Source organism: Chiloscyllium plagiosum, unplaced genomic scaffold (genome assembly GCF_037043375.1).
Source record: "Chiloscyllium plagiosum isolate Xiang-an unplaced genomic scaffold, Cpla_swu_hap1 HiC_scaffold_4, whole genome shotgun sequence".
Lineage (NCBI taxonomy): Eukaryota > Metazoa > Chordata > Chondrichthyes > Orectolobiformes > Hemiscylliidae > Chiloscyllium > Chiloscyllium plagiosum.
Genome location: NW_028270142.1, coordinates 103,051,891 through 103,340,248, shown reverse-complemented (window position 1 = coordinate 103,340,248; position 288,358 = coordinate 103,051,891). Strand labels below are relative to the sequence as shown.

At 41.0% G+C, this 288,358-nt stretch overlaps 1 long non-coding RNA gene across 2 annotated transcripts; it reads left to right on the top strand.

Moving 5' to 3' along the window:
- The first annotated feature begins 58,612 nt into the window (after positions 1 to 58,612).
- Positions 58,613 to 251,536, top strand: LOC148150192 (uncharacterized). 2 transcript variants are annotated; one of them, XR_015756851.1, is made up of 5 exons: positions 58,613 to 58,783; positions 125,945 to 126,050; positions 205,113 to 205,190; positions 250,505 to 250,673; positions 251,305 to 251,536. It is a non-coding gene; the product is annotated as an uncharacterized LOC148150192 (long non-coding RNA). The 2 variants fall into 2 exon arrangements; XR_015756850.1 differs by lacking the exons at positions 205,113 to 205,190; positions 250,505 to 250,673 and adding an exon at positions 173,791 to 173,866.
- Positions 251,537 to 288,358: the final 36,822 nt, after the last annotated feature.

Genomic DNA, 288,358 nt, shown 5'->3' with positions numbered 1-288,358 from the left:
TTTATAAATATTTGCACTCATTCTTGCAAGAGCTTCCAGACTTCATATAACTGTTCTAGTATTTTTAACTGGTCCACATCTATATAGGCTTTAGGCCATTGCAATGTACTTACAACAAACCAGATATTCAGATGAACATTATACATCTCTCCTGATGCTGAAATGGGAGAGATATATAATGGTCGTCAGAGCTGATAGCATCCATTTAACACTAGAATGATGAGTCAAAATGTATCCTGGCCTGTTTGGAATACACCAAGAATGTGCAAAGTACTATACAACTAATGTTTTTCATTTAGAATGAAATGCCTGCACATGTTGTAGTTGAGAGATTAATTCAAATAACATTTCTTTCCAATATATTTCGCAACAGGTTACAACCAGGGTAATTGCTTCAGGTTTTTTTAAAAAGATTTTTGTTGCATTGCTTCACTTAGGCCTCTGTTACAGTGGATTCTAATTGCTTGCTCAAATGTTTTCTTATTATTGCATCATAGTACCATAGCATATGTCCTGAGGGTATAAAGGTTTCAGATCCCTTCTCGTTTAAGATTACAAACATGGCACATTCCTGGGAGGAAGCCCTTTTGCTGTAATTGAATAGTCCAATACTAACACAAACCACTTACGTGTCTGTGAATATAATAATTGTACATAATAATTAACTGCAATAAACATTTGGTGGATTTTCAATACAATGTTTATCCATGCCTATTGTTCTATTGAAGTAACTCCAAACCCAGAATATACCCAAAAAACAATCACAATACACTTTTTCAAAAACTCAGCATTAGCACAGTCTTAAAAATATTGCTCTAGGATAACTTAATACCTATCCTTTATATTAAAATTTTAATCAAAAGACAGATATCAGTAAAACATTTTTTAAAACCCTCACCCTAATCACTCTTATAGATTTACAAAAAAAAATTAAGGTTTACAAGTTTTATTTGTGATAGAATCTAAACTCATCTTTTTTCTATTTTCTGAATGACTGAATTGTTTGACACCAATTGTTTGAGAAGTTAAATTTTATGTTAAAAATAAAAACAAAATCAAATACAAAAAGCAATGCAGAGGAGTAAGTTGGGGGAGTGTCTCTAGTTAAATAATTTTAAGGATAGTCAGCACAGACACAATGGATCAAATATTCTTTTTCTGTGTGGTCACAATTCTGTAGTCTTTTGCATTTATTTATAAAAGTGTGGAGCAAAATATCAATCAGAGAAGAAACACAATTGAAAACATACTATGGTTCTTATTGCTGCTTAGGTTATATATATTGTTTATTAAAATGTTAAATAGGTCACAATTGCATTTTATATACATTGGAAACTCCCACGTTAACCTGGTTGTATGGAAAATCTCACAACGAAAGCACCTGTATATGTCTGAATTATTTATTATGACAGAGCTAATGGGTGGTAGGGGTTTTCAATAGCAAACTTTACTAGCACTAGTTTCATTTGCATATCCAAAGGTTCTCGCACCTGTTTCATTTTTGGATCTTGCACATCTAATTTTTCTCCATATCAATATCCTGCGTTCCATTCTTACAATTTGTAATAAGCACAGACTTGCTGCGCTGAAAGGATATTTAGCCAGTCACTTAATGGATGTAACTCTCGTGGGCTGCCATTAATATTATTTTGTAAAATCAGGCCCAAGGCCCATGTGGCAGTCCATTCACCAATAAGCTACAGTCCACTTATTCAACTCTATCTCCTAACCCCTGAAGTTATTTTCACAAAGTCCTGATCCGCTCCTTTCCCGGCCTCCTTTCTATCATTGATGCACTTCTCTTTTCCCTTTTGCCTCTCTTCTATGCTGCTGTTTCACACCTCTTTTTTTCCCCTTCTTGGTTTCTCTTCACTTCCCCTTCATTACTTCTTCCATTTACATTCATCCATCACGTTATTCATATTGACTTAATTGTTCTCCAACCTTCAGACTGTTTGATCTGACTATCTGTGCCAATGTCATGGGGGAGTTTATAACCACTATAACATTAAAAATAGAAATACAATATAAACTATTCATAATTCTGTCCACAGTTTCCTATATATTCTCACTTATTTAGTCACAGTTAGTAAACAATAAGAAATAACTGAAACAATATTTTGATGAATTAAAGAAAATGACATTGTGGATCAGAATGTAAAAATATAACAGAAATGTGAATTTTAAGTACAATGGGTGTGATTTCAACAATGAAGTATATTCAGAATGCTGTTTATTCCACTGCAATGGGATTCACACTTTAGGAGTTATATCATTCTATGGTGAATGTCAAAATAAAAGGGTAGCTCAATAGGGCAGGTAAGGCAGCATCAATTAGAAGAGTGTAGTGGTATTGTTTCAACTCAGAACTGTCTCAGGCTACCTCCATTAGACAAGCCAAGAGCCAATTAAAAAATGAAACCTTCATATCCCAAGTGAACAACTTTGACAAACAATGTAGTGTGTCATACAGAGCCAAAGGCACAGGGATGTCAAATGAAGAATCAGGGGGATTGAACTGAGATCCGTGAACGTATAATTAGGGATGAACAAGTGCTCTGGATGTGACACCTCACTTTAACCCCTTCCAATACATTACATTCTAGTACTTTTACTTTTAGCTATAAGACAATCTTTAACCCTAGCCCAATATGCAGATTTTTGAATACATTTTTCTCCATGTACCTAAGACACTGACGTGAACATGGCTAAGTGTGCCTTTGACAAGGTGTAAGAATAAAATCAGGATTCTTCTACTATATTTGCAGTGTTATTAGGATGGGTAAAAATCACTGTCTGCAGAAACCCACTTAAATACTAATGCAATATTTGTTAGCAAATAATTGAGTGGCAACAGTTATTTTCAAGAATTTTTGTTTGTGTAAATTTTACAAGTGCAGAAGTATTAAACAGATGTGGAAATATTGCAGCATGTTGTTTGAATATTCATTTTGAAACTTGCTTTAACGTTAGTGTACATATGTCATTCATAAAACTTTGCTAAACTACAAATAACCATTTAGCGGAAAATCAGTTTGCAAATTGTTACAGTTGCTGGTGCATACCTGGACTAAGAGATAAGGCATCTTTCATTGCATTCTCACAATAATCAAATCATTTGGTATACTCTTGGGACACTGAGAATTTTCTTATTCATTCTAAACATAAACCACTGTACTCACTGAAATAAGATTGACTTGCAAATGGAGTTTCTAATTATCTTCTCTCCAAGCTGCAGTCGTCCGTGGATTTCAGGCAATTGTCCTGCAAAAGGATTTTAAGGCTGCTGGAAATTCGTTTCAACTAAATAAGATACTTGTGTCATCCATAGCTACTGGCTACGCTGGTCAGCAATTAGAAGGAGCCAGTTTTTGGTCCCCTAATGGAAGTGGGAATGGGGTCAGGAAAGTTGAAATCTTAATGTTTTTCACTGCAAGCATGGATTTCCTCTCCCTTGCCAACCCCACACTATCTTTGTGTTGCTTTTTTGCAAATTGCAAAGGCCTGGGGTTTTGCAGGCACTTGTCCTGATGTTGGAATCACCATTGTCAGTCTTATTCAAAATTTGAACATCCTCTTCCCCAGTTTTTTTTTCTGCTCGTTTCTAATCCCTTAAAAAGAAACTGGCCTTCCTGTACTTGTGAGGAAAGGCAATTTTCCACTCAAGAATATTCTGACAGGAAAGTTTTACATGTTTTGATAAATTCAAATGTCACTTTAGATGTTGTCTTGTAGTGTAAATGTATTTTAGCTGTAGTGATTCATCACAGAGCTCTGTCCTGAACAAAATGTTGACCATGACATAGAGCTATACTATTATATTTCTTCCATTGGAGTAAGGTCCATGGTCAAATCAAAATGTGGAAACGTATACTGAAAAAATACCTGTGATGATAAGGACATTGATTTAAATGTAAGGAGGTCTTAGACTTTGAAAATAGTATCCCTGCTGTTGGAAGTAAAAGAAACCTCAATACTAGCCTCAGTCAATTGATTGACAGGCAGTCTAGTTTAACATGGAAATGAAACACTGTGCACTTGGAAAATGTCCATCAGTTTTCAGTTGCAATAAACATCACTGTTTAAGTTCCCCAGGTTTGTTATTGCAGTTTAGCGTATTGTGAATGCTCGGCTAAGATTCAAATCCCTAACCCATTTACCAGAGTATAGAATGGCTGCAAATATATGAGATTTTTCTTTTCAGCATGAGATATTTCATTCTATTGGATTATTGGAAGTTTTATTAATGTGTTTTGTTTTCAAAGACATCTTAAGATCTGGCTATAGTATAAACTAAGTGAGTGCCTATGGATGGGGCATGGGAATCTAAAGAGACCTGGTAAGGACATGGGAGGTATTGTGTAAATGGAAAGCATAGTCGGGTGATGATGTAATAATGCTACTGTCTTTGAGAACTCAGACACCCTTGTAAACAACACAGTTTGGTAACTACACTTTATTGGCATTACACTGTGGCTCACACCTATCCATCCGTGTCCAAGAGGGACAGAAATATGGATGAATATGTTTCAGGCAAGGGCTCAGGTGTCTGAAACTCAGGACAGACCATATTCATGATTCAAGATGAATGAAATGTGTGCCCAGATCTTATCAGGTTAGGTTTAGATTTAGATTTTATTGTCACATGTATTCAACTATAGAAGAACAAGAGTACAGTGAAAGTGTATAATGTCACCACACACGGTGCCATCTTAGGTGGAAAAGTACCCAGGCACAAAAAACTTAGATACAAAGTAGTGAAAGAAACACAGTTAAAAATGTAAGAATTACCTTCATGGTAAAGGAAAATAAAGTAATCAGGGAATAGTTAACATTAAAGTCCTTCTTAACATAAACTAGAAAAATAAAGGAATAAAGTTAAAAGTTCAAGAGCCTTTGGAGAACTCCACTGCTTAGCTTGCTGTCCGGGAGACCCCAACTGCCTGTTCTCAATGTTGCAGATACTGGGGGAAACCTCCACTGCTAGTTTGCTCGCATTGGGTAACTGATTGAGATAAAGGTTTTCACTGATAATATATGGTACCCAATGCTTCTAGTAGCACATAAAAGCACAGGGAACACCTCATTCACCACCTGTTTTCATGATAAATTATAATACTTTATCTTATTTTGAAAATAATTCACCTTTTATGTCAGTTGAGAAAGTTACAGGTGAAAATGGAACACCTAACTCTGCTTTGAATCTCTTATGAACCATGACCAAACACTGATGGGCATAAAACAAGCACAAGTTTATTGGTCTGCTGCGTGTATGTCTCTAAACCTCCTGGGGGAAAGACTTGTTAAAACTTCTGGGCTAGCAAACAGGCTGCGTGACTTCTTTTGCCAATGGTTTTACACTTCTGATAAAACTACCCACGCTATAATTAGAAAGAAGCGAGTTTTTCTTTAAACCTGATTTAATATTATAAATTGGGCATTAAGGAGGCAATTTCACTAACAAATCAAGTTTGTTAAATCTTATTCTCCTTTTCAAAAAGTGCATTGACATGATATCCATTTTCTGGTACATAATAATATTCAGCCATTCCAGTTATCCTTTGACTCCAGTGACCAGGACAATGACTACAGACAAATTTCAAATAGATGGGAAAAGGTTTTGACATTAGTCATGCATCAATGTCAGGTTGAGACTCATGAGTTACTGCTGCTCCTGTCAGATCATTATATCCATTTTTTTCAGCTTGCTGGCAATGTCAAGGTGAACGTGAAGTATTTTTCCAATAAGTGTAGGTTTTCTAAATGTAATGGGGCAAGAAGATACACACAAATGTATTATTTTGTTTTGAATTATAAATACATCTATATTCGAAAAAGTAAAAGCATATAGCTGGTAACTTTACAGCTCTAGATTAAGATAACTCTAACTACTAACTTTATTGTCTCACAGTGCTGTAGGATAGAATCATTTTTCAATTAATAATAATTTTACCTCATTTGCAAATGAGGAATTAAATTATATTTTGTTTAATTGCGATTAGTCGTAAAACTTGCTGAAGAAAAAGATTATCCCACTCTTTAAGGGAATCCATTAATTTTACACATATACACGGAATGTCTTAAGTTGCTGGCATATCTTTGATGCTCTATCCTAGTTATTTGAAAATTAGCTGAAAACATCAAATTTAAGCTAATTTTCCTTGCACCATTTCTCCACACTTGCAATCCACAGCCATCTTCTAAGGGGAATGTATTATTGTTGGTTTTAGTTTACTGGAGTAACTATTGACAATTTTATTAAATAATTCATTTTTATTGTCCTGCTGAATGGTTAACACAAACCTTGTGAATCCAATGCAAAATTGTGCAGTTTTCACTAAAGGTAAAAACATTATTTTCAGATAATGTGTAGCAGATTTAGCTCATCATCCCTACTCCCTATACCATCCCACATCTGATTTGAAAGCTGACACGATGAAGCCATCCCATCTCACGTTTGTTCTGTGCATTTGAATGGAATGACAAATGGGCTGGTGATCTCACCTACAAGGTTATTACTTGGGAGGTGAAGTTGGAATTTGCTACATCTATCCAAACATAGAAATGGAGCAGAAGTTGGGCATTCAGCTCTTTAAGCCTGCCCTGTCATTTCATAAGATCATGGCTGATTTGCCAGCCTTCCCAATTTCCCTCTGCAAATTACTTCAATAACTTTTTATTTTCTTGCCTATCTTGAACCTGTCTAATTCTACTTCAAAATATTCAATAACTCCATCTCTAGCACCTTTTGAGGCAGAGAGTTGCAAAAGTGTACAACCCTTTGACAGAAATAGATTCCGTTCGTCTCTGTTCTAAAAGAGTGACCTATAATTTTAAAACTGTGTCGCTTAGTTTCAAACTCACCCACCGATTAATCGTCCTTTCCATGCACACATTGTCAAGACTATTTAGGATCTGATAAACCTCAATCAAATATTTTTAAAGCACCAACCTTTTCAATTGTTTCTCATAAAACAACCAACTCATTCCAGGAATCAGTCGAGTAAACCTCCTCTGAACTATATCCTTCCTTAAATAAGGAGACAAAACCTGCACATAATATGTGAGACCCTACATCTTGTCATTTACATAAATGATTTGGATGTGAGCATAAGAGGTACAGTTAGTAAGTTTGCAAATGACACCAAAATTGGAAGTGTAGTGGACAGTGAAGAAAGTTACCTCAGATTACAATGGGATCTTGACCAGATGGGCCAATGGGCTGAGAAGTGGCAGATGGAATTTAATTCAGATAAATGCGAGGTGCTGCATTTTGGGACAGCAAATCTTAGCAGGACTTATACACTTAATGGTAAGGTCCTAGGGAGTGTTGCTGAACAAAGAGACCTTGGAGCGCAGATTCATAGCTCCTTGAAAGTAGAGTCACAGGTAGATAGGATAGTGAAGAAGGTGTTTGGTATGTTTTCCTTTATTGGTCTGAGTATTGAGTACAGGAGTTGGGAGGTCATGTTGCGGCTGTACAGGACATTGGTTAGGCCACTGTTGGAATACTGCGTGCAATTCTGGTCTCCTTCCTATCAGAAACATGTTGTGAAACTTGAAAGGGTGTAGAAAAGATTTACAAGGATGTTGCCAGGGTTGGAGGATTTGAGCTATGAGGAGAGGCTGAACAGGCTGGGGCTGTTTTTCCTGGAGTGTTGGAGGCTGAGGGGTGACCTTATAGAGGTTTACAAAATTATGAGGGTGACAGATAGGGTAAATAGACAGTCTTTTCCCTGGGGTTGGGAAGTCCAAAACTACAGGGCATAGGTTTAGGGTGAGGGGGGAAAGATATAAAAGAGATCTAAGGGGCAACTTTTTCACACAGAGAATGGTATGTATATGGAATGAGCTGCCAAAGGAAGTGGTGGAGGCTGGTACAATTACAACATTTAAGAGGCATTTTGATGAGTATATGAATAGGAAGGGTTTGAAGGGATATGATCTGGGTGCTGGCAGGTGGGACTAGATTGGGTTGGGATATCTGGTCGGCATGGATGGGTTTAACTGAAGGGTCTGTTTCCATGCTGCACATCTCTATGACTCTATGTGGTCTCACCAATTTAGTTCAGTTGGTTAGTTTGCAAAGTAGTGAGATGCCAACAGCATGGGTTCAATGCCTATCACTGACTGAAGTTAGCATGAATGACTCACCTTCTCAACCACTCCCTTGCTTAAGGTAGGATAGCCTTCAAGTTAAATCACCACCAGTCATCTCTCTCTAATGACAGAGCAGCTCTGTGGTCTGGTAAAAGCCCAATGCATAACATCCTTACATTTATGTTGAATTCCTCTCAGTATAAAGATTACAAAGGATAAAACTATAATAACCCCAGCTTCTTTGCTGTATCTGCAAGCTAACATTTTGTAACACACACACTGCACTGGGCAGGTGATTTATTTTGTCAGCTTATCAATTTGATAGTGATGTTGTACGCCCAATAGACTGCTGTATATTTTGAACTTACCATTGTTCTTTGCCCACTCTTTAACATATCTTCTTTATTGTTGTAGGTCTGAATGCATAAGGACAGAAGAAATAGGAACAGGAGTCAGCCATTGAGCCCTTCGATCTTGGTCCACCATTCAATGAGATCATGGCCGATCTTCCACTTGAACACCATTTTCCTACACAGCCACTGTATTCCTTGATGTTCTTAGCATATAGAAATTATCATTCTCAGTTTTGAACATACTCAATGACTGAGTTTCCACAACCTGCTGCAACAGAGAATTCCAAAGATTCACCGCTTGAGTGAAGAAAATCCTCCTCATTTCAGTCTTAGATGGCTTGCTTTTAGTTTAAGTCAGAAACAGAAAGTGAAGAAGCTCAGCATCTGTGGAGAGAGAAACAGAGTTAGCATTTCAAGCCCAGTGACCCTACGTCAGAGCCTCATATCAGAGGGCCATTCCTCCTCCCTCACGTGAGACAATTATCCCATGCAATCTGAATAGACACAGCCATTTTCTTCGCTATTGCATACTTTTGGCTTCCAGCACAGTAGAACAGTGACCACTTCTTGGCTAGTGACTTCAAGCCTCCATCTTTACTCCTTGGTGAAACCCTAACTGTTCAAATCCCCTTCCTGGTAGCCCTTTCCATAAGCCTTTCCTTTCTATAGGCTTCACACCTCCCCAGGTCTCCATCCAACCTGCGACATGTAAAATGGCCATGTCAGGTGTGGTCATTCATTGACTTCCTCCACTTGATGGCCAGGATGCTTCTGACAGTGAATGAACCGCCCTCTCACCTGAACCCTTTCCCGTCCATGCTTCACTCTATCCCCACCTTGCAGGTACTGTTTCCCTCCTTCACAATTGTCTATCATCTCATGGCAGCAACCTTCCAATCTGCAGGAACTAAAACATTTGTTTAGTTTCTATGCTATTTCCTTATTCTACATTCAGTGTTCTCCTGACTTGGCTCAACTGGAATACAGTTATTCATTTCAATGTTGCACTTTCAGTGCACTAACACCTTACATTTCACTGCTGTTTCCAGGCCACATTGCTCGTGGGTACAAGCATTCATCTTGTGTATCAAAGCAGGCTGTACCTCACAGTCCTTCATTTGTTCTCTCAGCATTTAATCACTTGTGCCTGTTTGAACACTCTCAGCTTCTCTGTCTTCCCTTACTTTGCCACTTTGAGCTTTATTGTTTCATTCAGAATTTTCAGGTTCACGGTACCTTGCCTGGCTTTCTATCAAAGCCAGGCACCCTAGCAAACTTGCCAGCAGTCATCAGTCAAGGGACTGTCCTGACCCAGTTGGGAAAGTGCACTGATATTCAAGATACACAACTCCCGGATTTGTCAGAAAAATTAAAGATTAAATCAAATTTCGCAAAATCCCCAATTTACCTGCCTGACAAACTTAGGTGAATAGAATAAACCAATCAGGTTTCAGTACTCAACAAGAAACTACTGTCTGCAACAAATTCATTGCAACCACAGAGAAAACAAAAATTGAACCTCCAACTTATCTCTTATTTAAATTCTGTGTCCTCCTTAAATCTCCACAGACGGACACAGGCAGATGAAAATATGTAGATGGCAAGGGTGGAGAAGCAATATTTGGGGAAAACAATTCAATAGGTCCACAGAATGTGAAGAGGAATTATTTTGCTTCTTTACTGTAGACAGAAGGCTAATTCCTCTGCCTCTCAGTCACTGGTTAGAGACCACAGTTTACAGGCAAGTGGTGAGTGAGTATATCTAGCTATCTTTTAATTCTTTGCTACTTTTCTACAGGGAGAAAGACATGGTTAACTTTCCTGTATCTAGAGGATTTCTGTTGCTGTCTTGCTCGTATATAGGCTGTCCACTTGCTTAGGTGTCGAGAGATTTGTTGTCATGCTTAGCACTCCTGACCCATACAACTTACCCTGACTGAAAAATCAATCTCTGAGCAAGACTGCCTTTTGCACTCATCCATGCTGCAGATGAGTCGAGCAATCATTTCCACTGCCTGAACAAGGTAACAGTGTAAATTTAACTCACAATGAGCTCAATCAGCCATTTTAAAACTGAAACATTTCTTCCCAAAGTTTTCTAAATTTAAAGTAATCTGCTTTTTCCATTTCAGTCCACAATCCAAATTAAAGAAACGTTAAAAAGAAGTAATGCTGAATCTTGTGTTTCTTTGGCAAAGTGCAAATTGTGTCGAGGTTTTGTGAGATCTATTGGGCTTTCTCACCATATCTTGTCGCACTCTCTCATTAACTACATACCCGGCACCTATGGTGCCCTCACATTTGATTCTGGGCCTCATTTTACCACGTGGACTTCACAGAGCAACTCTGTGAAGGGACTATCCTGGAATTCACCGGCATCCTCTGAGCCTGTCCTGATTTTAAATGTCTTTTCCTGCACCCATACAAACACTGTCAGTCCTGAGCTGGTCTGCACAGTTCCTGACATTTGTCCTGGACATCGCAGACAGGGGGTTAACAGCACTTCAATTTGCAGCTGAAGAGTCTGATAGATGGGGTGGAATTTGCCCTGACTCCAAGGACCAGCAATGGACAGCATGAAACCAGACCCTGCCAGCTAGGTCTGAGGTTACTGCATGGATTAACGCAGTCTCAGCCATCTGGAGGAATGCTCAGAAATGTAGGAAGAAGTCAACAGCTTTCTCCACTCTGCCAGTGTATCTTCTCTCTAATATTTCACATTCAATCTATCTCTGCTATTGTACCCATCTGCCACCACGGCTTATTTCTCCTCTAATTGATAGTCACCCACTCCAACCTCCGACACCACTAACCCTGTATGCCCTCTCACTTGCTCAGGACAACTTCCCACCTGCACCAAAAGTAACAGCTGTACCACCAACTTTCATCGCCCTTAATATCTCTCTCTCTCATTCCAGGATGAAAACAGTGTGCAAGAGAGCAGAATGAGTCAGAATTGTTGGTTTATTGCCCAGCATTCATCTCCCCATTCCTTATGTGGGATGTTTGCTGACTGACTGCTCTGGGTGGCTGACTGACCATTTCCAAGCCCCTGAACTGGCATCGGAAGGTACCCTTCACCCAGTATGCTAGGATCTCAGGACAGGATTCCTCCTTTTGTGTCTGCACTAAAAAGCAAGGAAAAACTGGAGTCATATGAGCCTGCTATCTTTTGGTGAGGGATCAAAGTGAAAAAAGGCTGAGGTGTAATGGGCATCACAATTTGTGGAGTGAGTGAGTGGCATGACAGTGAGTGAAGAGCCTGGCGTTGCAACCTGGTCCAGTCCATGAGCTGGATGCTTATCACTCAACACGTAAATTCCTTGCTGCAGCAAAAAATAGCAGTTGGCATTGTTGCGAGAGACACAGCATTGAAGTGTGTAAACATGCAATGAATGGATCAGAGGCTCTCCATGAGATTTGCTGGAGGTTGCATGCCAATGTCCATGAATGTGGGTACATACAGCTCTTGCCCATGGACAGTATCCTGAGTTATTCACGCCAAGTGTGTCCAAAACAGCAGTCCCTTGAGCAAGCAGCAAACTGGGAGGGTCATCAGACTCCCAATCTGATCTGCTTTGTTGAATTATTGATGATGTTTGGTTTGCTCACAGTAGATGGCAGGATAGAAAGCTGTATATTAATGAAGTGAGATTTGCTGTTAACAAGTTTGTTAACATGCACTAAATGCCCATTATTAGGCAATTTTACACTGCCTAGTGAGAAAATCATCTCGATATCTGGAACATAGTCAAAATATTCAATTAATTAATCCCATTGTTAAGAAAGGTTTTGCTGGTCTTGTCACCTGACTACCTGATTTCTCCCTATTGCACACGTGGTTCAAGCCTTGATAAAGTTCCACCCCGTATGTCAAGGTAAGTTGTCCGTGTACCATAATGCATTTTAAAATGTGCATCTTTTTCATAAGTTTATTAGCATATGACCCATAGTGTAAAAACTTATTGAAACATGGAATATTCCTACTGGATTTATCAGGATAGGTGACAGGAGGATGTCATGAATCTTTTTGTCTTTTCCTTGAATCCTGAATCTTTCTATCCAAGAGAACAATGAAACTTAGTGCTGGGCATACTGGAAACAGATTCTGTTAGATTACTGACTTGAATTGAAGACAATAGATATTGAGGTGTGTAGACAGAAGATCAGCCATAGACTTAGTGAATAGACCCAGAATAGAACATCCCAGAACCATAGACTGCATCACTGCATCGTCAGTATTTATTGCCTTTCTCAAGATCATCAATGACATTGCTCAGAAAAAAAAACTCAGGTCTATTTGGAGTTAAGCAGCATTCAATGATAGACTGCTTGATGAACTGCATTATTAACTATTGCTATGTTGATAATGACATTCAAAACCAGCCATAGTTGAAATCATATAAAAAAATTAAGTCAAAAATCAGCAACTTGATGCCATAGTGCACTGCAGTGCCAATACTGTTGTGCTACATAATTAGATAATGGAAGATTGATGGCATAACATTGTTGAATTTCCAGTCTCAGCTCTGACAATATTTGAGGAATCATTTTGCAGCCACTCTTCAGGTTCTGGTACCCAGCTGTAGCTCCATTGGTGGAGCTGCACATGCAAGTTTAACCTCCTCTCCGTACAGCTGCTATGGTCCTTGCTGAGAAAATGGGAACACAGGAGGAAAATAGAGGAACTTTATATAACACATAAGGAATTGGCACTATTTATGTGTAAAATCAAAATATGCAAGGCTAGCTCATTGCTAAATCAAATTATCACTCAGTCACGACTAGTTCATGACTTTTTGACTTATTAAATGCTGCTAGCAATCCTTTTCTTAACTGGATTGTCAATTAGTTAAAGAAGCCTTTTACGTAAGAATCTCTATCATGTTTAGGTTGAAGATCTGTTAATCTGAAATCAAAGATTTAGAACCTCAAAAATTCTGTGATTCCAATGTCACTCACCAGAAACGCTGAAGGGATTAAGATAATTGAATCCTGAAAGTGCAGAAGCACACTATTCAGCCATTAAATCTACACTGACGCTCAAAGGATCATCCCAGCCAGACCCACCTCACCAACCCATCTCTGTAACTCTGCATTTACTATAGCTAATCTACACACCCCTGGACACTGCCGGGCAATTTAACATGTCCAATGTAGCCAACCAGCACATCTTTGGATAACAGAAGAAAATCAGAGTACCCAGAGGAAACTCACACAGACATGGGAAAAACATACAAACTCCACACAGACAGTCACCCAAGGCTGGAATTGAACCCAGGTCCCTGGTGCTGTGAGGCAGCAGTGGCAACTGCTGAGTTACCATGCCACCAATGAAAGCAATGAATGTCAGTCATTGTTTTGTGTGGAAGAAAAAGACGCTATTGTTCAGAAGCAGGACAAAATGTATTGAGATCCTGACAGGAGATAAGCCAAAAAGAAATATATAATTTAGCTTCAGCCTCTGGTGTGCACTGACAAAATAATAATGATAATCAGAATTATGATGAGTGTGACAAATGTAATTCTAAAGGTTCTGCAGAAACTTAGAAAATCATAGCATGTGATGTCATCAATTCGCCTCCTAATCCTGAGCAAGAACGCCATCGTTGATATTGATATTGAATCCTAATTGATGCTGACCGAACTTTTAACTTTTTGATCATGGCGAATCTAAACTTAATGAGCTATTGAGCTGACGAAGTTTTATTCTCATGTGCAGCAAAGTGATTTCAGGTTGCTAGACCACTAGAGAATCCAAATAAATGAATTTACACTTACACATACATAAAACCTAATAAAGGTTGCCATGGAACAAGAGAAATCTAACTTCCTGTAATTGTTTACCAATCCATGTCATGTTATTTACAAGGAGCAAATGTGGAACCTTGTATGAATCATCACTTCTAGATCTATCAAAATTCTTTCTATCTGAGTGACTACATCTGTGTGTGAAAAATAATTCTAAAATCTCGGTCATTGCCAATAAATTAAACTTTGGTGTACATGCTGGTCAAAATCTGCTACAAACGTTGCAAGCATTAGAGTGCTCTTTTGAATTCGAAAGATAAGGATTGACAATTTTTTTGCACTTTATTATTGATTAACAATGTGGCCATTCCTTGAAGCATAACATTGTCACAATCAGTTTGGTGCACTGATCCAAAGGCTTTGTGCAAATGGCAAACATAATGGAACTGTTTCTCTTCAAACTATTTTACTCAGTCCAGATGGTGGATTTTCAAGTGAGTACACAAGGTTTAAACAATTCGTAGTTAATACCAAAATAAAGACAAAGAACTAAAAAGGTGCAAGTTTGAAACAAAATCAGAAAGTGCTGGAGAAACTCAGTGAATCTGACAAATCCAGTGACCCTTTGTTGGACTCAAAACATTAACTGTGTTTTTCTCTCTAAAAATGCTGCCAGAGTATCTCCAGCATTTTCAGTTTTTGCACAGTTAATGCCATCGAATATATCACTTGTTATGAATAACATGCATTACAGAGCAAAAGTAATCAGATACATACTAAAATGTAATTATTGTATCTACCCCATACTACAGTAAGCCTTTTGGTTCCTCAATAGGATCATGGCTGATCTGACATGCCCCACTTCCACTTTCCTGCCTTTTATCTGTAACCTTTGATGCCTCTTCTGATCAAGAATTTATCTATCTCAGTCTTAAATATACACAAGAATTCTGCCCTTCAGCTGTCAGTAGCATGGAGTTGCAAAGACTCTCAACTCTCTGAGAAAAGAAATTCCTCCTGTAGGGAGTGCTAGTTGGGTTATTGTGCACCAGCTCCCTGGTTCTGATACTAGGGTTGTGTAGTGAGATGTGGTGTGGTGAAAACACAGGAGGTAGATGCTTAGAGGCAAAGGAAACTCTGATCTTATTAAAATATGCAAAATTGAAAATATGTGCAAAAATCAGTGGATTTTCTTTTGGATTGGAGTATTGAAGTATTGAAGAGGATTCTGAGAAACAGGATTTATGGTTACTTGGAAAACCATAGTTTGATTAGAGATAGTCAGCATGGCTTTGTGAGAGGAAGATCATGCCTCACAAACCTTATTGAATTCTTTGCGGATGCGACAAAGCATGTTGATGAGGGTAGAGCAGTGGATGTGGTTTACGTGGATTTTAACAAGGCATTCCCCACAGTAGGCTCATTCAGAAAATAAGGGTGCATGGGATACAGAGAAATCTGGTTCTCTGGATACAGAATTGGCTAGCCAATAGAAGATAGAAGGTGGTGGTAGAGGGAAGGAATTTAGCCTAGAGCTCTGTGACCAGTGATGTTCCGCAGTGATCAGTTCTGGGACCTCTGCTTTTTGTGATTTTTATAAATGACTTGGATGAGGAAGTGAAAGGGTGAGTTAGTAAGTTTGCAGGTGACATGAAGGTTGGTGGAGTTGTGGATGGTGTGGAGGGCTGCTGCAGGTTGCACCAGAACATTGACAGGATGCAGAACTGGACTGATAAGAGACAGATGGAGTTCACCCTGGGAAAAACATAAAGTCATTCACTTTGGAATGTTGAATTTGAAAGCAGAACACAAGGTTAAAAGTAGAATTCTTGGCAGTGTGGAGGAACAAAGGGATCTTGGGGTCCACATCCATAGATCCCTCAAAGTTGCCACCCACTTTGATAAGGTTGTTAAGAAGGCATATGGTATGTTGACTTTCATTAGCAGGGTGATTGAGCTTTAGAGCCACAAGGCTATGCTTCAGCTCTCTGAAGCCCTGGTTAGATCACACTTGGTCAAAACAAGGACTGCAGATGCTGGAAACCAGATTCTAGATTAGAGTGGTGCTGGAAAAGCACAGCAGGTCAGGCAGCATCCAATTTTCCTGCTCCTCGGATGCTGCTTGAACTGCCGTGCTTTTCCAGCACCACTCTAATCTAGACCACACTTGGAATATTGTGTTCAGTTCTGGTCACCTCATTACTGACTGGAAGGATGTGAAAGCTTGAGACAGAGTGCAGTGAGGATTTACCAGGATGCTGCCTGGATTGGAGGGCATATCTTATGAAGAGAGGTTGATAGAACTGGGGCTTTTCTCATTGGAGCAAAGAAAGATGGGAGGCGACTTGATAGAAGTGTGCAAGATGTTGAAAGGCATAGATAGAGTGGATAGCCAGAGACATTTTCCCATGGCGGAACCGTCCATCACGAAGGGACATAATTTTAGGTAATTGGAGGAAGGTTTAGGGGAGATGTCAGAGGTAGGTTCTTTGCACTGAGAGGGGTGGGTGCGTGGAATGCACTACCAGCTGTGGTTGTAGAGTCAGACACATTAGAGACATTTAAGCGACTCATTGAAAGGCACATGGAAGATTGTACAATGAAGGGTATGTAGGTTAGTCTGATTTTAGAGTCGGATAAAAGGCCGGCACAACATCGAGGGCTGAATGGCCTGTACTGTGCTGTACTGTTCTATGTTCTAAGTTCTAAAATGAATACTTCCAAAACCCCAAAATTGCGTATCAAGTGAAGTGAGGCTTATCTGACAGCTAGCTAGCTAGCTAGCACCCCAGTTAACCTTTGCAGCCCTGACGTGGTACTGTGGTTTAAAATTACAGAGAGCTGTTAATTACTGAGTGCCAAGGGAAAGAGGAGAGAGAGAGAAAACGCTAATCCCGGGGTCCTATCCTGCTTCCCTTCCCAGGGGGTGTCCTGCACCATCGGCCCCGAAGCCCATCTTTCCTTCCCTATATAACTGAGCTGGGGCAGAGGGTCTCGATGACTTTCATCAGGATGAAGGGCTTTTGCCCGAAACATCGATTTTCCTGCTCCTCAGATGCTGCCTGACTGGCTGTGCTTTTCCAGCATCACTCTGATCTAAACCCCCCCTTATCTCCAACTGAGTCTAGATTTGACTACTGAGCTGCTGTTCCTACGCTCGGAGGTGGATGAGCCTCCTGATTATTAGGTGAGATGTGAATGGTTCTCCGATAAAAGTAAATGGGTTTCCGATAGTTTTGAATGTCCAGTGCTTCTCTTGGATGGATTAAATTAAAGTTTTACTGGTAGTGTATGGCCTTTACATTCAAAGGCAAACAGGTTTGCATGTCGTACAATTGTGTGGATGTTCAGTATCTCTGTGTCCGAGCAAACTGATTAAAAGTTGTATATTGTTGTAGGCTCCAGAATGTCACGGCTGTTTGCCCTGCAAGCTGGTGTTCATTGCCTTTGTTAAAAATCACACAACACCAGGTTATAGTCCAACAGGTTTATTTGGAAGCACACTAGCTTTCGGAGTGTCGCTCCTTCATCAGGTGGTTATACAGCAGGATCATAAGGCACAGAATTTATAGCAAAAGATTACAGTGTCAGGCAACTGAAATGATATATTGAACAAACTACTTCATTATCTTTAGCTGAGGCATTTGTGGGGTGTCTTCCTTTAGCTTTATAAGCTAAAACCCTTTACAAGCTGCCCTGAGGCTCACACATTGCCTAGTCTCTCTCAGTCAGAGAGCTCAGTGAATTCCACAAACTCATGTCCCAAGTTAATAGGGTTTTAGTCCAGGGTGTCTGATGGGAATGTTTGCCTCACCCTATACTCTTCATCTCAGTCTTAAATTGGCACCCCTTTATTCTGAGACTATGCCTAGATTCTGCCATGAGAGAAAACATCTGCTCAGCATTTAACCCTGTCAAGCCCCTTACGAATCCTACATGTTTCAATGAGATCACCTGAATTCCAGTGAATAGAGTCCCAACCTATTTAGCGTTTGCTCATAAGACAATCCCTTCATAGCTGTGATCAGCCTAGTGAATCTTTTCTGAACTGGCTCCAAGAAATAATACCTTTCCTTTAATAAGGGGACCAAAACTACTCACAGCACTCCAGATGTGGTCTCACCAGCATCCTGTACGGTTCAGAAAGACTTCCATACTCTTCTACCCCGACCTGCTTTAAATAAGGGCCAACATTCCATTTACCTTCTTGCTGCATCTGTGAGCCAGCTTTCAATGTTTTGTCCATGAGTACCACCAAGTTCCTTTGTTTTACTGCTTTCTGCAGTTTTTCTCCATTTAAATAATACCCATCTGGCACATGTAACCTGTGTTACCATATGGTACCACATAATGGGCCAGATTTACCACAAACTGCCCCTTGGGTCATTCATTTCTTTTACCAAAGAAAGGAGCTCCACATTTCTGAGAGGTGATTCCATTCAGGGCTCCTTCAGAAAATACAAAGGCATCCTTCCAATCTTACAGTCCTACCATAGTGTCAAACTGAGAGAGTACGACAAACCACCTCCCTTTTCACGGCACTCAGCTGCTGTGTTCTAACATTTAAGTGCCCGCTCAGCCACTTTGACAGCTGCTGTCAAGCAATAAGTATGTAAGTTAGCATGATGTTAGTGTACTAGGAGGTTAGAGTGCCAAATAGGCAGGAGTACTTGGTGTAAGGTAAGTAATGCCAGCTCAGTGGGGGTTGAATATCAGATGTTTAAGTGTTAGGGTGCCACATAAGGATGGTGCTAAGTGGCTTGGGTACCAGACTGCAAGGTGGCAAGGTATGCAGGTAAGTGATGCAGGGTCTACTGTGAGTCAGAGTGGTGGAAGAAATTGGGTCCAGTAGCAGATGTGGGTATTGGGTATTGGACCAGGATAGATCAGATCCAACAGGGGATCAGATCCGAATTGGGCAAAAAGTACACAGCAGGGGAAAGTGATGTTGGGGGGTTGTCTACTGGCAGGGGCTTGAAGTCAGGTCTAATGATGGATATATGTCGAGTGATCATATCCAGAGTACTTGGTCAAATGTGCATAGAGTTTGAATGGATCAAACAAAGTACTGCAACCACTGGTAGCTGTTTTGGGCAGCACGGTGTCTCAGTGGTTAACACTGCTGCCTCTCAGCACCAGGGATCTGGGTTCATTTCCAGCTTTAAGCAACTGTCTGTGTGGAGTTTGCACATTCTCCCTGTGTCTGTGTGGGTTTCCTCTGAGTGCTCCGGTTTCCTCCCACAGTCCAAAGATGTGCAGGTCAGGTGGACTGACCATGGTAAATAGCCCACAGTGTCCAGGGATGTGTAGGTTAGATGGATTAGCCATGGGAAATGTAAGGTTATAGGGATAGAATGGTGGGGGGTGGGGGGTGGGGGGCGGGTGACTCTCTTAGGAGAGTCGGTGTGGATTTCATGGGCTGAATGGCCTGCTTCCATTGTAGGGATTGTATGGAAGTAACTTTGATAGGTGGAGAAGAGCATTGAGAATAGATTAGACATATGATGCTCTTAGAGAGAATATTATTTTGGAGGAGTTCAAAAATTCACTTCCTGAAGTAGTGAGAACTTATGTGGAAGAGTGGCTAAAACTGCAAGATTAGCAGCAGAAATGGCAGTTTGTGTGAGAGATAGAAATTGAGGAAAAGAGAAATCCTCAGGTAGTAAAGGAAAAGGAGATCTCATTGCAGAAAGTAAAAATAACATGCCACAGGTTAAAAAGGAAACCCATGAGGGGGCAAGTCAAGTAAAAACTCTTAGATATTTTCACTGTAATAAGGTCATACCTGGATTTCCTGTATAGGTTAGGGTCACCCGACTTAAATGTCTTAGACCTGGACTTCTGTAAGGAGTGGACCTCCTGCTTCATTCATAGTTTCATCTGGATTGACTTCTTTAGCAAGCAATCTTCTACACACTTGTGAATGAAGTCTGTAATAGACTTCATTCTTGTAATGACATACTTGTTTAGGTTAAAAATCACACAACACCAGGTTTAATTGGAAGCACACTAGCTTTCGGAGAGACGCTCCTTCATCACCTGATGAAGGAGCGTCTCTCCGAAAGCTAGTGTGCTTCCAATTAAACCTGTTGGACTATAACCTGGTGTTGTGTGATTTTTAACTTTGTACACCCCAGTCCAACACCGGCATCTCCAAATTGTTTAGGTTGGCCGCTGAGTTTGTGAATATGACCAGTCCACCGACTCCAAGCACTCTGGTAGAATCATAGAATCCCTACAGTGTAGAAACAGGCCCTTTGGCGCAACAGGTCCACACCAACCCTCCAAAGAGTAACCCACCCAGACACATTTCCCTACCCTGTATTTACCCCTGACTAATGCACTTAACCTACACAGCCCTGAACATTGTGGACAGACTAGCACAGCCAATTCACCTAACCTGCATATCTTTGGACTGTGGGAGGAAACCGGAGCACCTGGAGGAAACACACGCAGACACTGGGAGAATGTGCAAACTGCACACAGAAAGTAGCCTGAGGCTGGAATCGAACCTGGGTTCCAGGTGCTGTGAGGGGCAGCAGTGCTAACCATTGAGCCACCGGGTAGAAGCCCTTTTCTTTTCTTAGGCCAACACTGTACTACTTCCTGTACTGGGTCCTCACACTTCAATTTGTGCTTGAAATCTGGGAGGAGGGGCACAGCTTGTGATCTGATTTTCCAAAATACCAGTGGGGGATGGAGGGGTAGGCATCTCTGATGGTTGTACAGCAATAGCCAAGGATGTTCAGATCTATAGTGGAACAGGAAACATGTTGATGGTATATTGGCAGCATGTGCTTGAGGTTGGTCTGGTTGATGTCACCAGCTGCAATGAACAAGGTCTTGGCATATTCTTCTCCAGACTGTTTTAATGATGTATATTTCATCAAGGGCATTCTTCACCTCTGCATGGGGTGGGATGTAGACTGCTGACAGGATAGTAGAGGTGAACTCATGCAGGTAGTGGGGATGGCAGGTCACTGTAACATATTCTAGGTCCGGGGAGCAGTAACTTCCAGGATCGGCACATCTGAGCACCAGGAGGTTTTGATCGGGAGATAGAGCCCCACCACTCCTTGCCTCGCCCAAGAATGCCAAGCAGTCCATTCGGTGAACTGAGAAACCCACAGGTTATAAGGCATAGTCAGATGTAACAGCAGTGTCCATGTCTCTGTTAAACACAGCATACAGCAGTCTCTCAATTCCATTTGGAAAGTGAGTCTAGCTTTACGTTTATCCACTTTGTTCTCAGTGGCTTGGATGTTTGCTAGGAGGATGCCGGGGGGGTCTTGAAACGTCAAACTTTAATTCTCACCTGAAGTCCAGCTCATCTCCCATGTGTCTTGTGTAGGCGACTGCTCCTAATCAATCCCAGGGGTTGGTGAGGAAAGTGTGCTGCTCTGAGAGGTAAGTGTGTGCTCCTGATAGGTCCTGGGCATCAGTAATAGCCTCAAGCGTTCCGTGTTGTCTTGTGGTCAGTTCGGTCGGAGCTTCCCAATGTCAGGGTCACCGTGAAGCCACATCTTGATTCCGCGCTGATCAGGCCTTGGTTTCAGATTTCCATGAGGTCAGGGAGGTTGGGACTGCAGTTCCAGCATCTGCAAGGTAAGAAGGTGCGTCTGTCAGGATCATGGACACTAGTCTCGTTCATGAGGGCTCCAGGGGATTTTGTAATCGTTCTGGTCAGACCTCCTCAGTATCCGGCCACACTGAGAACAGGTCATGTTTTTGTGCTAGTAGGACTTTGTTCCAGGTTTCCAATAGGAGTTGGGCTTGTGGGAAGCTGGTAGGCCCTTAACCCCCTAGACATAGGGCTCCATTGGCTATAGTAGAGCCTCACCAGTTGTAGCATCTTTAAACCTGAAAGTAGATTAAGAGAACATTATTATTATTTCTGATAAACTTAACCAAGAGCAGTACAATTATAACATATGTAAAAAAAATCTGCTGTAGACAGTTGGCAAAATGTTACCATGCTCTGGCACCATCTTGAATTCTTGATTTAGACGATACGGGTAAGGTTTATTCATGTGCACCTGGAGGACGAGGTAAAGAAATTAAAAGCTTAAGAACTAGTGAGAGATGAAGAGGTATACATTTTGAGAGGAGTTGCCAGAAAGAGTGGTAATTTGTGGAATTCATGGTGAGAGGAGTAATGATCCATTGTCATAGTCCACAGTGTTACATATTAACATGGATAGAAGATTGGTTAACTGACAGAGAGCAAAGAGTGGGATAAATAAGTTTTACTGGTTGGCGGTCAGTGGCGAGTGGCATGCCTCAGGGATCAGTGTTAGGACTGGAACTGTTTATAATTTACATAGATGATTTAGACCAAGTATAGTGTGTCAAAGTTTCCAGATGATGCTAAGATGAATAGTGGAGCAACATGTGCAAAGGATACTGAAATTCTGCAGAGGGTCGGGCAGATGGAATACAATGTTCGTAAATGTAAGGTCATCCATTTTGGTAGGCATAACAGCAAAATGGACCATTATTTACATGGTGAAAAACGGCAGCATGCTGCTTTGCAGAAGGACCTTAGTGTCCTTGTGCATGAATCACAAGTTGGTCTGAGGTACAGCACCTAACTAAGAAAGCAAATAGAATATTGTCCTTCATTGTCAGAGAGATGGAGTGTAAAAACAGGGAGATTATGTTGCAGCGGTATAGGGGGTGCTGGTGAGGCCACATCTGTACTGTGTACAGTTTTGGTCTCCTTACTTGAGAAAGGATATGCTGACACTGGAGGGGTGCAGTGGAGGTTGAGTCCGGAATCGAGAGGGTTGGCTTATGAGGAGAGATTGAGTAGACTGGGACCATACTCTTTAGAATTTAGAAGATTGAAAGAGGATCTTATTGAAACATATAAAGTTATGAAAGAAATATATGAGATTAAAGCAGGGAGAATGTTTCCACTGGTGGGTAAAATGAGAACTAGGTGGCATAGCCTCAAAATCAGAGGTAGCAGATTGAAAACAGAATTGAGGGGGATCTTTTTCAACCAAAAGGTTGTGAATGTGGAATTCCTTGCCCAGTGAAGCAGTTGATGCTACCTTGTTGACTGTTCTAAGACAAATATAGATTTTTAAACAATAAAGAAATTAAAGGTTATGGCGAGTGAGTGGAGCTGAGTCCACAAAAATATCAGCCATGATCTTATTGAATAACTGAGCAGGCTTGATGGGTAAGATGGCCTACTCTTGCTGCTATTTCTTATGTTCTTTATAAGGTCAGGTTGAGAGTCCAGTGAAAGATGGTGAAATTGTTGTGGGAGTGATAGAGAAATTCTCTGTTTGGGAGATACCATTTATCTTTGGGAATGATATAGTTGGATCACAGGTGGGAGTGCTGCCGACTGTGATTGATTTTCCAGTGAAAACTCAAGCAACTGAGATGTGACAGGAAGTACATCCTGGACTTTTACTGACTGTGTGGTAACAAGGTCACAAAGCCACAGGCTGAAGCAGGAGGAGAAATCAAGGAACTAAGATAAGGAAGTTGAAGTCCAATTTATCGGAAACCATGTTTGATCAAATGTTGAGAGAAGAACAAGAACATATACAGGTCAGAGTGGATATTCTTAGTTCAGAGAGGTTAGTTGAATTACAACAAAAAGATGGAAAAACAAAGTAGCTGTATCAAAAAGCATACACAGAAGAAAAATCTGAGGGTATCCCAGAATGTTACTATCGTAAAAATGACATCTTATTGAGGAAATGGAGACCATCATATATTCAGGCTGATGAGAAACAGGCAGAGGTTTATCTAGTTATATTACTGGTGGGTTATAGAAAGGAGATGTTGCAAGTTTCACATGAGGTACCAGTAGGAGGTCTTTTAAGGAGTGAGGAAAACCCAAGCCAAAATACAAAAACATTTTTAGTGGCCTGGACTGCATAGAGATGTGGTTGAAATTTGCCAGACATGTTATACATGTCAGATAATAGGAAAACTTCAGGCAGTTATCAAACCAGCACTGTTAATACCTATTCCAGTATTTAAGGAACCTTTCACAAGAGTCCTAATTGATTGCGTAGGGCTCCTCATTGCAACTAAAGATGGGAATCAATATTTGTTGTATATAATGAATGTGTCTACTAGATTTAGAGTCATGGAGATTCACAACAATGTATAGCATGAAACAGACATTTCGGTCCAACTCATCCATGCCAACTAGATATCCTAAACTAATCTAGTCCCATTTATCAGCATTTGGTCCATGTCCATCTAAATCCATTCATATGCCCATCTGAATGTCTCTTAACTATTGTAATTGTACCCATCGTAACCACTTCCTCTGGAAGTTCATTTCATACATGCACCACCCTTTGCATGAAAACGTTGCCCCTTAGCTCCCTTTTAAATCTTTCCCCTCTCACCTTAAACCAACACTCTCTAGTTTTGGACTGTCCTATCCTAGAGAAAAGACCTTAACTATTCACACTATCTATGCCCCTCATGATTTTATAACTTCTATAAGGCCATTCTACAGCCTCTGACACTTCAGGTAAAAACTGCCCCAGCTTGTTCAGCCTCTCCCTATAGCTCAAACCTCCAACCCTGGCAACATCCTTGTCAATCTTTTCTGAACCCTTTCAAGTTTCACAACATCCTTCTTATAGCAGGGAGAGTAGAACTCAATGCAGTATTCCAAAAGTGGCCTAACCAATATCCTGTAAGTGGCAACATTACCTCCTAACTCCTGTACTCAATGCACTGACCAATAAAGGAAAGCATACCAAATGGCTTCTTCACTACCCTGTCTATCTGTGACTCCACTTTCAAGGAACTATGAACCTGCACTCTAAGGTTTCTTTGTTTGGCAACACTCACCAGAACCTTACCATAAAGTGAATAAGTGCCCAGATTTGCCTTTCTGAATTGCAGCATCTTATATTTATTTTAATTAAACTCCATCTGCCACTCGGCCCATTGGCCTATCCAGTCCCATTGTAATCTTAGATAATTTTCTTCGCTGTTCACTACACCACCAGTACTAGTGTTGTCTGCAAACTTACTAACCATGCCTCCTATATTCGCATCCAAATTGGTGGCATGGTGGCTCAGTGGTTAGCACTGCTGCCTCATAGTACCAGGGCCCCAGGTTCAATTCCCATCACGGGTAACTGTTTTGTGGAGTTTGCACATTCTCCCCATGTCTGCGTGGGTTTCCTCACAAAGTCCAAAAATGTGCGGTTAGGTGAATTGGTCATGCTAAATTGCCCGTAGTTGCAGTAGTCAGGGGTAAATATAGAGGAATGGGTCTGGGCTGTGTTGCTCTTCAAAAGGTCGGTGTGGATTTGTTGGGCTGAAGGGCCTGTTTCCACACTGTAGGAAATCTATTCTAAATCATTTATATAAACCACAAAGAGCAGTAGACCCAGATCTGATCCTTGTGGCAGACCCAAGTGTGGAGGCTATACATATTTTGAGCAAATATTGGAATTTTTCAATCGACTTCAGAAGGCAGGCTTGGTGATAAATCAGGCTAAGAGTGAGTTTGCAAAAGGCCAGGTCATGCTACAAAGCCATGTCATTGGACATTGATAGATGGTCTCACCGGATGTGTAAACAAAGATAATTAGGGTGTTCCCCATACTAACAATGAAGAGTCCAACTATCCTGGGACTAAATGGATTTTAATTGTACTGAATCTTAGCAGCATGGTTCCTCCACTAGTTGACCTGATGAAGATGAGCAGAAAATTTCAGTGGATTGATGAATGTCAGAAAGCATTTGACAGCCTAAAAACTGTGTTAACCTCTGACCCAATGTTAGCCGCAGTTAATTACACAAAGTCATTCAGGGTGGCTGTCAATGTGAGTAATGTGGATGGTGGTGCTGTACGTTTACAAGAAGATGATGAGAAGATACAAAAATGAATTGGGTACTTTTTTAAGAAAGTTAACTAGTCATCAGCAAAAATATTTCGCAATTGAGAAGGAGACCTTGAGTTTAGTGTTGGTTTTACAATGTTTCAACATGTTTGTTGCCAGTAATTTGTCTGAGACAATTGCATATACTGACCATAACCTCTTAATATTAGAAAAAAACCTAAAGATAAACATACCAGACTATTTAAATGGAGTTTGTTCTTATAGATATTTAAGTTAATAGTCAAATAAACTATTATTCTGTCAAGTTTTCAAATAAAGTTAAAGTTAGACCAATGCTTCTCTCTGTTGCTTGTATTATAACAGTAGAATTAGAATAAGGTGTATTTTGCTGAAAGCTGATTAGTGTATCTAATGGAATTACATCTGGAACACAGCACCTTATATTTGCCATTAAATTAGAGAGGTAGCCTCTAGGTACCTCCTTGATATATTTGAAGAGGGTTTAGTCTGATCCATAACACTATGCATTTAATTTAATAATAACTTTTCCTGACTAACTGCTGGCTTAATTGTATTGGAGCAATTTAAATGGAGATTTTTAGAAAGTTCCAGGTGTAGACAAATTGCCCAGTAGAATTTTCAATTTCCGTGGCAAATCCTTCACAGTTTTCTACAACGGGGCCTCTGTAGGGTCCCCAGTGTCACTCCCATTTTTGAAATAACAACATTTTGGCCATTGGAAGAACCAGGACAGATTTAAAATTCAAATTTTAAATTAGCTTTTATTTTTATATACTGTAAGTGGGATTTGATGATAAGAACATAAGGAAGTTTGAAATAAAAAGCTCTTACTTGCTCACTTCAACAACTTGTTTTCTCTGGTCATGTTTGATATATCCCAATGTGAAGTCTAATGGGTAGCCTTTGGGAGAACTCTGTGACATTTCTCCCCACTGTCAATACATAATAATATGAATTTTATCCACTCTCACCATTCCACAGATGATTGACCCATGGCCAAACAAGTTAAAACATTCAGATTAACTTTTTATTTTATTTTAACTACTATTAATCTGGATATCATAAATAGGTTGATTTTTTTGTTGAAATAGGTGTTAGCACAAATTCGTATGATTGTGTTAATGCATTATTACCCGTATTGTATTGTGTAACTTCAGCCCATAGGAGTTAAGTCATCAAAATTTTTGCTGGTCTATTCTTTGAGGAGCAGCAAAAAAAGATCATTACTGTTCTTTTATGCTGATTTGTAGTTTTCCGAATGGCAGATGGGACTGCTAGAGAAAGCATCCAAAGAGGTGAGTGCAGATATTTTTATGCATATGAAAGTGAAGGCAGGACTAGCTTCATGTTGATACTTTAAGTTTCTGCCAGCCACTGCTTGCCCTACTGTTGATCTTCTCTTCAATCCCAGCTCCCACTGAACTAGGTCCATTGCCACCTCTGTAATTTTCATTCCCTTGAAAACCTCTTGGAACCTGACTGACAGTCTTGTCAATTGATGCTTCTTTTATGCAAGAAAATTAATTTGCCCGATTCACTTGTGATCTCATCTCAGTGTGATGGTATTTGCTGCTGTCGGACTTGCATCTGGTTTCAAGAGTGCTGGTAATTATCTTTGTCTATGTACTTAACACAAAAAAAAGCTCCAATCTCCTAGAGATTATTTTCTACTGGGAGTAGTGGATTAACATGTCAGATTTAGACTTCTGCAGTCAGCACTCCCAATAAAGACCTGCAATAGGTAGCAAAATGCTGAACTTATTTTTTTCCCTGGAAAAAACTACTTTCCTCAGTCTTCCTTACCCTCACCATTGAATAGCAGGCAACCTATTTTGAAATGGAAAGGACAGCTGCTTTTAACAATTCCATTCTCTTGTAATTGCAATAATATTTTGATAGCCTTGAAAAATATGAATGTTCGGCTGGGTTCCAAAAGAAATGGAGTGCTTAGCACTTTTGACACAACTGTGAGGGGAATGACAGACAGTTTTATGAGGCTGTACTAATATACATAAACTCTGATATGGTTTCAAAGCATCCAATTGATTGCTAACATAACATAATGGATATTTGAGAGGTTAACGTTTTTAAATGGAGCTTTTAATTGTGAAACCATGACACACTTTTGAATGGAAATTATGTTATGCTGTCTCAATTCTTTTTCACAATGGCATTTAAAATAATTTCCATTGCTGCTGCATGGCTCCTGAGCATTGTATATGATGGATATGACATAAGTGATTGTGGCAGATACATAAAGGCATAGAAAATCTTAGGAGTCATGGATATGGCAATGGGATCGAAGGGAGTATGGAGCTGGCATGAGCAACCTGAGGAGGCATAGAAGTTGGGTGGAGAGGAGGACAGGGATGAGGTGTAGGTGGCATCTAAAGGATCTCAAGAGCCAGGTTCTATGTTGGAAAATGAAGGTGGGCCTTTTAACCAGCCCACTTTTCACACTCCATCACAGACCTGAAGCCTGTGTGAACAAATATAATTTTAGAAAAAGTCATACATGGGTCAACTATGCAGCTGAAAAACCACAAACTTGTAAAAGTACATTTTCCCGATCCAACAAGTTTTGGTATCTGGAAATAACTGTAGCCAAACTGAATCTAAAGTGTTTTCTCTTTACTGATTTTATGTATTCTGTGTAAAATGAGTTGGGAAAGTTTAATCATTAATTGGCATTAAATGAATTGAATTGAATTGAATTTATTGTCACGTGTACCGAGGCACAGTGAAAAGCTTTGTCTTGCAAGCAATACAGGCAGATCACATTGTTAAGTAGCGCAGATAAGTAAATAATAGGTAAACAGTGGCAAAAACAAAAACACAGGTACAGGTGAATGTTAAGAGTTTGTGAGTACATTCAGTATTCTAACAACAGTAGGGTAGAAACTGTTAATGAAACTGGTTGGTGCGTGTGTTCAGGCTTCTGTACCTTGTCCCCAATGGTAGAGGTTATAGAAAAACATTGCCAGGGTGGGATGGATCTTTGAGAATGCTTGCGGTCTTTCCTTGACAGCGAGCCTGTTAGATGGATTCTATAGATGGGAGGTTGGCCTTTGTGATTGTCCTGGCCGAGTTCACAACGCTCTGTAACCATCGCCAATCTTGAATGGTATAGTTGCCATACCAGGTAGTGATACATCGAGACAGAATGCTCTCGATGGCACACCTATAAAAGTTGGCAAGGATATTCACCGTCATGCCAAATTTCCTCAGCTGCCTGAGGAAGAAGAGACGTTGTTGGGCCTTTGTAACCAGTGTGTCCGCATGAAGGTCCAAGGAAACTTTTTGTGGATGACCACTCCCAGGAGCTTGACACTCTCCACTTGTTCCATCTCTGTGCTGTTAATGTGTAGGGGACATGAGTAACATCCCGCCAATAATTAGTTCCTTGGTTTTGCCGGCATTGAGAGCTAGGTTGTTCCCTGTGCACCATTTTTCCAGCTCTTCCACTTTCCATCTGTAGTCTGTTTTGTCGCTATCTGAGTTTCGACCAACTATGGTGGTGTCATCAATGAACTTGTAAATGGCTTTAGTCTGGTATTTGGTGATGCAGTCATGGGTATACAATGAGAACAGTAGGGGGCTGAGTATGCAACCCTGGGGGGCTGCAGTGTTGAGTATTAGTGAGGATGAAATATTGTCCCCAATCTTCACTGATTGTGGCCTGTAGACAGGAATGTGTCAGTCTGCTGAAACAATCCTTATATCTCCAACATTTTCCATGGACCTGATCTCAAGCCCGCATTCATTGAACAAAGAGAATTCACCCACTGGGAATACCATGGAGACAGATTCTATCATGGCCTTCAAAAGGAATTTGGACACTATCTGATGGCAAAACAAAATTGCAGAGCTTTTTCAGTTTTTTCAGTTCTTGCAGAGAGAGAAAGAGAGAGAGAGAGACAGTTGACCGTTTGTGATGGCAACATTTCATGATTTTGTGTACTGTACATGGGAGAGACTTTGAGTGACGAGAGTACAGAGAATATGCCATTTCCATAATTGGCACCATTACCTTGATAAAAGCAAACATCAACATTACCAACACCTCCAATTTCACTAATAATGTGACAATTTTACACAGTTGCTTGAATGCGTACATTTCATTGAAATGGATAAGGAAGGAAACAAGAGAAAACCCTGACTCACCCATTCTCATGTTACAAAATAGTAAAATAATAGGACAAAATCAGTAAATCATTGCAAGAGCATAGCATAAACAGAACAACAGTTTATAAAATAAATTTAGAAATTAAAAGTTTTCAGTTTTTGATGATTAATCTAGGACAATTGGATGATGGGGTCATCACTAGGTCAGGGTTAGGTCAGAGTCAGGGTCGGTGGTCAGGGTCAGGGTTACGGTTAGCAGTTAAGGTCAGGTTGGGGTAGGTAGTCAGGATTAGATGAGAGTCAGGTCAGGGTCAGGTCAGCATGGGTGGTCAGGGTCAAGTTAGAGTCAGGTATGGGGTCAGGTCTGGATGAGTATTCATGATCAGGTTAGGGTCAGGTCAAGGTCAGGCCTAGGTGAGTATTCAGGGTCAAGTTGGGGTAGGTCATGAAGCTGTTGTTTTGTTCATGAGGCTGATATTTATCCCTCCATAGAAAGTGGCAGGAAGGGAAAATAAATGGGTAGGTTGGAACTATGGAAATACCTCTTTCCAACACCTCAGGAATTAGGTTATGGTCAGGAAGGTATATGGTTTTCTTTCTGACCCATTATCAATTAGGACCCCAAGTGGGCAATAAATGGCTGTTTAGGTGATCACCACTGCTCTGACTGACGCTTTTCAGCCTTCCTGAATCCTACTAAGTAACTGCCTACCTGCCAGGTGGGTGCTGCCACTATGATTTGTCTAAATCTAGGGGTATTTGGAGGCTGGGGGAAGCAAGATGGTGGCTAATGAAAATCAACCTCTGAAGCCCCGTTCCTCCTGTGACATTGCCTCTACCAATTTGAAACTCTCCTGCTGTCATCTGGCCCTCAATGCTACAATGTTGCCAACAGCCTGAATCTCTGTAGAGCTGCTGCTCCTCATAACATCTGCTGGCCTCTGATTGGCTAGCAGCTTCAGGGAGGCGGGAACATTCTGGCCTGGGGGCTGTTTGACTGAGAATCCCATAAGATGGCCACTTGATTGCCTGATCGGCACTTAATCCGACGAGCTTTCTTGCCGATGGAGGTGGATGGTGTATCACACCTAAACAATTACTCCTACTCAATAATGAAAAGAGAAAATTCTGGCCAAAAGTCCAGTTTACTTACTAAGAGTATATAGTTTTTAAAATGAATGGATAGAAAGCTCCACCTCTAATTTCCCAATGTGCATGTCTACTGCATTGATTAGAATGTCCTCCTGCAAATACTTGCCCATATTCAATTTAGGCTAAAACTGTCAATGGTTAATATATGATCATTCTTCCATTGAATATCAAAATCACTAGGAGCTTAAGTGACTCTTAATTGTTTCATTACTAAGTACTCCATTGGTTATTAGCAATGAATGTATACCACATGCAAATTTATTACACTCAATATGTTTTTCTTCAACCATTAAATCTGCTAACACACTTAACCTCATTAAAACTCTAGTTTTAAAATTACTTACCGGTAGCGGGCAGCGGTGTTTTTTTTCTCTTCACAGAAAGAGCAGGAGCAGCAGGGGGAAGTGACGACGACCAGAGGGGCAGCTGGAAGCTGGTGTAGCGCAAGCTTACCTGGGTAGGTTTTTTTTCCTATAAAAGAGCGCAGGACAGGAACCCGAGGCACTACTGTAGTGCCTCCACCCTCCCTCCTCCTGTAACCTAATAATAAGACCCGTTGTAGGTAAGTGCTGCATTTTGCTTGTTCTATTCTTTAGACCTAGTTTTTTTTTAAAAGGTTACTTTTAGAGGGATGGCAGTGAAGGCAGTGCAATGTTCCTCTTGCAACATGTTTGAGGTGAGGGATGCCATGGACGTCCCGGCTGATTACACTTGCAGGAAGTGCACCCATCTCCAGCTCCTCCAAGACTGTGTTAGGGAACTGGAGCTGGAGTTGGATGAACTTAGGATCATTCGGGAGGCAGAGGGGGTCATAGATCGGAGCTTTAGGGAAGTAGTAACTCCAAAGATTGCAGACAGATGGGTGACAGTGAGGGGGACTGGGAGGAAGCAGCCAGTGCAGGGACCCCCTGCGGCCGTTCCCTCAAGAACAAGTATACCGTTTTGGATACTTGTGGGGGGGACGACTTACCAGGGGTAAGCAATGGGGTTCAGGCCTCTGGCACGGAGCCTGTCCCTGTTGCTCAGAAGGGAAGGGTGGAGAAGAGCAGAGCAATAGTTATTGGGGACTCGATAGTTCGGGGCACAGATAGGCGGTTCTGTGGGGGCGAGAGAGACTCACGTTTGGTATGTTGCCTCCCAGGTGCAAGGGTACGTGACGTCTCTGATCGTGTTTTCCGGGTCCTTAAGGGGGAGCGGGAGCAGCCCGAAGTCGTGGTCCACATAGGCACCAATGACATAGGTAGGAGGAGGGCTGAGGATGTTAGACAGGCTTTCAGGGAGCTAGGTTGGAAGCTCAGAGTTAGAACAAACAGAGTTGTTGTCTCTGGTTTGTTACCGGTGCCACGTGATAGAGAGTCGAGGAATAGGGAGAGAGAACAGTTAAATGCGTGGCTACAGGGATGGTGCAGGAGGGAGGGATTCCGGTATCTGGATAACTGGGGTTCTTTCTGGGGAAGGTGGGACCTCTATAAACAGGATGGTCTACACCTGAACCTGAGGGGCACCAGTATCCTTGGGGGGAGGTTTGCTAGTGCTCTTGGGGGGGTTTTAAACTAACTCTGCAGGGGCATGGGAACCTAGACTGTAGCTTTAGGGTGCAGGACCTGGAGTGTAGGGAGGTTAGGAACATGGCATCAATCTCAAAGGAGGGTGCCTGTAAACAGGAAAGTGGCTTGAAGTGTGTATACTTCAATGCAAGAAGTATACGAAATAAGGTAGGTGAACTTGCAGCGTGGGTTGGTACCTGGGATTTCGATGTTGTGGCTATTACGGAGACATGGGTAGAACAGGGACAGGATTGGCTGTTGCAGGTTCCAGGGTTTAAATGTTTTAGGAGAGTCAGAGGTGGGGGTAAAAGAGGGGGAGGTGTGGCATTGCTTGTCAAAGATAGTATTACAGTGGTGGAAAGGACGATGGATGAAGACTCGCCATCTGAGGTAGTTTGGGCTGAGGTTAGGAATAGGAAAGGTGAGGTCACCCTGTTAGGAGTTTTCTACAGGCCTCCTAATAGTCCTAGAGATGTAGAAGAAAGGATTGCGAGGATGATTCAGGAGAAGAGTGTAAGTAATAGGGTGGTTGTTATGGGGGACTTTAACTTTCCAAATATTGACTGGGAAAGCTATAGCTCGAGTTCGTTAGATGGGTCGGTGTTTGTCCAATGTGTGCAGGAGGGTTTCCTGACACAATATGTAGACAGGCCAACAAGAGGTGAGGCCATACTGGATTTGGTTCTGGGTAACGAACCAGGCCAGGTGTTAGAATTGGAGGTAGGTGAGCACTTTGGGGACAGTGACCACAATTCAGTGACTTTTACTCTAGTGATGGAGAGGGATAAGTGTGCACTGCAGGGCAAGAGTTATAGCTGGGGGCAGGGAAGTTATGATGCGATGAGGCACGACCTAGGATGCGTGGCTTGGAAAAGTAGGCTTCAAGGCATGGGCACAATTGATATGTGGAGCTTGTTCAAGGAGCAACTATTGAGTGTCCTTGATAAGTATGTACCTGTCAGGCAGGGAGGAAAGGGTCGTGTGAGGGAGCCATGGTTTAATAAGGAATTGGAATCCCTTGTTAAATGGAAGAGGGTGGCCTATGTAAAGATGAGGCGTGAAGGTTCAATTGGGGCGATTGAGAGTTATAAGGTAGCCAGGAAGGATCTGAAGAGAGAGCTAAGAGCAGCAAGGAGGGGTCATGAAAAGTCCTTAGTTGGTAGGATTAGGGAAAACCCTAAGGCTTTCGATAGGTATGTCAGGAATAAAAGAATGACGAGGGTAGGAATAGGTCCAGTCAAGGATAGTAGTGGGAAGTTGCGTGTGGAGGCTGAAGAGATTGGGGAGACACTGAATGAATACTTTTCGTCAGTATTCACTCAGGAACAGGACATTGTTGCCGATGTGAATATTGAGTCGCAATTAATTAGAATGGACTGCTTTGAGGTATGTAGGGAAGAGGTGTTGGAAATTCTGGAAAGGGTGAAAATAGATAAGTCCCCTGGGCCTGTTGGCATTTATCCTAGGATTCTCTGGGAAGCAAGGGAGGAGATTGCAGAGCCATTGGCCTTGATTTTTATGTCCTCGTTGTCTACAGGAATAGCTCCAGTAGACTGGAGGATAGCAAATGTGGTTCCCTTGTTCAAGAAGGGGAGTAGGGATAACCCTAGTAACTATAGGCCGGTGAGTCTCACTTCTGTTGTGGGCAAAGTCTTAGAGAGAATTGTAAGGGATAGGATTTATGAACATCTGGATAGGAATAATGTGATCAAGGATAGTCAGCATGGTTTTGTGAAGGGCAGGTCGTGCCTCACAAATCTTATTGAATTCTTTGAGAAGGTGACTAAGGAGGTAGACGAGGGTACAGCGGTAGATGTGGTGTATATGGATTTTAGTAAGGCGTTTGATAAGGTTCCTCATGGTAGACTACTGCAAAAAATACAGAGGTATGGCATTGAGGGTGAGTTGGAGGTTTGGATTAGGAATTGGGTGGCTGGAAGAAGACAGAGGGTAGTAGTTGATGGTAAAGGTTCACCTTGGAGTGCAGTTACTAGCGGTGTTCCGCAAGGATCTGTTTTGGGACCATTGCTGTTTGTCATTTTTATAAATGACCTGGAGGAGGGGCTAGAAGGTTGGGTGAGCAAGTTTGCGGATGATACAAAAGTCGGTGGAGTTGTTGACAGTGAGGAAGGATGTGTCAGATTACAGCGGGATATAGATAAGTTGCAGAGCTGGGCAGAAAGGTGGCAAATGGAGTTCAATGTAGGTAAGTGTGAGGTGATTCACTTTGGTAAGAGTAACAAAAAGACGGGGTACTGGGCTAATGGTCAGATACTTGGTAGTGTGGATGAGCAGAGGGATCTTGGTGTCCATGTACACAGATCTCTGAAAGTTGCCACCCAGGTAAATAGTGCGGTGAAGAAGGCATATGGCGTACTGGCTTTTATTGGTAGAGGAATTGAGTTCTGGAGCCCTGAGGTCATGTTGCAGTTGTATAAGACTCTGGTGCGGCCGCATCTGGAGTATTGTGTGCAGTTTTGGTCGCCATACTATAGGAAGGATGTGGAGGCACTGGAACGGGTGCAGAGGAGGTTTACCAGGATATTGCCTGGTATGGTAGGAAGATCGTATGAGGAAAGGCTGAGGCACTTGGGGCTGTTTTCATTGGAGAAAAGAAGGTTTAGGGGTGACTTGCTAGAGGTGTACAAGATGATTAGGGGTTTAGATAGGGTTGACCATGAGAACCTTTTTCCACGTATGGAGTCAGCTATTACGAGGGGGCATAGCTTTAAATTAAGGGGTGGTAGGCATAGGACAGATGTTAGGGGTAGATTCTTTACTTAGCGAGTCGTGAGTTCATGGAATGCCCTGCCAGTAGCAGTGGTGGACTCTCCCTCTTTATGGGCATTTAAACGGGCATTGGATAGGCATATGGAGGATAGTGGGCTAGTGTAGGTTAGGTGGGCTTGGATCGGCGCAACATCGAGGGCCAAAGGGCCTGTACTGTGCTGTATTTTTCTATGTTCTATGTTCTATATTTAATTGATTGTGGAATCATAAGGAAGGGAGAAATTGATCTTAACTAACCTTGAACCAAAATTATGTTCTAAAAATATTGATTTCCAAAAATCTTGTTGAAATATTGATCCTAAAATGTTGGCCACATCGGGAATTTTGGGTGAGGATCAGAAAACATTTCTACAAATCTATAACTTGCTCATAGGAAAATGTGTAAATCTGGATGGATATTTTATATTTAAACACAAAGATTTTTTTTGTTTTTGTTTTATTGGTGTAGCCTTTTATTCACCACTCTAACTCAAATCACTTCAGTGATGCTTAGCTGGCCAATGATTGCCTTCAGATAACAGTGTCCCTGTGGCTCAGTGTGAGAAGGTTTTTGAGTTCAAACCCTAATCCAAAAATCTGAAGTACACTCTGGTAGAGTTGGGCAAGGTGGCCCTCCTAGATGGAATGTCAAGTGGAGTCACTGCATTCACAAGTCAGTGTGAAATATACAATAGTTTTATTTAAAAAGGACAGGACAGTACTTATATATCCTTCTCTGGAGCCATGTATAAATGTTATTTTTTAAAAAAAGCATTTAATGGCATTTTCCCAACCCTTGAATGACATGTGCAATGGTGAGTCGGTTGGGAAAATATGGTTAGAACAGAAAAATGAGATTCTCAGACCTTGAGAACCAAGTTTGATTTTCCACTGAAGGATTCAAAAGTTAGATGAACCTCTTTCCTATGAGTAGCGAGGGATCTATTTACATGCATTAACATCTCATTATGATCCAACTTTGACTTATTTATATTGGACTTGGAGCATTCAGGGTCAGAGGTTCCATATCATTATAGTCTGGGGAGTGGGCTATGGTCTTTCCTGCAGTTTCACTGCAGCTCGTCTGGGGATTAGTAGTATATCAGCTGGGGAGCTGCAAAGAAATCTGTCAGGAATCTGGCCACTCTGTCAGGCTATCCTTCTAAGTCAGAGAATGGAACAGGCCTTGGTGGGTCCAGGGCTCAAAGTGGAGGGAGGTTTTTCAGGGAGCACTGCAGTGGGTGGGCAAATTGGTGAATTAAGTTTTAGGTATTAGAGGCAGCATGCTGGAATACATTTTGAAGGGTCCAACTCAATAAAGAAGAGTGGGAGGCCATAGAGCATTGAAGGGTATCAGTTACTGTAAATTACTTCTGTCATTTTCTGATCCATTTCTCAACCGATAGTCAATTTCCCTTAACTGGTGTTTTTAATTAAAAATAAATTGGATATGTGCATTGAAGGATAGGCCAGCATTTATTGCCCATCCCTAATTACCCAGAGGTCAGTTAAGAGCCAACCACATTGCTGTGGGTCTGGAGTCACATGAAGGCCAGACCAGGTAAGGTTGGCAGTTTCCTTCTCTAAAGGACATCAATGAACCAGTTGGATCTTTCTCCAACAAATGACAACAGTTTCATGGTCATCCTTAGACTCTTAAATCCAGATTTTTGTTAAATTCAAATTCCACTATATGCTGTGGCAGGATTTGAACCTGGGTCCCCAACATATTACCTGGGTCTCTGGATTAATAGTCCAGTGATAATACCACTTGGCCGTCACCTCCCCTAATATAACTTTAATAATTACATTTGATCAGCTAATGTAATTTTCTATTCCATTTTCTGTTTGATCATACCATAAAACTAGATCAAAACCATAAACCAAATTGTTGATAAATAATTCCACCAAAGTAGTTTACAGTTTACAGCAACTCATGCCAATAACATATCTGCAATAGAGATTGGCAGTGGTATGGTGGGGAGTAGGGTAGTGGGAAAAGGACTGGTGAGTAGTATAACCATTGAGAGAATGTTAGTCACAAGGATGATACCTGCCTATAATTCTTCAGAATGGTCAAACTGTTTGATCATTACATGGTTGCCTGGTGCTAGAACAAGTTGTGAAGTTTGGGTAACCTTTTAAAAATCCATTCACAGGATATGGGTGTTGCTGGCTAGGCCAGAAGTTTTGCTGCCCATCCACAATTACTCAGGGGGCAGTTAAGAGTTAATCGTAATGCTGTGTGTCTGGAGACCCATGTAGAGCAGACTATATCAGGACAGTCCTAGGCTATCACCACATCTTGGAGTGGCTTTTGGAAACAATCATAAAAGCTGCTGAATTGATGTATAAACCCCAACTAATCTATTAATGTCCATCAGAAAAACAAGTCAATTACCCTTACTTTGTCTTTCAATTATAATTGGATTATCGATTGATTCAACGTAGAAAAATGCCATATAGCCCATTGTGTCAATACTGACACTTGAAGAACTATCCATTTAGTCCCACTCCCTTGCTCTATCCTCATTATTGTGTATTTTTTCTACTTTCAAAGTATTTTACCTGATTTCCCTTTGAAATTTATCATTTAACCTGCTTCCACTTTCAGGCAGGATGTTCCAGACAATAGCAACATGCTGCACCCTCCATCACATTGCCTCTAGTTCAGTTAATGTGCAAAAAAATTTCAATCCTCATGTTAATTTTCATGGTCTGTGTCCTTTGGTGATTTCCTCCTCTGCCACGTGAAACAATTTGACATTCTTCTCTATTTTAAAATGTTTGTGATATGAATATACCTATTTAATTTTAATTTAAATTCCATTTTTCTGAGGGGAATATCCCCATGTTATTGATTCCTAAATGTCCAATGGGAAATCATGGATGGGAAAATAATATATCTCTGCCCCTATTGCCAATGTTTCAAGAACAAGTTTTAAAATTTTCTGTCTCAATTTCCTGTGATGATGTTGCTTATTAGAAAATTGCTAATGCATTTTCTTTCTATGCTCCTAAAGTTTCCTAGAAGTGATTGCCTATTCAATGTTGGGACCATCGCAGCCAAACCTAATTCTGCCCTAACCCACTCTCAAACAAATATGCAGTTCTGTTGTGTCATTGGGTCAGTAACAGGGCCTTTCCAGTTTTCCACTTCACTTACTTTCTCTGTACTGAAGATTACAGTGCTACCCCCTTGAGCCAACATGCTTAATGTCAGATAACTGAATATGATTCTTTCTGACGGTTTTCATTAGTTGAGCCTGCTCACCAGATATACCCACTGACCATGAGGTGGGTTCACTCTGTTTTGCATTTTGATGGCCTCCCATGCCCTTCCAACAGCAAGGCGACTCAGTCTGAGGCTGCCCTTCAACAGTGTGATTTTCATTGATCCTGTTCTTCAAGAAATTACTTCATTTTCATTAAGATTAATAGCTCAGTTATTTTTTCTGAAGGTTGGCATTCCAATCAATACAGAAAAAAAGTCTATTTTTAATACATATGTTTGCAAATTTCTCTTTAAAAAAAAAACAAAGCATTTGCATCAAGTCACAGGAAAAAGAGACAAAAGAATCTGTGTTGAAAAGCTGCTCGGAAAATAATGTTGGACTGAAAAATGTTCAATTTGGCATTGCAGCAAAGTACAGATCATGTCAATGTTGAAAGCAGTACATCCGATTTGCAACTACTAGGATACTACAAGGTTCATTTATCTTAGTTTTCATTTCAAGGTCACATCGGGCATTGCTAATATCTCTGGAGATTCTCCTTCTCCACCAGAACTAATGGTAGACAAGTAGGAGAAACTCATAGGACATTCACTGCGATGAGTTTTAACCCCGTAAGAGCATGTTTACATTTTACTGTGAAGCCATTCCCTCTGATAAAGTCAGAGAAGCTTTTGATTAAGATGCACAAACTAAACCAAAGTGTTTCACAGCCAAAGGCATATTTTTGAAATGTGAGCTCTTTTCCAGTGAAGGCTCAACCTTAACTGTGTATTTATCTGCGTGTTTAACTCTTTCTGCTTGGAACAGTGGTATAGGACCAATTGGAAAAGCAGATTAGGCCACAGTCATGATCAAAAGACTGCAATTTGTGCTCAAGTCTCTAGAACAGTCAAGAATCCATTATCTTCTGACTCAGATGGAACAGTGGAACCACTTTGTAATATAAATTGGCCACTAAATTTAGAATCATAGCACCACAGTACAGCCCTTCGGTCCATTGAGTCGACACCAACTGAAATTATTCAATCTACACCAGTCTCACTTTACAGCCCTTGGCTCATCACTTTGAATGTTATAACATTTCAAGTGTTCATCCACAAACTTTTTAAAGGTTGCGAGTTTTTCCTCTGGGTGAGAAAAAACCTTTCCTCAAATTCCCTCTAAGCTTTTCACCTTAAAATTCTGTCCATCTGTTATTGACTCTTCAACTATGGGGAACAGTTGCTTCCTATCCACCCTGTTCATGCTCTTCATAATCTTACAGAGCTTAATCATGTCCCATCTCAGCTTCTCTGCTCTGAAGAATCAACCTGTGCTTCTCTTCACAGCTAACCTGCCCTATTCCAGGCAACATCCTGGTGAATCTTGTCTACACCTGTTCCAGAACAATCAAGTCTTTTGTATAGTGCTGGGACCAGAACTGCACACAGTGCTCCAGCTGTGGCCTAACCAAAATCCTGTACAGCTCCAACGTAATCTCCCTAACCTTATAATCTATGCCATGACTAATAAAGGCAAATGTCCCATATGCCTTCTCAACTACCCTATTAACCTGCTCTGCCTCTTTCAGGAATCTGTGAAAAAGCACCCAATGACCCCTCTGTTCCTCTGCACTGCCTAAAATAAATTGGCAGCTGTGGTTTTGATCAAATTATTGGTCTAGAGTTCGCCAAGGGAGATTTCTGGTTTTCAGTTATCAGAGTGTCATTTTTTATGTTTTGCACAATATGGAGACAACTGTGTCGGTGTGGTCTCCCTGGTGTCCTCCCATTCTGCCATGTAAATTTGGCCCTGATAATATATTCTTATATTTGTTCATGAGATGTGGGCATCCCTGGCTAGGATTGTCTGTTCATTATTGCCAGAGGTCAGTTCAGAGACCACCACATTGCTCTGGGTCTGGAATCACATGTAGGCATCACAAAGTAAGGACAGCAGATTTCCTTCCCTGAGGACAGTCATGAAACAGATGGGTTTGTATAAAAATTGACAATAGCTGTCATTAGGCTAGCTTTTTCTTTCCTGATTTTCAGTAAACTGAAATCTCACCAACTGCCACTGTAGGATTCAACCTCACATGCCCAGAATGTTATCCTGGATTTGAATTGCTAGTCTAGTGACATTACCACTACACCACTGCCTTCTTATGATCCCATTCAGAGTATAAAACAGCATATAGATTGCTTGGGCTACAGCAATGACATGAGAAATCTATTGGTAAAGCGTTTATCTAAATGAACCTATTATACTTTGCATAACTCATTTTATCGTTGCTTTATTTTGTCATAACTATTTGGCGTACCTATCAGTACAATTTTAAGGGGCATAGAGGATCTGCTGCAAATCCCAACCCCGGATGCCAATGAATGTTTATTTGCAGTGCACTACTCCCTTCCATTGTTCATTATCACACCCCTCCCTAGGAACGGAACCCCCATCTACTTTTGTCCCTCTTGTCCCAATTCCGTCCACTATCTGCCCCACCCCCACCTCACAACCCTGGATCTATGTTGGCAACAGTGAGTGTGGAATCAACTTTAGACTCTTTAAAGTACTGGCTGTACTGTTATCCAAACATTGCAAATGTGTTAAGTATTTTGAGGAACCTGAAGATGGTTTCTTCATCAGTGTCAGAAATTAAACTGAGTGTCTTTTTTCACATGGGGTAGGCTTTCCATAAACTGTTTTCCTGGTACTTAACCAGAGTTTGCATTTTTATTATTCGAAACACAAAGCTGTTATGAATTTTTACACTTGGTACGGAATTATGTTCACTTGAAGCGCACATCTGGAATTCAGACCAGACAGTCAATGAGTTTCACTGCATCTTCTATTCATTAATATTTTCGGTCTCCCTTGATGAAGCATCGAACTTTGATAACACCCCTGTAAATGTGAAACCTCATTTTAACTGATTGTTCCAAATATAGGAACAGCAAGGAATCACAAAGAGATGGATAATATAGCTATCGTACGTGAGAAAAGCAAGTGAAAAATATCAATGACAGACATATGGAAACAATGAATGAAATGCAAGCAGCTGAAAATATTGCCAACAAAAGATAGAATAAGGTGGGGGGGGGGGTCATCTTCAAATACTTGGAAAAGTTTTTTGTCTTCCGTCATGATTTTGCAACAAACCAGAAGTATATGATGGGAAATATAGCAACATTATAGAGATGTTAATATTGCTAAATTTCTAAGAACTCAATTACAGTTACCTATGCGACACCTTAAAAGTACTTCCTACTTCAAATTTGTGTCTCTTTGAGAAGCCTGAGGCTGGAATTCTTGGGGCTTTCAGGATTCATCACTGTCAGCTGAAGAAACCCATTGAGGTAACAGGCTACAGTTACCAGAAATTATTTATGATTAACATCAAGATGAATCAGTGATGTAACGAAACCAAGACTTGCAGTTTGAATGTTTCACCCAACTCCTCCACTCTTGTGAAGAAATTACTTACAGATGAAAAACCTTTAGGTTTATTTCTATAAAACAACAAAAGAAGGTAAAACACAAATTCCAACATTTCCTGATGTAATTTGGGATTTTGGACATGCTGGATTTAGAACTGGGACAATATAGTTTATTCACAATGCCAGCAATGTCTCAATGCTTTTATAAATTCCCAGTAGCTCACCATATTCCACTTCTAATTATCCATGATAATGCACCAGGATTTCAGGTTTTGGATTCCCAATAGAATATAACATTGTGGATGAACCCACGGAGGGCTGTTGACAGGCAGATTTGCCGCCTTAATTTAGCTGTACTCACTTATGGCTTTATCTTGGACAGAATTGGTTGCATGTCCAATCGGTACTAGAATCCCACCAGATTCTGGGTAATCCAAGATAGAGGATGGGAAAAGTTTCTGGTTCTAACAGCTGCTCCTTTTTTGAGGTATTTTAGGTGCTGGAGGTGATTTCCTTGAATTCCAGGAGCAGCAATTACTGTTTTATATGCTGTTGCATTATTTTGGAACTTTGGGAAAAAAAAGTCAAAACAACAGCAGATTTAAAAGGGAAGAGAACAGACAAAGGAAGCACATGGTGAGGACAATGCAGATGAGAGAGAGAGAAATCTGCACAGTTACTGCCATTGCTGTTTTGAATTCATGTATCGCTGGAATGCATCTGGGAAAACCTTCATTAAAAAATTAACAAACAGTGAAATTCACAAATACTCTTGGAGGAACCTGCTTGGGTGAAGTTCCCAGCACAGAATCAGATCCGTTAATCGTTGTTTTAAGTGTATCCAACAGAAAGGCTGCAGTACTGAGTAGAGTTGGTTCCTTCTTAATTATATGTTTTGGAGATATGTCTCTTGATTAAACTTAAATATAAGCTATAACTATTAATTTAACCTGGGGTAATGTTTTGTAGAGGAATAAGACGGTGTTATTTTCTGGGTCTGTAGATTGTGAAGGAGCAAAAATGGCCTTTAGTAGAGTGATATATACTTCTTGTCAGATGTGGGAGTTTAAAGAGAGTTTAAGGGTTACTGTGGATTATATCTGCAATAAATGCTGTTGGATGCGAATCTTATCAGATCGAGTGGGTCAGTTGGAGAGACAGTTAGAAGCAATGAGGAATTTGCAACAACAACAGTATGTGATGGATAGCAATTATAGGAAGGGGGGAATGTCTCAGATACAGTCACATAGACCGGTTAACTCCAGGAATGGTAAGAGAGGTAGGCAGCTTGTGCAGGAGTCTTTTGTGGATATACCCATTTCAAACGGGTATGCTGTTTTGGAAAATGTAGGGGGTGATGGTTTCTCAGGGAAACGTAGCACGAACAGCCAAGTTTCTGGTATGGAGACTGGTTCTAATGCAACGAGGGGTATGTCAGGTTCCAAGAGATCAACTGTGTTAGGGGATTCTGTAGTCCGAGGTACAGACAGACATTTCTGTGGCCAGCAGCGAAAAATCAGAATGGTGTGTTGCTTCCCTGGTGCCAGCATCAGGGATGTCTCAGAGAGGGTGCAGAATGTTCTTAAGGGGGAGAGGGGCCAGCAAGAGGTCATTGTCCACATTGAGGAAAGAGATCAATCTGAGACTGGTACAGTTGAGAACAGAAGCGAGTCAAACAGTCAGGGCAGGCAGGGACAAGGTAGGACTAATAAATTAAACTGCATTAATTTCAATGCAAGGGGCCTAACAGGGAAGGCAGATGAGCTCAGGGCATGGTTAGGAACATGGGACTAAGATATCATAGCAATTACAGAAACATGGCTCAGGGATGGGCAGGACTGGCAGCTTAATGTTCCAGAATACAAATGCTACAGGAAGGATAGAAAGTGAGGCAACAGAGGAGGGGGAGTGGCATTTTTGATAAGGGATAGCATTACAGCTGTACTGAGGGAGGATATTCCTGGAAATACCTCCAGGGAAGTTATTTGGGTGGAACTGAGAAATAAGAAAGGGATGATCACCCCATTGGGATTGTATTACAGACCCCCTAATAGTCAGAGGGAAATTGAGAAACAAACTTGTAAGGAGATCTCAGCTATCTGTAAGAGTTATAGGGTAGTTGCGGTAGGGGATTTTAACTTTCCAAACATCGACTGGGACTGCCATATTGTTAAAGGTTTAGATGGAGAGGAATTTGTTAAATGCGTACAAGACAATTTTCTGATTCAGTATGTGGATGTATCTCCTAGAGAAGGTGCAAAACGTGACCTACTCTTGGGAAATAAGGCAAGGTAGGCGACTGAGGTGTCAGTGGGGGAGCACTTTGGGGTCAGCGACCATAATTCTATTAGATTTAAAATAGTGATGGAAAAGGATAGACCAGATCTAAAAGTGAAAGTTCGAAATTGGAGAAAGGCCAATTTTGATGGTATTAGGCAAGAAGTTTCGAAAGCTGATTGGGGGCAGATATTCGCAGGTAAAGGGACGGCTGGAAAATGGGAAACCTTCAGAAATAAGATAACAAGAATCCAGAGAAAGTATATTCCTGTTAGGCTGAAAAGAAAGGCTGGTAAATATAGGGAATGCTGGGTGGCGAAAGAAATTGAGGGTTTGGTTAAGAAAAAGAAGGAAGCATATGTAAGGTATAGACAGGATCGATTGAGTTAATCCTTAGAAGAGTATAAAGAAAGCAGGTGTATACTTAAGAGGGAAATCAGGAGGGCAAAAAGTGGACATGAGGTAGCTTTGGCAAATAGAATTGAGGAGAATCCAAAGGGTTTTTACAAATACATTAAGGACAAAAAGGTAACTAGGGAGAGAATAGGGTCCCTCAAAGATCAGCAAGGCGGCCTTTGTGTGGAGAAAATGGGGGAGATACTAAATGAAAATTTTGCATCAGTATTTACTGTGGAAAAGGATATGGAAGATATAGACTGTAGGGAAATAGATGGTGACATCTTGCAAAATGTCCAGATTACAGAGGAGGAAGTGCAGGATGTCTTGAAATGGGTAAAGGGGGATAGATCCCCAGGACCTGTTCAGGTGTACTCGAGAACTCTGTGGGAAGCGAGAGAAGTGATTGCTGGGCCTCTTGCTGAGATATTTGTATCATCGATAGTCACAGGTGACGTGCCGGAAGACTGGAGGTTGGCTAATGTGTTGCCACTGTTTAAGAAGGGTGGTAGGGACAAGCCAGGGATCTATAGACCAGTGAGCCTGACCTCGATGATGGGTAAGTTGTTTGAGGGAAGCCTGAGGGACAGGATGTACATGTATTTGGAAGGCAAGGACTGATTAGGGATAGTCAACGTGGCTTTGCGTGTGGGAAATCATGTCTCACAAACTTGATTGAGTTTTTTGAAGAAGCAACAAAAAGGATTGATGAGGGCAGAGTGGTAGATGTGATCTATATGGACTTCAGTAAGGCGTTCGACAAGGTTCCCCATGGGAGACTGATTAGCAAGGTTAGATCTCATGAAATACAGTGAGAACTAGCCATTTGGATACAGAACTGGCTCAAAGGTAGAAGACAGAGGGTGGTGGTGGAGAGTTGTTTTTCAGACTGGAGGCCTGTGACCAATGGAGTGCCACAAGGATCGGTGCTGGACCCTCTACTTTTTGTCATTTACATAAATGATTTGGATGTGAGCATAAGAGGTACATTTAGTAAGTTTGCAGATGACAACAAAAATTGAGGTGTAGTGGACAGCGAAGAGCGTTACCTCAGATTACAACAGGATCTTGACCAGATGGGCCAATGGGCTGAGAAGCCGCAGATGGAGTTTAATTCAGATAAATGCAAGGTGCTGCATTCAGCAGGACTTAAACATTTAATGGTAAGGTCCTAGGGAGTGTTGCTGAACAAAGAGACCTTGGAGTTGAAGTTCATATTTCCTTGAAAGTGGAGTCACAGGTAGATAGGATAGTGAAGAAGGCGTTTGGTATGCTTTCTTTTATTGGTCAGAGTATTGAGTACAGGAGTTGAGAGATCATATTGCGGCTGTACAGGACATTGGTTAGGCCACTGTTGGAATATTGCGTCCAATTCTGGTCTCCTTCTTATCGGAAAGATGTTGTGAAACTTGAAAGGGTTCAGAAAAGATTTATAAGGATGTTGCCAGGGTTAGACGATTTGAGCTATCGGGAGAGGCTGAGCAGGCTGGGGCTGTTTTCCCTGGAGCATCGGAGGCTAAGGGGTGACCTTATAGAGGTTTACAAAATTATGAGGGGCTTGGATAGGGTAAATAGGCAAAGTCTTTTCCCTGGATTGGGGGAGTCCAGACCTAGAAGGCATAGGTTTAGGGTGAGAGGAGAAAGATATAAAAGAGACGTAAGGGTTCAACTTTTTCACATTGAGGGTGGTACGGGTATAGAATGAGCTACCAGAGGAAGTGGTGGAGGCTGGTACAATTGCAACATTTAAGTGGCATTTGGATGGGTATATGAATAAGAAGGGTTTGGAGGGTTATGGGCTGGATGCTGACAGGTGGGACTAGATTGGGTTGAGATATCTGGTCGGCATGGACAGGTCAGACCGAAAGGTCTGTTTCAATGCTGTACATCCCTATGACTCTATGACTCTATCTGACCTCATGCAGCCACCACCAATTTGTATTGAATTTGATGGTGTGTTAAGTTTATTCTGGGAAAATCAAAACAACTGAGTTCCACACCAAATTCCTTTTACATGGATATTGCTGATTCTACATCCAAAACAAACTGAAATTTCTGATTTGTTTTTAGACATTTCAAAGTTCACCAATTGAACATTCATCTGTATTGATTATTGGGCCCAAGGCATCAATTTGTAATCTACCCATACTTGGTCCACTTGAGATAAACCTCAGTCTCCTTACTGCCTCTTCCTTTGCCTGACCGACTGACTGAGGTTCTGCATGTGGCCTGTGTTCCTGGATGGCTGTGATGATCAACAGGAGACTCAATAATGTTAAGCCTGGTACATGTTGCAATTGCATCCAAACTTTAAAGGGAGTTTGAACCCCTGAAAAGGGTATTACACTGACTGAAAGGAAGTTATTGCTGATTGTTTGCAAGCACCAGCCACAGACAGAATCATAGGTTCACAAAGACCATTTTGCAGAACTTGATTGTGGATTTGGATGGGAGTGCAGAGAGAGACAAATATCAGGATGTTATCAAGAAGTAGCATTTGAATGACCGAAAGTGGCTGAGATGTGGTGTAGTTTGGGATTTTGGATTTGGGGAGGTGGTGGGAAGATGAGCTTTTTTACTGTGCATTAGTGTTATACATTGTTCAATGACCTCAGCTGTTGGTCAAGGTCAATTAATGCAATTTGCACAACATCCTACTTTCAACCTGCTGCATTTCCTAGTAATTAGGACTGAGCATCACATTCGGGCATTCCACCTCAACCTCTATATCTTTCAATGATATCTGCCTTACAGCAATTTCTCGCTCCCCTCACATACCTCCAACTATTCAGATATGGTATTCAGTTATTGAAGCCTGTGATACACAGATTTTTAATCAGTACTGGAATCAAGGATCAAGATATAAAGGCAGGACGTGGAATTGAGAAATGTCTGATTAGCCATCATCTCATTGAATGGTGGAATGTACTAAATGAGCCAAATTGTCTACTTTGATCCTGGGTCTTATGATGGATGTATTATCAAATACATAGCAATGACATCATTGAGATTAATTCCCTCTTTTTCTTCAGTGCAAATTGTTTCATATGTGATGATATAATGGCTTTAAGAAATGTATTTAGTCCTTTTTTCATGAAGAGAGATTGAGACAGAGTGAAGAGTGGTCTACTCCAGGCCAATAAAGTAAACAGCTTGTGAGGTCTTTTTTTTTAAGTCGGAAGAATAGAAGCACCTGAATGAGTGAAGTGAAGCTCCCACAGAACCAGGATTTTTAGTTATAGCTTTCAGTAGCTGCCAAGGTCTTGAAGCTGTATGTGGAAGCTATTATTCCTCTCTCTGTTACAACTAAAAACTCGACGTCTCTCTGCTGCGAGAATTGTATATGAGACAGTCTATTTTACTGAATTTGCATTTGCCAAAGGTGTGTTTATGGGATATTACTAAATTGGAACAGATGCTGTTTAGTAGTTAAATAGTCTATAATTCTGTTACATTTTCCAATAGAGTTATTTCAATTCTTCATTCTTTTGTTTGTATTTTACCTATGGGGTAAAAATAAAATTTTGCTTCAAACCTGATTGTTTCACTAGTCAAATTGCATCTGGAACATTAGTCTTACATTTGCCTGTAAAACTAAAAAGAAGTTGGGGTCTATGCTATCTTTCAAATATATTTTTGGTCTAGTCCATAACACATAATAGATGAGGCAAGTTATAAAATACCAGAAAACAGGCAACACAGGCCTGAACATAATGGATCCTTCAGAGGAGATGGCGCTTTACATCATGGAAACATCTATGTCAGAGCATGTTTCATTTGGCATTATCAAGAACACTGAGGATAATGATATGTTACAGCCTTATACCTGTTCTGAGCTCCCAGCTCTTGCTTTTTATCCCACCAAAATTCCAACCCTCTACTTTTATTTTTTCACTCAGTTTTCCGCAGACCACTCCTTGACAGCAGCCTCCTGTGGAAGACAGCATCATTACATCACTGCTGAACAAGTACTGCTGTTTGATCTGACACTTGCAACCACTAGCCACATACTTACATGACATTAACTTAATTCAGAGTAGTATGTAGGGCGTTTGCACCAGTATCGCAAATGTGTAGTTATATTATATACTTTGTGAAGAAAGCTAATATCTTTTTTTAACAGGAACAAAAAGAATCGTACAACATATCACCCAGAGGCTACATGACACATCTTATGGATTTCAACTGCAGATCAGCAAATTGTACTATCTTAAGAGACAATATCATTAAATAATTCAAGGATTTTAAGACTATCTACTGAGCACTAAAAAAGGTGTGGAGATTCAAAATCTCTCCTGTGTTGAATAGGAAATGGAAAGGACATCTAATATAATTAACTTTGTTATGTAGGACAATTACTCATCAAAATTAATATTTGCATCCATCTTGTTTGATTGTGACAAAGCTGACTAGAAATGGCCATTTCGAGGAAAATCATTCGAACACTATCAGAGAGAAATTTCTTGAAGCAGAAACTGCATCTTAACAAGATGACAGAGGGAGACGTCCAGGACTCCTGGGCTGAATCAGACCATTGAGCTATTACCTGTATTGCTGAAAGAAGCTGCCAATCACTTCCAAGATCTATTTGACTCTGTCACCTATTGGACCAATCTCCAACCAAATGACTATAGAGGTTATTGGAGCTGATGAATTTGACTACAAGATCCAAATCTCTTCCCTTCAGAAAAAGAAGCTTGAAACTAATCAGAGCCTAAGCAAAAGTGAGGAATGCAGATGCTGGAGATCAGAGGCAAGATTAGAGTGGTGCTGGAAAAGCGTAGCAGGTCAGGCAGCATCTGAGGAGCAGGAAAATCAACGTTTCAGGCAGGAGTCCTTCATCAAACCAGAGCCTGTCCCACATTCTGGACAAAGGTTGTATGTGACCTGTGATAGGGTTAGGATTAGGGCTGGGGTTATGGTTGTTTAATGCAAAGATTGTGAGCACCATCATTATCCAGACAATCTCAATAGGTCAGTGATTGGCTTTTGGTGATACATTGAACCATGGTGTCTTGGAACCTGTCATTGGAGCCTTTTTCCACCTCTGCAATTGGTAAGATGAATGCTTTTCTTTTACCTGTTCTGCCATTGAGGATTTTTGGATTACATTTGGCCGCTCATCCCAAACTTGCTGCTAGGGGAGACCCTATCAGAACATTTACAGGAGAAAGAAGCACCAAGAAAACACTGTTCAAAGAATAATTGGAGAACACAAGTCTCCCATTGTGTTAAGATAACCATCCACAGAGGGATTCTGAGGTACCAAGTGAGAGGCTACCTGTTTCGCCATGTAGGTGGGTTTATATTAAAAAAATAATTGCAGGTGTGACCAATAAGCAAAAATAATTGCTTGGGAATTTGAAATAGTGTAGATGTTAGAGTAAATTTGTTCTTTGTTCTTTAAATCATCCCATAACTGGAAAAGTAATCTTGAAAATCACTTTAGGTCATTTGGTCACATATCCATCCAAGTGTAGATCAGTCGACACTAAAGCCATGTTTCTTCAGGATGATATTTTGCAGAGAGAAGTATTTCTGAAACCACCCAAAGAGGCAACAGAAGCAAAAAGAAACCATGGAATTTAAACAATATGCCATTAGCCTGAATAAAGCTTCAACGGTGTAACATTTTTCTGCGAGTTCTGTTTGTTTGAAACTAGGTTACATTGAACTAAAATTGAATCCTGCAATCTTTATTTAGATTGTTAACAAATACTTACACATACCTTCAAAATGCATATTGATAATTTCTTATGGAGCAGTACTGCAGGCTTGAGAATTGAATTGTTCAGTTTAAAGTCGATTTTAAAATTTGGAGTTAGGCTTGTGGGAATTTTAAATATATTGATTTAGACATTCAGTAAAGTGGGCATTAAATAATTTTAAATCAGTCATCCTATTAAAAGCATGTTGCTCCTATCCAAATGAACCTTATTATTTGATGTTTAAAGGAGAGACTTTTTGGGACACGTGGTTCTGTGGAATTACTTGGGAGGTTTGAGCCTCCAATAGGTGTTTGTAGAATCCCTACAGTGTGGAAACAGGCCATTTGGCCCAACAAATCCACACTGACCCTCCGAAGAGTATCCCAACCCGTCCTATACCCTATGTTGACCTCTGACTAATGCACCTAACCTACACATCCCTGAACACTATGTGCAATTTAACATGGCCAATTCATCTAACCTGCACATCTTTGGACAGTGGGAAGAAACTGGTGCACCCCAAGGAAACCTACACAGACACAGGGAGAATGTGCAAACTCCACTCAGACAATCAAACCCAGGTCCTTGGTGCTGAGGCAGCAGTGCTAACCACTGAGCCACCATGCCTCTTCCCTTTTTACTGAGACCCTGTGAAAATATCTCCAATCCTAAATTATACTCAGAGACTTTTGACAGTTCTGATTTACTGCAGCAGTAATTGAAATTTCTGGAAAAACATAGCAGGGCTGATACAATCTGCAGGGAGAAAGTAGAGTTAACGTTTTGAGTTCAGTGACTCTTTATCAGAATTCAGCCCTGATGAAGGGTCACCAGACTTGAAACGTTAACTCTGCTTTCTCCTCACAGATGTTGTCAGGAGTGCTGAGTTTCTCCAGCAATTTCTGTTTTTGTTTCCTATCTACAACATCCATAGTTTTTTGTTTTGATTCTGATTTACTTTTTTTGGTTAGTTACCAGGAAACGTTAGGTGAACAAACCCCTGATCAATGTTAGGTCAATGTTTCTTATGGGCTAGAAAGAAAAGACTCGTCTGTAGCTTATGGCTGAGACACTGAGTTATGTAGAAAGAATTGTTAAAGTGAGATTTTACACAATGTACACCTATTGAATATTATATGAAGAATCAGACATAGTGGAATAATATACACTCAATGCAATAGAAAGGATTAGTTTGCCAATTTGAAACAAATGCTGGAGAAAAAGGAAATCTCTAAAATTGAATAGGCTGACACAAGTTATCAACAATCTAATTGTTTAACAAAAATAAATCCATCTACAGTTGACTGTTAGAGATCCCAGTGCAGGGGTAATGATTTGTTTTGCTTTGTACATAATAGAAGATTTTGCTTTAGTATGTGTTTTAAGTTTTATTTGTACTGAACATATAAACTCTCATTTGTAATTGAGACAAGGAAAGGAAGGACTACTGTTTATGCTAATTATATTTAAACATATGTAACTGGTGGACATTAACTGAGGATTCACTTGTGCTCTTATAAGTGGACAGAGACCGAAAAGTTGGGGAGTAGTGTAAAGTTTGGCTCCAATTCTGTCCTTCAAACATTGTCTTTCTGAAGCATTTGGTTGCTTCCAGATACTTAGTATGGACTACCTTTGGACCGTGCATGAATAAAAGAATGAGCAGAAGCTGTGCACAGTGGCTAAAATACGATAGGAAGGAAATAGAGGAGGGCAGAGGATATCTCCAGGAGCAAATCTGTTAGAGTACAAATTGTTAGAGTGCTGTATCTCTCTGAGCCCTTTCTATTCTGCTGCCCAGTAGTTATAAAGCTGAAGGCGTGTCTTGATGGCAGCAACTTGAGTTTCAACTGTATCAATCTGAAATTGCACAATAGCTGTTAGAGTTTTACGACACACAAACATTGCACATGCTACATGATACATGCTAGAATGGAAGTTCAGATATTGCAGCACAGTTAGCTTCATCTGTGTATTGATAAAGGTAGCCACAACATGTATGGTGAAAAGAATAGGCTTCAAGTACTAAACAGAGACTATCACTCCTGACGCTCTCAACCCTCTGGGTGGCACGGTGGCTCAGTGGTTAGCACTGCAGCCTCACAGTGCCAGTGACCTGCGTTCGATTCCAGCCTCTGTGTAGGGTTTGCATGTTCTCCCCATGTCTGTGTGGGTTTCCTCCACATGCTCCAGTTTCCTCCCACAGTCCAAAGATGTGCAGGTCAAGGGAATTGGCCATGCTAAATTGCCCATAGTGTTAGATGCATTAGTCATTGGTAAATATGAGAATGGTGGGTTACTCTTCAGAGGGTCGCTATGGACTTGTTGGGCTGAAGGGTGTTTCTATATTGTAAGGAATCTAATCTAATCTCTCCACCTCAGTTCCATTTATTTAGATAGGGACAGGTCCTCCTCCTTTCTTTCTGAAGTCAATGACCTGTTCTTTGGTTTTGCTGGCATTGAGGAAGAGATTGTTATCTTTGCATTACTACACCAAGCATTCTATGTCCTTCCTGTTCTCTGACTGGTCTTGTTTAATATCCATCCTACAACAGTGGTGTTGTGCTCTGAACATGATGAGAGGAAAGTCAGTAGTCTGGGCTAGACACATGCTTTCAAGGGTACACAAGGATAAAAGCCAGTTTCAATCTGAAGAGCCATAGCTGGAAAAACCCTCAGTTATAACTGAGCTGCAGGTACTTTTAGCTAGATGCCAAAAAGCAACTAGAAACCACAGTCAAGAGGCTGCTCAGCAAGCCTGTTCAATCCAGGCACCTCAAAGTCAGCTGCTCACCTTCCAACATCAGTGCTTGCTGTATCACTCAACATAACGGTTGCACAATACCCTATTGTGAACTCAAAGGTCAATCTGTTATTTTTTAACTGTTTATCTTTTTGGGGTGGACCTCACATTCCAATGTGTGTCAGTCTGGTTGTATTGGTTCTTTTTAAAACATAAATTAATTTGGTTAGGTAGAAAATTATCCACAAGGAAAGGGATAGTTTTAAAATTATCCCAGTCACAAACAATCATATGCGGCATATGAATAAAGAAGTGAAGGCAATTCAACCTTCCTCTCCAAGGAATTTGACAATTTGGGCAATCCTGTCTGGAACAGAATAAATTGGGGAACTTTACTGGTTGTGACAATATTGATTCCAGAGAGCATTAACATATCTACTTCAAAGATGATTCTGTTGAGCTCTGTCAGAACATTGTAGGAAGCCAAGGTCAGAAAGCTCAGAATCAAAGTTGGGAAGATAACAGTAATGACAAAAGACTGAAAGCTCAAGATCATGCAGACTGAATGAACGTGTTCTGCAAAGTGATTGCTCAGTTCACATTTGTGCTCTGAAATGAAAAGGAGTCTGAATCAAGAGCAGTGAATGGTGTAGTAAAGAAAAAGAAACACACCTAAACAATTTTCTCCTGGAACACTGTCTGTAAAACTTCAAGTAATGCTGGGCACCAATGAGGCTATGCCTCCTGCTGACATTTGCAGCAACAAATATTGGCTGCACACAGAAATCGTGAAAATGAGCAAACCTACCGTACACTCAACTGGTGCAGGTCATTGTGCAGTTTCATCGCCGCATCCAATTTCAAAAGATTTTCAATATAACGGCCTCCCATGTTACTCTTGGATTTCATGGATTTCAACAACAGTTACAGGATACTATCAGAATAGTCCTTTCATAAATTAATCTGCTTTCACAATCATTGTATTAGCTATGTCATGATTGCAGATCATAATTCTCTGAATGGACATATCACAATTTTAATTCCAACATGTTTTGTTTTGAAGAGAACTGCTACAGTCAAGAAAGTAACTGTGGATGTAAATTATGCTTTTGTATGGAGACAGAAAAAACCCTGGAATATCACACCTGATAAGGTGGCAAGCAAATTTCAAAAGGATAGAGTTAAATGAGAGAAATGCATTGCAAATTGAACAGAAATCTCCTGGAAATAATCCCAGACTGTGAATGTGATGGGGAAAAAAAGATGGCAGTCTGGGTGACAGACATGTTTTGTGCATTATCTTTCAAGAAAATACTAGATCAGAGGTTAAAAGCCTGGTCAGTGTATACTAGCAGAAGGAAATATGGCAGACAGGCAGGAGGCTGGAAGAACACAGCAAGCCAGGCAGCATCAGGAGGTGGAGAAGTCAACATTTCGGGTGTGGATGTGGATGTCAGAAGAGCTACAGATAAAGTGGGGGTGGGGGCGCAGGTTGGTGAAGTGGGGGTAGGTGAATACAGGTAGATTGGTCGATGGGAGGCTGCATTCCAGTTGGTAGCAAGAAGAAAGGGTCTATGAGAGAAATGGAAGAGAGGAGCTGGGAAGGGAGTCGGGGGATCGGAAGAATGGTTATTTGAAATTGGAGAGCTCAGTGTTGAGTCCTTTGCTCTGTAGGCTGCCCAGGCATAAGATGAGATGTTGTTCCTCTAATTTGGAGTCTGATTCATTGTGATAATGTAGGAGACCAAGGTTGGTCATGTTAGAAAGGGAGTGGGAAGGGGAATTTAAATGGGCGGTGACTGGGAGGTCAAAGTTGGCCCCTGTGGGCCCAGCTGAAATGCTCAACGAAATGTGCCCTTAGTTTACGTTTGGTCTCCCCAATGTACAGAAGACCACACCAGGAGCACCTGATGTAGTAAACTAGGTTGGAAGAGAGGCAGGTGAGCCTCTGTCTCACCTGGAAGGAATGCTTGGGGCCCTGGATGGAGATGAGGGGATGATGGCGACAGGTTTTGTATCTTTTCCATTGCAAGGGAAGGTTCATGGGAGTTCAGTGGGGGGAGGGGTGGGGTGGGGAGAGTGGCGCGAACCAAGGAAACGGTCCTGCAGAAGGCAGAGAGGGGTGGGAAGGGAAAGATGTTCTTGGTGGTGGGGTATAGTTAGAGTTGGCGGAGGTGTTTAAGGATGAGGCATTGGATGCAGATGTTTGTGAACTGTGAGGAACATTTTTATTAGTTGGCTGAGGTAATTATGTGTACTCCTTTGTGTTCAAGTACTTGTGTGTTTTGAAAGTCATAATTGAAGAATCTCTCATTGGCCACCCACCATGTTACAGGTAAAGGATTCTGTCACTGAGTGCTCAAAGCCAGTTAGCCAGTGAGCCAGTCAAAAAGAAATGAGACAAAATGACTTCAACAAGTCTGCAAAGCCAAGAATACCAAGTCAACTGCTTGACGATCAACATTCTATCTACTAATCACAATGTCCCAGAGACTAGTCCATATCGCTTTTATGTATTTCATAAATACATTTTACAAAATATATTTCTGGTCTGTATGTTTATAGAATCATAGAGTCATAGAGATGTACAGCACGGAAACAGAACCTTCGGTTCAAGTCGCCCATGCTGACCAGATATCCCAACTTAATCTAGTTCCATTGCCAGCACTAGGCCCATATCCCTCAAGCCCTTCCTATTCAAATACCCATCCAGATGCCTTTTAAATGCTGCAATTGTACCAGGTTCCACTACGTCCTCTGGCAGCTTATTCCATATACACACCATCTTCTGCGTGAAAACGTTGCCCCTTAAGTCTCTTTTATATCTTTTCTCTCTCACCCTAAACCCATACCCTCTCATTCTGGATTCCCCCAGCCAAGGGGAAAGATTTTCTCTATTTATCCTATCCATGCCCCTCATGATTTTATAAGCCTCTATAAGGTTGTGTTGTGTTATTATTTTTTCGTGTGTTTAATAATTATTAAACTCACTGTTTGTTAACTCAAGAAAGCCTGATTAAATTGGCTCTTTTTCAAACATAAATTAATTTGGTTTGAGAGAAAGATCAACTCAAGAGGGGATTGTGCAATAAGACAGGGTTAATTAATTATCTCAAAGTGAAGGTGCCACTAGTAGCAACAACTATAAAAAGATGAAATCTTACTTTCATTTGGAGGAATATGGGTGTGGATTTGAGACTGTGTGCTTAAATTTACAAAAAGGAAATTATGAAGGTATTAAAGCAGAGCTGGCTAAAATAAGTTTGAGATAAAAACAACTACAGATGCTGGAATCCAGAGCCCAAATAGTCCTTCCAACCTCCCCTGCTTCCTGATGCTGCCTGGCTTGCTGTGTTCTTCCAGTCTCCTGCTTGGATAAAGTAATTTGGCAAATTAGCAAATTATGGAGTTGATGCTTCAGTGATACAGAGTACTGGTAAGAGGCATCTGGAATACTCTATACACTATTAATTAATTTATTTAAGGAAGGATGTCAATACATTGGATTCAGTTCAGAGAAAGATTAACAGACTAATAGCTGGAATGGGCAAAATGTCTTTCACTTGGAGATAGTGAGAATTGCAGGTGCTGGAGAGTCAGAGTGGATAAAGAGTGGAACCGGAAAAAGCACAGCATCAGAGGAGCCGGGGAGTCAATATTTCATTTTAGAACCTTTCTTTAGGACTGGGGGAGGAGAAGGAGGCTGAGAAATAAATGGAGGGAGGGGGGTGGAACTGGGGGAAAGGTGGGTGGGAAGGAAACATTGGATAGGCAATGCTTATCCACTGGTATTTGGAAGAGTAGAGGCAATTTGATTGCAATAGAAGATTCTGAGTGGTTTTGACAGGATCAATGTAGAAAGTTGTTTCTTCTTACAGGAGAATCTAGGTCCCTGTTTTAATCTGAGATGAAGATTTATTGTTTTCTTTCAGAGGGTCATGAGTCTTTGGAACTTTTGTCCTGAAAACAGTGAACAATTTTAAGGTGGAGGTAGTTGGATTCTCAGTAAGCAAGGGTGTGAGAGCTTCTCATAGGTGGAAGATGGATTTAATGTTACAGTCAAATCAGCCATAGTCTTATAGAATGGAACAACAAGCTCAAGGGGCTGAATGACCTTCACCTAGTCCTAGTTCATATGATGTGGAGGAGCCGGTGTTGGACTCGAGTGGACAAAGTTAAAAATCACACAACACTAGGTTATAGTCCAAAAGATTTCCAAATAAACCTGTTGGACTATAACTTGGCATTGTGTGATTTTTAAACTAATTCATATGGCCATGTGTTCATTGCTTTAACGCAATTGAAAAGCAGTATCAAAGTGGTTAAACCAGCAATTTAGAAGTTAAATTTATAAAGAATTCTTTCTTGAAACTATATTTTCATTACAAACTATTCTTGACAACCTAGTCTTCTTAAGAGATGATTACAATCGATAGTGGAGGTTGAAATCCTGTATGTAGCTCTGTGCAAAAGATATTGACCTCCGCTCTCTGCTGGCTGCCAAACACTGTGATGGATTGAATGTTTCTTTGAAGAAGATATGACAAGTTATGCTGAAACTTTGTTATTGTCAACTTATGTCCATTGTTGCTTTGCAGTTCACAAATTAAAAGTGACAGTAAAAAGAAATCCACCACAGTGGGAAATATACTGAATAATCATTGATAGCAGTGACGCTCTGCAGCAAACTGAGTAGCATATTCATTGTCAAAGCTCCAAATCAGATAAAGTGAAAGTGATGATGAATTTTTGCAAAGTTAGCTCTTTCTTCCTGAACATTTACTGTGGTACGCTCTCAGATAACCATCATTGAATTTTTTTTTTAATTCCTCTTTGCAGTTTGTCGCACATGCAAGGAGGGTGGGGTCATTAGATCAACAATGAGCAATGAGTTATGACACAAATTATATAAACACACCCGCAAACAAATCCTTGCTTTATTGAAACCATTTGAAAGTGCTGGTTCTGCCGTTGACCAGCTCTGCGTTGTCTCTACCACTTTGCGATAAGCAAACTCACAGGAACAAGAATTGCACTGCTGTAACTTAGCACCTGTTCAGCGTAAAGCTTGTGATTAGATCAAGGTCATTTGTTTCAGTTAACCTTGTGATACATCCACAATAACACATTGAAAAGCCATATTGTATTGACAAAGGGAATGATCTGTAGCACTCAGTCTGCAATAGTAGCAAGACTCCTCGGCACTTAATAATTGGTTACAAGCTCTGTAATGACTACATTGACTTATTGATCGTATGATTAAGTTCTCATCCAACAGATGGGTGTGCGGTCAACTGGAGTGCCTGGCATAGTAATTATAAAGTGTCTGAATCACTTCTTTATAAGGTAGGGAATGAACATTTATAAAAATCACCAATAAGTTTTTTTTCAGTGCTGGAATTTTTCTGGATTCATTCTTTTGTGATGTCATTAAAAAGTAGATTATATGGTTATGCTACATTTTAAAGACCAGTTTCTGAGCCTTTTAGAAAATTCAAGCACTGTTAGTATCTTTTGTCAATCATTTCAAAAGTATAAGAGGATTGTGAATTGTATTTGTTTGTGCCTAATTACTTTTTTTTGTGAGCACCAGAAAATTAGTTTCTGGAGGAAACAAATTGAACTGTGTCGGGGGCTATTGTTCAGGTAGAGTCTCTATCCTCAGGCTGTCACAGTAGTGGCTGGGCATTAAAGTACAAGGGACTCATTTCGAAAAAAGCACAAGTTTGATTTCTAGCATTGAAGGATGGAGTTGTACAGAAAATCAAGATAAATTAAGCTTTTAGCTTTGAAAGGAATGAGCTAAGATCATTGATGCAAATTAGTAAACCGTGTAGATAGCTAGGTGGAACACATTACTCAGAACAAAACTCAGAACAAAACTGCAACATGAATATCTTGAATTTCCATGCTAATTTCATTGCCGACACTACTGGTATGTTATTGTTGCACAGAAGAGCAAGGTCATTATGTTGGGATTTAATGCTCTCCTCTGGTCCAAGTTTAGAGACACGGGGTATTTAAGCAGAAACAAAACCAAACATCACTAGCAAATCTCAGCTGGTCTGGCTGCATCTGTGGACAGAAAACACAGTTAATTTTTTGGGAGCAGTGACTCTTCATCAGAAGGTCTTGCCTGAAGAAGGGTCACTGGACCCGAAATGTTAACTCCACTTTCTGTCACAAATTAAGACCTACATGCAGAGATTTTCCAGTAATTTCTGGTTTTGTTTCTGATTTTCAGTATCTGCAGTTCTTTGGTTTTGTGTTGAGCAATTTAATCAGGCAGATCTGTTTGTCCACTCCCATTCACTTTATTTCCTTCTTTTTCTTTTCTCTTTTCCTCATTTTTCTTTCTTTAAGGCCTTTGCAAAGGGTTGATCAGCAGCATTGGCACCGCAACGAAAGTGGGCCATGTGCGGATGGTCAACAGGCTCTGGGCAGTTTGAGGGGCAGTGGTTGTAGGCACGGTTGCTCCCAGTGATCGGAGGTAGTGGCAGATGTGGTTCCTCTCCCCGGGTTCTTCTGAACGATCCAAGGTCGTGCACAGCGTTGGCAGTGAGGACAGGCTGTGCTTGGAATGGCAGCAGCCTCCAACCATTGGAGCAGGGTACAGACGTACCTCCTCCCAGCAACTGGAGGAGGGAAGCCACAGCAAGGACATCCTCCTGCCATTCAGGGCTGGTGGCAGCAGCAGCAGTGGCAATGCTTCTCCAGCAACTGAGGGGAATCAGCTGCAGCAAGAACGCACTCCTCTTGGTGATTGATGCAGGCTGACCGAGACTCTAGGCTGTGCCTTTATCGGTGGATTAAAACACCTTCATGGAGATACAACTTAGACTTTAAGATTTGGATTTTTTTTTACCTTTTGGGTTTCTTTTATTTCTGCCGTTTCTTTTAAGTTCTGGTTTTGTAACCAAGATGAACGGAGATTAGATTACTTACAGTGTGGAAACAGGCCCTTCGGCCCAACAAGCCCACACCGACCCGCCGAAGCGCAACCCACTCAAACCCATTCCCCTACATTTACCCCTTCACCTAACACTATGGGCAATTTAGCGTGGCCAATTCACCTAACCTGCACATTTTTGGACTGTGGGAGGAAACCGGAGCACCCGGAGGAAAACCACGCAGACACAGGGAGAATGTGCAAACTCCACAAAGTCAGTCGCCTGAGGCGGGAATTGAACCCGGGTCTCTGGCGGTGTGAGGCAGCAGTGCTGACCACTGAGCCACCGTGCTGCCCACTAATGGCGATGGAGAATGGTGACTTTGTATACTTACCACCATACTCGTGTATTCCTACTGTGCACGTGACAATAAAATCTAACTCTATTTACCTGAGACATGCCCTTTTTCAATGACACCCTTTCTAAATTCACATGGGAATCCATTGCTCTGATTGTATGTACAGTGGTGGAGGGTGTGCTTAGATCTTTTTAATCAATTCATAGGATGACTAGAATTGGAGTAGGAGAGAGGAGTAGCCAGGCAGAGTGGCGATGGAGCTGTGTGAGACTTGGTTGTAGTGAGGAGAGTGGAGAGGTCCCAGACAGGCCAATGCTGGAGCCGCTTGAATAAAATAAAAGTGTGATGTTCCTGGAAAGTAGATCAATAATTGATAGGTACTTTTTGTCTTGTCTCTTGTGATTCAACATTGATTTAAGCTGAGGCTGTAAGTACAGCTTAAAACCTTACACAGATAATTAATAGTTTAGAACTTCAAAACTAAATTTCTTTACTCGTTAAAGGGTTTTGGTTGTCTGACATAAACAAGAATAAGATTTTTCTAGGCTATACATAATTGGGAGTAGGAATAAAATAGAAGCACAGGTCCATATTTGATTCACTTCAGATATGTCTGATATACTCAGACCCATAATTTGCACATCTTGCACAATGTGGGAACTCCTGATAAAGATGTGCCGGGAATAAAAGTTCTAAGTTGGGGATATCGGGAGAGTTTGCACAGGCAGTCACTGAGGCTGGAGTCAAACTGACAGGCAGCAGTGCTAACCACTAAGCCACCGTGCCTGATTTACTCTCAACTCTCAGCATTTCTTATTCACTATATCAGCTATTTCTTGATTGTCCTGCTTCGTTTGATTGGGTGTTCTTCTCCTGCTACCTCCCAGAGTTTAAAATCCATGGGGATAACAGCTGAATTCACTCTTGAAAATCCCCCACCAAAAAAGTCAATGGGATGGCAAATGGGAAAAGAACTCTCTGTGTATGTGCAAAAATACAGATTTGCATTTAAATCAGGTGCCTTACATCCAGATCATCCTCATCTTAATTTGTTGCAAAGGCATTTACCAGCTAAAAATCACACAACACCAGATTATAGTCCAACAGGTTTATTTGGAAGCACTAGCTTTCTGAGTACTGCTCCTTCATCAGGTACCTGTGGAGCAGAATCATCAGACGGAGTTTATAAACAAAAGATCATAGTGTTATGCAATTGAAACAATATATTGAACAAACCTGGATGGCTGCTAAGTCTTTCATCTTTTAGAAGGGACTGCAGGTTTTGGTTCATTAATGTGAAAATCCCAGAACTTCTTTTAAGTCACATTCTCAAGATAATGTAAGGTTATATTTAAAAAGATGACATCTCAGCTCAGACAATGTATTAAAGTTGTGACGTTAGAGTCTGTCTGTATCCCAATCTTGAGTCAGACTGGTTCTATTTCCAAAGTAGGAAATTATAAAATGTTATAAAGGTTGACTGCTTGCATTGACTGCCTGCAGGTTGTGAGTGTTTTGAGCCAAATTAGAGTGTATCTGCAAATACAATCCTGCAAGGCAGGGAGATTTGCTAGAACTGTTCAGGAGGATTTAAACTAGTAAGGTTGGGGGTTGGGGGTGGGGGGTGGGACCCAGGGAGAGAGTGAGGAAAGAGATCAATCTGAGATTGGTACAGTTGAGTTAAAAAGCGAGTCAAACAGTCCGGGCAGGCAGGGACAAAGCAGAGAACAAGGTAGGACAGATAAATTAAACTGCATTTATTTCAATGCAAGGGGCCTAATAGGGAAGGCAGATGAACTCAGGGCATAGTTAGGAATATGGGACTGGGATATCATAGCAATTACAGAAACATGGCTCAGGGATGGGCAGGACTGGCAGCTTAATGTTCCAGGAAACAAATACTACAGGAAGGACAGAAGGTGAGGCAACAGAGGAGGGGGAGTGCATTTTTGATAAAGGATACATTATAGCTGTGCTGAGGGAGAATATTCCTGGAAATACATCCAGGGAAGTTATTTCCAGAGATCTGAGAAATAAGAAAGGGATGATCACCTCATTGGGATTGTATTATAGACCCCCCAGTAGTCAGAGGGAAATTGAGAAACAAACTTGCAAGGAGATCTCAGCTATCTGTAAGAAAAATAGGGTAGTTATGGTAGGGGATTTTAACTTTCCAAACATCGACTGGGACTGCCATAGTGTTGAAGGTTTAGATGGAGAGGAATTTGTTAAGTGTGTACAAGATAATTTTCTGATTCAGTATGTGGATGTACCTCCTAGAGAAGGTGCAAAACTTGACCTACTCTTGGGAAATAAGGCTGGGCAGGTGACTGAGGTGTCAGTGGGGAGCACTTTGAGGCCAGCGACCATTCTATTCATTTTAAAATAGTGATGGAAAAGGATAGACCAGATCTAAAAGTTGAAGTTCTAAATTGGAGAAAGGTCAATATGGACGGGATTAGGCAAGAACTTTCGAAAGCTGATTGGAAGCAGATGTTCGGAGGTAAAGGGAAGGCTGGAAAATGGGAAGCCTTCAGGAATGAGATAACAAGAATCCAGAGAAAGTATATTCCTGTCAGGGTGAAAGAGAAGGCTGGAAGGTATAGGGAATGCTGGATGACGAAAGAAATTGAGGGTTTGGTTAAGAAAAAAAAAGGAAGCATATGTCAGGTATAGACAGGATAGATCGAGTGAATCCTTAGAAGAGTATAAAGGAAGTAGGAGTATACTTAAGTGGGAAATCAGGAGGGCAAAACGCAGACATGAGATAGCTTTGGCAAATAGAATTAAGGAGAATCCAAGGGTTTTTACAAATATATTAAGGACAAAAGGGTAACTAGGGAGAGAATAGGGCTTCTCAAAGATCAGCAAGGCGGCCTTTGTGTGGAGCCACAGAAAATGGGGGAGATACTAAATGAAAATTTTGCATCAGTATTTACTGTGGAAAATGATATGGAAGATATAGACTGTAGGGAAATAGATGGTGACATCTTGTAAAATGTCCATTACAGAGGAGGAAGTGCTGGATGTTTTGAAACAGTTAAAGGTGGAGAAATCTCCAGAACCTGATCAGGTGTGCTCGAGAACTCTGTGGGAAGCTAGAGAAGTGATTGCTGGGCCTCTTGCTGAGATATTTGCATCATTGATAGTCACAGGTAACGTGCCGGAAGTCTGGAGGTTGGCAAACGTGGTGCCACTGTTTAAGAAGGGTGGTAAGGACAACCCAGGGAGCTCTAGACCAATGAGCCTGACGTCGGTAGTGGGCAAGTTGTTGGAGGGAATCCTGAGGGACAGGATGTACATGTATTTGGAAAGGCAAGGACTGATTAGCGATAGTCAACATGGCTTTGTGCATGGGAAATCATGTCTCACAAATTTGATAGAGTTTTTTGAAGAAGTAGCAAAGAGGATTGATGAGGGCAGAGTGGTGGGCATGATCTATATGGACTTCAGTAAGGCGTTCAACAAGATTCCCCATGGGAGACTGGTTAACAAGGTTAGATCTCATGGAATACAGGGAAACCTAGCCATTTGGATACAGAGCTGGCTCAAAGGTAGAAGACAGAGGATGGTGGTGGAAGGTTGTTTTTCAGACTGGAGGCCTGTGACCAGTGGAGTGCCACAAGTATCGGTGTTGGGTCCACTATTTTTCGTCATTTATATGTATGATTTGGATGTGAGCATAAGAGGTACAATTAGTAAGTTTGCAGATGACACCAAAATTGGAGGTGTAGTGGACAGCGAAGAGGGTTACCTCAGATTACAAAAAGATCTTGACCAGATGGGCCAATAGCCTGAGAAATGGCAGAGTTTAATTTAGATAAATGCAAGGTGCTGCATTTTGGGAAAGCAAATCTTAGCAGGACTTATTCACTTAATGGTAAGGTCCTAGAGAGTGTTGCTGAACAAAGAGACCTTGGAGTGCAGGTTCATAGTTCCTTGAAAGTGGAGTCGCAGGTAGATAGGATAGTGAAGAAGACGTTTGGTATGCTTTCCTTTATTGGTCAGAGTATTGAGTACAGGAGTTGGGAGGCCATGTTGTTGCTCTACAAAACATTGGTTAGGCCACTGTTGGAATATTGCGTGCAATTCTGGTCTTCTTCTTACTGGAAGGATGTTGTGAAACTTGAAAGGGTTCAGAAAAGTTTTACAAGGATGTTGCCACGATTGGAGGATTTGAGCTATAGGGACATGTTGAATAGGGTAGGACTGTTTTCCCTGGAATGTCGGAGGCTGAGGGGTGTCCTTATAGCGGTCTATAAAATTATGAGGAGCATGGATAGGATAAATAGATAAAGCTTTTTCCCTGGGGTGGGAGAGTCCAAAACTAGAGGGCATAGGTTTCGGGTGAAAGGAAAAAGGTATAAAAGAGACCTAAGGGGCAATTTTTTCATGCAGAGAGTAATACATGTCTGGATGAGCTGCCAGAAGAAATGGTGGAGGCTAGTGCAATTGCAATATTTAAAAGGCATCTGGATGGATATATGATGAGGAAAGGTTTGGAGGGATATGAGCAAGGTGCTGGCAGGTGGGACTAGATTGGGTTGGGATATCTGGTTGGCATGGACGAGTTGGACTAGAGAGTCTGTTTCCATGCTGTACATCTCTCTGACTCTATGATTCTAAATGTAAATGAATCCCATCGACTTTTTTTTTGTGTGTCTGTATGTCTGTGTTTTTACGTGTGAGTGTGAGTGTGCATGAGAGTGTGTGTTTGTGTGTGTGCATGCTTGGTAGAATGTGTGCGTGAGTGTGATGGAGTATAACCCTGTGAGAGGGTGTGTGCGTGAGTGTGGAGGTTGTGTGTGTGTGTGTGTCTGCGAGAGAGCGTGTGTATGAAAGAGGAAATGTGTGAGTGTGTGAGTATGTAAGAGTGTGTGTATGTGTGCTTGTGTGTGTTTGTGTGTATAGTGTGTAGCATAGTGTCACAGCAATCTAGGTTTGTTCAATATATCGTTTCAATTGCATGACACTGTGATCCTTTGCTATAAATTCTGTGCCTTATTATCCTGCTCCACCGTTACCTGATGAAGAAGCAGCACTCTGAGAGCCAGTGCTTCTAAGTAAATCTGTTGGACTATAACCTGGTGTTATGTGATTTTTAACTTTGTCTACCCCAGTCCAAAACCAGCACCTCCACAACATTCCCCAGCTAATTAGCAACTGACCCCTGCTATGACTGTGGGTTGTGGATGCTTCCCTTCAGTGTAAGGGGCTCCTGTGGTCCAGTGATCATTCCCTTACCTCTGGGTCAGGAGGCACGGGTTTAAGGCCTCCATTCTGCAGAGATGTGCGATAACACTCCAGATAGGTTGAGTAAATATAGAGCAACAACAACAAAAAAATCCCCTCTTGGTGGAGGATCTGGAAATAATTCCAAAATTGCCTTTCAGAGCCTGGAGGCACAATCATACCCTAAAACTTTGGAGAGGTTGCATGAATTCTGCAAATTTCCTCTAACATAAGCTACTTTTTGCACTTTTAGAAGGCAAAAGCATCAGAACCTAAACCATAATTCTAAACTCTTTAAACTTAATAGCATACTTTTAAAAATTACTAATAACTATGTTTTATCTAAACTCACAGGTTTGAAGCTCCTCAGATCCTCAAAGCCAACTTCCTGGACGAAGGCAGCAGACCACGTGGTACCCACAACCCATCCGAACAACCCGGAAGAAGGCCAGGCCAGCCAGAGGCAGCCTACGCAAGCCCCAGGCTTGGGGCCTGGCAGAAAATGGAGGGACCCAAAAACGTGCCTGGACGTGGAGCAGCAAATTGGCAGCAACTGAAAACAGGAACTTCTCCACAGGGTCCAAAGCAGACCTTCTGCAAAAATACACTGAACTGCAACCTACCTTCTCCACAGGGTCCCAGGAAGGATCACTTAACTGGAAGCAGTCACAGTCCACTCCACTAGACCAACGGATCAAATGTAAGAAACCTGCCAGGAAGCAGGGTAAGCATGCCATTCTGCTAGTAAGACTGAGACTACATGGTTTCAAGACCCCCCCACCTTACTCCAAGCAAATGTACAATCTCTGGAGAACAAGATGGGTGAACTTTAATCACAGCTCAGCTTCCAGCGTGAACTGCAGGACTGCTGTGCACTCTGCTTCACAGAAACCTGGCTCAACCCATCCATTCCTGACTGCACACTTCAGGTTAATCATTTTTCTATCCATCATATGGATCGTACAGCGTCCTCAGGTAAGACAAAGGGTAGATGGGTTTGCTTTTGAATCAACAACTTGTGGTGTACAGATATTGCAACCCTGGGCAGCCATTGCTCCCCAAATCCTGAATTCCTCAACATCAAATGCCACCCCTTCTATCTACCACAGGAATTTACCACTGCTAAACTTACTGCTGTGTACATACCACCACAAGCAAAGGTTGAGGAAACTCTGGATGTGCTGTACTCCACCACGAACACCCTGGAGACAGAACACCCCAACGCCCTGTTTATTGTAACTGGTGACTTCAATCAAGCCAATCTAAGGAAGGTGTTGCCCAAGTACCACCAGAACATTACCTGCCCCACCAGGGGCTTGAACATTTTAGACCACTGCTACACGACTGTGAAGGATACCTACCACTCCATCCCCCACCCTCATTCAGGAACTCCAAACACAATGCCGTGTTTCTCCTCCTGGCTTACAGGCAAAAGCTCAAGCAGGAGACCCCCTTGCGGATACAGGTCCAGTGCTGGTCGGAGGAGGCAGAGGATCAACTCCGGTGCTGTCTGGAATCGGCTGATTGGGCCACGTTCAAACAGTCCGCAGGTACCTTGAACAAGTACACCACCACCGTCACAGACTTTATTGGCAAGTGTGTGGAGGACTGCATACCGAGGAAGTCAATCCGGGTGTTCCCCAACAGGAAACCTTGGATGAATCAGGACATACAGAACCTGCTAAAAACCAGGCATGAGGCCTTCAGATCAGGAGACCCACTCAAATTTAAGGAATCCAAGTATGACCAAGTAAGACAGCCAAGGACCAATACCGATCCAAACTGGAGACTCAGATAGACACCCGGTGACTATGGCAAGGACTGAATGACATCACAGATTCTAAAAAGAGACAGTGCAAGATAGCAGATGATGACATATTCTTCCCAGATCATCTCAACACCGCCTGTGCTCGCTTTGAGTGGAATTTCGGTGGAGAGGTAACACCTTTACAACAAGTCCTGACGGATCTATCCCAACAGTCACTGCATCAGGGGTCAGATCAGTTTTCCTTTGTGTGAATCCAAGGAAAGCAATGGGACTAGGCTGTGCATTCAGAGCATGCACAGATTAACTGGCAGAGGTGTCCTCGGTCATCTTCAACCTCTCCCTGCAGCAGGCCACTGTCCCTGTCTGTTTCAAGAGGGCCAACATCATCCCTGTGCCTAAGAAGACTCGAACAGCATGTCTCAATGACTACCGCCCAGTGGCCCTAACGTCCGTGGTCATGAAGTGCTTTGAAAGGCTGGTCATGGCATTAATCAACTCCAGCCTCCCCACTCCTCTTGACCCACTCCAATTTGCCTATCGGACCAACAGATCCATATTGGATGCCATATCACTTGCCCTTCGCTCCTCCCTAGAATCCTACTCATTGACTACAGTTCAGCCTTCAGCACTATTATCCTCTCAAGACTGATTACTAAACTTAGTGATCTCGGACTAAGCCCCACTCTCTGCAACTGGATCCTCAGTTTCCTGACTCACAAGCCACAATCAGTGAAGATTGAGGACAATATTTCATCCTCACTAACACTCAACACTGGAGCCCCCCAGGGATGCATACTCAGCCCCCTACTGTACTCTCTGAATACACATGACTGCATCGCCAAATACCAGACTAATACCATTTACAAGTTTGCTGATGACACCACCATAGTCAGGCGAATCTCAGATGGCGATGAAACAGACAAGAGATGGGAGGTGGAAGACACGGAAAAACAACCTAGCTCTCAGTGCCGGCAAAACCAAAGAACTCATTATTGACTTTTGATGGGATGTTACTCATGCACCCCCCTACACATTAACAGCACAGAGTTGGAACACGTAGACAGCGTCAAGCTCCTGGGAGTGGTCATCCACAGCAAGATTTCTTGACTGTTCATGTGGATTCACTGGTTACAAAGGCCCAACAACATCTCTTCTTTCTCAGTCAGCTGAGGAAATTTGGCATGACGGCGAATACCCTTGCCAACCTTTATAGGTGCACCATCAAGAGCATTCTGTCTGGATGTATCACTACCTGGTATGGCAAAAGTACCATTCAAGATTGGTGATGGTTACAGAGAGTGGTGAACTTGGCCTGGATAATCACAAAGACCAACCTCCTGTCTATAGAGGTAAAAGCAATGACTGCAGATGCTGGAAACCAGATTCTGGATCAGTGGTGCTGGAAGAGCACAGCAGTTCAGGCAGCATGCAACGAGCAGCGAAATCGACGTTTTGGGCAAAAGCCCTTCATCCTGTCTATAGGATCCACCTACTAGGCCCGCTGTCAAGGAAAGGCTGCCAACATTCTCAAAGATCTATCCCACCCTGGCAATAATTTTCTACAACCTCTACCATTAGGGAGAAGGTACAGAAGCCTGAACATACGCACCAGCCAGTTTTGTAACAGTTTCTACCCTACTGTTGTTAGAATACTGAATGGACTCACAGACCCTTAACATTCACCTGCACCTTTTTTTTGTTTTTGCCACTGTTTACCTATCATTTTCTTATCTACGCTACTTAACTCTGTGATCTGCCTGTATTGCTCGCATGACATAACTTTTCACTGTGCCTCAATACACGTGACAATAAATTCAATTCAATTCAATTCAATTCCATATGAAAATTATCTGACCTTGCATGCAACACTGAAGTGGTGTAACTGCTCGATGCAATAACAGGGGACAGTCAAGCTACAATTAAACAAATCCCCATCTGAATGTTTTTGTTCCTGTGCTCTCCTTCTCACGGTCATCCTTTTAATCCTCCAACACAATTGTACTTCACCACCACCATCTCCCTTTAACTAAATTAACTTTGAGTCTAAATTTGTCTGGCACAGAGACTGCAGAAAATTGGGATTATGGTGGCACGTCTGACAATCCAGTGCTCCTTCAGTACTCAATGAAGTGTCAGACAATATTATGTGCTTAGGTATCTGGAATGGAGCTTAAACCCTTGACTTATTGAGTCAAAAGTGAAAGTATTTATATGGAGCTAAGGCTAACACCTATGCAACTTCAAAACCAGTACAAGATTCTGAAAACTGCTGGAATAGTCACAAACAATGCAATTTGAAAAATATAAGACTCCATGTACCGTTTTTATTGAAAAGTTGATTTCTTTGTATTCCATGCTCACAAAACTGAAAGAAGTTTTATTGTAAAAGTGTGATAATAGGATTCGTCACCCTGCTCTCAATCCAATCTCAGTCAGCATTACAAAACTGAAAAGAAAGTTTACTAATTGAAAATGACAATAAAATTCAGCTGCTTCTTAAAATCTTTCTCGTTCTAAGCATCTTTTGAAAGCTGTAATAGCAATGTGCCCATGAAAACAATTGCACAACCAGTGACCATATACTATGTATGCTGTAATGAATCCCTGCAGTGTTCTCAAGAAATAATGCTGGACAGATTATAGGATGAGTGTGTCTAGGGTTCTAGACCAGATTGCATGAAATGATGAAGTGGGATTTTACTTTTTTTTTCAATATTTGCTCATTAATTGAAAAGTGTTCCCTTAATTTTTCAATTTTAGCGATGAATAGAATACTGTTATCTGTTATAATGCATCAACAAAGAAAATTCTGTTATTTGAGAGGCTTGGCAAATTGTTTGATTTGCTATCCTGATGCTAATATCATGGAATAGAGATATTTTTGATTAGTATCATAATAGCAGAGTTTCTTTGACATAGAATGGAAGAAACGAATTAGATCCCAAAATTTATTTACATCATTTACCTCATTGTTCTCAGTGGGATCATGCTTTGTGTAACTTTGTTGCCACATTTCTTTCCATTACAGAAATGAATATGTGAAAAGTACTTGATTAGCCATGAAAGGTACCTTGAAATGAAGAGCAGTTGCTGTTAAGGCAGAAGTGAATACTTCCTAAGCTAGAGCAATCTGTACAGACGGAAATATTTTAACAGAGAAACATTTCACACAATGTTTTGCCCTTTTTTTTTCTGCTTACAACCCCTGCATTTTCTATTGACAGTTCAGAATTAGAGCTCTGCCAGATTTTCAGACATAGCTAGATCATACTTCCCTTCAATATTCGAGATACTCATAGTCATAGAGTCATAGAGATGTACAGCACAGAAACAGACCCTTAAGTCCAACCCGTCCATGCCGACCGGAAACCCCAACCCAATCTAGTCCTACCTGCCAGCACCTGGCCCATATCCCTCCAAACCCTTCCTATTCATATACCCATCCAGATGCCTTTTAAATGTTGCAATCATAGTAGCTTCCACACTTCCTCCGGCAGCTCATTCCATACACGTACCGCCCTCTGCGCGAAAACATTGCCCCTTAGGTCTCTTTTATATCTTTCCCCCCTCACCCTAAACCTATGCCCTCTAGTTCTGGACTCCCCCACCCCAGAGAAAACACTTTGTCTTTTTAGCCTATCCATGCCCTTCATGATTTTATAAACCTCTATGAGATCACCCCTCAGCCTCCAACGCTCCAGGGAAAACAGCCTACATCTTTTCTGAAACGTTTCAAGTTTCACAACATCCTTCCAATAAGAAGGAGACCAGAAATGCATGCAATATTCCAAAAGTGGCCTCACCAATGTGCTGTGCAACCGCAACATGACCTCCCAACTCCTGTACTTAATACTCTGACCAATAAAGGAAAGCATACCAAACGCCTTCTTCACTATCCTATCTACCTGCGACTCCACTTTTAAGAAGCTATGAACCTGCACTCCAAGGTCTCTTTGTTCAGCAAAACTCCTTAGGAACTTACCATTAAGTGTATAAGTCCTGCTAAGATTTGTTTTCCCAAAATGCAGCACCTCGCATTTATCTGAATTAAACTCCATCTGCCAGTCCTCAGCCCACTGGCCCATCAGATGAAAATCCCATTGTAATCTGAGGTAACCTTCTTCGCTGTCCACTAAACCTCCAATTTTGGTGTCATCTGCAAACTTACTAACTGTACCTTTTATGCTCACATCCAAATCATTTATATAAATGATGAAAGGTAGTGGACACAGCACTGATCCTTGTGGCACTCCACTGGTCACAGGCCTCCAGTCTGAAAAACAACCCTCCACCACCACCCTCTGTCTTCTGCATTTGAGCCAGTTCTGTATCCAAATGGCTAGTTCTCCCTGTATTCCATGAGCTCTAACCTTGCTAATCAGCCCCCCATGGGGAACCTTGTCGAACGCCTTACTGAAGTACATATAGATCATGTCCACTGCTCTGTCCTCATCAATCCTCCTTGTTACTTGGGTTAACGTTGTTCATTCTAGTTGCAAGTATTTTCAAAGGTTTGATCATTTGATATCTGACCATATGAAACCCAAATATCTGATGTTAGTACACATTACAGTACCTTTATCAAGGTTAGGTCCCTCTGGTTGAGGGAAATATCTTGTAACAACAATTGTTAAACAAGAAGTTTTGAGAACCAAGGGAGTTACCTCAATGGAGGTGAAATCTCCATATACCAAACATAGGCAAGGGAATTTTGGTGGGAGCTATAAATGGCAGCAACATTTCAATACACCAGAATCTATTGGTAATTCATTGAAATTATGCCTGTATCTAATAGCAGTATATACATTTCTACATATAACTAATTGTAGTTGGATCGTAGTGTATGAACCTGATGGCAATAGATATAAGATCCTAATATCCCAGCTGTAACTAGTATTACTCTGCAGATAATACAGTAATTCCAACTGAAAATCTGCACAGGTGTGTCAACCTTCCCAGTTGGTCCCATTTTAAATAGGCCTCCTCTCTCCCATGTCTCCTTGAACCACATCTGTTGGGTTGTTTATGAAGGTAAAGTGCTCAGCTCGCAGTGTAAATTCTTACTTTTCACTTCCTTCTTCTTCCAGAGAGAGAATCGTTCATCCTTCATCTGATGAAAGATGATCAAACTGAAATTGTTAACTCTATCTCTCTGCAGATACTGCCTGTCTTGTTGAGCATTTCATTTATTTTCTGTTTTTATTCTAGATTTCCAGTATCTGCAGAAATTTGCTTTAGTACCATCATGCAAAAGTCATAAAATCTTCTGCACTTCTATATATTCTGCTTGTAATAAAAAAAAATCATTGATTTATCAAAACCCAATATTTCAAATTTCCAGTGAAACATGAAATCCATTCTGCTTGGACAAGGATGGATGCATGAATTAATTCCACGTAATTGTTTTCTGCAGAAGGGGACAGAGATTTTCCAATTATCATAAGCAACAAATTGTGAATTGTGCAAAAAGAATGTTTTCTGAATTTACTATGCATTACAACCAGAATAATTCTCCCTTTTAACCCTGATTCCTCACTCTCTTCAGAAATTAATGCAATTGTCTTTTGAACTCAATTACATGATTTTCTTCAAAAGCTTTCTCTGGTTACTTATTCTGGCACTGTAATATCCTTTGGGTGATATCCTGCTACTCCTATGCTCTAAATTATTAACTTGTTCCTAGGTATTTGAACCCCTTTCATGGTTGATCATTTGTCTGGATGAATTACACCAATTCCCTTCCTGATCTTGAATATTCAATTCGGTTACCTCAAAGTTTTTTTCTCAAAGAAAGCATGTCTAAATTCCTTAATCTTGTTTAAAGTTCAATTCTGATAGCAGAAGTCATCTTTGTTGCTCACTTCTGTAACCTTTCAATGACAATAGTGTTTTTTTCCTATGAGCATGGAACAAGAATTGTGCACAATACTCCATGTTTTCTCTAACATTTATCCTAAACAGTAAAAAATAGAAAATGTTAGAATGTGCACTTCATTTCAAGTACTCATGCCAATCAGCACCATATTTTTGTTGTTGTTAATCATTGTTCTTACAATTTTAAGTACTCATCTATAATAATATTTTGGTTTTAATAATCTGCATGTTCCAATGTTTTACTTGATAATTACTTACCTTTTCAGTTTCTTGCTTCCTTCACATTCTAAAATAAAAAATAGGCAAGTTGTAAGAAGAGGCTGCAATTTCATTATTGCCCATTTTACTTGATCGCACAAAGTCCAAATGACTCTGACCTGTTCAAAATTATGGCTGCAAAAAGTATAATCTACAATTCCACAGCACAGCATGTTAGACTATGAGTATACCTATCGCATTTCCAACGCCCCCCCCCCAAGTCCCTCCTCCCTACCTTTTATCTTAGCCTGATGGGCACACTTTCCTCATTCCTGAAGAAGGGCTTATGCCCGAAACGTCGATTCCCCTGTTCCTTGGATGCTGCCTGACCTGCTGCGCTTTTCCAGCAACACATTTTCAGCTATGAGTATACTGTCCTCTGAGGCCTTCATAATATAAGAATTATTTAAATAAATTAATGAAGTGAAACAGCCTTTTGCTGTCCTAACCAAGAATTTAATAGGCATGGACCCACAGCATAAAGCTGACCATTAAGCATAAATGTCAGACATAAAATTAACAGACTCAATCAGAGAAATAATACTGCTGTGGTAAAGAAACATTCACACACTTGTAAAACAGGGCGTGCTCTTCTGCGGTTGGGGTTAAAGTGCATTGTTCAGAAAGAATAGCAGGAGCATTACTCTACATTTGACCCTGCTGTAACTGATCTGGTAAATGTTTGATGCTGCAATTGGATAGTCAAGGTTTTTAGAGCTGAAATAAAATATTCTAATTTTATTTCCACGGGAAGGATAGAATTCCAAATAAACAAAATTGACAGTGCAACATTCAATATTATGGAACAACAAGTGTGTGAGCTCTGAGCATGTAGCAAAATTAACACTGAGGGTTAATTACCAATAAAAATGCAGATAACAAAAGTGAAACTTTTCCACATTGAATCCTTCAACACTTTATAGTGAAGATTAACATAATTGCCTCTAGGCACCAAAGAGAGAAAGAGGAGTTTAAAAGAACACTGCAGATGTCAATCTTCTTCTGTGCAAAGACTATAGGGAAGTATTCTGAAGTTATGGCTTGTAGCAGATGTAGAAGGTGTTGAATATTCATTACTGAATGAAAAATTGAAAAGGAATCAAATTTATTAAGAATTATACTATTCTGTAGTCCTGTGACAGATTCACGAGTTGGCCTGTGACAAAAACTAATGGCAGATGTTTCAGTGCTGGCACCTAGAGCTTGAGTAATAGAAAAGAAAAGAAATTGCTTTGAACTTCAACTGAGCTTTAAATGCTTCAAATCAATAGGGTCACAGGACTCTTTAATAGTATGATGAGGTCTTGCCCTGGCAGATACTCATCATGGCATGTTGATGGGCTTCCAAAGAGTAGGTCATAAAAATTCAGGCTTCTCTCTGAAAGAGTGCTTTGTGCTGGAGAGGTCCATTTAGAATGACTCCTTAGTGCAGTCAGTCTCAAAAGATGGACTGTGATAGTCTTTAGTCTCCAGCCTTCTGAATGGGAATGTGACCCCAGAAAGTTTGAATTACTTCTGGAAACTTAATCTACAAACTGGCCTCTTCATATCCAGGCCGTTGAATTTGTATTTACTCCTAAATGGCTGTCAAAAAACCTATTCATCAAAATCAAAAAGAAAGGCTTTCACATAAGGCTGCATCAAGTACAGCGCCATTAAATAATCATTAGACATCATTGCAAGTCTTGAGACCACTTAAAAATCCACAAAGCTGGCTTTTACCATTCATCAGAATTGAATTTCGAAAGGATTTTGTTGTGATAAAAGAATTTGTTGTGTGTCCATCTTTATCAATTTAAAGCTTCATTCTTTCCCCGTGAGAGGAGTGCTTTATTTTTAAACTCCAATGTAAGGAGAGAAAGACAGATGGTAGAATCCTTGAATATCTGTTTTCTTTATTTGCTCAGGCTGACTGCAGTAAAACAATTCAGAATGAACCCACTCGATTAGCTGATGCAGGAATGTTAAACAGGTCTTGGAGGTAAAAGAATGGTACAAAGGGCTTGCATGATTTATGAAACCTTTGTTTAAACCTAATGATTCCTTTATGAACAAAGCCATACAGAACAGACAACACTATTAGGAATGAAATATAAGAAATGGTACCATGTTTTGACCATGACTGAGTGTACTAAGAGTAAACTCTACATAGCCCTGATGTACAACTATTATAAATATTTGAGAAAAGCTGTTGTGTGCTTTATGGGAAAGGCATTATGTACTGCAGAGTATCAGATATTTTTAAAAAACATCTCTAAAATGCTGTTGATATTTAATTTTAATATTTCAACTATAATCTTCATCACGGAAGACAATATTGCTTTTTAAAAACACATCTGTTCTATTGTGCACATATATAATAGTTTTCATTTTACTTTGTGTGGATTTGACGAAAGTGTTGCATGTAATCATTGTGGAACAATAAACACACAAAAATATATAAATCTATTATGAAAGGATTCTAAAATAATCCATAAACAAAACACCATTAATGATGTTTTTCAAAGTATGGCGGTATTGAGTCAGGGTGACAGTCAATGCATTTGTTGTCCCTTCAAGGTCTCTCTTGGAATCCAAGAATCAATGGTTAATCTTTTTCTCTGAAACTGTGACCAGTCTTTGTTTTACTTTATTGTACCCGAGGTCATCAACTTACTTAAATGGAATGTCAATATCAAAGTACTTGGAAAGCTCTCATTGGTTTGTTGAGAAAAAAAACTGTAGGAATAACTTTAGGTGATAGAGTAAAACAGGTGATATTGATTCAACTGCCCATTATACATCTCTCCTAATTTTCATCTCCATTGACTTCAATAGAAATAAAAACCAGGAACAATGTATTTGGCCAAGTGAATCAATATCATCCATTTTGCACAGTCAACCAAAGCAAAATTATGTCTTTTATATCATTTTTGTGAATTCAGACGCAAATGAAGCATTTCAACTTTATTTTGGCCATATTTGCCCGTTTGTGTAAACAACAAATGAAGGATGTTTTAATACTTGTTGAACGAAATTGGTTGGCTTTTGAAAAAGTAAATAATCTTTACAGTCATTTTATGCAAGTGATGGACGGCCATTTGCCTCAGTTCTACTGTTTCATCATGTAACTGACTGAAGGCAGATAGCTATTGTTTTTCACAAGTGAATTCAAAGTCATATTTTGGTCTGATTTCCACTGTGGGGCATTTGTCAACCTTGGTACTGATATGCTGTATGAGAGCCTCTGGGCATTGCTCTGAGTACTTTCTTTGGTGACAGGAATCAAATAAATATTAATTAGGCCTTCTATGTGTATTTCTGAATTTGCATTGACATACTGAAATTCTATTTGTGTGTCAGAGGTTAACTAAAAGAGTTGCAGAGTAGCATAGACTGGAGAAGAAATGAACTCAAACCTGAAAAACAGTCCAGAAATTGCAGTGTGCAATTAACTCATGCCTGATCCTTGTATTGTAGGGAGAATGTTAAGTTTGTGTCGTCTGATGTTTTATGCCTTTTTATGCAGACAATGCCATTAGCATTGTTTACCAGCTTTCTACCTCAGCATAGGGCATGATAATGTGAGTGAAAATTGCTAATCCAAGGAAGCCTTATCAAGTAAGGTACAAGAGGAGGCAGTGGGAGCAATTCAGTGTTATTTCAATGACATTGTCATGATCATGGGTCCTAGGGAGTGTTGCTGAACAAATAGACCTTGGAGTGCAGGTTCATAGCTCCTTGAAAGTGGAGTCGCAGGTAGATAGGATTGTGAAGAAGGTGTTTGTTATGCTTTCCTTTATTGGTCAGAGTATTGAGTATAGAAGTCGGGAGGACATGTTGCGGCTGTACAGGACATTGGTTAGGCCACTGTTGGAATATTGCGTGCAATTCTGGTCTCCTTCTTATCGGAAGGATGTTGTGAAACTTGAAAGGGTTCAGAAAAGATTTACAAGGATGTTGCCAGGGTTAGAGGATTTGAGCTATAAGGAGAGGCTGACCAAGCTGGGGCTGTTTTCCCTGGACCGTCGGACACTGAATGGTGACCTTATAGAGATTTACAAAATTATGAGGGGCATGGATAGGATAAATAGACAAAGTCTTTTCCCTAGGTTTGGGGAGTCCAGAACTAGAGGCTGTAGATTTAGGGTTAGAGGGGAAAGATATAAAAGAGACCTACGGAACAATTTTTCACACAGAGGGTGGTATGTGTATGGAATGGGCTGCCAGAGGATGTGGTGGAGGCTGGTACAATTGCAACATTTAAAAGGCATTTGGATGGGTATATGAATAGGAAGGGTTTGGAGGGATATGGGCTGGGTGCTGGCAGGTGGGCCTAGATTGGGTTGGGATAGCTGGTTGGCTTGGACAGGTTGAACCGAAGGGTCTGTTTCCATGCTGTACATCTCTATGACTCTATGACATATTAAACTTTGAAATTCCAACATGTCCATTTACAGTCAAAATTACTACAGACGTAAATCTGTGCTTGTCTGGAGTGGCACTCTGGAATGTCACACTTGCAGGTGTCAAGGAAGTTTTAAAAGGCAAAATGCACTTCAAACTGAACTGTAATCCTCTGTGACTATCGCAGGCTATGAATGTTATGGTAAAAAAAATGACATCAATGAGAGACTTTTTTTGTTTTGTCCTTTCAAAAATGCATAAGGACTAAGGTTAATTACAATTTTCAACATTGATCTAAGTGTGTATTAGTGACCTGATGTCCTAATGTGTGGATTAGTGTACTGTGAAAGTGATATATTTGAGAATAGCCATTAAATAACCCTGCAAGACAAGAAAATTTGCTTTCCTACTCTGAGTGCTGTCAGCCAGCTATTGTCAGAAGGAACCAATACAAAGGAATTCCAATCAATCAGCAAATCCAAGAATTTTGAAGTTGACTGTTCCATTACCAGTGTCATTGTAACTAGTATCATGCATTGTAATGGCTTCAAAGTCTGCTATCTACTCATCATGAACAACTCAGGGACTGATTTAGATTTTTAAAAGATTTTGGGATGCACTTCTCATTTCTAATTTATAAGCATGTGAGTTGTATTATTATTTCCTCTCATATTTAGTAAGCAATAAACATTCTTGTCTGTTAACTCAAGAAATCCTGGTTAACTTGGCTCCTTTTAATTAATTTGGTCTGGGAGAAAGATATCTACAAGGGAGTAAATTAACCTTGTTGCCAAAGTGATGAATGAATAAACAAGGGACTTTATTTCTTTCTCACCTGGAAGCTTGACAATTTGTGTCCTGTTTGCAACCATAATAATGTGGGAAACATTGTCTGAGGTCTGGCCGTATGTTCTTGGATGTGGTTCAAGAAGAAATTTAGCAATCTCACTGGGTGAGATGCTGAGTGAGCTCATCTTTAAATGGAATGTCCCATCAGTTGCATTCTTCACCTCCACCCAGCCACTGCTCAGTTCATTGTATCCTTGTCACTCATCTACCATTAAACTCTATCCATCAGTAATCAACACTAAAATCTATATGCTTTACATCACTTCCACATACTTAGCGATGTTGTAAGCCTCAAACCACAACTCAGAGCTTGTAAACCCTGGTAGTTACTCAATCCATACCAGCCAATATATAGGAAGATACTCTAGTCACACGTTCATCTCTCTTGCAGAAGTTAAATATATCAACAGGCAGCAACAAGTAATTGGCAGAACACAAGCATAACTTCATATTTTAATGTCCATGGAGGAGGCAGGACTGGCATCATGGGAAGTGACTTACTAAGGCTGTAAGGATTAGCGATGAGGCTATCTGCACACCTGATCATCCTCACATCATACTTCTCACCCGACATTCCATTTTGACTCAGAAGCTGCAGATAGTATCTTTCTCATTTCTCAAACCCAGGAACAGAAGCCTTCATGGTCAGTTAGGGAAGGGCAAGTCAATGATGATGAAGGGACATTGTCATACAATCTTACAGTCTCAGCTATCAGCTCAGATACTGGCACTGTGTATGTAGAGGCTAGAATAGAGGAGATAACTTCACAGGATGGGCCATCAAGCATAGGTATAGAGCAAAAGTTGGTGCAGGTATCAGTTCACAATGTTATACACCAAATCGGTTGCAGTCGGCATGGACGGGTTGGACCGAAGGGTCTGTTTCAATACTGTACACCTCTATGACTCTATGACTATGAGTCAGTAGAGTCAACTGAGGACTTCAAGAGGTCAATTAACAGAAGAGACATTATGGGTGTTCATAACTAAATGTTTGGTACACTGGCAATTTTACAAGGTTTGGTCATCTCCAGCTGCGTACCTGCATAACTCAGCATTATGGAACATGCAAAATAAAATAAAGAACTGCAGATGCTGGAGATCTGAAACAAAAACAGAAATTGCTGGTGAAACTTAAGAGGTCTGGCAGCATCAGTGGGAAGAAAGCAGAGTAATGACTCAGAACTTTAATTCTGCTTTCTTCCCACAGATGCTGCTCGACCTGCTAAGTTTCTATTTCTATATTATAGAGCATCTAATGTTGGATCCAAATCCTAATGAAGCACGTGTGGTTTCCATCAAATGTTGGAGAACTGCAGTGAATGCTCTGACTGCAACCATCATGGTTCTGAAATGCAGAAAATAAAATAGGACTTTTGAACATCACACCACTCCATCATTCATGCAATCTGCTCTTCAATAGATCAACAAAATAGATGAACTACCAAACCCAGGCAAATGGTAATAGCCCATGTAACAAATAGCCATTATCCTCTCTTTCATTTCATGCTGACAGATCAGAGTCCTAAGTTTGAACAAGGAAATTTTAAAAAAAAGCCTGCCAGTCAAGTCTGGTTTATGATGTAACTTCTTAACATGAAGTGCTGAAAGATATCAAATGTGAACCCTTAGAACATTCCATCTTGTAGTGTTTCAAAGAAGCTTTAAAGAGCAAGACTTTAAAAAGTAGAGATGCAAGGTAATCCAATTACCTCTTCTAAGCAGGAAAACATCTCCTGTGGACTATGCTTCAGACAGTGAACATGATTCAAAAGATATATTCTATTTTACCCTTCCAGCGGTATTTAAACAAGGGATTAAAAACCAACTACAAACTGTGACCTCTGTGTTGTAGTAGTCAAGTGAGCTTGAGGACAGCTATTGACCAATCTTCTACTTCAAGTAGGCACTGTCTCACTCTGAATGCCCGAAGCCAACCACCATTGAAAGGAAACGGACAGAAGAATTTCAGCTGACCTGCAAAGCCAAGTGTCTCAAAATTAATTGCCTACCTATCAAACTCAATCCCACCAGTGTCACCCAATGCAATGGCCATAAGATCCAAACATTGAAAGGATATAAAGATAGGGTATATTGATTTATTAAAGATAATGTGCCTTGAGAATATATGAAATTTGCAGATATGGGGCTGCATGGACTGTGGGCTGAATTCACATTCCAGTCATCACGAACCCATGTGTTCAGATCATACTGAGCCGAAGCTGAAGGTGGTTCAAAAAATAGAATCTTTTGCAATAATGATAGTGTCCTCACTTATGAGCCAGAAGATATGGGTTGAAGTCCCACATCAGGATCTGATCTACATGAAGGTGTGCCGTCACACATCCAAGCATGTTGACTAAAAAATGATAAAGGGAGACTTCACCCAATATGGATGGAGACAGGAAGTTGGAGGACTCGTCATGGGTCTGCTCCTGAGTCTGATTGTTAGGGCCCTTATCATATCCAGGCAGAAGACCAAGGAAGAAGTTGTCTGATCTGTGTGACTGCCACCATGTTGCAGTTGTGTCTGTGCCTGGGTGTCCCTGAAAAGGGAGGACACAGTGCCCACTGGTAACCCTCAGGCCTTGTGCAACCAATGGGCACTACAGAGGCTGGAGCACATCATCATCCCATACAATGGCATTTTGATTTAATTTGACATGCTTCTGGGGTTTTTTTCATCCTCATTCACAGAATGGGAACCTTTTTAGACTGTTGCAGCTTTTGGAGTGCAGGAACAACCGCAGTGCTGCTTGGAAGGGCGCCCCAGGATTTTGACCCAATTACTATGAAGGAATGGTGATATAGTTCCACCTTAAGATGGTGTGGGCCTGGTTGGGCACTTGCAGGTGGTACTTCTAATGTGCATACATTGTCCTCGTTATATGTTATATTGCACACTGACTGATAGCCTACCTGCTTTTGAAGTGCTAGATACTGTGGATTAAGAAGATGCTGTCGGTGGAGTTTGCGTGAGTTACCGCAGTGCGGCTGGTAGATTGTATACTGCCTCTGGTGGTGGCTGGAGTAGGGAGTGAATGCTAAGGATGTGGAATCAAGTGAACCAAATCAAGCTTTATCCTGGGTGGGTCAAACATCCTGATTGTTTTTGGAGCTGCACTCACCCAGTCAAGAAGAGAGTATTCCATGATGCTCTTGACTTCTGCTTTGTAGGTGGTGGACAGGGTTTGGGGGAGACAAGAGGTGACTTACTCATTGCAGGATTCCCAGCCTCTGAACTACTCTTGTAACCATAGTATTTATATGGCTAATTCAGTCCCTTTTCTGGTCAATGATAACACCCTCGATATTGAAGTTTTGACTGGGTTTTAGTGCCCCTTTGAGGGGCAGACACAGGTTATTCAATAAGATAATCCGAATTTCTTTATTGTTTAAATCAAAGGGTATAAAGAGACACTTTGGCAAACTGCGCAAAGGGAGGTGGAAAATCTGAGAACTTTCCTATCGGACTGCTCCTGGACCTGGCCAAGATTAACATCCTCACTCTCAGTCTCATGCTCAGGGACATGGAAAGGCCACTTGAGAGGCTTCTTAGATATTGGGGTTTGGTTGGGGCAGAGGCAGACATTAGTAATTTGCATGCCGTAAAAAAAAATAGTATGAAGTAAAACATTGGCATTTCATTTTCTACTTTATCATCCAACTATCAAAAGTTTCACAGCCATGGCCACTTTGACAACAGCAGAGAATGCCATCCTTAACCTGCTTTGAATTGCAGATGCTGGAAGATTGAAGTCGCAACATCTTCACTGAAGCTTAGACATCTCTGGTTCTTTAGTTAGGATAAAAGAATTGCTCCCTCAAGGCAGGTATGCATTCCTGCTCCTCTGAGACCCTCTCTAATCTTTCTCTTCCCTCTATTGGAGCTTATTCTGTGTGTGTTTGGTCTTCATTCTCTTGTCATGGTCAATCCCAAGAAGGTGATCTACCACCTCATCTGTGTTTAGGAGCAATGCATTTCAGCTAAAGCTTTTAAATTAACATTTAGCTTTACTTTAATGCCCACCAAACCACTCTGGGTTATAAAAACTTTCGGAAACTACAAAAACACTTATAACTGTACCATGAGGTGCAATAAATAATAACGAGTAAGGCAATGATCACATTAAAAAATGTTAGCGTACAACACATCATGTCTTTAATTGATTTCTTCAATTATGTGAAGTTAACATAAAGTGTGAGCCGGAGCAAAGCTTTTAGACCTGGCAGTTCCTATGTTATATTGATATTGCACACTGACTGATAGCCTACCTGCTTTGCATGCTCTCAGCTCTGTTATGCCTAATCTTAAGCAGGTTTCCCAAGTTATTGGTAAGCTCCTAGTTGAGCATCAATGAACTGGGTCGCCTTTTCTATCCATCCACCTCCTCAATTAATTAGAACAAGGTTAAATTACAAAAGATCCTTCACTTGTCTGTGCCATTCGCGCAGACAAAAATAATTTATTTCTAGACTAGATGGGATTGAGGTGCATAAGGAGGACATGTTAACAATTCTGGAAAGTGTGAAATTAGATAAGACTCCCTCCCCTTCCTAGACCTTTCTGTTTCTATCTCAGGCGACCGAATCAACACGGACATCTACTACAAACCAACCGACTCCCACAGCTACCTGGACTACACCTCCTCCCATCCTGCCCCCTGTAAAAACGCCATCCCATTCTCCCAATTCCTTCGTCTCCGCCGCATCTGCTCCCAGGAGGACCAGTTCAAAATACGTACAACACAGATGGCCTCCTTCTTCAAGGACTGCAATTTCCCCCCCGACGTGGTCGACGGTGCCCTCCACCGCATCTCCTCCACTTCCCGCTCCTCCGCCCTTGAGCCCCGCCCCTCCAACCGCCACCAGGACAGAACCCCACTGGTCCTCACCTACCACCCCACCAATCTCCATGTACAGCGCATCATCCGCCGTCACTTCCGCCACCTCCAAACAGACCCCAGCACCAAGGATATATTTCCCTCCCCTCCCCTATCAGCTTTCCGTAGAGACCACTCCCTCCGCGACTCCCTTGTCAGATCCACACCCCCCACCGACCCAACCTCCACTCCCGGCACCTTCCCTTGCAACCGCAGGAGGTGCAACACTTGCGCCCACACCTCCCCCCTCACTTCTCTCCAAGGCCCCAAAGGAAACTTCCATATCCGCCACAGATTCACCTGCACCTCCACCCACATCATCTACTGCATCCGCTGCAGCCGGTGTGGCCTCCTCTATATTGGGGAGACAGGCCGCCTACTTGCGGAGCGATTCAGAGAGCACCTCTGGGCCACCCGGACGAACCAACCCAACCAACCTGTAGCACAGCATTTCAACTCCCCCTCCCACTCCACCGAGGATATGCAGGTCATTGGACTTATCCACCGCCAAACCACAACAACCCGACGGTCGGAGGAGGAGCGTCTTATCTTCCGACTGGGAACCCTCCAACCGCAGGGGATGAACTTGGACTTCACCAGTTTCTTCATCCCCCCTCCCCCCACCTTGTCTCAGCCGGATCCCTCCAGCCCGGCACCGCCTTCCTGACCTGCAGTCTTCTTCTTGACCTCTCCGCCTCCATCCTACTCCGACCTATCACCCTCACCTTGACCTCTTTCCACCTATCACATTTCCAACACCCCTCCTCCAAGTCCCTCCTCCCTACCTTTTATCTTCTCCTGCTGAACACTCTCTGCTCATTCCTGAAGAAGGGCCTGTGCCCGAAACGTCGAATCTCCTGTTCCCTGGATGCTGCCTGACCTGCTGTGCTGTTCCAGCAATAAAGTTTCAACCCAGATGGGATTTATCCAAGGATTCTCTGGGAAGCCGGGGAGGAGATTGCAGAGCCTTTGGCTTTGATCTTTATGTTGTTATTGTCTACAGGAATAGTGCGAGGAGGTTAGCAAATGTTGTTCCCTTGTTCAAGAAGGGAGTAGAGACAACCCTGGAAATTATAGACCTGTGAGCCTTACTTCAATTGTGGGTAAGTGTTAGAAAGGATTATAAAAGATAGGATTTATAATCATCTAGAAAGGAACAAGTTGATTAGGGATAGTCAACACAGTTTTTTGAAGGGTAGGTCATGCTTCACAAACCTTATTGAGTTCTTTGAGAAGGTGACCAAACAGGCTGATGAGGGTAAAGTGGTTGATGTGGTGTATATGGATTTCAGTAAAGTGTTTGATAAGGTTCCCCACGGTAGACTATTGCACAAAATACAAAGGCATGGGATTGAGGATGATTTCGCGGTTTGGATCAGAAATTGGATCAGAAGACAGAGGGTGATGGTTGATGGGAAATATTCGTCCTGGGGTTCAGTTACTAGTGAGGTATCTGAGGTACCAGTGTTTTGGATCCACGGTTGTTTATCATTTTTATAAATGACCTGGATGAGGGCGTAGAAGGATGGGTTAGTAAATTTGTGGATGACACTATGGTCGGTCGAGTTGTGGATATAGGTTACACAGGGACATAGATAAGCTGAAGGGCTGGGTTGAAAGGTGGCAAATGAAGTTTAATGTTGAAAGGTTTGAGGTGATTCACTTTGGAAGGAATAACAGGAATGTACAGTACTGGGCTAGTGGTAAGATTCTTGGTTGTGCAGATGAGCAGAGAAATCTCGTTGTCCAGGTACTTGGATCTTTGAAAGTTGTCACCCAGGTTGATAGGGTTGTTAAGGAGGCATATGGTGTGTTAGCTTTTATTGGTAGAGAGATTGAGTTTTGGAGCCATGAGGTCATGCTGCAGCTGTACAAAACTCTGGTGCAGCTGCACCTGGAGTATTGCATACAGTTCTGGCCACCGCGTTATAGGAAGTATATGGAAGCTTGGGAAAGGGTTCAGAGGAGATTTAGTAGTATGCTGCCTGGTATGGAGGGAAGGTCTTATAAGGAAAGGCTGAGGGACTTGAGGCTGTTTTCATTAGAGGGAAGAAGGTTGAGAAGTGACTTAATTGAGACATATCAGATAATCAGGTTAGATGGGTTGGACAGCGAGAGCCTTTTTCCTCAGATGGTGATGGCTAGCATGAGGGTACATAGATTTAAAGTGAGGAATGATAGATATGGGATAGATGTCAGAGGTAGTTTCTTTACTCAGAGAGTTGTAGGGGTGTGGAACGCACTGCCTGCAACGGTAGTAGATTTGGCAACTTTAAGGGCATTAAAATGGTCATTGGAAAGGCATATGGATGAGAATAGAATAGTGTAGGTTAGGTGGGCTTCAGATTGGTTCCACAGGTTGACGCAAGACGGCCGAAGAGCCTGTTCTGTGCTGTAATATCCTATATTCTATGTTCTATTATGCTTTATTAAGAGTCAGCCTGACAGACTGCCTTATGTTTACAAAGTTTATTTGTCACTAATAAAAGGACTGATGCAACCAAAACAACTATGGATGTGAATTCACTTGCTGCCTGAAATGAAAGATCCTGCAATGTCATACCTAATGAGGTGTTAAGGAAGCTTCGGAGGAATTGATTAAGAAGATAGCAATGATACTGAACTGAAATCACCTGGGAGTTTTTTTTCAAAGAATGAACGCAATAGAAGAAAACGTGGCAGCCTGTGTGAGAATGTGTTAAGTGACTTCACTTTTTAGGGGCTAAAATAGATGAAGTAATAACACAACACTTGCATTCAGAGATTACAAACGAGAAATTAATCTGAAGAAACATAAAAGTTAAAGATATATGGATCCATCTCAATGGGTCATTTGTGAAGAGTAGATTGTGGAATATTAAAAGCTCACCAATCGATTTCAGGAATGTTGATGTTGCAGGTTATTTGATTTTTTTTTTTGGCCCGGTTCTTTCGTTCCGTTTCATTTGCTGGCTAGCTGGTTTCTAGCTTCTAGAGTGAGAGAATTCTTTACACAGGAGCGATGCGAGAGTTTTTCTTCAACTGATCTTCACAGCAGGTTAGTGATTAAACCCAGGCTATGGCACACAATTACCTCCACCCACTAGCACACACATGCACTTTCGCTCATTAGCCATCAATCTTCCACTTGCATTTTCAGCTGCATTGAGCAGACTTTTACCCCCTTTAAAGGGAAGAGACAGAACATGCCTCTCATGCAGGTTGCTACCTTTTCTCCTATCATGTTCACTATTTAGGTGGGCCAAATGGCCTGTTTCCATGCTGTAAACTTCTATGACTTATTTAAACAAAATTCCCAGGCCATTTGAGTTCAGTTTGTCATTGCTCCCTTCTCAGTCAATCCCTCTAAAACTTCTTTTCTTCGATCTTAAACAACTACACATCTTCCATGATAACACTCAATACTGGAGGCTCCAGGGATGCACCTTTATTCCCCCGACTGTACTCCCTGTACGCCCACGAGCATGGTGCCAAATTCCAAATGAACACTATCTCCAAGTTTGCTGATGACATCACTGTGGTAGGATGGATATCAAACAACGATGAGTCAGAATACAGGAAGGAGATAGAGAACTTGGTGACATGATGCAATGAGAACAACCTCTCACTCAATGTCGGTAAAACTATGGAACTGATAATTGACTTCAGAAAGAAAGAAGGACAACACACCCCCATCTATATCAACGGAGTCAATGTTGAGCGAGTTAAGAGTGTAAAGTTCCAAGGAATGATGATATCCAAAAACCTTTCCTGGATTTCCCATGTAGTTGCCACGGTCAAGGAGGCACAACAATGCCTCTTCATCTGCAGGTGGCTCAGGAAATTTGGCTTGTCGCTAAGGAACCTTGCCAACTTCTGCAGATGCACCATAAAAAAGCATGCCGTCTGGGTGTATAACAGCCTGGTATGACAACTGCTCTGCCCAGGCCCATAAGAAATTACAGAAGGTTGTGTGTACAGCTCAGACCATCATGGAAGCCAAACTCCTCACTTTCTCTTCCCATCCATGGACTCCATTTACACAGCTCGTTGCCACAGAAAGTAGACAGGCAGGGGGCTGGAAGAACACAGTAAGCCAGGCAGCATCAGGAAGTGGCGAAGCCGACGCTTTAGGTGTAACCCTTTTTCAGGACTCTTGTTGCCACAGAAAGGCTGCCAACATTATCAAAGATCCATCACACCCAGGTAATGCTCTCCTACAACATCTTCTGTCAGGCAGAGATACAGAAACTTGATCACATGGACCAGCAAGCTCAAGAACAACTTCTTCCCTGCTGTTATGAGACCAATGAATGGACTCTCTAACTTCAAATAATGCAGTTGTTGTTCATGTTGATCTTACCTTGCATTCGTCCTGTGCGGTATAATCTGTATGCATTACTCTGTCCAAGCTTTTTCAGCTGATGAACTGTATGCCCTTGCTTACTATGATCTGTTTGTACTGCTTACAAACAAAGTTTTTCACTGTACTTAGGTACACGTGACAATAAATCAAACCAAATCAAATAAATCCAATCAAATCAAATTGACCATGCTCACAGTCTGAGATGACCCTAAGAAATGTCAGTTTCATTTGCTATGTATTTCTAAATTAATCATATTGAGGCTTATTGTCAGATTGCATCAGTTCTCTTCAAAAAAAACACTTTGGAATTGAAATTTCGCTGTGCCTACATGTGATCTGAGGTTATGAACAAAGGTCATTGTTGAGGCCATTTAGTTTTGGTTTGGAACTGTGAGTTGCAAATTTAACTTTGCAGCTTGCGAATTTAACTTTGAAGTGTCAGAGAACAAAAGACTCAGTTTACAGTTGGGAACTGGCTGGAAAAAAAATGTTTTCATGCTCAGGAACTGGCAGCTGATTAAATGTTGAATTTGCCAATCAAGGGAGGACCGGTGCTGGCTAGCCAACCACAGAGAATAATGAATACCAAGCCTTCATGAAGTCCTTTGATGATGGGTTGTATTATAGGCACATAGGACTGTGTATCTTGTTTGAAATCCAAAGTCACTGGTCAATGCAAACAGCTTTCTCAGATTCTAGAGACTTTTATTTATTTTTTACAGACTGGAGTTTTGGGCAAAAAGCAGGTTTGGCTTTAGAAGCTGTTAGACTGGGAAGCTGATTATTTGATTTTTGCTCTCTATATTTATTCTCCATTTGTCATTTAAAGTTTAAAGTTCTGAGAAAAGAACCCCAGTTTGTCAAGGAGAAAGATTTAAAAAGGACAGGAGGGGCAATTGTTTTTTAAGCACAGAGAGCAGTTGGTGTGTGGAGTGAACTGGAGGAAGTGGTGGATGCAAGTAAACTTACAAAGTTTAAGAACCACTTCGATAACGACATGAATAGGAAAGATTTGGAGGGGTGTAGGTCAAACGCAGGCAGGTGGGTCTAGTTTAGTTTGGGAATATCGTTGGCACGGACTAGTTGGATAAAAAGGTCCGTTTCCATTCAGTATGATTCTCTGTCTCTAGATTACTTTGCTTTTTTATCTGTGTTCTGTTAAAGTTAGGAGAAAGTGAGGACTGCAGATGCTGGAGACCAGAGTTGAAAAATGTGGTGCTGGAAAAACACAGCAGGCCAGGCAGCATCCGAGGACCAGGAGAATCGATGTTTCGGGCATAAGCCTGAAGAAGGGCTTATGCCCGAAATGTCGATTCTCCTGCTCCTCGGATGCTGCCTGGCCTGCTGTGTTTTTTCCAGCACCACATTTCTGTTAAAGTTACACAATTAATGGGAAGTTGTTAGTTTTTGTTTAAGTTATAAACTTGGTTTCCAAGATCTGTTATTTGTAAAGTCTGGTTGGGAACATTTCAGCAATCTTGATGATCATTGAATGTTTTAAGATCACTGTCTCAATCCATTGATTGAGAAGCTGACTTGGTTTCGCTTGCTACCTCTGAGTCATAACATCATGACAAGTATCATTTGGTGCAAGTATACAAACCCTTTTTGACCAAGTTTTACCCCAAACACTCCACATTGGTAGTGTGCAAATATACATTGGTTACCACTTTCTTGGGTTAGGAGGCTGTGAGAAAATTAAAGATAACAAACTGGAAGGATCCAAATGGATTAGTATCTTGCATTACTGCTTCACTTCAAGGAAATATACTTTAAATCAAAGTTGACAGAGTGCAAATAGTTACAGATTCACATTATATTTCATAGTACTGTGAGAAAAACCCTCAACAAAGTATCTTTACCAAAGAGGCTGTGTCAAAGTACTTGAAAGGGTCAGGTATGGTCTAACAGAGAATGCTATGAGTTCAAGCCCTACTCCAAGCTTTAATTATATATTTAAGTTGATTTGTCAGTACCCCACTCAGGAAGAACTTGCTTTTTAATGGTGCTGTCTTTTCCATGAGACATTAAACCAAGTTGCAAATGTGCTAACTCGTACTTAAACTGACCAATATTTATCACTTAACCAACATCATTAAAGCGGATTGTTGGCAAAATCCAGTTGTCTAGCAGCAGTAACTTCAATGCTACAAACAGTGTTTGGGCATCAAAATGGTGGCTGGCAATGTGTGCACACTTTCACCATAACTCACTCTGGATTCCATTTTAGTATTAGGAGCTAGCATTGAAAGTATGCAGAATGGGCAGAACATGACAGTCAATGTAAAGTTTCATTTAATTATGGACTACTGTGGTGCAGGAGAAGTGACTCTACCTCTGATTCAGAAAGCCAAAGAGCAAGTCCCACCTGGTCCACAGCTGTGTAATAACATTTCTGAATAGGTTGATTAGAAAATATCCAGATGGCTTTAATGCTATGTTGACATAGGTGCTCTAGCACATCATTTCTTAAAAAAGCAACTAAGTTTGCATTCAGTAACAGGAACAGCTTTCTTTACTCTCATCATGCTACCAACAACACTATTTAAACTGCAGTCATTCCTTCATATTCATGAGAGTTCTGTTCCTGAGAACTCCCATGACTGATGAAATTTGTGAGTATGGAGCTTGTTTAAAAGTAGGCTAAATTTGGGTAAAAAATCATGTCAGCAATACTATTCTAATCTGTAGGGAGACAATAAAAATGTATTTATAAATATATTATAAATTAACTACAAATGCACAGAAGATGATATATAACATGCTAATAAATGTATTAGCGAAACTAGTAAGATTGATTTAATAAATGATTCATAATGTCTTTAAACACTCTACTCCTCATAGACCTTTGAAACTCACAAAGAATTATTTGAAAGGTTGTTATGCTATGGAAAAGATGGTTCAATTGAATCCTTATGGTAAAAAGTGGACTGATGTTAGTCTTTTTGTGCTGTCATAGCTATACGAAAGCATTTTTAATGATCCATATGCAAGTGCCAAAATCTTCAGACTTTATCTTCAGACTTTCTTGAATTAGTTGATCTCACCTGAACCGTAGCAAGGATGTTTTGACCGACTTCTTGGCCTTTAAGTAGGGAGTAGAGATTTCACTTATTATTGCTATACAGCAATCACTGCAGATATGAATGAATGGATACCATTAGAACTGGTAGAGGTTTTTTTATGATTGAACAGCCATTTAGGCTTTCACTATCATGAACAATGATTATTTGAGAAATGAAGTTAAGAGCAAGAACCCTGTGCAACCCCAGAAAGTGGTCAGCAGTTTCAGGATAGGTTGACATCGTGGAAAAATTTACTGAGTCAAAATTTGGTGAAACTGGCAGAAAATATGCATGTTCATCTGAGATTTAAAAATGAGTGTATTCGGTCAAATATCTAGTATAAATGCCAGAACACATGAAAAGCAATTTGTTCCAGAAGTATCTTTCACAATTTTCCAGCTGGTTCAAAACTAATAGAGTAACTGCAATTAGAGCCCTCGGGGTTGACTATATCTGAACTTTGTTTCTTTTGGGATTGATGCCAGTTCTTGGAACTGGTTACTTCATTGAAGGCAGCCAATTAATTTTGAAGCATGGTTTTAAGAATATTAACTTTAGTTCTGATCACACTGAAGAGATATCCCATTGCGGTTGGCAATCACAACAGTCTATCACCCAACTGTTACATCTGACCTGCTTCAAGTTCGTAACTATCCTGAAAGTGAGGAGATGTAACTTAAGAAAATGTTTATATTCTCAACATGTTTCAACATTACTACACAGTAGACATTACATGCAGATCTCTGCATATATGCTTCCATATATATTCTAAAATAAAGACAAAATATATTGTCAATACCCAGAAAATTAGCCAGTAATTGTAAAGATGACAAACATTTTTGTTTACATTTTAAATGGGAACAAGAGTTTAAAATAAATACTATTATCTCATTTTTCCCAAACTTTCCACTGCCTTAGTTGCTTTCACATTCTTGGGACTACGATGTTGTGGCCATCACGGAAACGTGGATAGATGTGGGACAGGAATGGCTGTTGGAGGTTCCTGGTTACAGGTGTTTCAGTAAGATTAGGGAGGGTGGGAAAAAAGGAGGGGGGGTGGCATTGCTAATTAGAAATGGTATAACGGCTGCAGAAAGGAAGTTTGAGGGGGATCTGCCTCTGGAGGTAGTATGGGCTGAAGTCAGAAATAGGAAAGGTGCAGTCACCTTGTTGGGTGTTTACTATAGGCCCCCCAATAGCAGCAGAGATGTGGAGAAACAGATTGGGAAACAGATTTTGGAAAGGTGCAGAAGCCACAGGGTCGTAGTCATGGGCGACTTCAACTTCCCAAATATTGATTGGAAGCTCTTTAGATCAAGTAGATTGGATGGGGCGGTGTTTGTGCAGTGTGTCCAGGAAGCTTTTCTAACGCAGTATGTAGATTGTCCAACCAGAGGGGAGGCTATATTGGATTTGGTACTCGGTAATGAACCGGGACAAGTGGTGGGCTTGTTAGTGGGTGAACATTTTGGTGATGGTGACCACAATTCTGTGACTTTCACCTTGGTTATGGAGAGAGATAGGTGTGCACAACAAGGTAGATTTTATAATTGGGGGAAGGGAAATTACGATGCTGTAAGGCAGGATTTGAGGAGCATACGTTGGGAGCATAGGCTGTCAGGGAAGGATGTGGTGGAAATGTGGAACTTTTTCAAAGAGCAGATACGACGTGTCCATGATATGTATGTACCTATCAGGCAGGAAAGAAATGGTCGTGTGAGGGAGCCTTGGTTGACGAGAGAGGTTGAATGTCTGGTAAAGAGGAAGAAGGAGGCTTACATAAGGTTGAGGAAACAGGATTCAGACAGAGCAGTGGAGGGATACAGGATAGCTAGAAGGGACCTGAAGAAAGGGATTAGGAGAGCTAAGAGAGGGCATGAAAAATCTTTGGCGGATAGGATCAAGATAACCCCAAGGCATTTTATGCGTATGTGAGAAACCAGAGAATGACGAGAACGAGGGTAGGTCCGATCAAGGACAGTAGTGGGAGACTGTGTATTGAGTCGGAAGAGATAGGAGAGGTCTTGAACAAGTACTTCTCTTCAGTATTTACGAACGAGAGGGACCGTATTGTAGAAGAGGAGAGTGTGAAATGGACTGGTAAGCTAGAAGAGATACCTGTTAGAAAGGAAGATGTGTTGGACATTTTGAACAACTTGAGGATAGACAAGTCCCCCGGGCCTGACGGGATATATCCTAGGATTATGTGGGAAGCAAGAGAGGAAATTGCAGTACCATTGGCAATGATCTTCTCGTCTTCACTGGCAAAGGGGGTGGTACCAGGGGACTGGAGAGTAGCGAATGTTGTGCCCCTGTTCAAAAAAGGGAATAGGGATAACCCCGGGAATTACAGGCCTGTTAGTCTTACTTCTGTGGTAGGCAAAGTAATGGAAAGGGTACTGAGGGATAGGATTTATGAGTATCTGGAAAGACACTGCTTGATTAGGGACAGCCAGCACGGATTTGTGAAGGGTAGGTCTTGCCTTACAAGTCTTATTGAATTCTTCGAGGAGGTGACCAAGCATGTGGATGAGGGAAGAGCAGTGGATGTAGTGTACATGGATTTTAGTAAGGCATTTGATAAGGTTCCCCATGGTAGGCTTATGCGGAAAGTCAGGAGGCATGGGATAGAGGGAAATTTGGCCAATTGGATAGAAAACTGGCTAACCGGTCGAAGGCAGAGAGTGGTGGTAGATGGTAAATACTCAGCCTGGAGCCCAGTTACAAGTGGAGTTCCGCAGGGATCAGTTCTGGGTCCTCTGCTGTTTGTAATTTTTATTAATGACTTAGATGAGGGAGTCGAAGGGTGGGTCAGTAAATTTGCAGATGATACGAAGATAGGTGGAGTTGTGGACAGTGAGGAGGGCTGTTGTCAGCTGCAGAGGGACTTAGATGTGATGCAGAGCTGGGCTGAGGAGTGGCAGATGGAGTTCAACCCTGCCAAGTGTGAGGTTGTCCATTTTGGAAGAACAAATAAGAATGCGGAATACAGGGTTAATGGTAGGGTTCTTAGTCAGGTGGAGGAACAGAGGGATCTTGGGGTCTATGTACATAGATCTTTGAAGGTTGCCACTCAGGTGGATAGAGTTTGTAAGAAGGCCTATGGAGTATTATCGTTCATTAGCAGAGGGATTGAATTCAAGAGTCGTGAAGTGATGTTGCAGCTGTACAGGACTTTGGTTAGGCCACAGTTGGAGTACTGTGTGCAGTTCTGGTCGCCTCACTATAGGAAAGATGTGGAAGCTTTGGAGAGGGTGCAGAGAAGATTTACCAGGATGTTGCCTGGAATGGAGAGGAAGTCGTACGAGGATAGGTTGAGAGTTCTCGGCCTTTTCTCGTTGGAACGGCGAAGGATGAGGGGTGACTTGATAGAGGTTTATAAGATGATCAGAGGAATAGATAGAGTAGACAGTCAGAAACTTTTTCCCCAGGTACAACAGAGTGTTACAAGGGGACATAAATTTAAGGTGAAGGGTGGAAGGTATAGGGGAGATGTCAGGGGTGGGTTCTTTACCCAGAGAGTGGTGGGGGCATGGAATGCGCTGCCCGTGGGAGTGGTGGAGTCGGAATCATTGGCGACCTTTAAGCGGCATTTGGATAGGTACATGGATGGGTACTTAATCTAGGTTAGAAGTTCGGCACAACATCGTGGGCCGAAGGGCCTGTTCTGTGCTGTATTGTTCTATGTTCTATGTTCTATGTTCTATGTTCTTTGTTTTGTTCTGGCCTTAATGTTTCTTTTTATTACTTGACTGAAGTGACCTCTTTTATGATTCTCCTTACAAATCCTCTGTGTATGTATATCACCCTCCTCTCTATTCATTGTATTATTGTGCTTGGCTGCATCTTACTTTTGGATTTAAAGACAAATATTAACTGACCTGCTGTGCAATTTCCAAGGTATTTGTTTAAATTTCAGACTTCCTGTATCTATAAGATTTTGCCTTGCCATATTTACATGTATTTGCTAGGTGCTATAGATAAAAGATTCAACTTGTACAAAGTGTCAGGCTTTAATTGAAAAGGGCAAAAGTGAGGACTGCAGATGCTGGAAACCAGAGTTTAGATTAGAGTGGTGCTGGAAAAGCTCTTTCTGATGAAGGGCTTTTGCCCGAAGCGTCGATTTTCCTGCTCCTCAGATGCTGCCTGACCTGTTGTGCTTTTCCAGCACCACGCTAATCTAAACTTTAATTGTAAAGGGCCAGCCTAACATAAAAGAGCACCAGAACAAATGAGACTGATATCTCAGTTTTTCACACATAACACAAATGCATCTAATGATTACACTTCTTTGCCTCAGTAAAGTCACATAACATGCACGTTAGTTTTATGCATTTGCCACTGTAAAATAGTCCCACTCAGGAATTTGATGTGTTTTTCTTGCAACATAACAACAATACTCAAGCTGAATTTAATTTTTAGAACAAGCCATTTAGGAATATACACTTGGAAGCATTCATTAATATTAGATTGCATGTTTTCATTGCATATTTAATTTATAATTGTGATTTTCTGTACATATTTTTCAAGGAATGGATCTGCAGATAAATTAAAAGTGGTGAACAAAAATAACTTCAACCCAATGTGCAAAGTTGCTTACAGGCATTTATATTATATCTTTCATTTCAAAAAAGCAAGTGTAAAATTATGAAGGTGTGTAATGAAGTTTGGAGAGCAGGAAGCGCTTAGAGTGCCATTTTTTGCAGGCTTATGTGTCATCAGCAGTTTTACTGCCAACGCCACCACTTTGTATGCATTGCCTGGGGATTTTGTTTGTGCAGGACCTGGGAGAGACTGTTCACCTCCAAATGGGGAAACATGTATCAAAACTTCTTGCACTTCCATCATTATTATAATTGATGTCTCAACTTTCGATTAGAAAATATCGAGATGTATTGGGTTCCTAGTTAATACCTGCATGCTATCTTTAAGATTTTCAACAAATTTCTACATATATAGTAACATAGTTTTGGACAATTGAAATTGTGCATTATACTCTTTCACAATCAATTTCTGTCAAGGATGAAATAAACGAGGCATGGTTTATCTAAAGAAAAACAAAAGTTGTGCGAATAACAGGAATTCTTTTCTCTCTCCCTCCTGGTTTATAGCATGGCTCTGCATCTCTTCAACACATCAAAACAAGGAAGAAACTGTTAGAGAATTTGGCCTGCCTTGCATTAAGATGGTGTATCTCTGTGCACTGTGACATGAGTTCACTTCTGCTTGCTGGTTATCTGCTTATCCTCTCAGGTCTCTTGACTGTAGTAATCACATCCCACACACATTCTGACAGCAACCATGACTCCAGCCAACTTCCAGAGACACATTCGAGCCTGCAGAAAGATGTCAGTGTTCCAAGAGTACAGATGGTGTGCTTTAATTAACCCTTTGAGGCTTAATGCAGCATTTTCAGAACATGCTAAAATATACAATGTATGACTTCTGATTTATGAAAGAAAGTACCCAGGGCTAAACTTAATCTAACTTTCAGATTTTCCTTCCATGCTTTTCAGCAACACAGACCATTGCAATATTATAATTATTCATTATGGATGTCAGAAGACAGCATCTATTCAGCATCTTTCAAATATTAGAAAAAAATTCAGCACTGTGTGTACATACGGAGTGTTTGCTCAGCATACACACTTATTGCAAAGGTATTAGAAATATAGCTGTGTTTTTGCTGATTAAACACTTTCCTGCATTGTGTTGATTGACCAGTTCATAAAAATATAGAAATGCTACTTCAGAGGAGGGAGGTCAATCTGTCTGTTAGGGCTGAATCCTACCAGGAATTTTCTAAGTGTCATTGTTGGTGACATTTACAGAGATATTTTTCTTCACAAGATCCAACCAGTTGCCTTGTGCTATCATTCCAAATTCACCTCATTAACCTTGTACCACATCCCTATGGCACCCTGTTTATCCTATTCTCTGACTCACCGTAGGCAGAAGATTTCACCAGTGCCAGGATACGCTGGGATTCCTGTTGCCAGAACCATCTTTGAACACAAGTCATGCCTTCTGCCAAGTGCTAGTCATCTGGACTTGCCCTTCACTCTGCTTATAGTGGGAGAGCAAACACAAACCATTGTTTCTGAGTGCACATAGCTGGTACAGCTGACCATTTATTACACATAGAACCAGACACTCTGACATCTATCACTATTTAATTACCAAACTACACAGTCTGCCTGTCATTAGCTACTTCCCATCTTACAACTCTGTCTAAGTCACTATCACTCTTTCTCTGGTGCCCACTATAGTGCAGTACCTTATCATCCTATAATGTGAGCCATCATACACAGAAAAGTTTTCAAACACCTCAAGCCATTCACTGTTATTCAGCAATAACAATAGCTAACAGAAAACAAACAAACAAAATCTGTTTTTGCTTCTTCTAACAGAAATGGGCTGCTTGTACTTGTAGCATCAATAATTTTGAGTCAATGAATCGAGCTCTCACCTATAAAATTGTCTGGGTGTTATTGAATCCTGTCTGGCTTGTAATACATGACACTCTATCTTGCAGAAGGTGTCCGAATCTTCTTTGAAGATTCCAATCTCCCAGCTTGCCTGCTCCAGTTGTGCAGAGCACAGCGATGTGACACACTGACTAGATTATATTGTAATCTGCTCCCCCCCCCCCCCCCCCCATCCCACACCAGTCAAATGCAAACATCAGGATCTTCTCCTGAGGAGGCATATCAACTAGTCCACCACGGCACTGATGGAAGAATGGACTGCATCGTGCCTACGCTCTGCCTCAGTCAGGAGATTAATGACTTTGTTACACAGATATGTTCACTAAACCCTTATGCCTCAGTAACCATCCTTGTAAGGCATCAAACGCAGGAGGAAAATAAGAGCTCACAAGGATAAAAGCAACAAGGCAAGTACAGACGTCTATAGATGGCTTGCACACTGATGGATTTGAACCCTTTTCTATTGATGAAGTTAGCTGCATTTTGATACAGCCAATTCAATCCTGGCCATGGAGAGGTTTGGAAGATTTTGTGTTGGCAAAACACGATGAAGTGGTGTGATATGATGCAAATGACTTGCAATACATTTGTGGATTGACAACTCTGAGATTTCACAGAGATGCATAGTGTCTCATTGGAAGGAGTTGGCTGGATGGAAGTTGACTGCACCTGTTATCTTGATGGTCACTGGGATAAGATGACCACCTACTCTTTCAGGTCACAGGACTTGCTCCAGCAGCTGGCGCACTTCAGTGACAATGCCCCAGGACATACACAGTCTGTGATGTCACTACCTCAGTCATCTGGAAAGGATAGCATCAAGGATGATTGACTTTGGCTCTCCTGTATCTCCTGCTGATTCTGAGGCAATGACTTCTGCATATGCAGGCAGCTCATTGGCTGTTGCAGGTCCGTGCTTGCTGATGCATCTGTCCCTCTTACAGCTTTGTTTTTATTGCATTGCAGCAACATGTGATGATAATCCCTGCCATTGTTGGGTCCATCAGTCAAACTTACAACGTATCTCTGTGGGAAAAAGAAGAACTGAATTGAATTAGCTTTATTGTCACATGTACTCATGTGAACACAGTGAAAAGTTTACAAGTGTCCATTTACAGTGCCATCTTCAGTACAAAGGATTGATTTGTGAGTACAAATTCTTCGGAAAAAAATTAGAAAATAAAGAAATAAAAAGCTTGATAGACCTTCAAAATTACAAAATCATAGTAATAAATTATAAAAATAAAGAGATAAAAAGTTCAGAATAACAGTCGTTCCACAATAATACGATAGGGGGACAAAGAAATTTAAAAAAGAGAATTTAAGACAAAGTCCACTTATGAAACTTGCAAGGGTTCAGAAAAAAATTACAAGGATGTTGTCAGAGTTGGAGGGTTTGAGCTATAGGGAGAGGCTGACTGGGGCTGTTTTCCCTGGAGCATCGGAGGCTGATGGTGACCTTATAGAGATTTATAAAATCATGAGGGGCATGGATAGGATAAATAGACAAGGTCTTTTCCCTTGGGATGGGGGAGTTCAGAACTAGAGGGCATAGGTTTAAGGTGAGAGGAGAAAGATTTGAAAGGGACCTAAAAGAGCATCTTTTCACATAGAGGGTGGTGAGTGTATGGAATGAGCTGCCAGAGGAAGTGGTGGGGACAGGTACAATTACAACATATGAATGGGTATATGAATAGGAAGGGTTTAGAGGGATATGGGCCAGGTGCTGGCAGATGGGACTAGATTGGGTCGTCATGGACGAGTTGGACTGAAGTGTCTGTTTCCGTGCTGTACACCTCTATGACTCTAATCCATTTCACAACTCAGGGCCCGAGGACCTGTCCCCTCCCAAGGCTGAAGAAAATGCCGCATGCAGTCACACAAGGAGACCCAGACCAATGCTGACTAAAGCAGACAATGAAGCTGCCTAAAGAACTCCCAGGCTGGACCAGACCAGCCAAGCTCCCACCAAAGATGCTGCAGAAGCCTCAAGGAAAACCGTGGGCCATTGGGAATCCTGAGCATGGACCCACCTTGTCTGCAGGCACTGCGGACACAGCCACAAGGGTCCGCTGGATCTCCATTGCACTGCAGCAGCTTCCCAGAAACTCCTTCTCACCTGAAGCCGCCAAAAGAAGGTAAGATGAAGTTGATGTTGAGCCAGCACTAGGAGCACCTCGATAGAAGCTGCCAGGAAACGTAACTCGCCTCCAACATTGCTGCCATGAGTCCGTGCTCATCACCACCACCATTGTTACTACCAAGAGATAAGCAAAATAAAATAAAAGGAAAATGAAAGAAAAAAGAAATCAGAGAAGAGAGAGAAAAACAGAAGAAACCAAGCACGTACTTAGTAATGTGAACAGTCAGCATTTACATCGGTCACAAGAGATGGTAGTCCTCTAGTCAGTTGGACACCGCGTATATTGTATTTGCAGGGTGCAATGATTACAGATCATTTTAAGCTGTACTCTGCAAGTGCCATAATCGATGCTGTTGCCCCTTGAAAGCCCACACATTAAATCAGAACTGGAGCCCGTGTATTCAAAAAGAAAATTAACTGCTCTGCCCACTCTGGCATTCATATTTAGAAATCAGATGAATATGAAGATAGGGTTAGGGTTAGGAAACACAGTGAGTCTCAGGCTCAGCCTGGTAATCCAGGGTCTCCCCCAAACCTCCATGCCTCTTCTACTTGATACCCCTTGGTCAGCCCCTCATTGCTGATTCCCACACGTTCTCACTACACCCCCAGAGTTACGAATATAACTCTTATCTGTGCCCCCAAACTCCTACATTTGGTCTGGCCCATAAATGTGATGCATACTCCCCCCATTAAGGCACTGTGGTGTTGGTGACCACTGATAACTCTCTCCATTGCGATATTACATGTCCTTCTGTGCGCCATCATCACCCCACTTCATATGTCAAAGTTACCCCTTTCACTATTCTTATCCCGTCTGCTTCTCAAGTTGTTTATTCTATCCCTAACATTGTTTTTTGCCACTTTGCTACCACAGCAATATGTCCTGACAGTCCCCCTTTACTTTCCCTCCATTCACCCTCAGGGCTAACCATTGGTCATTGCTGAGACTGTAGTGAAACTGAGACCCTGACCTTCACTATCTGAAGAAGATGACTGACCATGTCCAAGCCATGGACTGTGATCACATAATGCCTTTGACTGACTGTACTGGGACCCCAGAATTGAGAAGAATTCCCTAGCCTTGACTGAGGACTACTCCCCTTTGATTTTCAGCCATGGCCATTTGGTTGAAGCACATGCTGTAGGTGTGAGATAGATAGAGATAGCACAGAGCCCTATAGCAGCATGCCCAATCCCTTGACTGAGGATTGCTTGCAACTACAACAATCTACCTGGCTTTGGGTCTATGCGAACTGTACAGCAAGACAGTTGTACATCGAGCTTTTAAGGGATCAAAATTCAAAACAAGGCAAGGCAGAGATGCTGTGAACATTATAGTAGGTACAAAGTAACGGAACACTAAGAGATCAGACAAGCAGCTCTGGGATGGAGTCTGGTCGAATCCATGAGTTTCTGTCCATATAAAACTGCTATTTATTTTGGGACGGCATGGTGGCTCAGTGGTTAGCACTGCTGCCTCACAGCACCAGGGTCCCAGGTTCAATTCCAGCCTCGGGCGACTGGCTGTGTGGAGTTTGCACATTCTCCCCGTGTCTGCGTGGGTTTTCTCTATGTGCTTCTGTTTCCTCCCACAGTCCAAAGATGTGCAGGTTAGGGTGAATTAGCCATGTTAAATTGCCCATAGTGTTAGGTGCATTAGTCAGAGGGAAATGGGTTTGGGTGGGTTACTCTTCGGAGGGTTGGTGTGGACTTGTTAGGCCGAAGAGCCTGTTTCCACACTGTAGGGAATCTAATCTAAAGTGTTTCTGCAGCAGCATTGCAATAGAATGTGCTGGTGCATTCCAAGGTACAGCAACTGAAGTGGAGAAGTGGATTGGAGTCATAGAGTCATACAGCACAGAACCAGATCCTTTAGACCAACTTGTCCACATCAACCAGGTTTCCTAAACAGAACAAGTCCATTTCCCTGCATTTGGCCCATATCCCTTGGAACCTTTCCTATTTGTGTACCTGATCCAAATGCGTTTTAAATATTGTCATTGTACATGCCTTTACCACTTCCTCTGATAGCTCGTTCCATGTACACATCATCCTATGTGGAAGAAAATTGCCTCTCAGGTCCCTTTTGAATACTCCTCTCTGACTTTAAACCTATGTCCTCTAGTTTTGGACTCCCTTACCCTGGGGAAAAGACCTTAGCTATTCACCCTATCCATGCCCCTTATGATATTACAAACTCTTTAAAGTCACCCTTCAGCCTCCTACGCTCCAGGGAAAAAGGTCTCAGCCTATCCAGCCTTTCCTTATAAGTCAAACTTTCCAGTCTTGGTAATATATTTGCAAATCTTTTCTGCACCCTTTTCACTTTAAGAACATCCTTTCTATAGCAGGGTGACCAGAATTGTACTCAATACTCCAATGTTGTACCAATATGATGTAATGAGGCTGGTACTTGTCTGATGATAGTGTCCATGCATCTGAGATGTGTATCTGATGCCTCTCAAGTGTCCCTGAGATGTTGATGCCAGGTATCCAAGATGGAGCTCTGGAGAAGCAAGCAGAGAGTTGGAGTCATCAGGCTCGAGATTCATGTCACAAAATCTCGGTGTCGAGTGTCTATCCAGCAGGTGAGAGAATCAGAAAGTGGTAAAATAATAATGAGATGTTAATTCACACCAATGCATGCAAATAGGCCCATCATTGCTCTCTAGCAAAAACATTATCTCACCGTTCAACATTTGATTGGAAGATGGGACTCTATGCTCTTAAAGTCAAGAAACTGGCTACCTCATGGGATTTTCTCAATTTCCTTGCCATGGTCTACATTGTTCAGAGATGGGAGAGATGAGAGCAAACCCATTGTGTTTGCTCAAGGTCTCCAATTAGTCTCACACCTACAGTCATTCTCTTGTAACCTTGCACATGTATTTTCAAATAATCATCTAATTGAATGTTTCAATTCAATCTGCCTCCACTAGGCTTTAATGCAGTGCAGTTCAGACCCCATATTGCAGTCGTTTTTTTGTGAATTACTTAAAATCTGTGCCTGCTCATTCTCAAACCTGTCGCAAGTGGAAACGTTTTCTCCCATTTTACTCCAATGAGACCTTAATCAACTCTCCTCTCAGCCTTCTCTTCTCCAAGAGGAACACTCCCAGAGGAATGAAGGGCCTATTTGCATACATTGGTGTGAATTAACATCTCAATTTATTTTCATAAGTTAAATTCTTCATTCTTGGAACCATACTCATAAATCTCCTCAGCCATTTCTGCAGTGCCTTTGCATTCATTCTTCTGAAAGTGCAGAGCCTGGAAATGGATGCAATACTCCAGATAAGGCCGAACTGTGTTTTATATAAGCTTATTACCTTCTTGCTCTTTTACTCTATGTGCCTATTAAAGTCTAAAATACTCTATGCTTTATTAACTGCTCTCTCCCTCTATCCTGCTATCTTTAATGACTTATGCACATTTACACCCAGGTCTTTCTGCTCCTTCACCCCTTTTGGAGGTCTACCCCATATTTTGTACTGTCTATCCATGTTCTTCCAACCAAAACGTAAAACTTTCCACTTATCTGCACTGAACTTCATCTGTCACCTATCCACTCAATACACCAATTTGTCTTTGTCCTTTGGAAATTCTACACCATCATCCCCATGGTTTACAATGTTTTGTCTGAAAATTTAGGAATTTACCCCTGTACTGCAAGGTCTGGATCATTCAAATCAACCAGGAAAAGAGAGGGTCCCAAGACCAGCTCCTGGGGAAACACCATGTCAAACTTTCTGAAAACATAAAAAAACATTCATTAACCACTACTCAGTTTCCTATCAGACAGTCAACGTTGTATCTATGTTGCTACTATCCTTTTCATTTCTTGATCTGTAATTTTTCTCACAAGACTGTTGTGTGGCACTGTATCAAATGTCTTCTGGAAGTCCAAGTACATAATGTCAACAGCATTGCTCTCATTAACACTGTTACCTTATCAATAAGCTGAAGTAAGTTAGTGAAACATGAAATTCCTTTATATATTTAAATCATTTCATGTATGTTAATAAGATGTGTATATTAGTCAGGCAAGGGGTGAATTTTGGAAATCTGGCCACACCATAACAAGGACTATTGTGTATTGCTTTTTTGGAGGATTCTGGAGCAGTAAGAGGTCTCAGCAGAGGAACACAAAGCCAAGCATTGCGTGCTTTATTAAACTATTAGCCATCACTGGAAAGCTCTCCCCCTCCATTCTGCACCCTCACCTTCAACAAAAAATGGTAAAGAGCTCATGAGTTTCCGTGGGACTGAATTCACGACCATGTTGCCTCTGCTACATTCCCATCTTCCCTTTGCCTACAATCTGCATCTGTCAGAACACCATGTCACAAGAATGGAAGGTATCGCCAGCTTTACCAGAAATAGTTTTCAGTGCTTCAGAGCTCATGATCCAACACTGCGTGCACAAACAGAGGTCATGTAGCAGATGTACTAGCAGTCATGGCACTATGTAGCATGTCAGTGTGATTGTGGAAATTGGAAGTCACTTGAACATAAATGGTCTACAATCTAGCAAGCAGGAGTGACCAGAATTATAGCACTATGATGCATCCTGTATAATTTCACAAGACAGAAAAGACATTGCTGAAATTACACAGTGAGTACAGATAGAGTATGTTCTAGAACATTTTGTACTATGCCAGGCAGTTCTGCTAGCTTTTCACCTCTCTTAAAGGTACAGTACACCTCTACATCTTCATAACACTGTCAAGAAAGAACAGAGTTCAATTCTGCGATTAGGTTCTGAACAGCAAATGAGAATCTCACTAGTGAGCAGTGAGAGGCAATTTACGTGTATTGACATTTCATTAGTATCTAATCATGTCTTAGTTTCTATTCTCCCAACAGGCAGATAGGGACTATGTGACAACAATTCCCAACACAAAAGTCTGAGAGAGCACCTGGTGGTACCAGCTCATCCCTTGCTTCTCTGAGCCTCCAATTTGGCCACCAGTCCTCAATATCTCAGGCCCTGATCCACCAGCAGTTAATGCTTGGCCCCAATCCATGCATCAGCTTCAGCACATCCTCATGGCACAGCTCCAACTAGCTTCAAATAAAACTCTCCACTTCAAAGCTGCACTTTGGAGCTCACTAGTACCTTTCACTGTAATGTTGCTACCAGATTATTTTGTTTGTAGTGACAAGCACCCATCCAATCAATTGGACTAGGGCACAACTCAGATCTCTTCACTCTTCTCTTCGTGTTCACTCACCTTGCACATTCTTAGATGCGCATGCTATCTCTGCCAAGCCTTGCCCTGGCCCTTTGCAATTTTTCACTTTCTTCAGTACTTACGCACTCACAGCCCTTCTGTCTTGTCTGGCCTTTTAGTGGAGACACAAAGCCAGACTGCTCATTGTGGTTATCAGCAGTGATCAGTTAAGGGGGTGGACATGTTGCTGTATGGCACTGTGCTATGTCAGCAGACCATGTGCCAGCAGTATATGTGGCAAGCAAACTACACTTGATTCAACCAACTGGCATTGTCTCCAACAATATGGGGAGTAGCCCTCAGTCAGGTTAAGAGTGAATGTTTTCAGTCAGGAAGTCTCAGCACAGTTAGGCAAGAGCACTTCTGATATCAGTCCAGTTTGGACAATGAGCCTTGGTCAGCTTCCAGGTCTAGTTTGACTAGTCTGTGGATTAGTTGTAAATCAGTTGGGGAACTGCACAGAGGCACCCTCATTATTGCAGCCATAATCACTTGTCTTCCATGGAGTATCATACAGATGAGACAGGGGCAATGGTTGTATTCTGTGTCTAGTGATGATGGTCAGAATGCCATATGATGATGTCTAGTATACCTGCAATGCAACACCATCTTCCATTGGAACAACTGAGAGTCATAGAATGGCCCATCCACTGTAGGTTTCAGTATACGCCACGTCTGGGACTTCCGAACAGCCCTGTTCAATGAAGGATGCTGCTGGGACCTCAGAATCTCTGCTCTGGACAGCTGTAGGCAGCACTGAGGCTCTAAGGTGGATGAATCAGTGAAAGTCCCAGCATTGTGCTGAGAAGGAGCCTAAAGACTGTCTTCAGACAGAATAGCAACTTCAGCATCCTGCAGGCTGGTCAAAGTAATACTGCTAATGTGATTGACTCTCAATCTTTGTGAACCTTGTCCAATGGAATTGAGTTACATGAAGTCATCTTTCACTGACTGTGAGTGTTTTGATGCTGCAGTGGTCAGCAACCACTGTATAATCTGGATTAGTGGTGCTGGAAGAGCCCACGAACTCCCACAGCTACCTGGATTACACCACTTCCCACCCTACCTCTTGAAAAAATGCCATCCCCTATTCCCAATTCCTCCGCCTCCGCCGTATTTGCTCCCAGGAGGACCAGTTCCACCACAGAACACACCAGATGGCCTCCTTCTTTAGAGACCACAATTTCCTTTCCCACGTGGTTAAAGATGCCCTCCAACGCATCTCGTCCACATCCCGCACCTCCGCCCTCACACCCCACCCATCCAACCGTAACAAGGACAGAATGCCCCTGGTGCTCACCTTCCACCCTACCAACCTTCGCATAAACCAAATCATCTGCCCACATTTCCGCCACCTCCAAAAAGACCCCACCGCCAGGGATATATTTCCCTCCCCACCCCTTTCCGCCTTCCGCAAAGACCATTCCCTCCGTGACTACCTGGTCAGGTCCACGCCCCCCTACAACCCATCCTCTCATCCTGGCACCTTCCCCTGCCACCGCAGGAACTGCAAAACCTGCACCCACACCTCCTCCCTCACCTCCATCCAAGGCCCTAAAGAAGCTTTCCACATCCATCAAAGTTTTACCTGCACATCCACTAATATCATTTATTGCATCCATTGCTCCCGATGCGGTCTCCTCTACATTGGAGAGACTGGACGCCTCCTAGCAGAGAGCTTTAGGGAACATCTCTGGGACACCCGCACCAATCAACCACACCGCCCTGTGGCCCAACATTTCAACTCCCCCTCCCACTCTGCCGAGGACATGGTGGTCCTGGGCCTCCTTCACCGCCACTCCCTCACCACCAGACGCCTGGAGGAAGAAAGCCTCATCTTCCACCTCGGAACACTTCAACTCCAGGGCATCAATGTGGACTTCAACATTTTCCTCATTTCCCCTTCCCCCACCTCACCCTAGTTCCAAACTTCCAGCTCAGCACTGTCCCCATGACTTGTCCTACCTGCCTATCTTCTTTTCCACCTATCCACTCTACCCTCACCCCGTCCCCGACCTATCACTTTCATCCCCTCCCGCACTCACCTATTGTACTCTATGCTACTTTCTCCCCACCCCCACCCTCCTGTAGCTTATCTCTCCACGCTTCAGGCTCTCTGCCTTTATTCCTGATGAAGGGCTTTTACCCGAAACATCGATTCTCCAGCTCCTCGGATGCTGCCTGACCTGCTGTGCTTTTCCAGCACCACATTCTCTCCTCTGTGAGACAGCCCTCCCAATATTGGCACTAACCCCAGATGTTAGTGAAGAGGACTCGGATAATTACTATGTAATTACTACAAAACTGAATGAACCAACAGGACATGATTTCCAGGCACCATAGTCTAATTATTTGACCATATTTATGTCAGTCACCAGATTCACCATAAAATAATAATCTATGGTCTGAACCTTTTAATAGGTTATAGCCTATTTTCTGTAAACCATGCTGTGTGTAATCATATAAGGCATTGATCATTTTGCTTTCATAATATCATATTAGCCAATCACAAATTAATGTATGGACACTAGTTGGGTTAATCTATCACATTAAACTAACATTTCAATTGACTGTGCAAGCAGATGTCATTTACATCTGCAATTCATAAATATCTACATGGAAGCAAAACCTTCTTGTTTATTGAAGTTTATTACTACACTCCATTTCAGTAATTATCCTTCTTCCTGGTTCCATTCTGTCTCCAGCTAACAAGAGTAATCTATTCGTAATGAAATTCTCAACCGACAACTCGTCGGTACTCTGATAATGAAAAAAAAAGCCAATACTTGTCAAGGAATCAAATGTATCAAAATCTTTAATTTGTTGCCTATATATATTTTATATATCTATCTATCTAGTTGGTTCGTTTCTGTGAGAATATCCACCAGCAATTAAGCCAATTGTGAACAAAATGCATTCAGCATTCAAAGCATTAATGTAGTTGCATTAATTTGTTTCATAAAGTTAACATTTATGTTGCCATATTTTAGATTCTTGCAACAGACCATGAGAAGATCAAATAATGGGCTTGGCCATGCCACACAGAATATAACTCAGTAGACAGATGGGTAAAGTGTAGTTTATTTGATGTACTAATGTTTGCAAGGAGGTAATTGTCTTATGACCTGGAGAAAATCTAGAGCTACCAGAGGACAAACAAATCAAACATTGCTGGCAAGAGCACATATGACATGTTTGCATAATATAAGATGGCTCTAATCCCTGTGGTCTTTGTTCTTAGTGAACATCACTTTTACGATATATAGCAGGCAGTGCAGAACAGTGATGTATCATTTGCAAATGCCTGCAACATAGAAAGCTACTTTGAGGATGCACATTTTTTAGAACATTTGGTCAGTGTCTCACAACTCATGAGGGTGTGGTTTTCAGTATTTTAATTTTTCTGCATTAAATGGCAGCATTGATTCCATTAGAGACTTTAAAAAAAAATAAAAAATTGTGCACACAGGAAATCTGAAACAAAAGCAGAAATTGCTGGAGAAAGTCAGCACACCTGCAGAGAGTTAGAAGAATTAACATTTTAGGTCCGCTTTCTCTCCACACATCCTGCCAGACCTGTTGAGTTTCCTCAGCAATTCCTATTTTTATTCCATCAGAGATTTAACAAGAAGTAACAATAAAACAAAAACGATGAAAATACTCATCAGGTCAGACAGCACCTGTGGAGAAAAAGTGTCAACATTTCAAGTCAATAGACCTTCAACTGGACAGTTCTGATCAAAGGTTTGCAAACCAAGACATAGGGCCTTATTTTCATGATGGAGTCAGGAATGACAAGTAAAGCCAATTCCCAAGTTCTAACTGAACATGCGGGCATCTGTTGTTTTTGAAGGTGTTGGTGGTGGGTTCGAATCAGGCCCTGCTAAAGCAAGCCGAAAATGTGTTGCTGGAAAAGCGCAGCAGGTCAGGCAGCATCCAGGGAACAGGAGAATCGACGTTTCGGGCATAAGCCCTTCTTCAGGAATCCTAAAGCAAGCCCATGATAGGAAACAAACTGGGCAGAAACTGCAGCTGCCAGATCTCTGTTCACTGGACCTTCAGAGTTATTGTGTGGATGACTATTCAGCCCTCTGGAAGTTACCGTTCATTCCTTAACCAACCCCTATTTCCTCTTCATATCTCTATGCCCCCACAGTATCCATGCATTTTCTTTGTCCCTAGCCTTCCTCTATGCCCACATGTCTCTCCATCCCCAAAGTTATCTTAAATACTCCCACAGATTTCCCATGCCCCTTTCATACCCACATGGAATTTCCAGTCTCCATTCTCCCAAACATCCTCTGTGCTCCTTTCTCCTCTTCATAATGTCTTACCCCCTCCATATCCCTTATTCATCCTCCAAAAACACATAATAATTTTGTAAAGATTTTTGAAATGCTAGTGAAACAAATAATTTTCAATTCAAAGCCCACTTGAAAGAAAATCGCTTATTTTAAGTGACCATAAATCTGTCCAAATAAAAGAACAGCCATTAAAAAAAAACCCTGCAAAACAATTTAATCCAGTTTAACTCAAACTCCTTCGCAGCTGTACTAATAACCCTCTCTGAATCTGTTATGGGCTTGGAGGTCAGGCCAGCACTTCACAACTCTACAGCCAACACTTCCAGACATCCACAAAATAGGAACATAGGAACATAGGAATGGGAGTAGGCCATTCAGCCCTTCAAATCTGCGTCACCATCCAATGAGATCATGGCTGGTCTCTGGTCTAACTCCACAGACCTGCCTTTAACCCATATCCTTTAATAGCTTGTTTTTGTTTAAAACGTTTTAAATTTAATAGCTGATTTAGTATCAACTGTCATGTATGGAAGACATTTCCAAACCTCTATCATCCTTTGTGTGTAGAAGTGCTTCCTAACATCTCTACCCAACAGTCTGGCCCTAATTCTCAGGCTATGCTCCTAGTTCTAGAAATAGAACCATCATTGTTTTTTTCCCAAAATGCTCAGGAGATGGACTTCAAAACAAAGAAGTCAAACATCTATTTAGCTGTCGTTATGATTCCAGCTGATGTTATTCCTGGACAAAGTGGATCCCAGAATGAAATCTGGCTTGATAGATCGTATTTTGCTTAGTTTTGGTTTCATTGAATTGACTGCTAAATGCAATGTTTCAGATGTGTTTTTAACAATAAAGCAGAAGTTTGATAAGAATAGAATAAGCCAGACTATTGTAAATATATGACTTAGTCCACACGGCATTCAGAAGCCTTTGATGATGTATCTGTTTCGCGCGCAAGAGGAGGTCACGTGGTGCTCTGTTTCGCGGGCAGAAGGAGGTCACATGGGGTCGGACGTCCGGGAACGCGAGGGGGCGGAGAGTGGAGTCAGATCAACAGCCAATCAGAAGACAATCCCACCTCAGTGATTGCATGACATTTTTACTGTATAAAAGACTGGGTGAGGGACAGGAATATGTTGGACTTTGTGAACTGACACACTTTGCTGTTTGTCAGGGACAGGAAGACCTAGACCCAGAGCTCTGTATACTTAATCCACTTACTGCTAAAATAAACTAAGAGTTTGAGACCGAATATCTTCTCCTATTGCTTCATTGAGAGAACACGCAGGACTCGGCTCACACATAGAGGAAAGTAAGCTGGTAGATTGAGCCAAAGTCCAACACTATTTACTTTTAACCAAAACATAAAGATTATGAAGCACTCAGTGAAATATAATTCCATTACTCCCCAAAAACACTCCTCTGCAGATCTCAAAATACTCCTGTACGTTCCCGAAAAGCATCCCTTGTCCAGTACTCAAATCGAAAAATCAATTTTTTTTTAAAAGACACATCAGTAGATTTAATTTGGCTTCAGCTCCCAGTCTAGAAAATCTGATAGCTTCTTCCTGGAGCTATTGTACAGCTGAGCTTCTATGTGGTCAGTTTGAAATAACTCACGGCTTTATCCAAGTTAATCTGATCTAGGACAATCACTAATTCCTTTCCTCAAGGTAATCTGGTGTTAACCAATCTAACTAATTTCACCTTTTGTCAGGAGCAACTTTACAAATGAAAACTTCTGAAGAACTGCTTACAACAGTTTAAACTGAGAAAGGTCTTTCTAAGTTATGGATGTTTCCCCTAAACTTAAAATAAAATCCAGAAACTACTACAGAAAACTTGAGGCACAATTGTTCAGCTTTTGGGATCATAATCTCTCCTGAGGCAAATATAGCTTATTAGTTCTGAAAATTAGCCCTCACAAACTGATTTATTTTTAAATATCACCAAGGCCTCGGAAACACTCAGAATGTAATTATTTATTCCTTTCAGATATATATAAAAATCATATGACACTATATCAAAATCCAAAAATCCCAATTTAACACATATGATACTAAAAGTAAATCAGTCACACAGTCTACATCACATATTCCAAATCACAACAGATGCCTGGACTTTGAATCAATGTAAAAATCAATATACAGTTCTCAGATGACATTAAAATTTTATTTCTAATATCCATGAAAGCAGAAGAAGTTTTATCAACTGGATAAAGTATTCTAATGTACCTCAACATTTATACAATGTTAGTCAAACTAGTAATTGCTTGCCTTTTAAAGACAGAGCCTTATCATCAATCACTAAGTAAACTACACAAATAGCATGTCATCCAGTATCAAATTATGACATTTGAATTTGGCAAAATCTATTATACCTACCCGTCAGAAAGGTCCTTGGTTTGAGGTTCCTGGTGGAAGGGCTCATCAACAATGCTATCAAATGGCACTTGCTTAACAATTATCTGCTCACTAATGCTTAGTTTGTGGTCTGTCAGGGCCACTTAACTCTTGACCTCATTACAGCCTTGATCCAAACACAGACAGAAGGGCGAAGCTGCAGAGCTCAGGTGTCATTGACATCAAGATGGTATTAACTCAGAACAGCATTTAGGAAACTTAGCAAAACTTACATCAATGGGAATAGAGAGGAACATTTTCACTGGTTGGACAGAAACCTAACACATAGCAGAGGTTATGCATCAATTATATAGGGCAGAGGCAAGACAGTGTCTGGAGTACTGTGTACAGTACTAGTCACAATACCTGCAAAAGGATGTTTCTGTGTTGGAAGCAATTCAGTTTTCCAATTCCAATACTTGCAATGAGTAGATTGACTTATGAGGAAAGGCTAGGCAGGCTAAGGCTGGAAATTAGAAGAATGAGAGGTGAGTTAATTGAAACACGCAAGGTCTTAAAGGGATTGACAAGATGAGTGTCAATAGGGTGTTTTCTTGTGAGAGAAACTAGAACAAAAGGTCACAGTTTAAAGACAGCAGGTTGCATATTTAAGACAGAGATTAAAAAGGGGCATTTTGTTTTCTCAGAAGGTTATGAATTACTGGAATCCCTTCGTCAAAAGGCAGTGGATGCAGAATCTTTATTTTTAAGCAGAGGTAGAGTCTTCATTACCAAGGGGATGAAAGATAATCAGAGAATTGCAGGAATATAGAGTTAAGGTTAAAAGCAGATCAGCCATGATCTTATTGAATGGCAGAGAAGCTTCGGATGATCAAGTGGCTGACTCAAGTTCTTTGTTCGTATATTTGTAGCCAATTACCTGTTAGTTTTTACTTCACTTGCTGTTTACCTTGCTGTGCACAAATTGGCAACTAAATTCACCTACACATTGGCAGTGTAGCACGAGAAAAGCAATTGATTCTGTGAATGTATAAAAAAAAGTTGCAAAGCACTTATGAACAAAATCAGGAACTGTATGAAAGCAAGTTCCTTCTCTCTTTCCTGGCAGCTAGCTTTCATGAGTTGTGGCAGTTTGAATTTGGCTTGGAAGATAACTTCATGAGACCCAATCTTTAGGACTGTGATAACACTAACACAGATATCACACAATATAAAAAAACGCCTTTTAAATTTATAAAACACACAAGCATAGATAGCACTGTCAGTAATGTCTTCATATAAATGCTTAACATTCTGTCATCAAATGCCTCAATTTCATTTGAAGAGAGACATTAACACAATCAAAATAAGGAGGTTAATGCCTCCAATAAAACAGCAGAGGGAAGAACGTGATTTGATTATGTTAAGCTTTTGTATGACAACATTGCTAGTGATAATTTAAACACTACTGAAAGCTGATCTGCATTTACTGCTATAGATAATGTTTCTTATGCATAGTTGCTTTGCAAAATCATGCTAATATTTCCAAAATCATACTGTAACTGATACTCTGCATTTGTAAAAGTTGGAAATTGTTACTGAAGATAAAAGAATGAGTGATGTGGTTATGTTTTTAATTTGATATTAATTTGATTTGGTTACCCTGCAAAGAAAGGTTTTCAAATTCTATAAACAGCAGTAAGTAATGCAATGGATGTTAAAACACAGCATTTAGTAAGCTAATGCTCATATCCACAGCAGGAGGTTCACACAGGCTTTTTGATGAGAAATGAATTGCTGGAAGCAAGGTTTTAATGGCAACTAATTTTACAAATTTGATACTCAGCTCAGCCAACTATCATTTAACTCAACCATGACAAGACAATAAAGATTCTTTCACTAAGTCTTCGAGTTCTTTAATCTAGGATACAAGCAGAGTGCTACAGGCTATATTGAACTTTTTTTTTAAATCACTCATAGGATTTGGGTCACACTGGCTCAGCCAGCATTTAACTTGTCCCTAATTGATGTGGAGAAGGTGATGGAGAGCTGTCTTTTGAACTGTTGCAATTCATTGTGTGTTGGTGCACCCACAGTGCTTTTAAACAGCGAGCTCCAGGATTTTGAGTCAGTGGCATTGAAGGAAAAGCAATACAATTCTAGTTCAGAATGGTGTGTGACTCAGATTGAAGCTTACTGGTGGGTGGTGTTCCCATGCAAGGGCAGACCTTTCTATAATTTTCTTTCTACTTCAGTCACCAGTCTGACTCAGAAATAAGATTGCCATTCCTTCAGTGTTGCTGGGTCAAAATACTGGAAGTCCCTCCTTAACAGCATTGTGGGCTTATCAACACTAAATGAACTGCAATGGTTCAATAAGCAACTCGCCATCACTTTCACAAGGACATTTAAGGAAGGCCATTAAATGCTGCACTTCCTGGCAGAGGCCAGATTTCCTGGATGAATTTATAAACACTAAGTCCTCCATTTAAGGAACCCAAGATCCCAAAGGCTTTGCTAAACATCTCTCAATACATCCTACCTTCAGAGGTCTGTATAAATGTGCCTTGTCCTCCATCTCTGTACATTCTTTAGAACTGTACCAATAAGTCACTAGTGAATCATTCTGATAAAATACATCACATCAAAATTTCTCTGTATTAAATGCCATCTTCCAGTTGTCTGTCCATTCTGGTATATTGTTGGTGACCTAAGATCATATGATCATAAGACATAGGAGCAGAAATTAGGTCATTCAGCCCATCAAGTCTGCTTCACCATTCAATCATGGCTGATAAGTTTCTCAACCCCATTCTCCTAATTCCTCCCATAACCCTTGATCACCTTGACAATCAAGAACTTATCAATCTCCATCTTAAATATACTCAATGACTTGGCCTCCACAGCCTTCTGTAGCAGTCACTTCCATAGATTCACCACTCTCTTGCTGAAGAAGTTCCTCCTTATCTCCATTCCAAAAGGTCTTCCCTTTACTCTAATACTGTGCCCTCGGGTCCTAGTCTCTCCTACCAATGGAAACATCTTTCCAACATCCACTCTGTCCAGGCCATTCACTATCCAGTAAGTTTCAATTAGATTCCTCCTCATCTTCTAAACTCCTTCCAGTATAGATCCAGAGTCCTCAAATGTTCTTCATATGTTAAGTTTTTCACTCCTGGGACAATTCTCATGAACATCTTCTGAACACGCTCCAGGGCCAGTACATCCTTCCTGAGATATAGGACCCAAAACTGCACACAATACTCCAAATGTGGTCTGACCAGAGCCTTATAGAGCCTCATAAGTACATCCCTGCTTTTATATTCAAGTCTTCTCAAAATAAATGTTTATTTTGATAAGCATCTGCCTCACTGCTTGCCATATATCCAGATTTTGTTATGTCACCAAATGTTGACATTTTATATGGTATTTCAATAACTAAGTAATTTAAATATGTCAAAAATATACTAACACTGATTCTTGAAGAACATTACCGTCTCCTTCTCCTAGTTTGAAATAAATAACGATTGTTAAAACCAGATCCTGAACGGCATTCCAGAAATTATTATGGTTCCAGACTGGATAACCAAAGTTGTAAAATTCTTGGAATGAAGCTGGATGAATTGACTACATTTAGATATCCACCTGTACTTGTAGTTAATTATAACAAGGTACAAAGGACCCCTTCCCTTGTGGATAGCATTTTCCTAGACCAACAAATTTATCTTTCAAAATGAGTCAATTTAACCAGGTTTTTGTGAATTAACAAAAGTATGTTTATCAGATACCAAATGCAAAAATGAATAATAATGAATAATATTTAAGTCCATCCTTTTGAAGCATCATTGATATCTCATCAAACATGATATTCCAGGGGCTCTCTCTCTCTCTTTCCCCTATTTTATATCTACAGTAATTTTAGCTGCATCACTCTTCTTTTAAAAGCCACATGTCATAATTAAAGGTTGATAATTGTGTCAGTAAGGTGGAACAGGAGACCTATTCAAAAAAGCATAACCAACTATTTCAGTGCACCCTGTCTCTCAATTTTCAACCCATCCATTATTTTATCCATCTCCACTTCTACCAGGAATTTAATGGCACCATCTGTCATCTGTAGTAAACACCAATAGAAAATACTTATCAAGCATTATAGGCCTGCCTTGCATCTTTATGCACCTACCACTTTTCCTATTTATCTAATAGGCCTGCTTCTGCCACTTACTCCCTACCAACTACTTAAATGCCAGTAGATGATGTTTGGGTTTCCTGTAATATTGAGTGCCATTCAATCAGACCACAAGATAGAGGAGCAGAAATAGGTCATTCAGCCTAATAAGTATTATAACATTCTCTCTTTGTCAATCTCATGTTTTCTTCACTTCTCTCACACATTTGACCTAACTGACTCAGCTTATTCCCAACTTGGGATTGTTCTCAAGGAATTGAACAAGTTCTCTTGAAACTCACTTAAGAATTTTTTTCTCACTTCATTCTCTTTACCATAACTTTATTTCAATTGATATTTGGGTAATGAATTCTACCAGTATCACCATTCTTTGCTTCTTACATATCACTATGATTTCCTCATAGACTTGTACTTCCATCTCTTTCAAAACTTGGAGCCATATAGACTACCCCTGCAGCATGATCATACCTTTCTTACTTCTCAACTAACCAAATGATTCTCCACTTGTCCCCTCAGGGGCATCCTAGTTCCATTATTGTCCTCTCAAATTGGTACTGCTATCCCAATTCCCCTTTACTCTACAGCTTGTATCCATCAATATTAAGCTGTCGGTCCTACCATTTTTAAAGCATGCTTCTGTAATTGCCACTATGTCAAAGGTGGAGTCTTGGGGAATGTTGGGCTTCAACTGGAGAGCTGGTGGGACCCAACTGTTATTTCTTTTTCAGAAGACTTACTGCATCTTGTGCCACTTAACACCCCAACAGTATGCCTTCCAAAGAAATAAAGGAATCCTGAGACAGAAGCCGTTAAGAACTGCCAGAGACGAAAAAAAAAACTGCAGATGCTGGAATCCAAGGTAGACCAGCAGGAGGCTGGAATAACATAGCAAGTCAGGCAGCATCAGGAGGTAGGGAAGTAGATGTTTCAGGTAACCATCTTCGGGACTGGGGGTGGGTGTAAGGGGAGCTGCAGATAAACAGGGTGGCAGGGGCAAGGTGGTGAAGTGGGGATAAGTGAAGACAGGTAGAGGGTACGACCTGGTTGGTCAATGGGAGAAATGAATCCAGTTGGTGGCAGAGAGTAGTGGACGGGAGGGGGAGAGTGGGAAAGGAGTCAGGGGATCGGAAGGGTGGTTATTTGAAATTGGAAAACTACCAATCAATCAGAGGCTGACAGATCTTCAGTATTCACTAGTAGCACTCACATAGCAGCTCCTTCAGTGTATACGACGTCACATTCAGAGAAAAGTAGCCTCTTCAAAAGTCCATCTTCTTCACAAGAATTTCAGCTCTTTTTCTAGGATTTGACTAGGATCCTCTTCTAGGAGCTCCACAGACACTGCCTTTACCTTAAGAAAAGGTTCACGTCTGCAGAACCTCCTCAACTCAGCTTAAGACAGTCTGGAAACCTTAAATCAACCAATTTTCAAATAACAGGAACAATCATATCAACAAAATATTTGTCTATTCAAAGTGTAGGATCGAGCAAAAATCCCCAGCATAGAAAATACTGGACAAAACCCTGGCCTACAGCTGGACTGGGGCTGCAGCAAATACACAACTGAACCAGCTGAATAGTGAGTGTGGTCTGGGACTATTGTTCAACCTGGACGTCCAATTTATAATTCCTCTCTAAAAGGACAATCAACCGAAACTCCTGGGACAGTTTTTACACTCCGGGCTACCAAACAGACACAGTATAGGGCCTACAGATATATTGTGCATTCAATTTCAATCAAAGTCCATTCACACAAACCTTTAATGATCAGGAAACCAATCAACTTCAGCAGGAAGCACTAGAAACACAATGGACAACATGGATTTGAGGGGAGATAGCATGGCACACAGTCTGAGGAAGAGCCTTTTTCAACTACAACTTCTGCACAAACAGCTTCCCCACAGCTTCCACCCCCAACAAGCAGCTTCAGAACCAAGAACCGCACAGGCCGAACTGAGAACCATGATCAGGGAAGCCAAACCAAGAGCATCTTCGGAACAAGAGCTTCCTGACACAGGCTTGTTCTGAAACAAAGGAACCGACAGCAAGGACCTCAGAAACTGGCTCACTTTAACACCGCGTTTTCCTCAGTGGTGAGCTGAAACCCCTGAGATCCTGCTAGAGACTTCTGACCCAGCTAGCGGGGGGGAAAGGTGTCTGGTGACAGGTTAAGAGGCCTGATTAAAATTTCTGTCATTAAAACTGTTATCTTTAAGTTCTAATAATGTTTAATCTAGCTAATGGGGTATTTAATAGTACCACTGTCCTCTGTATAGTCGGTTGTGTTAATTTCCTTGTTTATTGCATTTACTTATATTTTTTGCATTATACTTAACTTTTGAATATTAAATTAATGCAGAGATTCCTTTGCCCTGAAACACCTGTCTACTGCCTTCTTCATTTCAGGTTCCCTAAATAGGTTCAGTGTCTAGAACCAGGGATCTGGTGGTGATTCAAACCACTTCAAAGTCAGAAAAAAACTGATTGCAATCCAAAACCCATTTTTCGACCATTGATATTATCAACATTATGTGAGTTCTAATGGCTCCTGATTAAATGCCAAACGAGCCATTTAAGAGGCCAATTCAGAACTTCTCTCCAGCCACCAATATCATCTTACCAGTGGCAAGAAGTTGGTAAGATGTCATAGACTCAGATATACAGCATGGGAAGACCCTTCAGTCCAATTTGTCCATGCTGACCAGATATCCCAAACTAATCTAGTCCCATTTGCTAACACTTGGCCCATATCCCCCTAATTCCTACCTATTCATATACCCATACAGGTGCCTTTTAAATGTTGTAATTGAACCAGTCTCCACCACTTCCTCTGGCAGCTCATTCCATACTGGACCTCCCTCTGCATGAAAAAGTTGTCCCTTAGGTCGCTTTTCAATTTTTCCCCTCTCATCCTAAACCTATGCCCTCTAGTTCTGGACTCCCCCACCCCAGGGAAAAGACCTTGGCTATTTACCCTATCCATGCCCCTCATGATTTTATATACTTCTATAAGACCACCCTTCTGCCTCCGATACTCCAGGGAAAACAGCCCAAGACTATACAGCCTCACCCTATAGCTCAAATCCTCCAATCCTGGCAAAATCCTTGTAAATCTTTTCTGAACCTTTTCAAGTTTCACAACATCCTTTTGAGAGGAGGGAGACCAGAATTGCATACAATATTCCAAAAGTGGCCTGTATAGCTGCAACATGACTTCTGACTCCTATACTCAATGCCCTGACCAATAAAGGCAAGCTTCTTCACTATCCTATCTACCTGCAACTCCACTTTCAAGAAATTATGAACCTATACTCCAAGGTCTCTTTGTTCAGCAACACTGCCAGGACTTTCCCATTAAGTGTATAAGTCCTGCTCTGATTTACCTTTCCAAAATGCAGCACCTCTCATTTATCTAAATTAAACTCCATCTGCCACTCTTCAGCCCATTGGCCATCTGATCAAGATCCCATTGTTCTCTGAGGTAACTTACTTTGCTATCCACTGCATCTCCAATTTTGGTGTTATTTACAAACTTACTAACTATACTTCCTATGTTCACATTCAAGTCATTTATATAAATGATGAAAAGTAATGGACCCAACACCGAACTATGTGGCACACCACTGGTCACAGGCCACCAGTCTGAAAAGCAACCCTCCATCACCTTTAAGCCAGTTCTGTATCCAAATGGCTAGTTCTCCTTGTAATCCATGAGATGTAACCTTGCTAACCAGTCTATCATGAGGAACTCTGTCAAATGTTATAATTCATTAGAACTCCAATGACCCCAATCTGGGCTTGAGGTGAAGATCTCATTAATGAACTCATTGGCTCATGGAAGAACTCCTTACTGATAATCGTTATAATGATTGACTTTCAGTACCTCTACCCCAATACATCTGCCCTCACTAGCCTCATCACCAACCCTCATCCCTAGCTGTCCCCTACCTGAACGGTCCCTGCAACTCAAGACTGGCCTATCACTCCTGAGGGCAGGAGCTTTACACTAGTCTTAAAGAGCTAACTGCACTAAAAGCAACTCATTAATGGCCTGACCACATCCTCTACCCACAACCTGCTTCACCCACAGAGGAAAATGTGGCAAGTAGCAGCCCTGCAAACAGCTTTCTATTCCATAATCAGACCCCTGCCATTACAATAACAGTGTTTTGGAATTGAATGTCATGGTAGAGACAACAGAAGATAGCAAATATAGATTATCCATGAGAAAAAAAACAGATCCAACAGCAAGCTTTGCATAAACATTTGATAACCAACAACCATTGCAGCAAAGATATTTTGCATCATTTCAGATTGAAGGTCTTTTATGGAGGGAGAGCTGAAATGATCTACTTAATCAATTAAACTAAATGGTAAACCAATTAGATTAAAAACAAACACAATTTAAAATCAATATTTGTTAGTGCTTAATTTGTTGTATAGATTATGATTTAAATATTTCTGCAAAACAATCTGTTCCATCGCTAATATACTGCACTCCTTCACAATAATGACCAAATAGAAAAAATCAATAGCAGCTTTAGTTTCCAAAGTATAGCAAGCATCCACTGATTTCACATTGATTGCTAATAGCTTCCTCTATATCTGCCAAGATGCTGCTAGACCTTCAGAGGCATCACGTTCACCTACTACACACTGGTAAACCTTTCGTGGTTATGTTTCATTAAAATGTAGCTGTGTGATTAATTTACCCAAACCGACTCTTCTTAACTCTCTATTAAACAACACCTATTAATATATGTCACCCTTTCAAAATGATAGAGGTGCTTTCTCGGCTTTTCAGCATCCTTGGCAATTTGTACAGATTGCTTTCTCAAATCAGTGTTTATCTGTGTTTTTACTAACTTCGTTTGTTTTTGTTTTTACTTTAGTTCTTAATCAATACAATTTCATATGTATTCGGCACCGCAACCTTTTTTTGTGTTTGCTTGCACTCAAAATTAACTCATTGACACATAGCTTGCACTTTTAAAATATATTTAATTTGTAGCTTTATCTTATTGCATAGTTTAACATGCCATTTGTGATATCTTGAAATTAATGTGGCAAGTGGTCGTTGTATGATATTCTATAAATTTTGTGCATGTTTTAGGTTAAGGAGCTTGCACAGTACAAGGTTTTTCTCTGCATTGTTACATTGAATAGCAATACGTAGCAGTGTTTTTCCAAAAACCTGCTCTGGTGAACTCTCCAGTACACCACAGTACAATATATTAGAACTCAGGTCTGTGCTTATGATTTCTCACACAGTGAGCTCCGGATTTAAATGTGCCACCTCAGGCTATTGCCATCTGGAGGCCAGGCATTTGAACATGGGGGTGCCAGGAGATAGGGGGTTGGGGAGGGAAGGGAAGTAGGCTGATAATTTTCAGTACTATAGGAAACAATTGTGAATTATTACTCAGACAACATCCCACAGGTAGTGGGATTGAAAGCTCAAATATGCTGAGCAGCAGGTCCACCAAGGGCCACAGGTAGGCAGGTCAAAACCAGCTCAGAATCATGTCATGAGCATTAGACTCACAGAAGATGACACTGAACAAAATTAGTGACAAATATTCTTTGAAAGAGAGAAATCAGCTTTTAAAGAGAGAGGATCACAACAATATTAACTTTTAAAAGATCTAACACTGCAGCGTTGATTACGTAAAACATAATTGTTTCCTTGTGTATGCTCTGTCGTTTCTTTAAACACATCTGCCAGCAGTATTGAGGGGTCCTGTACTAGAATGTTCCATTTACATCACAGCAGCCTATGTGTTTGTATGTCTTGAGTTAGTGAAGTGATGATGTAATGGAGAAAACATTGAGATGGTGTTTGATTAGGCTCTGCTATTTGCTTTCTAAAACTCAAATGTAGACATGCTTTGCTACATTCCCAACTAACCAGCAGCAAAACATGTCCCATCACACAATTGCTACAGATAATGAAACGGCTTGCATCAGTTCACAAACATCCAAATTCAGTTTTTTTCGAGGATGACTTCATGCCAATCTATCTCTGTAAATATGTCATTCCACTGACTGGAATTATGTGCAGGCTTATAGAAAACAGCAGTTCACTAAAGAAAAATGTTTAAGGCGAGTGGGAGGCTTTAAAAGAAAATGCAGAGCAGATGTAGAGTTTGTTGCATTGAACTTGTAATGATAAATATTTATCCAAACCAATATTTACTTTAATTTAAAGTTCATTTTGGAGGATTTTAACTACTTCTTGGAACTAAGGCCTGGGAGTCAATGTTCTCCATAGCTTCATCTTTGAAGCAGCTGATATCTTTATATCTCATGCCAAATTCATGCCCAAATCAGTTAAAATTAGGGTCTGTGGCTGTAAATGTGAGGTAAAAGATGAAATAACACATATGTTAATGATGAAGTTATTGAAGTACTAAAGCAAAATACTGCAGACACTGGCTTTTTGAAATCAAAACTTAAAATGCTGGGGGACAGTTTCCGTGTGCAGAAACTAAGCTTTATTTCAAGTTGGTTAAGTGATGCTCAACATTGGAAAAATCATGGATCCAGATAGAACAGACATGACAAGGTGAAAAGAAGACTTGAGATAGGGAGAAATAAGTTCAGTTTGGTGGAGCAGGCTGCGACAATATTCTAGTCAATGAGGGCAATCTAGTTTGTGGATTTTGTGAAGGAGATGGAAGCATGTTGGAATTGGGGATAATGAGGTTAGAGGGAATATCTCCAGAGGAGATGAGGATAATGGATACAATGGATTGATGTTGGGTAATGGGGTCATGGGTCTGGCGAAGCAAAGAGCATGCGCCAGAGAGTTTGCATATTTGATCGCTACTCGATAAAGATCAGTATTCGAGACAATAGCAGTACCAGATTTTCAGCAGGTTTGATAGTGATGTTAGGTCTGAGAGAAATGAGTACTGTAAATTCAGAGGGTAATAGGTAGAGTAAGTGAGCAGAGGAATACAGAAACTTATGGCACAAACAATAGGACTCAGTGAAAGACCTGTAGTGATTCAGAGGTCAGACAAAAGGGCCAATACTTTCAGGAAATAGAATTAACATTTCAGATCAATGGCCTTTCACGAGAACAGAGGAAAGGTAGAAATGTAAGATTTTTCAATGAACAGACAGCTGGAGGAACAAAACAGAAAGTCCGTAATGGGATGAAGGATAGGAGATATTAAATAGCAAAACTTTTTTTAATGATAAATAAGCCAAAGAAAGTGGTAATGTTAAGAAACATGAGGGGGGGAAAAAAACAAGTAAAAAAAACTCACAAAAAGCCCACAATGATCAATATGGAGGCAGGGGTTATGAACTAGAGTTGTTGAAGTCAATACAAATTGAAACATAGAGCTCTGGATGTTGGAAAACTGAAAGAAAAACAGAAGATGCTGGAGAAACTCAGCAGGTCAGGCAGCATCTGTAGAGAGAAAAAATAGAGTTAATGTTTTGAGTCAAGCGACCCTTCATCAGAACTGAAAATAGCAAAATTTGTGGTGATGCTGGGGTGGGTAGGGGGTTTGGGGTTGAATAAAGTAAAGGAAGACAGTGCCCAAAGGGAGGAACAGAGTGAAAAAAGTGTAAAGGAGGATTAGGTAAACAAAGAGATTACTTACTAGATCACAAAATTATCATTAAAGAGATTGTAACACGATTTATTACAAAAAAAGTAGGTTTATACTGGATTTATTTTTAGTACCCATTCAAAAACAACATGTACATGCTCGAAAGTTTGGATAGGTATCATTTGATGAGTTTGATTTATTGTTGTCACATGTACCAAGGTATAGTGAAAATGTTGTTTTGTGTGCTATACAGAGAGATCACGCCATACAAGTGCATTAGGGTAGCAGAACAGAGTGCAGAATAAAGTTCAATAGCCACAGGTGCAGAGGGAGAGGTTTTTTTTAAAATAATGTACAGCACAGGAACGGGCTGTTCAGCCTGTGATGTTGTGCCAAACATGATGCCAAATTAAACTAATGCCTTCTGCCTGCCCTTCGTCCATATTCTTCTATTCCTCGCATCTCTCCATTCCTTGATCCAAATTAACATTTGAGAGGTCCATTCAAAAGTTTGATAACAGCAGGGAAGAAGCTGTTCTTGAATCTGTCCATACGTGTGTTCATTTTTAAAATTTCTTTTGCTCAGTAGATATATCATGCAAAAATATTCAGAACAGCAATTGCAAATTTCAGGAAGTCTTAAGATTGTGAGAAAGTAACAGATGAGTATAAGTTTTTGGTCTATCCAGTTCATCCAGTTTCAACAATTTCCTCTACCAAATTGACTCTTTAATAATCTCAACATTTTTGGCTTTGCTATGTTGTCCAGGAACCAATCAATTCCCTATGCCAGTTACTCCTATGAAATAATTTTCTCATTCTAGACTTAATTTATTTATTATTGCCATAAGTTATTTATTGCCTCAATTGATAACGCATTTTTTTCTGAGTCAGATAAAAGCATATATAATCTAGTGTAATGTTTCAAATGAGTACTCGTGAGGAGTACCATTGTTGGAGATGTTACATTGAAGTCCTAAGTTCCTATTCAGGTAGATGGAAAAATTCCGATCAATGTTTGTAATGAGTTGTTCTAATGGTCTGAGCAACATATATTGCTTCTTTAACATTACTATTAAAACGGACTAATTGGTCATTTATCTCAATTGCTTTTAGTAGGACCCTGATTTGACCTAATTTGCTGTAGTTAGAAAATGACTATTGAAAAGTAATTTGTTAGCTGCGGAATGCTTTGGGACACCGTGAAGATCCAGAAGAACAAAAGAAGCTTAACTGTTGCATGTGTATGTCCACGGAAAGTAGATTTGAATTGCCTAATTTCCATTCTTGTTAGACCCTCTGTGCACTAATTTTCAGTACACATCTTGTTAACCATGTAAAATAAAGATAAGGTCTGAATTAAATTTAAATGAGAATGATTCATATTTACTGCATTATCCATGTATGCAAATAACCCTTAGTTCCGGAGTGATTTTAACATAAGTGCTCATTATGCAGTATCCACTGGCATAGCCTGTGCATTAGGATGAACAAGCTTACACCAGTAACTGAGCCTTCTAACTCTTCCTCAGGAAACATCAAACTAGACTTACATCAGAGCATGTTAAAAAAAAACTACATAGACACCCAGAGCAAGAACGAAACTCTCGGCCCAGATTATGAATTACCTGAAAATGCCAGCCTGTCATCTTTGGTGCTGTAGGCCTTCGATAATTCTAAACACTGCATTGTCAAGATCTATGCTGATTTGACCATATTTGCAGCTCTGACAAGTGAAGCATGAATCTGTCAAACTAAATAAGGCGATTGCTGACATTCATTTCAAGGTCAAGGCATTATCAGATCTGTGAATTTGTAAGCAACATAAGTGTGATAGTGTCTGGCACCTTTCAAAGATATAGCAAGGTGATTGCTTACTGACAAAGAAGAAAAGCTTTAGAACATGGAATAACAGTCTACAAATCACTTGAGAGTGACTACTATATGTAATCCCACGATTGTCGATTGAAACAAGTAGTTATTCTCACTGAAAATTCTCAGTCAGCAATGGGGTTCTGGTGCAAAATAGAATGAATATTACTTTGTTTTGAAAGCTATACATGCAATATTTATTTAATATTAGTGTCTATTGTATCCTTGAGTTTAAAATAAAGTAGGTAATCATCATGTTGTGGGTAATATCAAGCAACATTAAGAGCATATATGGTGTAGTATGTGTTTTTTTGTACCATTTTGAACTACAAACAAGTGACATTTACCACTTTAAAGTCTGATGAAAGAGCATTGAGTGAGAAGTCAAGAAAGCATGCTATTTGATTCTGCTGGAGTACTTACTCTTTCTGAAAATTTTTAATATATATCTTTCAGGGGATGTGCCAATTACCTGCATTTGTAGCCCATCCACAGTTGCTGGAGAAGACAGTTAAGCATCAACACATTATTGCGGACCTGGAGTGAAAATTGGTTAGGACATGTAAGTGTTGCAGATTTCCTTCCTTAAATTAGGGACACAGATAGATTTTTATTGTTAAAATCCCCAAAGAATTAGTCTAGGTCTCTGAATTATTTGTTCCATGATTAGATTAGATTAGATTAGATTACTTACAGTGTGGAAACAGGCCCTTCGGCCCAACAAGTCCACACTGACCCGCCGAAGCGTAACCTACCCGGACCCATTCCCCTACATTTACCCCTTCACCTGACACTACGGGCAATTTAGCATGGCCAATTCAGCTAACCTACACATTATTGGACTGTGGGAGGAAATCGGAGCACACCCATGCAGACATGGGGAGAATGTGCAAACTCCACACAGTCAGTCGCCTGAGGCGGGAATTGAACCCGGGTCTCTGGTGCCGTGAGGCAGCAGTGCTAACCAATGTTAGCACTATGATGTTAGCACTATGCCAATGTCTCTCTCTCTCTATATATATATATATATGTTTTTATTTTCCCTTTTTACATTATATTACATTCCTAAAGTATGATCATTCTTGAGTATTGAAGCTCTGGATACATTGTTACAATCTATACCAATTGCATGTAAAAGCATATAGCTTAATGTTTGAAATACTGAAGTAGCAAATCTATTTCAGGATTGGAATTTGATAGGACTTCAACTCACTTATGATGCTGATGCTGTTATAATTTCACACTGGTATAATATGTCGCTTTCAAATGAACAATGAACTGCATGCTGTGTGCTTTGTCTTACTATTAAAACAGAAATATTGTAATCAGAAGAATGAAATTTGAGAACCAATTATCTCTTTAATAAGTATGTATTTAATGAACCATTGCACACAGTCTGGATTAGAAAAGCCTGGAAATTCAGGTGATGTGCATCAGTCTAGAAATTTGAGCATTCAATGTGCACAGAGAACAATTCTCATCCCAGAGTGCATAGACCTAAAGAACATGTGATCGCGGGCCTCAGTTTCATCAAACATTCATCAAGCATCCCCAGGTAGCTTGGTAAGAAAGCGAAATTCCCACTACAAGATCAGGCCACTCCTGTATTCAGAGTTTTATAGGGGCAGGGGGAAGCGGGGGCATGGTTTCAAAATTATAATGATGTGATCAAGGTGATTATGATGCGGGAATGGACAAGATGGAAGCCTTACCCAGTTTGCAGCTGAGGTTGTGAGGGGCAGTCCTGTTTCTCCTTACTGCATATTCTAGCAAGTGTAAACAATCTGCAGCAAGCCACTAAAGAACGTCTATCAGACCTTCTATAGCCCTGTTTTCCATGGATGTCATTGTCCACATGTAATGAACTCTGGTTACTAATAATCAAATATTAAAAATTGCCATGTTATATTACAGCTGTACAAAACTTTAGTTTGACCACATGTGGAATATTGTGTGCAGTTCTGGTCACCAGAAGGACATGGATCCTTTGAAGAGGATGCAGAGAAGGTTTACCAGGATGTTGCCTAGTCTAGAGAGTTTTAGTTATGAGGAGAGGTTGAATAAACACTGATTATTTTCACTGGAATGACGGAGGCTGAGGGGTGACCAGAGGTCTACAAAGTTGTGTAGTTTTTAATGACCATTTGCAATATTTGAGTATTTTCAATGTGTAATACAACTGATTTCCAGTAGGTGGTACTCACTAATGTTTCAGTGTAGAACATAATTAAAATTAAAAACACACCTTCCTTACCAAGAAAATGGCTTCTGAAAAATACTCTAGCTGCATTAATTAACCCTTTGTTTGCTTTAGTCTGTTAACATGAGCACTCATAAGCTAAACGTGAAACCCATATGCTTAAATTTCCTTTTCTGTTCCAACCAAGATTTTCCATGATTTTCCAAAAATTTCCTTGCGCTACATCTGTTTCCCAGATGTTTTTATTGACAGAATGTTGCACAGGAGTAGGAGAAGCAAATATACGTTTGTGCTGTTGAAAGGGTGAAAGAAAGGCTCCATTCTGAGAAATGCACAGGCCAAGCAGAGTCTATCTAAATGGAATGATTAATTTTTATATTACTGTATTTTAATTTGCAAACAGCATGATCAGCAAACACATTTAGTTATGGATGCTAATGGGAATGCTGGACTTTGCTTATTGTTGATCTTCAACTTCAAATGAAATTCTGAGAGAAATAGTCAATGGTTAGTAGTTTACTTTGGAATATAATAAGTTTTATTTTACCAAAAATAAAAATCTGAGCATTTTCATATTTCTCCCTTCTGTTCATTTAGATCACAAACATCTTCACAGTGACATATGTATGCTTTGGGACATAATGTTTATATTCATTGCAAGCAGAAATGGACTTAAAAGAAACAAAGGAGTAAGTGATCAGGAAGTCTGCCATCAAGTTCTTTACAATGTTCCTCTGTGACAGGTCAGTTAGAAATGCATCAGAGCATCAGAAAAAACCTCACCTCTGCTAAGAATCTTTTGTCATGGCCTGACTGAGATCAGAAGTTCACAGAGCAGAAAAATGTGGACACAATTGCCTATTATATCACTATGAGGTACAAGCCATTGTTACACAATAAGCTGTACTGCCCACCTACCTGACGAGTTTCTTCTGAAATCATCAATGTAACAATGAAAGGTTAAAACATCACAATTCCACCTAAAGGTCTAATTTACTTTTCTCATGACTCTTCTGGAGGGCTCTTGTCCTTTAATGATGCCAGAAGATAATTTTAGCCATGGGCGCTTACATCAATAGCTTCATCAAATTGAACAGTTTGACAAGAGGGAGGCAGCATCACAACATGAGATATAGATCTGAGATTTTCGATACTGAATTTTAGCAATGAGAATGTCGCAAATCTGGAATTCACTTTAAAGGTAAACACAGAACATCATGGGATAAGTATTCCAAAGTAAACTTGCTATTTCCACTTACCTAGGCATGAAATAAAACAGCTAGAGAATTATCCTACTAGTAGTTAATTAATCTGGTTTTGCTCCAAGGATTCACCCAGTAAGAACACTCACAGCTCAATAAAAGCATATTGTTTTTAGGTAATACATTTGCTATATGCAGTACCATTGCTTTAACCTGTTTGTTTTGTTAATGTTTTATGCTAAAAAAAATTTAAAAGTGCATTGTGTACAGGATTTGTGCTCCATTAACCACACATTATAACTATCTACTGGAAACAACTTTTCATTAAAATAATCATAACGCATTGGTTGGGTGCAACTGTTACAGATCTCTTGTTGAGGAATATGTTATTACTAGTCATATGTCCCTCCTACATATGAACTGTGCTTTCTTTCATTTGGTGGTTGTGTGGATTTCATAACATTAGTCATTATCTGGCCATTGTGCCATTGACTGAACCTTATTTAGTGACATAGCCCTTGACATATTTAGTGGAATTTCAATTGGACCACAGATAAGGCAGGAAAGCAAAGAACAAAAAGATAAACTAAAGGCTCTGCATCTGAATGTTGATCACTTTTAGAACAAAGTAAACGAATTGAAGTGAATAAATATGACCTTGTTCCCATTGTAGAGATTTGGTTGTAGAATGTCAAGGATTAAGTTCTGGAACTCGAGAGATATATGACATTCAAGAAGAATAGTCAACAAGTGTGATGGTGGAAAAGTACAGCAGGTCAGGCAGCATTCGAGGAGCAGAGGAGTCACCGTTTCTGATGAAGGGCTTATACCCCAAACATTGACTCTCTTGCTTCTTGGATGCTGCCTGACCTGCTGTACTTTTCCACTGCCACACTTTTGACTGACTGTCCAGCACCTGCAGTTCTCACTTTATTCAAAAAGAATAGGTAAAGGTGAAGGGGCGGTACTCTTAATCAAAGGTGGCATTGGTGCAAGTATTAGATGTGACATTGGTTCATAAGTCAGTGTGCAGAATTGATTTGGAAAGAGATTAGAAACAGTGGTAGAAAGTAGTCACTAATAGGAATGATCTACTGACTCCCGAACCCAACAACCACAATATAGGCTGAAATACACAAGAATAAATACTGCATAACTGTGATAGAGAGACAGCAATAATCATGGATCATTTTAATCCTTTTATAAACTGGAAACATCAGACTGATCATTGTAGCTTGGATCAGTCATTTATTGAATGTTTTGAAGGTGGTTTATTAAATCAGTACATTCTGGAACCGACCAAAGGACAGGCTATTAGATTCAGTATTCTGTGATGAGACGGGATCAATTAATAACCTCAGAGAAATGTCACTTGTAGGTAGCAAGCTCCACAATGTGACTGAATTTTATAAGCAGTTTGAAAGAGAGAACAATGGGTCTAAGACTAGTAATTTTAAACCTAATTAAGTGCGATTATGTGGGCATGACAGTTGAGCTATCTGATGTGAAATGTGATACTGTGTTGGAAGATGGATGAATAGAGAAACAGTAATGTACTGTTAATGGAATATTTCAGAATAATCAGCATTTGTATCTTCTTATTATAAAGAAAAACTTCAAGGAGTGATCAAATACTTGTGGTTAACTAAAAAAATTAAGGAAAGCATCATCTTAAGAAAAAAGCTTATAATTGTTCAATGATGAATGTCAGATCAGATGATTTGTCAGAATTGGAAGAACAGAGAATGTTTAAAGAGCAAAAGAAAATGAAACCAGCTCAGAAAAGTAAAAATAGATAGCAAGAACTTAGGCATCGAAAGAAGAAACAAAATAAAATGAGAGTTTGTCTTCCAGAGTGTGAGAATGGGATGTTAATAGGGGTAGATAAAAGGAAATGGTCGATAAAATGAATAGATATTTTACTTCTGTTTTCACTTTATGTTGGTGGTAATGTTCCAAAGTTCACCAGTTTCTGGAAATGTGCCAATAGACTGGAAAGAAGTAAATATCATTCTTCTATTCAAGAGGGCAGAGAGACAGAAAACCTGTAACTGTCAGCCAGTTAGCTTAACATCTGTTTTTGGAATGATGTTAAATAGATGTTAAGTAGAAAAAACCCATGGTAATCACAAAAAACAGAAGTGAAAGAGAAATCATGTTTAACCGATTTAATGGAGTTCTTTAAAGAGTATTAACTGCCATTGATGTATTGGACATTTCCTTTGTACAATTTGAAAAGGTGCTTCATAAAAAGTTATTAAGTTAATTAGAAATTCATCCTGTAGGGGTAATATTTGACCATGGATAGAAGATTAGTTAGGTTGCTGGCAGAAAACAGAGAACTTTGCATTAAAATTTCCATTTTCAGGTTGGAATGAGATGACAATTGGGATCTTGCAGGGATCCTTGCTGGGGCCTCAACTTTTAAAAATTTATACCAATAACTTCAATAGGAGGATCAAAGGCAGCTGGTAAATTTGTGAATGACACAGGATAGATAGGAATGTATGTTGTGAAGACTAAATAATGAAGTCGCAGACTTATATAAATAGGCTAAGTTAGTGGTCAAATTCTGACAAATGGAGTATAATGCGGGAGAATGTGAAACATTTCCCTTTAACAGGAAGATAAAAAAGCAGAGTACTACTTTAAAATTATGACTGCAGAATTCTGAGATGGATCTAAGTAACCCAGAACATGAGTCAAAAAAAAATTATGCAAGTACTCGTGTTAGTACTAATAATTAAGATAAATATTGTCCTTTAATACAAGAAGAATTGACCATAAATGTAATGATGTTATGCATCAATTATGCAGGGCATTAATGAGCACATCTCGAATACTTTGCACATCTTTGATTTCCTTATTTAAGGGAGGATGTAAATGGGAGACTGTTTAGAGGAGGCTTGCTACATTACTGAAATAAGCAGGTTTTCTGAGGAGGAAATTTCAGACAGGCTGCGTTTGTTTTCCTGGAGTTCAGAAGAGTGAGTGTTGACTTAATTGAAGTCTGTAAGATTCTCAATGATTTTGAAAAGGTAAAGTTGAAAAAGATGTTTCCTCTTTTGAATCAAGAAGACACTGCTTCAAAATTAGAATTGTTCCTTTAGGAGGGAGGTGAGGAGAATTTTATTTCTCTCAGAGGGTTGTGTAATGGTGCTATCTTCCTCAGAAGGCAATGTAGATGCGGTCATCAAACAACGTTAATGTGTAGTCAATAAATGTTTGTTAGGCAGGGCTATGAAAGGCTATCAAGGAGAGATGGGAATGTGGATTTTGAAACTCAAATGGACCAGCCATGAACTTCTTGAATGATGGATCAGTCTCAAGGGGCCAAATGACTTATTTTTGCTTCAGTTGGGTGTGTGTTTGTACGTTCACAGAATAAGCTATTTCTTTTCCAATCTTACTTAAAGAAAAATATTTTAAATACACTAGTTCCCATTTATGAAATTAACTGAGAGAATAATTTTTAGAATGCTTTACTGAAAAGCAATATGTTATAAAGAAAGGACTTTAACAATGCGCGTTACAGTCTGAAGGTGGAGGGAGGGCAGCTGTTCTTCACATGGCTGTCTTTAGGATATAGTTTCAGTGGTTTAGGTTTTGATGATCTTCTGAGATCTATATTGGCTGATAAAGTTGTTGAATAAAATAACTTATCAAAGCCATTGTAGGGCTTATGACTCAACACATTTATGAAGTGATCTTATGTTCTTTGTTGAAAGGATTATATCGAAAGGATTTGCTTCATAGACCAAGTTATACTAGTTTCATTAACAAATAAACATATATATGAATGTCTGGAAATGATAGATAGAAAAAGGCTGACTTATCCATCATTTCTTCTTCCCCCACATTATCCCAGTCCCAAGCCTCCAACTCAGCACCACCTCCTGATCTGTCCATCACTCCCCCTTCTGACCTATCACCTTCTCCCTCACATTCATCCACCTATTGTTTTCTCAGCTTGCCCCCCAACCCCACCACCTTCCCTCTTATCTCTCAGCCCCTGGCCCACAAGCCTCATTCCTGATTAAGAGCTTATGCCCGAAACGTCGATTCTCCTGCTCCTCGGATGCTGCCTGACCTGCTGTGCTTTCCCAGCACCACACTTTTGACTCTGATCTTCAGCATCTGCAGTCCTCACTTTCTCCTTATCTATCAAGTCTGTGCTTTACCATGGTGTAAGCTAAGTCCTTTGCTGAACTGTGTCCAATGCCAGTACTTCTTTCCTTCACAGTATTCCAGCTGTGGTCTGATTCGTGCGTTGTATAGTTTTAGCGAAATCTCCTGACGTTTTTATTCCATTCCCTTTGAAATAAAGGCTATCTTGTATTTTAGCTTGAACTATGTATTTGAAACTTTCATCTGCCAATTTGACGGCTCTTCTCTCAAAGTTTAATTTTTTGAGTTATGTACAATCTACAGTTAAAGTAACTAACCCAGCCTAAAATTCCCTTTTACGATCTTTTATAATCCCTAACCTCAGAAGTGGTGGCTGGAGGGAAGGTTGAAGTATTTAACCATGGAGTGACCATTCAGTTTTACAGCAGCAACATTTATTCAGTTCATTATGCCTATATTAGAGTCGCATTAAAGAAATCCAAAATTAATGTCTCTTCCCTGCTCCCTCTCAAAACCTGATTCCTTCCTTTCCTTCAAATTAATGTCAGTTTGTGGTTAAAGCCTCCATCATTCACTGGGACATTTCATTTAAACTGAAGAGGTTTTGTCTCTGATTCCACCAGCAGGGCGTTTAGCCTTCCACTCTTAAATCTATTATAGAATTCATGACTTCATGAAACTCTACAAACTGTCCTAGGTAATTTGGGGAGGAACTAAAAGATCCATATGATACTATGTTAACATTCTCGATGGTTTACTTTCTACAGAAGGTCACCAACTGTTGGGGAAAAAAAAATCGCTGCTCGAACCATGAGAATCAAAGGAAGTAACTACAGAGATAGTGGTAAAAATTTTCCAGGAATCTTTAGTTTCTGGGAAAAGTCTGAGAGAATTGGAGAACTGCCAATGTGACACTTCTATTTGAAAAAGGAAAGAGACCAAAAAGCGGGTAACTGTGGGACAGTTAGCTTAACATCTGCTATTGGGAAAATGTTCGCGTATAGGATATAATAGCAGAGCATTTACAAATGCATAATATGATCAAACAGAGTCAGCATGGCTCCATGAAGGGGAAAGTCATGCTTGACCAACTTACTAGACTTCTTTGAGGAGGTTGAATGCAGGACAGATAAAGGAGGAGTGGTGTAATATGTTTGCATTTTGATTGGCTTACCTTTATTGGTCAGAGCATTGAGTATAGGAGTTGGGAGGTAATGTTGTGGCTGTACAGGACATTGAATCATAGAATTCCTACAGCGTGGAAACAGACCCTTCAGCCCAACAAGTCCACACTGCCCCTCCAAAGAGTCACCCTCCCAGATCCATTCCCCCTACATTGACCCCTGACTAATCCACCTAACCTACACATCCCTGAACACTATGAGCAATTTAGCACAGCCAATTCACCTGACCTGCACATCTTTTGGATTGTGAGAGGAAACTGAAGCACCTGGAGGAAACTCACACAGACATGGGGAGAATGTGCAAACTCCACATAGACACCCGACCGAGGCTGCAATCGAACCCGGGTCCCTGGCGCTGTGAGGCAGCAGTGCTAACCACTAGGCTACCGTGTTAGGCCATTTTTGGAATATTGTGTGCAATTCCAGTCTCCCTCCTTCCGGGAAGGATGTTGTGAAACTTGAAAGGGTTCAAAAAGGATCAACAAGAATGTTGGAGAGTTTGAGCTATAGGGAGAGGCTGAATAGGCTGCGGTATCAGAGGCTGAGGGGTGACATTATAGAGGTTTATAAAATCATGAGGGGCATGGATAGGGTAAATAGACAAGATATTTTCCCTGGTGTGGGGGAGTTCAGAACTAGAGGGCATAGGTTTAAGGTGAGAGGGGAAAGATATAAAAGAGACCTGTTCACGCACAGGGTGATGTGTGTATGGAATGAACTACCAGAAGAAGTGGTGGAGACTGATATCATTACAACATTTAAAAGGCATCTGGATGGGTATATGAATAGGAGCAGTTTAGTGGGATATGGGCCAAATGCTGGTAAATGAGATTAGATTAATTTAGCATATCTGGTTGGCACAGATGAGTTGGACCGAAGGGTCTGTTTCGGTGTTGTACATCTCTGTGACTCTAATTTTCAGAAGACAGCAAGTTGGGATAAGAAGGGCATTTTCAGATGGTAACCCATAATTAGTGGTGAGCTACAGGGATCAATGCTGGGGCCAAAGTTATTGAAAATATATATTAATGGCTTGGTTGGGGAAAGTGAATGTATTATTGCCAAATTTACAAATAACACAAAAATAGACGGGAAAGCACATGCTGAGGATCTACAAAGGATGTTGGCAGGTTAAATTAATAGGAAAATACTTGGCAGATGGAATATAATGTGGGAAAATGCTACTTGAATGAAGAAAGACTGCAAAAAGCTACAGAACAAAGGGATTTGGGATGAATATTGCCTATGAATCACAAAATGTTTGCATCCAAGTTCACCTGGTAATAGGGAAGGCAATTGGAATATTATCCTTTATTTCAAAGGGAATGGGGTATAAAAGTAATGAGGTTTTGCTAAGACTATACAAGACACTAGTCAGACCATAGCTGGACTATTGTGAACAACTTTGGGAACGTTATCAAAAGAAAAACATACTGGCATTGGAGGCAGTCAGGGAAGTACACTGAGAAGGTACTAGGTATGGAGAGACTATCGCATGAGGAGAGGTTGAATAGATTTGGCCTGCGTTAATTGGAATTTGAAGAATGAGAGCTGACCTTATTGAAACATCCAAGGTCCTCAGAGAACTTGACAGGTTGTTTCCCCTTCTAGTAGAGTCTAGGACAAGAGGACCTTAACTCAGACTGATGGGTCACACATTCAAGACAGAAATGAGGAGGGATTTCTTCTCTCTGAGAGAGTGGACCTGTGGACTTATGTACCACAGAGGGCTGTTGTGGCTAAGTCATTAAGTATATTCAAGGTTGAGATAAACTTCTAATCAATAAGGATATCAAGAGTGATAGAGAGAAGGCAGGAAAGTAGGATTGAGGAGTATCAGATCAGCTATGATCTCTTTGAATGGTGGAGCAGACGTGATGGGCTGAATGACCTACTTCTGCATCTATATCTTATTGTCTTAAAATATATACATTTTTAGATCATTTCAAAATGAAACAAAACTCTGATAAATTATTTTTTCCAATGCTGCATTTATATAGTGACTTAGAAGCTCTTTATATGTCCCAAAAAATCTTCACTACTTCATAAATTACAATCATGGTCATTACTTTGGCAAACAGCCCAGTAGCCTACTCCTACTTCTATTTTCTATGTTTCTAAGATGTAGCAAAGATGTTGCTGGGACTGGAGGGTTTGAGTTATAGGGAAAGTCTGAATAGACAGGACATTTTTATCCCTGGAGCGTTTGAGGCTGGCGGGTGACCTTACAGAAATTTATAAAATCATGAAGAGCATGAGGGAATAGCCAAGGTCTTTTTCCTATGCTAGTGAATCCAAAGCTTGAGAACATATGTTTAAGGTGAGAGGAGAAAGATTTAAAAAGAACCTGATGGGTCAACTTTTTCACATAGAGGGTGGTGTGTGTATGGAACAAGCTGCCAGAGGAAGTGGTGGAGGCTGGTACAATTGCAACATTTAAAAGGTATCTGGATAAGTACATGAATTGGAAGGGTTTAGGGAGGTGTGGACCAAGTTCTGGCAAATGGGATTAGATCAGATTGGAATGCTTTTTCGATGTTGGACCAAAGGGTCTGTTTCCATGCTGTATGACTCTATGACTCTAAGATCCTTGAAATAGTTGGTTAATCGTATAAGGTTGAGAAAAGAGGGTTGTGAAGGACATCATCAAAAGCTCTACTTTTCTTCAAGTGTGACATGAAATCACTAACTTTGCATTTAAGATGCAGATGGGATCTCAGCTTCAAGTCCCACCTGATAAATAACACCCTAAACAATCTAACAGACCATCTGTGCTCACAGGATTGACAGTCTAGATGTTGTGTTCAGATCTCAGATTGGGGCTTGAACCCACATTCTTCTAAAACCATGGCACACGTACTACAATTGACACAGTATTTTGCAACCATCTGTAAACTAACATGTTGCTTTGATATGGTATTCCCTGCAGTGAACTGCAGTGCAATAACACAACTGAAGTGATAAGTTGATGTAATAAACTGTAACAACAAAAAAAATCAAGTACTTTCTTATTATCATTTCAACATACTTCCTTAAAACACTGAGGAGCTTCTCATGTTTGGAAAAGTGGAATGCATCCCACATAAAGATATTGTAAAGTGACTGTCCTTAAAACTTTAATATTTGATGCTGATATTTCTGGGTGATCTGTTGTACTATTATGAAGTCACGCTTCCTATTAATCATGCAGATTGGTCATGTTATTATTAATAATATACTGAAATATCATTATTTTGGCTGGAGTGAACTTTAGACAGCTCAACATTAATGCCTTTTATATTTTGGTACGAAGATAACTGTTCTGACGTAATGTTCGTTTAATTTTATATATGCAAAAGTACTGACAGGGTAGCTAAGAAAGAGCAGTGTTTAATTTGCTTGCTTTTATAATGCAGCGCTTTTTTTAATTAGAAGAAAATCCTGCGTTGCATGGTAAAAGAAGTCAATTTTAATTAATATGCACTGATGCAAATTGTACACTGACAGCTTTCATGTGGAGTTTGTCTCTGTCTCCATGCAGACATATCACAGCACCATCATGGACAGGTGTAGCAATCAACATGCAAGCACTGCCAGAAGCTTTTGTTTCTCTTTCAGTCTCTATCCCCGGGCAACTCATTTAAATGCAGACAAACCACAAAAGCTCTGCCACAACAATGGCTGGGCATTTCTAGAGCAGCCATGGCCTGAAGGTATGTGGAGACAGGTGGTCCTTTATTTCCAGTCCTTTTTTTCACGTAGCGACACTGAATGACGATTCAGGCGCAAATCCTGAAGCATCACAGGAGTTCAAAGAGTCATTGAGGTTACAACAACATTGCTGGGGAAAGAAAAATGATCCGCTTAATAATGCTACAAATGTTAAGGAGGCAGGTCTCTCTGAAGCATGTACCTGCTGATAACCTCTGAGGAGGCAGAAGCCCAGTGCGTCTGGTGCTGATTGTTCTAATTCTCTCAAATGACTCCAGAACACATCCTGTTCTCATATTCCTTACACAATGCAATAAGCATACAGATTTCTTGCAGTGTGGGAAATCATATATTACTGCAGTGAGACAACATACGGTGGGAACAATCAGCCAAACAGTTCAATTAGTAAAACTCTTAAAGGGGCTGCATGAAGTGTTTGAGTTAGCAACACAGTGGCTCATCAAGAGCAGTAATGTCAGTATTCTTTGATTGCCAGCCATAATTTAGATGGAGAAGCGGTTGGAACTCAGGAAAAATAGCATAAACACCACCTAAATGACTCTTACACATTCCATAGTTTCCTACTGAAATTACCATGGAGAAATGATAGAATAGCCACAGATATGTGCCAGAAAAATATCTAAACTCTCTGCAAAGCAACTTTAGTAACAAGCATCTACTTTTCTGTTCACAAGTCTTACTGATCCTGAAATGAAACTGTATTCAGCACATCATTCGAAAATTTAAGGGGGATGAAATTCCTGCAAAGCATTCTTCTGATTGCTGTTACTTCAATACAAGAGGATGCACAACATAATAGCATTTTCGGGATTCACTGGGCTCCTCTGCCTTGGGAAAGAGGTACAATGTTTTCTTAGGGGGTTCATGGCTCTTTGCTGAACTTGTGCCTGGTCAAATTCTGCAGAAATGCATCCATAAATCTTTTCTCTTGCTGCTGCCTGCATGTTTACAGGTCATTATAACCTCAGGGATCCTGCTGATCTCCAGTTCTGTCATTACTGAGAATTGCTATCATATTGTAAGACTGAGGTCACCACAACTTGTACATGTTAGTGAATTATTGACTTTCCAAAGCTAATAAGAACACTTACCATCGCAAGTTGTGAATGGCAAGTTATTTGAATTATTAATTTTAAGGCTAAGTAAAAATAATTAAGTTATTCTCACCCTTAGGCATAGCAGAAGCTATTGGGAGTTCAACACATTGTGGTAAAGAACGACTGGGTACGGCGCATTACTTGCTAAGAAGTACTTGGGAAAGAAATATTGATAGGAATAGCAATTTAAACCATTCTAGCTCATTTATTTCCATCCCAACAATTTGTACTTATATAGAGCTTATAACATAGGTCTAAATTTAAAACTCCCACATCAGCGCATTTGAAGGTAAGGGTTACATAAAATCTAGGAATAGTATTAGGGTTGACAAGAAGCTTTGGGTAATTGTTAAAAGTTATTGAGACTCTAAGTGGCTAATTAATTAAGAGCCCCATACCAGTGATGGGGTAGGTCCACATTATGTGGTAAACTCAGCAACACTACTTGCACAGACTGGTGTCTGGAAATTTGCAGAAAGACTCCCTTGGGGTTCACCTGCCCATTGGAGGTACCCCAGCCAAGTTTATCCCCCACCCCCAATTTATCCCCTCTCTCTCTGGCCTCTTGAACCCAGCCCACCCACAATCATCAGTGAGAGCTTCGATTCTGGACTAACCGGAGCTTCTTGGCATGGCTACACTTCTGCAGTTCTGGCAGTGTTCTCCCTTTCCAGTTGATGCTGTCCAACCACAGAGCTGTCAGGTGTCCAGCAGCTGCTTAAGGCAGGACTTCCTCCTGAGGAAAGGTCAGAAATCTTACAACAATTAAGGCAGCTTCCAGATTGGTGAGGCCACGTGCTATGCTAAATTGCCCCATCGGGGTGAGTAGGTTATGGGATAAGCCAACTGAAATGCAGTATTATGGGGGTAGGGTGAGGGAGTGGGTCTGGGTGGGAGGTTTTTTGGAGCATCAATGCAGACTTGATGGTTCAAATGGCTTCTATGAGCACTGTAAGGAATCTACCATTCTGTGTTGGTTTATTTTGCTTTAAGGTTGGGTGTTGATAACAGATTTGATGGAGAAAGGGAAGGTCCCTTAAGAATCACAGTGGCTCATTGGTTAGCACTGCTGTCTCACAGCACCTGGAACCTGGGTTCGATCCTAGCCTTGGGTAACTGTGTGGAGTTTGCACATTATTGAATTCAAAAGACGACAGGGTTTCTCATGAACAAGATGGCCTTCAGGGGGGAGCAGGCAGAGAATGAGAAGGAAATTGTGGAAAATGTAAATTCAAGTGTAGGGAAAAAGCATGAATTGGAGTAAAATCAGGTCCTTAATCGGGGAGTGAACATTAACAGTAATTATTAAATATAACTATATATAAAATATATATTCTGTCATGATAAGAAAGAACATCTTATGGATCCCTACAGACTCATGATCCACTCAAGATCCAATCTCAAATTTCTATGACATAGCTCCTTCTGCAAATGATTAATGGCTATTCTTAGAGCAGAAATATAATTAACCCTTTACAATACATTTTCCTCATGTTATAGAGTCAAGGTCATAGAGATGTAGAGCACAGAAACAAATCCTTTGGTCCAACTCATTCATGCTGATCAGATATCCAAAATAAATCTACTCCCATTTGCCAGCATTTGGCCTATACCCTACTAAACCTTTCCTATTCATATACCCAGCCAGATGCCTTTTTTATGTTGCAATTGTACCAGCCTCTATCATTTCCTCTGGCAGCTCATTCCATACAGGCACCACCTTCTAAGTGAAAAGTTTGCCCCTTAGGTTTCTTTTAAATTTTTCCCCTCTCACCTTAAACCTATGCCCTCTAGTTTTGGACTCCCCCACACTGGGGAAAAGGCCTTGTCTATTTACACTAACCATGCCCCTCATGATTTTATAAACCTCTGTAAGGTCATCCCTCAGCCTCCGATGCTTCAGGGAAAACAGCCCCAGCCTGTTCAGCCAAATCCTCCAACCTTGGCAGCATCCTTGTATATCTTTTCTGAACTCTTTCAGGTTTCACAACATCCTTCCTAGAGCAGCGAGACCAGAATTGCATGCAGTATTCCAAAAGTGGCCTGACCAATGTCCTGTACAGCCGCAATATGACCTCCCAACTCCTGTACTCAATGCTCTGTTCAATAAAGGCACGGTGGCACAGTGGTTAGCACTGCTGCCTCACAGCGCCTGAGACCCGGGTTCAATTCCCGCCTCAGGCGACTGACTGTGTGGAGTTTGCACGTTCTCCCCGTGTCTGCATGGGTTTCCTCCGGGTGCTCCGGTTTCCTCCCACAGTCACAAAGATGTGCAGGTCAGGTGAATTGGCCATGCTAAAATTGCCCATAGTGTTAGGTAAGGGGTAAGTGTAGGGGTATGGGTGGGTTGCGCTTCAGCGGGTCGGTGTGGACTTGTTGGGCCGAAGGGCCTGTTTCCACACTGTAATGTAATCTAATGTAATCTAATCTAATCATACCAAACACCTGCTTCACTATCCTATCTACCTGTAACTCTACTTTCAAGGAACTATGAAACTGTACTCCAAGGTCTCTTTGTTTAACACACTCCCCAGGATCTTACCATTAGGTGTATAAGTCCTGCCTTGATTTGCCTTTCCAAAATGCAGCACCTCACATTTGTCCAGCTTAAACCCTATCTGCCACTCCTCAGCCCATTGGCCCATCTGATCAAATTCCAATTTTTCTTTGAGGTAACCTTCTTCGTTGTCCACTATACCTCGAATGTTGGTGTCATCTACAAACTTATTAACCTTACCTCCTATGTTCATAGCCAAATCATTTGTATAAATGATGCAAAGCAGAGGACCCAGCACTGATCCTTGTGGCACACCGCTGGTCACAGGGGTCCAGTCTGAAAAGTAACCCTCCTCCACCACCCTCTGTCTTCTACTTTCAAGCCAGTTGCTTCCTTATAGCTTCCATCTTTTTCTTGACCAAAATCTAAATTTCCCTAGTCATTCAGCCTTGCACACTTGCCGGCCTTGGCCTTCATCCTAACAGTACACTTTCGTTCTTTCATTTTTGAAGGCTTTTTTTCCAGCCATTCCTTGACCTGCGAACATCCACCTCTAATCAACTTTTTAAAGTTTTTGCCTAACACCATCAAAATTGGCCTTTCTCCAATTTAGAACTTTAACTTTTAGATCTGATCTATCCTTTTCCACCACTATTTCAAAACTAATAGAATTATGGTTGTTGCCCCAAAATGCTCCCACACTGGCATCTCAGTCACTTGCCAAGCATTACAGTATTTCCCAAGAGAAGGTGAGGTTTTGCACCTTCTCTAGTAGGTACATCCACATACTGAATCAGAAACTTTTCTTGTACACACTTAACAAATTCTTCTCCATCCAAACCATTAACACTATGCCAGTCCCAGTCTATGTTTGGTAAGTTAAAATCCCCTACCATAACCACCCTATTAGTCTTACAGATAACTGAGATCTCCTTACAACTTTGTTTCTCAATTTCCTGCTGACTGTTTGGGGGGTCTATAGTACAATCCTAATAAGGTGATCATCCCTTTCTTATTTCTCAGGTTCACCCAAATGACTTCACTGGATGCACTCCTCAGAATAACGTCCCTAAGTTATCCCTTATCAAAAATGCCATTCCCCTTCCTCTCTTGCCTCCCTTTCTATCCTTTCTATAGCACCTATACACTGGAATATTAAGCCAGTCCTGTCCAATCCTGACCAATGTCTTTGTAATTGCTATGATAGCCCAGATCCAGGTAGTCTTTTTAAGCAAAAAATTAAGTATTAACACAACTCTTTTCTCCCACTTACCACCCTCTTAACTAGGCAAAAACCTTGTCCCCTTCCAACATCAACCAAGTCTCTTTTGCCTGAGGCATTAATTTCTAAAAGCATTCTTAGCCCACTTGGAACATGTAGAGGATGTCCCCTTATTGTTGTCTTGGAATGTGAACATAGTGGGATGACAGTTGGTTCTTAAATTGCTCAGTAGTGAATAACAATCAGGGAAAAAAAAACAACAGATTGAAGATCCAATTCTCCAGCTCTAAGACTATCACCACTCCTATAACTTGATTATGTTCAAGAGGAAAACAGTGAACTGTTATCTCTTTCACATCTATCCGTGGCATGCTCTGAGGCAGTAATAGATCTGGCGGGCAAATGGAAGAGCAATCAGCAGTCTGGAGGTGCGGAGATTATTCCACAAGATTCCATTCGAACTCCAAATCACTATTGTGCATTTGGCTGACTGCAGAAACGAACAAAGTATTGCTTGTGTTCATTGGTGAATGAACAAGTATAAACTCTTCAGCTGTGAAACCTTTAGGTGAAAAGTCATCTACCCTTTTTATTTGTCCATTGCACTTAGCTTGCAACACTGACATGTCTTTTACCCTCACTTGGCTTTCCTGGAACGTTATCAAGTACCAGTCACCAACAATGGCTATTGAGATACTGCTGACAGCAGCTGGGATACAAGAATATTTGTGTCTTTCTGCTTTCCAATGTTGCTCCAGATTTTATCACAGGGAGGAAATCACTTCATCCACTATTAAAATTGCATATCATTGGCAGGTACAGTCGCTTCAACACAAATTTTACCACTTGGATTAACTTTTCAATGGAAGACAGAATCTTCTCAAAAGTGACAGCAGAGATTTCATAAACTGAGGATAGGACCTCTAAATTAAAACTGCACAATTGATAGTTTCATTCTGTGCCATCTGGTCCTGAGCAAGCTGATCTCTACAATGTCTTTTTATGGTCACCTTCAGCTTTGCTGGGTTTTTTTCTCCTGTTTCTTACAGGCCCTGTTTTGAGGGAATCAAAACACAGATCTATGTTATCTCCCAATGATCCTGACTGAGGGTCTGTCATGGAGACAGACACAAGATGCACAGAGTCCGTTTTAGTGTCTCTGTATCTGCTAAATAAAGAAGGTTCAAAGATAATAAGGTATCCTTATTTGCTAAAATAATTAGGAATGGAAAACATGATCTCTCTTGCATTGTAGCAAGTCAAATCCTGCATCTGACCTCAAACTTTAATTGTTATCCCTCCTTATGCTTCAAAGGTGAATGGAAAGTGGTCAGAGAATTTTCATATCTATGTATGAAAGAATAGAATGCACATACCCTAACAAATTTAAAATTAACTTTTTTGCGATTAACCATTATTGTTACATAGCAGAATTCAGAGATAAAATCTTGTGCCTGCCACATCTCACAGGAAGAATTAGAACATAGAACATAGAACACTACAGCATCCTTCGGGCCTGGATGCTGTGCTGACCTGTGGAAGCAATCTGAAACCCATCTAACCTACACTATTCCATTTTCATCCATATGCGTATTGAATGACCATTTAAGTACCCTTAAAGTTGGCGAGTCTACTACTGTTGCAGGCAGTGTGTTCCACGCCCCTACTACTCTCTGAGTAAAGAAACTACCTCTGGGATCTGTCCTGTATCTATCACCTTTCAATTTAAAGCTATGTACCCTTGTGCTAGCCATCACCATCCAAGGAAAAAGGGTTTCACTGTCCAACCTACCTAAGCCTCTGATTATCTTATATGTCTCAATTAAGTCATCTCTCAGCCTTCTTCTCTCTAATGAAAACAGCCTCAAGTCCCTCAGCCTTTCCTCCATACCAGACAACATCCTAGTAAGTCTCCTCTGAACCCTTTCCCAAGCTTCCACATTCTTCCTATAATGCAGTGACCACACCAGAGTTTTGTTCAGCTGCAGCATGATCTCATGGTTCCAAAACTCAATCCCTCTACCAATAAAAGCTAACACACTGTAAGTTCTCTAACAACCCTATCAACTTGGGTGGCAACTTTCAGGGATCTATGTGCATGGACATTGAGATCTCTCTGCTCATCTACACAACAAAGAATCTTACCATTAGCCCATTACCTTTATTCTTTTGCTTCTTCCAAAGTGAATCACCTCACATTTTTCCACATTAAACTCAACTTGCAACCTCTCAGCCCAGCTCTGCAGCTTATGTATGTCCCTCTGTAACCCACAACATGCTTTGGCACTATCCACAACTCCACTGACCTTAGTGTCATCCCAAATTTACTAATGCATCCTTCTACAATCTCACCCAGGTCATTTCTAAAAATGACAAACAGCAGTGACCCCAAAACAGATCCTTGCGGTACACCACTAGTAACTGAACTCCAGGATGAACACTTTCCATCAACCACCATCCTCTGTCTTCTTTCAGCTCGCCAATTTCTGATCCAAACCGCTAAATCACCCTCAATCTCGTGCTTCTGTATTTTGTGCAATAGCCTACCGTGGAGTACCTTATCCAAGGCCTTACTGAAAGCCATAATCATTGCATCAACTATTTTGCCCTCATCCACCTGTTTGGTCACCTTCTCAAACAACTCAATAAGGTTTGTGAGGCAGCGAGCTACCCTTCACAAAACCGTCCTAAATTCATCCCAAACCTCTGTGATTTCTACTACTGGGATATCTGTAGAAAGCTGTTTGTTGTCTGTATTTAGTTTTCTGTTCTGATGTTGCTGCTCTGACATGGAAACTCTCATAGCGCTCAGGATCCTCTATAAAAACAACTGGCAGACAAAATTCCCATTGGCAGAGTTTCTTAAAGGTATCAATTGTGTCTTATTTCTTTGCACTTGCTACTGGTGAATTTTCTGAGAGCCGTTTCTTCCCAATGTGTTTTAAATCGTCATGTCTATGATACTACTTTATTCACTATGGCCAAATCCAAATTTTCCCAGATTCCCTGTTGACGGAATTTTGTATTTTTTTAACGTGTTTTAAATTTGGTAGGGTAGGTGGCTTCCATTCTTTTAGATATAAACAATACATCGATAAAAGAATTGTCTGACCACCTCCATTTAACTTTGACAGATAGGAGGTATAACAACCAGTGTTAGAGGTCAGACACAGGATTTATGTTGCTACATTTACACTTGACTTTTGCGCAGGATTTCCCTCAGAATCGTCTCGTGCTGAACGGGCCTTGAAGTCCTTTACCTGCTGCTCGTTGCTGCTAGGCTTCTTTTCAGGGTTTTTCTTTATCCACACTTCTGTTTCAATCACTCGGTTGGCCAGTTGTTCTTCACATTTTTATGAAAAGGCGCAATGCAAATTTAAGTTATTTAATTATGTAAACCCATGTGCATATATGTTTTAAGCAAATGAATGTTAGATCACACAGAATACAGGGAGAATTGCTTTCCTTTATTGGACAGAGCATTGAGTATAGGAGTTGGAAGGTTATGTTGCGGCTGCACAGGACATTGGTTAGGTCACTTTTGGATTCTGCATTCAGTTCTGGTCTCCATGCTATAAGAAGGATGTTGTGAAACTTGAAAGGGTTCAGAAAAGATTTACAAGGATGTTGCCAGGGTTGGAGGGTTTGAGCTATAGGGAGAGGCTGAATAGGCTGGGCTGTTTTCCCTGGAGCGTCAGAGGCTGAGGGGTGACCTTATAGAGGGGCTTGGATAGGGTAAATAAGCAAGATCTTTTCCCTGGGTTGGGGGATGTCCAGAACTAGAGGGAATAGGTTTAGGGTGAGAGGGGAAAGATATAAAAGAGATCTAAGGGGCAACCTTTTCACATAGAAGGTGGTGCGTGTTGGGAATAAGCTGCTGGAGGAGGTGATGGAGGCTGGTACAATTACAACTCTTAAAAGGCATCTGGATAGATATATGAATAGGAAGGGTTCAGAGGGATGTGGGCCAAAGGGACTAGATTAGGTTAGGATATCTGGTCATCATGGGCAAGTTGGACCAAAGGGTCTGTTTCTGTGCTGTACATCTCTATGACTCTATGACAGTTTGGTCAGGAACATCATTGCATATGCAAGGAGTAAGGCGTTTAGATGGAGTCAGACAGTCTGGAGGAATTGGAGAGAAAGGTCCCATTGTACAGTTTGTGAGTGGAATTGTTGCTGCTTTTGCTGACTTTAGTTGCTTTTGCTCTAAGTAAAACAATTGAGCTGAAAACCCACCAGAGGTCATCTTTATCACTTGTAGAGGATTCCTGCAGAAATCTATTCCACTGTTCCCAGTCAAAGAGAATTCAGTCCTTTCCAGCCATTCGAGGAAGATACCTTAGTGATAGTAGCTTGAATGAACAGAATAACCTCGGAATCAGAACACAATTTGGGATAATCTGGAATTTATCTCTCAAGAATTTCATTCAAACTTCTCCAAAATACTTTAAAGTTAACACTTTGTAGAGATTTAGAGTCATGGAGTCAGAGAGGTGTACAGCATGGAAACAGACCCTTTGGTCCAACCCATCCATGCCAACCAGATATCCCAACCCAACCTCGTCCCACCTGCCAGCACTCGGCCCATATCCCTCCAAACTCTTCCTATTCATATACCCATTTCAATTTGTTTTGTTTCTCCCTGACTTGTATGTGTATATTAGTTTTGTTTAAAGGGCAGATATGCATAATTCTTATGAATATCTTTGAACCTTTATTTAAGTAAAATTGTTTTTGGTAATAAATCAGTTATTTGTTGTCATCTAAAGAAACCTGGCTGACTTGTTTCTATTAGCCATATCACCCACACATTAAATATAAAATTACTCCTCTCACTGGAGGAGTGGGACGAGAACGGAATTAATTCATATCTCCAAATTCATCATGACTTACATTTGAAGGGTCACCTGCGATTTATCCATAGACAAAGATTGGACATGAGGCAATAAATTTTATAGAAGGATAATACCACTATAGATTTCTTAATCATAAGATTAAAGATTATACTAAAAAATGTCCAGTTTTGAAGTAAATGTGCTTTGGTAGAAGAGGAGAATAAATGTTAATATCTTAAAGGCATGTTTCACCAACAAACTGAAAAGTGTGGCTGGGGAGCTGAAGGTAGAATTTCGTCTAAGACCAAGAGTCAATTATTGTAAAACGAAAGTGTCCAACAATCTGAATATTGAATTGGGTGAGCAAGACAGAATATAGAACTGTAAGTAGACAAGGTAACTCTGACAAAAGAAGAACAGAGCATTTAGAACCAACACCACAAAGAGAAAAGTAAGGAAAATAAGAAAGAAATGAATGGAAAAGGAAAGAAAATTAACATTTCAGAGAGAAAAAGAAGAAATAGGGGTTAAAGAAGAGAGGGAAAGGTAGAGAAAAATGGAGTTCCAAATAGAAAAAAACCTGGTATTCAGAAGGGAAAATTCCCTTGGATTCAATGAAAATACAGATGGGGAGAAAGCTACTTATACACAAGACCAAGGGTGGAACTGTTTATCCAAACCATCCAATCTGTAGAAAAGGGCATAAAGGCAGTTTTCATTTTGTTTGAAAAAAATGACCATACAAATGAAGTGGCCCATAGAAACCTGGACCACCGTTCTTGCAGAGCAAGCTGACTAGCAAAGTTCAGGAAATTTATACATGCTTTCTGAGGAGGGTTCTGCAGGTCATGAGATGGCCAAAAAAAAACATCACCTCAATGCTTCTGAATTGGTAGCTGACATGTGCTGGGAGAAATTCCAAAACCTCCTGAGGCAGCTTAGGCAGACCTACACATGGAAGGTGAAAAAGGCATTTGGATAACAACGAGTAAGAAAAGGTTGGAGGTATATGGGCAGGTGGGTGGGACTAGTTTAGTTTGGGATTACGGCCAGCATGGATTGGTTGGACCGAAGGGTCTGATTCCGTGCTGTATGACTCTATGGCTATAGGACCTTCAATTGTTGGATTCAGACACTTAAAGTAGATGCCACATATGAGAACCTCAGGGAGGGAATTCTCCATGAGGAATTTTAAAAGTCAGTAAGAACTCACGTGAAGAACCAAAACGTTTCAAAAGCCAGGTCAGCAGTTACGTTGGTTGATCATGGCAAACTTCTCCACCAACTCTTTCTCCAAACAAACCCGTTTTTCCACCCTAACAATTCCTCAAAGGATAGAAGGTGGGTGCATGAAAGGAAGGTGACTGGGGGTGACAAGGGACAGCTGGGTATGAAAAGGGATTCCCTGCTTAGGCCAGAAAGAAAGGTGCTGAGGCTGGGACTGATGTCTAGATACTTCCATTGCAACAAGATGGAACATTTTCAGGCTGATTGAAGGATGTTCTAGGTTAAGCCTGTAGGATTTATTGAGGTATACTAGGTCTGTGCAGGGAAAGGAGTCCTAATTGAGAGCACAGCAGAGAAAGCTGTGACACTAACTGCAGCCATAAGGCCAATAAAGATGCCATTGTGGATGAGGGGAAGAGAACAAGATCCTTGAGAATTACAGGGCAATCTTATCAAAAGGAAAAGTGATTCTCCACCCCTCAAGTGAGACTGGTAAACCCATGGTCATAGTTTGGGATATGGGGGAGCGGTTTGAGAAAGGCTTGACCTTTCCATGAGAGAATGCATTGAATGTCATGATTGTAGTGAATATTTTTGATGGAGTGTATACATCCATATCATTATGGAGGGTGCACTTAATGTAATGGTTGACGTTGGCCATAATTTGCCTGTGGATGGGGTCAATTTGATCCTTACCAAATAACTTGAGGGGAACAAAGTCAGTGGATGCCCCAATAGTTTCTAAAAGACCATTTGTGGTGAGGATTACAAAGTAGTTTGAAGAAAAGGTTGCATGTGTTCCTTTCTGCAATGTGACCCAGTTACTGATGAAACAAGATCCATCATTGCAGACAGGTGACTTTGCCATCTGTTGTCTGAAACATATTTCAGGGATTTGGCTGACCTTAAGGAGTCCGTAGGTCTTGTCTGGATGAAGTACAGCCAGCTGACCATGGCTGGCTAGAAAGGGATTTGGAACACCCCGATGCACCTACAAGTCAGCATTCTTACTGATTGTGCCACCATAAGGAGATTTTTTTTAATATGCCATCTAAGTTTCAGGAAAGCCCTGACCTCCAATAAAACCAGTGCCCCAAATTCTCATATCAGATTTGGAGAAACATTTAACAGGGTAATGGTAACTGTGTGAGGCACCTGCTCAAAACAAAAGGAAACAATTAATAACTTCCTCATTATGATAGATGTAGCTACCCATTGCCAGAGGCCATTCCTTTGAGAATCATTTCTGCTTAGGTTGTTTTGGGGAATTTAAATCAGTTCTTTATCCAATATTGATTGCTGGCTGAGATCCAGTCAGATTAAGGCATCAATTTTACATCTAAAATTGTTCAGAAAGTTTTGAGTTGCTGGAATATCACTCAGCTACAGTCAAATCAAAGGAATGTTCTGCCGATGCTGGATATGTGAAGCTAACACAGAAAATGGTGGAAGTTCTCAATGGGTCTGGCAGCATCTGTGGAGAGAGAAACAGAATTAATGTTTATTCTAATTCAGTAGAGTCATATTGGACATGAGACATTAGCTTTGTCTCCAATGTTGCTCTTGTGACTGGGCAATTGCTTAAAATTATTAATTTCCAACACCATGAGGTCACCTTATGCTAGGAGATGAGCAGGTGCCGGGTGTCTGGTGGTCCTTTGAGTGCAGTGGACTAGGGCGTATCTTCCTTGGCCAGCTGTGAAATTGCCCCACAAACAAAACTTGGAAAGAGAACCCACTGAGGAAGGTCTGTGAGCTGGTTGCAGGTGCAGTAGGAAGACTTGCTGGTAGTTCTTTCTGTGTCATCTCCCTCAGAGGTGAAGGAGAGTTGATGGGCTGAGGGACTGGCCTCTTTGGAGTGAAGACACTTCTGGAATGAGTGCCGCTGGTCCCTGTATAACAGAAGAGAGGTCAATGGTTGCTCAGTGGTTGTAAAGGCTTCAGCATCATAAGAATATGTTCACTGTGATGGACTGAATGAATGACATTAAACCCGAAATGTTAACTCTGCTATCTCTCTGCAGATGCTGCTAGACCTGCTTAGTTTCTCCAGCAAGTTCTGATTTTATTTGTTTCATCATGCTGGCAATTGAAGAGCAGCACAGCACAGTAAAGCTTTATGGTTTCCTGGACATGGAGGTCTCAGTGCTCGCACTTGAGCTGTCACAGTTCTCTCCTGTCATCTCAAGGATCTTCTCCTCAGTAGCGGTGATCAAATGAATGTCAGTCACATTCCCCTAGTTCTTATGTTCTTATGTTATGTACAGGCTCTACCTCATTAATCTTTCATCCTAAGAAAGTCCCTCTGTAGTTGGTATCAGTGTGTAAACCTTCTTTGGACTGCGTCCAATGCCTGTCTATCTTTTATTGGATAAGGGGCTCAAAAATGTTCACAGTATTCAAGCTGTGGTCAGACTACTGCCTCATATAGTAAGGCTTCCCTATTTTTATACTCGATGGCTTGAATGGCCTGCTTCCACACAATCCCTTGTCGTGTTTCTATGATTTGCCTAGCCTATCCACCTGCTTAAATTGTATGCTAGAATTTTGGGATTTATGCATGGAGGTTCCCAAATCCCTTTGTGCTGTAGCTTTCTACAGTTTTTCTCCATTTAAATAATATTCCACTCGTCTATCCTTGCCAAAGTTTATAACCTCACATTATCTCACACTATACTTCATCATCTAAGTACTTTCCTAATCACTTAACACGTCTGTATCCCTCTGTAGGCTCTTTGTATCATTCTCAGCCTTTGCTTTCCCATCTATTTTTGTGTTATCTGAAAATTTGGCAAGAGTACACTCACTTTTCTCATCCAAGTCATTAAGATGTGTTGCTAATAATTATGGCCCAGCAGTGATTCCTGTGGCACTCCACTAGTTACAGGTTACCATCCTAAAAATGCCTCCTTTATCGCAACTGTCTGGCTTCTATGAGTTAGCCAATCTTGTATCCCTAGTATACTACCTTGGCCTCTCAGTAAATTGCCTAGTGTGTGGTGCTGTTTCAACTGTGAAGCGCTTCTGTGGTGTTTCCTCCAGCATTTATAGTGGCCTGTCCCTGCCGCTTCCGGTTGTCAGTTTCAGCTGTCCGCTGTATGGATATTTTATAATCAATCTGTTCAGCAACGTTATACAACTCTGGAGTAGGTGGGACTTGAATCAGGCCTCATGGTCCAGAGGTAAGGACACTACACCACAAATGACCTCAAGTATACTTATGCTACTGATAACAGAAATGGCAGCAGGACTGTTTGCCTGTAATTTCTTAATGCCCCAATTCCGACATATCAGGCAGAATCAGTGTCAGTGCTAGATCCTCATCAAAGACCTCCCTGAGCTTTTTGTGTTTATGATCTCTTCTCTCTTTCTTTTGAATCTGCTCACCTATTTCTTTTAATCCTCTCATTAGTTTTTGAGTCAAAACAATGTTACATTATGTAACCTTTTGAGCAATCTAATTCAATGACAAAAGATGAATCATTGTCCATGTAGTCTGTATGGTATTAACATCCATGCATTTTATTGGAATGAGCTAAGGCATATGTGATGTCACACACCAGTTCTCTTTTAACCTCTTATCCTGGGAAAATCATACAGGAGACTCACTGTCAATTACCTCCCGACCACTGCCATCTATAAATCTTATTGAAACATTATTTGTAATTGTTTAGATGAAGGACTTTTTTGTTTTTGTAGAGGTTTAATTTACAGAGAGCAAAACTTCATCTCTGTAAAAGTAATCTCAGTGAAAATACTTATTTCTGCTAACCACTGAAACTGCTATTTTCATTCTTAAGTATCCAGTTTAACTATAGTTACATTTAGTTTTACCTCATTGCATTGATAATAAAACACTGCATGGGCATTAATGATCAAAAAGTGATGCTGACAAATTTTAGGGGAAGAAACATTTAAGTTTACCCATTTTTCTTCTAAGTTACTTATTTGGATGGTGTTTATTTAATAACATGGTGATATGGTGTAATCAGTCAATATGTTGAAAACAAAATTACCACCTGTCAAAAATGATGTATTGAATAAACTGAAAATATTAATATACATTATTTATGCTAATATATATAATCCCATCTGTCCAGTTTGCAAACTGAATCAACACTGAATCTCAAATTATTAGACCTCTAAATGTTCCCTGATTTTGCAAATAGCACAGACAGCAGAATAATGCTGACTAGAGTAAAAAAAATACAAAAATCATACATTTAGAAATGTGTGCACTGAAACAATTTATAAGGCTTCCTCATTAATGCGATCACAAGTTTCCATTAAAAATCAGCCCGAAGCATTACTAGTATCTGGGCACTCAAACCTATCATTGTTTTCCACCTTAGTCTCTGTTTTCCTTTACAATCTCATTCATTGCTAGTGTTGATCTACAGATATTGCACACCTAAAGAATAACATCCTTTGCATGTGTGTATGTTTTAAGGAAAAGGTAATTAAAATTCCCTCTATCGCTTTCAATCTCACACCAAATGAAAACACCTGCAGGTGTGAATCTTACGCTAACTTTCTATTCGTATAACTCTTCCAACGATTTGTGTTTGTTTATGATAGGAAACACTAAAAGTTCTAATGTGGTGACAACCTGGTAATTCATGCACTCATGCAAAACATTCAGTTTGATTCTCACAGCACACAGGCCAATAATTATAAGAATATTCACGACAAAGAAATTTAAACACCTTCTCCAGTAAGTGTAACTGAGAATGTCACAAACTGGTATATTTCTGGGTCAAGTCATGGCTGGGTTATGTTAGGAATGTAAGTATCCTCTCTTAATGCCCTTTGCTTTTGTTCAGTTCTTTATTAAAGTCTATGCTCATCTGCTTGTTAGTCATTCACATCAAGTCATTTCTGAATATGCTGTTGTGGCAGCTACTGCCCATGTGAATAGGTTCTCACTGGACTGAAATGAGACAATGAGCTTCTGCCATGCCCTGTGGTGGTAGTATGACCCATCTGCTATTCCTCTTTCCCCTTGCCCGCCCTTGGTTCACTGCACAAAAATATAGAGGCAGCCAGGCAGAAGGGACATGGTGCTAAACACTGAGGAGTTTGTAGATAAAACAAAGTTAGTATCAGGGGTGAAAATGTGTTATTTAAAGCTTCCCAGGAGAAGCGCTTTGACCTTAATGGCAGATAAGAAGTAAATTGTGAGTGAAAACAGACACATGGCAAAAGCTAAAAAGCAGACTCCTCGATCATTTCTGAGGGATTAAAGGGGAAGTCAGGCAAATGGGAGGTCAACCTTCTAACCAGCTGTTTTAGGTCTTTGCTGGGAAAGATATAATCTCGTCACACCGAGAGGTTACCACACAGGATTTACATTCATTATTGCATAATTGACACAACAACATAAGGAATCAAATGATGGTTAAAAAGGTATTTTGTATAAAGTGTGAGCAGCTCCTTAACAATGCAATGCAGTTTGTTTTCAGCTCAACCACAAAGTTCAGCTGGAAATGCTATTGATTTGCTTACATGATTTCTGCATGATTGTCTTCTCAGTAAATGCCATATTTCCTTATCCAGTTGTCACTGGAATAAATATCAGTGTTTTTTTTTCTTTTAAATAGTTTCATTAGCTTTCCATATGTCATAAAGTAGCAAAATCTATGTGGGCTTTGCAAAATAAATAGTGATATATCAGTGTTGTCAACTGTGGGCCAAACTTGGACATTATTAACTGACCCACAGCCAGAAACTTTGGGCCTGACAAAAAAATTGGCCAAACGGAATTAAACAGCAGCCAGCAGTTATCAGCTACACAAAACAGTGGAAACCAAGATCAAGGAGGTTACAAAGATTGAAAAGGAACCAGTTACAACCAGTTCAAGGGTTCTGAAATGGAGAAGTTTTGATTAGACATTCTGGCATCTGGGCTGCCTGAATGTGTGCACTTTACACTCCTGGTATGGCAGCAGTGAAGAGTGTTGGCATGATGCCATTGGATAGTTTGAACCAAGATCATGATCTCATTGCCTAAAGGCCATAGAACATTCAGGAAGGTCAGTTGTGAGGGAGGCAGAAGAAAACACACTAGGCCATCATTCCCTCAGTGAAGACTCATAGCAGGATTTGTGGTAGAAGACTATGTGGCAACCCAAGATGACTCTCTTGACCTGTGAGACCCACCTTGGTGGAAGAGAGTCAGCCCTATCTTAGACAATAAGTAGATTCCAATGGCCCAGTTCAAACATGTGCATTGTTGAGGGCAATATCCTTTCTCAGATGGATAAAGCTTGATATGCAATGAATGCTGTGGGAATTTGGGAAATGCTCACAGGAGTTTTAATAAGGAATATTTTGTTAATAAAATTGAGTTGAACCTCAAGCCGAATTCTGTGTCTCTTCGTCCGCCCCACTGACAAGAGTGTCCAAAGCAGAGACAGCATGAGTATAATTGATTGAGATGACTTTCTTGCACTGCACAAAATAGCATACCATGTTAAACCACAAAGTGTTCTTAACAGGTCTGAAGCAGCAAACCTTGTTAAACAGATCAAAAACCATGTTTTTGTTTACAGATAAAAATTGATTGATTTGTTCTTATTTCCTTCCTGACTACCTACCACCTAATCATTCATCTATAAGGCAGGCTGCATTATGACAGAACGTTCCTCCATAGAGGCTAAAAACCTCGAAAGACTTTGATTCCAAACTGAGCAAACTGACTTTATGGTCACAAACTATGAATTACCTGTGTCGCTGACCAAAAAAATGATGATGGTTTTACCTAAACTGCACAGATTGGAGTGGTTAGGAAAGCTATCACCACCTTCTCAAGATAGGTTAGTAATGGTAATAAATAATATTCTTGTTTGTGGCATTCACATTCTATTAACATTTTGGTTTAAAAATGAGCACTTACTAGTAAAGGCCAGAAACCTAAAGGCCCAGAGATTCTGAGTCCATGTCTCACCATGGCAGCTTAAAAACTTGAGTATGGTTTCAAAAAAATTTCAAAATACATAAATTAACTGGAAATTTATAAACTTTGACATTGGTTGCTAAAGTTATCTATTTCTATCTCTGCATCATCAACAGTCTCTGTTGCAACCTAACGTCTCTAATGCTGAAACCTTCATCCATTCATGTCTTTATTTACATCTAGACCGCACTGTTCTTTTAGCAAGAATCTCATCTTGCAACCTTTCTGAATTTAAAGTTATCGAAATCTCTGCTGCTCATGTCCAAAGTCACATTAAATCCTGTTCATCTATCTTTGATTTGTTCAATTAACAGAAATTGTCACCTCATCTGGCAAATCCAGATTTAAACATTTTTATCCTTTCTTTCAAATCTCTCCATGGCCTCCATACCTCCACAAGATTCTTTAATGTTATAAGCCTTCACGGCCTCTACAGTTCTCCAAGGGAGACATCATGCACTTCACCCATTTTTGTCACTACTATTGATGACCCTGCCTTTTCCTAAGCAGGTCTTAAGTTCCAGAATTCTCTCCCTATATCCTTTCTACTTACTCTATTTATACTTTTATGACAGTTTTGATTTTGGTTGCTCCTAATATCTCCTTATGTGATTCAGTTCCAAACCTGTTTGATTAGACTTCGATAAAGCACATTGGAATATTTCACTCCATTATTATATCCCCACGAGTTGATTTTGTAAAAATCCTACTCATTCATTCATGTTATTTGGTCTATGTACAATTCCTAACTTCCCTACAAAATAGCCTAGCAAGCCACTCAGTTGTATCAAACTGCTCAAAGAATAATTGCATTAAAGACTCCCCACCAGCTTTTTAAAATCACCGAGGGATTAGTATGAATGCCACACTTGCCAATGTTGCCCATATCCTGAGAATGAATAAAAATAATAGCTATTAGAAGTGAAAAAGAATAGGGTCAAGCAAGAACTAAATCTTACAAAGAATCAATACATCATTAGTTTCTGTGCATAATCAGATTTTATAATGTTTAGGATCTAGTGATTATAGTTAACAGACAGACACTGCATTAATGAGACCAGTTAATGTTAGCTTCCAAAAGCACAGCTTTTCTATTCAACCAGATCTTAACAAGTACAAAAACAAATTATCTTCAAGTGCACAGAAATGTAGAATATACATTACAATGAATATTGCTTTCTAATATTATGAGTTAACCTATATATTTAAAAACATACCAGCTTAATTATCTTCTTTTCACATGTAATATATTGTGATCTTGTAAATCAGCAATGTCACAGCTTAAACAATAGTTGCCTTTCCAGTCACACACCATCCTGACTTGGAATTATGTCTTTATTCCTGAACTGGCTCTCGATCAAAATCCTGGAATTCCATTCCTTTTCCACACTGTGGGTGTCCTTAAACTCCAAGGCTGCAGCAGTTCATGAAGACAGCACACCTCCACCCCGCTTCCCCCCACCCAGTCCCATCTTCTCCAGGGGAATAAATGCTGGCGTAGCCGGTATATCCACATCCCCTGTAGGAATAAATAAAAAACAGACAGCACAAGAACTGTGACATTCGATAAATATAACATTTCCATGCTATTATACAAATGCGACAATTAGAAGATCCCAGAATTTTTGAAATCCTCCCTTGGGTAGTAATTACACCTTTATATTTTAAATGACATACAGTTAACTTCTTCAAAGGAGATCTATTTCAAGAGCAACAAACAAAAGGCTCATTTACATTCTGCTATAAAAAGGAGATGGTGTCTTATATTATGGGCAGAATTTCCAGTTCGAGAAGTGGCAAGAAAAATGGCAGGTAGGTGGCATTGATCAGGCAAGAGGCAAAGAGTCAGGTTCTCACTGTCGAATTAACCTTCAGAGATTACGTTCTTTCTCTCGCGTGGCAGGCCGACAATCTCACCAGCAGGTGTCGAGAACCTTATCTGCATACATTACCATTTCATTAAGCACACAACTCACTGGAATTAGCCTTGCTTTCCCAATTAGCTTCTGCACAATTGAGAAACTCAGTTCACTTAACAGCAACTAGCAGGTGTTTACCTAGCGACTAGCATTTCTTCCTTGACTTCAAGGTAAATATTTGCAGTTTTGTCCTTATAACTTTAAAAGATGCTTCCATTCATTTGCACTGAAACATTGCCCAGTACCTTCCATACATCCAACTGAAGAGAATATATGCTCACAGATGCTGTGTGCAATTGCTTGTACCCACCTCACTTGCACAGTGACTAGTCGCTCTGCCCATGAACAGACAAGGATTTCACACCATGACTGTGCAGATCATCTGCAGCCAGATAGCGCAGGTCTGTACATGTTATTCAGGGAGCTGTCATGATGCCTACAACAGTGAGTTGTCAGCTTCTTTCAGTGCCTCCATGTACATATTAAGATACTTTTATTAAATTCACTCACAGGAAGTGGGGGCATTTCTGGTTGGACTAGTATTCATTGCCCATCCCGAGTTATGCTTGGGAAGGTGATGGTGAGCTGTCTTCTTACGTGCTGTAGGTAGAGTGGGAATGCGATTAGGGAAGGAGTTCAGCATTTTGATCCAGTGACACTGAAGAAACAGTGATATATTTTGATATCAAGATAGTGAGTGGATTGGAGAAAAATTTGCAGGTGTTGGTGTCTCCATGTATCTCCTGCCTTTGTCCTTCAAGATGTTAGTGCTCATGGCTTTGGAAGATGCTCTCTAGGGAACCTTAGTGAATTTTCGTAGTGTATCTTGTAAATGGTGCACTGAGTGTCAGTGTTGGAGGGAGTCAAGGTTTATAGATGTAGTGCTAATCAAGCAAGTTGCTTTGTCCTGGATGGTACCAAGCTTCTTGAGTGCTGATGGTGCTGCACGCATCCAGGCACATGGAGAATTTTCCAAAACACTCCTAACTTATGCCTCATAGATGATATACAGGCTTTGGGGAATCAGAAAGTGAGCTGCTCACTGCAAGAATCCGTGACCTGCTCTTGTATTCTCTGTACTTATGTGACTACTCCAGCTCAGTTTCTGGTCAATGGTAACTGCCAGGATATTGACAAAAGGGGATTCAACAACAATGTTTGCATTGGATGTGAAGGGTTAAATTCTCTCTTTTTGGAGGTGGTCATTGCCTGGCACTTATGTTACTTGCCACTTGTAGGTCCAAGGCCTGTGAAATCTTGTTGCATTTGGGCATGGACTGCTTCAGCATCTGAGGAGGTGTGCAATCACCAGCAAACATCCCCACTTTGGACCTAAGGATGGAGGGAAGGTGATTGATGAAGCAGCTGAAGACGGGTGAGCCTAGGACACTACCTTGAGGAACTTCTGCAGAGATGTGCTGAAGCTTAGATGACTGACAGTCAACAACTACAACCATTTTTCTCTTTGCTTAGCATGACTTCAGACACCAGCTTTAATGTCAAAGAAAGTCACTCATATCGCAGGTCGAGATTTCAGCTATTTATTTCATGTTTGGACCAAGAGTAGTGAGGTCAAGAGTTGAGAAGTCCTAGCAGAACCTGAACTGAATGTGAGTAAGTTACCATTGAGCAAGTTGCCCTCTGTTAGAACTGTGGACAACCACTTCCATCATATTGTTGATGATTGAGCATAGACTGATGAGATGATAATTTGGCTATTTGGATTTGTCCTGCATTATGTATATATCTCGGGAAATTTCTGCACGACTCGCTACTTATCAGTGTTGCAGCTAGAACAAGTTGACTCGGAGCACAGTCAGTTTTGGAGCACAACAGTTAAGGCTATCGGCAGAAGGTTGTTAGGGCCCATCATCTGCACACTAACCAGTGCCTTCAGGCATTTGTTGCTATCAGATGGATTGAATGGAATTGATTAGAGATAGGCATCTATGATGCTGGGGATCTCTCTAGGAGACCAAGTGGATCATCCACTCAGTGTTTTGGCTGAAGGCAGATGTAAATCAACCATATTGTTTAAACTGATGTGCTGGGACCCCCCATCATTGAGGTTGGGGATACTTGTGGAATTTCCATCTTCAGTGAGTTGTTTAGTTTTCCAATCCTGTTCAAAACTGATACACACAGGCTGCAGATCTCAGGTCTGATCTGTTGGTTGTGTGATCTCTTAGCTTACCTATCAGACAGTCATAGAGATGTACAGGACGGAAACAGACGCTTCGGTCCAACCTGTCCATGTCAACCAGATATCACGACCCAATCTAGTCCCATCTGCTAGCACCCGGCCCATATCCCTCCAAACCCTTACTTTTCATATACCCATCCAAATGTCTTTTAAATGTTGCAATTGTACCAGCTTCCACCACTTCCTCTGGCAGCTCATTCCATTCGCGTACCACCCTCTGCATGAAAAAGTTGCCCCATAGGTCTCTTTTATATCTTTCTCCTCTTACCTTAAACCTATGCCCTCTAGTGCCTGTTTATCCTATCCATGCCCCTCATGATTTTATAAACCTCTATAAGGTCACCTATCAGCTTCTGACACTCCAGGGAAAGACAGCCCTAGACTATTCAACCTCTCCCTGTAGCTCAAATACTCCAACCCTGGCAACATTCTTGCAAATCTTTTCTGAACCCTTGCAAGTTTCACAACATCTTTCCGATAGGAAGGAGACCAGAAATGCATGCAATATTCCAAAAGTGACTGAACCAACGTCCTGTACAGGCACAACATGACCTCCCAACTCCTGTACTCAATACTTTTATGGCGACAGAGCTGCTCAAAGGTAGAAGACAGAGGTTGGTGGTGGAGGTTGTTTTTCAGACTGGAGGCCTGTGACCAGTAGAGTGCCACAAGGATCAGTGCTGGGGCCACTACTTTTCATCATTTGTATAAATGATTTGGATTTGAGCATAAATATAGTTTGTAAGTTTGCAGGTGACACCAAAATTGGAGGTGTAGTGGACAGCGAAGAAGGTTACCTCAGATTACAACGGGGTCTTGATCAGGTGGGCCAATGGGCTGAGAAGTGGCAGAAGGAGTTTAATTTAGATAAATGTGAGGTGCTACATTTTGGGAAAGCAAATATAAGCAGGACTTATACACTTAGTGTTAAGGTCCCAGGGAGTGTTGGTGAACAAAGATACCTTGGAGCGCAGGTTCATAGCTCCTTGAAAGTAGAGTCGCAGGTAGTTAGGATAATGAAGAAGGCATTTGGTATGCTTTCCCCTATGCTGCTTCTCCTATTGAATAAGAAAATCGCCATGATGTAGCTTCATCAGGCTGACACCTTAGATATGTGCTGGTGCTGCTGCTGGCATGCCCTCTTGTATTCTTCATTGAACCTACATTAATCTCCTGGTTTGATGGTAGTTAGAGTCAGGATATGTCAGGCTGTGGATGCCAGCTTTGAGTTATAGAGTCATAGAGTCATAGAGATGTACAGCATGGAAATACACCCTTCAGTCCAACCCGTCCATGCAGACCAGATATCCCAACCCAATCTAGTCCCACCTGCCAGCACCTGGCTCATATCCTTCCAAACCCTTCCTATTCATCTACCCATCCAAATGATTCTTAAATGTTGCAATTGTACCAGCCTCCACCACTTCGTCTGGCAGCTGATTCCATACACATACCACCCATTGCGTGAAAAAGTTGCCCCTCAGCTCTCTTTTATATCTTTCCCCTCTCACCCTAAACCTATGCCCTCTAGTTCTGGACTCCCCAATCCCAGGGAAAAGACTGTCTATTTATCCTATCCATGCCCCTCATAATTTTGCAAACCTCTATAAGGTCATCCCTCAGCCTCCGACGCTCCAGGGAAAACAGCCCCTCCCTGTAGCTCAGATCCTCCAACCCTGGCAACATCCTTGTAAATCTATTCAGAACCCTTTCAAGTTTCACAACATCTTTCCAATAGGAAAGAAACAAGAATTGCACGCAATATTCCAACAGTGGCCAAACCAATGTCCTGTACAGCCGCAACATGACCTCCGAACTCCTGTACTCAATACTCTGACCAATAAAGGAAAGCATACCAAACACCTTCTTCACTATCCTATCTACCTGCGACTCCACTTGCAAGGAGCTATGAACCTGCACTCCAAGGTCTCTTTGTTCAGCAATACTCCCTAGGACCTTACCATTAAGTGTATAAGTCCTGCTAAGATTTGCTTTCCCAAAAATGCAGCACCTCGCATTTATCTGAATTAAACTCCATCTGCCACTTCTCAGCCCATTGGCCCATCTGGTCCAGATCCTGTTGTAATCTGAGGTAACTCTCTTCGCTGTCCACTACCCCTCCAATTTTGGTGTCATCTGCAAACTTACTAACTGTACCTCTTATGCTCACATCCAAATCATTTATGTAAATGACAAAAAGTAGAGGGCCCAGCACTGATCCTTGTGGCACTCCACTGGTCACAGGCCTCCAGTCTGAAAAACAACCCTTCACCACCACCCTCTGTCTTCTATCTTTGAGCCAATTCTGTATCCAAATGGCTAGTTCTCCCTGTATTCCATGAGATCTAGCCTTGTTAATCAGTCTCCCATGAGGAACCTTGTTGAACGCCTTACTGAAGTCCATATAGATCACATCTACTGCTCTGCCCTCATCAATCTTCTTTGTTACTTCTTCAAAAAAACTCAATCAAGTTTTTGACACATGATTTCCCACACACAAAGCCATGTTGACTATCCCAAATCATCCTTACCTTTCCAAATACATGTACAACCTATCCCTCAGGACTCCCTCCAACGACTTGCACACCACCGAGGTCAGGCTCACCAGTCTATAGTTCCCTGGCTTGTCTTTACCGCCCTTCTTAAACAGTGGCACTACGTTTCCCAACCTCCAGTCTTCCGGCACCTCACCTTTGACTATCGATGATACAAATATCTCAGCAAGAGGCCCAGCAATCACTTCTCTAGCTTCCTACGGAGTTCTCGGGTACACCTGATCAGTTCCTGGGGATTTATCCACCTTTAACTGTTTCAAGACATCCTGCACTTCCTCCCCTGTAATCTGGACATTTTGCAAGATGTCACCATCTATTTCCCTACAATCTATATCTTCCATATCGTTTTCCACAGTAAATACTGATGCATAATATTCATTTAGTATCTCCCCCATTTCCTGTGGCTCCACACAAAGGCCGCTTTGCTGATCTTTGAGGGGCCCTATTCTCTTCCTAGTTACCCTTTTGTCCTTAATATATTTGCAAAACCCTTTGGATTCTCCTTAATTCTATTTGCCAAAGCTATCTTATGTCCCCGTTTTGCCCTCCTGTTTTCCCTCTTAAGTATACACCTACTTTCTTTATACTCTTCTAAGGATTCACTCGATCTATCCTGTCTATACCTGACATATGCTTCCTTCTTTTTCTTAACCAAACCCTCAATTCCTTTCGTCATCCAGCATTCCCTATACCTTCCAGCCTTCCCTTTCACCCTGACACGAATATATTTTCTCTGGATTCTCATTATCTCATTTCTGAAGGCTTCCCATTTTCCAGCCGTCCCTTTACCTGCGAACATCTGCCTCCAATCAGTTTTCGAAAGTTCTTGCCTAACTCCACCGTCAAAATTGGCCTTTCTCCAACTTAGAACTTCAACTTTTAGATCTGGTCTATCCTTTTCCATCACTATTTTGAGAGAACTGCTTGAAGTCTACCCATTTAGAATGATGACAGTGTTGTACAACATATGTAATATACCATCAATGTGAAGAAAGACATTTGCCTTGAATGTCAGGGACCACAGGCATTTCTTCCTCCAAAGATTGCGGAAATGTGTCAGTGATGTGCTCATCAGATTGTGTTCTTAAGTTTCATCTAGCTAATGCAGCCACCTAGGTGATTGTCTCTGTCTCTGTGTTAGTCCTGGATGCCAGTGCTTGTCTGCTCTGAAATAATCATCTTCAGAGGTTTTGATGTGCAGATGCTGTGCCCACTGTTGCTTGGCTGTGTACTGTTGACTGCTGATACCAGTGGAAGAGAAGAGAAAGAATTATTTGTTAAAGGTGCACAAACGTTCATGTCGATGAGCACGTGCAAATGGAAGCACATTAGAGAAGAATGGAGAGCAATGTTTTTCATTGAATTCTCCTGTCATCATGATCTCCATATCTGTGTAGACCCCAGTCTTGGTCCTCAGCTGCCAGCTCCATTGCTGACCTTCAAAGGCAGATGAGGATGCAACGATCCTGCCTGCACAGCCCTCTCCAATAATAGGCCTCTCGTGGGCCAGTATCTCTAGTAATGAGAGATAAGAGAAGGATGATGTATGATATGAATGTATGTGTGAAGACTTGACTCGTGTATAGCCACGAGAGATGGTGATCAATCCCCAGTAAGTTGATAAGAAACAGAGTGCCCAGGAAATGTTTGAACATCAGCAACAGAAGGTGGGTCTGATTCTTTGTACTGATTCTGAGTTCAGCAGGCACAGTGACATGTCTATGCAGTGACTGAGAATAAGTGAGGACTGCACAAGCTGGAGATCAGAGTCGAAAAGTGTGGCACTGGAAAAGCACAGCAGGTCAGGCAGCATCCGAGGAGCAGGAGAGTCAACGTTTCGGGCGTAAACCCTTCATCAGGAATGGGAGGGTGGGGGAAAGGGGCCTGAGAGATAAATAGGCGGGTGGGGGTAGGGCTGGGGGAAAGTAGCTGGGAAGGCAATAGGTAGATGCTGGTGGGGAGTGATAGTGACAGGTCAGAGGGGAGGGTGGAGCGGAGAAGTAGGACAGTTGAAGAGGGTGATGCCAAGTTGGAGAGTTGGATCTGGGATGAGGTGGGGAGGGGAGATGAGAAAACTGGTGAAGTTGACATTGATATAGTGTAGTTGGAGGGTCCCAAGGTGGAAGATGAGGCATTCTTCCTCCAGTCGTCGGGTGGTTTGGATTTGATGGTGGAGGAGGCCCAGGACTTACATGTCCTTGGCAAAGTAGGAGGTGGAGTTGTAGTGGTCAGCCACAGGGCAGTGGGGTAGTTTAGTGTGTATATCCCAGAGTTGTTCCCTGAAATGCTCCACAGGTTGGTGTCCTATGCAGTGCCTGTGTTAGCCTGACTGATATTCCTTTGAATGCAAGATTACAGTGAGAACATGGTAGCACCTACCAGCATGAAGCACATTATTCTTCCATTTCCTGCATAAAACCAGAGCCATTCCCACCCATTACACGGTAGACAATCTCCATTATGCTGTGGATAGCTTGGAGCATAATCTCTGGTGAGGCATCACTAAATCTTGAAGCCAGCTTTTGACACTTTGGCAACATCTCCTGCGTTTGTTGAGCATAGGCTGCTGCATTGCTCCTGGGTGATACTTAAGTAAAATGCCAGTACCTTTGACCCTGGAAGATCCCAAGGGGTTGAGAACTTACTGCTCTCTAGCCACATGTGATTGATTGTTTCACCTCTGCTCCAAATTGTTTGCATACAAAATGAATGGAGAGGCATGTAGATATACAAAAAAAATCGCTAAGGGCCAGGATTTGATTTATTGTGGTCCTGTGTATCAAAGTACAGCGAAAAGTGAAGAGCTATTTGAAACCATGGCAGAGGTCCTGCTCTCTCAGACACTCACCGCCATACTTGATTTTTATGTCTTCACCACTTCAGCTGAGTGCGCCTTCCATTTGCATCTTTTCTGCACATTCAGTTTTCCAGGGTAAGGTTATGATTTACCGTTTTGGATAGGATCCCAGTTTTACTTCACACCTGCTCAGAGAAAGGGCTTTCTGAATATTCAGACTTCTAAAGTAATGCAGTCTGGTGCAGGTTACATCTGAACAGTTGAAGAAAATGTGTTTTATTTTGGATAGTTGTTCTAAGAAAATGAGGAAAGGGAGAGAAATACTTTAATACCCAAAAATCCTGGCAATTTAATCTGATTGGTTCTTCCTGATGGGACAAGAATAATATTTGAAGTTTGGTTTGTTACATGGAATTTTTTTTTGTTATGTGGTATCTATCCTAAATTCTGAAATGATGATTGAGAATATTTCTGCAACTTTGCTACTAAAAGGAAAGAGAGGTAATCACCTCTAAGAAAACCAAACCTCTCTAGCCATTTTCACAATATGTAGTTATCTAAAACAGCTATGAGTGAGATTTTGTAAGATTTCTATTTTAATTGGTATTTGAAAGCGATTATTAATTTGCACGTTCAAATTTAATATGATACAAGCTATTTGATTGCATAAAGATTATTAGGGACTTGAAATTGTTTTTTTTATATTCAGGCAAAGATCATAGTGATAAAATTGCTCACTATTTATTTATTAATTTCTTTTGTTTTTGCATATGTTATTCCTTGACTGACAGTGTGACAGTTTGTATTGTCTCTGGCCACTGCAAACAATGAACACACTTGGATTAAAGCCAGAGAATGCTGGGATTAAACAATAGATCCATCTGGCATTTTCTTACACACCTGTAGCCCATGAGACATGTGTTCATATTCCTCTTCCAACACCAATATGTCAGGCATCTTTGCAGTGCCAACGGCAATGTATATTTGTTCGCTCTTATCTACAGCATTGCTCATGGTCCTGTCTCCATAACCATGCAAAGATCAATTATGTTTTGAATAATTCAGCAATGTTTGTAGATATGATGCCTACCTCCTAAATATTTAATTACTTCAAGGGTGGCACGGTGGCTCAGTGGTTAGCACTGCTGCCTCACAGTACCAGGGACCCAGATTCGATTCCAGCGCCAGGTGACTGTGTGGAGTTTGCACATTCTCCCTGTGTCTGTGTGGGTTTGCTCCAGTTTCCTCCCACAGCCCAAAGGTGTGCAGGACAGGTGAACTGGCCATGCTAAATTGCCCATCGTGTTAGGTGCATTAGTCAGAGGGAAATGGGATTGGGTGGGTTATTCTTCGGAGGGTCAGTGTGGACTTGTTGGGCTGAAGGGTCTGTTTCCACACTGTAGGTAATCTAATCTAAACTCCCAGTTCTATTTTCACCTCCCACTTTTAGTCTCTGACTCGACCTCCGATCGCTGTTTCTCTCAGACGCAACACAGAATGCAGGAAGTTCATCATATCTATCTATTGAGCATTATACAGCTCCAATGCCTGAACATGGGTGTTGATTTTTATGTCAGCACCACTTCAGCTGAGTGGGTCTTCCATTTGCTTCTCTTCTGCACATTTGGTTTTCTAGGGTTAGGTTATGATTTACCGTTTTGGATCGGATCCCAGTTTTATATCACACCTGCTCAGAGAAAGGGCTTTCTGAACATTCAGACTTCAAAAGCAGTGCAGTCTGGTGCAGGTTACATCTGGACAGTTGAAGAAAATACGTTTTATTTTGGATACTTGTTTGAAAGAAATGAGGAAAGGGAGTGAAATCAAGTAACTTTGGATCACTTGGAGAATTAAATTAAATTTTTCCTGCTTCTTGCCATTACAACCCTAAAGGCTACGTTTTTGTGAAGTTGGGAAGTTTCCTCTGCAGATCTATTAAAACTGTACATGAGTTCAGATGCAGAAAACTCATTCTCCACCCACCCCCATTTCTGACAGATCACGTTTTTGCGAGCAGGGAGGAGAGCCCAGAGTGTAAATTACATGCAAGGGAAAGCTAAACTCAGCAGGATCATTAGAACTTGGTGCTCATTTCAAATTCTAAATTGGGGCAAGGTGAATTTTGATAGACAGGAGCTTGCAGGGGTTGATCAGAGTAGCTTGTTTGCAGTCAAAGGGACCTCTGGCAAGTGGGAGGCCTTTAAATGTGCGATAGCTAGCGTTTAAGGTGTATATGTTCCTGTCAGGATGAAGGGCATGGTTGGCAGGAATAGGGAACCCTGGATGACAAGAGAAGTTGAGGCTTTGGCCAGAAAAAAGGAGGAGGTGTGGCTCAGGTACAGGCAGCTGGAATCAAGGGAATTCCTGGAAGTATACAGGGAAAACAGAAGTCTATTGAGGAAGGAAATCAGGAGGGCGAAAAGGGGTACAAGATAGCCAACTGCTGAGAAGATTCAGGTGAATCCAAAAAGGTACTTCAAGTATATTAAGAGAAAAACAATAACTAGAGAGCGAATAGGGACCCTCAAGGACCAAAGTGGATATGTATGTGTAGAACCATAGGTGATGGGCAAGATTCTCAATGAATATTTCTCCTCTGTGTTTATCATGGAGAAAGACATAGGACTTGGGAACTTGGGGAACTTGGATGATATCTTTGGGACTGTCCATATCACTATAGAGGAGGTGATGGATGTATTAGAATGTATGAAGGTGGATAAATCTCCTGGTCCTGACCAGATATATCCAAGAACACTACAAGACGCTAGAGCAGAAATTGCGAGGGCACTAGTTGATATTTTTGCATCATCATTAGCCTAGTGAGGTCCCAGAAGACTGGAGGGTGGTGAATGTTGTGCCCTTTTTTAACAAGGGCTGCAAAGAAAAGCCTGGTAACTATAGACCAATAAGCCAACATCTGTGGTGGGTAAGTTGCTTGAGAAGATTCTGAGGGATAAGATATACATGCATTTGGAAAGACAGGGTTTGATTAGGAGTAGTCAGCATAGCTTTGTCCATGGGAGATCATGCCTCACAAATTTGTTAGAGTTATTTGGTAAAGCGACCAGAAAGGTTGACAAGAGCAAGGCTGTAAACATAGTCTTTATGGTTTTCAGTAAGGCCTTTGATAAGTTTCCACATGGTAGCTGCTCTAGAAGGCTAGATTGCATGGAATCCAGAGTGAGCTGGCAAATTGGATACAAAATTGGCTTGATGGTAGGAAGTAGAGGGGTAATTGTGGAAAGATGCTTGTTGGACTGGAGGCCTGTGACTAGTGGTGTGCCACAGGGGTCGATGCTGGGCCCATTACTGTTTGTTATCTAAATCAATGATTTAGATGAGAATGTACAAGTCATGACTAGTAAGTTTGCAGATGACACTGAAATAGTTGGTAACATGGACAGTGAGGAAGGTTGTCAGAAATTGCAGAAGGAGTTTGATCATCTGGGGAAGTGGGTTGAGAAATGGCAAATGGAGTTTAATATGTGTGTTGATTGGTGTGTTGCCTGCCCGGTGCCAGGGTGCGGGACATCTCCGACTGGCTTGAAAGGATATTGGAGCGGGAGGGGGAGGATCCAGTTGTTGTGGTCCACGTTGGGACTAACAACAAAGGCAAAGCTAGGGTGGAGGACCTGTTTGGGGATTATCAAACACTAGGAAGGAAATTGAAGTACAGGTCCTCAGGGTCATAATCTCTGGATTACTGGCCGAGCCACGTGCCAATTGGCATAGGGATAAGAAGATTAGGGAAGTAAACACATGGCTAAGGGATTGGTGTGGGAAAGAGGGATTCCGCTTCATGGGGCATTGGCATCAGTTTTGGAACCGGGGGGATCTGTACCGTTGGGATGGTCTCCACCTGAACCGATCAGGTACCAATGTTCTAGCGAAGAGGATAAATAGGGTGGTCAGTAGGACTTTAAACTTCTGAGTTGGGGGGAAGGGAAAGTGAAAGCGACAGGGAGTATGGAGTTAAATGGAAATATAAGCGGCAGGATAGCATATGTGCAGGCGGATTTAAACTTGAGACAGACTGGGAATGCAGCGAAAAGGAAGGATAACTTAGGACATCTTATGACTTCCAATATCTCTAATGATAAGAAAGTTAACATTAAGGCACTTTACCTGAATGCTCGTAGCATTCGTAACAAAGCAGACGAACTAATGGCACAGATCACCGTGAATGATTATGATGTGGTAGGCATCACAGAGACGTGGTAAAAGGGGGGTCAGGACTGGCATCCAAGGGTTTTCAACTTATCGAAAAGACAGGGAGTTGGGCAGAGGGGGCATAGAGTAGCATAGAGTATTCTTGTAGAGAGAGGAGGAAAACTTCTTTGTTTTTACCTCGTTGATTTTAACCCTACTGCGAATCCTCTTGCAAGGATGCCTGCCTTGAAGAAGTTTTCCTCCTCTCTCTACAAGAATACTCTATGCTACTCTATCCCTACCTCCCACCCTCCTCTAGCTTATCTCTCCACGCTTCAGGCTCTCTGCCTTTATTCCTGATGAAGGGCTTTTGCCCGAAACGTCAATTTTGCCTGTCCTCGGATGCTGCCTGAATTGCTGTGCTCTTCCAGCACCACTGATCCAGAATCTGGTTTCCAGCATCTGCAGTCATTGTTTTTACCTCGTTGATTTTAACCCTACTGCAAATCCTCTTGCAAGGATGCCTGCCTTGAAGAAGTTTTCCTCCTCTCTCTACAAGAATACTCTATGCTACTCTATCCCTACCCCCACCCTCCTCTAGCTTATCTCTCCACGCTTCAGGCTCTCTGCCTTTATTCCTGATGAAGGGCTTTTGCCCGAAACGTCAATTTTGCCTGTCCTCGGATGCTGCCTGAATTGCTGTGCTCTTCCAGCGCCACTGGATAAATAATGTTGCCAGTGGATCCAAAGAAAGGGAATTCATGGAATGCTTACAGGATGGCGTTTTGGAACAGCTTGTCATGGAGCCCACAAGGGAGCAGGTTATTCTGGACCTAGTGCTATGTAATGAACCAGACTTTATAAAAAATCTTAAAGTAAGGGAACACTTAGGAAGCAGCGATCATAATATAGTAGAGTTCAGTCTGCAGTTTGAAAGAGAGAAGGCAAAATTGGATGTAATGGTGTTACAGTTAAATAAAGGTAACTATGAGGGCATGAGAGAGGAACTGACGAAAATTGACTGGAAGCAGAGCCTAGCGGGGAAGACAGTAGAGCAAAAATGGCAGGAGTTTGTGGGTATAATTGAGGACACTGTACAGAGGTTCATCCCCAAGAAAAGAAAGATTATCTGGGGAGGGATTAGTCAGTCATGGCTGACAAAGGAAGTCAGGAAATGTATTAAAGAAAAAGAGAGATCCTATAAAGTGGCCAAGAGCACTGGGAAATCAGAAGATTGGGAAGGCTACAAAAACAAACAGAGGATAACAAAGAGAGAAATAAGGAAGGAGAGGATCAAATATGAAGGTAGGCTAGCCAGTAATATTAGAAATGATAGTAAAAGTTTCTTTCAATACATCAGAAACAAACGATAGGCAAAAGTAGACATTGGGCCACTTCAAACTGATGCTGGAAGCCTAGTGATGGGAGATAAGGAAATAGCAGGAGAACTTAATAAGTACTTTGCGTCAGTCTTCACAGTAGAAGACATGAGTAATATCCCAACAATTAAAGGGAGTCAGGGGACTGAGTTGAGTATGGTTGCCATTACAAAAGAGAAAGTGCTAGAAAATCTAAAAGGTCTTAAAATTGATAAATCTCCTGGCTCCGATGTGCTACATCCTAGAGTTCTGAGGGAGGTGGCTGAGGAAATAGCGGAGGTGTTGGTTGAGATCTTTCAAAAGTCACTGGAGTCAGGGAAAGTCCCAGATGATTGGAAGATCACTGTTGTAACCCCATTGTTCAAGAAAGGATCAATACAAAAGATGGAAAATTATAGGCCAATTAGCCTAACCTCAATTGTTGGTAAAATTCTAGAATCCATCAATAAGGATGAGGTTTCTAAATTCTTGGAAAAGCAGGGTCGGATTAGAACAAGTCAACATGGATTTAGTAAGGGGAGGTCGTGCCTGACAAACCTGTTGGAATTCTTTGAAGAGGTGACAAGTAGGTTAGACCAGGGAAACCCAATGGATGTGGACTATCTATACTTCCAAAAGGCCTTTGATAAGGTGCCACACGGGAGGCTGCTGAGCAAGATGAGGTCCCATGGTGTTCGAGGAGAGCTACTGGTATGGATTGAGGATTGGCTGTCTGACAGAAGGCAGAGAGTTAGGATAAAAGGTTCTTTTTCGAAATGGCAGCCGGTGACAAGCGGTGTCCCACAGGGTTCAGTGTTGGGGCCGCAGCTGTTCATGTTATATATTAATGATCTGGATGAAGGGACTGGGGTCATTCTAGCAAAGTTTGCCGATGATACGAAGTTAGGTGGACAGGCAGGTAGTACTGAGGAAGTGGGGAGGCTGCAGAAGGATCTAGACAGTTTGGGAGAGTGATCCAGGAAATGGCTGATGGAATTCAATGTGAGCAAATGCGAGGTCTTGCACTTTGGAAAAAAGAATACAAGCATGGACTACTTTCTAAACGGTGAGAAAATTCATAAAGCCAAAGTACAAAGGGATCTGGGAGTGCTAGTTGAGGATTCTCTAAAGATAAACATGCAGGTTGAGTCCATGATTAAGAAAGCGAATGCAATGTTGTCATTTATCTCAAGAAGGTTGGAATATAAAAGCACCGTTGTGCTACTGAGACTTTATAAAGCTCTGGTTAGGCCCCATTTGGAGTACTGTGTCCAGTTTTGGTCCCCACACCTCAGGGAGGACATACTGGCACTGGAGCGTGTCCAGCAGAGATTCACACGGATGATCCCTGGAATGGTAGGTCTAACATACGAGGAACGGCTGAGGATCCTGGGATTGTATTCATTGTAGTTTGGAAGATTAAGGGGAGATCTAATAGAAACTTACAAGATAATACATGGCTTGGAAATTGTTTCAGTTAGGTGAGGAGAGTAGGACCCGTGGACACAGCCTTAGAATTAGCGGGGGTAAATTCAAACAGAAATGCGGAGACATTTCTTAAGCCAGAGAGTGGTGAGCCTGTGGAATTCATTGCTGCGGAATGCAATGGAGACCGGGATGCTAAATGACTTCAAGGCAGAGATTGATAAATTCTTGATGTCACAAGGAATTAAGGGCTACGGGGAGAATGCGGGTAAGTGGAGTTGAAATGCCCATCAGCCATGATTGAATGGCAGAGTGGACTCGATGGGCCGAATGGCCTTACTTCCACTCCTGTGTCTTATGGTCTTATGGTCTAATATAGATAAGTGTAAGGTCTTGCATTTTGGAAAGTCAACTTAAGGTAGGAGTTTCATGGTGAATGGTCAGGCCTTGAGGAACAGGGATGTTGGAGTTCAGGTTCACAGTTTTCTGAAAGTGGAGTCATAGGTAGACAGGGCAGTGAAGATGACTTTGGGCATACTGACCTTCATCTGTCAGAGCATTGAGTATAAAAGTTGTGAAGTTATGCTGCAGTTGTACAGGACATTGGTGTTGCACTTGGAGAACTATGTTCAGTTTTGGTCACCTTGGTATAGAAAGGATATTATTAAACAGGAAATAGTGGAGAAGATATTTACAAGGATGTTGCCTGGACTCAGTGGTCTGAGTTATAAAGGGAGAGGTTAGACAAGCGAGAACTTTTTTTTAGAGCATAGGAGACTGAGGGAGACCTTTTAAATGTGTATAAGATCACAAGAAGCATGGATAGGGTGAACACAGTCAGTCTTTCTCCCAGGGTTGAGGTATCGAAGACTAGAGGGCATCAGTTTAAGGTTAGAGGAGAAAGAATAAAAGGGAACCTGAGGGGCACAGAAGGTGGTACGGATATGGAATGAGCTGCCAGTGGATGTGGTTGAGGTGGGTACATTAAGAACATTTAAAAGATATTTGGACAAATACATGGAAGGAAAGGATTAGAAAGATAACGGCTAAGTGCAATGAAATGGGGTTAGCACGGACAGATACTTTGGTTGGCAAGGATCAGTTTGGGCCAAAGGGCCTCACCCTATGCTATAGGACTCTCTGACACTAGATAGACTATATTTTGGCTGTATAAGAGCCAGGACCTGAGTATGGACATCATAAATTTATGGAGTAGACATAAACATTTCTGAATGATAAATAAAACCATTTTAACTGTCATAATCTACCTTTTTTTAAAGCCCTACTGTTTAAACTGTTAGAATAAGGTAAAACTCAGCTGAACTTCTTTGATTAGGAGAAAGTGAGGACTGCCAATGCTGGAGATCAGAGTCAAAAAGTGTGGTGCTGGAAAAGTACAGCCGGTCAGGCAGCATCTGAGGAGCAAGAGGGTCAACGTTTCGTGATGAAGAGCTTAGGCTCAAAACATCGATTCTCCTGCTTCTCGGATGATGCCTGACTGGCTGTACTTTTCCAGCACCACACTTTTTGACTCTGAACTTCTTTGATTGACAGGCCAACTAGGATAACTGCACTCAACGTCTGTTGAAAGTTCCCTAAGGTGTATTCATTATGAAAACTTGTTTAAATTTACAGAATGGCCATTACCTTAGCAGGATATCTGAGGGCATGGATTGATTGACATCTTAAAGAAGCTATTCAAGGATTGGGGGTAGGAAAGAAGTTTTTATATCTTTGTTGGTGATTCCATGTGTTGAGGGGTTTTTAAAATTTTCATGGTTTCAGTACACTTATAACACTGTGTATAACAAAAGTTGTAGTTGATTTTTAGAATTTGCTGCTTTTTATTCATCTTCACATGGCCCCTGAGATCTGTCCATGACAGATACTGGGTAAGTTGGTTGTGGGTTGTAAGTGACCATGGGGATAGGTAGGATTCATAAATCAGCATTGAGTTAGTATAGAGATTTGAGAAACCATGCTGGATCAGCGAGGGGAGATTAACAATGAGGCTTTGATGATCTACAATTCCAGTGAACCAAGGTGGGTGATCTATTGGTCTGCCTAGACACTCAGTTCCTCTCATGTCTTCCAAGCGTGAGGTTCTTGGTCAGCAGCCTTCATCCAGTATCTGCCATCTACCCCTTGGAACAATGTAGGAGATAATAAAGCTCACAAGTTGGACATATTTACTAAGGTAGATCTGGTATGTCATGCAATTTCCCAACACAAGCTACCAATGTCATGAACCAACGTCTGACCATGAATTTTGGAGGGTCTTGATCAATAATAACAAGTTGTGTATTTATAAATATATATGCAAAAAATATATTTGTGCCACCTTTAGTTTTTAAAGCTGATCTAAAGCACTTCACAGGTGCATTATAATTCAAAATTTGATGTACAGCCACATGATATTAGGAGAGATGAATAAAAGCCTGGTCAATGAGATCAGTGTTTAGAAAAGAGGAGAAGAAAGACAAAGGTGTTTAATTCTGGATTTCCAGGGCTTACAACCTTGACAGCTAAAGGCTTGGCTGTCAATGATAGAGTGATTAAAACTGAAGATGTTCAAGAGGTCAGAAGTGGTGTAGTACAGATATCACAGTAAGTTGTAAAACCCAATAAGGTTATAGAGATAGCAAAGAGAGATACTATGGAAGAATTTGAAACCAAGGATGAGAGTTTTTAAATTGAGGCATTGCTGAAGTGGGAATTATAAAATCATAGTATAGTTATATCACAAAAGAAAGCCATTTGGCTCATTGTGTCTGTGCAAGAGCAGCTTATTTAGTCCCACTCACCCACGTATCTTCATCGTCTTACAATATTTTCTATTTCAGATATTCATACAGATCCTATTTTAAAGCCACAACTGACTTCCTTCCATTATGCTCAGGCAATGCTTTCCAGATCTGAAACACTTGCTGTGTTTACACGTACCATCAGGTTCCCTTACTCCTGCACCCACTTTAAAATGATCTTTGTTTTATTTTATATGATCTGTCTTCATACTTAGACCATAAGACATAGGAGCGGAAGTAAGGCCATTCGGCCCATCAAGTCCACTCCTCATCACAATGAATCACTTTACAGTTCTCTGCATTAAATTTTATTGACTACATGTCCACCCATTCCATAAGCCTACCCATGCCTTTTTCAAGCTCATTACTATTCTCTTCAAAGTTCATAATGATTGCAAATGTTTGTGTCAACTGCAAATTTGTACCCTAACACCTAAGTCTCAGTCATTTCCATGAACCAAGAAAAGCGTTGGACTGAACTTTGACCTCTGGGCAACCCTACGTCCCCTAATCTGAAAATGCTGTTTCTATTATTCTGATCTGTCTGGCTTTGCTAGTAAGCCTGTTATGTAACACTTTTGAAAGACCATGTACACCACATCAATAACAATACCCTCATCAACCCTCTTGGTGACTTTATCAAAAAACTCAAGCGAGTCAGTTAAATACATCTTATGCAAAACAAATCTGTGCTGGCTCTCCATAATCAACTCATTTTTGTCCAAATCATTCTTAATTGTCTCCTGTATAAGCATGGTTGGGGGAAGGGTGACAATGGGGGAGGAGGTGGGTGGTGTTATAAGGGCCCACCCACTGGCATTTTTGCTGATGGAGGGAAAGTAAAATAGAAGGATCAGTTTGCTGACACCATGGTGATAGTCAGGCAAGCCAAGGAAGGCACCTGAACACCCTACCAACGAGCTGTACTGATTGTACAGTCTGATGTTGCAACTCAGTTGCCATCCATAATTGGGTGGGGTTCCCAGAATTGGCTTTGAATTCTTTAAATCCCAACCATGGGGAGCAAGTCTGTCCTGACCCTCTGAATAGCATCCCAGCCAGACCAAGACCCGGTAATTCTGCATTTTCCTTAGCCAATGTACCTAGCCTGCATATCTTTAGACTGTGGGAGGAAACCAGGGCACCCGACAGAAACCTACACAGACACAGGGAGAACATGTAACCTCCACAAAAGCTGTCACCCTAGGTTGGAATTGAACCCAGGTCCCTGGCACTGTGAGGCAGCAGGGCTAACCACTGAAGAAGGGCTCATCTTGAAGAAGGGCTCATGCCTGAAATGTCGATTCTCCTGCTCCTTGGATGCTGCCTGACCTGCTGCGCTTTTCTCAGCTCTAACCACTGAGCCACTGAGATTGTCTCTGTCATCCCACACAACCATTTCCAGATTCCTGAGCTTGGAATCCAACCAAAGTTTAAGCTTGCAACTCTACTGGGAAAATTTAGCCTGATATTTCCCAGCAATCCTATTATGTGAATTTACTGCCTTTCAGAGCTCAGTTTAAGGGGTCAAACTCAGTTGGCTAGGTAGCTAGCATGTTGTTCAGAATAAGACCATAGTTCAAAGCTTGATGTGAATTCTCTATTCTGGTGACAGTAGACGTAGAACCTGCCTCCTCAACATACCCTATGGTGAAAGCCCGGCACAAATTGTGATTTGGTAATCCTCAAATAATTGAGAATGCTCGAGAATAAACACAGAATACGTCAGTGGCAGAAGTTTTCAGTCTGTATTACCTGTGGTTGGTCAGATTAAAAAATGAAATCCTGTATGATAGTAGTGACCACCAAACAATGGCAGTAACCTAGGAACAGTTTGTTAACCACAACCACAAAAACCGAGAGGAGTTGAATGGTCTAGTGACTACACTAGGGGGAAAATACGAATCAAAGATATTCACTACATGCAAATGTGTGTAAAGTTTAAAGAAGAAAATATTTACAACAGATATTTAATAATTTGCCAAGGACTTTACTGTAAATCACTGCAAGGGCTGAAGGTCTTCTTAAAATTATTTCTGTATATAATCTTCAGTACAGTTCAGGGTATTGCAGATGGATTAATTGTAAAAAAAGGCAGAAGAAATTCATTTTTCCCAGAAAATTAAAGTGCGTTTGTTTCTAACAGCATTAAAAAAAACTGAAGATATTTTCACTGTAGAAAACATTTCATCAAATGTATATCACTTTGCTGTAATTTCTTATTAGTCTGACTGAGAGACTCAGAAGCACAGCCTAAAGTGAACAATCTCTGAAAATTACCACCTTGAATGCTGTCACATTCCAAGCTTTAATATAAAATTAGAAACTTTGTTGTAGCAGGTCCGTTAGGCATTTGTTGGAGAAGACAATGTCTCTTTCTCCAAAAAAAACGCTTGATTGACAGATCTTTTTGTTGGTTTCACAGACACATAACCCTCAGCTACATCATTCCTTCTTAAGCGTATGTGAAACTTTTTCAAAAAGATAAAGTGGGTGTGTGGGAGAGAACTCTGTTTTGTTTCATGTTCTGGTATCTTTGAAATGCAGCCCATATGCAGTTCGCACTAAGCATGAGTGAATAGCTTGAACTTGTTTCAAAATCAAAGTTGTGCTATTTCTAATTTTGGACCAGGGTGGGAACGGAGTGAAGGATCAAAAAGCAACACATCAAAGGGCTCAGCCATTAAAGTCAAATCTGAGTGGTTTGTTCATCCTTAGCCCTGCAGTTTAATATCAGAATAATCTCTCTAATGAGCATGAGGAACTGCAGAGTGTGAAGAATATTAAAGTTTCTTGCTTTAAACACAGTGAAAAGTTTGGATAGATTAGAAAACTAGGGAGGGATGTGAAAGGACAGAAAAAGATCGACAGTCGTAATTTGAATTATCTTATCATTTGATGGAGGACTGCAATTTGAAACTATCAGAACAATTATAGAATTTGGAGTATTATTATAATTTGGAAAATAAAAAGCAGGATTCCATCAAATGAATTGATTTGGTGATATCCAAATCTGCATTAGAACGTAATACAGGAGTAGGTAATTCAGCCCCAAGAACCTGCTCCACCATTTAATATGATTGTGGCTGATCTCATCTTGGCCTCAACTTCACTTTTCTACCTGTTACCCATAACCTCTTAACCTATCACTAATTAAATTTCTATCTATATCCTCCTTAAATGTAATCAGAATCCTGATGTCTAAATTACTGTGAGGTAGTGAATTCCACAAATTTATGACCGTTTGAAAGAAATAATTCTTCCTCATCTCTGTTTTAAATCTGCCACCCCTTAGCCTAAAATTATTAACTCCGTTTTAATTTGCCCCACAAGAGGAAACATGTCCTGTAATTTGCCAATCCTCTTTAGCATCTTACATAACTCAAATAAATCTCCTTTTATTCCTCTAAACACTAGTGAGTATAGGCCTCAACTGCTCAAACTCTCCTCATAAAAAAGCCTTTCATCTCTGGAATTAATCTGGGGAATCTTCTCTGAACTGCCTCCAATGCCATGACATCCTTCCTCAAGTTAAGGTTCTAAAACTGCATGCAGTAGTCCAAAAATACAGTCTCACCAATGCCTTGTACAATTGTAACAATACTTCCCTACTTTTATATTCCATTATTTTCACTGAAAGTTATGAAAATTGCAATTTCAGTCTTGCTGTACCTGCACTTAGCTTTCTGCAATTCATATCCAAGGACACCAGACCCCTCTGAGGCCAAACCATTTGGAAGTTTCTCTCCATTTAAACAATAAGTTTCATTTCTGTATATCTGCCCCAAATGGATAACCTCACACTTATTCACATAACTCCCAGCCCAAATCAATTCCCTAACCCTACCCATAAACATTCATATAACCTATCCATTTGTAATTTTTTTATTTCTTCATTGAAAGTTACTTTCCCACCTATGTTAGTCTTGCATTCAACCATTGATGTTGATTGAAAATATTTGGGGCCAAGGACCAAACTCTATGTCACCCCACTAATTACACCTTGTCAACAAGAAAAAGACCCATTAATCTGACCCTCTACTTTCTGATGACTATTCAGTCTTCTATCCAAACCAATATATTACCCTTAACCCCATTATTTTGAATGGTAATTTATCAAATATGATTAGATTAGATTACTTACAGTGTGGAAACAGGCCCTTTGGCCCAACAAGTCCACACCAACCCTCCGAAGAGCAACCTACCCAGACCCATTTCCCCTACACCTAACACTACGGGCAATTTAGCATGGCCAATGCACCTAACCTGCACATCTTTGGACTGTAGGAGGAAACCAGAGCACCTGGAGAAAACCCACACAGACATGGGGAAAATGTGCAAACTCAAACACAGACAGTTGCCTGAGGCAGGAATTGAACCCAGGTCTCTGGCGCTGTGAGGCAGCAGTGCTAACCACTGTGCCACCGTGCCTTCTGGAAGTCCATGTACAGAAGAACGTCAATTATCGGGGAGTATTTTGCTTGGATAATCGAATGTTCGGATAATCGAATACCAGACAATACAGTTTAGCCAAGCATTGGGAGCTTGCAATCTTGTTCGGATAATCCATATTTTGGATAATTGGCATTCGAATAATTGACGTTCCTCTATATACTGTATGTGCAGGATCCTCCATTGTCCACTTTGCTTGTTATATCTTCAAAGAACTCTAGCAAATTAGTCAAACGTGATTCACCATTCATAAAACTGTGCTGACTTTGATGGACTGTGATTTGACTTTCTAAATGTCCTATCACTACTTCCTTAATATTCAATTCTGATTCTTTTGAATGAGTTTCTACAATTACCATTGCCTGCTGTAGCTTTACTATTATGCATTGGAGAGTAATTTCTACCTGAAGGTGCTTGGTAATCAATTTAGTATTTTAAATGATTTTGGTTTTAGTTTTTTCATCTGAGCAGAAGTCTTAAAATTCAAAATCTTGTCATTGGTCACTGGTAAATCAATTATTTTTAAGGTTATTGGTCTTTAGTGGGATTGTAATAACAACAGACTTTATTGTGTGTTCTTTTGTACCTTCACATGTTCTAATACAGGGTCTTGGTGAGGCCACAGCTTAGGTATTGTGTACCAATTTGGTCTCCTAGTCTGAGGAAGGAGATTCTTGCTATTGAGGGAGTCCAGCAAAGGTTCACCAGACTGATTCCTGGGATGGCAGGACTGATCTAAGTCTGGATTGCCTGGGTTTGTACTCACTGGAACTTAGAAGAACGAAAGGAGCTCTCATAGAAAGCTATGAGCTCCACATTTTATCAAATGTCCCGATGAAGGCTCCTGCCCAAACTATCGATCCTCCTGCTCCTCTGATGCTGCTTGACCTGCTGTGCTTTTCCTAGTTCCATATTTTATCCACTCTTACTTTCCAGTATCTGCAGTCCTCACTATCACATGCCGTTAGCTTTCCTCAATTCCTGCATGCCAACCCGCATTCCACCATCACCCCCTGGTCTCATTGCACCTCAACGTTTCCTAAATTGCCACCATTCAGATAATAATCTGCCCTCCTGGTTTTACCACCAAAAGGATAACCTCACATTTATCCACATTATATTATATTTGCCAAGTATTTGCCCACTCAGCCAGTGTGTCCAAGTCACGTTGCAGCCTCTTAGCTTCCTCCTCACAGCACACACTGCCACCCAGCTTAGTGTTGTTTGCTTGGAGTTGGGTACCTCTTTGGGAGCCAGTATAGACACAATGGGTTGAATGGCCTCCTTCTGTATTGTAAAATTCCCATCTCCTCTGGGAACTGCTGGTGTCATTGAGGCACCCTCCCAGTAAATGCTGCAATGCCCTCCAGCCTCCAACCACACAGGCCCTTCTTCAGTGAGCCTCTTGCTCTTTTCAGTGAAATCTCAGTCCCAAATCAATAGCTGCCCAATTCCCTGTGGGTCTGAAAGTGGAAGCCTTACTTTAAAGCTGCCCAGGAAAGCACCACCAACAGGTGCCATGCCATTGCCAACTTTTAAAAGTGCCAAACTGCTAGAAGCTTATGTCATCCATGTCCCTATTAACACTTTGGAGGGTCCCATAAAGTTGTTTTCAAATGGCTCCTCAAACATTTGAATTGCCTTTGAATTGCATGTTTTCCAAATGAGTTGGAGTCCCCATCTTGATGCCATGTGATACACTGCTTGAAAAATTGTGTCCCAGCGCAAAGATATTGGAAGTCTGATCTTACACCATCTAGTGAAACTTTAGACTTCTTGCATCCTTTGCTGCCTGTTCATTCACTCTAAACTTCCAGATGTTATGTACATATGCTGAATGAGAGCGATACTGAATGATTCTATGTTTGCATGAAAGAGAATGCAGGAGCAAAAGACTGTAAGATGAGATTGGCCGTGATCATAAGAACATACATACACGCGGTCTTTATTTCTCATGTTTTCGCTTTCAGTAAAGCCTGACCTTAATTCTGCTTTTGTCACCTACTCTGGGCTAATGACTGTTTTCTGTACTCCACAAAAATTACCACTCCTTGTGCCTCTGATCCACAACACTGTAACCTCTCATCTTGCTGTCCAACCTCTCTTTGACCTTCACTTCGATTTTTCTTCAGGCCCTTCTCTTTTTTTCAAACTGCATAATCTTTCCATTCCCTCTTCAGTTCCAAGGCATCATTCTGGAAGTGAAATATTAACTGTGTCTTTCTCTCCAGGCTGCTGCCAGACCTCCTGAGTTTCTCCGGTACATGCTGCTTTGTTTCAGATTTCCAGCATGTACAGCATTTTGGTTTTATTATCTGAGCTCAGAGCCTGACAGCCAAGCAGAAGCATGTATTTTGGCTTGGCATAATCAGGCAGGCAATTCCCGTTGATCTGTGATCCTATTTCTGAGGGTTAATTTTGACATGGTTGAAATGTGTGGGGCAGTTGGCAATGAACTGGTAACCTGTTTTAAACCTATCCTGTCTTCAGGAATAACAGAACTGTTATAGTGAAGGGGACCATTCAGCCATTGTGTCTGCACTGACTCTTTGTTCCAATCCCCTGCTTTCTCACCAGGACCCAGCATATTGTTCCTATTTAAATGATCATCAAATGTCATCTTGAATGTTTCAATTGAACCTACCTCTGTTAGCCTTCCCAGGTGTGCATTCCAGACCTTAACTACTCACTGAGTGGGGAAGACTTCTCTTACCTTGTAATTGTTTGCTTTGCAAGACACTTAAAAACTGTGCCATCTGATTCTCCATCCATTTTTGAGCAGGGAAATTTGTCCCTGTTACCCTGTTCACAACTTTGAGAATTTCTATCAAATCTCCTTTTAGTCTTCTCATCTCTTAAAAAAAACAGTCACAACTTCTTCAATCCATTCTCATAATTCAACTGCCTCATCCTTGGAGCCATTCTGGTAAACCTTTTCAGCAATTTATCATTCACACCCTTCCTATTGAAGAGGACCCAGAAGTGTACACAATACTCTGGCTGATGTCCAACTAGCGTCTTATATATTGTCATCATAATACCCCTATTCCTGTACTCAATGCCCCTATTTTTGTAGCCTAGAACACTGTATGCTTTATTAACAGTTCTCTTTACTTGTCTTGTCTCTTTAAGATGTATGCACATACATACTCAGGTGTTTTTACTCCTGCACAACAATACCTTTTTTTTTATACTGTCTCTCCATACCTTTTGTGTGTCATCTCACACATCTCTGCATTTCATTTCATTTTATGCACCACCTATCAGGCAACTTCACCAATGTGTCAATATCTGTTTGAAATTCTAGACTGTACTCATCACAGCTCCCAATACTTCTAAGTTTTATGTCATCCACAACTTTGAAGTTGTCTGCTGCATATTAAGATCTCCAGTCTTTATATGCTGACCCCTGCAGATCTCTGCTACAAATCTTATTGATTGAAATATATATCCATTAACCATTACTCTCCTTTTTCTATTGCATAGCCAATTTTGTTTCCATATTCGTACTGTCCTTTTTATTCCATGTTTCCTCACAAGTCTTTGTGTGGCACTGGATTGAATTCCTTTTGGAAGTCCTTGTCTGCCACAATAACAACCGGACACTCATCAAACATCTCTTTTACCTCCTCAAAACAAAACTCCAGTAGGTGAGGGAGACACAATTTTCCCTTAACAAATTCATCCCCAATCTTTGGAATCAACCCACAGTTTTCTATTTGACCAATAATTCCATCTTGAATAATTGTTTCTGGAAGTTTCCTTGACACCAAAGTTACACTTGTTCTGTAATTGCTGGGCTGGTTGATACAAACTTTTTGAACCATCCTCAAACCCAGGGAAACATTATTGCCAGTGCCTCTACAATTTCCACTTTCAGTTTCTCTAACATCCTTGGATGCATTTCATTTAGTCCCAGAACCTTGTTAACACTAAGCACAGACAGCTTTTCCAAAACCTACTCTTTATCGATTTTAATCCCTTCGAGAGACTGAGGTTCCTCCTTTCTCACTATGATCTGGACACCATCTAATCTCTTAGGTAAAGACAGATGCAAAGTACTCATTTAACACCTCAGCCATGCGTCTTCCCTCTATGTGTAAATCCCCATAATCTGCCATAAATTAGATTAGATTAGATTCCCTACAGTGTGGAATTAGGCCCTTTGGCCTAACCAGTCCACACCAACCCTCCGAAGAGTAACCCATCCAGACCCATTTCCCTCTGACTAATGTACCTAACACGATGGGCAATTTAGCATGGCCAAATCACCTGACCTGCACATCTTTGGACTGTGAGAGGAAACCGGAGCACCCAGAGGAAACCCACACAGACAGGGGGAGAATGTGCAAAATCTCCTTTATCACCTTTTTATTATTGATATGTTTGTTGAAAACTTTGCAATTTCTCTTTATATTAGCTGCCTGTCTAATTGCATAATTCTTTTTTGCTTCTTGTATTTATTTTTCACCTGTTTTCTGAGTCTTTCCAACTTTTAAACTTAATTTCTTTCTCCTTTGATAAATAAGCAGCTGGATTTGTTTGAACGTTTTTCTTTTGAGAGAACACACCTCGACTTAAAGTCAATGTGCCCAAATCTTTCTCTGTTTTGAAATTAGTGCTGTTTTTCCACCTACCTTTGATTCCAGTCTATCTGGTTCAGCTCTGTTCATGCCTTCATTCAAGTCTGTCCTCTGCCAATTGATTATTCTTACTCAGATTAACCAATGTCATTTTCTACTGTTACCCGAAACCATATGATATAATGATCACTTTCCCCTAAATATTCCCCACTTGACTCTTGATCTGTTTAGCCCACTTTATTCCCAAGAACCAAGTCTGGCAGTGCTTCCTTTCCTATCGGACACGATACATACTGCTGTAGGAAATTGTCCTGTACACAATCTAGGAATGCTTATCCTTTGCTGCCCCTTACATGACCACAATCCCAGTCAATGCATGTTAATTGAAGTATCTTATTGTACCAACTCTGTGATATTTACAGAGGAACCTCGATTATCCAAACGTCACGGACAGGAAGTATTTTGTCAGATAATTGAATGCCGGATGACACAGTTTAGCCAAGCATCAGGACCTTGCGATCTTGCCGGATAATCCGAAATTCGGATAATTGAATGCTGGATAATCAAGGTACCTCTGTATATTTACATAATTTCCTTCCAGATTTAGTCCTTTATATCATTGCCACTAGCCAGTGGACTGGCTGTATTACACCGAGCAATATAATTTAACTCTTCTTATTCCTCAGCTCTAACAAAATCGATTTTGAAAACATCTTTCTCTACAACTGCAAAGTTTTCCTTTATCAAAAAAGTCATCCCTCCTGCTTTTTCTCTTTCGTATCCTTTTTGAATACTTGTACTCAAGAATATTTGACACTCAGATCTGCCCTTCCTTAAGACACATTATCACCACCAGATCAAAATTTCACAAGACGATCTGTGCCTGTACACCCTGATCTTATTAACTATAACCCATGCAATCATACACATACAGTATAACCCTGATTAATGCTTCATTACTTTCTCTCTCCCTCTGATTTCATCTAATAACCCAGTATTCAAATAAAACAAAATATTGCAGATGCTCGAAATCCAAAACAAATGCAGAAAGTGCTGGAGAAACTCAGCAAGTCTGGCAGCATCTGCGGAGAAAGAAATACAGTTAATGCTTTGAGTCCAATATGGCTCTTTATCAGAACTCAATTCTGAGACTGAGTGCTGAAGGAGAACTTGAAATGTGAACTCTGTTCCTTGCTCTGCAAATGCTAAGTTTCCCGCTGTGGAAGATTCCAGAACAAGGGTTCAATATTTGAAAGTAAGTGTTTGCCCATTTGAAACCCAGATTAGGTAAAATCTTTGCTCTCAGATGGTTTTGCGTAATTGGAACTCTCTTCCTAAAAATATAGTGGAATGTTTTTAAGGCAGAGTGGAGAAATTCTTGTTTGGCAAGAACCTAAAAAGTTATTAGGGTAAGCAGAAATGCCGACTTAAAGTTAATATCAGATCAGCTATGATCTTATTGAATGCTGGAGCATTCACTAAGAGGATGATTGGCCCATTCTTCCTGCTTGATTGGGGTTGGGATGGGGTGCTGCTGGTTGTTATGTTGTCAAGAATGTGGGAGTGGGATTGCAAAAGTGGGCATACTTAGGAGGGAAGACCTTGGCACTTCCCATTTGGAAAGGGAACTCATGTGGATCACCATCACCACAACTATGATACCCCCTTCCCCCTCACTTCCTACCATGGACTGAGCAGAGTTAAATGCCGTGTTTCTCTCTCCTGTCTCTGACCTCCTACCTCTGGCTTGAAAGTGTGCTTTTTTTCTTCAAAAATATATTTTATTCATAAAAGAGGAAATCTTTATGTTGATACACGTTCAGTGGCTCAGGTGGCTCAGTGGTTAGCATTACTACCTTACAGTGCCAGGGTCCCAGGTTCAATTCCAGCCTCAGGCGACTATCCGTGTGGAGTTTGCACATTCTCACTGTGTCCTTTGGGTGCTCCGGTTTCCTCTCACAATCGAAAGATGTGCAGCTTAGGTGAATGGCCATCCTAAATTGTCCATAGTGTTAGGTGCATTATTCAGAGGGGGGTGGGTTACTCTTCAGAGGGTATGTGTGGACTTGTTGGGCTGAAGGGCCTGTTTCCACACTGTAGAGAATCTAATCTATGCAGTTACTAAAGCAGCTCAGATTTTGCATGCAGAGAAGAAAACAAACATCGGGCTTTGACTTTCTCTTAATTTATATATATTCTGAAGGTGTTTCTTAATTATGCCGGGTACTGACAGCTATTTACATATATCTGAAGCATCCGGAGGGTTCGATAACTTAACGGACCACTGTTGTGCTTTGGCAGAAGACCTTAGATGGTGATCTTTCCCCACTGCGCCTTGGCTGCAGCTGCCCCAAGCTTTAATGTGCCCCTCAACACGTAGTCCTGAATCTTGGAATGTGCCAGTCTGCACCTCTTAGTCGGGGTCAACTCTTTGCTCTGGAAGACCAGCAAGTTTCAGGCAGGCCAAAGAACGTCTTTCACTGAGTTGATGGTCCTCCAGGCGCAGTTGATGTTTGTCCCGGTGTGCGTCCCAGAGAACAGACCGTAGAGCACGGAATCCCACGTCATGGAGTTGCTTGGGATGAACCTCAACACAAACCACTGTATCTTTCTCCAGACTTCCTTTGCAAAGGTACATTCCAACAGGAGATGTGTGACAATCCGCCCTACACCACTTCGAGGGGGCAGTGTGCTGTGGCACAGGGAGTCTGGTCGTGCATGAAGGATCTCACAGGTAGTGCCCTTCTCACCACCAGCCAAGCAATGTCTTGGTTATTGTTGGAAACTTCTGGTGAAGAGACACTCTGCCAAATGATTTTGACAGAATCATTCCTGATGAAGGGCTTTTGCCCGAAACATTGATTCTCTTGCTCCTCGGATGCTGCCTGACCTGCTGTGCTTTTCCAGCACCACACTCTCGACTCTGATCTCCAGCATCTGCAGTCCTCACTTTTGCCCAAATGATTTTGACAGTCTGCTAAGGGAACCACGCGACAAGATCAGCCTCTCCTTTCCCCGAAGGGGCTCAAGTACACTATGTGCTGACCACTGCCTGATGAACTAGTGATCAAAGGTGTTTCTCTTCACAAATTTCTCCATAAGGGAGAGGTGGTACGCCCAACTACCTGGAGCATTCTGCAGCAACGAGGCCAGACCTATCCTTCATGACACCGGTGAAAAGTACCCCCTCAGTACCTTTGATCTTCGAACTGGGCTTTCTGAAAAGTAAACGCCCTAAAATTTCAGTTAGGGTAAGGCACGTAAGCAGCCCTGGGCCTCATTTATTCCTAAGCCCATCTCTACCATGTGAAGTGTGTATGAAAGGAGGCAGTGAGAAAGACACTGACAGAATGTTATGGGTCTCCCTGTCTGCAAATTTGCCAGCAGGTATCACAACATTCTGTGAGAGGCAAAAGAACACAAGATGTGCCATGAAGAAAAATAAATAGAATGCATTTGATTGTGAGCTGGAACCCACTTTCTGAAAGGATGGTGGAAGCACATTCAAGAGACAATTGGATAAATGCTGGAATGGGTAACCACTGCAGGACTGTCAAATTCAAGGAGTGATGTGGTACTAATCGTAAGGTTGTTCCAAAGAGCTAGCATAGATACACTGGACCAAATGGCCTCTTTCCATGTTATTTGATGATATAATTTTATTACTTGCTAACTTTTATTCAATCTTACAATGATGGAGAATGGAATTTTGACCTTATAAGCAACATGTCCAGTGAAAGACATGTTATAATTAGATATGCCAAAAAGAAACAAAATAAGCACCGTTTTTTTTTCTTGTCTGTTCCAGCTGAAAATGTTTAAGCAGCATCTGTTTTTGATTTTCAATCCAGTTTACAGCTTGGAATTGTTATGTGCACATCTGCATTCTTGGACTTACTTATTTTAATACACATTTTCCCATAAAACTAAAACTGATATTTCACACAGAAAGGATTTTCACCTGATTATGTTTCTTATGACGACTTTAGGCATCAACAAATAGGTCACAATGTACAATGTCTGAGAAATCACTCTCCACATGTTCTGACTGATATTTTGCAGAAAAATCGAGAAAGCAACCAGACTAGGAAAAGTAGACTAGCTCAGCATTAAATACTTTTTAGCTTGTTTATGGTTGGAAATTTGATTTGCTGCTACAGATATGGATACTTTTATATTCCATTGGAGTTTATGCATAAAGAAAGATTTGTGTCAAATCTTTAACAGTTATGCACATAATGGAATTTCAATTAAATTCAAGTAGAATAAATACATTTTTCAATCTGATGCTTGCAAAGTAGCCAGCTATTAACGAGAGTTTGCAAACACAAGTCAGTATCAATTCCAAATCTGTCTATTTCCATCTCGTTAATGTTACCCAATACCGATACTGACACTGCCTCAGCTCATCTGCTGAAACCATCTTTACCACACGAGCTAACTATCTCAACTCATTCCTGCTGGCCTCCCACATTCCCACTGTCAACTTGAGATCTTCCAGATCATTGCTGTCCATGTTTTAACTTAAATGCTTTTGAAAACCTACCACTTTGACCAATCTTTCAGTCTCCTGCCCTGATAACTCCTTATGTGGCTCAGTGGCAATTTTGATTTATCAACCATTGGTGCATTTTATTTCATTAAAAGGCATTATGTAAATATCAGTTGTTATTACTATGATATGGTTCAGCGATAAAAGGACAGAAATTAGTTTGATTCTATTTGTGCTCAAACCTCGAGGACTGATAGAGATCACTCCTTAAGCCACATCTACACATGTGAAGTGAACTGTTGGTCAAGTCGTCACATACACCTCCATTGAATAGAAGGAAATAATTTTGGATTACGGGTTTTCCCAGCAGCTGCTCATAATTAAGTCTTGGGGGTGTTTTTGGACTGTGTTTTTGAGAGGTGGAGGACAATCACAGATGAGGGAGTACCACTAATCCTCCTGCCTTTAAAGACAGGGATTTTTGAAAGATAATGGGTAAAGAAATTTTGGTCAGTTGCATTGAGGTGTTCACCAAGACTGAGACCAGTGAAGCAAGTTTTGTATAGGATAATGGTTCTGATCAGGAGATCGCAATAAACTCCACCAGAAGCCAGGACAGAGATGGATCCCAGAATCCAGTAACCGGGTCCTGGATCAAGGCCACTATGCTCGTTGGTTATCACAAGGCCAGGAGCAGCCCTGGGCCCATGGTTTCTGTCCCTGAGCTCCACCCAATCTGATGATTCCATATAATTTTGGATGCGGAAATCAGGAAGATTGCCTTGTACCTTGAAGGGGGCAGAAATGTCAGCTATATCGCCCAATGGTTTTAATAACAATGTCTAGCTAGCTAATATAACATGTAGCTAATTGTTACCATACAGCAAACTACATCATACTACGACAACAGCTTCTTCTTATTAAGACTCACGACTGACTGTTCTTTTACTACTACTTGTAAACCAAAACGGCTCTTAGACATAGTTAAAGAAAGAAAAACATACTTCTACTCATGAATACTACAGTAAGAACAAAAGATTGTGGAATTTTAAATGCTAATTATGTTCAGTGCAAAGAGGAGTCTACAATCTTTTACTGTATTCTGGATCAGTGGTGCTGGAAGAGCACAGCAATTCAGGCAGCATCCAACGAGCAGCGAAATCGACGTTTCAGGCAAAAGCCCTTCATCAGGAAAGGCTTTTGCCCGAAACGTCGATTTCGCTGCTCGTTGAATGCTGCCTGAATTGCTGTGCTCTTCCAGCACCACTGATCCAGAATCTGGTTTCCAGCATCTGCAGTCATTGTTTTTACCTCGTTGATTTTAATCTTTTACTGTAGTTAAAGTAAGTAATGCCCTATGTCAACCACATCCCAAATTGAAATAATCTCCAGTACATGTTTCTATCAATTGTACTTGTTTATGAATCCTTAGTGTTTTTAAAAGGTTTTAGGTGCAAATTTCCTATTACTCAGAGACTGTTTGCTGCCCATCAATATGACTAGTAATTTGACTTAAAATCAGTCAACTGAGGTCATGATGTATACTGATTGGTAGTGTTTTTTTTGTTGAATCCAATTTTTAATTGCACTAGTAAAAATACACTTGTTTACCTCATTTTGCATGTGTTGAGGAATACTTAGTAATGTTGCTTTTAAAATTATATTCTAAAACACTGCCAATTTCTGTGTCAGTTTCAAATTCAGAGATACGCTAATGAAATTGCACTGAAATATATGAAAAGAAACACCAGTACAATTTTGAGTGCAATTTGTGTCCATATTGCTAATTGCAAATACTTTACACTTCTACCTGGCAGCTGCAAGGGCTGCTTTAGAATCTTGAGTGGGACATGTCCAGTATTTGACTAACTCATTAATAACAAAGTGGAATTATATAGAAGACACAAACAATGAAACAGACCATTGAGCCCGACAGTCTGTGCTGGCTATTACACTCAACGTGAGTCCCCTCCCATTCCATCTGCTGCATTTTAGCCTTTTCACAAATCTTACTGTTCCAATTTATCTTCTGAACTTGTCCAGTTTCCTTTTGAAAATATCTCAGCTAGCCTTATCAACCACTTTCCATCATAGCAAATCCCATTTTATAAGGCTTTCTGAGCAAAGAAATGTCTCCTTATTTCTGTATTATGTTTATTGGTAATTAGCTTATGTTTATGGCCCTTGTCTTGAATTTTCCACACATGGAAAACTCTCTCCCTATCTACCCTATTACACCCAAGGGTGATTTTATACCTGGCTATCAAGTTATATCAACGTCTTTTCATGTCTAAAGAAATATCCTTAATCTTTTCAGTCGTTCCAGAGCATTGCAACCTCTCAGTATCATTCTCTTCAGTGTTTCCTTGTCCTTTTCATACTCTGCACACCTCCCCAAGTGCAGACTGACATGAAATATCAATACATTTTAACATTTCCACACTACTTTAGAATTCTACACCCCTGAAAGTAATTGCTGTGCTTTGTTAGCATTTATAATGACCTTCAATTGGCAGTGAGATGAACATGAGCATATGCAAGAATTCTAAAACATTTTTTGTGTCCAGATTAGGCATAGTCTGCCCAATAGCTTTGAGCCATTTTACATCCAAAAGATTGGTACAAAGGATACCAATTTCCACCCAAAGGCTGTAAGAACTCCGCACGAAGAAAATACAAGTCACCACAAATATAACACTTCCAAAGCATTTTAATGTAATGCAGGATTGGATTACTTTTAAAATTATGAATATTGTAAATTTAGGTATTTACAATATCTGAATTATTTTCTTTAACAATGACCTAAATGCTAGTATTGTTGTAAGTGCCTATATTTGGGCAATAAATTATTTGATAAAGTAAACTAGTCCTCAGTAACACATTGTTCAATTCCACGTAAGTATTGGCTGGCTCCCAAACCCTATATATTGAAACTCTACTATATATTTCTTAGACAGCTCCCAAAAATGATTGTCATCATCAACAGCAATGAGTAGTTGTTTAATTGCTATAATATAACATGACATAATATAGTATATATGTATTAATTTAAAGGCAACAAATTGTGCTAATTTAAGTTTTGGATGCAAAACCATCCCAGGGCAATCACCAGTTGGAAATATGTCTGCTCTAAACTACAGAGGAGGAGATTAGTGAGGAAACCAGAAAAGTTTTTGAAATAGATTTTAATGGATGAGAGAGAGAGATGTATGTGTTTATAATGGACTTACAGGAAGCCAGGCCAAGGACCTACCAATAGCAAACCATAAAAAAGGATAGAATTGAAGGACTGAGGGGCCTGAAGAAAAACAAAGGAAGTCTAGGCAATAGAGTCAATTATATGGATTAAACAATGGCATCAATGGCTCAGTCTGATAAACTTAAATTTGAGGAGCTTGTGGATTATCTATGACTTGATGACAGAAATAATTAAGGGAGGTTGTCTGTCATTAGCTTATATCTGGAAGCTGACCTGAAGCGTGCAATTATATCACCGGGGATAATGTCACTAAGACACAGCATGTAAGTAAGGAAATTATCTTACCATCACTGAATCCACCACCATCAATATCCTAGGTGTTACTATTGAGCAAAAACTAAACTGGACTCACCATTTAAATACAGTGGCTAGAAGAGCAGATCAGAGTTAGGAATACTGCAGTGAGTAACTCACCTCCTGATTCCACCATCCTCAAGGCACAAGTCAGCACTGTGATGGAATACCTCCCACCTGGGTGGATAGGTGTAGCTCCAACATCACTCGAGAAGCTTGACACTCTCCAGGACAAAGCAGCACACTTAACTGGCACTGAAATCATAATCTTTACTCCCTGTACCACTGGCATGCAATAACAGCATGGGGCACTATCTGCAAGATGTACTATGGAAATTAACCAAGCCTCCTGAGACAGCATCTTCCAAACCATGACCACTATCATCTAGAAGGACAAGGGCAACAAATACATAGGAATACCACTACCTGCAAATACCCCTCCAAGTCACTCACCATCTTGGTTTGAAAATATATTGCCATTCCTTCAATATCCTTCAGTCAAAATCATGAAACTCCCTTTGAAAATGGCACTGTGGGTGCACCTACAGTACAAGGAGTGCAGCCATTCAAGAAGGCAGCTCACCACTGTGTTCTCAAGGACAACTTAGTACATGCAATAAATGTTGGCCAACCAGCGATGCCTATGTCCCACAAGTGAATAAAATAAAAGTGGATGAGGTTAAATATAGAATGATGGTGAATTTCAGAGGTGACAGTGTGAGTCCATTCATTTTAATATATCACATAAGGTAGTCAAAGAAAAACATTGAATCATCTCCTTCCATGTAGCAAATGCCTGTGCTTTTTCTGGAAAGGATGTGTCAGTACCAAATTAGATGAACTGTCTTTGACTTCTCTAAAGACAGATGACTCTTCAGCAACAGAAGAAGCAGATTGTCCACGTTTATTTGTCCCATCATCATGAGCAATCATTTTACTTTTCCATCACCACAACTATTCTTTAATGATAATCTGAAGCTTTCGAAGAACTAAACAAGAAGCAAAAAAAAGCAGATGCAAAAGACGAACAGAGATTGCTGGACAGCATCTGTGGAGAGAAAACAGAGTTAACATTTTGGGTCCAGTGACTCTTCATCAGAACACAAAATATTGACTCTGCTTTCTCTCAATAGATGCTGCCAGACCTACGAAGTTTCTCTCACAATTTCTGCTTTTCTTACTGTCCTTACTGTTCCAAGACTTTTCTCCCTAGTCACATGCACAATAGGCTGAGATCTGTGGACAGCAGCTATTTCATTTAGGAGGAGGGATGTCCATCAGAAAGATTTGTGCAATCACTTAAACAGCATCATTGGAAGTGAGATATTCAAATTTAGGCATTATATTTTTGGAAAAAAATGTTGCTGTTGGGAAGTATTAGAAAATAACAATGAGTACAATTTTGGGAGTCAGATTGCTACATAACGGCGATATGCTGATAGAACTAAGCATGTTTTCATGATACTGTTGCAATTGTAACAAGGATAGCCAAGTGGACCTCATAGAATAGGAGTTCTCTGATTAGGTGTTAACCTGTTGCAGCGAGGGAGTTCTGGCTGAGACAAATAAGAACAGGGGTGTCAAAGATTCTGTTCACTCGGTGAGCTGGCCCTGAGGGAGCTGGATCAGTGTCAAGGACTTCGTTCAGTAAGTGGTGATGGGATAGCAGCCTGTATGGAGTTATTTCAATACAGCATTGATAGGCAACGATATTCAGATGTTGAGCTGACAAAAAGTATGAATAATATAAAAGAATCAGATTATCTGAATTAAAGTACAATCACAGAATTGGAGGCTGGTACAATATGTCAGTCTCAAGCAAGGTTGCGTTGATATTGGGAAACTGTATACTGTAGAAAAAGGTTTTACTTTTCTTCAAATTATGCCATCATATCTTAAACATCCCACCTTTAACTGAAGATCGTAAGTTCCGCTTCCACTGCACAGACTTTGTGTAAAACAGGCCAATATACATATGTTGAATAATGCAGCAATAAATTTGCAGAGATTTAAATCTGTAATTTAGCACAAACTCCAGTTTCAATCTATTCTTGTCCAGAAGCCAAAACCCACACAGGGGGAGAATCCAGCTCTTAAATACAACAGCCAATGAGCATTTGCCTGCTCTCAATAGTTTCTGGAGCTTTTTGGTTGACCCTGAAAAGAGATCTGAATTTCGAACATCGACACTAAGCCACAGAACCTTCCTGGAAAGCTCAGAGTGCTGACTCTGGCCAGAATTTCACTTTGGCAGCATGCAGAGCCACCCAGGAGGATGTTCCCGTCATGTTACAGCAATCAGCTTACAAATAGGCTGCTGCTGGGGTGCTCATCATCTTCAAGGTGCATGTCTACATTCATTTAGAGGCCCAGCAGTTCAGGAGCTTACGTAACTCCACTGGGAACAATGTCCACTATTGACGAAGGCAAGGCCCCTGCAGTCTACCACAAGGAGACCAGAGGAAATTAGAAACAACTGTAAAGTTAGATTGATAAGGGGAAACCTCACTGATCTTAGTGTTAGCAGCATAGGCCCCGTTCCTTAGACTAGATTAGATGAGATTACCTACAGCATGGAAACAGGCCATTTGGCCCAAAAGGTCCATACCAACCCTCCAAAGTGTAACCCACACAGACTCATTCCTCTACCCTATACTTACCCCTAACTAATACATCTAACACTATGGACAATTTAAAATGGCCAATTCACCCAACCTGCACATCTTTGGACTGTGGGTGGAAACGGGAGCACCCGGAGGAAACTCACGCAGACACAGGGAGAATGTGCAAACTCCACACAGACAACCACTCGAGGTGGGAATCGAACTCTCTTATTGCCTTCAAACTTTTTTCTCGAATATTAAATGCTTCCCCCAGATGACCACCAATATAAACGCAAGTCATTCTTTCTTCTGAGCAGCAGAAAGAGTTTGCCTTAGTATCTTGCGAAAAGGACAGCATCTCCCTGAATATATGACCACAGTGTCAAGCCTTGGTTAAGGGCAGGAGTGTTGATTGGGTTTGAATACCTGTCGATTCAGTTGAGAGTGTTTCCAGTGCTGACAGTTTATTGTGTTTTTCCCTATGGTAAAACTCCTCATCCTACATTATTTCCTGCAGTAATAATGTATGTCCCTTCTTACATCCTTCACACATGAAATTATACTACCGGCTGGATCCATTTTAATTGTCAAGCCTCTTTCACACATGGTTAGCAATTGTGAGCATAAACCTGTATCCTGTCCCTAAATCTTATACTCCAGGTCATTGTAAAATAATGGCATCCTTCTAGGTAAGGGAAAGCTAGAGGAGCAGATAGAGAGTGACTGCGTCATTGGCTGTTCCTCAATTCACAGATGGCATCTACTCAAAGTGACTAAAAAGTGCAATTCGCAACCCACAATTCTTTATGTTGATAGGGGCAGGATGTCCAACCAGGCAGTGAAATTTGGAGTTCAGGATTTGCTGCCTTTTCTTTTCTTCTCTTCTGCTACTCTGCTTCATCATTCAGAGGAGTTGCAATCTCATTTTTTACTAAAAAGAGGGAGCTCCATATATCTGACAGGCGATGCCAGGCAGCAGCATGAGGATGTCAGGTCTGATCCAGTGGGGAGCGTGAAGAATAAGGTCCAGTCCAGCAGAAAGTGGAGGGAAGAGTCTGAAAAAAAGATAAATTAAAAGATATATTGATCATTCATGAGGAGCAGTCAGTAGAAAGTTAATCGATGAACAGTGGATTCTTGGATTTTTCAGATTATTTGAAATCCTTTTGTTTGGTCTCCTTCTGACAGTGCTCAGTCTGCCAGTAGACAGATGATAGTCAGTTCCCCTAATTTCTCTGCTTGTTACATCTCTGTCTGTTTGAAGTGTCCCTGACATTCCTCAGGTGCAACATTCCAAGGCTCCCACCCAGAACTTGGGCAGCCAGCAAAGACTTTACAACTGCAACTTCTTTTAACTATAGCTGTCCTCTTTTAAAATATGCATTTTTGAATTAAACATTTTTAAAAATGTTTGTAGTTCTTTGCGGTTTTGATCTGTCATTATGACACTGGAATATTGATTACTTGCGTGTTATGAAAGAGGATATGACATGGGAGATGCCTTTCTAATATCTGAACACGGTGTCCAGGCCACCAAAATTGGTTTTGAAGGACTTTGCCTGAAGGCTTGTGGTATTGACTTTAAGAAGGACGCTGTGTTTGATGGTCCTCCCCTTGAATCCAGTGAATGTGGCACAGGCATTGCTGATGTAATTTCCCCAGAACATCGAGGGCCGAAGGGCCTGTACTGCGCTGTATTCTTCTAACTCTTTATTGAGAAATAGTCCAAGTCCAAACACCATGCAGGAACTTGTTGAGGCCAACACTGCTCTGTAAACTGGGACTCTTTTTGACTTGCACAATTGCTTGTTTTTGAAAATTTGTCTGTAATCTGTAGAAGGTTGGACCTCCTAATTAGTAGTGGTCTTTTGAAAGAGAAATGGGGACTAAGGAATGGAGAACACTTAGCATACCCCAGAACCTCACCTTCAACTTTTTTCGGAGGTGATATGTTTGGCTGACTACTTGCAGCTTTATATAAGTTTTGTTTTGTCAATGCTAAAGGACATGAGCGGCAAATCTTTTACAAAGAGGGTGGCTTGCGTGTGGAATTAATTTCCTGAGGCAATGGAGGATGTGAGCACAGTTGCAACTTTTAAAAGAAACTTAGATAAGTACATAAATAAGAAAGATTTGGAGGGATATGGACTAGGAGCAGGCAGATGGGACTAGTTTGGTTTGGGATTGTGTTCTGATGGACTGATTGAACCAAAGGGTCTATTTCTATATTGTCTGACTCCATGACAAGCTATGTTTCTTGTATGCAAAATTGTAGAGACCGAGTGTAACTTGCAAATCTGGTGCAGAGTAAGGAATGACACAGTAGGCATTCACAAACTATAGGTCACGCCTGTCTATTTGGATCAGTTTAGTTTTGGCACAGAAGTGGACCGAGCTTAAAATGTTTTCCATTGCCACAGTATTTAAGCAGTTGATCCTGAATGTGGTGAATAGCTACTATCAGGTGCATTTTGAAGACCTCTGTTTCAGGTCTCCCATTCAAGACAACTGCAGAAATCATGAAGCAACTACAGTACTTTATTTCAATGGAAGGTGAGATAAGAAGTGAGGAAATCAAGATAGGGAGGAAAGTAAGAGTTCCATAGTCATAGCAGCGTGGCACAGTGGCTCAGTGGTTAGCACTGCTGCCTCACGGTGCTGGGGACCTCAGTTCGATTCCAGCCTCGGGCAACTGCCTGTGTGAAGGTTGTACGTTCTCCCCATGTCTGAGTGGGTTTCCTCTGTGTAATCTGATTTCCTCCTACAGTTCAAAGAAGTGCAGGTAGGCCATGCTAAATTGTCCACAGTATTCAGGGTTGTGCTGGCTAAGTGGTTTGGTCATGGGAAGTGCAGGATTATAGGGGAAGGGGTCAGTGTGGCGTTGATGAGCTGAATGGCTTTCTTCTATGTACAGTTCATCATCGTCATGATTGCTGATGGGTGATGGGACTGTGCATTATTGAGTAGTGTGAGAGGGGCTAGAAGGTGGGTCTCAGTGTGATTTTCTGATGAAAGTAGGGTTATGAAACTTCTTTTGGCACTGCAGCCATGTCCTGAGGATGACATTCTTGAGCATTTAACATCCTTGCCACCAGCTCGCATTCCATAATGAAGTTCTTCCTGGATGCCTTCCAGTTTCCATAGCAATTCCCTTTCCTGGCCTTCAACCATCTGACCTGTTCCTTCTAGATGGTGTCACTGAAGTGGGGAACTCTTTCCTTCATGACACTTGAATATCCTTCTTGACCCTGATTTTTCCAAAGGAATTTTTTCACGGTCCACAGTGAACTAGTGCAGCTTCCCTTTGTGGCACCTTTAAAAAGGGATAGCTGTCTAAAGAATGTAGTTACTTCAGAATGGTAAACAGAATGTGTGGAAGATACTGGCAGTGCTGCAGTCAACAGGAAGGCTGCTCAGTACCACCACACAGTCATGGAAATGCAGTGGGCGCACCGATTTAATCAGTGTTTGATTGCAAATCCTGATCCCTGTGCTCAAACAAAAGGGCTGATCCAATGTCTCCGCTTTGTCTCTTAATGACACAGCTGAAAAAATAGCAGTAACATAATAGAAGGGATAGAATAAAATTTGGCACTAACAAGATTTAAATTTCAGCTTCATGTAATTGTAATTTTATTGCAAATATAAATAATTTCTCTTTAACTGAGAAATCAACCTTTACATGGATGGTGATATAAATCTCCTCAGCCTTTGTTGAATAAAGTATGCGAACAAAACTCAAAAGGGTTTAGTGAAACCACTTATTCTGCCTTTGCGTTTTGACAGCAATGACCTTGAAGACAAAAACCAGAGATCCATGTAGAGGGTAAGAAAGTGGAGAACTTCCAGAGTTCTCAGTGTAGATTGGTATATTAGCCTTGAGCCCCTTAGGTGAATAAAAAAGACTGGTCATCATCACCCTATCAGCTTTGTATGACACAGGGAGCCACATGTCTCCAATGAAGTAAATATTCAAGAATGAATCTGTGGGGGAAGCTTTCAACAGACACTAAGTACACAGTCCACTGGAATAATCCAATGTATTGTTTTATGAAGCAGTCAAATACCAGTCCATTATTCATTGCTTCCATTCCAGATGCTGTTTCTATTTCAGAAAACAGCTTTGATAAAGTACAGAACATGATCCACAGTTGGGATGCATCTGGAAAAGATATTGTGTACAAATGATAAGGATCACAGAGTAGGTTCCTGTGTTTAAAAAGATTACCCAATGCAGATAAGAGCTTATTACCTGCAAGAGGGTATCTTATCAAAAAAACGAGTAATACAGCATCAATAAGTACAATTATTATCGTGTATTAGCTTTAAAGGAAAGACAATATTCAATTTAGTCTAAAAACTGAACTTAACAAACAGAACTGCTTCTGAAACATTATAAGGAATCATGATTTAACCTTTGTGAAAAGGACCAGATGAGCTCCTGGAGCTTGTCAAAGAATTGCTGGACATTTCTTATCTCATGGCAAATAATTATATTTCTATTCATGTCAACAGACGCATGTCAGTTGATGTCAGAAATGATGCTTTTCAGTGAGTAACTTCACTAAAAAATCTTCCAGATGAGTATTTATGCTGATCACTGATGCCAATCAGAAGATGGTGAAGTCAGCAAAATGTCATGTCACACAATAGTGCTGTGTAGCCTTACTTTACATTGACAGTTTTCAGCTACTTGTACCTCTGAATTTCTCCTCTGAGCAGTTGAGCCAAGGAAGGTCTCAGCTTTGATCCTTGGTGCATGTTATGCAATTTCACCTAAAAAGATGGTGCGAGCAGAGCACAAATTAGCCTCAGTACTCCAGTTTTGAGGGCATGAAATATGGCCAATAGCTCCTAGTTTTGATCACTGGCCAGCAATATATAAAAATGTTGCCGTGTGTAAAAAAGTCAAAATCAGACTAGCTTATTGCTGGCTCTATTTTTCAAGCCTCCTTATACATCAATCGGCTATGTGTACCTGTTCACAGTTTGAAATATAGAATAAGCCAGTGTTGTATTCTACATCACAAAGAAGTCAGAAACTTTAACAAAATAATATTTGCAAATTTGAAAAAAAGTGTTTTGTATTTTCTTTACACTCAATGTAAGTATCTTAATGCAAATGGAGAATACTGACTTGTATGAGACCTGCACTCAGAAATTCAACTGCTTGCAAAAACTGACTCCCTACTCAACTTGACTCCTTCTGATGTCAGGGTGGTAAAAACAATGACAGCAGATGCTGGAAACCAGGTTCTGGATTAGTGGTGCTGGAAAAGCACAGCAGTTCAGACAGCATCTGAGGAGCAGTAAAATCGACGTTTCGGACAAAAGCCCTTCATCAGGAATACAGCTGATTTTACTGCCCGAAACATCGATTTTACTGCTCCCCTGATGCTGTCTGAACTGCTGTGCTTTTCCAGCTCCACTAATCCAGAATCCTTATGATGTCAGATGGACCTCTCCAGATGTCAAGGGATTGACACTGTAAGTGGGTGACCCTGGATTGCACAGCTTCATTTGCAGACTACAGGAAATGACAGGAGACTTTCATTTGGATTGTACTCATGTGCCGGAGATGCAAATGTAATATTCTTAGTCCCTATGCCAATGAGTCCTGCCGTCTGTTAATCATTTTGTTAAGTTTTGAAACAGTGCTACCAATGGCATCAACAATCTAGCTGTCGTGTGAAAGGTATTGAGACCCGCTGTTCAAAGCAGTTAAATGAATGCACACAGTTAAAGTGACAGTTGTGGAAATGTCCTTGCTTAATGAATGTGTGTGTGATGAAGTTATTTGAGCTTCTTCACACTTCAAAGTTAACTAATTGTTCCAGGCAAGTTGATTGACATCACTGATGCTCATTATTCAGAGAAGATTCCCCCTGCTTGTTTTGTGTGAGAAACACTGGAAACATAGCTTGACATAAACACATAATAGAATTTCCTCCAATGTCTACTTCTGGAAAAGGAGTAGATACATGTTTTAAAACATTAGTGATCCAGGAGTAATCTAAAATAGTGAAGGTGTAAGACCATAAGAAATAGATACAAGGCCAGGCCATTTGGCCCATCAAGCCTGCTCTGCCATTCGATGGGATCATAGCTAAACTAACATTCATCATATCCATTTTCCTCCATTTTCCCTATAACCCTTGATTCCCCAAATGATTATCTATCTATCTATTGACTTATCTACCTCAGTCTGAAATATACACAAGGACACAACTGCCACAGTTGCCTGTGGCTAGGAATTCCAAAGATTATCGGTTCTCTGAGAGAAGAAATTGGTCCTCATTTCACTATAAAATCTTTCTGCTCTGTTTAAAATGGCGCTGTAAATTTGTTTGGGTGTAGTTGTTTGTGGATTAGTGGTGCTGGAAGAGCACAGCAGTTCAGGCAGCATCCGAGGAGCAGTAAAATCGACGTTTCGGGCAAAAGCCCTTCATCAGGAATAAAGGCAGAGAGCCTGAAGGGTGGAGAGATAAATGAGAGGAGAGTGGGGGTGGAGAGAAAGTAACATAGAGTACAATAGGTGAGTGGGGGAGGGGATGAAGGTGATAGGTCGGGGGGGGAGGGTGGAGTGGGTAGGTGAAAAAGAAGATAGGCAGTTAGGACAAGTCAAGGGAACAGTGCTGAGCTGGAAGTTTGGAGCTGGGGTGAGGTGGGGGAAGGGGAAATGAGGAAACTGTTGAAGTCCACATTGATGCCCTGGGGTTGAAGTGTTCCGAGGCAGAAGATGAGGCGTTCTTCCTCCAGGCGTCTGGTGGCGAGGGAGCAGCGGTGAAGGAGGCCCAGGACCTCCATGTCCTTGGCAGAGTGGGAGGAGGAGTTGAAATGTTGGGCCACAGGGCGGTGTGGTTGATTGGTGCGGGTGTTCCAGAGATGTTCCCTTAAGCGTTCTGCTAGGAGGCGTCCAGTCTCCCCAATGTAGAGGAGACCGCATCTGGAGCAACAGATACAATAAATGATATTGGTGGATGTGCAGGTAAAACTTTGATAGATGTGGAAGGCTCCTTTAGGGCCTTGGATAGAGGTGAGGGAGGAGGTGTGGGTGCAGGTTTTGCAATTCCTGCGGTGGCAGGGGAAGGTGCCAGGATGGGAGGGTGGATTGTAGGGGGGCGTGCACCTGACCAGGTAGTCATGGAGGGAACCACCGCAACATCCTTGGATGCTGCCTGAACTGCTGTGCTTTTCCAGCACCACTAATCCAGAATCTGGTTTTCAGCATCTGCTGTCATTGTTTTTACCACCCTGACATCAGAAGGAGTCAAGTTGAGTAGGGAGTCAGTTTTTGCAGCAGTTGAATTTCTGAGTGCAGGTCTCATACAAGTCAGTATTCTCCGTTTGCATTAAGAAACTTACATTGAGTGTAAAGAAAATGCAAAATACTTTTTTTCAAATTTGCAAATATTATTTTGTTAAAGTTTCTGACTTCTTTGTGATGTAGAACTCAACACTGGCTTATTCTATATTTCAAACTGTGAACAGGTACACATAGCCGATTGATGTATAAGGAGGCTTGAAAAATAGAGCCAGCAATAAGCTAGTCTGATTTTGACTTTTCTACGCACTGCAACATTGAATATATTGCTGGCCAGTGATCTGGTTTCCAGCATCTGCAGTCATTGTTTTTACCTGGGCGTAGTTGTTGACAGGTCACATTAACATTGGCAGAAGAGCCATGGAACGCCTGGATACACTGTACAAGTGGGGTTCTGCCAAATTTCCACTGAAGTTGCATGAGCCAATCAAGAGACTCACTGAAGAAATGCCTGAAGGGAGTGACCAACAGAGGACATAACTTAAATACACAGGGTGAAACAAAAATTATCAAAAGCCATACACAAAAGATGCTACAGTCATTCATAATTCTTTATGAGCAAGTTTTAGAAAGGGCAATGCAGTCAAAATGTTTCCTTTAACATTTGATATGGTGCTTCTTGTCATCACATTCATAGGATAATTAAGCCAACTCCTGTAGTCATATTAGCATGTGTCAATCACTCTCTCAATTAATCTAAAACCACAGAGAAACCTAGTTTGAGACATCGATCACTTTGAAGTCCTATCCAGTAAACTTGTAGTGAAGTTGCAATTAAAAATATGACCAGTGCACGATCCAATGCTGTAATTGGGATGCTTTCATGAGCTGCCAGAAACTGTATGCTAGAATTACTGAACACATTGCAAATTATGAAGCTTACTTGGAACATTTGAAACTGTGGAGAATGGGGTAACAAGGAATTCTAACATCCATTACTAGGACTTACTGTTATAGTCTTCTGCATTGACCTTAATAGTGAAGGCTTAAACAAATAGGTGATATAAATAAGTAATTGTCATGCTGCATACTTTCTTCTTGTAAAAATGCTGTTAACTGTTTATCTTAAAGGCCTTTTCTCATTCTTCAAAGTCCAAAGTGCCATGCCCCAGAAATCCTTGACCATGAAGAAGGCCAGATGGCTGTCCCTGTGCCTCTGTTAATGCCTCCCTGAAACTAACAATGAGAAGGTTCATAAATGCAGTTTGGCTGAGTGTCTCACATTCCACTATCCTTCTGTCTTTGAAGAGATTTGTTTCCTCTGTTTAACACCACTTTTGATGGATCATTTGATATTTGGAACTCACTGCACAGCGAAATCAAAGTAATGAATCAAAGTAGTTGCTATTTCATAGGTGCAGTGCATTCGTGTGTATGCATACTAATTACCCTATAATGTGCACTTTGCTTCATTTCAAAACTCTTAAATAATCAGGGGTTACAAACAGTCAATGTGTAGAAGAATGCATCTTCAAGAAAATGGGAGTGCATTGTAAGGGTGGTGGTTGGGAAGGGGAGCTTATTTATGAGAATTCTTTAGTTTCAACATTTTCATTGCTCTTAAATAGCTGAGCAGCTTAAAGTTGTACAGTCTCATTTATATAACTAATGTCTTCTGTACATCCACTGCATGTCTTTACCATGCTGAAACAAGTATATGCTGCTGAATAAGGACATAAAATTATGATAATTTCATTCTTCAGCTGAGGAACCATTAAAGAATCAAGAAGCCTGAAGCACATCTTCGTCTAGAACTTCATATTTATCAAAGCTCATTCGTTTATGATTCAAGCAGTGAAGGATTGGCAGAGTTACAGATTTGTCAATTTCAGTGCATTAAGCAATACAAAAATATTTAGACAGAAAAGCGACAAAATACTGTCAGTGACATTGTTTTCTTGCAATTCATTGTTGTCTTTGCAAAATGAGACATTTGACAAGTTGAGCAAAGCAAATGCATGTTCTTTGCTTCCATGCTTAACAATCTCATCGACAGCTGTTTTCAATCCATGAAAGTAAGTACACCACACCTTACTGATAGCTACCCTTCAAATATTCCATTCTCTTTGCTCCACACAATAGGCTGGCAGGTTTCTTCACTGTATGTAAAACTGTTATACCTTCAGATTAGGTTACACTCGAAAGAAACTGGTTATCACATCTGATCTGGCACTATGAGTTGTGATCATTAAATTATATTTATTTACCATATTTCAGTCCCTGGAGTAGATCAGCTTTGCACAAATTAGTTTCATATTGCTAAATTATAAGGAAAAATAACATTAGGAGGTAAGCCTATGTTAGAAAAACAGAAAATCACTCAGGCTGTAGGACCAGAAATTATTTCTAATCAAGGATTATGAGGTTAATTTCTCAAAAAAATCTTTTCCACATTCCACTGTTAAATTTTCAGATAGAAATTGGTTTAAGCCTATTTTCATGTCCAAGATCTCATGGAAATAAATAACTTCTTTACTGATTCATCTGACTAATATAACCAGAATAGACAGGCTGCCTGTGCTATTCACACTGTTCAGTGGCACCTTGTGTAAAGCAGCCATTAATATATTTTGTTCGTATCATTTAAATATAGGTTTCACCTTGTGAAGTGCAATGTTAATTCTGGTTGTGGCTGAAGATTGACAACAGAGAGAGGGGAGAACTTCAATGACTTCTCTGATATTACATTTGAACTAATGGTTAGAGGTTAGCAGGAGGAGGAATATCTTTCATCACTAGGTAGATGTAGATATCAAGACAAGCTGCTTGGCAGTAATGAGCAACGTCAACTGAGCAGGTGAATCTAAGAAGGGTAACCTCAGAAGCCTAGCTTAAGTAAGGTTCCCAAATTCATTTCCCCCATCACTCTTCAATTGGCCATGCATTAATTATTTCCCTAGATGTCAACATTCATAACCCTTACTTCCTCCATCATCAGCACTCTTCTCCAATCACTGCAGCATACTTCACTGAACCTCCTTCAGTTCCTATTGTAGCATTCGGCACTCCTCTTTCCCCAATAATCCATCTGATTTCCTCTGATCTCTGCCATGTTAGACACAGCAGCAATATTGTACTCTAACGGGCACATCTTCAAATCATTTCATTACATAGCATTGATGCACATTTGCTTTCTTGCAGGACAGGCTTGTGCAGATGGAATGGAGCAGGCAGGAGGAGAAACATTTTCATCCATTTGCTGATATGCTGTACAAATGGGAAGGGTAGGTATGTGGGCTGGCAGGAGTGAAGATGAAGGGCAGACCACAGAAAATTGTATGCAATCTTTCTCTTGCTCTTTTCTCCTTTCAGTCTCACCTGTATCTATTGCATGTGACAAAATGCTGCATTCACCTGAGTCTGCTTACTCATGCCATTAAATGATAGGCCTTGTCTTTTTGTTCTGTTTTGGCTCCAGAAAGTCCACACAGGTCTCAGGGAGTTCAAAGGAAGAGGTTAGTTTCGCAAAGCAGAAAGCATAACTCTCACTTACACCTGCATATTTATTCCTGTGCAATTCAGATTGTGAATTAAAAGGCTCTGAGAGTTAGGAGAATTATGAATTAGCAAATTTACCTCAGCTAATGTCCTTCGAGCTTCAAAGGTAATTCTACTTTGCAAGCATATATTGGGTGTTACAATCCTGCCACTGACTGTAATGCTGTCTCAGTCTGTGCCTGGTGTACAAGTTGTTGATTCTCCAATGAATCTTCCAAAGTGCACTCACTTAAAGAAATTTATGATCCTAGAAATCTAAAAACAATGTACTAAATATTTGATAGAACGTGAAGCAGATCATTTGGCCCACAAAGCCTGTTGTAACTCTTCTGAAGAGCAATACAATTCATGTTACCTTGGTGTCATATTTATTCTTTAAACAGTTCAACAACTCCCTGTACAAGGTTAGTATTAAATCTACATCTACTGGCCTTTCAGTGAATTCCACTTCATGAGAAATTGCTGTCAAAACTTATTTTTCCCTCATGTCCTCTCTTTTCCTAATTACTTTTAATTTGTGTCCCCTGGTTATCCAACTCTCCTACCAAAAAGGAAGCAGTTTCTCTTTATTTACACTATAAAAAGCCATTTATGATATTAAACAAATCTATCACATTTCTTGCTTCAGGGAGAACCCAAATTTCTCCCGTTTATCTACGTAACTGAAGTTTTTTCATTCCAAATCACATTCTAATAGCTCTCCTTTATACTTTGTATAAGGCCTTGACATTCTTCTGAAATTGGCTGTCGTAAATCAGTCTGGTCTAAATCTTTCAGCCAGAAGATATCGTAAATTGATAAAAGTTACTGAGATTCTTGGGAGGCCATCATTGCAGCTATTGGGATTTAATAATAAATTTGGAATATTAAAAACTAGTCTGATCTATATGTAATTCAAGATTCACAGCAATTCGATTGATTCTAAACTGGTCTCTGCGATGACCAGGCAAACCACTTAATTGTACTAAACTGGAATGAAATCAGATGAACCATTCTGCATCAAAGCAGGCACCAAAAATGACACGAATGCCCTCACCAGTCAAATATGCAGATTCCTGCTTACTAATGTTCAAGCAAGAAGACTATATTCACACTCACAGAATCACAGTTTCTCAGCTTTTCCTAGGACCATTCTGTTTATCGTGTTCCACTGTTAGGACAGACACAGCAGAGATGGCAGCACAGAGGTTTGTAGTTTGGGGGGAATTACCCTGGCAGTCCATGACTCTGACCCCCTGAGTCTCATAGAATGAAGCTGAAAATGTGTTGCTAGAAAAGGGCAGCAGGTCAGGCAGCATCCAAGGAGCAGGAGATTCGATGTTTCAGGCATGAACCCTTCTTCAGGAATCCTCTTACAAGGAAATTTAACCTACTGCGAATCCTCTTACAAGGATGCCTTCCTTGAAGAAGCTCTCTTCCTCCCTCTTCTCCTGCTCCTTGGATGCTGCCTGACCTGCTGCGCTTTTCCAGCAACACATTTTCAGCTCTGATCTCCAGCATCTGCAGTCCTCACTTTCTCATAGAATGAAGTCAAACATGGGCAAGAAAACACGTTGATTACTACTTACTGCCCTCCATTCACTAATGAGTCAGTGCTCTTCCATCATATGGAGTATTAGAGAGTGCATGACATGCATTACAGCACTCTATGAAAGAGATGTTACTGGAGTGAGAGGACTTTCAAAGTTGTTCTTTCTCTGCTTCATATTAACTATCTGTTGTTTCTTTCTATTCAACATAATGTGATCTTTTGTATCATTGATGTATAGATACACTCAAGAGTGAACTCTTTAGTGTGTATGCCTTAAATCTGGAACAATGTCAAAAGACAAAGTTAAGGGCAGGCTACCTAAATGACGATATTTCCATCAAGATCTGAAGATCTAAAGTTAGGAATAGAGATAAATGTCACTATATAACCGATTTTACAAAAACATGGTGACCCAAGACTGGGAATGGAGTATTTAATGATATTTGATGTTTAGGAAGGACAGACAAGAAATGAATAAAACAATGAACTGAAGATGCTGGAGATATGCAACAGCCAAATGCAGAATTTGCTGGAAAAACGCAGCAGGGCTGGCTGCATCTGTGGAGCGTAAACAGAGTTAACATTTCAAGTCGAGTGACCCTTGAACAGAAGAAGGAAAGGGAGGTTGAGTTTCACTGACAGGAGCGGGGATTAGTACATTATTAGTAAGGAAGGATCTCAGAACAGGAGATCAAAATGTGGAATCTGTTCGAAGAGACGAGAAAATACTAAGGGGCAGCAAACGTTGGTCGAACATTCATATATTTGTCCTGAGGAGCTCAAGACAAAATGCTTCAGTGGCAGTATGTCTCATAATATAAGCATTTGGCTGAAAAGAAAACTAAGATTATCTCAAGCGCTATCCTTCCCAAAATGACTTTCTATAAAAAAACAGAGCAGGACCATATTAAAATGCTTTCTGGGTAATCCAAGATGGAGGATGGGAAAAAATTGTGGCTGTAAGAGTTGCTCCTTTTTGAGGTATTGTAGGTATTGGAGGTGATGTCCTCAAATTGCATTGTTTTGGAACTTTGGAGAAAAAACAGCAAAAACAACGGCACTTTTAAAAGGGAGAAGGACAGACAAAAGACATCACATGGTTAGTGAAGGAGAGAGAGAAAGAAACCTACACTACTAACTGACACAACAATGAATCTGTGCAGTTACTGCCTTTGTTACTTGAATTCATGTATCTCTGGACATTGGAGTGCGTCTGGGAAAACTTAACAAACAGCGAAATTTACAACTGACCTTGGAGGAACCTATGTGGGAGAGCTCACAAAACAGGAACAGATACGTGCATAGTTTTTAATGTGTAACATTGCTGTAAGTCTACAGTAGTGAGTAGAGTGGATTCTTTTTTGATTATATGTTCAATTGAAATCTGTCTCTTGATTAAATTTTATAAATATAAACCAAAAGTACTAAGTTAGCCTGGAAGACTTTTTTAAGGTAAAAAGACGGTGCTATTTTCTGGGTCTGTATATTGTTAAGGAGCAAAGATGTCCTTTAATAGAGTGATGTCAGATGTGGGAGTTTAGGGAGAGTTTCCATGTTACTGAGGATTATGTCTGCAGAAAGTGTCTTTGGTTGTGAATCCTTATATATCGAATAGATTGGTTGGAGAAACAGTTAGAGGTAATGAGCTGGGGTGTGACGGACGGCAGTTTTAGGAAGGGAGAAAAACTGCAGATACAGTCAGATGGATGGGTTAACTGCAGGAAAGGTAGGAGAGAGAAGCAGGTGGTGCAGGAGTCTTCTGTGGCTATCCCCATTTCAAACAAGTATGCTGTTTTGGAAAATGTAGGACTCTCAGTGGAACATAGCATGAACAGCCAAGTTTCTGTATCAAGACAGGCTCTAATGTAATGAGAGATATGTTGGATTTCAAGAGATTGATTGTGTTAGGGAACTCTCTAGTCCGAGGTACAGACAAACATTTCTGCGGCCAGCAGCAAAAAAATTACAATGATGTGTTGCCTCCCTGGTGCCAGGATCAAGGATGTCTCAGAGAGGGTTCAGAATGTTCTCAAAGGAGAGAGGCACCAACAGGAGGTTATTGTGCACATTGGAACCAATAACATAGGAAGGAAAAAGGATGAGATTCTGAAGGGAGAATATAAAAAGTTAGGCAGGAATTTACAAAGCAGGTCCTCAGGGGTAGTAATACCTGGATTACTCCCAGTGCTACGAGCTAGTGAGGGTATGAATAGGAGGATAGAGCAGGTGAATGAATGGCTGAGGACCTGGTGCATGGGAAAAGGGTTCACATTTTGGATCACTGGAATCTCTTCTGGGGTAGAAGTGACCTGTAGAAGAAGGATGGATTGCACCTGATTTGGAAGGGAACTATATACTGGCAGGGAGATTTGCTGGAGCTATTTGTGAGGATTCAAACTAATAATGTTGGGAGTGTGTGGGGGAGCCAGGGAAACAAGGGAAATAGTGAGGAAAGAGATCAATCTGAGACTGGTACAGTTGGAAAAAAGAGTGAGTTAAACAATCAGGGCAGGCAGGGACAAAGCAGACAATAAGTTAGGACTGATAAATTAAACTGCATTTACTTCAATACAAGAGGCCCAATAGGGAAGGCAAATGAACTCAGGGTATGGTTAGGAGAATGGGACTGGGATATCATAGCAATTACAGAAATGTGGCTCATGGATGGACAGACCTGGCAGCTTAATGTTCCAGGATACAAATGTTATAGGAAGGATAGAAAGGGGGCAAGAAAGGAGAGGGAAGTGGCATTTTTGATAAGGGATAGCATTACCACTGTACTTAGGGAGGATATTCCTGGGAATACATCCAGGGAAGTTATCTGGTTGGAACTGAGAAATAAGAAAGGGATGGTCATGTTATTAGGATTGTATTATAAACCCCCTACTAGTCAGCAGGAAATTGAGAAACAAATTTGTAAGGAGATTTCAGGAACTGGCAATGTACTAAGGGTTTAGATGGAGAAGAATTTGTAAAGTGTGTACAAGAGAATTTTCTGAGTCAGTATGTGGATGTACCTACGAGAGAAGGTGCAAAACTTGACCTACTCTTGGGAAATAAGGCAAGACAGGTGACAGGTGTCAGTGGGGAGCACTTTAGGATCAAAGACCATAATTTTATTAGTTTTAAAATAGTGATGCAAAAGGATGGATGGGATCTAAAAGGTGAAGTTCTACATTGGAGGGAGGTTCATTTTGACTGTATTAGGCAAGAACTTTCAAAAGCTGATCAGGGACGGCTGGAAAATGGGAAGCTTTCAGAAATGAGATAACAAGAGTCCAGACAAAGTATATTCCTGTTAGAGTGAAAGGAAAGACTGGTAAGTGTTGAGAAATTGGGGTTTTTTGTTAAGAAAAAGAAGGAAGCATATGCCAGGTATAGACAGGAGACCGCAAGTGAATCCTTAGAAGAGTGTAAAGGCAGTAGGACTATACAGTACTTAAGTGGGAAATTAGGAGGGCAAAATGGTGACATGAGATAGCTTTGGCAAATAGGTTAATCAGAATCCCAAGAGTTTTATAAATACATCAAGGATAAAAGGGTAAATAGGGAGAGAATAGGGCCTATCAAAGATCAGCAAAGCAGCCTAAGTGTGGAGCCACAGGAGATGGGGGAGATACTAAATGAATATGTTGCACCAGTGTTCACTGCGAAGAGGGATATGTAAGATATAGAATATGGGGAAATAGATGGTGATATCTTGAAAAATGTCCACATTACAGAGGAGGAAATGCTGGATGACTTGAAACGTATAAAAGTGGATAAATCCCCAGAATCTGATCAGGTGTATCCGAGAACTCTGGGAAGCTAGGGAAGTGATTGCTGGGCCCCTTGCTGAGATAATTGTATCATTGATAGTCACAGGAGAGGTGCTGGAAGACTAGAGGTTGGCTAACGTAGTGCCACCAATTAAGAAAGGTGGTAAGGAAATAACTATGGAACAGTCAACCTGATGTCAGTGCTGTGCAAGCTGCTGGAGAAGGTCCTGAGGGACAGGAAAGGCAAGGACTGATTAAGGATAGTCAACATGGCTTTGTGCTTGGGAAATATTATCTCAAAAACTTGATTGAGTTTTTTGAACAAGTAACAAAGAAGGCAGGGCAGTGGACGTGATTTATACGGACTTCAGTGTGCTGTTTGACAAGGTTCTCCATGAGAGACTGGTTAGCAAGGTTAAATCCCATGGAATATAGGGAGAACTAGCCATTTGATTACAGAAGACAAGGGATGGTGATAGAGGGTTGCCTTTCAGATGGGATGACTGTGACCAGTGACATGCCACAAAGATCGGTGCTGGATCCACTATTTTTTGTCATTTATATAAATGATTTGGATGTGAGCATAAAAGTTAGTAGGTTTGCAGATGACACCAAAATTGGAGCTGTAGTGGACAGCGAAGAAGGTTACCTCAAAGTACAATGGGATCTTAATCAGATGGGCCAATTGGCTGAGGAGTGGCAGATGAACTTTAGATAAATGTGAAGTGCTGCATTTTGGAAAAGCAAATCAGAGCAGGACTTATACACATGATGGTAAGGTCCTAGGGAGTGTTGCAGAACCACGAGACTTTGGAGTGCAGGTTCATAGTTCCTTGAAAGTAGAGTTGCTGGCAGATAGGATAGTGAAGAAGGTGTTTGGTATGCTTTCCTTTATTGGTCAGAGTATTGAGTACAGGAGTTGGGAGGTCATGTTGTGGCTGTACACGACATTGGTTAGGCCACTTTTGAAATATTGTGTGCAATTCTGGTCTTCTTCCTTTCAGAAGGATGTTGTGAAACTTGAAAGGGTTTAGAAAAGATTTACAAGGATGTTGCCAGGGTTGGAGGATTTGAGCTAAATGGAGAAGCTGAATGGGCTGGAGCTTTTTCCTGGAGCGTCAGAAACTGAGGGATGACCTTATAGAGGTTTATAAAATCATGAGAGGTTTGGACAGTCTTTTCCATGAGGTAGGGGAGTCCATAACTAGAGGGCATAGGTTCAGGGTGAGAGGGGAAAGATATAAAAGGACCTAAGAGGTGGAGGCTAGTATAATTGTAGCCTTTAAAAGGCATCTGAATGGGTATATAAATAGGAAGGGTTTGGAGGATATGGGTCAGGTTCTGGCAAATGAGACAAGATTGGGTTGGGATAGCGGGTCAGCATGGGCCGAAGGGTCTGTTTCCGTGCTGTACATCTCTCTGACTCTGTGACTCTAAGTTGTTTATCGCTCACCAAATAGTAGTGGCCATGTGAGGCGTGGTATAAATCAGGAGATGTAAGAAGCTTTTCACATATTCATTACTGTAACCGTGGATAACTTTAATTGGCATGTGGATGGGGTAAACCAACTGAGCACTAAATCTGGAGGATGGTTTTTTGGAGTAGCATGTTGAACAGCCAGCAAAAGGATAGTCTTATTTTCAATCTACATTATACAAGGGCTACATAGAAACCAGGGCTAATTACAAATCTTAAGTCCTTTCAGTGAAGAGTTACCAGAATTTGATCAAATTTTACAGTATATTCAAGAAGGAGGTAGTTAAATCTGAAACATTTGAACAAGGAAAGCCATCAAATTATGAGGCACAAGCTAGCTGAATTCGATTGGGAGAATGCATTAAAAGCCATGAACGCATATAGGCAATGGACAGTCTTTATGGAATTATTACATGTCTTGCCGTAATTATATATTCATTCAATGTGTAAAAACACAAAAAAGATCTGTTAATCATGTCTGACAAAAAATTTAAGTATTGTATAAGATTAAAAGAAAAGGCTGACAAAGTCACCAGAAATAGTAATAGATCCGAGAATTTGGGAAGTTTTTGGAATATATCGAAAGAGAATTAAGAAACTGATAAGGAAAAGGAGAATAGGATATAAATATAAGCAGCATCTGCAGTCCTCACTTTCTGCTAGTCATTAAAAGCTGAGTCAAGAGAATTTATAATGGAAAATATTGAAATGGCAAAGAAGGTAAATTATTAGGGTTTTTTTGTCATTTTACACTGAGGAAAATAAAAGGCGTCTCCCAGAATTAAACATCCAAGTGATTCCGGAGAATTAGTACTGGAAAAAGCTAAGGGACTGAAACTTGCAAAGTCCCCAGGTCCTGACAGTGTCATCCCAGTTTTGAAGGAGGTGGCTATCAAGATAGTTTATTAATAGGAGCATCAATGGAGATGGGGAAAATGCAGGAAAGTGGATGTGGGGAATGTCAGACCAGCCATGATCTTATCGATTGGCAAGGTCGGCCTAAGGGAGCAAACAGCCTTCCCCTGTTCCTAGTTTAATGGTCTTAAGGTAATGCTTTAATAATCATCTTCTAAAACGTAATGTCAAGAAATAGCTGGAAGCATTAGTTAAGGCAAAGGCTATGGGCCATAACAAGATGGCAGCAGTAATACTGAAGACTTGTGCTCCATTGCTCGCTGCTTCCCTGATCCTCTGTACCAGTACATGTATACAATTGGTATCTGCCTGACAATGTGAAAAATTGTCTAGGTATGTTCTGTCCAAAAAAAAAAGCAAGGCAAATCCAACCTATGTAAGAATTTCAGGTTCTTTTTTTGGAATTTGGAATGTGATGTTGCAGAGAATGAATTGATTTGTTTATATAACATAAAGAAAAAGTGGAACTCTGTGGTGTTCACTAATTGGCTATACAAAGGCACGTAATGTTCAAAGAAGCTGGATTTGATATTTTTGCAATGTTAGCTGGTACCAGGTACATTTGGGTAAAAAGAAAACTGCCCAGCAACAACATTTAAATTTGTTTCAAATTGCAGTTTTGTCACAGAACTGAGAAGAGAGTTATTGTAATCAAACCTCTGAGAGCTGACAAGCAAATACACGTTTTACTCTCTGTCTCTCTCGCTGTCTGTGAGTGGGAGAAAACCAACATAACAGGTTTTGAAAAGAAGAACTTATAACTCAAGCTTAATCTAGAACCTGGTTTCTGAATTCAGGATAACTATGATTGACAACAATATAATCTCATCAAAGAAAGAATCAAAAGAACTGCAAGAGCGTCACCTCATTCCATCCTTATAGTTTGGACTTTTGATCTTCACAATTTGTTCCTTTTTGCCTGTGTCTTCCACCAATACTTCTGTCAAACTGTTTGCCTTGTCCATCCAATTTGTGAATGAACATGTGTTTTTGAGTTTAAAGTGGGTATAGTTTAAGATTGCATGTCAGAAATGAACAAGCCATTTTAGATTAGATTACTTAAAGTGTGGAAACAGGCCCTTCGGCCCAACAAGTCCACACCGACCCGCCGAAGCGCAACCCACCCAGACCCATTCCCCTACATTTACCCCTGCCCCTAACACTACGGGCAATTTAACGTGGCCAATTCACCTAACCTGCACATATTTGGACTGTGGGAGGAAACCGGAGCACCCGGAGGAAACCCACACAGACACGGGGAGAATGTGCAAATTTTACACAAGTTAAAGCATAAATAAGGTACTGACTAAGGAGCTTTGGTGAATTTCTGCAGTACCACTTGTAGATGGTATACACTGCTGCTGCTGCTGCTGAGCATCGGTGGAAGATGGACTGAATGTTTGCCGACATCATGCTTATCAAGCAGACTGCTTTGTCCTGGATAATATCAAGTTTCTTGAGTGACGCTGGAGCTGCATTCCTCCAGGCAAGTGTGGCTTATTCCATCCAACTCCTGATTATTGTCTTGTAGATGATGACATCTATGAACTCTTGCAAGATTAAAGTAATTGGGAATCAGCAGTGGAGATATGGTTGGAATCATACCTAGCACAAAGGAAGATGGGGCCAATCACCCCTGTCCCAGGACATCACTACCAGAGTTCTTCAGGGCATTGTCATGATCCCAAATACTTTCAGCTGCTTCATAAATCACCTTCCGTTATTATAAAATCATAAGTACTGATAATTGTAGTAGCATTCGTGTCTGTTTCAACATTTGTTTATCCTCAGGTCGTCTGTCTAATGCAATAGGATCTGGACAACATTCACATTTAGGCTGATAACTGGCAAGTTACACTAAATATCAGGTAATGACCATCTATAATAAGAGAGAACCTAACCACTGCCTCTTGACATTCAATAGCATTACCATTACTGAATACCTGATTATCAATGTGCTGGGGATTGCCATTGGCCAGACACTGAACTGGACCAGTTATATAACTACTGTGGCTCCAAGAGCTGATAAGAGGCTAGCAATCTTGCAGCAAGTAACTCACCTCCTGACTCCCCAAACTCTGTCCACCATCTACAAGGCACAGGTCAGGAATGTGATAGAGTACTCCCAAGTGCATGAATGTGTGTGGCTGGCTAACAAGAAGCAAAGAATGGGAATAAATGGGTCTTTTTCAGGTTGACAAGATGTAATGAGTAGTGTACTGCAGGAATTGGGGCTGGGACTTCAACTATTTACAACTTATTTAAATGACTTTGATGTAAGGTAGTACAGAGATGGGGAGGAAAGTAAACTGTGAAGAACTAACAAGGAGGTTACAAAAAAGATATTAGTAGGTTAAATGTGAAGGAAAAGATGAGGCAAATAGAATATAATGTGAGAAAAGTTGAAATTGTCCATTTTGCCAAAATGAATAAAAAAGAAACACACATATAAATGGTGAGAGATTGTAGGGCTTTAGCCATGTGGCCTCAGCATTGAGCCGAACACATGGCATCTGCAGCAAGGAGTTAAATATGTCTGAAATTCTTCAGGGAATCATCCATAGTGAAATCTATGGGGGTGTCTGTCAGTCAGGGAGACCCTGCATGGTTAGTCAAGGGTAGCGTTCAATACAGGTTTGTGACTCCGACCATGGTCAGGCAGCCATTCAGGTGTCATTGACAGGGAGGACTGTGTCTTCTGTGTCCAGGAAGTGAGTCATGCTCAGTCTTTTGTCTCTACGAGGGACGGATACACATTTGTGTCCATCCACCAAGGGTCTAGACAGGTGAGGGCAGGTCAGGTGACTGTAGGGTCTAGGCAACCACTGTCCTGTTGCTTTTGCTCACAGGGATTAGGGGCTGGGGGAAGAGGTGCTTGGGAAGAGGGGCTGAGGGTAGGTAAGGACACATGTAGGTTGTTGGAGTCGCATGTGCATAGCTTGGAGATGTGTAAAGTCTGTGGAGTTGATGGAGTGGGCAGGTAAAGCAGAGAGTCATGTTGGAGGTCTCAACACCGTGTTAACCCTGAAGCTAAAGGGCACTGACAGAGGACCATTTCCTGTTGTTTCCTCTTGAAACAGATGAATAGACAGCAACATTGAAGAGAGCACTGCAAAGGGAATCCCAATGAGCGAGATACGTGAGGCAACTTGTGAGGGAAGGGCTTGCATCTGAAGCCAGTCACTGCATGTTCATAGGAGAACAACATAGGCTTTCAACACACATCTTCTTGGTCTCTACCCCACCAACCCCCTTATTAACATTGGCCATCTTAGTTGCATCTTCCTGTTGCCATCTTGACTGGGGAACTCCCTCAGATGTACATTCCTGTACAGTCTCGCTCATCCAGCCAGCCAAACTGTAGGCAAAGATTGGTGGGGTGGGGGAGGACAACCTAAGATATCGGAGTGAACGTTACCTTGCGAATGCACATTTTTTATTTGGTGCTCATTATACAATCTCAAACATTGCTCGCAGTCTGGTCCTCACCCCTCATGCTTTTATCTGGAAGCTCCATTGCAGTCAATTCGGAGTAGATACTATAATCAAAAAATCTGATTCAGAGTGTCACTCAGGCCCTCTTTCCCAGCCTGCTTCACAATGGTTGTGATTGCTGCACAATCCTCCCAGCACTAGAACGAGGGGACTCTGTTCAGGAATGAGGGGTCAAACATTTAAAACAGACATTATGCAATTCTCTTTCCCTCAGAAGGTTCTGTATCTTTGGAACTTTATTCCTAAAATAGCTGGTGGATGCAGAGTCCTTCAGTATTTTTAAAGCAAAATTAGACAGATTCTTGTCAAAGAAGAGGGTAAAAGGTTATTAGGATTATGAGGATAGGAGATCACAATCACATCAGGCAGATAGAGTCATACAGTCATGCAGCACAGAAACAGAACTTTCGGTCCAACGCATCCACACTGATCAGTTAACCTAATTGGACCTAATCCCATTTGCCAGCATATGTCCTTTATCCCTCTAACCCTTCCTATTCATTACCCATCCATAGAGCCATAGTCCAACCTGTCCATGCCGACCAGATATCCCAACCCAATCTAGTCCCACCTGCTAGCACCCGGCCCATATACCTCCAAACCCTTCCTATTCATATACCCATCCAAATGCCTCTTAAATGTTGCAATTGTACCAGCCTTCACCACTTCCTCTGGCAGCTCATTCCATACACGTACTATCCTTTGCGTGAAAAAGTTGCCCCTCAGGTCTCTTTTATATCTTTTCCCTCTCACCCTAAACCTATGCCCTCTAGTTCTGGACTCCCCGATCCCAGGGAAAAGACTTTGTCTATTTATCCTATCCATGCCCCTCATAATTTTGTAAACCCCTATTAGGTCACCCCTCGGCCTCCGACACTCCAGGGAAAACAGCCACAGCCTGTTCAGCCTCTCCCTGTAGCTCAGATCCTCCAACCTTGGCAACATCCAGGGTTGTAAATTTTTTCTGAACCCTTTCAAGTTTCACAATATCTTTCCGATAGGAAAGAGACCAGAATTGGACGCAATATTCCACCAGTGGCCTAACCCAATGTCGTGTACAGCCGTAACATGACCTCCCAACTCCTGAACTCCTGGTCGGATACTTGGTAGTGTGGATGAGCAGAGGGATCTTGGTGTCCATGTACACAGATCTCTGAAAGTTGCCACCCAGGTAAATAGTGCGGTGAGGAAGGCATATGGCGTACTGGCTTTTATTGGTAGAGGAATTGAGTTCCGGAGTCCTGAGGTCATGATGCAGTTGTATAAGACTCTGGTACGGCCGCATCTGGAATATTGTGTGCAGTTTTGGTCGCCATACTATAGGAAGGATGTGGAGGCATTGGAACGGGTGCAGAGGAGGTTTACCAGGATGTTGCCTGGTATGGAAGGAAAATCGTATGAGGAAAGACTGAGGCACTTGGGGCTGTTTTCACTAGAGAAAAGAAGGTTTAGGGGTGACTTGATTGAGGTGTACAAGATGATTAGGGGGTTAGATAGGGTCGACAGTATGAACCTTTTCCCGCGTATTGAGTCGGGTATTACAAGGGGGCATAGCTTTAAATTAAGGGGGGGTAGATATAGGACTGATGTTAGGGGTAGGTTCTTCACTCAGCGAGTCGTTAGTTCATGGAATGCCCTGCCAGTAACAGTGGTGGACTCTCCCTCTTTATGGGCATTTAAGAGGGCATTGGATAGGTATATGGAGGATAGTGGGTTAGTGTAGTTTAGGTGGGCTTGGATCGGCGCAACATCGAGGGCCCAAGGGCCTGTACTGCGCTGTATTCTTCTATGTTCTATGTTCTATGTTCTAACTCAATACTCTGACCAATAAAGGAAAGCATACCAAACGCCTTCTTCACTAACCTATCTACCTGCGACTCCACTTTCAAGGAGCTATGAAACTGCACTCCAAGGTCTCCTTGTTCAGCAACACTCTCTAGGACCTTACCATTAAGTGTATAAGTCCTGCTAAGATTTGCTTTCCCAAAAATGCAGCACCTCGCATTTATCTGAATTAAACACTATCTGCCACTTCTCAGCCCATTGGCCCATCTGATCAAGATCTCATTGTAATCTGAGGTAATCCTCTTCACTGTCCTCTACATCTCCACGTTTGGTGTCATCTGCAAACTTACTAACTGTACCTTTTATGCTCGCATCCAAATCATTTATGTAAATGACAAAAAGTAGAGGGCCCAGCTCTGATCCTTGTGGCACTCCACTGGTCAAAGGCCTCCAATCTGAAAAACAACCCTCCACCACCACCCTCTGTCTTCTACCTTTGAGCCAGTTCTGTATCCAAATGGCTCGTTCTCCCTGTATTCCATGAGATTTAACCTTGCTAATCAGTCTCCCATGGGAAACCTTGTCGAACGCCTTACTGAAGCCCATATAGATCACATCTACTGCTCTGACCTCATCAATCTTCTTTGTTACGTCTTCAAAAAACTCAGTCAAGTTTGTGAGACATGATTTCCCATGCACAAAGCCATGTTGACTATCCCAAATCAGTCCTTGCCTTTCCAAATACATGTACATCCTGTCTCTCAGGATTCCCTCCAACAACTTGCCTACCACCGAGGTCAGGCTCACCAGTCTATAGTTCCCTGGCTTGTCTTTACCGCCCTTCTTAAACAGTGGCACCATGTTTACCGACCTACAGTCTTTCGGCACCTCATCTGTGACTATCGATGATACAAATATCTCAGCAAGAGGCCCAGCAATCACTTCCCTAGCTTCCCACAGAGTTCTCGGGTACACCTGATCAGGTCCTGGCGATTAATCCAGCTTTAACCGTTTCAACACATCCAGCACTTCCTCCTCTGTAATCTTGACATTTTGCAAGATGTCACCATCTAGTTCCCTACAGTCTATATCAGATGCCTTTTAAATGTGGTAATTGTACCTGCCTTCACCACCTCCTCGAGCAGTTCATTCCATACGTGCACCACCCTCTGCGTGAAAATGTTACCCTTCTTAAATCTTTCCCCTCCCATCTTAAGGTTTTCAGCAACTAGGTGAAAGTGAGGACTTGCAGATGCTGAAGAATCAGAGTCGAAAAGTGTGGCGCTGGAAAAATGTACCAGATCAGCCAGCATCCGAGGAGCAGGAGAGTCGACTTTTAGGGCATAAGCTCTTCCTCAGGAATTTAGACTCTCCTATCTTAGGAAAAAGACCCTGGCTACTCACCTTATCATGTCCCTCATGATTTTTTAAACCTCTATATGATCACCCCTCAGCCTCCAACACTCCAGCGAAATAACCCCAGCCTATTCAGCTTCTTCTTACAATTCAGATTATACAGTCCCAATTACCATCCTTGTAAATCTTTTCTGCACCCTTTCAAGTTTAACAACATCTTTCTTAAAAGAAGGTGATCAGGATTGTATTAAAAGTAGCCTCACCAATATCCTGTACAGTTGCAACATGACCTCCTAAATCCTATACTCAGTGTTCTGACCAATAAGGCAAGCATGTTAAGTGCCATCTGCACCACCCTGTCTACCTGCTACTCCACTTTGAACGAACTACTCTTGTGCCTAATTTGAATGATCACATGGAAAAGAGCACAGACCAATCTGCAGAGTAGGTGGACAGGGGGCTGATGAATGTCCGTACAGAGAAATCTGAACATTCAAACAGAAAACTTAATAGCATGAGGAAGCCATTTGGCCCTTCAAGACTATTCAGTAAGAGATTACGGGTGATCTTTTTGTGGACTAACTCCACTTTGCTGCTTGCACCTCATAACTCATGACTTTCTATTCAACAAAAGGTCTATCTAACTTGGCTTTGAATATATTTAAAGACTCTTCCACAGCACTAATCCCTATGACCAGTGACAGTTTTCCAACCTGAAAAAGTCCTAATTATCTCTGAAGAAGGGTCACTGGACCTGAACAAATTACCTCTGCTTTCTCTCCTCAGATGCTACCAGACCTGTTGAGTTTTTCCAGCAATTCCTGTTTTTGTTTCTGATTCCCAGCATCCATAGATCTTTCAGTCTTCTATTTAACTCTACTCTGTTTCCTAACCAGTCCTCTGAATATGCCAATACGTTACCCACCAACTCCATTTGCCCTTACCTTATGCAGAAACCTTTGATCTGGCACCTTATAACAAGTAGGGAATGATGGTGGTATAGTTATAGTGTCAGTGGGTTAGTTATCCAGTATCTCAGGCTAATATTTTGGGACATGGTTTGAACTCCACCATGGCAAATGGTAATGTCTTAATTCATCAAGAAATTTGTAATTTTTTTTCAAAATAGCCAGACTAATGACAATCATGTGATCACTGTTTATTGTTGTAAACATCCATCTAGTTCACTAATTTCTTTCAGGGAAGGCAATCTCCTGGCCTTACCCAGTCTAGCTTGCTTGTGATTCAGGACCAACAGTAACATGGTTGACTCTTTAATCATGATGGGCAACGGAGTGGTGGCCTATCCAGAGATGCCCCTCATTCCATGAATAAATGAATAAACAAAAGCTCAACAAATGTTCTGGAAATCCTACATTTCCAATGTCCACCAATAACATATCCACCAATTAGAAAATTCTAATCATAGAAACCCTACAGTGTGGGAATTGGCCATTCAGCCCAAGAAGTCCACACTGAGTCTCTGAAGAGCGTCCCAGCCAGACCTACCCCCTACCCTATCCCTGTCACCCTGCACTTCCCATGGCCAATCCACCTAACCTGGACATCTTTGGACTGTGGGAGGAAACTGGAGCACCCAGAGGAAAACCTTACTGACATGGAAGAATGCGCAAACTTCACTCAGACAGTCATCCAAGGCTGGAATTAAACCTAATCCCTGACACTGTGAGACAGCAGTGCTAACCACTGAGCCACTGTGCCACTCCTCAATTAATTAAACATGATTTCTCTTTCACAAAGCCATCGTGTGAGAATGAACTTCCAGAGGAATGGTGGATGCGGATACAATTACAACATTTAAAAGACATTTTTGGAAAGTACATGAATAGAAACGATTTAGAGGGATATGGGCCAGGTACGACTAGTTTAGTTTGGGATTATGTTGGCATGAACTGATTTAGTTTGAGATTATGTTTGGCATGGACTGATTGGACCGAAGGGTCTGTTTCCATGCTGTATAATTCCATGCCTCTATGTTGGCTCTGTCTGATCACATTGCAATTTTTCTTTTTAAGTGTCCTGCTATAACCTCCTTAACAGTAGATTCGAACACCTTCTCTATAACTGATATTAGGCTATTTGGCCTGTAGCTTTATGTCTCCCATCTCCTACCTTTTGTGGAAAAAAATGTTACATTTGCTATTTTCTAGTCCTTTTGAACCATTCCAGAATCGAAGGAGTTTAGTGAAGTATTTCATTTTAGATTAAAGGACACTCTTCTAAGGAGATCCAAAAAGAGCAGTATTGGATTTATAGTTGCATAAATCAGTGAAGGCAACAGGGCAAATTGAGGGCAGGGTGACAGGAATAGGGTAGGGGATAGGTCTGGGTAGGATGCTCTTCAGAGACTCAGTGTGGACTTCTTGAGCTGAATGGCCAGTTCCCATACTGTAGAGGCTTATTTATTCTTCATGCTAAAATGAATGATTTACACTAACCCACATGATACTCCATTTTCTGTCCCTTTGCATTACACTACAACTTACCTATATTGCCCTGTGGTGTGCTTAAGTCCTCTTACTTGCCTATCTATTTTTGTGGCAAATTTGGAAAACATACTTTCAAGTCTCTTCATCCAACTTATTTCTATAAATGTCTATCATCTATCTCTGTAGCATGCTACTTAATATATCTTAGGCAAGTAGGAAGCTGGAGGAACACAGTAAACCAGGCAGCATCGGGAGGTGGAGAAGGGAATGTTTCAGGTAGAACATTTCTTCAAGAATGGAAGTAGGGATAGGGAGAGCTATAGATAAAGGGAGATGTGGGTGGAAGATTATGGGGCGAGAGAGGGGCAGAATGGTGAGATAGTGATAAGTGAATATATAAGTGAAAATGGGTATAATCTGGTTGGTCGATGGGAGGGATGAATCCGATTGGTAGCTGGAAGGAAGCATCAATAAGAGGAATGGAAAGGAGGAGGCTAGAGAGGGAGTTGGGGGATGGGTGGGAAGGTTATTTAAAATTGAAGAATTCAATGTTGAGTCCTCCGGGCTGTAGGATGCTCAGGCAGAAGATGAAGTGTTGTTGCTCAAATTTGTAGTGTGATTCACTGTGGAAATGGAGGAGACTGAGGATGGACATGTCGGAGATGGAATGGGAGGGGAATTGAAACGGACGGTGACCAGGAGGTCAGGCTGAGATGCTCAGTGAAAAGTTCCCTAAGTTTATGTTTGAGCTCGCCGATGGAGGGAAGACCACATCTGGAGCACCAGATGCAGTAAACTAGGATAGAGGAGAGGCACTACCAAGCAGATACATTCCTCCCATTGACCTACAAGTCTTACCCACTATCTGTATTCACGTAACACTATCTCACCATTCTGACCCTCTCCCCACCCATAACCCAAGCCCCCACCAGTTTATTTGCAGCTCCCCCTATCCCCACCTCCATTCCTGAAGCAGGGTTATATCTGAAACGTGGACTTCTCCATCTCCTGATGCTGCGTGCCTTGCTGTGTTCCCTCCCCCTCCTGATGCTGCGTGCCTTGCTGTGTTCCCTCCCCCTCCTGATGCTGCCTGCCTTGCTGTGTTCCCTCCCCCTCCTGATGCTGCCTGCCTTGCTGTGTTCCCTCCCCCTCCTGATGCTGCCTGCCTTGCTGTGTTCCCTCCCCTCCTGATGCTGCCTGCCTTGCTGTGTTCCCTCCCCCTCCTGATGCTGCCTGCCTTGCTGTGTTCCCTCCCCCTCCTGATGCTGCCTGCCTTGCTGTGTTCCCTCCCCCTCCTGATGCTGCCTGCCTTGCTGTGTTCCCTCCCCCTCCTGATGCTGCCTGCCTTGCTGTGTTTCCTCCCCCTCCTAGTGCTGCCTGCCTTGCTGTGTTCCCTCCCCCTCCTGATGCTGCCTGCCTTGCTGTGTTCCCTCCCCCTCCTGATGCTGCCTGCCTTGCTGTGTTTCCTCCCCCTCCTGGTGCTGCCTGCCTTGCTGTGTTCCCTCCCCCCCCTGATGCTGCCTGCCTTGCTGTGTTCCCTCCCCCTCCTGATGCTGCCTGCCTTGCTGTGTTTCCTCCCCCTCCTGGTGCTGCCTGCCTTGCTGTGTTCCCTCCCCCTCCTGATGCTGCGTGCCTTGCTGTGTTCCCTCCCCCTCCTGATGCTGCCTGCCTTGCTGTGTTTCCTCCCCCTCCTGGTGCTGCCTGCCTTGCTGTGTTCCCTCCCCCTCCTGATGCTGCCTGCCTTGCTGTGTTTCCTCCCCCTCCTGGTGCTGCCTGCCTTGCTGTGTTCCCTCCCCCTCCTGATGCTGCCTGCCTTGCTGTGTTTCCTCCCCCTCCTGGTGCTGCCTGCCTTGCTGTGTTCCCTCCCCCTCCTGGTGCTGCCTGGCTCGCTGTGCTCCTCCAACCTCCTGCTTGTCTACTTTGGATTCCAGCATCTGCAGTTTTTTTGCTTCTAACTCATTACATCTTGTCAACTTGAAAAAGACACATTTATGTCTATTCCTTGCTTCCTGTGGGGCAGCCAACCTTCCATCCAAAGCAATATGGAATTATATTTTCTGCAATAACCTTTAATGTGGCTCTTGATCAAATGTCCCCTGGAAATTTAAATACAGCATATCCATCGGTTCCCCTTTATCAAAAGAGCGTTACATCCTCAAAGAATTCCATCGGATCGATTAAACATGATTTCCATTTCACAAAACTGTATTGACTTGGCCCAGTTACCTTGAACCTATCAAAGTGCCCTGCTTTAACCTCTTGAATAATAACTTCTAACATTTTTCTTTTGACAGATGTTAAGCAAACTGGCTTGTAGTTTCCTGTTTTCAGTCTCCCTCCCTTGGTAAATAAATGTGTTACATTCACTAATTTCCAATCTAATGGGACTTTCCTTGAATCAAAGGAGCTGACTAGGTGACTAAAGTGTTGTGCAGAATAAAGCCAACAGTTTCAATCTCCATACCAGCTGTGGTAGTAGATGCAGGCCTATTTGTCCACCTTACACTCATGGAATGGTTAACCTCAAGCTATACTGAACCAATTGCCTCTCTCTAATAGACAATATGGTCCTTTGTGGGTTATGGCTCCGTAACATTACTAAGGGCTGAGAGCAAGGAAGATATTTTGAACTTGTTTAATACACTAGTTCAGCAAATGTGTTGGATTCAGTCTGGGTGCTTCAATTTAGGGAAGATGTGAAAGTATTGGAGAGGGTCCAAAAAACCTTCATAAGAATGATTCCTCAAATAAGGGCCATCAGTTACAAAGATAGATTGAACTTTGTCAACTAGCTGGAACTGTTTATTTGGAGAAGAGATGTGAAAGGAGTTTTCAGAATAATGAGAAGTTTAGACAGAGTAGCTAGAAAGAAACTGTTTCACTAGTGAAAACATCAAGAACAAAAAGACACAGATTTGCAGTAAATACAAGAAAAAGAAGTATGACATGGACATATTTACTCACACAGTGAATGTTGAAGGCCTGGAATGTACTGTCTGAAAGACAGGTTCAGAAATATTCAATGAGGAATTGGATTGTTACTTGAATTGGAAGAATATGCAGTGTTATGGTGAAGAGGAGGAAGAGTGGCGTTGAATGAAATATTCCAAGAAGCAGTGTAGACATGGTGCACTGAATGGCTCCTTCTGTATGTAACAATTCCATTATTCAGGGATACTTTTAAACCTAATGATATTGCAATCATTGTTTATCAAATGCTGTATCATGAATCAGTTGCACCACCTCATTCTCCATTACTAGATCCAGTACTGCTAACCAAAAGCAAGATCCCTTCCAGCTTCCTGCCTTGTGGACAAAAATGCACGGATCAGGATGTCGAAGAATGAGAGGTGATCTCATTGATACAATAATTTTTTTCCCTTTGTTTGGTGAGACTACAACCAGGGGACATTGCTTCAGTATAGGTGTAGGCCATTAAAGCCAAAGACAAAGATATATAAAGATTCACTTCGAGGATGGTGAATTTTTCAAATTCTCTACTCTGGAGTGCTGTTGAAGCTCAGTCACTGAGCAAGTTCAAGATCAAAATCACTCGATTGTTGGAAACTAATGACATAAAGTGATATGGAGAAAACATGGAAAGGAGTGTTGAGGCACATGATCATCAATTAATGGAATTTCTGCAGCAGATTCAAAAGCTGCATGGTCTACTGCTGTTCCCAATTCCTTATAGTTTCTCATATACATTTCAGGAATTCCTTCCCTTCTTTGTGCACACGAGAATAAAGGTCAAGATGTCTTTAAATGATGCTTGTGAAGGCTACTTCCACAATAATATACTGGAAAATTTTAGGAAGTATTTGAGACACATGAATACACCACTTTTTAAAAGAACCTAGATTGATGCAGAGAACAATTATTGACATGTTACTTGCAATTTAGGTGGTCATATTGTATTACTAATCAAATTGTTGTTTTTTAAAAACTGCTCTGAGAATATTCCTGTAAGTGCGGGTGGCTTTGCATATGTGGACCTTATATTTAACATTCAAAATGATATATTTTTTGGGATATGACTGAGAATAAAGAACATCTAAAATTTAATATTCTTAAATTTACTAGGAATCATTATGACTCAAAATCCAGATGAATATAGATTCAAATGAATTGCAGAATGACGACCTGTGTTTAAAAACTCATTTTATTTCGTGAAATGCTGCCGATTCAATAACTGCTTCTGGCCTATGTAATTTATGATTGTCCTGTACATTTGCAGAGGAGGGGAAGACTGGAATAGATATTGCACAGAGATGGTCATTAACAGTGTTTACATCTAATTGTTCTGTGAGCACAATTTTTTAAAAAAAGTAATCATCGTCCTAAGGGTTTTAGCAATGCATCTAGCTTAATTACCACACATAAAGTGTTTTTAATAACTCAGAGTCAAAAATTGTCATTGTATTTAATGTAGCCATAAATCTATTCAGCTTTTTCCTTCAATTAAATATCTTCCTAAGCTTCATTCTCCAGCAATTAAATCTGATTGACATGTCAAGTTAATCGTGCAATTTTAATTTTAATCCAAATAGTTCAGAGCTTTATTTAAATTGTTTTATTTAGAGGCATGCAAAGCTATTTAAAGTATATAATTATTTCAAAAGATTATTGGAAAAACCTTGCTAATATGTTGCTGAATATGTGTCCAACTTGGCTCAGTGGTAACATTCTTGCCATTACATCAGAAGATTATGATTTCAAATTTTAAAGACAAGACAGAAGAGATTTACTTGAATTGTTTGAGGGTTGAGGGATTGCAGTTATGTGGACAGGTTAGACACATTGAGGTTATTCCTTCTTGAGCAGCAATGCATAAGAAAATATTTGACGAAGATGTTTGTAATCAATTATGTTTTAGGTGAGGAAATAGAAATTGTTTCTAAAAGCTGAACAGTTAAGAACAAGTGTACACAGATTGGAAGTTATTGCACTAGATCTACATTAAGACCATTAACTTTTCTAAATATTCAACTTCCATTTGGTAATTGAAAAGATAACATGACTTCATGTTTAAGATTTTTATGTAACAAACAGCTAAACACACTAATGATGAAACATTATATTTGCACATGGTGCTTTTTTTTAAACCACAGACCAGAATTTTCTCTTTTTTCTTTTATACCATTCAAATAAAAACACACTTAACAGCTACACTTTATCTTAAATTTAAAGCAAACTTTCAGTTTTCCCAGGACTAATCTGTGTCACACTCTGCTCTGGTATCATTTCTAAGACCTTTCTATTCACATGTTTCTTCTCATCTTTCTACTCTGACATCTTCTTGTAATTCAGAGTATCATCATCAATTACATCAGTATCATTTGCATATTACACTTTATTGCACCTCTCCCCAAGCTCCTATCTTGTTTCATACAGTTCCAGCAATTTGTTTTAAATTATGTACAATTGCCATTATCATCAACATCACCACCTGCCAGCATTCACAGTCTAAATTTCACAGAGGTCAAAACTGAATGCCCTGATCTGGTCCACTTGATACAAAGTGATGGTTCTTTACTATTTATAGAGTCACAGAGTTATTGGGCCGCACAGCATGGAAACAAGCCTTTCAATCCAACTCGTCCATACCAACCAGATATCCTAAATTTATCTAGTTCTATTTGCCGGCGTTTGGCCCATATTCCTTGAAAGCTATCCAGATGCCTCTTCAATGTTGTAATTGTATCAGCCTCCACCACTTCCTCTGACAGCTTATTCCATATACACACTGCTCTCTGCATGAAAATTTTGCCCCTTAGGCCCCTTTTAAATCTTTCCCCTCTCACCTTAAACCTCTGCCCTCTAGTTTTGGACTCCCCTAACACCTCGGGGAAAAGCTCTTGCCTATTCACGCTATACATGCCCTTCGTGATTTTATAAACCTGTATATGGTCATCCCTCAGCCTCCGATGCTCCTTGGGAAAACAGCCCCTGCCTATTCAGCCTCTCCTTATAGCTCAAATCCTCCAACCCTGGCAACATCCTTGTAAATCCTTTCTGAACCTTTTCAAGTTTCACAACATCCTTACTATAGCAGGGAGATGAGAATTGCACACAGCATTCCAAAAGTGGCCTAACCAATGCCCTGCACAGCTGCAACATGACCTCCCAATTCTTACACTCAATGCTTTGACCAAGAAAGGAAAGCATACCAAATGCCTTCTTCATTATCCTATTTTATCTACCTGTGACTCCATTTTTGATTATTCCATTTCTTTGGGTGTTCTGACTATATGTGATCTTAGTTGCCCTATTCCTCTCATGTGTTGTCTCTGTTTTCTTTTATCCAGACTTTCTAAACAAGTTTCACTTTGACAGTACTGTTGCATTCTGTCTACATTTATACCTTATGCGCTCTATTTTGCTGTCATATTTCTGCATCTCCTTGACCTTCATGGTCACGAGAGAGTATGTTAGGCTTGAGATTGCAGTCTTACGTTGGCAATTCAATCATTTGCCTGTGAGTAATTTTGCTGTTGAATTTCTATTATTTAATGGTGTTGCTCTATAGCTGAATAATTCTAAGTCGCTGCCTGAATTTGTGGATATTCAAAACTTCATGGCCTTGACTGTCCTCCTTGGGTCTCCATTTGACTGAGAATGAAGTGAAGAACATGTCATCTGGCTGTACCTACATCTGAAGTGGATTTTCTGATTCCGTCATGAGGTCCATTATCCGAGATTAGCTCCTCTGGGAAACTATGTGTCATAAAAACTTGCTTCAATGTCCTAATCATGGGCTTTGCTGTGGTCTTGAAACAAATTCATTTGGAATGGATGTCTCCTACATCTAAACATGTCTTTCTTTTGAAGTCAACAAAATCTATTGCTAACTCCTCCCACGGGCATTCTGGAAATTTTGATGACATTATTATCTCATTGGCACTTGCATGCTTTTTGGTGCATGTGTAGCATGGTAAGACAAAATTTTCTTTTTTTTTTGAAATATCCGAAAACCATACTGACTGTTGAGCTTTCACTTTGCGTTTGGTGATTCTTAAATGATCCCCCCTGGAGTCTTTACAGAATCTCTTCCCTTATTGACCTTGGTCTTACCATTCTATAAGGGCTTATGCCCGAAACGTCGATTCTCCTGTTCCCTGGATGCTGCCTGACCTGCTGCGCTTTTCCAGCAACACATTTTCAGCTCTGATCTCCAGCATCTGCAGACCTCACTTTCTCCTCTTACCATTCTATGGTTGTACATCTGTTCCACAACTGTTAACTGTTGCTTTTGTTCCTGATATCTTTTTAATGCTTGAGCAGATGTATAGTATGTTGACTATCTTTATCTAACTCTGTATCATCAGCAGCTTTCTGAGCTGCACAAAGTTTTCCAGGTGTTCCCTCAGTAGCTGATTACTACAACTGAATATTACTCCACTTATTTAATACCAATTAAACCTTCTTTGTAATTGATCTGCTGTTGCTTTTGAGAGTGATACTTATGACTTGCCTGGAATGCAGACTATCATGTGGGGGTTCCTCATTAATCTGAGCCAAAATCTTTATAATGGCAATGGCATCTTAACAACCACTTTTGATCCTAGGAAGCAGCTTTTAGCTGTTTTGACCTGGAATCTCAGTCCCATTATATAGTCTCTCAATCTTTTACATCTCTGCACAACAGCCAATGTTTCCTTTTCAATCATATCATATCTCTGTTCAGTTTTCATAAATGTTGTCAACATGAAATATATAGGCTTTTCATTCCACCTTTCTGCAGCTGAATGAGAACTGTTTTTAGTTTCATCGTTTATGCATTGTGACTACTAATATAAATAAGCCTGGGTTACAGTGACCTAATGCACTTGTTCCTAACTCCAAAACCATTGTTGACCTTTTGTTATTTAGGGATGAATTTTTCCACTTGGTTCGCCATTCCTAATTAATGCTGTAAGCCATTTGTGTACCTCAGTGCCGGAAATTCATTATTGGCATTACTCTTCCAGGATTCACAGTGATGCCTTGTTCTTGGATTAATATCCCAAAAATGTTGTTTCTTTGAGAATTGTCGAGTGTGAGGCCTGCATTCTGCAATGCCCCTAACACTTCCCTTGATGTTATGGCTTTGTTTTGTTTTGATTCCCTCTGGGAAATTGCCCATAAGACAAATAGTTCCTTGTTTTGTTTAAGAATTCTTGATATCACCCTTTGAAAGAATTCCGTGCAGACAAAATTCCGAAGAGTAGACAGTTAAAACAATGCTGTCCAAATAGTGTGATGAATGTGGTCAGCAATCTTGACTCATAGTCTCGGGCTATGTGCCAAAATCTGCTGTTTGTTCCCAGTTTGGTAAAAAAAAACTTGACTTTTGCAAATTTCAGCTGACTGTTATCTGTTAATGAAATTGGATGAATCACACTTAGCTGTTTAACTGAGGGAGATCCACACACAACCGTAGTTTCCCATTTAATCTGGAAACTGTTACCAGCCTTGATCACCATTGTGTCGTTCCTGTCACTGGAGACAAAACATTTTACCAGGTCTGGCAGCATCTGTGGAGAGGAATAGAGTTAACATTCCAAGTGTGGAAGCGTGTAACTCTTCTTTGGAACTGTTCAGAAACTCAGTTTAGACCTGCTGAGTTTCTCCAGCATTGTCTATACTTGTTTCAGATTTTCAGCATCTGCAATATTTCACTTTTATCTGCTTTTTAAACATGTTGCCTGACTGAGACCTCACTTTTTCCAATACGAGATGATTTTCTTTTCCCCTTAAGGTAAATGGATTTATCATTTTTGCAGAGAAATGTGGCATTCCACTTTTAATGTGTGGGCAACTCTGAAAAAGTTTGGAAATCCTTTTTGAAATTCTCTTTCATCGCATCTTGGAGCAATGTATTCAGTCTTTCTCAGAGGCTGAGCCAAATACATGCATTTGTACTTCATAGTAAGGTGTTCTGATTCTTCAGTCTGTAAAGAGTCACACGTTTTAGTCCTTTCTGGCAGATGAAATGACCATACGCCTAAAAATCTGTTTCTCTCTGGATCTTGCTATTAAGTTTGCATTCACAGGTGCTAACCACAGCAGGCTGTGAATGAGTACTGAAGTAGCTGCCCCTGTGTCAAATTTAAAGTATTTTTAAAACCCTTCAAAATTTAAGACAATGGTCCAGATTCTTTGCTAATTCTACTTCTTTAAAGATACAGGTACTGAGACTTTGAAATATTTATTAAAGTTTCCTAATCTCCCACATTGATCACACTTAGCTCCCCCTGCTGTGCATGGTGTGTTATTGCCTTGATTTAGAACTTGAACAACTTAATCTCAACAATGACGTTGATGCCTAGTCTTTTGGGATTTTGGTGATTTTGGGAAGGTAATGACATCATCTTAGAGCTTATCCATCCAACCATGCCAGAGGGAATGCAGGTGTTACATCAAAGATAGGAATGATTTTGAGTAGCATATCGGGTTGCTAGTTCCATTGTGAGGTGCTCCTCGATTGAAGAAATCCCGCCAATGTTTCACTTTGGATATCCTCTACAATATGATCACTTATTAATTTATCCTTAAAGCTTCAAATCCACTGCTAATTCTGCTAATTGATAAATCTGTTAAAAACGTCTCAATTGACTTTCATTTTCACTGAGATCATTGATTAAACTTTACCCTTTCTATGACCAGATATAGCTTTGGGTTAAAATACATGTTGTATACTTTAATTAAAGCTGTGGTACTTTCTTCCATGCCTTGTCTTAGCACAACATCAACTTACGCCATACAAAAAAAAATGTGCTGACCTGATGCCTTTCTTCGTTTATGTGCAAGGCTAAAGCAAATCTGTAATGGTATAACTGCCATTGCTTGAGCATTCATTTCTGGCTGCATTATGGGTCTTCCATGATTTTGAATGGCAATGGTTTTGAATGGCAATTGGAGCTGCCACTGTACTGTCCTGGGCAAGTAAATTACTTTTTTTTCTCTTTTACATGAAATCTTTTGATTAAGTGCCTTTCCAGGTTCTTTCTTGGCCTTCAGATTCTCTACTTTCTGTTTGAAGTCTTCTGAGGTTCTGTCCTGGCCTTTCACACTTTCCTGCTCTGCCTTATGGGCTGTGATTGTACCACTTCAGATCCTGTCTCCTGAGGTTTCCCTTGGTGTCACCATGTTTTATTATATGCTTAACACAAACCTTCCTGCTAGCACTCTTAGATGCTGCTTCTTAGTTATCTCTGAACTGTTGGTGTCTACACAAACTCTTTGAGATTGCAGCTTTCATTAAACTACAACTCCTCTTGGTCCCTAGCATCTTTAGTACAGCCTACATTAAAGATCATTCACTCTTTTCAGAGCTATCACATTTGTTGTCTTGTTAATTTGATCTCCCAAGAGTTGAGCTACTTCTCAACTTCTTGTTACTTTATGCAGGGAGAGAAAAGGAGAGATGATGTCTTTTCAAGTCAGGAGAGCTTCTGCCTCTGTACTGTTCACACAGAAGCTGTCTACCCACCCAGTAGCCAATCAGAATGTTGTCATGTTGATGGCTCCTGGTCCACACAATGGGACCTATTCACTGGGCGAAGGTTGCCATGGACACAGATCCATAGTGCCATTGGATCTCACACATCTTCCCCTCTTTGCTCAACACAGTAAGAGTGTAAAGGCGACTCACAACAAGTTCCAGTCACTTGGTTTCAAAAGTATGGCAACTTCTTCTCGTTCCTTGGATGATAGCACTCCCTTTTCTTCTTTTTGATCCGCGACCCAAAACAAAGAAAAGTAAAAATACACGATGTGGAATCTTACAGGAGCCTGAGCGACATGGACTAAGATGAGTTTTGTGATAGAGTCACGTGAGAAATCACACAAGACAAAATCCTGACATCAGGAACATTTGTCAAGTTGCAAGGTGAGTTTCCCACTCAGTACTGTTGAGTTGTCAATTAATAGAGATTACAACATGTCAAAAAACCTTTTTAACATCACAAATGACTTCACTATTGTTGAACAAATTTTCCTGTTCCTTATTAATTAATCCTTGTACACAGGCGTTGAGTAATTATTCATGATATCATGGGAAGAGAGCAGTAACCACTCAGCATGAATGGACCATGCCCTCTTTGCCAAACTACAGGGTTTCACAGGTTATATAGGATTACAAATGACTGACTGTTAATTACAAAACAATGCATGTCTAACAACATTAGGCAGTCTTCAAACATTAGGTAGTCACGTAGCACACTATTTCCAGAAGTTTGCAGCAGACAAACAGTGGCGCGGTTCTAACAGAGCTCCCGTATAGAGAGAGAGGAACTTATCAGTGGATGAGGGGATGCAGCAGCAAGGTCAGCAAAAGAATTCTCGTAAACAACTTCAGTTAGAAAGCAACTCAGCTACAAAATAGTTCCCTCGGAGGACAGCCTAGTCAGGTCCGAAAATGGTTTCCACAGCTATCTTACCATCAACTTGCCATTCTCTGGATGCAAAATGTAACTGGAAAATAGCTGGGACAATGCCCCAGGGTGGGCACAGCCATTGTCAGCTTGATCGTTGAAAGCAGAGGGTCCACGTCCATTGGAATTAGTAAACTCAAACTAGATTTAATTTGAAATCATTTTGTTATCCATTTGCTTTGTAAAATCACAGAATTGTTATGATGCAGGAAGAAGACAATAAGCTCTCATTCCTCATTCCTGCATTTAGTCCATTAAATGAGTATCATTACTTAGTGCCAATCTCCTGCCTTTTCCTCATACCATTGCACATTATCTTTTTCCACTTAATCATCAAATGCCCTCTTGAATGCCTCAAATGAACCTCCCTCCATCACATTTCTTAGCAGTTGATTCCAGACTCTAAATACTTATTGAGTGATAAGGTTTTTCCTCACTTCACTAATGCTTCTTTGGCAGGCCACTTTAGAAGTGCATGCAATGTGAACAAGCTTAGGATTCAAATGCTGATTAAGAGTGATGTGCACCATGCCATTGGCCCTTGCAATAATTACAAATTAGAATCTCAATCACCCTGACGTTAATAGTAATGACGTGAAAAGAGGCCAATGCTAACCAGAGGCAGCCAAGGGTGCTGTGAGGTGCACGTCATCACTTCATTATCCGTTCTACCTGTCCCCGGTGTTCTATGCTCAGCAGCCTGAAGGAAGAAGATGGCTCGCTAACGTCATCTCAGGCTGACGTCATGAGGATCAGTAAATCCTTCTACGCCAGTCTGTATGACGCGAAGCCGACCGACAGCGCGGCCTCCCAGTCGTTCCTGTCCTCTATCACGGAGGTCTTAGACGACAGAACACGGGAGAGGCTGGACCAGCCGCTATCTCTGGACGAGCTGACCAAGGCCCTCGAGTCCTTCGAAAAGAATAAAACTCCCGGAAGTGACGGCTTACTGGTCTAGCTCTATTCCGCTCTGTGGGACTTGATTGGCCAGGACCTGCTGGAGGTGTATGTCAGTATGCTTCGGGTAGGTACCATGAGTGAATCCATGAGGAAAGGCATCATCACCCTCGTCTACAAGCGGAAGGGGGAGAGGGAGGAACTCAAAAATTGGAGACCAATCTCACTGTTGAATGCAGATTACAAAATTCTGTCAAAGGTAATCGCCAACCGGGTCAGGTCTGCTCTAGGGTCGGTGATTCACCCTGACCAAACCTGTGCTGTGCTGGGCAGGAAGATCGCTGAGAGTCTCGCACTCCTCAGGGATACGATCGCCTACGTGCAGGACAGAGGGTTGGACACCTGCCTGATCAGCCTGGACCAGGAGAAAGCCTTTGACAGGATATCACACACGTATATGAGAGATGTTCTCTCCAAAATGGGCTTTGGGGAGGGAATCTGCAATTGGATCAGACTGCTCTACACCAACATTGTCAGTGCAGTCTCAATCAACGGGTGGGAATCAGATAGCTTCCCAGTCAGATCTGGAGTCAGGCAGGGCTGCCCTCTCTCTCCTGCCTTGTTTGTGTGCTGCATAGAGCCATTTGCCGAGTCCATCAGGAAGGATGCGAGTCTGAGAGGGGTGACTATTCCTGGCAGTGGGGGCCTGCAGGTTAAGGCCTCCCTGTACATGGATGACGTCGCCGTTTTCTGCTCGGATCCGCTGTCCGTGCGCAGACTCATGTGCATTTGTGACCAGTTCGAACGGGCCTCGGGGGCCAAGGTAAACTGAGGCAAGAGCGAGGCCATGCTCTTCGGGAACTGGGCCGACCAATCCTCGATCCCCTTCACCGTCAGGACCGACCACCTGAAGGTGCTGGGTATTTGGTTCGGAGGGGCTGGGGCGTGCGTCAAGTCTTGGGAGGAGCGTATCAGCAAAGTGAGGCAGAAACTGGGCAGATGGAAGCTACGGTCGCTCTCCATCGCGGGAAAAAACCTGGTCATCAGGTGTGAGGCACTGTCATTGCTATTATACGTGGCACAGGTCTGGCCTATTCCCAGAACCTGTGCCGCTGCAGTCACCCAGGCCATCTTCCAGTTTATATGGAGGTCAAAGATGGACCGGGTCCGAAGGGACTCACTGTATAAAGATCTGGGCAACGGGGGAAAAAATACACCCAATGCCACCCTCACCCTGATGGCCACCTTTGTGTGTGGCTGCATCAAGCTGTGCGTGGATCCCCGGTATGCAAACACCAAGTGTCACTACGTACTGAGGTTCTACCTGTCCCCGGTGTTGCGAAGGATGGGCCTGGCCTCGCTGCCGCGGAACGCTCCGAGTAGTTGGACCGTTCCGTATCACCTGTCCTTCGTGGAGAAATGTATGAAGAAAAACACCTTTGACCACAAGTCCATCAGGAAGTGGTCAGCACGTAGTGTCCTTGAGACCCTTCGGGAAAAGGAGAGGGCAGATCCTATCGAGCGGTTCCCTGAGCAGACTGTCAAAGCCATTTGGCAGAATGCCTCATCGCCAGAACTTTCCAACAAGCACCAAGACATGGCTTGGCTGGTGGTGAGAAGGGCTCTGCCTGTGAGATCCTTTATGCACGCCCGGACTCTCAGCCGCACCGCACGCTGCCCTCGAAGCGGCTGCAGGGGGGACGAGACTGTCACACACCTCCTTCTGGAATGTGCCTACGCAGAAGAAGTCTGGAGAGGAATGCAGTGGTGTTTGTCGAGGTTCGTCCCGAGCAGCGCCGTGACGCAGGACTCCGTGCTCTACGGTCTGTTCCCCGGGACGCACACCGAGACGAACATCAACTGTGCCTGGAGGATCATCAACTCGGTGAAGGACGCTCTCTGGGTGGTCCGAAACCTGCTGATCTTCCAGCTGAAGGAGTTGACCCCGACTGAGTGCTGCAGACTGGCACATTCCATGGTCCAGGACTACGTGTTGAGGGACGCGCTGAAGCTTGGGGCAGCTGCCGCCAAGGCATGGTGGGGAAAGACCACTGTGTAAAGTCTGCCTGCCTAATGAAGAACAGGGGGCCCATGCAGTCATTTGGGCTCTGCTGACGCCTCAGCTAATTATATGGGCATATGATTGAAAAATGTACAGACCTGTATAAAAATGATAAATTCTGATCTCTGTATGTACATGTTTACATATGTATGGCATGACCAACTGTACAGACCATCAAATTATTTTATGAATAAAGTATATTTTTGAAATAAACAAAAAATTCTTTAAAGTGGAAAAGTTGAATGACTGATGTGAACCTGGGTGGTGGTGGAGAAGAAGGTTCGAGCACTGCAGGCACTCCTTTTTGATGTAATGTGTCAGGATGACACCTTCACTAAAGTTGTACATGCTGAGAGTATAAGGCCATAAGGTATAGGAGCAGCAGTGGATCATTTGGTCTATCCAGTCTGCTCCATTGTTCAATACGTTCATGGTTGATCTGAACTCTCATCTTCACTTTCCTTCTTTATCCCCATAATCTTTAATTCCCTTCCCTGTTACGCACTGCACTCTGTTCACTTTCCCAGCTGAGGTCATTTGGTTATCAGGCAATCATTCAATGTTCATTGGCGGTTATCCCAGCATTTAGTTGGCATTGGGGAGGTGACTTGCAGCCTGTGTTCCTTGAGTTTTAAGTTTTGGAGCTGCCGGTGTTGGACTAGGGTGAAAAAAGTTAAAAATCACGCAACACCAGATTATAGTCCAACAGGTTTATTTGGAAGCACTAGCTTTCGGAGTGCTGCTCCTTCATCAGGTGGTTCATCTAATTAATGGACAGCAGTGTTTCCTTGTTGGCCTTCACTTTTTCATAGAATCATAGAATCCCTACAGTGTAGATAGAGGCCCTTTGGCCCATCAATTCTGCACTGATTCTCCAAAGAGCATCCCACCCCAATCCAGCCACCAACCGTTTTGCTGTGACCCCACATTTACTAACCCACCTAGACTGCATGTTCCTGGACACTGGGCAATTTAGAGTCAAGATTACAGTGGTGCTGGAAAAGCAGAGCAGGTAAGGCAGCATCCAAGGAGCAGGAAAATCGATGTTTCGGGCAGGAACCCTTTACTACTCTAATCTTGACTCCGATCTCCAGCATCTGCAGCCCTCACTTCCGCCCACAGTGGGCAATTTAGCATGGCTAATCTACCTAACCTGCACATCTTTGGACTGAGGGAGAAAACCAGAGCACCCAAAGGAAACTCATGCAAGCACAGAGATAATGTACAAACTCCACAGAGACAGTCACCCAAGGCTGATATTGAACCCAGTTCACTGACACTGTGAAGCAGCATTGTTAACCACTGAGCTTATTTGCCAACCCTGTAAAATTAACTTAACCCAGACTACTTCTAAGTTTCTTTTTGTTCAGAATTTCTTTAGAAATCGTATCAAGGACACACTCATTTTCATCACAAGCTTCTGCAATAGCTCCTGTTTTCCATTCTCCTATTTTTACTATTAAACTGTCTATCAATCATAGTCTAGAACATTCCTGTGTCATTGTAACTTCCATTTTACTTAAAAATCGCTCCACAGGTGTTTAACTATAAGTTAAGACTACTGCTTCTCAGCTTCTCAAATTCGATCCCATTATATTTCAACTCCTGTGCATCTCACTCATGATACCCATATTAGATATTGTGAACACAGTTGCTTAATATAAGCAGTTGATCATTTATAAGATATTTTCTGATGGTTTACTATGATTGCTAAGAAATAGCAATTTAGGTGTGATGCATTACTTAATTAGACAAAGTCTTTAGTCCTTAGACAGTGCCTTCCAAACCCATGAAAACACTCATCTAGAATACCAAGGGCAGCAGATACTTAGGAACAATATCACCTACAAGTTCCCCTCGAAGCCACTCATCATTCCGACTTCAAAATATATTACCGTTCCTTCAGTGTTGCTGGGCCAAAATCCTGGATTTCTCTCCCAGGTCTATCTACAACATATGGACTGCAACTGTTCAAGAGGCAGTTCACCACCACTTCTCAAAGGCAACCAAGGATGAGCAATAAATGATGGCTCAGTCAGCAACGTCCATGCTTCATGAGTGAGCAAATAAAAAAGAACATACAACTTGTGACAACTGTGGATGGGTCACTGATACCAGAGGATGACCAAGTAACTGGAACAGAGTTTCCTGATTTCATTAAAGTTGTGAAAGCAGCTTCCTGCTCTCTGGCTGAAATGTTAGGGCACTCTTCTCTCATTCTCTTCACGCTTTTCTTCAATGTGAAGAAGACAATTCCCTGATGAGAACTGCCATTTACAAGGATGATCCTGATCCTGAGAGTTTGTTAATTTAACATATTTCTAGGGACTGATATAAAACTCTGCATTAATCATCCATTTGAATCCTTCCAGCTTATACAATAGGACAGCTACTCATGACTGCGGAATAATCATCTCCTTACCCACCTTTATCTGTCATTTTTTAAGTGGTACAGATCTTGGGTTTGGAAGGTGCTTCCGAAGGAGGTTTGGAGATGCTGCCACTGTGCAGTGCTGGTGAAGTAAATGCTTCAAGTGGTGAATGGTATGCAGATTGAACAGAACATTTTATGCAAGGTATGGTCAGGCTTCTTGAGTGTTTTTGGATCTGCACTTACCCTGGCACATACTGCACTCGTGACTTGGACGTTTTAGGTGGTGGGCAGGTCATGGAGATTCAGGAGAATTATCAGCCTTTGAACTATTATAGCCAGAACATTAAAATGAATGACCTCATAAAATTTCTGCTCAATGGTAACCTACCACAAGGTGTTCATAATGGGTTCATACTGATTATGTTAAAAATGAGACATTCTCTTTTATTGGAGATAATTACTGCCAAATACTTACTGGCAAAACTGCTGCCATTTGTCAGCCCAAGCCTGGTTAATGTCCAGGTATTGCTGCATTTGACCACAAATTACTTAAGAAGAGTCATAAGCGATGTTGAGTAATATGCAATCATCAGTGAACATCCCCACTCCTGAACTTGACTCTATTATGGAGAGAAGGTTATTAATGGAGAAGCTGAGGTTAGACAGAGGAGACTATCCTGAGGAATCCCTACATTGATGTCCTGGAACTGAGATTGGGGTGGTTCTGAAGCCTCAATCTCCATTAATTGTTAACTGTTTAATTGTCCATTACCATTTACAACAAATTAGGGAGCCACTGGCCTCTGGCATTTGTAAACTCAGAACTCTGCTTTTGGTTCTGACACCAGCAGTCTGAAGTCTCTAAAACACCCAGGCCTAAGTGACAATAAGAAAATGTCGCATTGCCACTTGACTGTCTGATTATCAAAATTACCAAATTTTAAATTATTCATCCTGGTTTGATTTTTCAGAACCTATTCTGCACTACTGTGAGGGTACAACCTACTGGGTGTTTTAAAATGATCTATCATGCACTGTAGTGTAATCACTCATTTTCCAATTTAGTTTAATTAGTAAGGTATGAAATTTTATAGTCTGGCAGATTCATCTAATCACAGGCCATCAGCATTCTGTGCGTACCTTTATGGATGATGATTTGTACATATGTTCTATAGCAGCCTGAATCACCTCTGATGATTTTTTTGGAGTGGTATTTGACCCATAATTTCAAACAGTCAATTCCAGATTCTCAATCCATCATTAAAGCTGAGTCCTCCGCACTGAATTTCTACCTTGAAGAGCCACAGATGCTTGTACCCATTTCCAATAATGTTGTTCATACAAAAATGTTGTGCTTTGGAGCATTGGGCATGTATTTGCAGCTGTTGGTTTCTTAGTTTGGATGCCAATATTGTTATGATGGAAACTTGGCTCATAGATAACAGTGAATCCTCCTCATGTGGTAGCAAGTTACCTTTCATGCTTTCTGACCATTAAGTTCTCAACTGAAATAGAGTCGTGGTCTTGGAGTCATATGGCATGGAAACAGATCCTACAGTCCAACAAGCCCATACCAACAAACGTAATTAAACTAATTCCACTTGTCTGCGCTTGACTCATATCTTTCTAAACCTTTTCTTTTCATATAAATATCCAAAGGTATTTTGAATGTTGTATCTTTACCGGCACCTACTACATCCTCTGACAGTTCATTCCACATATGAACTGGCGGCACGGTGGCATAGTGGTTAGCACTGCTGCCTCACAGCGCCAGAGACCCGGGTTCATTTCCCGCCTCAGGCGACTGACTGTGTGGAGTTTGCACGTTCTCCCCGTGTCTGCGTGGGTTTCCTCCGGGTGCTCCAGTTTCCTCCCACAGTCCAAAGATGTGCAGGTCAGATGAATTGGCCATGCTAAATTGCCCGTAGTGTTAGGTAAGGAGTAAATGTAGGGGTATGGGTGGGTTGCGCTTCGGCGGGTCGGTGTGGACTTGTTGGGCCGAAGGGCCTATTTCCACACTGTAATGTAATGTAATCTAATCTAATATAAATCACCTTTCTATGAAAAAATTACTCTTCAGGTCCCTTTTAAATCTTCCTCCTCTCAAATTAAAAATATGCACCCTGGGTTTGAATTCCAGAACCCTGGGGAAAATAACTTTGTTATTCACCTTATCTACTCCACTCATGATATTACAAACATCTGTAAGGTCATTCTTCAACTTCCTGTGCTCCAGTGACAAAGATTCAATCCGAGACAGCCCATCCTTATAACCAAAACCCTCTAATCCTGGTAACATCCTTGTCAATCTTTTCTGAATACTCCAATTTAATAATATCCTTCCTATAAGAGGGTGACCTGAACTCCAGAAGAGGTCTCAGTAATGTCCTGTACAACTTCAACATGATGCCCCAACTCCTTTACTCAATTGTCTAAACAATGAAGGCAAGGGTTAACCACCCTGTCTACATGTGATGCAACTTTCAAAGAACTATATAACTGAACCCCGTGTCACTCTGTTCAACAACACTACCGAAGGCCCTACCATTAATTGTATAAGTCTTGCCCATGTTCGTTTAACTAAAATATAATACCTCACTTTTACCCAAATTAACTCCATCTGCCACTCCTCAGCCCAATGGTCCATTGATTAAGATCCTTTGTAATCTTAGATAACCTTCTTCACTGTTGGCTCTACCACCAATTTTGGTGTCATTTGTAAACTTACTAACCATGCCTCCTAAATTCTCATCCAAATCGTTTATATAAATGACAAAGAACAGTGGACCCAGAACCGATCCTTATGAAAAATCGTTGGTCACAGGCCTCAAGCCTGAAAAACAACCCTCTATCACCACCCTCTGTCTCATGCTGTTAAGCTAAGTTTGTATCCAGTTGGCAAACTCTCCCTGAATCCCATGTAATCTAACTTTACTAATCAATCTACCATGTGGAAGCTTGTCAAAGGCTTTACATATAAATAATGTCTACCACTCTGCCCTCATCAATCTTTTTGGTTATATCTGCAAAAAACTCAATCACGTTTGTGAGACACAATTTCCCACACGCAAAGCCATGCTCACTATCATTAATCTGTCCTTGCCTCTTCAAATGCAAATCCCTCCAGTCCTTCAGTACCTCACCCTTGGCGATTGATGATACAAATATTCCCACAATTTCTTCCCTATTTTGCCACAATGCCCTGGGTTACATTTGATCTGGTCCCGGTAAAGCTCTGGTACCTTTTCTCCTTTCATGAAGCCTGGTTCACTCGTTCACTCTCACTCCAGAATCACAAAGTTCTAAATTCTAATCCCTCTCCAGGGCTTGAGCACAGAAATTAAGGCCTGCACTTCTACGTGATGCCAAGGGAATGCCGGACTATTGGAAGTGCCATTTTTTCAGAGGAGAAGTTAAAACAAGGCCAAATCTGTCTGCATGAAATATTCCTTGGCACCATTTCAAAGAGGAACAAAGAAGTTATCCATAATATCCTGGCAAATATCTACCTTCCAATCAATATCAGAAAAGGAGATCATCTGGTCAATATCACATTGTTATTTGTATAAGTTTGCCATGCACAAATTAGCTATATTATGTCAGTGGCTTCAGATACTTTTCTGGCTGTAAGGATGGTTCAGATGTCCAGTAGTAGTGAAAAGTGTTGGATAAATGTATTGCAAATGTTCCCCTCTCTTCAGTTATTCTACAAGCCCCACCCTCTTTCAAGTCTTTTTGAAACAAACAATAACTCACCCCTCTATAAGGAAACCCATTCCACTCTGGCTTTTGAAAAGTGCTTTGAATAGCAGTATCTCATAGAGTAGTAGAATCATACAGCTTGGAAACAGACCCTTCAGTCCAACCAGTCCATGCCGATAATAATTTCTAACGAAACCAGTCCCACCTGCCTGCACTTGGCCATATCCCTGTGAACATTTTCTATTTACATACTTATCTAAGTGTCTTTTAAATGTTGTACTCTGGAAGTTACTCTGGAAATTCATTCCACAGATGAACCACTCTTTGTGTAAAAAAATTGCCCCCACCCACCCATGTCTTTTTAAATCTTTCTCCTCTCACCTTATAAATAAGCCCCCTAGTTTTGAAATCCCCATACTAGGAAAAGTTACTTGCCATTCACCTTATCTATACCCCTCATGATTTTATAAACCACTATAAGATCACCCCTCAACCTCCAACACTCCAGTGAAAAAAGTCCCACCCTCTCCAGCCTCTCTTTATAACCCAAACCCTCCATTCCTGGCAACATCATGGTAAATCTGTTTTGAACCCTCTCCAGTTAATAATATCCTTCTTATAAGAGGGCGACCAGAACTGGACGCTGTACTCCAGAAGAGATTCACCAACATCCTGTAACATAATTTCCCAACTCCTATACTCAAATGTCTGAGCAATAAGGCAAGCATGCTAAACACCTTTTTAACTACCCTATCTACAAGTGATGCAAATTTCAAAGAATTTTGTACTTGAACCCCGAGGTCTCTCAGTTCTATAACTCTACCCACAGCCCTAACATTAATTATATAAGTCCTACCATTGTTTGTTTTACTAAAGTGCAATACCTCACATTTATCCAAATTAAACTCCATCTGCCACTCCTCAGTCCATTGACCCAATTGATCAAGATCTCTTTGTAACCTTAGAGAACCTGCTTCACTGTCATCAACTTATTTCACTGATCAAACATTTCCTGGCTTGTCAGTGTCCCGGAAGAGCCATTCACTACTTTTTGGTGGTCGGTGAGTAGCTGACAGCAGTCCGATGCTTTTAATCCAGAATTGAGGAATAAATCAATTCTTAAATGATCTACATGAATATTTCAACCAATAGGGGTATGGGGGTGGTGGGGTTTCTCAATTACCCTCAACTTCAATAAAGCGCAAGTCTTTCCTTTTGGAAAATTTAGAAAACATGTAACATTGAAGTCTGATTTAGGTCATGTGTCTCGCAGTGGTACTCCAATCTCTTTGTAGAAGTCTGAGATCTCAGATTCAGCCATCTTGACTGAATTTCTCACTGGAATAAATCAGATCCACTCATTGGCTGAACCAGAAAGAGAAAAAAATTCTGTTTGTGGAATACTGAACAAATTTACAGTTAGTATGATTGATGCTGTTAAAACAAAAGGGTGCTATAATAAAATAGAATATTTGAGTACTGACCACCAATGGACCAAATGGCCACATCTCAAAATTTTTATGTTTCAATGATATCCAGGTCAATGTTATATATGTGACTATGAAATGTGGGTTCCAAAACCGTGCAGTTACATGGCTTTAAATGCAATTAGAAATGTAGTTTGATTGACAGGGGGAGACAAGCTTTATTGCAGGTTTACATTCCATTTCATCCTATTCTTCAGTTTCAGAGTTACTACAGGGACACATAGCGCATTAAAAACCTGATAGCACTGGATCGCTTCTCGTGGCTAGACCTGGTATTTGTTGACTCTTGGCCCACGGCAGTTAAAAGTGGGGTAACCTAATAAAATAACTTCTTAAATCAAGTTGTGATGTCCCAGATATTGATGTCTCATTTTTCAGAACCACTATTGTAAAGGGGAAGCTTTTAGTTCCTGACAGTGGCTTTCACTTAAAAAAAAAATCTGCAAATAATGGAGATTTGGAACATTTTCAAAACATTATCAACAGTACCTTTCATCCCCTTTTCATTGTTTTGTTCAGCTTCATAAAAGGCTGGTTCTAGATTTCCTCGCAACAGTGACAAAAGTTGCCAACTTGCCATATTAATCAAATTATCACTGTTCTGATGTTGAAGGAACCATGGTAGATTTCCAGTACTTTTTGTTTCCTTTAGATGCTTTTAAATGATTTTCCAGCATGTAGTTGGTTACATATCTGATACGTGACTCGAACTTTCTTAAGAGGAAGGATAATCAAGTGTTGGACACAGCTTTGGAAACTTGGTACCAATACTCATTCTGTGTGGACATAAACTTTATCACAAGATAAAATGAAGGAATGTTTTATTTTAATCAAGTTGTGTTGCACAGTTAAACACTTAATCCTCAAGACCTTTAATTTCAAGTGTAGCTCAATCAACTTTATTAATCATCTAATGTTTATTTAAATGTAATAAATGAACATGCCAAGGTCCGGACAAAAATGCCATTTGTCTCAATATATAAATAGAGCTGCAGCCATTGCTTACTGCCATCTGGCTTATAGTAAAAAATTACATTAGTAACGTGTCAGCTTTGAAAAAGCATAATCCTGATCTTTAACACAAGGAGTATTAAATGAAGCATCTGTCTGACTGAAATGAACGGCTGGAGTTGAAGATATCTGACTGTTGGGATTTTTTAAGAGCATGTCTGGTTTGCTGATATCAAAACTTCAGAGCGATGGAGAATTTCTGACATAGAATCCATTTAGAAATCTCATTTAGTTAATTCAGTTTACAAAGTGACCACCTGCTTTTTAACAATTGAGTAAGATACAAGCAATGCAGCTATTTCATTTACAAAAAAATTACTGAGCTACTTTAAGCAGTGCAAGCTTTGGGATGTCTGACATGCAAGCTAAAAGGCTTGGAATTAACCTGCCCATTTCAGCTGATTTTCAGAGATGAACAAATAGCAAAATACAGCAGATGCTGAAAGGAAAACAGAGAATGTGAGAAGCAAACAGATTAGACTGCGTTCTGAGGAAGCGTTTGCATCTAAATATCAACTTTGGTTCTTTCCAAAGATGCTGCCAGTTATGTAAAGGCTTTCACTGTTTTCTGTTTTGTTTTTATTGTGTATAAGCACAATTTATTTACAGATAAGAGAATTAGTGGAGTGGGATTCCATGGGGGAAAGGAATTCCATTCAACTATCCACAATGTTTACGTCACTTTTCAGACTTTTTCAAGCTCTTATATTGAAGTCAAAATGGCTGAACTGGGAAACGTCCTCAGATATTCACCCTTATTTTCACTTGTGGCCTGCTGTTTACAAAATAGTAAATTATTTTAAGTAACAGGCAAGTAGAACAAGATGAAATGTGCCAATAATAGCTTGGTGTCTTCAACACTCTCACTAACAGCTTGTTCTAAATTTTTAGTTCTGAAGAAGAGTCATTGGACTCAAAACATTAACTCACATTTCCCTCTCTACAGGTTCTGACATGCCAACTGAGTTTCTACAGTATTTACTGGTTTTACTTTTGAAATCATCCCTCCACTTATCAACTAAGCTTAAGCAGGAAGAACAGACACATCTCTCTAATTGCACTAACTCTACCCTCTGGATTGACTGCTATGGGGATGCAAGACATCCCATGACTTAGCTGCTGGATTGCAAGACACACGGACCCCTGACTAAGAACTCCCCACCAGATGTCTAACAGTGACCAATCTGTTGGAGTGTTATCAGAGACCTCTGATTGACAGGTGCTTCTATGGACTTCAGTTAGGATTACTCTCCTAAGACTAAGAGACATGGCTGCCTACGTGCTGCACATGCAGTGTGTTTGCCACATAAGCTGCTGACACATGGTGTAGATGTAAGGTTGATACAGCACACAGTACAGCAGTGATATCCACCTCCTTGACTCAGTTCTGCTGACCAGCAAGGAAAGCTGCCTGGAGTGTGACTCTGCCAATTGGCATAGCAAGACAAGCCAGAGATTCTGTGATTACCTGGTGACTAAGCACTTAGAAACAGAGTGAACAACTCTGACATACAACGTATGAATTGGGTTCCTGACGGTATGTGCAAAGTGTCTATGCGGCATATGTTTTGATTCTAGTTGCTGGTGCATATTGCTTTGCAAGTCAGTGTTTCTTAATTGGCCTGCAAGCGGATCAGAGAGGTGACACGATGGTTGTAATGAGTTGGCAAATGTTGGCTAGCAATGTCTGTGTATCATGCCCTGAGATTCTGACTGGAGCTGAGCAACATGCAGATTGATGGAACCTTTCAAGGAGCTGAAGTCCCAAGGTTCCAACTCTGCCTTCCATGTTCCATGTTGAAATTTCCCAAGGTCTAATTTGCTCGGTCTAGATTGGAAGCTGTATGTTAATGGGTCAAGTTATGATATTAATAAGGCATTTAACAAGCAATTATCCCCCTAAACTGGCAACTCACCACACTGCTAATCAAATGCATAAGAGGTGAAGCAAGATGTTCCCAGTGTCGAGATAGACCTTGGTGGACTTTGCATCCGATTCTGCCACCACATCACTCAGGCCCTTATAAGATTGCACTCATTGTCCCTGCAAATCATATCTTCCCTTATGGTGTTTGAAAGTAGTGATTTTGTATGGTTATTTTGTCAGGGGAATTAATCATTATCTATAAAATAAAACCAAAAACTGCAGATGCTGAAACAGAAACAGAAACTGTCAGAAAAACTCAGCAGGTCTGGAAGCATCTATGGAAAGAAATGAGAGTTCACGTTTCACGTCCAGTGATCCTTCTTCAGAACTGGAACAGAACAGATCTCATACATTCCATACCGTCTATTCCATTCTTTAAACCTGTCTTGAATGTGGATTTGAGACTTTTTGGGAGTTTTGACTGATGAAATTGCAACTTCGCTGAGGTTCAATATAATATGATTTACTAATGTCCTATGTCATTAAACCTGTCTTTAGCATAATTTTTGTATGTCCTGGACTGACTTGAAATCAGTGTTCTTTGTCACTTCTGCTCTAATTGGTATCATGATGGTCTCATGAAATTTCATTCCAACCTGTTTGGACATGTTATGGCACATCTCCACGGGCATCACATCTTGAGTTGATTGCAGATTTCTGGTCCAGAGGTGGAGCCACTTTCAATGTGGATTAAGATTCTCTTTTGTGAGATTTGGATTATGTCCCCAAAACACTAACTTAGACTTCTGAATTAACAGTTTAGTAGCATTCCAAGTATAACATTTCATGAATCACCTCAATGTGCATGTTGCTATTCCGTCTAGTGATGGTCAACTGGTCTCCACAATGTAAAATTCATGTGGTCTCCATCCAACATTGCCGAGGTTACAATTTGTCATCAAAGCACCATTGGAAGTGTTTGGTGTTCCATTATATGAAGTTAAATTGACTTCCAAGGATCCAGGTATAGATCTTTCAATATTCTGACTGTTAGGATGTTAGCACAAGCTCCTAGATTGACTCTGGTCTTGAAAGTATGTTTGCCAATTTTCCTTGGTTGTAAAATGTTAATCATGGCAAAAACTTCCAACAAGTAAACTTTGTCCAGACAATGTGTCACATTCATCATGTGGAAAGCTGGTTTACTGATTGGTTGAACGTTTTTGCTCCCCGATGCTTCACTTTAGTTTGTCTAACTGCTCATGTACAATTGTAAATTATACAGGACTTTGGCACACTTCCTGTTGTTGTTAACAGCATGTTGTCATGGGTGGCACGGTGGCACAGTGGTTAGCACTGTTGCCTCACAGCGCAAGAGACCCGGGTTCAATTCCCGCCTCAGGCGACTGACTGTGTGGAGTTTGCACGTTCTCCCCGTGTTTGCGTGGGTTTTCTCCGGGTGCTCTGGTTTCCTCCCACAGTCCAAAGATGTGCAGGTCAGGTGAATTGGCCATGCTAAATTGCCCGTAGTGTTAGGTTAGGGGTAAGTGTGGGGGTATGGGTGGGTTGTGCTTCGGCGGGTCGGTGTGGACTTGTTGGGCCGAAGGGCCTATTTCCACACTGTAATGTAATGTAATGTAATCTAATCTAATCATGCTGCACATGCTTTTTGATTGCTTGCATCCTATTGTAGCTCCTGGTCATATCTTTGGAACTAGATTTCCAGTATACTTTTGCTCTTCAAGACTTACAAAGACTGTGGAATGCAGGACAGCTTCATTATAGGTGAAACAGTCTGCACCTTCCACACTTCTCGCCTACTTTCTGGGTCCTGGCGACTGTGCCAGTATTGGCAATTGCACCTAACGTTTGTAATTGTTATTGTCCAGCCATAACATCTTCAGGTTTTCTGCCATCTTTAACCAGAATGTAAGTGTCTGTGTTTACATTTCGAAATGAATTCAAAATTGCTCTTAGGTTAAATATTCCCCATTTTGTTTCTACTTTTATATAAATAAAGTATCATTATTTCTTTCTATTATGACTTTCAAGATCACTTTACACACACCAATATTTTTTAAGGATTTAATTCTGCCCTTACCTCAGTGGAAGCTGCTTTCCCCTTTACAATTACACTTATTCCTATTGCTCTCTCATTGGAAATGCTCCCTGAAGATTCTGGCTGGTTGTGCTCCTCTGCTGAGAGTTATGCCACAAATATGTTCAAGTAAACTCTTTGGGCTGAATCTTATTAATTTTTGGCTAAGTCTGCGTTGCCTTGGAACAATTTTGGAAGATTTGCCATGTGAGGCCTTAGCGAGTTCTCTCACCTTTTCTGACCAGAATAAACTTAATAATTACTGACCATGTGGTGATGGCTTCTCTCAGGACTAATTTCTGCTCCATCTTATCACGCGTGTTCCTGGATCAGCTCACCACTCAACAGCTATCTCAGAATTCACCAGCAACCATTGTGTCCAGCACCATCTTTAAAAGCCTATGGTGTACCATGAAAAATGCTGTCAGTACGAAGTTGTCCCACATTTGTCCTGGACATGGCAGACCATGGGGAGTCTCACTTTGTGGGCAAAGTCCTAGAGGTCCTGGTGGATATGTGGTGCCAACACAAGACTTTCTCCCACCCCAAGACTAGCAGTGGGGACAACACCATGCCAGACTGATCCAAGTTTACTATTTGGGTTAAACATTATCAGCCACCAGGAGGAATGCCCAGCATCATAGGCCAAAGGTCAATGCCCTCCTCCACTCCACCAGGGATTAGTACTGCCATCTTCTCCCTGATACCTCTCACTCAGCTTATCTCAGAAGCCATACCAAGCTCCCACCAGGCTCATGCTGTACCACTCTCAATATTGCCTGCATTACATCTCCACTCAGTCTCACCCACCCCAACCCCTGTTATCACTAACCCTGCATGCCTTCTATACTGCCTACTCATTTGCTTGGGACACCTCCTCGCCTACAACAATGGTGACAACTACACCACCTACTTCCATCTTCAATTACTCCTGTCTCTCTCTCTCTCTCTCTTATTCCATGTGAAAAAGAGCCCCATTAGGGGAATGATTTGGAGATGCCGGTGTTGGACTGGGGTGTACAAAGTTAAAAATCACACAACACCAGGTTATAGTCCAACAGGTTTAATTGGAAGCACACTAGCTTTCGGAGCGATGCTCCTTCATCAGGAGACACAATCACCTGATGAAGGAGCGTCGCTCTGAAAGCTAGTGTACTTCCAATTAAACCTGTTGGACTATAACCTGGTGTTGTGTGATTTTTAACCCATTAGGGGAGAAAGAGTCAGGACAGGTTTAATGCTGCCTATACCCCTTACCCTTTTGAGGGGAGGGAATCCTGACTGGGAGGACTGAGTCAGATGTTCTGCAGAAATGTCATATTGGACCTGAAACATTCACAAAGTCTCTCCCTCAACAGATGCTACCAGAGGTGCTGTGTTTCTCCACCATCCAAAGCTTCATGGTTTTGTTTCTCCACTTAATGGCATGGTAAGACAGCAGTAATTTGAGCCTGGCATCTTTGGCTGAGGAGGGGAAAAGCACTAAAAGAGAAGGCAATGCAAGGCAGGAAAGCTGCAAACACCCAGGTAGGCCCAGAGTGAATGTGTACTGTGAGAGCAAACATAGAGCCCAGAGATGCAACTTGGTCCAGTCCATTGGCTGGGTGCAAATCCTTTAGCACACAGAATCCTTGCTGTAGCATTAGATTGGTAGTTGCCAGTGTAGCCCAAGGTGCAGTACTAAAGTGTGGAAGCATCTTGTAAGTGGATCTATGAGAATTCCTACAGGTCTGTATATGTTGGATGCCAATGTGTGTGTGTGTGTGTGTGAGAGAGAGAGAGAGAGAGAGAGAGAGACTGGCACCCATGGGTTGTGCCCTAAGATGTTGGTGCTGGTATCGAATACAAAGGCCTTTCAGAGCAAATGGCAAGCTGAATCCACCAGGTACTTGCTTTGGTTTCTTCATCGAGTTTTTTCAACATCAAATTTATTTGATGTGTTTAGGAAGATGGGAGATTGACTATTAATGAACAGTGCTTGTTAATTGGCATCTCACTATGCCACTTGTGAATAACATAAAAAATAGAGTGAGATGATTTTGATGTCAAGATAAGCCTCGCCTGACTTAATCCATCCCTTGCTATAGCCCATGTCATTCCCACACCTGTGACATTTTGTTCTGATGTTAAATGAAACAATTAATTCTTTTATTTCCAGCTATTCTAGAACAATCCTGACGACCATCAGGGGATCTACCGTCCAATTAAAATATTCACGCAACATACAGGAAAGATGGGAAAGGAAGAATTGAATGGAAAAAGAAACCTTTACTTACCCCAGACCAGATTTGAAGAATGAATACTAGCAAAAACATTGCTTGTTAAAAATGTTACAAGTAATTGAGGTGGTCAAATTTATTATTTCAAATCGATAAATCAATAAAATTGCATTGTTACAATTTCATGTTTCAAAATCACATGTTCCTATGATGTTATTGTTAATTTTGAAAATGAGCCAACATTTTCCTACACTAACTTAATAGAAAAATTTCACAGCCAACTATTCTATATCAGGTTGTCAGATTTTACTTCTGTGTGGCTTTCGGGCTCAAAAGAGGTATAATCTCTGGAGTATAGTGAGTCCACCTGACTGTCAGGACTTCCTTCTGTTCTGTCCAAGTGCTAAGTTGTACAGGTAGAACAGAATTTTTCTTTTTTAAAACAATCCATCACACTCCTGCTGTCTGGAACATCCCCAGAATATTTCTGCAGCAAGTTGTTTATGTAATCATATGGGCAGCACGTTGTTCCCACATAAGGTTCCACTTCACATTTCTTTCAATGCTTGCTAGTGTTATTCTCAGTGCAGCTGCTGCATGCCATTAATAACAAAAATCAGAAGCTCCCAATTGTGCTACTGTACCTTTGCAATGCAGCTTAATTCGCACTAAAAGAGCTGAGCAGGAAAAATCTTACATCACTTGTGACGAGATTTATGTATCAATCAATTTCAGTAAAATATGCAGTTCTTGAACAATAATACATTGCAAAAGGATGTCAGAACTGAGGTTAGTATGTTATGTGTAGTCCAACAGCTCTGGAAACTCTGTCCACAAATTCATAGTCACAGAGTTGTTGTGGCATATAAGGAGGCCATTCATCCCATTGGGTCCAAGCTGGTTCTCTGCAGAGGAACCCAATCTATAGAGAAAAAAATACTTGTCTGCTTTATTTCCCTTAAGTGCCTAATCAATTTTCTTTTGAACTCATTCAATATCCCCACTTCTAACACTCCTGAAAACAATGAACTATAGGCCATTATTATCCCAGCTGCATGGCAAACAAACTCACTTCCCCTCTTGGCCAAAGTATTCTATTTGTGATCAGTAGCCCTTGTTCCACCAGTGGAACATTCCTTAATCCTATCTACCTTCATTACATTATCGGGACTAATTAGCTCAGACGGCTGGACAGTTGGCTTGTTAATGCAGAATGATACTGACAGCAAGGATTCAATCCCTACACTGTCTGTGGTTACTATGGAGGAATCTCCTTCTCAATGAGTCTGTTTGGCTGAGGGGTAATGCCTCCATCAGGTGACTCTCTCAGTATTAAGAGAGCAGTCTAATAGAGTCATAGTAGTTTAACCTTTTACACCAAGAAGATCAATTCCTATTTCTCTAGCCTCACCCTATAACTAACATACCTGATTGCAGGAACCATTTTAATAATTTTTCCTCGCACTCTCTCAAGGATCCTCACATCCTTAGTATAATGACCACAACTGGACATAATGGTCCAGCTGTTTCTAAACAGAAATTTACAAAGGTTCAGCATAACTTGCCTGCTTTATGTCCATTAATTCTATTTATGAAGCACGAGATCCCATATGTTTTGTTATGTTTTACTTTCTCCTGCTGTGTTAAATAGAGCCACAATGTTTAGAAGTGTACTATTCAGCCTATATGTTAGTCAATATTTATTTACAGAATAAACATATGAAACACAGGTCTCCCTAAATCTTTCCCATATACACTTTGGCTGCTATTTCAAAAGCAAATCCACCAATATATTTCCCTTTTGCTTTTACTTTCGAACTTTCATTTCATACAAAAGGTAATGGTTCTAAAGGAGATAATGCTCATGCTACATTGAGCTCCATGCATTCTGATGATGTTACACAGTAGTCAGTGGAGACAGTCAAGTTCTGCATGAATACCTGAAGGCAGTCGATATATTCTGTACTGCCCCCAAGAGTCCTTAATATTTATGTCTGACTATCATGCTATAAGCTATTTTGCAATGTAAGACAAGTGCCTGTTATGTTTAGACGTAACAGTTGTCTATCCTCTACCATTAATATTAGACAGGCCATAGATGCAGCGTAAAGAAAAGAGGATTGCTGGTAGAGTCCTATCTAAATCAAAATACCACATGTCCCAGAGGTGGTATCTGAAAAATCAACATAATAATCAGCGCTGGGTGAATAGAATCTATTTTATCCTGAAGAAAGAAGAAACAGTTTTTACTCCCGATTCATCAAAACCATCTACAAGGCACCAACAAGTTAAGAGTTTGATAGAATACAGTCCACTTGCCTCCATGAGAGAAACTCCAATAACAATAAAGAAACTTGACACAGACAAGACAAACCATCAACATAATCAGTATCCATTCGCTAACACAACTTTCAGCCATTCCATTGCTGTGCACACTAGAAGCTGTGGATGTCATATGGATGATGTATCGCTGCCATCACCAAGGGTCCTTTAACAGCACCTTGCAATGACATGATGTCAGCCACCTAAAAAGGACAAAGTCAACAGATGCATGGGGCTGCCATCACCTGAAAGCTCCGCTCCAAGCCACAAGTCATCCTGACTTGGTAATATATTGCCGTTCCTTTGCTGTCACTGGGTCAACACCCAGGAACCTCCCTCCCAGAAGCAATGTGTCTGCACCAGAACACAGCAGTTCAAGAAGGCAACACAGGACCATCTTCTGAGGTCAATGCGTTATGGACATTCAACGGTTACTTTGCCAGTAATATCTATATACTTTTAAAGAATAAAAGAAATAAAAAGATGTGACTATTGCACGGTATTGCATTCAGGGCAGTTGTCACACAGTTTACTTTCCATATCTGAAAATTAATTTTCATCCAAAACTCACCAAAACTCTTCCCCAGGTTCTTGACATGCAGCAATTCCCCTTGTCCTATGCATATCCTATTTTTTAACCATCCATATTTCTTATTCTCCTTCAATACCACACCCTTCTCTGTGTTCCGCTATTTCTGGCCTCTTGTCCATCTCCAATTTTAATTATTCCACATTTGGTTCCTTTAACTTCAATTGCTCAGGTAAGAGTTAAGCCTCACAAACTTTCTTTTGCAAAGCAGGGAGAAGTTCTTAAGTGACACAGACAACTGGGCATATGGCTTATTGGGCATAGTGACTGAGCAAAGTTTTCATATTGGTTAGTTTCTGGGATCTTTGAGGAGATTTTGAAGTTGCAAATGTTGCTGGGATGTTAAAGTTTCAGTTCACAATGAGGTCCAGTGTCTTCTTTGTGTCAGGATAGACTTGCTGGGGTGAGCAAATCTTTGAGCTGATCTCACTTAGCTCACATTGTTAGTTTGGAAACAATCAACAGAATGTTAAAAGGGTCACACAACAACAGGTTATAGTCCAACAGGTTTAATTGGAAGCACACTAGCTTTCAGAGCGACGCTCCTTCATCAGGTGATAGTGGAGGGCTCGTTCATTACGATCGAGCCCTCCACTATCACCTGATGAAGGAGCGTCGCTTCGAAAGCTAGTGTGCTTCCAATTAAACCTGTTGGACTATAACCTAGTGTTGTGTAATTTTTAACTTTGTACACCCCAGTCCAACACCAGCATCTCCAAATCTTAAAAGGGTCAAAGTGACATGAGCTATGGTGAGATTTGTGGCGGAATCAGACAGAAGGAGGCCTATCCTGAAGCCAGGAGCATCAGACAGATGTCTGGTGAGGCCTATCCTGAAGCCAGGAGCATCTCACTTCTCCATTTATGTTTTTCCGAAGCAGCATGGCAATTCCTCACTGGAAAGCAGAGAGTTGCCAACTAAGGGAGATTATTATTTCATAAATGTCTTGTTAATTGTTCAAACTGACTCATTAATATTCAACAATCCATCTCACCAAATGTGCCAAACAACCTAGGTCTTAAGAAGACTCAACATGGAAATCAAACCATGAATTCAGCTCACCACTGGCTCTGAAAAACCTTCACATTGCACATGACCAAACAGAATTTCAGGGCACAATTCATGGGCTCCCACCCTTTGTCCACAGATATTGGCATTAGTATTTGCCAACCTCTCAAGATCACCATGGCACCAGTCCAATACATTTTGAAGCTGCAGAGACTTGCATTGCAGGCACACCGGCAACTGGCATTGCAAGTCCTTACTGAAGTCCGTGGAGGCATTTGTCAGTCAATGGGTCCCAACTCAGTAAGTCAATGGCAGCCTCCCATACCAGTCCAGGGGATTGGACACAGTCAGGCATCTGATTTGGATGTTCTTATTCAGAAGAGGGTCAATATCTCTGCAGTCTGCGGAGTGGGTTACTATTTGTCCTGTGCCTCTGTAATGGCTAGACTTGGGAGGTGTGGTTGAGTTTGGGAAATGTGGTTAGGGAGTTGTATAGCAATCAGTCACACCCAAGGCTGTTCAATTAAGTCACTCAAGGGGGTGGGCCATGGTCAGTTCATGAGATTTTTCTGCAGAAACCTATGGATGGTGGGGTTTTGGGGTCAGTGCTGTGAGAAGGAGATTCAGTAGTTTATTCTTCTGGATTAGGAGCTGCAGGCTTGGATGAAGGGAAGATGACAATTGTGAAGGGGGCCGTGTATGAGGACAATTAGCATGGTTACCTCACATACCAGGGGTGGATGGGGACACTGAGCAGCTGCAGACTCATGCAGTTGGATTGAATGGGGTCCTAGGAAGAGCAAAGCCCCTGTGTAGTTCCAGGGGAGGGCTGCCGAGAAGAGGATTTACATATCTGAGGGTCTCACCAACATCTTGAGGCAGAGGCTGGAAGTCACTAACCAAACAGCACTCATTACAATGGAAACAGAAATACACAATAGGAATGAAAATGGCTGTGACCACAGCTGAGTGGGTGGGGTTAGTACTCAACTTGTGAGGAAGGGGTTTGCAGGACCTACTAATGTAAGGGCTGTAAAAGTGAAGCAACATTACACACAGACCTTGCACTGGGGTCCCTAATTCCTAGCAATCATAATACATGATCCCCTTTGTTTCCTTTGGTCCTCCATGGCTCAGATTTCACTGACCAACTCATAAACACCAAAGCTTTTGGACATTGATATTGGGAAAGAATACTCTCAAAGCACCTTGTTCTTCTTGCTCTTTCAGAGTCTCTTACCACAGGCATTGATCCATGAAGATTTATCTCACATGGGAAAATTGACTTGAAGGGAGCAGAGAGAGACAGGCAATCAGATGAAAAGCTAAAATGGTGCTGCTTACACAAAAAAAAGTACAATGAATATTGTCACCTGTGTTACCTCACTAAGTTTTCTTTTTCCACTTACAAATTCCTTGTGTACTCCCTGAATGTGCAGTTAGGGTGGAAAGAGACTGCTCATCAATGGAGCCTGTTGGCCCTGGAGGTTGCTGTGTATAGAACAGACCAGACATCCTGAGGGTCTTCTTGACATTCATAACTTGATCCTCCTCAGCTGCAACTTTCAAGAACTGGAGAACCCAGAGAAAACCCACACAGACAGGGGTAGAATGCATAAGCTCCACACAGACAGTTGCCTAAGGCTGGAATTGAACCTGGGACCCTGGTGCTGTGAAGCAGCAGTGCTAACCATTGAGCCACATTGACTGGGATACACTTGGCACCAGAGGTCTGGATAGGATAGAATTTGTAAGTAACATCCAGGAGTGTTTTCTAGAGCATTATGTCAATAGTCTGATGAGGGAAGGGGCCATATTGGACCTTGTATTGGGGAATGAGCCAGGATAGGTGGTAGAAGTTGCGGTGGAAGATGTCTTTGGGAACAGTGACCAGAATTCTGTAAGTTTTAGAATACTCATAGACAAAGATGAGAGTGGTCCTAAAGGAAGAGTAGTAAACTGGGCCATGGGCAATTATATCTAAATTAGGCAGGATAGGCATGTCCCGTTGAAGGCAAAGGATAGGAAAGACAAGACTCGTGAATCGTGTTTGACAGGAGAAATTGTACGACTAGCCAAGAGGAAAAGGGAAGCATACATAAGGTCTAGGCAGCTAAGAACAGAATGGGCCCTGGAGGAATATCGGAAGAGTAGGACTACTCTTAAACGAGAAATCAAGCCGGCTAAAAGGGGTCATGAAATAGCTTTAGTGAGCAGAATTAAGGAGAATCCCAAAGCATTTTATTCTTATATAAGAAGCAATCAGGTAACTAGAGAGAGGATTGATCCACTAAAGAATAATGAATGAAGGCTGTGTGTCGAACCTGAGAGAATGGGTGAGATTCTGAATGATTACTTTGCCTCGGTGTTCACTGAGGAGAGGAACATGATGAATCTTGAGATTAGAGATAGAAGTTTGATTAGTCTGAATCACATTGACATAAGTAAGGAAGATGTGTTGGGTAGTCTAGAGGTTATTAAGGAGGACAAATCCCCAGGACCGGAAGGGGATCTATCCCAGGTTGCTGAGGGAGGCAAGAGAGGAAATAGCTGGGACTCTGACTTTGTAGCATCCTTAAACACAGGTGAGGTGCCGGAGGACTGGAAGGTTGCTCATGTTGTCCCCCTATACAAGAAGGGTAGTAGGGATATTCTGGGTAACTACAGACCAGTGAGCCCGACGTCAGTGGTGGGAAAGTTGCTGGAAAAGGTACTGACGGATAGGAAAAATTTATATTTAGAAAAGAATGGGCTTATCAGTGATAGGCAACATGGTTTTGTGTGAGGAAGATCATGCCTTTCCAACTTAATAAAGTTCTTTGAGGAAGTGACCAAGGTGATAGATGAAAGAAAGGCTGTTGATATCATATACATGGACTTTAATAAGGTTCCCCATGGTAAACTAATAGAGAAAGTGGAATAGCCATTTAGATTCAGATCTGGCTCGAAGATAGAAGACACATGGTGGTGGTGGAGGTTTGATTTTAGGCTGGAGGCCTGTGACCAGCGGTGTGCCACATGAATCAGTGCTGGATCCACTGCTTTTCGTCATTTATGCATACGATTTGGATGTGAACATAGGAGGTATAGTAAGTAAGTTTGCAAATGGCACCAAAATTGGAGGTGTAGAGCACAGCAAAGAAGGTTACCTCAGATTACAACGGGACCTTGATCAGATGGGCCAAAAGGCTGAGGAGTGGCAGATGGAGTTTAATTTAAATAAATGTGAGGTGCTATATTTTAGAAAGGCAAATCAAAGCAGGATTTATACACTTAATGGTATTGGCAGGAAGTGGGTGCAGGAGCAAAGATGGAGTGAATGTGAGGAAGCAACGGAGAGAGTGTAGCACTTAAGCTGGTGCAACAGAGAAGGTATGTGACCTTATTCCAGCACTGCTGACCATTCCCCTGGATCCCATGGAGTTGGCATTGACCTTGAGCACCAACCTTGGATTAGGCTGCCAGAGTCTGATGTCAGGACTTTCTTTATTGGTTCCCCAGGATTAGGACTCCTCTTCTTCATTTCACACCCTTCACCAGGACCTTCAGGTCTCTGTCGAACAATCACAGTGCCATCTTCCCCTTCTCCAACAGTTTCTGTCCTTGACTGAGCTGGGCAGCTTCTGAATGCTAGTACTCATTTGGATACCTAGCAGTGTTTTAAAGCATTCTGGTCTTTCAGTGGATACCCACCGAGCAGCGAGTTGTTTTAGAACTGGCATGTGGTAAAATGGCGCTGAAATCAAATGTGGCAGATACCACAGGGGTGGGGTATGCAACTAATGAGATGAGTTTGATGATATATAGCAAGAAAACTCATCTTGCCTCATGGTGGAAATCCCTCCAAAAATCCTGATACAAAGGGTGGTTTAGTAGTTAGCACTGCTGCCTCATAGCACCAGCAACCTGGGTTCCATTCGAGCCTTGGGTGACTGTGTAGTGTTTGTGCATTCTCCTTGTGTCTGTATGAGCTTCTGGTTTCCTCCCACAGTCCAAAGGTGTGCAGATTAGTTGATCAGCCATGCTAAAATTGTCCATAGAATTCAGGAATATGGAGGTTAGATGGGTTAACCTTGGTAAATGTAGGGTTATGAGGATACTGTAGAGGATTAAGTCTGGGAGGAATGCTCAATGTCAGGTCAGTGCAGGCTCAACAAGTTTTTCCACAATATATTGATTCTGTGATTCTACAACACAGACCTACTCACAAAAACATAGGACCAGCCTCATAGCCAAAATAATTAAGTGTAGGTAGAACCTGGCGGGTACCTAACTTTGCATTAAAATTAATTGCAACAAAATATGGGATTGGGTCACATTTAAGGTTTATTTTCAAATAATTTCCCTGTGTTTGCTCTCTTCTTGCTACTTCAATGATTAATCCATGAATTTGATTTATGTTAATATTGCAGGGGTTAGGTATTTGTATTATCAATCCCACTCCCATCAATTGAGAAAGCAGAGACGTGTTGGGAGATTGACTGACATAAAGAGAAGCTTATCAGTAGAATTTTAAGTAATAATGGACAAGAAGAAATATAGCAGATTCCAACTGAGGTTGGACAGTTTGATTGAAGAGCAAGACTGCAAGCTCTGTTTGGGTGATATTCACTGTTGTACATCATCTTTAAGATTAATGCATTCAGCTGTAAATCAAAAATGTTTAAACAAAAATATAAACTTTGACCAATTCGTATCTTTAATTTGCACAATTTTGATCAACTTGGATTTTGCCCATCTCTGATTCGAGTTATTTTAATAGCTTGGAGCTAACTTGATTTTTCCTTTGGTTGATGAATCTTGCCAAATGCTTTTACAGTTAGCTCACCTCAGCAATGAAACTACATTAAAATCTGCTCTAATTTTATGGAAAAGTTGACAAGAAGATCTGAAATTCATTTTAGTGTTTCCAAAACATATGTTCAGCATTTTCATGATTCCATTCTAAAATACACAGATACTCTTGCAATGTCGCTTTCTGTTACAGTGCCATTATATCGTTATAATGTTGTTAATATTGTCATCGTTGTTATATTGTTAGTGCTCAGTTCCTAAACTTTTATATCATACTTGCAGATTTTCAATGCTTTTCCTTACTGCAAAGCAAAAGCTATGATGTTGTGAAAGAGAACTTGATGAAGTTCAGGTATGGGGGAGAGGTATAGATGAAAAAGATTTCTATGGCACCTTTCACAATCTCTGCATGTCCTTGTATCCTTTATGTGTATTTGAACTGTAATCAGTGTTGTAATGTAGGAAGCACAGCAACTAATTCGCACACATTAAACTCCCAGACCCAGCAATGTGATAATCTGTTTTTAAGTGACACAGGTAGATAGGGTGATTAAGAAGACATTTAGCACACTTGCCTTCATTGCTCAGACCATTGCGTATTGGAGTTGAGAAATCATGATGAGGTTGTACAAGATGTAGGTAAGGCCACTTTTGGAGTACTGCATGCAATTCTGGTCGCCCTACTACAGGAAGTGATATTATTAAATTGGAGAGGGTTCAGAAAGGATTTGCCAGCATGTGACAGGACTAGAGGGTTTGATTTATAAGGAGAGGATGGATAGGCTGGGACTTCTTCACTAGAGTGTAGGAGGTTGAGGGGTGACCTTATAGAAGTCAATAAAATAATGAGGGGCATAGAATAGCAACGGTCTTTTCCTTAGGGTGTGGGAGTTCGAAACTAGGGGGCATATTTTTAAAGTGAGAGGAGAAAGATTTAAAAGGGACCTGAGGGGCAAGGTTTTCACACAGAGGGAGGTTCATATTGGAACATTTAAAAAAAACATTTGGGTTGGTCCATGAATAGCAAAGGTTTAGACAGATATGGGCCCAAAGCAGGCAAATGAGACTAGTTTAGTTTGGGAAACTTGGTCGACATGGGACAGTTAGATCGAATGTTTAGTTTCCATAATGTATGACCTGTAAGTCTCTATGATGTGAATTAGGGGATAAATATTGGCAAGAACACGAGAGATAATTCTGCTTTTTTCATAATGCAACAGTTTAGATCCTCACATGATAGCCAATAAGGTCTTGATGTAATATTTCACACTTCCAGCAATACAGTGCACCACTGGGGTGTCAGCCCAGATTGCTACATACAAACCTCTGCAACAGAGACTGAGTTCTGACCAAGAGGTAAAAGGACTCCCAACTGAGCCACAATTGACAATGTTGCTACTTAATCATCAATGAAGTGAAAGGAGGGATACATATAAATCAGCTTCATCTACTTGATTTTGACTTGGAGGCATCAAGGTTTTCTGACTTTTATTCTGCTCATCTCTCAATCCAAACACTCAAAGCCACCTTGCTATGTTTATCCACACTGTAAGTAATTTAAACTAATCTAATCTAATCTAATCTAATCTTCATTGAGACATATCTCAGAGCATTTGTGGGGATTTGTGGACACTGTACAAGTGGTCTCTGAACACGGACTGTATTTCCTGCTTCATTTCCATGTGCACAATGGACTGAAATATCTTTGAAACAACATGGTGGAACAATGGTTAGTACTACTGCCTCACAGCACCAGTGACCTGGGTTCAATTCTCCCCTCGGACAACTCTCTTTGTGGAGTTTGCACATTCTCCCTGTGTCTATGTGGGTTTCCTCTGGGTGCTCTGGTTTCTTCCCACAGTCCAAAGATGTGCAGCTTAGGTGGATTGGCCGGGGGAAGTGGGGTTGAGGACTGGCTGGAATGCTCTTCTGAGGATTGATGGGCCGAATGGTCTGCTTCCACACTGTAGGGATTCTATGATCTTGCAGCAAGCTTTAGAATTCTACCAAACTCGATGTGAATCTGTCCTCTAATACGAGCTCCACTCTGCAGGCAATAAATAAATAAATATAATTTAACATGAAAACTGGATGGGAGGGTGCCATCAGACTGAGGGTCACAGACATGAAACATTAGCTGTTTCTCCCTGCACAGATGTTTGCTGCTATGTATTGCCAGCATTTTTTGATTTTATTTCAGATTGTAGCATTGGCCGTAATGGTAGGGTGGGCCATGAGGTGAATAATGGCTCACAGTGCCTCATGGATGCCTAATTTTGAGGTGTTAGGTCTATTTGAAATCTATCTCATTCAGCCACATAGCACGATCCTCAATGAGAAGATGGAATTTTGTCTTCTCAAGGACTGTGTGTGGTTATTCCTACCAATAATGTCATGGATAAATGTATCTGTGACAAATAAATTGTGTTTTGCAATTCTCTATTTATATCACTCCTTTACTTCCTTGAGCACTTCCATTGTCTTTTACTCTTGAACCTAACCATTCATTTCCCATCCTTCCATGTTGAACACAATTTGGAGGATGCACCAAAGGTGACAAGGACACATAATTTACTCTTAGTAGGGCACCTCAATGACCATCACCAAGTGTAACTTGCTTGCACCACTACTGACTGAGGTAATCAAATCCTGCCACATTCGGTCATAAAAGTGGTAGACAACTAAACAGCTATTTGGAGAAAAAGGTTCGACAAGTATCTTTTCAATGGACAAACCTTTAAGGTCTGTGCATAGCAGTGACTTCAGAAACATTGGAGCAGTTACACAACTTAGAAAGAACACAGCATGTATCAAAATCTTCAACGATGAAGCACATTGGTGCAAAAGACAAATGTCTTCAGCTACAAGTGCTGAGTGGATGATCCATCTCAGACTCTTTCTGAGATTTTCAGTATTGTGGATGCCCATCTTTAGCCAATTTGATTCACTCCACATAACAGCAAGTATTGGTTGAAGGCTCAGGATACTACAAAGACTATGGATCTGACAACATTGCAAAAGAGACAAAAATGAAGACTGCAGATGCTGGAGGTTAGAATCTAGATTAGTGTGGTGCTGGAAAAGCACAGCAAGTCAGGCAGCATCTGAGGAGCAGGGAAATCAACGTTTCAGGCAAAAGCCCTTCATCAGGAGTCCTGAAGAAGGGCTTTTGTCCGAAACAACAATTTTCCTGCTCCTTGGATGCTGCCTGACCTGTTGTGTTTTCCCAACACCACTCTAATCTCAACATTCCAAGAAACTTGAGCTCCAGAACTACTCATGCCTCTATTTCAGTATAATCATCTACCCAGCAAAGTGGAAAATCACCCTGATTGGGTGAATGGGTTATACACTCAACCAGTAGTAAAGTGATGCAGTGACATTGATTGTGCTATCAAGCAGCACTTCCTCAGCAATCATTTTCTTACTGCTGCTCAATTTGAATTTTGACAGGCCCCTTCAACATTTTACCTCATTAAGACCCTAGTACAAACATAGACAAAAGAGCTGAATGCGAGTGGGGATGTGAGGGTGGCTCCACATGACATCATTTGACTGAGTGTAGTATCAAAGAGCCCTAGCAAATCCAACAACAGGGGAAAGAACTCTGCGGGTTCAAGTCATACCTGAAACAAAGGATGATGGTTGTTGGGAAGTCAGCCATCTCAATGCCAGGGCATCTTTAGATCTTAGGGTAATGCCCTCAGCCCAACATCTTTATCTGCTTCTTCAATCACCTTCCCTTCATCAAAACATTAGATGTGGGGATATTCACTGATGATGTCACAAGTTCTGGAACCATCTATAACTCCTCAGATACTGAAGCACTCCACGTCCATATGTAGCCAGGTTAACAACTATGCTTAGAGTGATAAGTGGCAAGTTACATTTGTGCCACACAAGTACTAGGCAATGACCATCTCTAAAATAAGCTCATCCAACCCATCAGTCTTTGACATTCATTTGCTGAATTCTCCAGTATCAACATCCTGATCACTACCATTGACCAGAATCTGAACAAGATCATCCATTAGATGCTATGGCTACAAGAGCAGGTGGCTTGGAATTCTATGGAAGGTAATTCACCTCCTTGCTCCTCACTTGACCATCTACAAGGCAGATGTAGGAATGCATTGGAATATTTTACACTCACTTAGATGAGTGCAATTCCAAAAACACTCAAGAAGTTCAATGCCATCCAAGATAAATCAGACTGCTTGATTGGCTCCCATTAAATCCCTCCAACACATGAAAGCTGTGGACCATCACAAAATACATTGCAACAACTTACTAAGTTGTTCCTTACGTAAAATTTTCCAAACAGGCCATCCTCTACCACCTAGAGGGACAACATCAACAGAAGCAGCAGGTTCCCCTCCAAGGCAAAAGTGAGGACTGCAGATGCTGGAGATTAGAGTCAAAAGTGTGGTGCTGGAAAAGCACAGCAGGACAGGCAGCATCCTAAGGAGCAGGAAAATCGATGTCTCAGGCAAAAGCCTTCCATCCCCTTCAAGCTATGCACCATTCTGACTTGGAATGATATCACCATTCCTTCATTGTTTTTGGATGAAAATCATCAAACTCCCTCCCTAATAGCATTGTTATGTGTCCCTACACCACATGGACTACTATGCTTTAGGAAGCAGCTCCTTACCACCTTCACAAGGACAATTAAGGCTGATCAATACATGCTGCCTTAACTTGACACGTTTACATTCCATGAATGAATAAAAACTTGGCCTGTTTAGAATCATATTGGGCCTTTCATGATATCATTGTCATTTGCTTACTCCAATGCTTTATGCCAGTCAATCATTGCGTTATCGTTTTGACCCATATCTCTCTCTCTTGGGTGACATAGATAGCCATTTCCTCCAGAACATGGGTATACCCAAATGGGTGACACAGAGACAAACCTCCTTGAAAGCATTTCATTCAACGTCATATTCATTTTGTACTGGGTTGCTCAATTGGTATGCAGTCTAGGGATTCCCTTTCCTTAATTTTAGCTGCCATTTTTTAAAATAGATGGCCCTTTCAATTTTTGCCAGGTGGCTAAAATGTTAAGGTGTTTGGTCCCAATCCTGTGAGTAACAAAGACAGAGGCAGTGATGGTTGCCAACTAGAGAGCCAATTTGATACACTTTGGATTCTTTCCACCACACATACATCTGAACATTTCTCTGAAAACATTCCCAAAACCCATTTGCGTTTGCACCTGGAATTGTGACTAATTAATCAATCTAGCTTCGACTGGATGACTGAGCTTTCTACTTGATCGCTCATTCAAAAACATTTAGAATTGACTTAGGCAAGAAAGAATGAATAAAATGCTAATGTTGTGCATTATAAGACATAAAAAACTAAGAGCAAGAGTCAGAAATTCAGCCCTTGAGCCTGCCCTGCCATTTGATATAATCATGGCTAATCTCTTCTCAATCTCAACTCCACTTTCTTGCTTGCTCTCCATAACCCTTCAACCCTTTATCAATTAAAGATCTGTCCAGCTCCTCCTTAAATCTACTCAATGCTCTGGAATCCATTGTACTCTGGGGTAGTGAATTCTGCAGATTCATCTTTGTTTTAAATCTGCTGTCATATCCTAAAACCTTTTGTTCTAGATAGCTACACATGAGAAATCATCCTCTCTAGGTCTACTTAGTCAATCCCCTTTAGCATCTTATATACCTCCATTAGATCTCCTCTCATTCTTCTAATTTCCAGAGAGTATACACAATACTCCAGATACAATTTCACTAGTACCTTATACCGTTGCAGTTATGTCTCAAAGGAGGTCATTCACCTCAGCTCCAGGGCATCTGTGCAGGAGTTCCTCAGCATAGTGGCATAGGCCCTACCATCTTCAGCAGCTTCATCTTCAGGTCAGAATTAGAGATGTCCACTGATGAATGCACTATGTTCAGCAACATTCATGATGCCTCAGATATTGCAGCTATTTGTGTCCAAATTCAATGAAATTGTTCAATATCCAAACTTGGTTGAAAAGTGGCAAGTACTAGGCAATGACCATCTTCAATATGAGACCATTGAACCACTACCTCTTACCATTCAATGCATTTGCATTCACTGAATCTGTTACTATTAACATCCTGGGAATTGCATTGACCAAAAACTGAAATGGACTAGACATATAAGTACAGTAGTTACAAGAGCATGTCAAAGACAAGGATTCCTGCATCAAGTCACTTACCTTCTGTCTCTCCAAAACCTGTCCACCTTCTCAAAGGCACAAGTCATCAGTGTAATGGAATATTCATCACTTGCACTCCAAAAAGAAATAGTTTAACACCATCCAGGACAAGGAAGCCTGTTTGATAGATACTATATTCATAAATATCCACTCCATTCATCACCAATGCTCAGTACCAACAGTGTATACCATCTACAAGATAAACTACAGAAATTCACCAAAAGGTTATTAGAAAGTTCCAAACTAATGGCTACTTTCACCTAAAAAGACAAGGGCATCAGTTACATGGGAACACCACCACTTGCAAGTTCACTCCATGTCACTCACCATCCTGACTTGGAAATATATCGCTGTCAGTGTTGTTAAGTCACAATCCTGGAATTCCCTTCCTAAACACATGGACTCCATTGGTTCAAGAAGGCAGCCCACCACTGCCTTCTCAAGGGCAACTAGGGATAGGCAATACATGTTGGCTCAGCCAGCAATATCCATATCCATGAGTAAAACTTTTAAAAATGTTTCTCTGAAACTCAAAATGTTCAGCTATCTAGCCTGGATGAGTGTATTTTAAATTGTTTAATTTGTCCAAATTGTTTTTAACTTTCTCCAAGACAAAATTCTGCTCTTATGAGATCAAGAATGATCAATATTGAAAATAGAGCATAGATTTTCATGTCATTGGCATGCGACTCAGATAGCATCGATCATCTAAAGAGTAAAACTCCATACCACCTTTCAAAAATATATATTAATCACCACAACCTCCAAGGACTCTTACTCACCAGAGTAAGGGTTTCCATTTTCTACAGCAATCATCTGATGTTCTCTCTGATTTACACCCAACCATTTAGTGTCAAGTGCAGCTAATTTTACCTGTTTTTCCACTAAGAATGTCAGTGAAACAGTTCAAACTAATTTGATTTGAAATGTTTTCATCCAGCACAGAAAGGCAAGACTTTGATCTTTTCTGTCAGGGCTAGTAGCTGGATTCAAACACAGAATCTGGAGGTTATTTTATAGAACAGAAAATAAATCTTGTGACCTCGGTTTCCAACTGAAATATATGTCCAGAGTTTGATCTTCTCCCTGTTTGGAACATTAAGGGGAAAGAAGTAATTAATATTTCATTGATAATAAACTGTATATTGAAGCTTCCTCAGTATTACAGTTATAACTGTTTACAAAGATGCTGGCAACCTAACATAATATAAGCAAAGGCATCATGTAAACTCAAATGAGAAAGAAGAAAAATAATTGCACCCTGCACACTACTTCATAAAAATTGTTCTAGACGTACTACTAAAGCTTGTACAGGAATTACGTTTTCAGCACTGTGCATGTGATCAATCTTTCTGCACATTGTAATATTTTACCAAACATTTTGTATGTGAGCACTAAATAAGTTAATTCCAAATAGGATCGAGACCTTCTGGGATTCAAGCCCTGGTGCACATTCCAGTGGGACTGACTGGAATTTTGATTTCTATATCTGGAATTACTGTATGATCAATCTCTCCCTTGTGAAAGGAGTCATCTTGGCTGTGTGCATAAATACAGCTTACATCGATGTAACTAGAGCTCATTTTTTTGTGGTGTGAAGCAAGCTTGCCAACATAAACTTAGCACAGATGTGTTTGGTGAACATAAGCTTTTCCGTGGAAATGCCTGCACCTGTGTAAACAAAAAATGGATTTCCAAGCAGTACAACTCCAGCTGCAATGACAGACTCAGAGCACTGAGAAGAAAAAAATTTTTAGGCAAGCTATTAGGAGTTACTGTGATTCTCTCTTAAACTCCAGAATACGATGAAAATAAATCACAAAGCCTAGATTGAGGCATTCACTGGGCTAGCTGATATGAGTGCATGCGGTTTTAAAATTAATCAGCCTCTACTAAAGTAGTACATTTGTGAACATTTTATTGACACATTTTCATCTGCATGTCTCGTCACAGGTGTCAGTGCCATTTAGCTACAGTGCCCTGGAGGCTTCATTGCATAGAATCTTATTAGACTTCAATTAAAGAACACATATCTGCCAGAGAGATAGGAGAACATTTATTTCTTGATGACTATTAAGTTATGCCACAGGCCTCTCATCAACTGATTTTTTTTTCTCAGTTGGCTGTTAAGACACTCCAAACATTTTATGAAATATTGAGAAAAAACACAATTTTGTTACTTGTTTCAATGGTACCTTTATTTCTTCAAAGAATACTTTGATGACAACAAACTTGAACTATCTCCACAAAATATATTAAAGATATTCTATTATGAATCAATATTCCAACTGTATCCTTGACTATAATTATAACAGCTTGAAGGTACGAGGCAAGTCCCTGAAGATTATCCTACACATGCAAACAATAATAATGAACTATCTGTGGTTCTTCGTTGTAAAGCTTGTTCTCAATTTTAATAAAAAATTCATGTATCTGTTTCTACTATCTTTTTCTCCCCATGGTCTTCAAATCACTCTACTTTCAGTGGTCTTGTCATCATAATACCTGAGAGAGAGATGCTTCTATGCAGTAAAATGGTGTAATGGAGTTTGCCTTTGGAAGAGAATGTCAGAATCGCATTGTCTGGAATCCCATAGGAATTGGTAGCACTGAAAACTGCATGTCATGACTATTCTATTGTTACAGGTTACACTGTCTGTTGTTTTATAAACAAAATAGGCATTTATACAGTTGCGGGCAAACTCATTTTCATGTATCAATAAGAAGGAAAATAACATTATATTTTGTACTGCAATCATCTTTCAATAGTTTTGCCTGATTCAAAGAGAGTGAATTGTTATAGTTCAAATACATTTTCTGCGACTCTTTGATCTTCTACTTTTGTTTTTCGCTGCACCTTTGCAGTATGGAGAATGCCCCAGGCTCAAACACTAGCTCAGAACTCAACGTTAATGGTACAATGAGAAAGTGACGTGCCGAATCCCATCACCTGCGGAGGCATCTCATGAGGGTACTGTCAATCCCCTCAATTGAGTTGAAGCACAAAGTGTTCAAAAGATCAGAAGGCTTTGCATTTAAATATGCACATACATTATCATGTCAAAGGCAGGATAGGTAGGTGAGCGAAGGATATGAGATGGGATTGGATTCTGATTCTTTTAATATATCTTCGCTTTGGCAATAAAGAACAAATAAATCTATTGAATCATAGTTTTTAACATTGATATGCATCTATAATTTCGAGCATTTTATTTTTGTAATATAACCAATGCCAAATGCATATCTTCAGACCGTCCTTGCTATTCGTAGACTGTCCTTGCAAATCAACAATGGGAAAATCAAATATAACTGGCAATATTATGATAAGTAGATTAAGAGCTTTACTTTGCTGTGGCATTCTTATTTTTAATTCTTTTGGTATAATAGAGAAGTGTGTCTTACGTTGCTTAGTCATCAATTTTATTTATAAAGTAATAACCAGTTTATCAGATAACACTGAAAGATTCTGATACTACAATGGAAAGCAGGGTGCATCCCCAATGACTAATAAGGGGGATCACGGACATTTCATTTCAAAAATACAGCTCTGCTCTACCTCTTTACAAGATGGAAGCATTGTTTTTCAAATACTACAATGCCAAGACAAGGGAAAATCAAAAGATTTTAATACCTTTAGTCGTGCTGTACCAGGTTAGTAGTCAGCCAATTACTAACTTCTTCATAGTTGCGTGATCCAGTTGGAACCCTAACAGATTTCATGTGTATATGCTTCTTGATCGCACTTTACAGTTTTACTGATGATTGCAAGTAGCTTGAGAGAGCAATAATTGGCTGAAGTTCTTTTGTTTCTCCTTTTTTTGGACTGGATGCATGTCAGCAATTTACAATTTTATTGCATTGTATCCAGTTTTGAAACAACATTAGAACAGTTTGGCTAGAGGCACCACTGGAACACAATTCTTCAGCCCTATTTTATGATATCATGTGCAGTGTAATGAAGTGGATCATTGTTGGCATCTGTGATGGCAAGGAACTTGATATTTCTGGCTGAAAGTGATTGCCACTTCTTCAAACTAGCTATGTGCAGTCAGGTTCTAGAGTCAGCTATCAATAAGGATCAATAAGAGCCACCAACTTTAGTTAGCTGGTCAATTGTCCCCACCATTCGTGACGGGATATCGAACTGACCTAATCCATCGGTTGGTGCATTGCAAGAATTTAGTCTTGTATTGTTGCTTAATTATGTTGGCACCTCTGTGTATTAAAGGATTTGGCTAACAATGGGTATGTTGCAGATCAGTCATGATTTTATTGAATGGCAGTACAGGCTCAAGAGGCTAAATGTCATATTCCTGTCCCAAAGTAATTGATCCATCAGCTGAAGGAGGTCATTAGACGATTACCAGTGGGAGGTTTCCTTGCCCATGTTTGACCTGATGTCATGAGATTTCATGAGTTCAGTGTCAACGTGAGAACTTCCAGAGTCACTCCCACTTCTGGTGAGTCTATTCTGCTGGTGTTTATGATAATCTATAAGTTTATGATCACCATTTCTGATACCAGCTTTGCATTCCAGGCTTTTGTTCTTGATTCAAGTCTAATTCATAAACTGTCAGTGTGGAATTTTGTCTTACGTCACTAAAATGGAATCCTTGTAGTAAGAGATATAATGTACTATTATGGAATTGGTGGGGAGATTTAGTGTCCAGATTATTCAGTCTTTCATAATAGGAGTATAGATTGCTTCGTACTTTTCAAATTTTAAATGGAAGCAATTTATCTTTAATTATGTACTTTCATCATACTGCTGAGCATCCATAAAATCAATTTCCTGTAACTGTTGGACAAAAACAAACATCTGCAAAATACCAGTGGTTTGCCATCCCCAATAAAATGTAAAGAAGTAAATAGCTACATTTACTTGGCAGTACGTTTGCATGATTAACAGACCTCAATAATACTGTAGTTTGCAAGAATGTCTCTCTGTGATATCAGAAGAGCCTTAGCAGTCAATTAATCTCTAATTCACATCAATAATTTGAACAAGTAAAATGTGATTCCGAAGAAAGCTGCCTTTAATTAATAATAAAATAATTTCAATGTGATTGTTTTAAGTCATAGGAATGACTTTTAGACATTCACTACAGAGATCAAGCACATGTTTATAATAGTCCATATGAATAAGATCAGTTAAATATATTACTTGCTTATAGTTTAAAATTCTTGAGGAGAATAAATTCATTAAGTGATTTGAAAGCTGCAATATATTTCTTGACAGCACAATGTCTCATGCTGAATTATAAGTGCCTTGGAATTAGATGACCATTTTAAATTTTATCAATTTATTCCAATTGCTTGTTAATATGACCCTAGTGTTTGGGATGCAATTGAATGTAATTTGATTTTGTCTTCTGAATTTACTGACATTAATGCCTGCCTCATTAATCACAGTATTCTCATTGAGCTTTCATAGCCTGCATGAAGTTCATTTCTACCAAAATGAAGTCTGTCAAGAAAAACAATGTACACTACACAAATGGAACATCTGGCTCCAGCTGGAAATCCCAGCTCTGGTTTAAGTGCAAAGTGAAAACTGTTCATTACATTTATAATTGTCTCTTAAGGTCAATTGTGTCACAAACAAGAGAAACTAACAAAGTCTCCCTAACATGATGCATGATTTTGCAGGCACATAAATTCTGTATCTACACTGGAATGTGGCAAATGAGGTTTCCCAAACACAAATGATTTTCTGAAAACTAGATAGTTTGTACTTTTGGGTATTTTCGAAGCAAAGCTGCAACTGAGACTCATACAGCATGCCAACTAAATGAAGTTTCTGCCAAAGGTTAGAGTGTTATTGCCAAACATATAAATACAATTGGGCAGCCTAATGGCCATGTGCCGTGCAATGGCTTCATTTCTCACTCTATTCTAATCAATTCACCACGTTAATGTCACTGGTTTAGCGGCTGATGAGGCTCCCCTCAGATTCTGGTAGAATTTTATCTGTACTTACAAATTGGGATCCATGAAGGGGATGTCATTTTGAAGTGCCCACCAGAGCTTTTTCATAAAATAAACTTCTTGAGAAGTGAGCAAGTACCACAAACTGAAGCTCAAAAAAGTGAGGCAAACAAGAGGAGTTATGCTTCTATGGGCCCCAACGGAAATGTTCTTTGCTCCTCCCACTCTCTAGCGGTGAGACTCGTGCTGCACCTCCATCTCCTATGGCAGCACAGTGGCTCAGTGGTTAGCACTGTGGCCTCACAATACCTAGGACCCGGGTTTGATCTCATCCTCGAGTGACTGTCTGTGTGGAATTTCACATTGTCCTCTTGCCTGCGTGGGTTTCCTCTGGGTTCTCCAGTTTCCGCCCACAGTCCAAAGATGTGCAGGTTAGGTGAATTGGCCATGTTAACCTGCCCATAGGGATGTGTACGTTAGCTGCATTAGTCTGGGGTAAATGTAGAATAGTAGAGGAATGGGTTTGAGTTGGTGTGGACTTGTTGGGTCGAAGGGTCTGTTTCCATACTGTATGGATTCTATCTCAGACTTACTGTGTTGCTCATGGCCTGTCCCAGTTGCTGGCAGACTCTGAGCCATAGAAATCTCATTTGCCCACTGCCCTGTTCTGTCCTGAATGAGCTGTTGCTTCAGAATGCTCAAGTCTGTGTCTTCAAAGAAATGATACATTCCCTAAATAGGGATTTGGTATGGCACAGGCAATCTGAGAATGAAGAAAAACAGCACATCCGAAGTTCAAAATGCATAAAAGTGAATTGGTATCCTGAGATTTTGTATTCTACTAATGGCAAACTGTAAAGAAACCTACAGCGCAGATAGGTTATTCAGCCCATGAAGTCTGCACCAACCCTCTGAAGACCATCCCTGTTGCCTCACATTAATCACCTATCCTGCACATCCCTGGACACTACGCGGCAATTTAACATGGCCAATCCAGTTAATCTGCACATCTTCAGATTGTGGGAGGAAAACTGAACACCCAGCAGAAACTCACACAGACATGGGGAGACCATGCAAACTCCTCACATACAGTCACTGAAGGCTAGAATTGAATCCAGAACCCTCGCGCTGTGAGGTTGCAGTGCCAACCAATGTGGCATTGTGCTATCCAAAAGTAAGGAGAACTTACTGGTGTGATCTGGGTTGTTTTTCTCCCAGCAGGTATTTAAGGTTTCAAAGCTGAGATCCTTTGATTTATGTTAGGTGTGAGAAAGTACCAAGAAATATGGAACTAAGATAGGCAAATGGACTTTAGGTATAGATCATCCTGATTTAATTGAATGGTGAAGATGGTTTAAGCAGCAGAATGATCTGCCCTGTTCCTGTGTTTCTACATTGCTGTGTGATTGTTATCACTCTACAGGACTGCAAATTTTATTATTGTTGTGCCAAAGATATTATTCCATCAGGATACCTTACCTTGCAATATGAATGCGACAAACACATTTTTGTGTGCCTGTATGTTGTTCCTTGATTGTAGATTTAGTTTCCTGCAGAAGATCTGGTGAAAGTAATTTTTTTATTGTTGTATTTTCTCAGCACAGCAAAACTAAATCAGTGAAAATCAAAGATAGGCCATCCTTTTATTTGTGATGCAACAACCCACCTCAAGCAATTTACCGTTTGTTTATATGCTAAAAGCAGACTAAAAATCTCTACATGCAACTTACAGCAAGCCAGTAGCACATTACATCAATACATTATAACCAGATTACATCTATTAGTTACCGCTGTGCACCATGTATGCCGTGTATTAAAATAAATCTGCAGAAAATCTATGGGAAATTGAAAATCATTTTAAACTTCAATAAGCTTAAATCAGAAGCAACTTACCCTTTGTAATCCAACTACTGCCCCAGGGCACCAGTCTAACAGGATGTGATTACATAAAGTTAATTCTATGGACTGCAGTACATTTAACCATCATATTTAAATTGTACAAACACACTTTGTTTCATCCCAATCCTGATAAGTTTAAGTATCCTATACATTGCACATTATTACACTCAAAAGTATTTTATGCATTAAAGTAATTCAAATTTTGGGAAGCAAACTTTGCAAATTGATATAATTTATGAACATTTTCATTTGCTAATTTCAAAAATTGTCTCCTACTGAACAGTGGCTTCCTATCAAAACCCCACTTCAAGTAATTGTAATTCCACCTGAAGTCCTTGAAGTAAAAAGTTGAGTTGTGTAGTTTCATAAAATTCTCTTGGAATAACTCTGAACAATTCATGGAGACAAAAAAAGTCACATTCTTCCATCATTGTTTGTCAGACGTTCCGACCAGCAGTTAAAACACTTCATATCCTACATGTAGTTCACTAAGCCTGGGCAATGAATAAGGTTTTGTTTTATTTACTCACAGGATGTGGCCAGCAATTATTGCCCATCCTTAGTTACCCTTGAGAAGGTGTTGGTGAGCTATTGAACGGGAAGTTCCAGAATTTTGTCCCAATAACACTGGAAGAACAGTAGTATATTTCCAAGTCTGGATGTTGAATAGCTTGGAAGGGAATGCACAAATGGTTATGTACGCATGAATCTGCTGCCCCTGTCCTTCGAGATGGTAGTGATTGTGGGATCATGTTCAAATTATGACTGGAATCAGTGAGTGGTGAAAACAGCCTCTTTATTCAGCAATCATAGCACAAATTTGAAGCGGCAATAGAATCCTGAAATACAGTTCTTACAAAAGCCCCTTTCTACACATTTCTTATGTATATTAAAATCCCATATACTATGATATTACATTGTTTTATCTCTAGTACACAAAGGTTTGAAGGGCTTCAGTCCTGGGAGACAGGAGATGGGTTTAAACATGTGCAAAGTGTGGCTGCTACTTCTGATGGGATGTCTGTCTGGTCTGCTTGCATAAATAGGATGTGTTAGCCCTTTTGTCTTTTAAGTTTTAGATTAGATTAGATTACTTACAGTGTGGAAACAGGCCCTTCGGCCCAACAAGTCCACACCGACCCGCCGAAGCGCAAACCACCCATGCCCCTACATTTACCCCTTACCTAACACTACGGACAATTTAGCATGGCCAATTCACCTGACCTGCACATCTTTGGACTGTGGGAGGAAACCGGAGCACCCGGAGGAAACCCATGCAGACACGGAGAGAATGTGCAAACTCCACACAGTCAGTCGCGTTAGGCGGGAATTGAACCCGGGTCTCTGGTGCTGTGAGGCAGCAGTGCTAACCACTGTGCCACCGTGCCGCCCAAGTTAGTAAATATTATTAAAACTGCTCGGCCTATATGCTGTAAATAAGTTAAAAGTTGCACCTATACTTAATAAAAGTTTAAAAGATATTAAACTGATTACTGAAACTGGGTGGTGAGATTTATTCATTATTTGCCAGTATGAGTTTCATTCATTCATGCAATTTCATGGCAGCGCTGATTTGTCAGTTTCTTAAAGGGATAGTGGCCTAGTTAAAAGGTATTTAACAGGTTCCAGGAAATGGTTGGTAAGGGCTGATTAATATTATAATGTAGACTTGATGGGGATGGTATGCGACACTTATTCAGAGGTAAGCACTGCTTGTAGTAAGGGCCGATAAGGTGTGGAAATGCAGTGATGGGTTTGAAACAATTGTTTTTAAATTTGGACACTACAGAACCGCTGTTTTATGAATAATGAATGAAACCATGTTATAGTAAATAACAGACTAGTAAAGGGCAATTAATTAATGAATGGGAACCCAGTATTAACAAATATAGTGAGCTGGTAAGCGAGTTAATAAAGATAGCCTATAACATAATATCTCAAATGGTCATGGGTTTGGAAGATGCCAAGAGCTTTGATGAAGTTCTGCTACTGAGTGTCAGTAGTGGAGGGACTGAATGATTTTGGATCATTTTTCCAAATTGATGCAGGAAGCCTAGGGATGGGAGATAAGGAAATAGCTGAAGAACTTAATAAATACTTTGTGTCAGTTTTCACATTGGAAGACATGAGTAATATCCCAACAATTAAGGAGAGTCAAGGGTGGCCATTACAAAAGAGGAAGTGCGAGAAAAGCTAAAAGGTCTAAAAATTGATAAATCTCCTGGCCTGGAATGGCTGCATCCTAGAGTTCTGAGGGACGTGGCTGAAGAAAAAGCAGAGCCGTTGGTTGTAATCTTTCAAAAATCACTGGAGTCAGGGAAAGTCCCAGATGATTGGAAAATCACTGTTGTAACCCTCTTGTTCAAGAAAGGATCAATTCATGAGATGGAAAATTATAGGCTGATTAGCCTAACCTCGGTTGTAGGTAAAATTCTAGAATCCATCGTTAGGGATGAGAGTTCTAAATTCTTGGAAGTGCAGGATCGGATTAGAACAAGTCAGCATGGATTTAGTAAGGGGAGGCCGTGTCTGACAAACCTATTAAAATTCTTTGAAGAGGTAACAAGTAGGTTAGACCAGGGAAACCCAGTGGATGTTACCTATTTAGACTTCCAAAAGGCCTTTGATAAGGTGCCTCACAGGAGGCTGCTCAGTAAGGTGAGGGTCCATGGTGTTCGAGGTGAGCTATTGGCATGGATTGAGGATTGACTGTCTGACAGAAGGCAGAGAGATGGGATAAAAGGTTATTTTTCGGAATGGCAGCTAATGACAAGTAGTGTTCAGTGTTGGGGCCGCACTATTCACTTTATATATTAATGATTTGGATGAAGGGACTGGGGGCATTCTAGTGAGGTTCACTGATGATACAAAATTAGGCAGACAGGCAGGTAGTGCTGAGGAGGTGGGGAGGCTGCAGAAAGATTTAGACAGGTTAGGAGAGTGGTCCAAGAATTGGCTGATGAAATTCAGTGTGAGCAAATGCGAGGTCTTGCATTTTGGGAAAAAGAATACAGGCATGGACTATTTTCTAAATGGTGAGAAAATTCATAAAGCCAAAGTACAAAGGGATCCGGATGTGCTTGTCCAGGATTCTCTAAAGGTTGACTTGCAGGTTGAGTTCGTGGTTAAGAAAGCAAATATAATGTTGTCATTTATCTCAAGAGGGTTGGAATGTAATAGCAGCGATGTGCTACTGAGACTTTATAAAGCTCTGGTTAGGCCCCATTTGGAGTACTGTGTCCAGTTTTGGGCCCCACACCTCAGGAAGCACATACTGGCACTGGAGCATGTGCAGCGGAAATTCATACAGATAATCCCTGGAATGGTAGGCCTAACATATGATAAATGGCTGAGGATCCTGGGATTGTATTCATTAGAGTTTAGAAGTTTGAGGGGAGATCTAATAGAAACTTACAAGATAATGCATGGCTTAGAAAGGGTGGATGCTGGGAATTTGTTTCTGTTAGGCAGGGATACTAGGACCCGTGGGCACAGCCTTAGAAGTAGAGAGGGTCAATTTAAAATGGAAATGAGGAGACATTTCTTCAGCCAGAGTGGTGGGCCTGTGGAATTCATTGCCATAGAGCACAGTGGAGGCCAAGATGTTAAATGTCTTCAAGACAAAGATTGATAACTTATTAATCTTGCAAGGAATTAAGGGATATGGGAGGAGTGTGGGTAAGTGATGTTGAAATGCCCATCAGCCATGATTGAATGGTGGAGTGGACTTGATGGGCCGAATGGCCTTACTTTCACTCCAATATCTTATGGATATGATGCCAATCAAGCTGGCTGCTTTGTCCTGGATAGTGTCAAGCTTCTTAGTGTTGTTGGAGTTGTACTCATCCAGGCAAGTGAGGTGTATTCCATCACGCTTCTGACTGTGGCTTGTAAATGGTGGACAGGCATTGAAAAGTCAGGAAGTGAGTTTCTCTCTGCAAGATTCCTAACACGTGCAATTTGGTTTTCCAATTAAAGAAAAATAACAAAGATTTGCAGTTATGTAACTCCTTTCACCATCATTGGATGTTTCAAAGTACATATACAGTCCACAAAATATTTTTGATGGATTGTCCCTATTGTACTGCAATCAGATCAAGCATTTTAGTTATAGTCCTGGTGGATTATTGCAATAATCAGGATGAACGCCTTTTCAATAAGAAACAGGACACATACCCAGTTCTGTCACCCAAGGTTAAATGCAAATATTGCTCAATATAAATAGGGAATGATCAGATGCAAGGCTGAAGGGAATGAAATTCTTACTATTAAAAAGTTCTAACAAAATGACGGGTACGAGCACATTTTTAAAAACAAAAGTATTCATGTGGGCATGGTTGGAAATTGCCCTTAAAAAGCCAAGTTATTTTTTGAACTATTATGTCTGTATGGTATTGGCACTCCCATGTCTTATGAATGACAAATCCACTTTTCTATAATGACTATATTTTGCTCAGATTATTGATTGGAGATGTTTTAGTACCAACATATTTTTATCTCGATTTTATTGAGTTTAACGACAGTTAATAATTGATATTTATTAATTCTACTTTAAAGTTAAGCACAAGCTCTAACAGCTGGCAGAGGCCAGAGAATTTAGTTTGTCAATTTGGTCTGGATTTGAAAGGGTAAGGAGCAAAGGTCTATTTTTCTGCAGTGCACTGCTTGTGCTGTCATTCCAAGGAATAGAGGCTGCTGTCGGCCTATTCTGGTAATAATTATGTGTGCCTTGCATGAATTAAGTACTGTGTAGAGAATATGTTTGCTGGAGGGTGGGTTATCCAGTCGAGCAGGAAATCTGAAGAGATGCAGCTCTGCTGTAAAGGGGAATGAGCTTGTTTTACACTATTTTAAAATTTAGGTACCAAGTAATATCATTGCAACTTTGTGTTAGTTGAAGGAAGTGTCAATGGGCAAGGCAAAAATAAGGAGGCTGCTCCCTTTAATTGAGAGCGATCCGGAAGTGATGCAGAAGAAAATGCCATATTTGACTACATAGACACCCTCTTCAGCAGGCAGCTACAAAGCTACAGAGAAAGAACTAATAGTGTAGGTGATTGCAGTGCATCTGGTATCTATGATATCAAGATAAATTGATGTATTTTCACCCTTAAGAAACTAGATAAGAATACTATGTATTTAGCTTCAAATGTAATGGTATGACAGCCCAGCACAAATATTCATATTTTCTTTTATTTGTTCAAATATAAAGATAAAGGAATATGGTCAACTCCAAGGGTGGAATAGTGGTTCAGTGATCAACACTGCTGCCTCACATTGCCAAGGACCCAGGTTCAATTCTATCCTTGGGAAACTGCCTGTGTGGAGTTTGCACATTGTCCCCATGTCTGCATGATTTTCCTTCAGATGCCCCAATTTCCTCTCACAGTCCGAAGATGTGTAGATTGGCCATGGGAAATGTAGGGTTACAGGAATAGGGTAGGGAGGGGTTTGTGGGTGGGATGGTCATCAGAAAGTTAGTGTGTACTCAATGGGCTTTCACACTGTAGGGATTCTATGATTGTAAGTAATAGGGATGACTATAACAGAGCATTATGACAGTAGTTGCTATAGTTTTCACTGACCATCTGATGCAATTTTATAATAGCTAAAGTCATCCATTCACAAATTGAAGATACTTTTTTCTCTTAGAATGTGAATATCACTGGAAAGACCATAATTTATTACCCAAGACTATATCTACAAGGGAAGACGGTAGTGAGCCAATCTTTTGACCTGAGGTAGTCTATGTGGCATAGGTATGACCACAGTGTTGTAATTGAAGGAATTGAATGATTTTATTTCAGTGATGTGGCTGTGGTGAGTCACTTCTGAGGAGAATTTGTACACAGAAGGGTGTCCCAATTCACTAGTGTAAATGCTGTATTAATAGAGGCTGGAAGAAATACATAAAAGACATCCAGATCACTTTTGTGCAAGCTGATGATAAATTGTCGATATTGAAGTGACTCACCTTGCTGTGGGAGTTGGTTAGCTCGCTCCACAGAGCCTGGTATCCCTCCACAAAGTCACCCTTTATTTACATACAGAGTGTGAATTGACACTAATCCAGGTCCCTCAGAGCCAGCTCTCAGAGTGAACAGGTTGTCTAACAGGATGTCTTCTGCCTTGGGACCTTCCAACCAAATGCTTCAATGTGGACTTCACCAGTTTCCCCATATCCCCTCTCCTCCCACACCTTATCCCAGTTCCAACCTTCCAGTTCGGCACCGCCCTCATGATCTGTCCTATCTGTCCATCTTCCTTCCCACCTATCCACTCTCCCCTCCTCTCCGACCTATCACCATTACCATCCCTTTTATCTATCTATTTCTCTCCCCCCCCCCCCCCCCAATTTATCTCTCCACCCACTTAGCTTACAACCCTCATTCCTGATGAAGGGCTTATGCCCGAAACATCAATTCCCCTGCTCCTCGGATGCTGACTGACCTGCTGTGCTTTTCCAGCACCGCACTCTCGACTGTGATCTCCAGCATCTGCAGTCCTCATTTTCTCCAGGATGTCAAACACTCTTGATTTTTTTTGTGAGTAGGATATCTGACTCTCCAGTTCTTTTTTTTTCCCCCTTTTTTTTGAAAACCCCCCATACAACCGCCTAACTGCGGTAGTGCTTATTTTTTCCCCAGCACCCATGCTGTGTGTGTGTGCAGGTGTGAGACACAGTGAGATACACAAGGTGTATGAATCTTTATTCAATTTCCACCACCAGGAAGATAGGAAAACACCCGGGTGGCCAGTGACAAGCACTGCCCTTCACATAAAAGGACAATGCTGTGTGATCAAAACAGTGAAGGGGAGGGCAGGGATTAAATCAAAATAGAGTTGGAGGGGGAAATAATACACTCCACATCACTCTTGTTCTTTTTTTTCACAGTGAGAGACACAAAGTGCATGAATCTTTATTCAAACTCTTTTTTTTTCCTGTTTTTTTGTTTTTATTAATTTAACCCCCACACTACCACCTAACTGCGGTAGTGCTTATTTTTTCCCCAGCACCCATGGTGTGTGTGTGTGTGTGTGGGTGTGAGATACAGTGAAAGCCACAAGGTGCACGAATCTTTATTCAATTTCCACCACCAGGAAGATAGGAAAACACCTGAATGGCCAGTGACAAACACTGCCCTTCACATCAAAGGGCAGTGCTGTGTGATCAAAACAGTGAAGGGGGGGGGGGGGTTAGGGACTAAATCAAAATAGAGTTGGAGGGGGAAATAATGCACTCCCCATCACTCTTGTTCTTATCTGTCAGCCAACGCTCCCTGATTGGACCACCCCAAACAGGGAACTCATATTCTCTGAGGTCCAATTGGCTGACCTTGGTACAGTCACTACAGACTGGATGGCTGGTTTACAAGATACAATGATGCCCACACATGGGTTCAATTTCTGCATTAACTGAAGTTACTATGAAGGATTCTCCTTCTCAACCACTACCTTCATTTGAGGTGTGATGATCCTCAGGTTAAGCCACCACCAGCTGCCTCTGTCTAACAAGGGAATAGCCTTGAGGTCTGGTAGGACTATGGCAACTTTACCTTTACTTAAATTCATATCAGCCGTATCTGCTCCCAGGAGGACCAGTTCTACCACAGAACACACCAGATGCCCTCCAACGCATCTTATCCATGTCCTGCACCTCCACCCTCAAACCCCAACCCTCCTACTGCAACAAGGACAGAAACCCCCCGATCCTCACCTTCCATCCTACCAACCTTGGCATACACTGTATCATCCGCTAACATTTCCGTCACCTACAAACAGACCCCACTACCAGGGATATTTGTCACTCCCCACCCCTATCTGCTTTCTGCAAGGCCGTTCCCTCTATGACTACCTGGTCAGGTTTACGCCCCCCCAACAACCCACCCTCCCCTCCTGGCACTCTCCCGTGCCACCGCAGAAACTGCAAAACCTGCGCCCACACCTCCTCCCTCACCTCCATCCAAGGCCCCAAAGGAGCCTTGCACATCCATCAAAGTTTCACCTGCGCGTCCACCAATGTCATTTATTGTATCCATTACTCCCTATGCGGTCTCCTTTACATTGGGGAGACTGGACACCTTCTTGCAGAGCACTTTAGGGAACATCTCTGTGACACCCGCACCAATCAACACCACCGCCCTGTGGCCCAACATTTCAACTCCCCCTCCCACTCTGCCGAGGACATGCAGGTCCTGGGCTTCCTTCACCGCCGCTCCCTCACCACTCGATGCCTGGAGGAAAAATATCTCATCTTCCGCCTCAGAACACTTCAACCCTAGGGCATCAATGTGGATTTCACCAGTTTCCTCATTTCCCCTCCCCCACCTTACTCCAATTCCAACCTGTCAGCTCAGCACCATCCTCATGACCTGTCCTACCTATCTTTCTTCCCACCTATCCGCTCCACCCTCCTCTCCAAACTATCCCCTTCATCCCCACCTCCATCCACCTATTGCACTCTTAGCTACCCTTTCCCCAGCCTCACCCCCCTCCCATTTATCTCTCTATCCCGGAGGCTCCCAGCCTCATTCCTGATCAAGGGCTTTTGCCTGAAACGTCGATTTTCCTACTCCTCAGATGCTGCCTGACCTGCTGTGCTGTTCTAGCACCACTCTAATGTTGATTAAAATTATACCAAGCTCGGCTTCTATCTACAGATGCCATAGCTAAAATTTTTAATCTGTCTTTTGCATTTTCATTATGTTTTTCCTTCCTTCATTCTTCTTATCATGACTGTAATTCGTGGAAATTTCTTTCTGCTATTTAATCTCGTTACTAATGGTTTGAATCCAAGCTATTCAGGCATGGGCAGCAAGGACAAAATTATTCTCACCCAATGTTCCTATATGTCCTGGACCTATTGGGTTGGGAGAAAACAAAGAAAAATGCACATTTTCTCCCTTCGGGCATTTATACTGAAATTATCCTGCTATTTTCACCTGCTAAAGGTTTTCTAACAGCTTTTTGCTTTTGTTTTTGCATGAATCTTTAGCAAGTATTCTTTCTTTTTTTCTTCAACATAATTTTTTTTACATATTGTGCTTCAATTTTTCAGAACATTACCAACTTACCGCTATGATTTGAAAAAGAGCTTCTTCTGCGCCTCCTGCTGTTCAACACTGTCGTGGGCACTGGGTTCACATCCTTTGCGATCTTGTTGGCTGATTGAGAAATGTTACAGATTCATCCTGACAGATGCATTACAATTGGCTGTTTTCATTTTATTACAACTAAAGGAAGTCCTTGTTTTAAATTGGTACGCTTTCAACAATGAAACTGTACATTTATTTCGTGCATGGAAATTTAGCCTACTTACATCTATTGAATGCATAGAAAAATTACGAGTGTTTATCCTTAAGTACTGTATTGTGTCGTCTGTACCAAACACAACATAGAATGCAAAACGTAGCCCAGATGCTTTGTGTGTTTTAAATGACTTACTGTTGCACAATTGTGCCATAAAAATTGTGCAGTGTAAAATTTTATAACAGTAAGATTGCAATAATGAACCAATTTATATATGTTGCTACAATACAGAGTTTAACAGTTACATAGAAACTGATTACGTCAAGTTTATTAGTTATTTATTCATTTAAGCTAATTTTCCTCCTTCCCTCCTCAACCTTTAGTTGGATATAAACCCATGCATATTAGTCTTTCACTGTTATCACGTTCAAGTGACCATTATTCATGTATGAGCTTTAACTGTAAGCATTAAAGGTTGTTCAATCACAAAAGACTGCAGAGGCAAATTTGATTCGTTTGTCATCACCTGATGTTCACACAAGCAATTTCAGCAGGGGTCATCGGATAGTGAAGAAGAGCAGCAACCGTGCTTGATTATCCTCTTCCTCACCTCCGGTGCTAAGGCTAATTACAGTGCCTTTACTGCTGCTTCAACTGTAATTAACTAATGCAGCACAGATCAGCAATCAGGCTGGGAATTTCTTGATCTATAGCTTAGCTATTTAGTATCTACCCTCACTGAGTCTTCAGAAGCACCAAGTGTATATTCAAGCAATAATTATACAAATAAATATAATATCCACTTTGGTGTCATTTTGAAAATTTCCTGATTAAAGATTTTATAGAGAGAGCAAAAAGTAAATAACCTACCTTATAGTGAAGCCACATCATTAGGATGCATTCAATGGAATGGAAAGTATGCCCATAAATATCATAGTTGGCACACTCTCACAAATAGATTAAAATGCTTAATGGCTCTGCACATACTTGGGATAATTCAATTATGCACAGGTTTCATAAGTGAATTGAAGTGGAAAAATTGAATTGTGTACAATGAATGTTTGAAATGCTTCGGTGTAAAGGAAATAGTGAAATATTGGAAAGATAACCTTTTACAAAGTATCTGGACAGATGCAGTTCCTGACTAATGGAAAGGAGGAAAGTTATTTTTCAAATCATTTACTATTTGAAGGAAAGCCAATCTAGATATTCCTTCTCCAGATGTTTATTTGAAAATCCATACAAAATTGCTCAGAAGTGCCTCACAATGAGCTATTGCAACATATGATTGTTGTTGTTATGTCGGTAAATAGTACACACATGAAAAAAAAAGCTCATATTAAAGGGGGTAGTAAACTTGGAAAGAACTAAATGCAATATTAATGTGCAACTGTAGTGAAGTCTCTACACCTGCAATAATATTTCTGACTTTTGTTCATCACCTAGTAATGCCTAGAAAGTAAGTGTTAATAAAGTTAGTACTAATTGTTGCCATTTTCTATTGAGAGCTTTTCTAAAATTCTCACTGTCTCAGCCACCACCTCATATACTGAAATAATTACATTTGAGGGTCCTGTAGAATTGGGTCAGCACATTAAGGATCACCACGCTTGGCTGTGCTGCAACCAGTCCAGACTAAAAGCATGTTTTATTTCTAGATCAATAATGGCAGACAAATATGGCTGCAGAAGACTTAGATAAGGATGTTGATAGTAGAGAGCATAAGCTTGCACACTGAGGTTGTAGATGCAGCCAGAGTTTAATTGTGCTGCACTGACCTGAGAATATAACTTAATCTCAGTAACGAATTTAACATCCTGTTCTATAGGTTGGTCAATGGTAGCTCTGGACAAGCATGTGCTGTTATTTGCAGCTGGCCCTGAAGATTTACTATTTCATGGGTGAACCTTCGTAATCTCAACCAGAATCTCAAGATCCTCTGATGCACTCTTGAAATTCCTTGTCACTAAGCAAGTAAACTAAGAATTTGTGATCTGTCTCTGTCAACCTTTGAGTCAACATACAATCTGAGAACCTTTTGCAAGCCCACATGACTGCGAGTGCACTGTTCTCTGTGATCTTCATAGAAAAGTTTCAATCTGTGTACCAAATTGGTCTGCGACATTCATCTAACTGTTCCTGAGGAAGCATTGAGAAATCTGCTATATATTTCATCAGTAGTGGGGAGTTATTATGCATGAAGATAGAAAAGCTGATTTTGCAAGCTTAATTACTTGAAATGTTTGCTCCTAATGTTCTTCCCACCACCATGTCGACCATTCTTCAATAGTTGTCATAAGAGTTCAGTAACTTATGGTAGATTCTGTAGAAAATTTGCAAACTGATCCCAAGGAATCATTCAAATCCTGGAGAAAAGTAGGAATTGAGAATTCACTAGTGGCACTTGTCTTTTGTGAGTCTGCCATTATGCCCTATGAACAATGTGCCCAAAAAGATAAATAAAAGCTGCTGAGAATTCATGCTTTTCATTAAGTATCACATCATTTTCTTTGTCGACAAGTTAAAACTATTCTAATTCACACTTCATGCTCTTTGATCACTTCACTTCAGATGAAGATGTTGTCCATACGACAAATCTGGAAAGAACTGGATGGGCTGCCCATTGAGGAGTGCTGAATGGTGGACTTGCATTTGGGGAATGTTCATGCAAAATATTAATGATGAGTATGACTTTCTGCCCCACAAGTTTTGACAAGGTACTGAGAATATTTGATAATAAGATGGTAACAAGTTTAAGTTAAGTCTACCATTAGGTTTAGGAACTGAAATCATTCCAGACCACTCTGTAGGTTTAGTGTTAGCAGAAAGTATTCCTATTCCTGGTCAATTCTTCCAACTGAAATTAGACTTGCTTTATTAATAGATGTGGTATCTTCCTTTTGTGAATAAGCTTTTAGAATTCACATCTTTAACAAAGTCGTATTACGTTGAGCCTTTCATCATCCTTTACCAGTAATTATTTTGGAAATTCTTTTCTGAATTAGCAATTTCTGGCTCCTTGGGATTAATTTCTCCAACTTTCCTGATAAAAGTCTATGCAAACTATTTTACTTAAAACAGAGAAAAGAAACCTGTTTCTACAGAACATACAAAGTTTCCAAAATCTGCTTTCCCTTATGTGGGAATGCTGTTTGCAGCATTTCTTAACTCTCACCCCTTCCTGGACCATGTAACTTGGTTGTAAGAGACACTTTGATAACCACAATTCACGGTCCGACAAAACTGTTACATTTTCTCCATTGCCTCGTTTAAATTTTGTGGTATGCCCATTAGAATCTATATTTACATTCCAGAATTTATTAATTATAATTTTTCATTTTTCTTCTGGTGGAGATTTTTTGAAATAATTAATAGCTCTTTGCATAAGACATTTCCTTTAAATCCTATAAAGGTAGAGGTTTCATTTTTTTTCCCCAAAACAGCCAACTTTCTTGCATCACGTTTTGTTTGCTGGGCATCATTCGCAGCTATGGGTCTTTTTGGCCTCACAACACTGGTAGAGTTTTATGAAATATTACAGTTTCCCGCTAATGGATGCTGCCTTTTGTTTTGTAGTTCTTGCTTAAAGTACTGCCTGGCCTTTGGTGATATCCTGAAGCAAGTATTTTCTTCCCTTCACAGAATTATTCTGTGCTGTTTATGAACCTTTTTGTTTCACCAGTTGTATCACTTTTTCTAGGGTGAAATCTTCATTAAACAGCAATGGGTCTGATAGGCATTTGACAGCAATACCTATGGTGTCATAAAGTTTAACTTTGAGATATCCATATTCACATTCTTCAACAAGCCTGTAAAGGTTATTAATAAAAGCGTCTACTAGTTCACAAGTGTTTTTTTAGACACTCCTGTTGAATTTGGCTCTTTCTAGAATCTTTGAGGAGAAAGTGAGGACTGCAGATGTTGGAGATCAGAGCTGAAAATGTGTTGCCGGAAAAACGCAGCAGGTCAGGCAGCATCCAAGGAACAGGAGAATTGACGTTTCGGGCATAAGCCCTTCTTCAGGAATGAGGAAAGTGTGTCCAGCAGGCTAAGATAAAAGGTAGGGAGGAGGGACTTAGGGGAGGGGAGTTGGAATTGCGATAGGTGGAGCGAGGTCAAGGTGAGGGTGATAAGCCGGAGTGGGGTGAAGGCGGAGAGGTCAGGAAGAAGATTGCAGGTTAGGAAGGTGGTGCTGAGTTCAAGGGATTTGACTGAAACAAGGTGGGGGGGGGAGGGGAAACTGGAGAAATCTGAGCTCATCCCTTGTGGTTGGAGGGTTCCCAGGCAGAAGATGAGGCGCTCTTCCTCCAATCATCATGTTGCCATAGTCTGGCGATGGAGGAGTCCAAGGACCTGCATGTCCTTGGTGGAGTGGGAGGGAGAGTTAAAGTGTTGGGCTACAGGGTGGTTGGGTTGGTTGGTCCGGGTGTCCCAGAGGTGTTCTCTGAAACGTTCCGCAAGTAGGCGGCCTGTCTCCCCAATATAGAGGAGGCCACATCGGGTGCAGCGGATGCAATAGATGATGTGTGTGGAGGTGCAGGTGAATTTGTAGTGGATATGGAAGTGTCCCTTGGGGCCTTGGAGGGAAGTAAGGGGGGAGGTGTGGGCGCAAGTTTTGCATTTCTTGCGGTTGCAGGGGAAGGTGCCGGGAGTGGAGGTTGGGTTGGTGGGGGGTGTGGACCTGACGAGGGAGTCACGGAGGGAGTGATCTTTTCGGAACGCTGATAGGGGAGGGGAGGGGAGGGAAATATATCCCTGGTGGTGGGGTCCATTTGGATGTGGCGGAAATGACGGCGGATGATACATTGTACATGGAGGTTGGTGGGGTGGTAGGTGAGGTCCAGTGGGGTTTTGTCCTGGTGGCGGTTGGAGGGGCGGGGCTCAAGGGCGGAGGAGCGGGAAGTGGAAGAGATGCGGTGGAGGGCATCGTCGACTACGTCTGGCGGGAAATTGCGGTCCTTGAAGAAGGAGGCCATCTGGGTTGTACGGTTTT